Source organism: Dendrobates tinctorius, unplaced genomic scaffold (assembly GCF_039654945.1).
Source record: "Dendrobates tinctorius isolate UK_male_01 unplaced genomic scaffold, ASM3965494v1 ptg000022l, whole genome shotgun sequence".
Lineage (NCBI taxonomy): Eukaryota > Metazoa > Chordata > Amphibia > Anura > Dendrobatidae > Dendrobates > Dendrobates tinctorius.
In genome coordinates, this window is record NW_027361690.1 from 108,244,033 (window position 1) to 108,532,390 (window position 288,358).

Consider the following 288,358-nt stretch of genomic DNA (forward strand, 5'->3'; position numbering starts at 1 on the left):
AAATCTCCTGCAGCTACAGCTAGCTGGCTCCCTTTGTTTGACCAAGCACACGAAGACCTTGTGGCACAACAAGTCACAGTAAGGGTCTGAGGTATTCAATCTGGAAAATGACCTATAATAATAGAATTAACTGTTTTAGCCAAGCACGTAATCCGAATTGGTGTTCCTTCCCCCATATGCCTGTGCCTGGCAGGCACCTGTAGCACTCTGCATTATTGAGTTATAAAGCATAGCTACCAGGTATTACATATGGTAGGCATATTTAGTCTCAATGCGCAGATAAAATCCAGTGGAACCCAGTGGTGGCACCATCGATCCATTCAGAGCTTCGGGCAGAAAGTTATGGGCCATCCACAATTCTGGACAGAAAATCCTATTCTCAGACATGAGAGGATGGAGGCATCCCAGTCCAGGAGTGTCAGCAGAGTGTGGGAGGGAACATCCTGGGAGATATAAGGCAGCCCCTCATTTTGGATTTATTTCTTCTATTGGCAGGAGGTCCGTTACCTGATGTAGCCAAGGGCACCACGTAGCTAAGATTTGGACCTGTGATCCATCAGCGCCTTCCTGTGGTCACATGCTGCATAACACTGTAATTGCAACCTATCTATACCCTACTTTTGAACTGCACTCTTGGCTGTATACTTGTATATTGTTCTGTATGTATATATGCCTGCATATTTCTAGTGTGTCTTTTTGGCGATTAAATATAAAATTAATATTTGGCTGCTCTTTTATCTCAATACACAAATCCCCACATTCGCATGCTCTGTTGGTTAATAATATGCTACCCGGGTTGGTTTCTGACCTGATATAAGCCTGTTGTCAGAAGGGGCTTAGGTCGAACGAGAAACTGGTGGCAGAATACCGTACTGTGTTAGTGAGGAACTGGTACCTATAATGGAAGCCTTTCTGGCGACTATTTGCCCTCAGTGCAGTTCCCTGACTGATCTGGGGCAAGTGGTGGCACCAGAGAACCGAACCCTGTTAGGTCCTTCTCTCCCCTTCCCCGAGGTGAGCGAAGTCGACACCCCCTTCCCCTGTGCGATCCGTCACAGGCACATTATTACAGGAAGGGGACATTGTCACAGGAAACGTTCAGGATGGAGTACATTATTACAGGAAGAGGCCAGGATCGGGGACATTGTTACATTGCATAGTGAACAAATTTGTCTTCACAGGATCTGGATCATTACGAGGGCCCATACATCTGATGAACATGCAGGTGACGGTCCCAGTTTTAAATTTTGCACCAAGTCCATAGGATTCTAGTTACGCCACTCCTTACAACACTTTAGATTATTGTGCAAAACACTAACAACTGCTGACTCTGGACCATGAGATAAAGGCTTTGCTCCTTTAAAACACAAGAGAGACTAATGAGAAGCACTCATTGGAATTAAAGTGAAATATTTACAAAAAGTGAATTAAAGTGAATATTTACACCTAATACATTTTTGCTAAATTTATTTTTTCACGTAAGTTCACAATTTTAAAACTATTTATTTTGTAATATATCTTTATACTTAAGCTCAATTAATTGTAATACATAGCTCCTGTGACGAGCGTCAGCTTACGCTGAGTCGTTTTCCTTTTGAATGAGTGGACCCTCTGGGCCGTGACACCCACCCACCTAGGGCGATCTTACCTGGTGAGAATCCACCCCCTATACAGGGAGTGTCAGGGGCAACACCAAGGGGATGAGCCATCGCAGCAGCTGGACCAGACGACCGGCTCAGGGAAACAAGACAAGGCGAGACAAGACGTTAGTTCAAGGAAACTTCATTAAGGAACACTTCTGGGTACAACAGGTGCAAAACGTGAACACACAAAGTACATAAAGCAAGATGCGTGCAAGAGCACGCCGAGGTCCAAAGCATGGTACGTGCAGATGGTAGACAGAGGCACGAGGACATCGGACTCCGGATAGCAGGCAATGATCAACCGGGACATCAGGTTCTGTAGCTCTGAAGGTGATCAGCAGGTTCTGGACATCCGGTAAGCAAACCAGGGTTCCATGCAAGGAGACAAGACAAAGTTAGAAACAGGATGCCTGTCAACGAACACGCCCGGGTCAGGTTCACAGGACGGAGGCCTGCACATGCCAAGGGGCATGTCAGGGACAGGTACAGGGACGGTGGCCTGCATTTGCGAAGAGACACGCCAGGGAGAGATACAGGACGGAAGCCTGCACGTGCAGAGGACACACCAGGGATCAAGTTAGGGTACGGTGGCATCGGAATCCGGGGTGCTGGCATCCACCGACAGGGTCCAGGAATCAGACTACGGAAATCAGCTCCGGACATCAGGCCACAGTCATCTTGGTCCGGACCTCTGGCAGCGGTCGGCAGGTTACGGAATCCGGCAGGCAAGACAGAGTTCAGAGCAGAGCAAAGTAAGCAAAAGACTTTTTGCAAGAGTAGCACGAAAAGGCACACTGCGAAAACCAGAGTGCGTGCAAGGGAGCACGGAAACCACGGCTGGGGCACCGGCAGGCGGTACCGACGGTGGCATAAGCAGGCGGGCATGACTTAGAGGCGACACAGCTGCGGCTCACAGAGCCGCTAACCGCTATAGCACTGGACGGCGGGCACAGCTGAGGCACACAGGCGAGCACGACTAGAGGCGGCACGGCAGAGGCACATCAGGCAGGCACAGGCTGACCAGGCGCGTGCACGAGGGCACGGAGCCACAAGGCAGGGCTAGGCAAAGGTACAGGACAGAGACGCGTGCGAAACAGCACAGCAAAGCCTAGCACAAAAAATGCAAGGGTGCACGAAACATCAGAGACAAGGCATAGGGTAAGAGGCAGAGTCCTGCGCATGCAGAGCACATGCCAAGGGCAAAGTACAAGACGAGGCCTGCACGTGTGGAGAGACATGCCAGGGACAGAGACAGAGTCTAGCAACGGAGTGTAGGCCGAATCCCAGAGCCGGGCCAAGGGAGAGCCTTGGGACTAGACAGAGTACAGAGTGGAGGCCTGCACATGTAGAGAGGCATGCCAGGGATAGGGTACAGAATGGAGGCCTGCATGTGTAGAGAGACACGTCAGGGACAGGATACAGAACGGTGACCTGCACGTGTAGAGAAACACGTCAGGGACAGGGTACAGAGCAGAGGCCTGCATGTGTAGAGAGACACGTCAGGGACAGGGTACAGAGCGGAGGCTTGCACGTGTAGAGAGACACGTCAGGGACAGGGTACAGAACATAGCATAAAAAGGAAGCATAGCGAGGACAAACAAAGCACGAAGGACAACACGAGACAAAGCACGAGACAAGAGACGGAATACGAACACGGAGCGTGTGCATAGACGCACGACAGAGCAAAGTGCAAGGGTACAGAATAGAGGGAGCAACCCAGCAGACCAAGCAGCCATGCAGGGAAGCAACACAATACTCAGGCCCTGAGCATAGGAAGGGGCAGTGTGATATAGGGCATAGCACCTCCACTTCCGGGTCAGGACCAGGGAAGAACTTTCAGTTCAGATCCTCCAGGATCACAGGGAGCAGTCACATGATCAGGATTCCAGACATGCAGGGATGATTGCAGAACTAGTGCTGAAACCTAGGCAGGTCACATGATCAGAATTCCAGACATGCAGAGATGATAGCAGAACCAGTGCTGAAACCTAGGCAGGTAACATGATCAGAGTTCCAGACATGCAGAGATGAATGCAGAACCAGCCTCTGCTGGAACCTTTGAAGGACACATGATCAGGGGTTCTAGACATGACGAGACGATCACAGAAGGCAGAGCAGAAACGCAGGCATCCCTCAGCTCAACAGTCATGAGGTGAGTGTGCACACTGCTCTAGGGAACATGCAGGATAGCAGACATGAGATGCGTGTGCACACCGCTCCAGGGGTCATGAGGCAACACAGACATGGCGGTCATGACAGACATGGCGAGCATGACAGCTCCAATCTCCCGCATACTGCAGTTGTAAGAAACAACATTTTAGAGCCTGGAGCCACCATTAGCGGAAGTTTCCTAAATGCAAGGCCCAATTAATTAAAGCTTTTACGCTAGAATTAAGCTTTGAAAAGTAACAAAATGGAGTATGATTTGTGGCAAATAGCACACAGAGGCGCACGGGACTCGTCTGACTCTTGAAACGCGTATGGTCTTATTGCACATCACCCCCTGTCAATGCTGTGCCATCTGAGATGTCTGTTTTGTCATTTTGAATTTTTTAAGGATCATCCAATAAAAATGTTCTAATTTTTAAATAAGCCCTGTGAGTGAGCTGGATCCACTTCTATTTTTCCTATTGCCTTGGACGCTGTGCAGCAGTGAGGAAGCCGTGCTCCTTCTTGTGCTTGGAATTACATCTCAGGGGTGAGCTGAATGTACTCTTTTGTTTTTGCTATAGTGTTTATACATTGAACCTAATAATAAAACAGCTCCCTCTTGTGGCGGTTGCAAGAAGCCAGCTTGTTATCTTTTCTTTTTTAGTTCCATCTGTTCGATATTCTGTAATTCACAATTTCAGCACCATTAATCCCCGTTCAAGTTTTCGTCAATCTACTAATCCAGAATTCTTTGAATAACCTGAAACGCATGTTTTTACATCACTTAATAATGTCAGAGAAACATATCAATATTACGGAGTAGATTTTCCAGTAAGTATACCAATAACATAATGTTAATATTTTCTACAATGGTTTTTGGAACGAGATTGTGAATTTATCTTAATGCAGTAATCACCCTATGAATTAGCTATTAATATAGCCCATCTGTGTGGTAAGATGAAGCACTCAAGTCTATGCTGGAAAGACCACCATTGAGATCGTGTTTACATGCTGCATACTACCGGTAAAGTGCGTTTCCAATTTGGAACTCATTTGTTAGTTCCCTTTTACGTTTCGTAAACTATCTCCACAAAATGAAATAATTCCTTTAAAGTGTTAAACGAGTTAGGTGTAGCATCCAAAAAAACAAGCATGACCATTTGGAGCTGTTGCCTCCCGTAAATTAATGTTTATTCATGACATTGTATCACAACATCGTCAATGTATACTTGTTGTGTCCTGCCAGCTCCTTGTTCTGACCCCCGGTTCCCACTCGATATGCCCACCCCCAGGTCTTCCGCTTCCAGAGATTGTTTATTTTCGCTTCTCTTAAATACATTTTAAATGTCTCTTTTTTTCCAGCGTTCCATCTGCCCAACACACATGGACGCGAGCGGCGTGGGTGTTCAGATGGTAATACTGAAAATGGAAACAGAAGAAAAAAAAAAAAGAAAAGAAACAAATTAAGAATAATAATACATAAAGTAAAAATAAAAAAGAAGCGCAAATAAAAATAATAACTTTGTCTTTGGAGCGTCAAATCAATTCTGAGATACAAATTATACATCTCTAAAGTGATCATTACTCAATTATTATGCCTAAGCTATGATTACCAGCTTGCAGTTTGTCACTGCGATAATCTAAGCACTTCTGTCCTCTTCACAACACAATAGGTTCTTAAAGTTTGGTGCGTCACAAACATCCTCATTAGACTGACTCAAAGCACTGGCACGCTTAATCGCTTCATTACAGGGAGGAATACAATGGCCCAACTTCAGCGTGACACATCTCGTGATCTTTTTTTCCTCTTTTTTTTTATTATTCCAGGACGCTGCTGTGCGTGCCTTTTACTTAGCATGGGGTGATATGAAAAGAGTTTGTTAATAAGATTTCTTAAGAAGCTGAATCTTGGAAGATTCATCGCTGTTCTACGCTATTGTGCTTGCAAATTATGGTCATTTTCATCAAAAGTAAATGCAATAATCTTGTTGAACTAGGTTTGTGATAAGAAATGGACGAGAACTACCAGAATCATGCACCATTGAAGCACACAGCGTCTCTGCAGCTCTGTACTATGAAGCCGTAAGAGCCAAGTGTATGGGTAAAAAACCTACTTGTCCCATGCCCATTGTCTCTGCTGTCAGACCCTACAGCTCCAGTGATTACATAGCTGGGTGCTATGAAAAAGAAAGGTGCAGTAGTAATGAACACACCATAAATAACAGTTTTGTCTTCAGAGGAATGACTAAAGGCCAGACAGGTTTAGCGACTAGTAAAGGTGCATAGCGCCCCAACTAAATTCTCAGTATCCACCTATCCCATGTCAGTTATTGCAGTGTATTATTCTCTACTCCAGTTGACCATACGGTTGTGTGAAAAAGTGTTTGCCCCCCTCCCAATTTCCAATTCTTTTGCAGGTTTGTCACACTTAAATGTTTCAGATCAACAAAAAAATTAAATATTAGACAAAAATAACACAAGTAAATGCAAAATTCAGTTTTTAACTGAAGGTCTTTTTTAGTAATGGAAAAAGAAATCCAAACCTACAGGGCCCTGTGTGAAAAAGTGATTGCCCCATATGCAATATTAAGGAAATTCTGAAAACATGACCTGTTGGGGGCCATAAGGACTGCTGTTTGGGAAACACTAGTTCAATGAATCAAAGGGAATCTCTCAGCAGGTATGTAATATGAAGACAGCAGGAGATAGAGGCTGGAACACAGATTTCAAAGATATGTCAGTTTTTTTGCCTGTGTGCTGTTGTTTACTTGCAATGAAGGTTTTCTCACTATCAGACTAGGTACCAGTGTGCCTCCTAGTCAGACTCCACCCCCTCTTATGATAAGCAACTCACTATAGCTCACTGTCAATAGACTATGTACATACAGAGCCTGGTGTGGGTGTGGTTAGCCTTCTTAGCTCTGCTTCAGGCTGCATATAAGACCTCTGATTATGTCACAACTGCTGCACTGAGTGAACTAAGTGATGCATGATTGGAATCAGGCTGACTTGCCCTTTATTATTCTAGTCTCAGATTAAATAGCCAAAACCTGCTGACAGATTCCCTTTAAGGATGAAGAAAAAATATATAATTGTAATTCAAATACAGTAAGACAAATACCAGCTACATTATACTGTATCAACGATTAATCATACTGGTACTGCATCTGCTATCTATCTCTCTTTTTCCCCCCCAAAAATTGCATTTCTTTATTAGTAGCAGAATACTATTCTAATCTTCTTTACTGTTGCAGTTATTCACCATATTAATATCTGGAGTATTCTCTTTCTGTATCTATTACTGAGCTGCAAGCTCTCTGACAACATTTACTATCATAACATTTGTGCTGCGTTTCCTGCTTAGGTTTTCATGCAGGCTTTGATAGTGCCTCCCGATTGGCTGTGCCCTTCCATTTCATCTGATAGATGGAAGACATTATGGGGAAGCCCCTTAGTCACATTTTAATTTATGTCAACCTTATGTGGCTATTGCAATATTTTGCAATGTGTAAAAAGGTGGTGGGATTATTTGGGAGTGATTCATGAGAATCTGTTTCCTAATTGTTTGAATTTGTAAGGTCCTGGGAGTGGAAAAAAAATCGAACTTGAATTTGATTTGCATCAAATTAATTTAATCAACATTCCACAGGCCACAGGCCACAATCAACAACCAGACCAACTCCATGTGAAAGAGATGTGCTGCACTGCATGAGGCAAATGATGGTCAAGGCAGATACAGACTGCTTTTCTGACCTCCGCAAACCCTCCCAAAACTCTTAAACTGCACATGGCTTAACCCGGCAAAGGAGAAGTGCTTACTAACACAGATATTTTTTATATATGCTTGTATGCAGAATATGTAAATGCGTATCTATATTGCCATGTATGTATTTTAGATATTTGTGCTTAGGCCAGTGTCACACGACTGTAGGTCTCTCATCCGAGAGAATCAGATCGACTATGCTATCTGAGTTTGATCGGAGTGTGAGTATAGTGTGGTCTGATTCTTTTGGATGACAAAACCATAGCAAAGGTGAGGAGAATGTTGAGAATAAAATTTCTCCATTTTCCTCACTCTTAATAGTCTGTGGAAATGAGACTGCACTCGAATGTCTCCCAAGAACAGTCGGTGTTTTCCATGCACCCATAGACTTGAATGGGCTAGTGTCTTCCTAAATAGGAACATGCTGCCATTTTTTCACAGAGTTTGTCATTGAAAAAAAAATTGGTCATCAGCACAGCCCCATTGAATAACATCAGTCTGATAAAAAAAATCCGATATCACTAGGGATGAGCGAACACCTGGATGTTCGGGCCTGGCGGGTTCGGCTGAACAGTTACAGAAAGTTTGGGTTCGGGTACCAGAATAGTGCTCGGATGTCATTCACTTGAATGGGGGGCCTGAACATCCAGTGTGCATGACAGCGTGGCAAACACCACTTCTGATCGGCGGTGAAATCATTCATGCCGGTCAGAGAGCTGCGGTTCCCATGCTGTCAAAAGGCAGCGGGAGCGCTCAGCTGTGATCGGAGGTATAAAGTTTACCTCCGGTCATTGGCGTCAACTGGTGAGACTACTGATCTCATCATCTGACATCTGCTTCTGCTAGTTAAAGTGAGAGCTGGAGTGGCTGATGGGTGTATTCATTAGCCGGCTCCTGCAACCCTCAGCTGTCAGTTTCAGCAAGGCTGACTATCAAGATTAGAGGGGTACCCACACTGTATTTTTGAATTATTTAAATAAATATTTTAAAAAAACGACATGGAGTTTCCCCAATTTTTGACAACCAGACTTGCTAAAGCAGACAGCTGGGGGCTGATATTCTCAGGCTGGTAAGGGGCCATTGATATTGGTCCCCCAGCCTAAAAATAGCAGCTCGCAGCTGCCCAGCGGGGATGATTTAACTGTCAATCAGAAGCATTGTTTGCAGCGCATGACAGCATGGCAAACACTCGGTGTTCTGGCAGCCAAACCTGAACAGTAGCACAGACTTCCTGGTGAAGTCCATGTTCGGTGTCCGTGCCCGAATAGCAGGTGTTCAGTATGGACACCGAACTTTACTGTTCGGGTTTGCCCATCTCCAGATATTACTCATCAGGTACGGACTGGGATTGAAATTCAGCCCTGGCATTTAAAATCACACATGTTATTCCTGTCCCCATGTACCAGATGAAATATATTAAAATATTACCTTTGATGAAGGAAAGCAAGATTTACTACATTATCAATATTATTGATTCCTGTGACCTGCTGGGATAATTGATGGATTTTTGGTGATTTTGTGTTCCGTCACAACTTTTAACAGTATGACTGACTTGAGAACACCAATTCTGTTAACAAGGCCAAAGCAGTCCATGACCAGACAGGCCCTTCTGGCCTTTGTTACTCATCTGATGTATGCAGTGATGTGAGTGAGCCCTTAAAGTGAATATGCATGGAAGGCCTCATTCAGACATCAGTGAATTTTCCCGCATACAATACGGTTCTCTGATACTCAGTAGTTGCAAAGCACCTTTATGAAGTCATGTCAAAGAAAGCATCGAATGAACATCACAGACTGTGCCGGTCCTTCAGGTATAGCTTTGACATCTACCACAATTCCTAACCAATTAATAATGCATAACCTCACCACTGTGACACTTTTTCTTGAAGATAAATAAAAATATACTGTATATAAAGTGAATACTATTGTCATGTGAAGCCCTGAACTATGTAATTCCATATATCAATAAATCACTTATTTTCTTAAATTCAAGTTAGTTTTGACTCATTACCGAGCGTAATTGGTGTTGAGAGAGAAAAGGAAAATACACGTAGCTATTTTTTATCACATTTAACACTTTTGTTTGCATAGCTCTTAGTTATGACTCCTGGATGGTTTCCTGAAGCATATCATTTCATATGAGCATCGAAGAGTTATAGTCAGAACAGTCCCTGAAAAATTAGGACACAGCCTCATTAGCATTTGCTCCAAACTGGCTCAAAATCCATCAGTTTTAATATAAAAAAATCTGCATTTTCTGAGTCATCTAAAAAAAATGCTAGACATTTCTTTCCTAAAAGAATTAAAAAAATAAAAATACAATAAATGCCTCCTCTCTTTAAGGGGTTTTCCAGGATTAGAAAAACCTAGCTGCTTTGTTGTAGTGAATTGAACTGAGCTGTAATACGAAGCACAACCTATAGTCACGTGTGGTGCAATTCTGACAGGTTTTTTTTTAATTCTGGAGCTCTTTAACCCCATGAAGTCTGCGCACAGCTGCGTTGCCTGGGGAACGTGGCATCCCATGTTCTCCAGGCAGTGAAATCCGTGGGAGATACGGTGTCCTGTGTCCACAGACATCAAACTTCTCCAGAACGCAAAACTCCATAAGATTGGGACGTTTTCCCTGCAGTCGTGGTAGCTCTGCCTCAGGGTCAAGACAGTGGCGGCGCTCGGGACCGGGTTAGCGAAGCAGCGGACCCAATCCATCTTCAGGTGGAAGCACAGAACCACAATTCCTAGCAATGATTTACTGGAAAGCAGGGAAAAAAATCAAAGTGTAGCGATATAGCAAAAATAAAAGCTATACTTCATTAAAAAAAATAAAAATAATAATTTTGCTTGTGTTGCTACTTTCCGAGAGCCATAATATTTTCTTTTTTTTCAGATATGGGACTGTGTGAGGACTTGCTTTTTGCCCTTTGAGTCAATGTTTTTATTTATACTATATATATGCTTTGATTGACCCTTATTACATTTTCTATGCTTTTGCAGTGGCCATAAAACTGCAATCTTGGCTTTTGTTTTTCTTTCTTGTTATGATGTTTCCAATTAGATTAAATTATTTTATATTTTGACAGATCAAAATGTTTTTAAATGCAGTGATACCAGATATGTGTATTGTTTATTTTTTTATTTCTTAATTTTTAATGGTGGATGAGGGGAATGATTTGAATTTCTTATATTTTCTTATTATTTACATTTTTTTTTTACTTTTTACTGTATTTGTTGGTCCCCTTAGGGGACTTTGAACCTGTGATCATCTGATTGTTTGTACTACATACAGCAATGCCACAGTAGTGCTGTATATGGCAGGGATCGCGTCTCCTATGAATGGTTTTCACACGAGTACAGTGATGACACAGCAGACCTCTGTCTGTCATGTCAACATATCGACATGTTGCCATGAGCGCGGATGAAGGGATAGAACTTCATGCCTCCTTAGACCTAGCAATAAATGTTGCTAGTATAGGGAAGGTGACCTGACGGACGGACGGACTAGTCGGAGTGAAGAAGGAAAGGTTTGCACAGTATAGGTAGGTGTCAGTTATTACAGTGGGGGAAACAGCTAGGAAAGCGTAGTGGACATGCAGTACCTTGGGTTGACCATTAGATGGCAGGGAGGAGTGTGAGCAAAGGACTTGACATCAGCTTAGGGCTTTAGAAACCGTTGGTCATGGGGGGCGGGGTTACAGTGACAGGGGACCGGGAGAGCTATAAATACTGAGGGAGGGTTCCAGAAGGTTCCAGTCCCCAGGGGGAGCTCCAGTGACAGGAGGACTGCTACAGTCTGTGCGCTGTGAGGAGAATCCAGACCAGGGGGACTGAGGAGAGAGAATGTCAGGGGGGTGGTCCTGACAGGAAAGTACCGCAAAAAGGACGAGACAGAGGCGAAACACACCGTGTGAAAGGAGACGTCTGACCAGTAAAATTACTGTTGGTGTACGGGCCTAAGGCGGCCACAGTGACGGACCTGTCAGCAGCGTCGACGAAGTAAAGTAGGGATGGTACGTGCATGAACGTCCCTGGTGCTAAGGTACGGTGTGTAAAGCGGGCCTTGTAACGAAGGCTCAGGAAAGTGAAGTGTATTGAAGTGAAGTGCGGTGTACTTCAGAGGCCGTCAGGCGGATGGCCAGCGAATAAACCTGGACCTGTTGTTCCCGAATGTTGCCTCCAGTTGTCTCTGTACGTCTCTGCGCGGTATAAAGAGGGACCACCCCCCCAGCTCGCTCGGCCCCCACCTCTACACTGTCACAGATTGACAGTGACATTTAACAGGTTAGCAGCCGCAGGAAGAGCTCCGCTCCACCCGCTGCTGTTAGAGGCAGAAGATGGCTGAATATCACAGCCATCATTTGTCAGAACAGATGCAGGCACGGCGTGCGAACCCGAATCAAGGACAGGGAGCCGACTTATGATGGACATAGAAAGTCATAAGTCATTCAAGGGTTAATACATGCTTTCTTTTTAATATTATGATGTGTATTAATTAAATAAAACTGAAATAAATATGAATAAATTAATTTGTATTTTAAAAAATTATAAATATTTCATCTATAGCCATGCAAGTAAGTCTGCCATTCTATCTTCCTTTTTACAGTCCTGAAAACAGACTTGCCCTCATCTTTAAAGACTATAAAGACCAGATAAATTAAAGGGGTTATCTGGCCTTATGCTACAAGTCTTCATTCACATTATGTAGCTTCAGGCTTGGGAATCATAACATCGCGTGCATAACATCGTATGCTCTGAGGATTCTCCAGTGCCGGCAAAGGGAGCAACAATCTAGTAACTGCAATTATGTGATATGCATGTATGGCGCCACTTGCACTCTAGTCAGAATGCTGCCGAAAGAATACAAATCACATACTTGCGGTCATGCGCCTGCCGCTCCTGGCTCCAGCACTAGAGAATCCTCACAGTGCGCAGAGCGTGATATGAGGACTCACAAGTCTGCAGTTACATAAGGTGACTACAGACTTGTAGCCTAAAGCTGCAAAACCCCTGTAAGCTTGTCCCCCCATTGAATCCCCTCATCTTCAGGAATATGTCTTCTGAAAATAAAAAGGTTCAGATGAAAATAAACGTCATATTCTCTAAAGGATTTCTAGAATGCTTTTTATATCATGAGCAAACAATTTTTAAAATGTATCATTGACTCAAGATTTTGTGGCATATATATATATTTTAGTTATAACTGTGATTATATTTGTTGTTGACAATCCAACTTTTGTAATCCATACACCCGGTGTTTGTAAACCTTGACATTTTCTAGTCTTTTGCATTGGCACAATTCTTGGCATAAATGCAACACAGTTTGGCTTGATTAAAAGTGATTTCTTAAAATATTTTAGGTGTTTTGCTATGTTTCGTTTTTTTGAAGTTGGACATTTGAATAAAATCATTCCAATCATTTACTTCATATAATGCAATAATTTATAACAACTTAGAATTAGTGGTATCATAAAGGCGGTGGCCACTACTTTTTTTTTATTGATGGCCCATCCTTAGGAGAGGACTTTAATATTTAATCGGGTTGGGGGGGACACCTGGCATCACCGCCGATTAACTGTTATCATTCTGGTACTGGAATACAGCAGTTGCGTCAGCACTACAGTAGCCACGGCCGGGTCCTGCACATCCATCCTTTATTCGTTTCAATAGGGAGTGAATCTGCGGTACCCAGACGCGGCCACTATAGAAATGACTGAGTGGCTTTGCTCTGTCAGCATCCGAGAACTTCCAGCTTGCACTAGTAATAGCTGATTGGCGGAAGTGCCGGGTGTCGTACCCCCACCAATTAAATATTGATAACCTATCTTAAAGTTAGGACATCAATAAAAAAGTAGGGACTAAACCACTTTAACACAATAGTGCTATAATTAACAGCTATTTGTATCAGTATTTTTAAGCTAAAATCAGGAGTGAGTTGAAAATACAGAACTGCAAACGGTTCCATTATTCTTTTTCTCGGTAGATGTGACTTTTGGTTTTGACTCTTAGATACTGATGGAAATTACTGACCAAAATATTGAGATTTGAAAAGGACATTTCTCTACACTTTAGGGTAAGTCATAATTTTGTATCGGTAAGCCCAGCTTTACATCATTTTAGTCAAATTACAGTCCAATATTCTGCTCTTTCAGATATATTGACCCTCATCATGGAGATCACCAGGGTCAATATATATAATTTTATGTTTGCATACAATTAGTTGATGTATATTTTGAAGTCAATCACACATTAAAAATGCTTTAGATACCTATTGAAAGCTCTTTTTAATATTGACCTCAATGAGAAATTCAAATTGCTGCACTTGACAGCGAGTTTTTCTGACATTGCTTTCAATGCCTTTTCAAAAACCTTGCAGTCACAAGTCACTTTTTTGATGCATGTTTATCATAGAATCCAGCAAAAACCTGACACTGTTAAGTGAAAAGGCTGCGAAAAAAATGATGTTGGAAAAAAAACTGCAAAAGTCTTGTAAAAAACAGTTTTAAGATCAAGTCAAAGCTGTGTAAGAAAACGCTTTAAAATTGCAACACATCTGAAAATATCATAAGACAATTTCTCTTGAGAACCACATTATATCTGTTTGCCTCTAAAAACCTCAATGTGAATTTAGGTTAAAATAGTTCTACCAGAATTAAGCAGGATAATAGTTTACAGGAGTGAATGAATGAAAGAAATGCAATGTTAATAAATTACTTGTTACTATGTGTAACACTAAGGCCCCCTTCATACATCCGTTTTTTAGGTCCTTATGCGGTCCATTTTTGAAGGATATGCGGGCATACACACACCCATTGTATTCAGTGGTGACACATGTCAGTACCGTGTGTCAATGTGAAAAACCTGCAGACATGTCAGTTTTTTTTGCATAGCACTGACAAAATGTGTGCTACATATTTACACACTGATGATGCATGCATTACATCCATGTATGATCAGAGTGACACCTACTGGCGCCTGGGAAGAAGCGGTATAGTTTTTGACCTGAAAGCAGCTCTCCTCATTGTCACTTGGTCTCCCTGTGATCAATGCGACGAGGACACAATGATGAGAGCTGTATTGAGCACCCACTGTGTACATTCTGTGTAAAATAAAAAATTAAATAAAAAATGGTGCTGACTCAGGCATAATTTTCATAACCAGCAGAGGGAAAGTCCAAGGATTAGGGCTGATGTTAATAATCTATGAAAAGGGACAATATTCCCAATTTTTCCCAGGCTATTATAACAGCTTACAGCTGTTTTCTTAGTCATTACTCATGAATTTCCAGGGAATCCAAGAAAGAATGACTTTAGGATCCCGGGCCCCTATAAATTCAAGAAAGCAAAGGCTAAACAGGTAGCTGTGGATTGATATTAATAGCCTGGGAAGGGGCAAAAGATATTGGCCCTCTCCCAGCCTGCAAACATCAGCCCTCAGCCGCCCCAGAGATGGTGCATCCATAAAATGGGCCAAATCTGGCAGCCTCACTCTTCCCACTCACCTTGATGTGGTGGCAAGTGGGATAATAGGGTTGGGGTTGATGTAAGCTTTGTATTGGCAGCTGACATCAAGCCCAGGGGTTAGAAATGGAGAGGCATCTTTGAGACGTCTCCATTACTAACCCCATAGTACGTATTGAAATAAACAGATGGCAAGAATAAAATCCTTTGTTTGAAAGAAAACTGAACACCCTGTTTCACACATTTATTAAAAAATAGAGAACAAAGTTATACTCACTTTTATGCCTAAAATCCATTTAAGCTGACGCCCCCCTGTAAAAATCAAAAATAATAAACTACCAAATTACTCATCTGTCCAACATGAAGATAATCTTCAAATAACCATGTCTCCTGGTTTTCTGCCTGAATGGTCACATCACGCTACTGTTCAATTTGTAAACCAGATGTTGCAGAGATGGATTACGGCGTGGGACAGTATGGATTATCTTCAAGTCGGACAGGTGAGGGATATGTTGTTTATTATTTCAGCTTTTTTACAGGGGGCATGGGAATCACAGGATAATTTTCACATCAGACTCTATTACCCCACTTGCCCCCACCACAAAGCAATTGGGAAGAGCAAAGTTAAGTGCCAGATTTGGTGCATCTTATGAGGCAGCTGAGGGCTGATGTTGGTAGCCTGAGAGGGGGGACAATACCTATGGCCCCTTCCCAGGCTATTAATATGAACCCACAGCTATCTGTTTAGCCTTTGCTGGTTTGTTTCTATAGGGGAACACTGTGGCATTTTTTGGGGGGTTCCCCTGTAATTTCAACAGTAAAGGCTTTCCCACTGCTAGTTATGAACGTTATGCCGGAGCCTATGCCATTTTTTTAATGTAATGCTTCATTTTACAAAGAATGAACACAGCTGCTGCTGAATATAACTCCCATCATTATCAGCTGGTTGCGCTGATAACACTAGGACCAGGTGACAATGATGAGAACTGCCTTCAGCAGCCAGCACCTGGGATCAGCGTGAACTGTACTGTTTTTCCCAGCCACTGATACATGTCCCACAAACAAACTGATGGCACATGGATGTGACACACGACCAGCAAATGGATACACAGATGTCACATGGACGTTGCAAAAGTAAATATGGAAGGCACATGGACACAGACCACAGATCTATCCAGCACGGTTTTTTCTTATGCAAGAATCACAAGGACATGTTAAGGAGGCCAAAAAGTGTAACCTCTGTTTCTCTACTCAGTAATATTTTACATTAAAGGTTCAAAAAATACAGCAAGAGATACAGTAGGGAGATAGGGATGGAGTATACCCATATAGCTGGAGAGGTGTCAGTAGCACCAGGGCACTGTTGACTGAGTAGGGCTTTTGGCGTCTCTACGACATTATCAGTACTATAATGCAAATATACTGCTGGGAGTTTAGTAAAATATTTTCCATTAGTGGTGAAGGAGTAGTCCTTTTGTGACAGTCTGTATCTTCTCTAAGAGTTACGTGGTTTTGGTTGTGTTTGTATTTCCTTATCCTCACCCTTTTGGTTTGTCACTCCTACTATTCCCTTGTTTTCCACTTTGTTGTTTCATGGGCATTTTCGTATGATTGCAATTTCCGTCCATCCCAGTATGTTACCACTGTCTGTCCAGTTTGTGCTATCCATTTTAGGTTTGTCCCATACCTGCCTCTGTGGGCGAGGGAATGGTTTCAGTGTGTTCTCTCAGGAGCATAGCAAGGTCAGAGATCCAGGCCTCTCTACCATCAAGAGTACCCTTGAGACAGGGATAGTGAGAGTCCCAGCTCCAGGGAGAGTTGTAGGTCCCCTCTCCCTTACTTCAAACCAGCACATCATGACATTATTACCAGCCCACTTCATTCCTTGTGTACTGAAAGGCCATTATGGACGTGGTAGATGCCCTGACCATGCAGTTGTCATCATTGTCTTTGGAGGTGGCCAACATCAAGCAGCAACAACAGCATGTACTTATCACAGCTACACATGTTCTGCTAAATCTAAAACCGCCCTCTGAACCTCAAGTAAATTTGAAGGATTGTTTCAACAGAGACCAAAGTAAGATTTTTGTTTTGCTTTCTTCGTGAAAATTATTTTTCCTCTGACCTTTATGATGACATGGAAAAGATCTTGGTTGCTGAATCAGTGGTCCACATGTTAGTTCAGGGAAAACATAGTGTGAAGGAGTACTGCTCTCAGATCAGACTCTGGGTTGTGGAGACCTCCTCTGCAGTCAATTTTGACAGGATCTTTTCAGATAGATATGGGTCGCCCTCCCAGGGCTGTGGAGTACTCGGTTCTGGGCCGGTGTTGGCAGGATGTGTCACAGCAGCGGTGACCAGGTCCGTGGCCCTGGGCGCCCAATTATTGGGGGAAATTGAATGGTAGAATGTAGTGAATGGAATAGTTCGTGATGCCACCTGTGGAGTTCGGCAAGTGAGATGTTAGGCCGACGCTGCATGCAGATCCTCTGGGGCTGGTGGTGTGTTGTAGCCAAGATGGTGAAGCTCCCCACAGGTGGAGCTGTAGCCCCAGGGCAGTGTAGATGTAGGGGAAGAGGAGAGGCACAAGCGGTGTAGAAGCTGGTACCCAGATGTAGCGGTGCTGGGTGCGTTGGCGCAAGAATGAATGGAGGACACCAGGGCTTGTAGTTCCAAAGCTTTACTCACAGTCTGTAGTGCACACATGTGCCTGCCTCCGTGCCGTGTCCTCCAGGTCAGGGACTCAGTCAACCTCCAGGCAAGATGGAATGCTCCCTTCCAACGCTCCGCCAACATGAACCTTTCTGAACGTCTCCTCTTATATCGCCTTTAAGTGTGAAGATCTCCTAGTACTGAGTTACACTGGAGTTCCTCCTGACAGATGTTCCCAAGAACTCTACTTGTACGGCAGACAGCTGTAGCCTGCTTCGGGGACTCCTCACTCCTGAGTCCCGGCTCATTATCCAAGTTGCTGTTGGGCCCCAAGTATTAGATGGGAGTAGTGCATTTACTGCCCACTACTCCACCGGTGTCTGCTGCAGGACCATTAGCATCCATACAACCTTGGGGACTGGGCCCCGGCCTTGCTCTTAGAACTTCTATGCAGGATTCTCTCCTAACCCACATCCTCTGTTCCCTTTTACTCCTTCGTTCCATACTAATCTCTCGCTCTTTTGGAAGATCAGGTTTCAGTTCAATGTCTTTCTCCTTCTTTCCTTTCCTGTGTCAGCAGACTCAGGTCACTGAGATCTGCTGCAGCACCTCCTTCCTCCATCCCTCTCTCAGGGATCTTCTTTCCTCACTCCTCTCTGAGTGGCTTCCTCTCCCAGACTCACTGTCTGATTGACCTCTAATTCCAAACCTCCCCGCTCTTTTATGTATTCTCAACTCCACCCGCCTCCCAGCACGTTTAGCGTTCCAAGCAGGGAACCACCAAAGGAGCTCTGCTACTCTCTAAGCAAGGAGCCGTAATGTTGCTTTGCTGAACTACTCTGCTGTGTGGGGTGCGAGTGTTGGAGCGTGGTCAGGAGCCTCAAACTTACCTGGATGGTGGGGCACCACACCTCAGGAGGAGGTGCAGTACCTCTGTGGTGACTGAGCCTCAGGGGCACCACAGATACAGTATATGATGGTTTATAGTCCCTCCCCATTGTCTGTGGTTGAGACTATGTCACTGACAGTACAGTTGTAAAGATGTCTTATGGATAAGGAAACATTCAAGGATGTTTTTTGTGACTTCCCCCTTTCTTCCTTCTGAGACTGAAGAGTCGATGCAGATTTGGGCCTGCAGAGCTTACACGGAGAGAGTAAAACTAGAAATTCCTGCTCATTTCTGTCTGTGCTGCGGTGGAATGGGTTATGTGATGGTTCAGTGTCTCAGATAAAACAGATACAGTAAAGAGTTTCTTAAGGCTAAGGAAAAGGAGGAAAAAGAGTCACAAGTATGTAAGAACACTGCAGACAACTGGTTGTTTTTTTACAGGTTTCTTTGGCTACTAAATTTGGAGTCATAGATACCTCTGCATTGTTGGCTTAGGTTTCGCCTTTGATCTCACTGACTGTGAATTTGCTGGCAAGTGTTGATATACGAGTATACAGTTATAGCTCTTGGTAATCCTGTTCAAGTTGATAGTTCACCCCTTATCCGGGCTCATGTTCTTTCTAAGGTTGAGAATGTATGCATGAATGAGTGTGTTCTACACACAGAATCTATTTCATTTATTGTTCTACCTTCCTTGCCAGTTAAAATTGTATTGCGTTTGCCCTGATTGCTTAAACACATTTCTACTTTCAATTGGGAGACTCGCGAAGTAAAGTCTTGGGTAAACAATTTGTTTTCCAATTGTTTATTTAAATCACTGTAATCTATTAGCTCTCCTCCTCCTTCCATTTTGTTTCAAGATTCGGTGGCTTTGGGTGAAATTCCTCCCACATTTAGGTCTTTTGATGGTGCTCACTTTCCCTCACCAATGTACAGGCTGTCTTGCATTAGGTAAAACCAACTAACCGTAAAGCCTAACAGAGGTTCATTAGGGTTATCAAATGCTATTGTAAGTACATTAAGGATGTTTCAGTTATAGTCAAACCTCTTACTGATATGACAAAGATTTTTCCTCTTTGTCTACTTAGGCATTGGATGTTTTTGCTGCCCTCAAAACAGCTTTTTCTAAAGCCCTTTTCCTCAGTCTACTTGTTGTTGATTTTTTAGTGACATATCTCCTGGATACTACGAATGTTGAGGAAAAGAATTTGCTTGACAAGAAGCGAGAGGGGGTGATGTTGGGCTTCAGACATATCAGACGTCAACAGCAACATCATATTAAAGGGATGGATGTTGGTCTGAAGGATATTTCTAATGATGCAAAAGATTTGCATGCGAACTGCCTAGTGAGCGGGTCCTGTCAGCAGCATCAGCGGTTTGGGATTTCTTCGGGTCCAGTGGACCCTTGTAGAAGGGGAGTACTGTCATGTCTCAGGATTCGATTCAGTAGTCTTGTGTTTGTCTGCCGGAATCTCTGTCCACTGAGCCACTGAAGATCTGGTTGCTGTCCGGGTGCTGATTACCCTTTGCCTTTTTGTCCACTTTTTTCTTACAGCAGGCGTTTTCCATTTGCTATTTGGCCTGTCCTATCACTCTGCAGGGGCTTCTATTTAAACCTTGCTGTTTCCGCTGTTCCGTTCTGGTGAAAGCTTACAACTGTCCAGTTTGGTGGTGAAGGAGTAGTCCTTTTTTGACAGTCTGTTTATGTCTTCTCTAGGCGTTATCTGCGTGGTTTTGGAATTGTATGTATTTCCTTATCCTGTCACTTTTGGTTGGTCGCTTCTACTATTCCCTTGTTTTTTCACTTTGCTGTTTCATGGGCATTTTTGTATGATTGTAGTTTCACTTCATTCCATTCTGTTACCCCTGTCTGTCTGATTTGTGCTATTCATTTCACATCTGTCCCATACCTCATTGGGTGGAGGACAGAAAAGTTTCAGTGTGCATTCAAGAGCACAGTAAGGTCGGAGACCCAGGCCTCTCTACCTTCAAGTGAACCACGAGGACAGGAATAGCGAGGGTCTCAGATTCAGGGAAAGTTGCAGGCCCCCTCTCCCTTACATCAGACGGGCACATCGTGACATATGCAGCATCCAAAATACAATCCATTTTGTTGCTGATCTCTCAGATCTTGTAACAGGAATTTCTCATTTTCCATTTTTTTTACTCTATTTGAACATTATCAAGGCTGCCCAATGAAATCGCATTTGGATGTCACCCAAGTAACTTCCAATTTTTTTTACTACCTATTGACTTGAGCTTTCCCTGTGATTTTACCATTGATCATAGGTACAAGTGCAATCCGTAAAAAATCACTTACAAGAAAATCGAATGTCTGAATGAGCATTTAGCAGGATCATAACCAGTTCATCTTCCACTGGCTCATTTAGACTTTTTTTTTTTGCAGCAGCAGAAGTAGTACTAAAGCCAGTAACATAATAGTTTAAATTCTGAACTATTCCTAATTGTTTTATATTGCATGATATAAGATGGCCTAGAAAATAATTATTCATGATCACTTTCCATTTGTTTATGAACTTGCATTCTGTTAAGCGGAAACATTATGCCACCCGCCTTGGCCTTATTCTGTCATTTTCCAGATACCGTGTGATTGATTTTTCTAGAGCATTACCTCTTGTGATTTTTTTCTGTGCTGTCATAGGAGTTCTCAAAAGACAGAGTCTACGTGTTGTATATCTTTATAGCGGAGAATCCTACTATAAAAAATTATTGTAGTTCAATGTTTTAGGCTGTGTGCACACGCTGCGGATTTAGGTGCGGATTCATCTGCGTGGATTTTGTAAAATCCGCAGGTGAAACCGCAGGTCAAAAGACATGCGGTTTTACCTGCGGATTGCTCTGCGGTTTTGTCCTGCGGCTTTTCATCTCCTCAATGGAGGAGATGGAAAACCGCAGCGGAATCCGCAGAAAGAATTGACATGTCAATTCTTTCTGCGGATTGAAAACCGCAGATAATCCGCGCAGAAAATTCTGCACCGTCTGAAATGCGTTTTTTGATTCCCATAGGGAATCATGGTACTGTACACCGCAGCAAAAACTGCGGCTGGTCCGCAGCGGCCAAAACCGCTGTGGAACCGCAGCAAAATCCGCAGCGTGTGCACGCACCCTTAAACTTCTTCTTCCGTTATGGAAAGCATGTTTAGAAATCTGAGGCTAAATTTGGACATCTTGTGTGATTTTTTCATTGATTTATGAATTGGCTGATTTAGGCTTTAAGTGTAAAATATCCAATATACAGTGGGATATTTTCTGTACAGCAAGTCTCATGTATTGTTTCTATGGTTCTACTATAGAAGGTAACTTAGAAATAGGCAAACTCATTCCCAGTCAACACAAAGTAGCATCCTGGAATGTCCTTTGGACTTTGGAGAAAAATATCAGAAATGTTACAACAGAAAAGTAAAAATACTATGAAATTCAATGGTAAGGCGTGTAGGGTCAGGATGGACAAAGTAAGTTGATTTACTATTTACGTGCAATTGTTATGCAAGCCCACACAGAAATGAGTATCACAAGAAGATGGAAAAAACTTTCCATCAGTTCTCCCGTTGAAGCTTAGAGATGCAAAAAATTCTAAAATTACAAATTAATGTGTTGGGCACAAAAATGCAGTTTTGATATGTTTGCATAATGGATTTAGACGAACGATTTACCCATTGATGAACAATCTTCCAGAGGATAAAAATGAGTAGCCGGGGTGCTTTAACCCCTTCGCACCCAAGCCTATTTTTGCCTTCATGACCGGGCCAATTTTTTCAATTCTGACCAGTGTCTCTTTATGAGGTAATAACTCTAGAACGCTTCAACAGATCCTACTGATTCTGACAATATTTTCTCATGACATATTGTTCTTCATGATGGTGGTAAAATTTTTTAGATATGAGCTGTGCTTATTTGTTAAAAAAATCAAAATTTGGCGAAAATTTAGAAAATTTTGCAATTTTCAAACTTTTAATTTTTATGCCCTTAAATCAGAGAGTGATATCACACAAAATAGATAATAAATAACATTTCCCACATGTCTACTTTACATCTGCACAATTTTGGAAACATAATTTTTTTTTAGGAAATTATAAGGGTTAAAAGTTGACCAGCGATTTCTCATTTTTTCAACAAAATTTGCAACACCATTTTTTTTAGGGACCACCTCACATTTGAAGTGAGTTTGGGGGGTCAATATGACAGAAAATACCCAAAAATGACACCATTCTAAAAACTGCACCTCTCAATGTTCTCAAAACCACATTCAAGAAGTTTATTAACCCTTCAGGTGCTTCACATGAATGAATGGAATATGGAAGGAAAAATAAACATCTAACTTTTTTTCACAAACATTTTACTTCAGAACCATTTTTTTTTATTTTCACAAGTGTAAAAAGAGAAAATGAACCACAAAATTTTTTGTGCAATTTCTCCTGAATATGCCAATACCCTGTATGTGGGGGCTAAACCAATGTTTGAGCACACGGCAGAGCTCAGAACGGAAGGAGTGCCGTTTGACTTTTTCAATGCAGAATTGGCTGGAATTGAGATCGGATGCCATGTCGCATTTGGAGAGCCCCTGATGTACCTAAACAGTGGAAACCCCCCACAAGTGACCCCATTGTGGAAACTAGACCCCTTAGAGAACTTATCTAGATGTGTCGTGAACACTTTGAACCCCCAAGTGCTTCACAGAAGTTTATAACGTAGAGCCATGAAAATAAAAAATGATAAAATGATCTTTTAGCCCCCAATTTCTTATTTTCACAAGGGTAACAGGAGAAATTGGACCCTAAGAGTTGTTGTCCAATTTGTTCTGAGTACACTGGTACCCCATATGTGGAAGAAAACTACTGTTTGGGCACACGGTGGGGCTCGGAAGGGAAGTAGTGACGTTCTCAAATGCAGACTTTGATGGAATGGTCTGCGGGTGTCATGTCGCGTTTGCAGAGCCCCTGATGTACCTAAACAGTGGAAACCCCCCACATGTGACCTCATTTTGGAAACTAGACCCACCAAGAAACTTATCTAGATGTGTGGTGAGCACTTTGAACCTCCAAGTGTTTCACTAAACAGTGAAGCTGCTTGCTTCCCGGCGATCTCACTCATTGTAACGTGACTTCTCCTCTGATCTCACGCTGACAGATGATCAGAGGAGAAGCAGCGTTACTGTGTGACAAGATCGCTGCCTGGCACAGCTGTGCCAGGCAGCGATGAGCTGTGCCAGGCAGCGATCTAGTCACACAGTAACGCTGCTTCACCTCTGATCATCTGTCAGCGTGAGATCAGAGGAGAAGTCACGTTACAATGAGTGAGATCGCCGGGAAGCAAGCAGCTTTCCCAGCGAGCGCTCTCATTGGCTGCTGTGACGCTGACGTCATCAGGACCTGAACCAATCAGGTCTCGATGACATCGGGGGTCCCAGCATGCATCGTGCACCGGGATCCCCGCATTATAAGGTATGTGGCGGTCCCGGGGGGCACAAAACCACCGACAGTAGATAAACGTCGGCGCTGCACAAAGCCCAGCAAGCGCCAATGTTTATCTACTGTGGGCAGTCGGGAAGCGGTTAATAGTAATACAGCTGGGGTAACAAGAGCTTATATTCTCTCATCGTAAAAAATCAAGCCAATTATGCTAATTACATTCTCATTAGAGTTTAACCAGAGTGTTATCTTAGATCGATCCGATTTTCTTAGATTCTGTCAGTCCGTGAAAATTTTTTGGACGGACCTATTGACTTGCATGGCCGAATGCGACTCGATTTATGGATGCAAATTTTGAATGCTGTGATTTTTTTCCTTGCACAGATGTGTACAGTCCTAATGTTTTTTTGGATTGCACTCAAACTGAAAATATGGTCACCTGCATGAGCCCTTAACAGGGTAAAAAGAAAACAGCAGCAATTGTCCAGAGCAGTGTTTCATCCTTTATTCAACTTCACATACAAATCAGATGCTTAAATCCCAAACTACCTTTAGGGAATTCATTATCTGTTCTTCAAGGATATCTGTCAGCAGACCCTGATTCCAGCAATGTGTGACTTACTGGGCTGCTTGCTCTAGTTTTAATAAACTCACTGTTTTATAAGCAGGAGATTATTGTTAGAGCACGAGCAAACCTGCTGCCATGTAGTCATCCATATTCATGAGCTCTGCATGCTTGCCCACACCACTGATTGGCAGCTTTCTGACTATGCACAGTGTACACAGAAAGCTGTGGGATTATATAGAGCTCAGCATTTAGAGAACTGCTAAATCTGCAGCAGAGAAAGCAGTGATTTTATCAAAACTGCAGCAAGCAGCCCAGTAAATGATACATTGTTGGCATTGAGACTCTACCCCTATGTCATGATACTCTCAGATGAGGGATGAAAACTCTTTCTGTTTATAAAGCTTTAGAACTGGTTAATCTCAGTTACATATAATTGTCATTATTTATCCAGTATGTGATGTCATACAACCATACTGTATATCTACACCAAAGTGTATTAGGACCCCAGTGGAAAGTATACCAATATGGGCTCTAACTTATTTTGCGAGAAAAGCGGACAAGATCAATCAGATAACTCGGATTGCACGCTGACAAATGTTAATCTATAAGTCCCTGCTCATCTGCAATTTTTTTCTCAGCTCAGATCAGGCTGAGAAAATTATTGCAGCATGTTAGATTGTCCTCGTATCTCGGACAAGACTCGCCAATGTAAATCAATGAGTGTGATAAAAAAAAAATGCGCGGCACTCGGACCATGCGAGTGATGTCCAATTTTTACACACCTTGCATTTCTTCTGCCTCTTACAGTAAATTCACAGCATGACCAAACAGAAAAGAAATGGTAGAATAGATATACTGTATATACATAAAATAGTCCGACATAAAGATGTCAGTGACATATATAATTACTAAATGCATTATTTTCTGAAAAAAATGGTGTGGTAGCCCACAAAATTGTATTAACCAGCAGATGGAAAGCAGACAGCCCCTATAATTAATAACCAACAAAGTCTAGGCAGGCAGTTGCGGGCTGATATTAATAGTCTATTAAGGGATCATGGACTTAAAATATTAGCTCTCAGCCACCCCAGAAATGGTGCATCCATAAGATGCATCAAATCTGGCACTTAGCCTCACTCTTCCCACTTGCCCTGGTGTGGTGGAAAGTGGGGCAATAGTATTGGGGTTGATGTCACTTTTATATTGTCATATGACATCAGGGTGAGTTATCTCATTAATTACCCCATAGTCAAATTGTAAAATAAATAACACCCAGAATAAAATCCTTTATTTGAACAAATGACACAGACTCCTTTATTGACTGTAAATTAATCAATAACACTTAGACTCACCTTACGCCCAAACCATTGAAGAAAATGTCCTATGTAAAAGAATTAAATTAATGAATGAATTGTTGCATAATGCGACCTATACAGCTTGCCATCCATTAGAGACACTGAGCTGCGCGTGCTTGCTAAACTCAGTGCCTTGCAGTGACTTTTGAAAGTTGAGTGAATTTCATATCCAATGAACTCCTTTGACCTCACTGTTGTCACCGTGAGCGTGAGAAAGTTCTCATGCTCATGACTTCATCATAAAGGTCACTGGAGTTAAAAGCCAATGAACTCAGTTCAGCTCAATTTCATCAGCGCAAGTGCTGTGGGAAAAGCTCTAACTTAATAATTGAGCTGAACTGAGCTCATTAGCACTGAACTCCGATGACCTCACACTCATGGTGACATCAACAATTCAGCCTGCCATCTAGATGTAGCAGAGCTAGATGCATCGTGGGACAAATGGATTATTATCTTCATGATGGGGACAGATGAGAATGATGTTGCTTTATTATTTTATTTTTTTTTCAAGGGACATGGACTTCAAGGATTGGGCATATGGTGAGGTATTTTTAGGACAGCTGAGAGCTGATATTTCAGTCTTGGAGGGGGCCAATATCCATGGCCCCTTCCTAGGCTATTAATATCAGCCCACAGCTGTCTGCTTAGCCTTTGCTGGTTATTAATTATAGGGGGACCCAACATAATTTATTTAGGTCCCCCATTTTAATAAAAAGTAAAGGCTTTGTATACAGTTGTGACCTGATATTAATAGCCTGTGCAGCTCCATGTATATTACCCCCTTTCCAGGCTATAAACATCTACCCCCAGCTGTCCACTTTCCCTCTGCTGGATAATAATATTTTGGGAGACCGCAAGCCATTTTATTCTGAAAATAATTAATTTATTAATAAAATACATGTACATGTACACATGGAAAGAACTGATTATATATCTCACTCACATATACCTGTGAGTGAGAAGAAAATTGAAGAAAATTTCCTTTGAAAACTATGTGTAAATGACATATGTAGAAGCTCAAGTTATATTTGCATTGCAATTGGCACGCATTCGCATGTAAATCGGATGTCATTCGAATGTTAGGTAATGAAAATTGCAGCATACTGGCAAGAAAATTGCATGACACTCGTCCCACCTTTCTGGACTAATATTGGACTGTTTTAATTGTAGAAGGCATCATGATGGATCCTTTTAAAGCTATTTAAATCACAGCCTTCTCTTTTGTTTTTAGCCAATGTTAAATGAATCAGGTAGTAAGGAAATTATGTATTCTACATGGAGTGTATTTTGAGACTGGAGTACTGATGGGATATAATGATTTCTGCTTTATTCATTTTGAGGTGTCATCATTTGTTAAAGTCACCAGCCATAATCAGAAGAGGCGTAATTTGACTAAATCACACAAGTGTGCCATTATTGATGAGCGAATATGAGATGCAATGAATATAGGTTTGCAGATTGTGCCATATGAAATGTGGTCCCACTTGTTTTTATGAAACAAACAGACATTTTATTTTAGTAAAGTTTAATTGATTTTTTTTTAATTGAGTTTATTGAGTGTGGTAAACAGTGATTAAAGGATTTTTTTTCTGGTGATCAATGTACAATTACACTATGTAATGCAATTTTTGTCTTAAGTTTTTAAGTGCTCTATTCCAGTTACTCATGCCTAAATAGTCAAGAAAAATGATTTAATTAATTATAAACTTTGCTTTTGTGACCAGGACAATGAAATATTCAGTATTATGTATTTGCATAGGGGAATCGAAATTGTTCATTATTTCTTTTTGTTGATACAGTTACAAAAACATCATTTAATATTGGGCAAGATGAGCAAGAGTGGTTTAGAAGTGAGTAGCTTTTGTCGATTTATGATTATACTGCAAATCACTTTCACGAATCGACCACCAAATAAAGTCTCCCATCATGTTCTCGTTATACTGTCCTTGGTAGCGTCTTTCAAAGTCCTTTATATTCTGATGAAAATGCTCGCCTTGCTCTTCTGAGTAAGCCCCCAAGTTTTCCTTGAATTTATCAAGATGAGCATGCAAGATATGTACTTTGAGAGACATCCTACATCCCATTTTTCCAAAGTTCTTTATCAGAGTCTGAACCAGTTGCACATATCTCTCATCCTTGTGACTGCCCAGGAAACCATGCACCACTGCAGCAAAGCTGCTCCTAGCTGCTTTCTCTTTTCTAGTCAGCTTCTTTATGAATTCTTCATTCTCTAGAATCTGCTTGCTTTGTGGTCCAATGAAGATACCAGCTTTTACCTTTGCCTCAGACAGCTTAGGAAAGAGATCTTGTAGGTACTTGAAGGCTGCGGATTCTTTGTCAAGAGCTGTGACAAACTGTTTTATCAGGCCTAACTTGAGGTGCAGGGGTGGCATCAGTACTTTACGTGGGTCCACCAATGGCTCCCACTTAACGATATTATTTCCCAAAGAAAACTCGGTCCTCTGTGGCCAGCAGCGCCAGTGATAGTGCTGATTGGTGCCCCGGCTGTCCCAAAGGCAAAGAAAACAAGGAAACTTTATAAAACTGCCTTGGAAACCCAGCAGAAATGCCACCATTTTGAAGTCTCCAATGACGTCCCAGCCATAATCCTCGTACTTAAAGACATAAAATATAGAATAAAAACATACATACAGAGTGAACTGCATTCTTATAAGCACCTAGACCAGAACTAGGTATTTTGATTCATTAATTATATATTTAACCCTTGCTCTGTAATCACATATCAATTTAAACATATACCCCCAGATTCTAAACAGAGCGATTAATAGTAGCAAACAGATATCAATGTATCCCTAGTGAGCCTGTATGGTCTAAACATTCATTTAATCCTTCAGGAACTAACGTGGACAATTTAAAAATACAGAAAATTTCCCTATTCAGTATTCACCAATCTTTGATATCTATTAGTATGACTAGCGGTTATGCACATGAAAAATAGCCTCGACAAACTATGGTTCATGAATCCATTTTTTATATAAGACCTGTGTTTATTCATCCTGAGATGTATCGGTGTAGTGGTCCGTCTCACGCATTGCAATTTACATTGACACTACAATACATAAATGATATATGAACTGTTACAATTTAAAAAGCTTTTTCCCAAAAAACTTTCTCCTGTAGCAACTGATGAAAATTGCTTTCTACTAGTGTTGAGCATTCCGATACTGCAAATATCGGGTATCGGCCGATATTCGCTGTATCGGAATTCCGATACCGAGTACCGATATTTTTACAATATCGGATACCGTAATCGGAAGTTCCCATAATGCAATGAGCCACTGTTGTGGCTGCGATTGGCTGCTGAAATGATGTCATCATGATCCGCCGTCTGTGCGCATCATGATGCGCAGTCTGTGCGGGCCTGCCGGGGGTCTGTGCGGCCTGCCAGGGGTCTGTACGGGCCTGCCGGGGGGTCTGTGCCGGCTGCCGTGGGTCTGTGCGGACTGCCGGGGGTCTGTACGGGCCTGCCGGGGGTCTGAGCCAGCTGCCGGGGGTCTGTGCGGATTGACGGGGGTCTGTGCGGGCCTGCCGGGGGTCTGTGCCGGCTGCTGGGGGTCTGTGAGGACTGCCGGGGGTCTGTACGGGCCTGTCAGAGGACTGTGCTGGCTGCCGGGGGTCTGTGCAGACTGCCGGGGGTTTGTACAGGCCTGACGGGGGTCTGTGCCGGCTGCCGGAGGTCTGTGCGGACTGCCGGGGGTCTGTGCGGGCCTGCTGGGGGTTGTGTGTAGATTGTGAGCCTTTGCGGGCAGGGTCCTCTCTCCTCCTGTACCAGTTATGACTTGTATTGTTTAACATTATTGTACTTGTTTTTATGTATACCCCTTACATGTAAAGCACCATGGAATAAATGGCGCTATAACAATAAATAATAATAATAATAATGACAGTGATTGACATATTAGCCAATGATAGGACAGTAGTAGTCCCATCATCCGGCTAATGTGTTGAATGTAAAAAAAATATATATATACATACTGCATACATACTACATACATACTACATATATACAACATTCTTACAACATACATACATACTACACACATACTACATATATACTACATTCATACAACATACATACTACATATATACAACATTCATACAACATACATACTACATACATACTACATATATACTACATTCATACAACATACATACATACATAGTACATACTACATATATACAACATTCATACAACATACATACTACATACATACTTCATATATACTACATTCATACAACATACATGCATGAATACTACATACTACATATATACTACATACATGCATACATAGTACATACTACATACATACAACATGCTACAGACATACAAAATACATACTACATACATACTACATACATACTACAAACATTCATACAATACATACATATAGACATACAGTACATATAACATAGAGTGCATACTCACAATCACTTGTCACTTTGATCCCCGAAGCCAGTGTCATCTATAAAAAATATGAAAAAAACAAACAAGCAATATACTCCCTGATCTGCAGAAATCCACGAGTGTCCCACGACAATCTCCTGCACTGCATCAGTGAGAGGTTACTATAGTTCACTGGTCTCACTTTATGGCAAAAGCTGCGTGGGAACTTTCTCACACAGCAATGCCAAAAGTGAGACTAGGGACTATTTTTTTACAGTGGCGGAGGAATACAGTGTGGAAGGATACCTACCTCCCGTCATTGTATTCCTGGGGCCCCTAGAGAGCGGTTGCATCAGCTGATGCTGCTGTTCTCCATGGGAGAACGTCGAGGGACACCCGTGGATTTCTGCAGATCAGGGAGTATATTGCTTATTTGTTATTTTCATATTTTTTATAGATGACACTGGCTTCGGGAAACAAAGTGACAAGTGATGGTGAGTATGTACTCTATGTTATATGTACTGTATGTCTATATGCATGTATTGTATGAATGTATGAATGTATTGTATGTAGTATGTCTGTAGCATGTTGTATGTATGTTTTATGTATGTAGTATGTACTATGTATGTATGCATGCATGTTGTATGAATGTAGTATATATGTAGAATGTATGTAGTATGTAGTATGCATGCATGCATGTTGTATGAAAGTAGTATATATGTAGTATGTATGTAGCATGTAGTATGCATGCATGTATGTTGTATGAATGTAGTATATATGTAGTATGTATGTAGTAAGCATGTATGTATGTTGTATGAATGTAGTGAATGTAGTATATATGTAGTATGTATGTAGTATGTAGTATGTATGTTGCATGAATGTAGTACAGTATATATGAAGTATGTATGTAGTATGTATGTATGTTGTATGAATGTAGTATATATGTAGTATGTACTATGTATGTATGTTGTATGAATGTAGTATGTATGTAGTATGTACATCGGGGAAAAAAAGTATTTAGTCAGTCAGCAATAGTGCAAGTTCCACCACTTAAAAAGATGAGAGGCGTCTGTAATTTACATCATAGGTAGACCTCAACTATGGGAGACAAACTGAGAAAAAAAAATCCAGAAAATCACATTGTATGTTTCTTTTTTATTTTATTTGCATATTATCGTGGAAAATAAGTATTTGGTCAGAAACAAGCAATCAAGATTTCTGGCTCTCACAGACCTGTAACTTCTTCTTTAAGAGTCTCCTCTTTCCTCCACTCATTACCTGTAGTAATGGCACCTGTTTAAACTTGTTATCAGTATAAAAAGACACCTGTGCACACCCTCAAACAGTCTGACTCCAAACTCCACTATGGTGAAGACCAAAGAGCTGTCAAAGGACACCAGAAACAAAATTGTAGCCCTGCACCAGGCTGGGAAGACTGAATCTGCAATAGCCAACCAGCTTGGAGTGAAGAAATCAACTGTGGGAGCAATAATTAGAAAATGGAAGACATACAAGACCACTGATAATCTCCCTCGATCTGGTGCTCCACGCAAAATCCCACCCCGTGGGGTCAGAATGATCACAAGAACGGTGAGCAAAAATCCCAGAACCACGCGGGGGGACCTAGTGAATGAACTGCAGAGAGCTGGGACCAATGTAACAAGGCCTACCATAAGTAACACACTACGCCACCATGGACTCAGATCCTGCAGTGCCAGACGTGTGCCACTGCTTAAGCCTGTACATGTCCGGGCCCGTCTGAAGTTTGCTAGAGAGCATTTGGATGATCCAGAGGAGTTTTGGGAGAATGTCCTATGGTCTGATGAAACCAAACTGGAACTGTTTGGTAGAAACACAACTTGTCGGGTTTGGAGGAAAAAGAATACTGAGTTGCATCCATCAAACACCATACCTACTGTAAAGCATGGTGGTGGAAACATCATGCTTTGGGGCTGTTTCTCTGCAAAGGGGCCAGGATGACTGATCCGGGTACATGAAAGAATGAATGGGGCCATGTATCGTGAGATTTTGAGTGCAAACCTCCTTCCATCAGCAAGGGCATTGAAGATGAAACGTGGCTGGGTCTTTCAACATGACAATGATCCAAAGCACACCGCCAGGGCAGCGAAGGAGTGGCTTCATAAGAAGCATTTCAAGGTCCTGGAGTGGCCTAGCCAGTCTTCAGATCTCAACCCTATAGAAAACCTTTGGAGGGAGTTGAAAGTCCGTGTTGCCAAGCGAAAAGCCAAAAACATCACTGCTCTAGAGGAGATCTGCATGGAGGAATGGGCCAACATACCAACAACAGTGTGTGGCAACCTTGTGAAGACTTACAGAAAACGTTTGACCTCTGTCATTGCCAACAAAGGATATATCACAAAGTATTGAGATGAAATTTTGTTTCTGACCAAATACTTATTTTCCACCATAATATGCAAATAAAATGAAAAAAAAAAAACAGACAATGTGATTTTCTGGATATTTTTTTCTCAGTTTGTCTCCCATAGTTGAGGTCTACCTATGATGTAAATTACAGACGCCTCTCATCTTTTTAAGTGGTGGAACTTGCACTATTGCTGACTGACTAAATACTTTTTTCCCCACTGTATGTAGTATGTATGTTGTATGAATGTTGTATATATGTAGTATGTATGTAGTATGTATGTTGTATGAATGTTGTATATATGTAGTATGTATGTATGCTGTATGAATGTAGTATGTATGTAGTATGTATGTATGTTGAATGAATGTAGTATATATGAAGTATGTATGTATGTATGTTGTATGAATGTAGTATGTATGCAGTATGTATGTTTTTGTTTTTTTTTACATTCAACACATTAGCCGGATGATGGGACTACTACTGTCCCATCATTGGCTAATGTGTCAATCACTGTCATTGTAGCAGACTTGAAGTCCCATCGGACAATGCCTACACACACACAACCTCCGGCAGGCCCGCACAGACCCCCGGCAGCCGGCACAGACCCCCGGCAATCCACACAAACCCCCGGCAGGCCCGCACAGACCCCCGGCAGTCCGCACAGACCCCCGGCAGCCGGCACAGACCCCCGGCAGGCCCGTACAGACCCCCGGCATTCCGCACAGACCCCCGGGAGCCAGCACAGACCCCCAGCAGTCCGCACAGACCCCTGGCAGGCCCACACAGACCCCCGGCAGGCCCGTACAGACCCCTGGCAGGCCCGTACAGACCCCCGGCAGACCCGCACAGACCCCGCCCGCACACACAGACACGCACAGTGTCCGCCCACGCACCGCCCACACTCTTCCCCCCTCCCGAACAGGATGTGCAAGTAAAGAAAGGGTTTTTTTTAATTCCGATATTTCTGTCCCATTGACTTGAATGAGACTTCCGGTATCTGAATCGGCGATACCCAATACTTTTTGGGTATCGGTCCGATCCAATCCGATCCGATACTTCACGATATCGGATGGTATCGCTCAACACTACTTTCTACCTGATTGTCTCCATTTACAGCTCTTAGGCTGGTTTCACATTTGCGTTTTTTAGCGCTGGAAAAAAACGCACATGTGCGCATGCGTTTTTTCCCCTATATTTAACATGGGTGCGCATACCTGCGCGCTTGTAAGCGCATGTATGCGATTTTCATGCGCTGCGTTTTTTTGGGGTGTGCGATTGGATTTTCCAGACGCAGCATGTTGCATTTTTTGGCCCTGCAAAAAAGCGCATGCGCACATATGCGCACGTTTTGCGCTAAAAATGGCCATTATAGCCTATGGATGCGCATATGTGCGCACTGGCATGCTCATGTATGCGTTTTTTTGCATATGCGTTTTTTTTTTTAAACCATGGAATTTAGGGGTTTGGGTTAGAGTTAGGGTTAGTTAAGGGGGTTTAGGGTTAGGGTTAGGGTCAGGGTCAGGGTTAGGGTTGGGTTTTGGGTCAGGGTTAGGGTTAAGTATGGTTTGGTTAAGGGTTAGGGTCAGGGTTAGGGTCAGGATTAGGGTTAAGTATGGTTTTGTTAAGGGTTAGGGTCAGGGTTAGGGTTAGGGTTAGGGTCAGGGTTAGGGTTAGGGTCAGGGTTAGGGTTAAGTATGGTTTTGTTAAGGATTAGGGTCAGGGTTAGGGTCAGGATTAGGGTTAAGTATGGTTTGGTTAAGGGTTAGGGTCAGGGTTAGGGTTAAGTATGGTTTTGTTAAGGGTTAGGGTCAGGGTTAGGGTTAGGGTTAGGGTCAGGGTTAGGGTTAGGGTTAGGGTTAGGGTTAGGGTCAGGGTTAGGGTTAGGGTTAGGGTTAGTTAGGGTTTAGGGTTTGGGTTAGGGTTAAGTATGATTTGGTTAAGGGTTAGGGTCAGGGTTAGGGTTAGGGTTAGGGTCAGGGTTAGGGTTAGGGTTAGGGTCAGGGTTAGGGTTAGTAAAGTCATGGTTTGGGTAGTGTGAGGGGCCACCTAAAAATGTTGTAAAAAAACGCAAACGTGGTAAAAACGCACTAAAAACGCATACAAACGCTTAAAAACGCTGCGTTTTTTTCATGCATGCTCATAAAAATGCTTGAAAAAAACGCAGCAGTTGTATGCTTTTGTATGCGTTTTTTCAATGCGTTTTTTTGCGGGAAAAGCGCGCTGCAAAAAAAAGCAAGTGTGAAACTAGCCTTACATTTCAGAATACCACATTTATAGGTTTCATTAGTTTCCAGAATATTACCCTCATGTCTATAACCCCTTGCTCCATAATTGTAAATTTGACTGGGCGCTATCGTGTTTTTCCACAGTACCCTAAGGCAAATTTTTATAAAATAAAACCAATACTTCTTTCACTTTTTTATGATTTATTAAAAGTTGTTACAAAATTATATTGAAATTGCCCTTAATAGGCTTTCTTCTCAATCTTAGCTACACAATCCTTTTGTTTCCGCCTTCTTGTTTTTTACAATACCATCTTTATAAGCTCTTTGGGGTATCACTTTTCCTAAAACCTCCCAGTCAGAATCCTGGATTCATTGTAAAAATCAACTTCAGACGTACAATTTTTATGGACTACTTTCCTATTCTTTGCTCTGAATTATGACATTCTCACCTTTTGTTTGTCTATTGACTACCCATTTGTTTACCCCTTTTTGTACTGATGCACCCTGACCTTGGAATTCTGACTCACAACTGTGACTGACTATACCGTCTGTCTTACCCCTTTCTATATGACGAGCCTTCTTATTTTTTAACCTCGAACCTCTTGACTACCGAAGAAGCACAGTTTTTCTGAGAATAGTGACTAGCATCACAATTTGCTTTCACATTAACTTAATTAATTTTTTTTATTTTTTACTCCTTTTGCACAAGACAAAAACATGTTATCTTTTTTGGTCATAATTTGGAACTGCATGGAAGTTTTACTTTGTATATCAAGCTTTAGTTTTACTGGAACCATTTGGGAATAATTTCACTTTTTGATCAATTTTATTTATTTTTGTAAAGCAATGTGAACAAAAGCAGCAATCCTTGCATAGTTAAAAAAATAACCGTGCTTCATCATTCAGTTAAAATATTAATATAATTTTATTTTCCAGATCATTGCATATGTGGTGATGCCGACTTGCATTTTTTCCAGGACCTTTGTTTTTTCTCCCACAAATAAACCATGTTCTATTATTAAAACTAAGATACTGTATATCTATCTATATCTACAGTATATATAAATAGAAGAAACAGATAGCAGCACAAACTTGAGCAGGTTTTGGGTGCAATACTTCCTGAGTAATGTGGTTGTCCAACGCAAAGACCGTGCTGTGAGGTCAAAACGTTGCACCACTTGGCACTGGATTAAAGTCTACAATTTTTCCTTGAACGTGCTGCCTGATTTTTTCCATTTGTATCTATCTATCCATCTATCTATCTATCTATCTATCTATCTATCTATCTATCTATCTATCTATCTATCTATCTACATTTTTGCACAACGCAGAGTTGCACAATCATTTTGCCTCTTTTGGTGTTTTACATGCCAGTTAGGCATAGTTAAGGTGGGATAAGGGAGCAGCAGGGTGTTGTGATACCAGCTCATCGAATTCATGACAAGCGGCGGCATTCACTAGGCCACAAATCTGACTCCAGTCCCCGATTACAGGAAGATTGTAACATGAAGCCCTCGAAAATGCATGCCACCTTGTGCCTTACCTGATTCATTAAGAATTTTGTCCTTCACCCGGCCTTCCCATCAACATCAATGTGAAAAACACTGGTTTTCATGAATTGGGGTCATTGTCTCTAAAGATCTACTGACAAGACCAACTATTACAGTACATGCCGGTCATTCAAACCAATGGCTGATCGTACAGTACTTGTATGGGCCACATATGCTGATGTGTCACCTCTGGGTAATGGAAGGGCTTCTAAGTGGGAGTTGATTTGCTAAAGGATTCTGTCTCTTATCCATTGACTCCAGGTATGTAAAACATCTCTACATACTGAGAATTTATACTCCAATGACTGAAATATTTTTTTCTGCTAAGGGATATTATTTCTGAAATATTTATTCCGAGATATATTATTTTTTTCCCGCGTAGGTGTACTATTAAATATAACGGGAAGCCCAATAAAATCTCAATATGCTGTCAGAAAACACATCATTTCTTGTGTTCTTCTGCAGGTGCATTACGCTAGTTGGCATTAATGTAGTTTACGGAAATGCTGGTTGTGAAATATTTATTATTTCCATCTTCAGAATTCGAGCACCATTGTATTGTGTGTTGCCATAATGTGACAGAATGCCGAGTAACTGCTCATAATTAATATTTCTCCCCTTTAATTATACATTGTACAGCATGAGTCTGACATTACACTCCACCACTAGGCACTGTGTGATATAGTACTTATGTATGTATAAGTAACACAACAACCAACCTCCTCCTGTAGTTGTATGCCTTAAATATTACTTCAGTATATACAGTATATTTGACCTGAGGGGAAAGTATCATCTAAATTCTTTTTCACTACGTAACATCTAATATTGATTTTTCTTTTATTTCTAGTCTTAATCTTTTTATTCTAATTTCTGTAAATGATAATAACTATGGCCAGATTGCATGCTATACAAAAGGCCGGAGATGTTCATTTCTTTTAAAGGAGAGTTTTCTAGACACGTTCTGTGATCTGTGCAGTGGCCATTGAGCAGGGAGATGGAGGAGGTGAGCTGGGAATCCCATATCATGTGTATCTATATATTGGTGCTACCTTTCATTGTAATTGTAACTGTGATGGTAACGAAATGACTACTGGTGAGAAGTCATCTCCACACAACATGTAATATCCGATGGTGACTTGGAAAGGGAAAAATAAATATCATCTAAAATGTTCTTAGTTGAGTTTTTGCATAACACATTTTTTTTTATTAATTTAGACAAAGTGAATATAAAGCTCACATTAGACAGTATCGTAAAGTTAATACAAAATCATAAAAATGAGGAGAAAAATTATTCAGCCCGTCGTCCTACCACCCAGTAATAATAGGGAACACAGTATACGGGAGCAGCTGGGAGAGTCAATTCCACACAAACTGTTAAGGGATCCAGTAGGTGTGCGAGTAGATCAAATAATTCCAAAATTGCGAAAAACATCTTTATCAGTGTATATCCAAGAAAAAGATTAGGGAAGAAGCCTATAAGACATGGGAGTTTCTATGCGTATCAAACCTTTTAACTCCATGGTTCTCAGTAAGAGTTCTAAGGTTCGAAACGCTCAATAACTCCCATGCCCAATAGACTTTTTGCCAATTCTTTTCTTGGAATATATACTAAGGAAGATGTTTTTAACAGTTTTGGAATAAACACTGGTTTTATTTATTCACATGTGTTGGACCCAATTCTAGCAAGAGAAATACAAGTATTGTAACACTGATATTCTATTTTTGACCTATGGCACAAAATTAAAAATGACCCGTTTAAGAAGAAGCAAAAAAGATGTTCCTAATCCTTTCTAAATATGTGTGAAATGTTGTGAAGTTTTATTAAAACACTTAATGATTGCAATCCATCTCCCATTTCTGGCGTCATTTGCTTCCTCTTCTGGATCACTTGAGCTCTCCTCTCCTTTGATGGCCCATACATGGACCATTGCGCGGGGCAGTGCTACCTTCATCGAACTAAGCCTAAGGAGCCTGAAAAAAAGGCTCCATAAATTTACTTTGTGAAAGTGACTCCTGGTCCACACATGAACAGGTAAAAATCGGGGTCTTTGGAGTTTTGATCACCATGACAGTAAATGGATTTGGCTACAGTAAATAGTGGGGTGGAGGCATAGGGGAATATACAATCTTCTTGTTGAATTGTCAGACCCATGCTGTATATTTGACTGGTATTGTGGTATAGTCATGGTTGTTTGTCTTCTTTAGGGGGAAAAAAGATCAAAGCTCCATAAATTATCATACTAGTATTTTGGCTTCCATTCATATTGAAGCCAGGACACCTATGCTGAAATTCTCTCTACCTTATAAGGGTGTTGGTCAGGTTTCCTTTGAAGGTTTAGGTATTCTTCCCCAATATAGTGGATGTAAACCAATTAGTGTAAGTGTGAACAGATCTTAAGATTCGCTTTGAAATTAATATTTTTTTCGTTAGCTGTTAGAAGACAATTAAATCTTATCTGTAGCTACAACATCTTGTGTCATGGGTCTCTCAATTTCTGAAAATGTAAAATGAAAAGCTTGATCATAAAATGAGAAAATGTTTTTATTCCATGAACCAAGCTGCAGTGTACTATAAAGAAAAATCTACAGCGCACATGATGATGTATTGCATGATACTCTCTGTGCACCACTTAACATAAGCTTATTTCATTCTTTACCCATTCTCACAAGTGCAGCATCATCATAGGTTAACTGTGTAAATATGCAAATGTGTTTGCCTTTGGATTTGATCATACAAACATATGGACTGCCAGCCGGGATCCTCAGTAGTCATTTCCTAATCCTTGTTAACATTTGCAGCTTCCAGTGTTAGGCCTGGGGGAAATACAAGCAAACAAAGAAATGATCTGCATCATCTTAGGTAGCTGGCACCGGAGGGATGGGGTATTTAACTCTGACCAAAGCTTGTTTGGAAGAAAAATATGTGTATTGAGATGTCGACCAGATGACACATTGAACTGTTTGATATAACTTGAAGAAGTAAATAAGAAGAATATATTTATAGGTTGTTCTGCAGTTCGCACGTTCTCTAGTCATCAGAGTTGGTCCCGGAACCTTGTGTTAAATCCCAGCCTAGCACTGCTGAGTCAGCCTTTTTCCTGGCTATCCGCTTGATCAGCACTATAAATCTCTGTTCATTCAAACACAGGTAAGAGCAACATCAGCGCTATAAATCTCTGTTTATTCCAGCACAGGTAACTCAGCGAGAAGGTAGTGCGGCCCGCTCCAGATCAGACATTTGCAATCTGGTGTTCTTTATAACAACATTTTTGAAGTAAAGATAGAGAAGTGTTTATTGCTGGAAATAACCCATAAATAATAGTTTGCATTTTATAACCACCCTATAAACAGTCTTGAAGCATGCTTTATAGCATTTAAAGTGCCCGTACACCTTCAATAGCTGCCTCTTCAATAGACCATTTTCTTTCCCAACTCCTTCAGACCCCACTGCATAATAAAAGTAAGGTATAAAAAATAAAATTAATGCTTCTACTCACCTCGCCGCTCCTCAGTCCAACCCCTCCGCTCCTCACTGTTACCCCGTCCAGTACTCATCACCTCTTTTGATCACTGTTGCTCGTGCTGTAATTCCAATGGGCTTCCGGCTCTGATGAGGCTTATCATGGTTCTAGACAAGAGCACAGAAGGTCATGCCATAATTATGTGACAACATGTGCCATGACGCTACTAGGCCTTATCAGATCCAGATGTCCTAGCCTAGTATATGAAGCCCGGGACATTCAGTGTACAGCAGTGATGAGATAATGTGGCGAGGATTGGTGATGGTAAGGTGCAGAAGGGGCAGAAATGTGAGTGATGAGGTGACTTTTTAATTTTTTAACCTTTTGTTTACAGTCATAAAATTGCTGGCCAGCAGTCGCCATTTTGATTCATCTGTATGGTAGTGAATTGTAGAAAATCAGCATTGTGGCAAGTGTGAATTTTTGCTAATTTTGAGTAGAATTCAATTGATTTGAATATATTTGCTCAACTCTATATACTATATATTACAGACAAAAAAGGGGTTTCAAATGAAAAAAAAAATAGCTCCTGCTTGTAGGATCTTTGATAATCACTGGTTATGTCAGGCTGCTATGGCAATCAATCTGTTTTCAAAGCACTACTCCAGGGTTCTTTTTTTTTGCAGAGCTGGAGTTGTGCCACTAATGTAAAATTCTTGCACTTTGTTTCTTACTCATCAGCCGCTGTATTCTTCTGTTATCAGCGCTGCTCTATTTGGTCTTCTGCAGATTTTGAATGCCCGGATCGGTACAGTGTTTTCTGGGTGATCCAGAAGTCAATATACAATGTAAGTCTATGAGAGTTAGAATGAATCTCTCATAGACTTACTTTGAGGGCTTGTGACCGTTAGCTCTGATTTCAGGACAGGAGAGGCGCCAAGAAAAGAAGAAGATGACGGCTGATAAATATATTACTTGGGTGGTGGATTTGTGAAATCATTCCAGTGGTGAAAATAAAAAACATCGCTGGAGTGGTGCTTTAAGAAGGGGACTAGCCATGGAGTATTGCCTGTGCTTACCTGTAATATATTTGTTCTGCTTTTAATCTTGGCCACTGATCGCTGCTTGCCCATCTTGGTTTCCCCTCCCAGCACATGTAATGTGACTTCCTCTTTATAGTCTCCAGTTACTCCTCTTTATTCTCTCACCTCAATGCTCTCTCTCCTGTTATGGACTCCTGATTATTGTTCGGTTCTGCTCCTAATCATCCTTAAGGAAATCTGACTCCAATCGGTGTCCACTGTAATTTTAGCATCTGAAGAAGTAAAAAGAAAAGAGTGATTTTTTTTAAAGCTCATATTTCAGCTTAGCTAGTGTCAGGCCATTTGTGGTTTAAGAATCTACTTTGGTAACAGGGATTCTACACATATTGTAGGCTACAATATATGTCAAGTGTGGGAGAGAACAGAAGCATATTGTATTGTCGGTGATTAGGGATGAGCGGACGTTTGGGTTCTGGTACCCGATACGAACTTTATTCCAAAGTGAAGCTCGGGTACCAAAACTGTACACCAACCTGAACCAGAATCCAACCTCTCTATACCTCTCTCTCTATCCCTCTCTCTCTGCAACTGACTTCCCCTAGAGCTCTGAACATTGCAATGGATTTCTATAAGATAAGTTGAACTTTTAAGTCCTTGTTCGCCCATCTCTATCTGTGATACATAAATAAAGGCATGGAGGTTGTAGTATCCAAAGTTGCTAACCATCCAGAAGATTCCGGGTCAGTCCTTATAAATTTGTCACTGTTTTGCCCTGTCTATAAAGAAAATTTAAAAGTCATCCATTAATTTTTTTGAAGCCAAAGAAACTTGTACAGATTATTTTGACTGTAATTATCAACAATTTAAAGTTCACAGTGACTGAAGTTAATGTCTTCATTGCCCAATTATGGGCTGTAGACATTTATCACTGATTATCTTAATAATTTATGTGTCCGTGAAAAATATTGTTCCTTATACAACAATAAAACATATAACCAAATCTCTATCCAAATGATTCCTAGGCAGGGATAAAAAGTTGCACCATACCAAGCACTGTTCTCTATAACAACATGTCAGTATTAAACATGACGAGAGCAGCCGAGTTGATGATTACCTGTTCCTCTGCTCAAATTAGTTTGTTTCATAACAGATCTTTTGACAGCTGTGGTAGTTTTGGGGTGGAAAATAGCAAATCCGCCCACTGAGCAGAATCTGTTTGTGTAAGTGTTTGAATTATTGTGCTGTGATTTTGATCAAACAGACAAGTGAAGACCCAGCAGTCTGCTCTGCTGCTTTACAGGCTGGCACCTAGTGTGGGGGACAGAGATCATCAACTACAGTTCCTCAACTACATAGCAGGCAAGAAATAATATAAAATGATAAATGAATAATAAAACACTGCTTTGTTTTCCAAGCTATGCTCACAAAGGAAAGTATAAAAACAAATAATACAAACGCCACATAAAAAAGGAAGTTTACCTTTAAGTCATAAAATTCCTTACATTAGAGATGTACATGAGACTGGAATTACCGATGCAGTTTTTGATCTAGTTTCTCAGTCAAACACAAAAGGAGATTCAAAAAGGAATAATTTCATCTTTACTTTTTTTTTTTACATAGTCCTGAACTATAACAAAAATGTCCTACATAATGACCTTTGCTCAGATCAGAGCATGTCATAAAAGACTTGTATATAAGTCAATAAGTAGGAGTCTAATATTACAGTGATTGATCTAGAATGACAAGTCTGTAGTCACTCTGTGTGACCTCAAACTTTTGAATCCTACAATTGCACTGTGCACTGAGGGGATTCGTCAGTGTCTGTGCCAGGAACGGGGGTCTAGTATGTGCATTCTATATACATACTCCAACCTAGAACCTGAGAGGCTGCTAAGTAGTTGAATATGTTGGAATTGGGTAAAATGAAGGAAGAGTGATAAGGGAAGTTTAACATACTGTAGTGACCTCAACACATCATTGCTTTTCTGCCTGTTTTTGTGTCAATTTCTGCCTTTTTTTACCTACCAAAAAATATTCTATTTGTGTTTTTTTTTTAAGTTTAATTTATATGTGCTCTCCTGATTTTTTTTGCACTTTGTGGGTGAATTATAGCAATTCCAGAAGTTTCAGCATTATTCATTAATTTTATCTTTCTGAAAAGTTACAAAATTTGGTACATTTCCACTCTAGTCCATCCACCCTGATGGATTTTTGAGTATGCTGTAATAATACATTCTGGTCATCCTACTTGACATTTGTGAACAATCACAGCCTTAACATTGAATCTGTCACAACTTCTGCCATCAGCACAGAGGACACTAATTGCAGAGCTTTAGCAATTACCGACCACTAGTTGGCCCGTGCGAAATTTTTGCACATTCGTTGTCGGGGGCGCAGGCAATTTCAGAAAAAGCAAGCTGGTCAAATGTAAATGTATTTCTTGAGATGATAAACACAGTCAGTTATTTATCTATGTAGATTGGTAATACAATAAATTGGTTTGATAAGTAGAGGCCAAAAAATGTCTTCCGGTTGAGGTGCTACCTGCAGGTCATTGTTTCTTTCTGCAGGTTTATGAAAATGAATGTTTAAACTGTATTTAGTGATAAAATCATGAATGTGTGTTTTGTTTGGCTCTTTTCTTGCTGAAGGGGCAATTTTACCTTTCAAATGGTTTGTGTGGGGTGAAGTAATCAGTGAAAAAGCAATGCATGTTTACAAATGTGTTTGCATATGTGGTTCACCATTTGTGTGCGTGGGGCAATGTAATCACTGAAAAAGCAGTGCATGTTTACAAATGTGACTCACCTGCAGTGAAGTGTGCAATCCTCCAATGTGCCTGAAATAGGCTGGGCAAGCACTTGAGCAAGCTGGAAAGACCCCAAGGCAAGTGTTTGGATTTGTTTGTGATGTCTATAAGCAGCTTTATGGTTGTGTGCTGCCACCTGCAGGTCATTTGATGTGTATCATTTGTTTGTGTGGGTGGAGTATGAACAGAGCAAGGGTGTGTTAGGCGTCAAGTTCCCGCCACTGCACAGGGGGAATCTCAAGCCATGTCCTCTGCGGTCTCCCATTCTTCTTTAGCCGCAGAGGTTCCTGCTCAGCAGAGACGTTAGTCCCAGCATCTTGCTCAGGCTAATGCTATGCATCTGGTTGTTGCTGTTGCAACCCTAGGTTCTGCTTTTCTCCAACTGAGCCTGCCCGTGAGATGACCGCTCATTGGTGGTTGGAGGTCACATGCTCAAGTCCTCAAGCTGCTCGGATTGGGCCATCAGCAATGTCCTGGAAGGCTATGGTTATAAAAGGAATGCACGGCTGCACAGCCGTGCACTAGTATAGACCATGTGGAGTGAGAGTTGTATGCACGTAGGAATGTCTCTGGTGAATGACTAATTATGAAACCCCTACCCTTGGTATGTATGTGTTGTTCAGCCTTGCCAGTTAGTGCCAAGGCTGTTAGTGCTAAGCGAAGGCAGAGTCAGGGTCTAGCTTCATCGCCAAGTAGTGGTTTTGCCTGTACGCCACTGTGTACTTGGTCTGCACTCCACAGTAAGCCAGCGTCTATTAGTTGCATTCGCAGGTGCAACACCATGTGCTTAGTAGATCTAGAGAAGCTCTTACCCTGAGTTCTTGGGGCAGAATCTTGTGACCGTACACTAGCGCTGACTCAGCTGTGCCCTGTGACAATCAGCAGGGTATAGTATCTGTGTTCTGCGGTTCCATGGCTCTATGAAGCAACAGAGCCCGTTGCTACTACACACTGGGTGGCGTTTAACGCACTTGTGTTCAGTGCGATACCGCAATTTTATGTCCACCATTACTGAGCAGCAGTTAACATCTCTGCATGGTGGACCCCGGGCTGCGAATGCACCTTATTACCATCTTATTATTTCGCCAGCCCATAACATTATACTTGCGCCAGGGTCTGGCTAGTAATGACGGATGTACATGGACTATAGCGGTACATCCAGCAGCTGGAGAGCAGGTTGTCAGCTCTCAAGCATGCAACCTCAGCTGTGGATGTGATTGCAGTAGCTGTTCAGGCAGCCAGTGAGGCTGCCACCTCTGTTCCGACCTTATCCCACCTCCCGCTGCCAGAGAGGTTTTCAGGTAACAGCAAGTCATGTAGGAGTTTGTGAACCAGTGTGCCATACACCTGGAGCTACTGGCTGCATGTTTCCCCTCAGAGCGGCCTAAAGTAGGGTTTATTATTTCCCTGCTGTCAGGTAGGATGTTGGAGTGGGCTACGTCGTTTTGGGAGCACGATGGTCATGTGGTGCAGAGTGCTCTGCGGTTTTTGAGCACTCTGAAACAGGTCTTTTTGGGACCTCGAGTCACCCATGATACGGCGCTCCAACTGCTGGCATTAACACAGGGATCGTCCATGGTCAGCCATTTTGCCGTTCACTTCTGTACTTTAGCTTCTGAGGTGGAGTGGCCGGATAAAGTCCTCATCCCAGTATTCTGGAGGGGGCTGGTTGACCATGTGAAGGACGCCTTGGCCACTAGGGAGATTCCTGCCACACTGGAGGAGCTAATAGCAGTATCAACTCGCATCAACCTTCATTTTAATTAGCAAAGGTTGGAGCCAGCCCTGTGTAGGCAGAGGTTTCGGCTGGCTCCCACCTTCGCCAAACCGCTGGAATCTCTGGTCCAGTTGTCCAAGCCACATGAGGCCATGGAGGTTTCTCAAGCAGGATCTAAGTCCCGAGTCGCAAGAATACCCATGGTCTGTCCTGTGTGCCAGCAGTCAGGAGATTATGCCAGAAAGTGTCCACAATGGTCGGAAAAAAGACAGCGTCTAGTGACTAAAGGAGGAGGTTCACTAGACACTGCGGCATTTTCCTCTAAACTGTCCTTCAAGGGGACAAAAACCATTGGCCCATCCACTCAAAAGGTCGAGCTTTGCTGGATTCCGGGGCGGAGGGCAACTTCATGTCATCTGCCTTCGCCCATCGGCATGCAATACCCCTAGTGATGCTCGCCAAGCCGGTGACCGTAAGAGTGGTAAATGGGTCGACACTGCCCTCAGAGATAACACATCAAATCATCCCATTTACCCTCTCTATGTCACCGTCCCATCAGGAGATTATCTCTCTGCTTGCCATTCCAGAAGGAATTGATGAGGTCCTGTTAGGGATACCCTGGATACGTTACCACTCTCCTTATATGGAGTGGTCCACAGGGAGAATTTTGAGATAGAGTGAATCTTGTGAGGGCAGATGTCGGAGGGAGTGTGTTCAGGTTGCTACTACAGAGGTACCCGCAGATCTTTACTCTCTCCCCAAGCACTATTGGCCCTATGCAGACATGTTCGTCTCATCGCCCCTATGACTGTCCTATTGACCTCTTGCCTGGTGCAGAGCCTCCCCCTGGTCAAGTCTATCGACTATCTCTCCCGGAGACAGAGGCGATGACCCAGTATATCCAGGAGAATGGCAAGAAGATTCATTAGCAAGGCATTGTCACCCGCGGGGGTTGGGTTTTTCTTCGTGCAGAAGAAGAACGGAGAATTATGTCCATGCATAGATTACAGGAGTGTTAACTCCATAACCGTTAAGAATAAGTATCCCCTGCCTGAGCTTTTCGATAGGCTGCGGGGAGTGAGGGTTTTTACTAAGCTTGATCTGCGGGGTGCTTACAACCTGATTCGCATCCATGAGGGGTACGAATGGAAGACAGCATTTAACACCAGGGATGGGCACTAGGAATATCTGGTGATGCTCGTCGGGCTCTGTAATGCCCCTGCTGTCTTCAAGACTTTGTGAATGACATCTTCCGGGATATGCTCACCACCTCGGTTGTAATCTATCTGGATGATATTCTCATCTACTCTCCAGATATAAATTCCCACCGGAGAGATGTTTGCAAAGTCTTCGACCTCCTATGGGCAAACTTCCTCTATGCCAAGTTGGAGAAATGTGTGTTTGAGCAGGAGTCCTTGCCTTTCCTGGGTTATATCAGCTCCGCCAAGGGATTGGCCATGGATCCTGCCAAGCTACAGGCGGTGATGGATTGGCAAGAGTCCCATTCTCTCAAAGCGGTGCAGCACTTTATGGGGTTCATTAACTATTACCGCCAAATTATTCCCCACTTTGGCACCTCCCTTGGTTGCCCTCACCAAGACGGGAGCAAATCCGAAATTGTGGTCGGAGGAGGTCTCCAAGGCCTTCCTCTCTATCAAGTCACACTTCACTAGCGCTCCCATTTTACTTTGCCCTGATGTTAATAAACCATTTTTTATGGAGGTGGATGCTTCTTGCGTCAGTGCTGGAGCAGTCCTCTTCCAGAAGGATGCTCAAGGTCGGAAGCATCCTTGCTTCTTCTTCTCCAAGACCTTCTCACCGGCGAAGAAGAATTATTCTATCGGGGACAGGGAGTTGCCAGCCATGAAGTTGGCCTTTTCGGAGTGGAGACACCTCCTGGAGGGGGCTCGTTTTCCCTTCCAAGTTTACACCGACCACAAGAATTGGGTGTACTTACAAACTGCCCAGAGGTAGTGTTGAGCATTCCGATACTGCAAATATCGGGTATCGGCCGATATTCGCTGTATCGGAGTTCCGATACTGAGTTCCGATATTTTTACAATATCGAATACCGGAATCGGAAGTTCCCATAATGCAATGAGCCAGTTGAGGATCCTAAGAAGTGTGGGCACATCCTGTTAGGCATGCTGAAATGATGTCATCATGATGAGTTATAATGGAGTGTGGGCAGAGACTGCGTGTTTGTGTGTGCGGGCGGGGTCTGTGTGTGACCGTGGGGGGTCTGGGCGGGCCTGCCGGGGGTCTGTACGGGCCTGCTGGGGGTCTGTGCGGGCTGCCGAGGGTCTGTGTGGGCTGCCGGGGGTCTGTGCGGGCCTGTGTGTGCGGGCGGGGTCTGTACGGGCCTATCGGGGGTCTGTGCGGGCCTGCCGGGGGTCTGTACGGGCTGCCGGGGGTCTGTGCGGGCCTGCCAGCTAATGTGTTTAATGTAAAAAAACCTCCACAAACATACATGCTACATACATACATACTACATACAACATACATACTACATACATACTACATACATACATACTACATACTACATACATACTACATACAATATATTCATACAATACATACATATAGACATACAGTACATATAACATAGATTACATACTCAGCATCACTTGTCACTTTGATCCCCGAAACCAGTGTCATCTGTAAAAAATATTAAAATAACAAACCCGCACAGACCCCCGGCAGCCCGCACAGACCCCCAGCAGGCCCGAACAGACCCCCGGCAGCCCGAACAGACCCCCGAGAGGCCCGTACAGACCCCGCCCACACACACAGACATGCACAGTCTCCGCCCACGCACCGCCCACACTCTTCCCTCCCGAACTGGATGTGCAAGGAAAGAAAGGGTTTATTTTCATTCCGATATTTGTGTCCCATTAACTTGCATTGGTTTCCGGTATCGGAATCGGCGATACCCGATATTTTTGAGGTATCGGTCCGATCCAATCCGATCCGATATTTCCCAATATCAGAAGGTATAGCTCAACACTACCCAGAGGCTACATTTTCACCAGGCTAGATGGTCCCTGTTCCATTTCACTCTCCATTTTCTCTCCGGGGAGAAGAACATTTGTGCTGACGCAATCTCTCGCTCCGTGTCATCAGAGGAGGAGGAACCTTGGCTAATTGTCTCTTCTGAGAGCCGGAGAACTGTGGCCCCGATTTCGCTACAGTCTGTGCCCCCGGGCAAGACTTTTGTACCACATAATTTGCGACCGGAGGTTATCTTTTTGGCTCTCTTGTCCAGGGTGGGTGGACATTTTGGGACCAAGAGGATATCTGAGCTCCTGGCGAGGATGTACTGGTGGCTGCATATGGTCCGTGACATTGGAGACTATATTTGGGCGTGTGTCTCTTGCACCAAGAATCGGTCTCCTCGGCAACAGCCTGCTGGGCTACTTTACCCCCTGCTGGTGGCTGACAGGTCCTGGGTAGAGTTGAGCGACTTTTGGTTTTTTAGGGTCGCGTTTCGTTTCGTGAAAACCGACTTTTCCAAAAGTCGGGTCGAGCAAGATCGTCCGATTATAGGGAAAAGTCGGGGTCGTCCCGAAACACGAAACCCAATGTAAGTCAATGGGGAATAAAAGTCGGCAGTGAGAGGAGGACAGGAAACACACCTACAGTGCCCATTTGAATGCCAAAAGCATCAATTCGTCTTACTTAAGCTTGTCAACCTTAATTAACTTCATAATACAAGTTACGCACTGAAAAATGGGGGTTATTTGGCTAAAGTTGTGGGGGGGGAGGGCTGGCTGCAGGTTTTCATGTGCCCTGGGCGAAAGAGCGCCCCTTTAACACATACCACAACTCATCATGCTCCGAAACGGCAGAGAAATAGCGGTATAGTACAATGAAAAATACCTCACTTTTTACATCTCATGACGAGGCCCATCTATTTCTCCATAAAGAATCATTGGTCCCATATAATGTTTGAAACAGTATATGATGAGCTCCACATAATGCTACAGTATATGTTGGTCCCCATGGATGAAGCTCCACTGTCTTATGGGCCCAAATAATGCTCCAAACATAATGGGCCCCATTTCTAATACTCTAGTGTATAATGGGCCCTGTAAATGCTGCTCCAGTGTCTGATGTCCACCTTTGGAATGTTCCAGTGTATGGTGGGCCCCATCTATCATTCTCCAGAGTATAGTGCTCCCCAAAAATTGCTGTCCCAACATTGAAAACAATCAAATAAGTCTCCTCACTAGGGAATCCCTGTACTTGTCTGGACAGGTGCTGTAGCTTGCTTAACAGCTCGCCAGCCGTTCTCACGCCCAGTATGGATTGCACGTGATTGCACAAAGATTAGAAAGGGTACCGTATCCCTGGATAACATGTATGGATAGCGTACACATTCAAAATATATGTCTATACAGCATGAGGCAGGCTCAGACGGTGTTAGGCCCAGTATGGATTGCACGTCATTGCACAAAGGTTAGAAAGGGTACCGTATCCCTGGATAACATGTATGGATAGCGTACACATTCAAAATATATGTCTATACAGCATGAGGCAGGCTCAGACGGTGTTAGGCCCAGTATGGATTGCACGTCATTGCACAAAGGTTAGAAAGGGTACCGTATCCCTGGATAACATGTATGGATAGCGTACACATTCAAAATATATGTCTATACAGCATGAGGCAGGCTCAGACGGTGTTAGGCCCAGTATGGATTGCACGTCATTGCACAAAGGTTAGAAAGGGTACCGTATCCCCGGATAACATGTATGGATAGCGTACACATTCAAAATATATGTCTATACAGCATGAGGCAGGCTCAGACGGTGTTAGGCCCAGTATGGATTGCACGTCATTGCACAAAGGTTAGAAAGGGTACGGTATCCCTGGATAACATGTATGGATAGCGTACACATTCAAAATATATGTCTATACAGCATGAGGCAGGCTCAGACGGTGTTAGGCCCAGTATGGATTGCACGTCATTGCACAAAGGTTAGAAAGAGTACCGTATCCCCGGATAACATGTATGGATAGCGTACACATTCAAAATATATGTCTATACAGCATTAGGCAGGCTCAGACGGTGTTAGGCCCAGTATGGATTGCACGTGATTGCACAAAGGTTAGAAAGGGTACCGTATCCCCGGATAACATGTATGGATAGCGTACACATTCAAAATATATGTCTATACAGCATGAGGCAGGCTCAGACGGTGTTAGGCCCAGTATGGATTGCACGTCATTGCACAAAGGTTAGAAAGGGTACCGTATCCCCGGATAACATGTATGGATAGCGTACACATTCAAAATATATGTCTATACAGCATGAGGCAGGCTCAGACGGTGTTAGGCCCAGTATGGATTGCACGTCATTGCAGAAAGGTTAGAAAGGGTACCGTATCCCCGGATAACATGTATGGATAGCGTACACATTCAAAATATATGTCTATACATCATGAGGCAGGCTCAGACGGTGTTAGGCCCAGTATGGATTGCACGTCATTGCACAAAGGTTAGAAAGGGTACCGTATCCCTGGATAACATGTATGGATAGCGTACACATTCAAAATATATGTCTATACAGCATGAGGCAGGCTCAGACGGTGTTAGGCCCAGTATGGATTGCACGTCATTGCACAAAGGTTAGAAAGGGTACCGTATCCCCGGATAACATGTGTGGATAGCGTACACATTCAAAATATATGTCTATACAGCATGAGGCATGCTCATACGGTGTTAGGCCCAGTATGGATTGCACGTCATTGCACAAAGGTTAGAAAGGGTACCGTATCCCCGGATAACATGTATGGATAGCGTACACATTCAAAATATATGTCTATACAGCATGAGGCAGGCTCAGACGGTGTTAGGCCCAGTATGGATTGCACGTCATTGCACAAAGGTTAGAAAGGGTACCGTATCCCCGGATAACACGTACGGATAGCGTACACATTCAAAATATATGTCTATACAGCATGAGGCAGGCTCAGACGGTGTTAGGCCCAGTATGGATTGCACGTCATTGCACAAAGGTTAGAAAGGGTACCGTATCCCTGGATAACATGTATGGATAGCGTACACATTCAAAATATATGTCTATACAGCATGAGGCAGGCTCAGACGGTGTTAGGCCCAGTATGGATTGCACGTCATTGCACAAAGGTTAGAAAGGGTACCGTATCCCCGGATAACATGTATGGATAGCGTACACATTCAAAATATATGTCTATACAGCATGAAGCAGGCTCAGACGGTGTTAGGCCCAGTATGGATTGCACGTGATTGCACAAAGGTTAGAAAGGGTACCGTATCCCTGGATAACATGTATGGATAGCGTACACATTCAAAATATATGTCTATACAGCATGAGGCAGGCTCAGACGGTGTTAGGCCCAGTATGGATTGCACGTCATTGCACAAAGGTTAGAAAGGGTACCGTATCCCCGGATAACATGTATGGATAGCGTACACATTCAAAATATATGTCTATACAGCATGAGGCAGGCTCAGACGGTGTTAGGCCCAGTATGGATTGCACGTCATTGCACAAAGGTTAGAAAGGGTACCGTATCCCCGGATAACATGTATGGATAGCGTACACATTCAAAATATATGTCTATACAGCATGAGGCAGGCTCAGACGGTGTTAGGCCCAGTATGGATTGCACGTCATTGCAGAAAGGTTAGAAAGGGTACCGTATCCCCGGATAACATGTATGGATAGCGTACACATTCAAAATATATGTCTATACAGCATGAGGCAGGCTCAGACGGTGTTAGGCCCAGTATGGATTGCACGTCATTGCACAAAGGTTAGAAAGGGTACCGTATCCCTGGATAACATGTATGGATAGCGTACACATTCAAAATATATGTCTATACAGCATGAGGCAGGCTCAGACGGTGTTAGGCCCAGTATGGATTGCACGTCATTGCACAAAGGTTAGAAAGGGTACCGTATCCCCGGATAACATGTATGGATAGCGTACACATTCAAAATATATGTCTATACAGCATGAGGCAGGCTCAGACGGTGTTAGGCCCAGTATGGATTGCACGTCATTGCACAAAGGTTAGAAAGGGTACCGTATCCCCGGATAACATGTATGGATAGCGTACACATTCAAAATATATGTCTATACAGCATGAGGCAGGCTCAGACGGTGTTAGGCCCAGTATGGATTGCACGTCATTGCACAAAGGTTAGAAAGGGTACCGTATCCCCGGATAACACGTATGGATAGCGTACACATTCAAAATATATGTCTATACAGCATGAGGCAGGCTCAGACGGTGTTAGGCCCAGTATGGATTGCACGTCATTGCACAAAGGTTAGAAAGGGTACCGTATCCCTGGATAACATGTATGGATAGCGTACACATTCAAAATATATGTCTATACAGCATGAGGCAGGCTCAGACGGTGTTAGGCCCAGTATGGATTGCACGTCATTGCACAAAGGTTAGAAAAGGTACCGTATCCCCGGATAACATGTATGGATAGCGTACACATTCAAAATATATGTCTATACAGCATGAGGCAGGCTCAGACGGTGTTAGGCCCAGTATGGATTGCACGTGATTGCACAAAGGTTAGAAAGGGTACCGTATCCCTGGATAACATGTATGGATAGCGTACACATTCAAAATATATGTCTATACAGCATGAGGCAGGCTCAGACGGTGTTAGGCCCAGTATGGATTGCACGTCATTGCACAAAGGTTAGAAAGGGTACCGTATCCCCGGATAACATGTATGGATAGCGTACACATTCAAAATATATGTCTATACAGCATGAGGCAGGCTCAGACGGTGTTAGGCCCAGTATGGATTGCACGTCATTGCACAAAGGTTAGAAAGGGTACCGTATCCCTGGATAACATGTATGGATAGCGTACACATTCAAAATATATGTCTATACAGCATGAGGCAGGCTCAGACGGTGTTAGGCCCAGTATGGATTGCACGTCATTGTACAAAGGTTAGAAAGGGTACCGTATCCCTGGATAACATGTATGGATAGCGTACACATTCAAAATATATGTCTATACAGCATGAGACAGGCTCAGACGGTGTTAGGCCCAGTATGGATTGCACATCATTGCACAAAGGTTAGAAAGGGTACCGTATCCCTGGATAACATGTATGGATAGCTTACACATTCAAAATATATGTCTATACAGCATGAGACAGGCTCAGACGGTGTTAGGCCCAGTATGGATTGCACGTCATTGCACAAAGGTTAGAAAGGGTACCGTATCCCCGGATAACATGTATGGATAGCGTACACATTCAAAATATATGTCTATACAGCATGAGGCAGGCTCAGACGGTGTTAGGCCCAGTATGGATTGCACGTGATTGCACAAAGGTTAGAAAGGGTACCGTATCCCCGGATAACATGTATGGATAGCGTACACATTCAAAATATATGTCTATACAGCATGAGGCAGGCTCAGACGGTGTTAGGCCCAGTATGGAATGCATGTGATTGCACAAAGGTTAGAAAGGGTACCGTATCCCTGGATAACATGTATGGATAGCGTACACATTCAAAATATATGTCTATACAGCATGAGGCAGGCTCAGACGGTGTTAGGCCCAGTATGGATTGCACGTCATTGCACAAAGGTTAGAAAGGGTACCGTATCCCCGGATAACATGTATGGATAGCGTACACATTCAAAATATATGTCTATACAGCATGAGGCAGGCTCAGACGGTGTTAGGCCCAGTATGGATTGCACGTCATTGCACAAAGGTTAGAAAGGGTACCGTATCCCTGGATTACATGTATGGATAGCGTACACATTCAAAATATATGTCTATACAGTATGAGGCAGGCTCAGACGGTGTTAGGCCCAGTATGGATTGCACGTCATTGCACAAAGGTTAGAAAGGGTACCGTATCCCTGGATAACATGTATGGATAGCGTACACATTCAAAATATATGTCTATACAGCATGAGGCAGGCTCAGACGGTGTTAGGCCCAGTATGGATTGCACGTCATTGCACAAAGGTTAGAAAGGGTACCGTATCCCTGGATAACATGTATGGATAGCGTACACATTCAAAATATATGTCTCAGGAGGCAGGCTCAGACGGTGTCAGGCACAGTATGGATTTGACGGCCCAGATTACACAGCGGAGGAGCAGGGAGAGGTAAAGATTGCAAATGCTGGGGCCCTGCCCAAGCAAGGGGGGCCCACTCTTGGGCGTCGGTACTGGCACTGGGCCCCTCATAGTACAGCGGTGTGTCTGACGGCGGGTGTGCACCACCACCGTCAGAGACACTTGATTGCACTATGAGGGACCCTGTGCCAGTGCCCGCGCCCAAGAGTCGGCCTACCCACCTGTCCAGGGCAACGGCACTCGCACGGTGTCGTGCGCTAGGTGGTTACCCCGGCCATGGGGGGGGAGGCAGCACAGTTAGGGAGTTTTAGAAAGTGGCATATGTTGATGTTGGACATTCAGCTGATGCAAAAGGCGAAATAGGTGAAGTACCAGGAAGAGGTGGACCAAAGCAAGCCATTTTTCTGTCACCCTATGTGTCATCAGGGGAAGGTGGGACAAAATCCTTGGAAACCCATGCGTGGTTCATTTTAATGAAGGTTAGATCATCCACATTTTGGGTTGACAGACGGGTCCTTTTTTCTGTCAGGATTGATCCAGCTGCACTGAAGACTCTTTCCGATAGCACACTTGCAGCTGGGCAAGCAAGCTCCTGTAAGGCATATTGGGCCAATTCAGGCCAGGTGTCCAGTTTAGCGGCCCAATAGTCAAAGGGGAATGACCTGTGTGGGAGAACATCGATATGGGAGGAAAAGTAGTTTGTAACCATAGTTGACAACTGCTGTCTCCTGTCACTTTCCATCGATGCAGTATTACCAGTTGTGTGAGCGGTATTTGAAAAATCAGTCCACGACATTGTCATGAAACCCCTGTCTCCAACGCCACTTCTGCTGTGTGCACCACGAACACCTCTGCCAAGCTGTCCCCGGCCCGTACGGCTCGTGTGAGAACCATCACCGCTGCTGTGTGCTGGGAATGCCTCAAGCAACCGATTTACCAGAGTTGCTTGTTTATTAGCCAATATTAGGTCAAGGTTCTCCTGTGGCATGATGTTTTGTAATTTGCCTTTATAGCGTGGATCCAGGATGCTGGCCAACCAGTAGTCGTCATCGTTCATCATTTTGGCAATGCGGGGGTCCCTTTTTAGGATCCGCAAGGCATAATCTGACATGTGGGCCAATGTTCCCGGTGTCAATGATGCACTGCGAGTGCTGGGTGGAGGAGCACTTTCTGGCAAATCCACATCCCTCCAGTCACGCACAAACCCTGTACCAGACCTTGCCACGCCAACATTTTCACTTGCCCCACGAGATGCATCCTCCTCCCCTAAGTAATCATCCCCATCATCCTCCTCCTCCTCTTCTTCCTCCACCTCGTCCAGGAGAGGTCCCTGAGCAGACAATGGCTGAATGTCATCAAGGATTCCCTCCTCCTCTTCCTCCTCATCAACATTGGCTGCAGACGCCTGCTCCTTAAGGTGCGTCAAAGTTTGCATGAGCAGATGCATAAGTGGGATGCTCATGCTTAGGATGGCGTCGTCTGCGCTTACCAGCCGTGTGCATTCCTCAAAACACTGAAGGACTTTACAAAGGTCTTTCAGCTTCGACCACTGCACGCCTGTCAACTCCATGTCTGCTCTCAAAGTGCCTGGCCGTGTATCCTCCCACAAATGCATTATGGCCTGCCTCTGCTCGCACAGCCGCTCCACCATGTGCAGGGTGGAGTTCCACCTTGTTGCAATGTCGATAATGAGGCGGTGGTTGGGAAGGTGGAGCAATCGCTGCAGCTTCTGCATACGAACGGAGTGTACAGGCGACCGGCGGATGTGCGCGCACAGTCTTCGCACCTTCTGGAGCAGGGCTGTTAACTCCGGATAATTTTTGAGGAAGCACTGCACCACCAAGTTCAAGGTGTGAGCCAAGCAAGGTATGTGGCTGAGTTTTGAAAGGGCTATGGCTGCCACAAAATTACGGCCGTTATCACTAACTACCTTGCCTGCCTCAAGATGTACACTGCCCAGCCATGACTCAGTTTGTCACTTCAAGTACTCGGCCAGCACCTCGGCGGTGTGTCTGTCGCCCAAACACATCATCTGCAACACAGCCTGCTGACGCTTTCCACTAGCTGCTCGATAGGGGGACACATCGTGTGCAACAGTGGCAGCTGCAGATGGAGTGCTCGTACGACTGCGCTCTGTGGACGAGCTTTCGCTTCTGGAGGAGGAGGAGGAGGAGGAGGGTCGAACGCCTACAGCCAACTGTTTCCTATACCGTGGGCTAGGCAGCACTGTCCCACCACCGCTGTCCCCTGTGGACCCTGCATCCACCACATTAACCCAGTGCGCAGTGATGGACACGTAACGGCCCTGGCCATGCCGACTGGACCATGCATCAGTTGTGAGGTGCACCTTTCCGCTCACTGACTGCTTGAGTGCATGGACAATGCGGTCTTTCACATGATGGTGGAGGGCTGGGATGGCTTTGCGAGAGAAGAAGTGGCGACTGGGTAGGTCATAGCGTGGTACTGCATAGGCCATGAGTTCGCGGAAAGCTGTGCTTTCCACCAACCGAAAGGGCATCATCTCAAACGAGATTAGTTTGGCAATGTGGGCGTTCAAACCCAGTGTACGCGGATGAGAGACTGAGTACTTTCTTGACCTACTCATAGTGTCTGGGAGGGTGAGCTGGACTTGAGAGCTGCATATGGTGGAAGTAGCGGTGGACAGGGCGGACTGAGAGAGGGTTGATGATGGTGATGGAGTTGTTGTTCTTTCTGATGGCCTAGAATCAGTCTTTCGTTGATATAACAGTGGGATTCCCTGACTGCTGTGGCCTTGCAACGACACCTCAACATTTGCTGCTGTGCTAACCGGTGGGCTTACAGTGGGGGAAACAATGTAGCGTTGCTGACTACCTTCGTTGTGATCAGTTGCACATGTGGCACTTGAGGTTTGGTGTTGTGTCCACGCTTGCAAGTGCATGCTGGTTAAATGTCTAAGCATGCAACTGGTATTCAAATTTTTCAGATTTTTCCCTCGGCTAAAGGTCTTTGCGCACTTCTTACAGATAACCTTGGCCTGATCATGAGGATTTTGTTCAAAAAAGTGCCACACTGCACTCTTCCTACTTTGGCAGACATTTTGCGGCCTAGCACGCTGTGATCTTTTGACCCTCTGGACAAGCTGTCCAGCAACTCTTTTGATGTTTGGAACCTGTCTTTGGAGTGCTCCGGGCCTGCCAGATAACAGCTGTTGCGATGTCGATGTCTGCTGTGGATGCTCCTCATCTGAGCTATTGGAAGCAGCACCCTCTTCCCCCAATGGATGCCAATCTGGGTCAACAACTGGGTCATCCATCACCTCCTCTTCTATGTCATGTGCACCTTTCTCTGTGTCACCGTGTATGGTGGTATAGTGTGCGGGAAGGGGCACCTGAGTCTCATCAGGGTCAAAATCTGGCTCTGTACACTGCGAGGACAATGTAGTGCTCTGAGTGAATGTACCAGCAGAATCATCCATCAGCGGCTGTGCATCAGTGCACTCCATGTCAGATTCATCTTGGCCTGGGTAATTCACCATTTGACTTGATAATCCAGGCATGGTATGTGAAAACAGCTCCATGGAGTAATCAGTAGTATTGCCTGCGTCATCCTTCAATCTTGGTTGGGGTGAAGGACACAAGGAAAGGTGTGGTTCATGAACATGAGCCTCCAATGACGACTCAGTGCTTTTACTTTTTACAACTGAAGAAGAGGAGGCGATAGAGCTGGAGGCTGAGTCAGCAATGTAAGACAAAACTTTTTCCTGATGCTCTGCCTTTAAAAGCGGTTTGCCAACTCCTAGAAAACTAAGCGTTCGAGGCCTTATGTAGCCAGACGATGACGCAGGGTCAGCACCTCCTGCATTCGGTCCTATTTTGCTCTTGCCACTACCATCAGATCCACCACCAACACCATCATTACCAGCTGCCAACCCCCGCCCAATTCCACGGCCTCTTCCACCAGCCTTCCTCATTTTTGGTAGAAATGTAGACAAAGTCCAACAAACTATATAGTAATGTAAAACAAGGTACAAGGTGTCTATAGGACAGGGGAGATTTAGAATTTCTGCACACACTTGTGGACAGTGGACACTTTTGGATTGTGTGAGGCCCACTGATATCTGAGCGCTATGTGACACGCTCGATGGCACAGCTGCCTGTGACCAAAGTGACGAGAGGATAATGGAGATTTTGAATCTCTGCGTACACTTTTGGACACTGGACACTTGTGGATTGTGTGAGGCCCACTGATATCTGAGCGCTATGTGACACGCTCGATGGCACAGCTGCCTGTGACCAAAGTGACGAGAGGATAATGGAGATTTTGAATCTCTGCGTACACTTTTGGACACTGGACACTTGTAGATTGTGTGAGGCCCACTGATATCTGAGTGCTATGTGACACGCTCGATGGCACAGCTGCCTGTGACCAAAGTGACGAGAGGATAATGGAGATTTTGAATCTCTGCGTACACTTTTGGACACTGGACACTTGTGGATTGTGTGAGGCCCACTGATATCTGAGCGCTATGTGACACGCTCGATGGCACAGCTGTGACAAAAGTGACTAGAGGATAAGGGAGATTGGATTGCTTTTAAAAAAGCAGTTTGCGGAGCAGTGGGTAAACAGCAATGCCAGCGTGTCAGGAAGCCTTAAAAGGCAGCCCAACAACCAACACCACTGATACACCACAATATAGCCTCCCCTTGCACTGCACACACAGTGACTGGTGTGTTGTGCAGGCCAAATCGCTAGCAGCAGAAGCAGTTCTTTTGTCTTCTTCCCTGCCTAACGCTCTCCCTACAGAATCAGCAGCAACCTCTCCCTATGCTAAGATCGGCAGAAGTAAGATGGCGGTCGGCGTGCACGCCCTTTTATACCCCCTGTGACGCCCACCAAAGCAAGCCAATCACTTGCGTGCCCTTCTGAAAGATGGTGGTGACCCGTGCCTAGGTCATCACGTTGCCCACAGTGTCCATGGATCCTGATTGGCTGAAAAAGAGCGCAAAACAAACTTTTGAAACGCGACTTTGGCGCGTAAGTCGCCGACCTCGTGGCCGACCTCATCCTAGGGTCGGGTTTCGTTTCATGAAACCCGACTTTGCCAAAAGTCGGCGACTTTTGAATTTTTTCGACCCGTTTCGCTCAACTCTAGTCCTGGGAAATGGTCGGGATGTACTTTGTGGTAGGTTTACCCAAGTCTCGCAGCTGCACCATTATCTGGGTAGTCACCGACCATTTTTCCAAAATGGTGCACATGGTGCCTCTTCTGCGGGTGCCTTCTGCAGGGCCCTGGCGGCGCTGTTCATTAAGCATGTTTTTCGCCTGCACGGTATGCCTGACAAAATTGTCAGTGACCGGGGTCCCCAGTTCGTGTTTCAGTTCTGGAGAGAGCTTTAATAGGTATAAACTTAGCACTCAACTTAAGTGTAATCAAAGGAGATTTATTGTAGTATGAAGGTAAAATGTTTCGGTCAATTGATGACCTTCTTCAGTTACTACAGGGCAAAGTAACAAAATAAAATATGCAGGTATAAGAATAAACAAATAATAAAAATAAAATTGAAATTATAAGGAAAAATTTCACAAAAAAAATTCATTAATGATAAAGAAAGTATATACACTGAAAATGCATGGTCATATGAATATAATATCAAAAGACGCAGATTATTCACACCAGACATCAAGCACAATTAATCCTAGGTGAGGGAGGTGAGAGAGAGGTCAGACCTATACCATTACCCCTTTACTTTTCTTCTGCCTTATTTACCTTTTAAGATATGACTGGTGAGTCAGCTCCTACACAAACCTCCCTAGGTTGACAACTGTATAATTGTATGTACAGTATATAATTATGTAAATTAGTTTACATCACTTTCACCTATGTGTGTAGTAAATATCACTTTCACGGAAGGACGCTGCTATAAGAGGTTTGTATGGCCGCTCGGCCATGCGCTAGTATAGACTGCATTACCAGACTATGAGGAGTGAGAGTTGTATGCATGTATGAATGTCTCTGGTGAATGACTCATTAAGAAACCACTACCCTTGGTACGCATGTGTTGTGCAGCATAGCCTGTTAAGCACCCAAGCTTAGGTGTAGGTAGAGGCAGAGTCTGAGACTGGCATCAGTGTCCACCGGTGGCTCTGCACGCCACGTTGCACGTGCTCGACACTCCACCATAGTCAGCGTCTATAGTGGCGTCCGAAGGTGTGACGCCACACGCTCACAAGGTCTAGAGGGACTCTGACCCTGTGTCCTTGGGGCAGTGTTCTGTGACCGCATTCTGTGCGCTCCGTTACCAAGCTCTGTGAGCTAAATAGGCTCCGGCATTTATGTTCTGCGGTAATGCAGCTCTGTGAGGTAACAGAGTTCGCCCTGTTCACACTGGGTGACATTAACCCACGTGTGACCTTTTGTATACCGCTTTATACTTCCACCATTACTAAGCAGTAGTGTTGATCGATACCATCCGATACCCTAAAATATCGGATCGGATGGTATCGGCCCGATACGAAAAAAGTATCGAGTATCGCCGATTCCGATACCGGAAGTCCCATTCAAATCTATGGGACTTCCGGTATCGGAATAAGAAAAACCCTTTTCTGTCCTTGTACAGCCTCTCGGGGGTGTGTACGGACCTTCCGGGGGTCTGTGCCGACTGCCCGGGGGTCTGTGCGGACAGCCGGGGGTCTGTACCGGCCTGCTGGGGGGCTGTGCCGGCCTGCCGGTGGTCTGTACCGACTTTTCAGGGGTCTGTGCAGAATCGTCAGATGGGACTACAAGTCCCATCGGGCTATGCCTGCTACCACGACGGTGATTGACAAATTAGCCAATGATGGGACAGTAGTAGTCCCATCATCCGGCTAATGTGTTGAATGTAAAAAAAAAAACATACCACATACATACTACATACATACATACTACATGCATGCTGCATATATACTACATGCATGCAACATACATACTACATATATACTACATATATACTACATGCATGCAACATACATACTACATATATACTACATGCATGCAACATACATACTACATATATGCAACATACATACATATATACTACATGCTACATGCATACTACATGCATGCAACATACATACATGCTACATGCATACTACATGCATGCAACATACATACATGCTACATATATACTACATGCATGCAACATACATACTACATATATACTACATGCATACCACATATATACTACATGCATGCAACATACATATATACTACATATATACTACATGCAACATGCATACTATATATACTACATGCATGCAACATGCATACATACTACACATATACCACATGCATACTACATATATACCACATGCATGCAACATACATACTACATACATACTACATATATACTACATGCATACTACATGCACACTACATATATACTACATACATACTACATGCATGCAACATACATACTACATACTACATACATGCTACATATATTATACATGCATGCAACATACATACTACATATATACTACATGCATACCACATATATATTACATGCATGCAACATACATATATACTACATATTTACTACATGCAACATGCATACTATATACTGTATACTACATGCATGCAACATGCATACATACTACACATATACCACATGCAACCACATGCATACTACATATATACCACATGCATGCAACATACATACATACTACATACATACTACATATATACTACATGCATACTACATATATACTACATACATGCTACATACATACTACATGCATGCAACATAAATACTACATACATACTACATACATACTACATGCATGCAACATACATACTACATATATACTACATGCATACCACATATAAACTACATGCATGCAACATACATATATCCTACATATATACTACATGCAACATGCATACTACATATATACTACATGCATGCAACATGTACACATACTACATATGTACCACATGCATACTACATATATACCACATGCATGCAACATACATATATACTACATATATACTACATGCATACTACAAACATACTACATATATACTACATACATACTACATGTATTCAACATACATACTACATACATGCTACATATATACTACATGCATGCAACATACATACTACATATATACTACATGCATGCAACATACATACTACATATATACTACATGCATGCAGCATACATACATAAATATATACTACATGCAACATGCATACTACATATATACTACATGCATGCAACATACTACATATATACTACATGCATGCAACATACATACTACATGCATACCACATATATACTACATGCATGCAACATACATATATACTACATATATTACATGCAACATGCACACTACATATATAGTACATGCATGCAACATGCATACATACTACATATATACTGCATGCATGCAACATACATACTACATATATACTACATGCATACTACAAACATACTACATATATACTACATACATACTACATGTATTCAACATACATACTACATACATACTACATACATGCTACATATATACTACATGCATGCAACATACATACTACATATATACTACATGCATGCAACATACATACTACATATATACTACATGCATGCAACATGCATACTACATATATACTACATGCATGCAACATACTACATATATACTACATGCATGCAACATACATACTACATGCATACCACATATATACTACATGCATGCAACATACATATATACTACATATATACTACATGCAACATGCACACTACATATATAGTACATGCATGCAACATGCATACATACTACATATATACTACATGCATGCAACATACATACTACATGCATGCAACATACATACATATATACTACATGCAACATGCATACTACATATATACTACATGCATGCAACATACATACATACTACATATATACTACATGCATGCCACATATAAACTACATGCATGCAACATACATATACACTACATATATACCACATGCAATATGCATACTACATATATACCACATGCATGCAACATAAATACTACATACATACTACATGTATACTACATGTATGCAACATACATACTACATATATACTACATGCATGCAACATACATACATACTACATATATACCACATGCATGCAACATACATACATACTACATATATACTACATGCATACTACATATATGCCACATGCATGAAACATACATATGTGCAACATAAATACTACATGCATGCAACATGCATACTACATATATACCACATATATACTACATGCATGCAACATACATATATACTACATAAATACTACATGCAACATGCATACTACATATATACTACATGAATGCAACATACATGCATACTACATACATACTACACATATACTACATGCCTACTACATATATACCACATGCACGCAACATACATATATACAACATATATACTACATGCATGCAACATACATATATACCACATATACAGTGGGGCAAAAAAGTATTTAGTCAGTCAGCAATAGTGCAAGTTCCACCACTTAAAAAGATGAGAGGCGTCTGTATTTTACATCATAGGTAGACCTCAACTATGGGAGACAAACTGAAAAAAAAAAATCCAGAAAATCACATTGTCTGTTTTTTTTTTTCATTTTATTTGCATATTATGGTGGAAAATAAGTATTTGGTCAGAAACAAGCAATCAAGATTTCTGGCTCTCACAGACCTGTAACTTCTTCTTTAAGAGTCTCCTCTTTCCTCCACTCATTACCTGTAGTAATGGCACCTGTTTAAACTTGTTATCAGTATAAAAAGACACCTGTGCACACCCTCAAACAGTCTGACTCCAAACTCCACTATGGTGAAGACCAAAGAGCTGTCAAAGGACACCAGAAACAAAATTGTAGCCCTGCACCAGGCTGGGAAGACTGAATCTGCAATAGCCAACCAGCTTGGAGTGAAGAAATCAACTGTGGGAGCAATAATTAGAAAATGGAAGACATACAAGACCACTGATAATCTCCCTCGATCTGGTGCTCCACGCAAAATCCCACCCCGTGGGGTCAGAATGATCACAAGAACGGTGAGCAAAAATCCCAGAACCACGCGGGGGGACCTAGGGAATGAACTGCAGAGAGCTGGGACCAATGTAACAAGGCCTACCATAAGTAACACACTACGCCACCATGGACTCAGATCCTGCAGTGCCAGACGTGTCCCACTGCTTAAGCCTGTACATGTCCGGGCCCATCTGAAGTTTGCTAGAGAGCATTTGGATGATCCAGAGGAGTTTTGGGAGAATGTCCTATGGTCTGATGAAACCAAACTGGAACTGTTTGGTAGAAACACAACTTGTCATGTTTGGAGGAAAAAGAATACTGAGTTGCATCCATCAAACACCATACCTACTGTAAAGCATGGTGGTGGAAACATCATGCTTTGGGGCTGTTTCTCTGCAAAGGGGCCAGGACAACTGATCCGGGTACATGAAAGAATGAATGGGGCCATGTATCGTGAGATTTTGAGTGCAAACCTCCTTCCATCAGCAAGGGCATTGAATATGAAACGTGGCTGGGTCTTTCAACATGACAATGATCCAAAGCACACCGCCAGGGCAACGAAGGAGTGTTGGGAGGTAGGTATCCTTCCGCACTGTATTCCTCCGCCACTGTAAAAAGAAAAAGTCCCTAGTCTCACTTTATGGCATTGTTGTGTGAGAAATTTCCCACGCAGCTTTTGCCATAAAGTGAGACTAGGGACTTTTTTTTTACAGTGGCAGAGGAATACAGTGCGGAAGGATACCTACCTCCCATCATTGGATTCCTGGAGCCCGTAGAGAACGGTAGCATCAGCTGATGCTGCTGTTCTCCACGCAAGATCGTTGTGGGACACTCGTGGACTTCTGCGGATCAGGGGTAAGTATATTGGTGGTTTGATATTTTAATATTTATTCCTCAGATGACAATGGCTTCGGGAATCAAAGTGACAAATGATGGTGAGTATGTACTCTATGTAATATGTACTGTATGTCTATATGTATGTATTGTATGAATGTATTGTATGTAGTATATATGTATGTTGCATGCATGTGGTATATATGTAATATGTATGTATGTTGCATGCATGTAGTATATATGTATGTTGCATGTAGTATATATGTAGTATATATGTATGTTGCATGCATGTAGTATATATGTAGTATATATGTAGTATGCATGTTGCATGCATGTGGTATATATGTAGTATGTATGTAGTATGTATGTTGCATGTAGTATATATGTTGTATATATGTATGTTGCGTGCATGTGGTATATATGTAGTATGCATGTAGAATATATGTAATATGTATGTAGTATGTATGTATATTGCATGCATGTAGTATATATGTAGTATATATGTATGTTGCATGCATGTAGTATATATGTGGTATATATGTAGTATGCATGTTGCATGCATTTGGTATTTATGTAAGTTGCATGCATGCATGTAGTATATAAGTAGTATATATGTAGTATGCATGTAGCATGCATGTAGTATATATGTAGTATATATGTATGTTGCATGCATGTGGTATATATGTAGTACGCATGTAGTATATATGTAGTATGTATGTAGTATGTATGTAAATTGCATGCATGTAATATATATGTAGTATGTATGTTGCATGTAGTATATATGTAGTATATATGTAGTATGTAAGTAGTATGTATGTAGTATGTATGTATGTTGAATGCATGTAGCATATATGTAGTATGCATGTTGCAAGCATGTAGTATATATGTATGTTGCATGCATGTGGTATATATGTAGTATGCATGTAGTATATATGTAGTATGTATGCAGTATGTATGTATGTTGCATGCACGTAGTATATATGTAGTATGTATGTTGCATGTAGTATATATGTATGTTGCATGCATGTAGTATTTATGTAGTATATATGTAGTATGCATGTTGCATGTAGTATATATGTAGTATATGTGTATGTTGCATGCATGTAGTATATATGTGGTATATATGTAGTATGCATGTTGCATACATGTAGTATATATGTTGTATATATGTATGTTGCATGCATGTAGTATATATGTTGTATATATGTAGTATGCATGTTGCATTCATGTAGTATATATGTAGTATGTATGTAGTATGCATGTTGCATGCATGTAGTATATATGTTGTATATATGTATGTTGCATGCATGTAGTATATATGTTGTATATATGTATGTTGCATGCATGTGGTATATATGTAGTATGCATGTAGTATATATGTGGTATATATGTAGTATGTATGTTGCATGTGGTATATATGTAGTATATATGTATGTTGCATGCATGTAGTATATATGTGGTATATATGTAGTATGCATGTTGCATGCATGTAGTATATATGTTGTATATATGTATGTTTGTATGTTGCATGCATGTATTATATATGTAGTATGCATGTAGTATATATGTGGTAAATATGTAGTATGTATGTTGCATGTGGTATATATGTAGTATATATGTATGTTGCATGCATGTAGTATATATGTGGTATATATGTAGTATGCATGTTGCATGCATGTAGTATATATGTATGTTGCATGCATGTGGCATATATGTAGTATGCATGTAGTATATATGTGGTATATATGTAGTATGTATGTTGCATGTAGTATACATGTTGTATATATGTATGTTGCATGTGGTATATATGTAGTATACATGTAGTATATATGTAGTATGTATGTAGCATGTATGTATGTTGTATGCATGTGGTATATATGTAGTATGCATGTAGTATATATGTAGTATGTATGTTGCATGCATGTAGTATTTATGTAGTATATATGTAGTATGCATGTAGTATATATGTAGTATATATGTATGTTGCATGCATGTAGTATATATGTAGTATATATGTATGTTGCATGCATGTAGTATATATATATATGTTGTATATATGTATGTTACATTCATGTAGTATATATGTTGTATATATGTAGTATGCATGTTGCACGCATGTAGTATATATGTTGTATATATGTATGTTGCATGCATGTAGTATATATGTTGTATATATGTATGTTGCATGCATGTGGTATATATGTAGTATGCATGTTGTATATATGTGGTATATATGTAGTATGTATGTTGTTGCATGTGGTATATATGTAGTATATATGTATGTTGCATGCATGTAGTATATATGTGGTATATATGTAGTATGCATGTTTCATGCATGTAGTATATATGTTGAATATATGTATGTTGCATGCATGTGGTATAAATGTAGTATGCATGTAGTATATATGTAGTATGGATGTATGTTGCATGCATGTAGTATATATGTAGTATGCATGTAGTATATATGTGGTATATATGTAGTATGCATGTTACATGCATGTAGTATATATGTAGTATGTATGTTGCATGTAGTATATATGTAGGATATATGTATGTTGCATGCATGTGGCATACATGTAGTATGTATGTTGCATGCATGTAGTATATATGTAGTATGCATGTTGCATGCATGTAGTATATATGTAGTATGTATGTTGCATGTAGTATATATGTAGTATGTATGTTGCATGTAGTATATATGTAGTATATATGTATGTTGCATGCATGTAGTATATATGTAGTATGTATGTTGCATGCATGTAGTATATATGTAGTATATATGTATGTTGCATGCATGTAGTATATATGTGGTATATATGTAGTATGCATGTTGCATGCATGCGGTATGTATGTTGCATGTAGTATATATGTTGCGTATATGTATGTTGCATATATGTATGTATGTTGCATTCATGTGATATATGTGTAGTATGTATGTTGCATGCATGTGATATATATGTAGTATGCATGTGGTATATATGTGGTATATATGTAGTATGGATGTTGCATATAGTATACATGTTGTATATATGTATGTTGCATGTGGTATATATGTAGTATGCATGTAGTATATATGTGGTATATATGTAGTATGCATGTTGCATGCATGTGATATATATGTAGTATGTTGCATGTAGTATATTTGTATGTTGCATGCATGTAGTATATATGTGGTATATATGTAGTATGCATGTTGCATGCATGTAGTATATATGTAGTATGTATGTTGAATGTAGTGTATATGTATGTTGCATGCATGTAGTATATATGTAGTATGTATGTTGCATGCATGTGGTATATATGTAGTATGTATGTTGCATGCATGTGGTATATATGTAGTATGCATGTAGTATATATGTGGTATATATGTAGTATGCATGTTGCATGCATGTGGTATATATGTAGTATGCATGTTGCATGCATGTAGTATATATGTAGTATGTATGTTGCATGTAGTATATATGTAGTATATATGTATTTTGCATGCATGTAGTATATATGTGGTATATATGTAGTATGCATATTGCATGCATGTAGTATGTATGTAGTATGTATGTTGCATGTAGTATATATGTAGTATATATGTATGTTGCATGCATGTAGTATATATGTAGTATGTATGTAGCATGTATGTAGTATATATGTAGTATGTATGTAGCATTTAAGTAGTATGTATGTTGCATGCATGTAGTATATATGTAGTATGTATGTAGCATATATGTACTATGTATGTTGCATGCATGTAGTATGTATGTAGTAAGTATGTAGTATGGATGTAATATATATGTAGTATGTATGTAGTATGTTGTTTTGTTTTTTTTACTTTCAACACATTAACCGGATGATGGGACTACTACTGTCCCATCGTTGGCTAATGTGTCAATCACTGTCATTGTAGCAGGCATCGCCCGATGGGACTTGTAGTCCCATCGGACGATGCCTGCACAGACCCCCGCAGTCTGCACAGACCCCCGGACAGTCGGCACAGACCACCGGCAGGCTGTCACTGCCACCGGCAGGCTGGTTCAGACCCCCGGCAGTGGGCACAGACCCCCGGGCAGTCAGCACAGACCCCCGGGCAGTCAGCACAGACCCCCGGCAGGTCGGTCCAGACCACCGAGCAGGCCGGTACAGACCCCCCGGGCAGGCCGGTACAGACCCCTGGGCAGGCCGGTACAGAAACCTGGGCAGGCCAGCACAGACACCCGAGCAGGCCGGTACAGACCCCCCGGAAGGCCCGAACTGACGGCGCATCATGATGCGCACAGACAGCGCATCATGATGACGTCATTTCGGCAGCCAATCAGAGCCACAACAGTGGCTCATTGCATTATGGGAACTTCCGATTCCGATATCCGATATAGAAAAAATATTGGTACTCGGTATCGGAATTCCGATACAGCAAATATCGGCCGATACTCGATATTTGCAGTATCGGAATGCTCAACACTACTAAGCAGCAGTTTACCACCCCTGCAAGGTGGACCCCGGGAAGCGAATGCACCTTACTATTAACTATTATTTTATTATTTAGTGTGCTCCACCAGCCCTAACAGACTGTTTGTATAGTAACAAGCCACGAACATTCCAGGCACTCCGAGAGAATATAGAGCGAAAATTTCAAGCTATAACCCCAGAGGCCCTGTGGAATACATTCAACAATATAGAACGGCATGTGCAGGTGTGTTTGGATTTGAACAGTGGACACTTTCAACTCTTGCATTAACCCCTTCACCCCCAAGGGTGGTTTGCACGTTCATGACCGGGCCAATTTTTACAATTCTGACCACTGTACCTTTATGAGGTCATAACTCTGGAACGCTTCCATGGATCCCGGTGATTCTGACATTGTTTTCTCGTGACATATTGTACTTCATGATAGTGGTAAAATTTCATTCAAATAACTTGCGTTTATTTGTGGGAAAAACGGAAATTTGGCAAAAATTTTGAAAATTTCGCAATTTTCCAAATTTGAATTTTTATGCCCTTAAATCACAGAGATACAGCACACAAAAAACTTGATAACTAACATTTCCCACATGTTTACTTTACATCAGCACAATTTTGGAACCAAAATTTTTTTTTGTTAGGAAGTTATAAGGGTTAAAAGTTGACCAGCGATTTCTCATTTTTACAACACCATTTTATTTTTAGGACCACATCACATTTGAGGTCACTTTGAGGGGTCTATATGATAGAAAATACCCAAAAGTGACACCATTCTAAAAACTGCACCACTTAAGGTGCTCAAAACCACATTCAAGAAGTTTATTAACCCTTTAGGTGTATCACAGGAATTTTTTTGAATATTTAAAAAAATGAACATCTAACTTTTTTTCACAAAAAAATGTTTCAGGTTCAATTTTTTTTATTTTACCAAGGGTAACAGGAGAAATTGGACTGCAAAGGTTATTGTGCAATTTGTCCTGAGTACTCTGATACCTGATATGTGGGGGGGAACGACTGTTTCGGTGCATGGCAGAGCTCAGAATGGAAGGAGTGCCGTTTCACTTTTTCAATGCAAAATTGGCTGGAATTCAGATCGGACGCCATGTCTCGTTTGGGGAGTCCCTGATGTACCTAAACAGTGGAAATCCCCTACAAGTGACCCCATTTTGGAATCTAGACCCCCCAAGGAACTTATCTAGATATGTGGTGAGAACTTTGAACCCACAAGGGCTTTACAGAAGTTTATAACGTACAGCGGTACAATTAAAAAATCATATTTTTTCCACAAAAATGATCTTTTCACCCCAATTTTTATTTTCCCAAGGGTAACAGGACCCTAAAAGTTATTGTGCAATTTGTCCTGAGTACGCTGATACCCCACATGTGGGGGTAAACCACTATTTGGGCGCATGGCAGAGCTCGGAAGGGAAGCAGCGCCATTTGACGTTTTTGGCTGGAATTGAGATCGTACATCATGTCGCGATTGGAAAACCCCTGATGTACCAAAACAGTGGAACCCCCCACAAATGACACCATTTTGGAAATTAGACCCCCTAAGTAACTTATCTAGATGTGTGGTGAGAACTTTGAACCCCCAAGGGCTTCACAGAAGTTTATAACATGCAGCCGTACAATTAAAAAATCATATTTTTTCCACAAAAATGATCTTTTCATCCTCAATTCTTATTTTTCGAAGGGTAACAGGACCCTAAAAGTTATTGTGCAATTTGTCCTGAGTACGCTGATACCCCACATGTGGGGGTAAACCACTATTTGAGTGCATGGCAGAGCTCGGAAGGGAAGCAGCGCCATTTGACGTTTTTGGCTGGAATTGAGATCGGACACCATGTCGCGATTGAAAAACCCCTGATGTACCAAAACAGTGGAAACCCCCCACAAATGACACCATTTTGGAAACTAGACCCCCTAAGGAACTTATCTAGATGTGTGGTGAGAACTTTGAACCCCCAGGGCTTCACAGAAGATTATAACATAAAGCCGTACAATTAAAAAATCATATTTTTTCCACAAAAATGATCTTTTCACCCTCAATTATTATTTTTCCAAGGGTAACAGGACCCTAAAAGTTATTGTGCAATTTGTCCTGAGTACGCTGATACCCCACATGTGGGGGTAAACCACTATTTGGGCGCATGGCAGAGCTCGGAAGGGAAGCAGCGCCATTTGACGTTTTTGGCTGGAATTGAGATCGGACACCATGTCACGATTGGAAAACCACTGATGTACCTAAACAGTGGAAACCCCCCACAAATGACACCATTTTGTAAACTAGACCCCCCAAGGAACTTATCTAGATGTGTGGTGAGCTCTTTGAACCCCCAGTGCTTCACAGAAGTTTATAACACCCGGGCGTGAAAATAAAAAATTCGTATTTTTTCCACAAACATGATCTTTTAGTCACCATTTTTTTATATTCCCAAGGGTACCAGGAGAAATTGGGCCCCAAAAGTTGTTGTCCAATTTGTCCTGAGTATGCTGATACCCCATATGTGGGAGAAAACTACTGTATGGACACACGTCGGGGCTCGGAAGGGAAGTAGTGACGTTTTGAAATGCAGACTTTGATGGAATGGTCTGCGGGTGTCATGTTGCCTTTGGAGAGCCCCTAATGTACCTAAACAGTGGAAACCCCCAACAAATGACCCCATTTTGAAAACTAGACCCCCTAAGGAACTTATCTAGATGTGAGGTGAGCACTTTGAACCCCCAAAGACTTCACAGAAGTTTATAATGCCAGGGCATGAAAATAAAAAAATCGTATTTTTTCCACAAACATGATCAATTAGTCCCCAATTTTTTTATTTTCCCAAGGGTAACAGGAGAAATTGAACCCCAAAAGTTGTTGTCCAATTTGTCCTGAGTACGCTGACACCCCATATGTGGGAGAAAACTACTGTATGGACACACGTCAGGGCTCGGAAGGGAAGTAGTGACGTTTTGGAATGCAGACTTTGATGGAATGGTCTGCGGGTGTCATGTTGCCTTTGGAGAGCCCCTAATGTACTTAAACAGTGGAAACCCCCACAAATGACCCCATTTTGGAAACGAGACCCCCTAAGGAACTTATCTAGATGTGTGCTGAGCACTTTGAACCCCCAAGGGCTTCACAGAAGTTTATAATGCCCGGGCATGAATATAAAAAAATCGTATTTTTTCCACAAACATGATCAATTATTCCCCAATTTTTTTATTTTCCCAAGGGTAACAGGAGAAATTGGACCCCAAAAGTTGTTGTCCAATTTGTCATGAGTGCGCTGACACCCCATATGTGGGAGATAACTACTGTATGAACACACGTCGGGGCTCGGAAGGGAAGCAGTGACATTTTGGAATGCAGACTTTGATGGAATGGTCTGCGGGTGTCATGTGCGTTTGGAGAGCCCCTGATGTACCTAAACTATTGAAACTCCCCACAAGTGACTCCATTTTGGACACTAGGCCCCCCACGGAACTTATCTAGATGTGTGGTGAGCACTTTGAACCCCCAAGTGCTTCACAGACGTTTATAACGCTCGGACGTGAAAATAAAAAAATCATTTTTTTCCACAAAAATGATATTTTTGCCCCCAATTTTTTATTTTCCTAAGGGTAACAGGAGAAATTGGACCCCAAAAATTGTTTTGCCATTTGACCTGAGTAGGCTGATACCCTACATGTGGGGGTAAAACACTGTTTGGGCGCATGGCAGACCTTGGAAGGGAAGGAGCACCATTTGACTTTTTCAACTCAGAATTGGCTGGAATTGAGATCAGACGCCATGTTTCATTTGGAGAGCCCCTGATGTGCCCAAACAGTGAAAACCCCCAATTCTAACTCCAACCCGAACCCCAACACACCCCTAACCCTAATCTCAGCCCTAACCCTAGCCCTAACCCTACCCTAGCCCTAACCCTACCCTATCCCTAACCCTACCCTAACCCTAACCCTAGCCCTAACCCTAACCCTAGCCCTAACCCTAACCCTAATGGAAAAATGGAAATAAATACATTTTTTTATTTTATTATTTTTCCCTAACTGAGGGGGTGATAACGGGGGGGTTGATTTACTATTTATGGCGGTTTTTATGTTTGGCAGCTGTCACACGCTAAAAGACGCTTTTTATTGTAAAAATAGTTTTTGCATCACCACATATTGAGAGCTCTAATTTTTCTGTATTTTGACCCACCGAGTCATGTGAGGTCTTATTTTTTGCGGGACGAGTTGATGTTTTTATTGGTACCATTTTCGGGCACGTGACATTTTTTGATTACTTTTTATTCCGATTTTTGGGACGCAGAATGAACAAAAACCAGCGTTTCATGAATTTCTTTTGGGGGGGTGCGTTTACACCGTTATGCGTGCGATAAAATTGATAAAGCGGTTTTATTCTTCGGGTCAGTACGCTTACAGAGATACCTTATTTAGGTCTTTTTTTATGTTTTGTCAGTTTTATGCAATGAAAACTATTTTATATAAAAAATAATTATTTTTGCATCGCTTTATTCTGCGAGCTATAACTTTTTTATTTTTTCGCTGATGATGCTGTGTGGTGGCTCATTTTTTGCGGGACAAGATGATGTTTTCAGCGGTTCCATGGATATTTATATGCGTCTTTTTGATTGCACGTTATTACACTTTTTGTTTGGCGGTATGATAATAAATCATTATTTTTTGCTTCGTTTTTTATTTTTATTTTTTAAGGGGTTTGCTAAAGGGGTTAACTAATGGGAAAGTTTTATAGGGCGGGTTGTTACGGACGCGGCGATACCTAATATGTGTACTTTTATTGTTTTTTTTTATTTCTAAAAAATGGATTTATTTGGGGGAATATTTTTTTTTTTTCTAATTTATTTGGCGATTTTTTTTAATTTATTTTAACACTTTTTTTATTTTTTTTTTTACTTTATTAAATAGTCCCAGGTGGGACATCACTGGCCTGTGACAAATCGCTGATCTGTCACATCACAGATCACTGTGACAGATCAGCAATCTGTCACAGGCACTGCAGAAGGCTTCCTCATGCCTGAGCTTTGCAGGCACTGAGGAAGCCAGCTTCCTGCAGGCCCCCGAAGGCCCCCGTCGCCATCTTGGATTCGGAGGCCTGCAGGAAAGGAGCCCCCCGCAGCAGCGCTGCACATTGCCCCCTCCCTGCCGATGCTTCCCTTTAACCCCCGGTACACCGCGATCATTTTTTATCATGGTGTGCAAGGGGTTAATGTGTCGGGGGCGGTCCGTGACCACCCCTGACACATTGTGCCGGGTGTCAGCTGTGATAATCAGCTGACACCTGGCCGCGATCAGCGGCGCTCACCACGTGGGCGCCGCTGATCGCGGTAGACGTACTATCCCGTCCATGGGCATAGGGGCCCGGGGTCCCATGGACGGGATAGTACGTCTCATGTCAGGAAGGGGTTAAAAGAGTAATTTCTCATGAACTAAGATATGTAGGGTCCAAACTTCAGAACAATATATCGCCTCTTTTAGAACAAATAGCAATTTTTCCAGGTAAAGTAGTGAGTGAATCACCCTGTATAATAAATTATATGATTTGAGCTTGACAACTTGAGTGTACAATGAATTCTTTCTAGGATGTACAGGGTGGGCCGTTTATATGGATACACCTATATAAAATGGGAATGATTGGTGATATCAACTTCCTGTTTGTGGCACATAGTATATGGGATGGGTGAAACTTATCAAGATGGGTGGTGACCATGGTGGCCATTTTGAAGTTGGCCGTTTCGGATCTAACGTTATTTTTTCAATGGGAAGAGGGTCATGTGACACATCAAACCTATTGAGAATTTCACATGAAAAACAATGGTGTGCTTGGTTTTAATGTAACTTTATTCTTTCATGAGTTATTTACAAGTTTATGACCAGTTATAAAATGTCTTCAAAGTGCTGCCCATTGTGTTGGAATGTCAATGCAACCCTCTTCAGATTTGAACACATTTTATAAGTGGTCATAAACTTGTAAATAACTCTTGAAAGATTAAAGTTACGTTAAAACCAAGCACACTATTTGTTTTTCTTGTGAAATTCTCAATAAGTTTGATGTGTCACGTGACCCTCTTCCCATTGGAAAAAATAAAGTTGGATCCAAAATGGCTGACTTCAAAATGGCTGCCATGGTCACCACCCATCTTGAAAAGTTTCCCCTGTCCCATATACTAATGTGCCACAAACAGGAAGTTGATATCACCAGTCATTCCAATCTTATATAGGTGTATCCATATAAATGGCCCACCCTGTGCATTGAGATTCTGCTCTCTTTTCACTAGCACCTCCAAATACCCTTGTGTGTGCATTCTGAACTTATTTTACTCCATTGATTTTTATACTGCCATTAGCTACTCTCACCGTATCCTTCCTAGCTCCTGATCAGGCAACTGTTATCATTCCTTCAAATTCAATATCCTCCAGCTCCCACCATCGTCTGTTTCCAGAACGGTTCTCCTATTCATTGCACATTAACGCATTGACCTTGTTCAAAGTACTATTATCTATATACAGTGCCTTTCAAAAGTATTCAGCACCCTGGAACTTTTTAACCTTTTCCCACATATCATGCTTCAAACATAAAGATACCAAATGTAAATTTTTGGTGAAGAATCAACAACAAGTGGAACACAATTGTGAAGTTGAACAAAATGTATTGCTTATTTTAAATTTTTGTGGAAATTCAAAAACTGAAAAGTGGGGCGTGCATTATTATTCAGCCCCTTTAACTTAATACTTTGTTGCACCACTTTTTGCTGCGATTACAGCTGCAAGTCACTTGGGGTATGTCTCTATCAGTTTTGTACATCGAGAGACTGAAATTCTTGCCCATTCTTCCTTGGCAAACAGCTCGAACTCAGTGAGGTTTGATGGAGATCGTTTGTGAACAGCTGTTTTCAGCTCTTTCCACAGATTCTCTATTGGATTCAGGTCTGGACTTTGACTTGGCCATTCTAACACCTGGAAATGTTTATTTGTGACCCATTCCATTGTAGATTTAGATGTTTGGGATCATTGTCTTGTTGGAAGACAAATCTCCGTCCCAGTCTCAGGTCTTTTGCAGACGCCAACAGATTTTCTTCAAGAATAGTCCAGTATTTGGCTCCATCCATCTTCCCATCAATTTTATCCATCTTCCCTGTCCCTGCTGAAGAAAAGCAGGCCCAAACCATGATGCTGCCACCACCATGTTTGACAGTGGGGATGGTGTGTTCAGGGTGATGAGTTGTGTTGCCTTTACATCAAACATGTCGTTTGGCATTGTTGCCAAAAAGTTTGGTTTTGGTTTCATCTGACCAGAGCACCTTTTTCCATATGTTTGGTGTGTCTTCCAAGTGGCTTGTTGCAATCTTTAAATAACACTTTTTATGGATATCATTGAGAAATTACTTTCTTCTTGTCACTCTTCCATAAAGGCCAGATTTGTGCAGTGTACGACTGATTGTTGTCCTATGGACAGACTGTCCCACCTCAGCTGTAGATCTCTGCAGTTCATCCAGAGTGATCATGGGCCTCTTGGCTGCATCTCTGATCAGTCTTCTCCTTGTTTGAGATGAAAGTTTAGAGGTACGGCCGGGTCTTGGTAGATTTGCAGTAGTATGATACTCATTCCATTTCAATATGATCGCTTGCACAGTGCTCCTTGGGATGTTTAATGTTTTGGAAATCATTTTGTATCCAAATCCGGCTTTAAACGTCTCCACAACAGTATCACGGACCTGCCTGTTGTGTTCCTTGGTCTTCATGATGCTCTCTGTGCTTCAAGCAGAACCCTGAGACTATCACATAGCAGGTGCATTTATACGGAGACTTGATTACACACAGGTGATTATATTTATCATCACTAGTCATTTAGGACAACATTGGATCATTCAGAGATCCACAATGAACTTCTGGAGTGAGTTTGCTGCACTGAATGTAAAGGGGCTGAATAATATTGCACGCCCCACTTTTCAGTTTTTGAATTTACACAAAAATTAAAAAAAAACAATAAATTTCGTTCAACTTCACAATTGTGCCCCACTTGTTGATTCTTCACCAAAAATTATTTACATTTGGTATCTTTATGTTTGAAGCATGATATGTGGGAAAAGGTTGAAACGTTCCAGGGGGCCGTATACTTTCGCAAGGTACTGTATGTGAATATAATGATGGTATTGTAGACATCAGAACAAGCATTGACAGATTTTTAATGGGTCATAGCAGCAGGGCAAAGCTTAGCAGAAGGCAGCCACTGGACCAAAATGGTCACTTAAAGAAAAGTGCCCGCTCCCCAGCCACAATGAAAGAGAAGAGACAGGAGAGCTGGGTGGTCAAGCTTGACAAGACAATTGATTATAGGAAAGAAGATTTAAAATATTAAAATCATTATGAGAATTGTTGCATATAAAGATATACAGTAGAAGAAAGTGTTACTTCTATTTTCTGATTTAAAAAAATATATATTTTTGTTATTTACAGAAATGTGTTTTTCGGACTCTGCCAAGAAATACCAGGCCTGTCTGCTTATGTGACATATTTTAATTTAGGCACATTATATTTAGCATTTATAAATGGATCCAAAAATTCTGTTTTAATTAGTGTTTTGGCTAAAATACACTTAAAATATAATATGCACAGGTGTTTTCAACAAACCTTTAGAACTCGGATAGGTTTCTCCTGCACCAAATGTGCCAAGAATGTTTTTTTTTTCGGTCTCTCACTATCTGTTTCTCTTCTGTTTGATCTTATTTTTCTGTAAAAGGGATACTATACTTATGAAAATGTTTTGAACTTTGTAACGATCAATGTGGAATTTTTGAAGGGCTTATCAGAACAGTGTTAGGAGGCATTCACGCTAGGTATTTCTATCATCTCTGTTAATGTGTTCCCTGTTAATGACACCCAAGGGCAGTGGGCTGCTAGGAGCAATTTTTCTTTTTTCAGGAGTTTAATTGGAACCAAGTATAGTTTTGCTACAAATCTGTTAGGATTTGTGACAAAAATTAATGACATTGTGTCTTTTGAAATCATCTGTACCTGCAAAAATACAGAAGCATAGACTGTTGGGGCAGAAAGACCTGGAAACATAATATATCTGCACAAGCACGTATGCATCTATTGTATTATTGTAGGATTTACTTATAGGCACACTAGGCTTATGTCTATAGGCTGGATCTGAGGTTATGGCACCTATACAAGGTCATCTACGTGAAATGGGATTATAAACTACTAATGAAACCTACGAGAATTCTCCCACAAACAACAATCTATATATATAATTGTCTTATCATTTCTGTCTGTAACCGAAATCCTGCATCGCTGACTGGTCGCGGCCGTTATGCCGCAACCAATCGGCGACAGTTGCTTAGTCGTCGCGGCAACATGGCCGCATCGCTTTTTGTACAAGCACATTACAGCCGTTAAAGGCATCACTGCTGCAACGCTCATTACACAGGCACAGTCCTGTACATATACAATACATTAGGTATGATCTGAACAGTGACTGCAGCTCTGGGTGTAACAGGAGTACATTAGGTAACAGCAGAACAGTGACTGCAGATCTGGGTGTAACTTGCATACAATACATTAGGTAAGAGCAGAAAAGTGACTGCAGCTCTGGGTGTAACTGGAGTACAATACATTAGGTAAGATTTGAACAGTGACTGCAGCTCTTGCTGTAACAGGAGTATAATACATTAGGTAAGAGCAGAGCGGTGACTGCAGCTCTGGGTGTAACTGGACTACAGTATATTAGGTAAAAGCAGAACAGTGACTGCAGCTCTGGGAGTAACTGGAGTACAATACATTAGGTAACAGCAGAACAGTGACTGCAGATCTGGGTGTAACTGAAGTCCACTACATTAGGTAACAGCAGAACAGAGACTGCAGCTCTGGGTGTAACATGAGTACATTAGGTAACAGCAGGACAGTGACTGCAGATCTGGGTGTAACTGGAGTACAATACATTAGGTAACAGCAGAACAGTGACTGCAGATCTGGGTGTAACAGGAGTACATTAGGGTAACAGCAGAGCAGTGACTGCAGATCTGGGTGTAACTGGAGTACATTAGGTAACAGCCGAATAGTGACTGCAGCTCTGGGTGTAACTCGAGTACAATACATTTGGTAACATCTGAACAGTGATTGCAGCTCTGGCTGTAACAGGAGTATAATATATTAGGTAAGAGCAGAATGGTGACTGCAGCTCTGAGTGTAACTGGACTACAATACATTAGGTAAAAGCAGAACAGTGACTGCAGCTCTGGGTGTAACTGGAGCACAATACATTAGGTAACAGCAGAACAGTAATTGCAGCTCTTGCTGTAACTGGAGAACAATACATTAGGTAACAGCAGAACAGTGATAGCAGCTCCGAGTGTAACAGGAGTATAATACACTAGATGGTGGCCCGATTCTATCGCATCGGGTATTTTAGAGTCTCTGTTAAAATAAAAAATAGTTATACAGTCATGGCCAAAAGTATTGACACCCCTGCAATTCTGTCAGATAATATTCAGTTTCTTCCTGAAAATGATTGCAAACACAAATTCTTTGGTATTATTATCTTCATTTAATTTGTCTTAGGCCTCTTTCACACATCCGGTTTGTGCCGTCAGGCACAATCCGGCATGTGTGTAAAAAAACGGATCCGATTTTTTTTACCGCCGGATGCGTTTTTTTGTCATTGAGAAGCACATGCGCCGGATCGCGCCGCATGTGCTTCCGTTTGTTCCGGTTTTTACCGGATCCGGCTGAATTCCTCTGTCCGGCGGCCGGACAGGACGGGTGCTGCAGCGTTTTTTTGTCCGGTGAAAAAAAGCCGGACATGGACGTATGCGGCCCTTCCGGCTCTGCGGGACAATGTTTCTCAATGGTACATTCCGGCCGCCGGATCAGGCTTCTACCTGATCCGGCCACCGCATGCACGGTTTTACCCTGTGCGCATGCCCGTTCTCTCTCTCTCTCTTTCATACCCTGCTCTTTCTCTCTCTTTCATACCCCGTTCTCTCTCTCTTTCATACCCTGTTCTCTCTCTCTTTTTCATACCACGTTCTCTCTCTCTTTCATACCCCGTTCTCTCTCTCTTTCATACCCCGTTCTCTCTCTCTTTCATACCCTGCTCTCTCTCTCTCTTTTTCATACCCCGTTCTCTCTCTCTTTCATACCCCGTTCTCTCTCTTTCATACCCTGTTCTCTCTCTTTTTCATACCCTGTTCACTGGCTCGTGGATCCTTTTCTTCCCCGGCGACTCCGCAACATAGCCGTGTCAGGCGCCGTAAGATGCGCCGTATATACTTCCGGTCCCTCCATTCACTGCTGGATCCGGCACTCCATCTTTTTGCCGCACGGAGCCGGAATGCCACCGACGGACATGTGAAAGTAGCCTTAAATGAAAAAACACAAAAGAGAATGAAGCAAAAAGCAAAACATTGATCATTTCACACAAAACTCCAAAAATGGGCCGGACAAAAGTATTGGCACCCTCAGCCTAATACTTGGTTGCACAACCTTTAGCCAAAATAACTGCGACCAACCGCTTCTGGTAACCATCAATGAGTTTCTTACAATGCTCTGCTGGAATTTTAGACCATTCTTCTTTGGTAAACTACTCCAGGTCCTTGATATTTGAAGGGTGCCTTCTCCAAACTGCCATTTTTAGATCTCTCCACAGGTGTTCTATGGGATTCAGGTCTGGACTCATTGCTGGCCACCTTAGAAGTCTCCAGTGCTTTCTCTCAATCCATTTTCTAGTGCTTTTTGAAGTGTGTTTTGGGTTATTGTCCTGCTGGAAGACCCATGACCTCTGAGGTAGACCCAGCTTTCTCACACTGGGCCCTAAATTATGCTGTGAAATTTGTTGGTAGTCTTCTGACTTCATAATGCCATGCACACGGTCAAGCAGTCCAGTGCCAGAGGCAGCAAAGCAACCCCAAAACATCAGGGAACCTCCACCATGTTTGACTGTAGGGACCGTGTACTTTTCTTTGAATGCCTCTTTTTTCTCCTGTAAACTCTATGTTGATGCTTTTGCCCTAAAAGCTCTACTTTTGTCTCATCTGACCAGAGAACATTCTTCCAAAATGTTTTAGGCTTTTTCAGGTAAGTTTTGGCAAACTCCAGCCTGGCTTTTTTATGTCTCGGGGTAAGAAGTGGAGTCTTCCTGGGTCTCCTACCATACAGTCCCTTTTCATTCAGATGCCGACGGATAGTACGGGTCGACACCGTTGTACCCTCGGACTGCAGGGCAGCTTGAACTTGTTTGGATGTTAGTGGAGGTACTTTATCCAACATCCGCACAATCTTGCGTTGAAATCTCTTGTCAATTTTTCTTTTCCGGCCACATCTAGGGAGGTTAGCCACAGTGCCATGGGCTTTAAACTTCTTGATGACACTGCGCACGGTAGACCCAGGAACATTCAGATCTTTGGAGATGGACTTGTAGCCTTGAGATTGCTCATGCTTCCTCACAATTTGGTTTCTCAAGTCCTCAGACAATTCTTTGGTGTTCTTTCTTTTCTCCGTGCTCAATGTGGTACACACAAGGACACAGGACAGAGGTTGAGTCAACTTTAATCCATGTCAACTGGCTGCAAGTGTGATTTAGTTATTGCCAACACCTGTTAGGTGCCACAGGTAAGTTATAGGTGCTGTTAATTACACAAATTAGAGAAGCATCACATGATTTTTCGAACAGTGCCAATACTTTTGTCCACCCTCTTTTTTATGTTTGGTGTGGAATTATATCCAATTTGGCTTTAGGACAATTCTTTTTGTGTTTTTTCATTTAAGACAAATTAAATGAAGATAATAATACCAAAGAATTTGTGTTTGCAATCATTTTCAGGAAGAAACTGAGTATTATCTGACAGAATTGCAGGGGTGTCAATACTTTTGGCCATGACTGTATACTCACCTTCCGATGGCCCCCGGACTCTGTCCCTCCTCTCATCACGCGCCTGGCATCTTCCGGTTCCAGTAATGCTTAGCGAGAAGGGCTGAAGATGACGTCAATCTCGCGAGAGTGTGACGTCATAAGCGGTGTTTAGCGCAAAGCATTACTGGAACCGGAAGATGCCGGGAGCGTGGAGAGGAGAGAAAGAGTCCGGGGGCCGTTGGAAGGTGAGTATATAACTATTTTTTTATTTTAACAGAGACTCTAGAATACCCGATGCAATAGAATTGGGCCACCATCTAGTTCATTATAAAACAAAATTTTTATTGACTCAATTAACAACCATAAAAACAAGTAAAAAAGGAGAGGTCATACAGAGAATAGATCATATGGTAAATATATCAATATATCAGTAATTAGTTCCAGTATAATAAAAAAAACAGTTCAAAAGATACATCTCGTGTGCCCATGTGGAAAAGAGAAAGAAGCAGTAATATCAATTGGATTTAAAAACTAAAAGATCCAAAAATTAATATACAATAGCCTAATGAGCACTCATTATTCTAAAAAAAATCCAAAAAATGAATAATACAGGCAAAGAAATATTATATAAAATGACAGTGCATACAAAATAATACAGCCTATGAAGTGCATATGGTATAGGGATTATGATTAGGTCACTGCAGAGACTTATATCCCATCCGAATTAACCAGCTAAATCCCTCTTTCAATCACTGACAGTGAGATTTAACACGTGTTGGGCAGAAGCACGTAATTAATCCCACCCATTGGCTCCCCCTGTCATGTGATTGCAGGGCACCGATGGCTTGTCGTGACAGTAGGGGGAACTGCTGAAGACCCCCATGCCTGTCATTACTTTACTTATGTGAGTGCCAACATGTGGCCGGCATTTATAGGAGATCGTGATTTCTGCTATACACAGCTGTACTGAATCAGTGCTTCAAGTCTTCGAAGGGAACTATTAAATAAAGTAGAAAAAAAGTTTTTAAAAATATGATAAAAACACAAATGTTGAAATTACCCCCCTTTTGCACCATTTAAAATAAAACAATAAAAAAAAATAAAGATATTTGGTATCTGGGCATTCAGAAAAGTCTAATCTATCGAAATATAAAGTAAATTAATCAGATTAGTAGAAGAAGTAATGAGAAAAAAAATCAAAATGCCATTTTACATTTATTTTGATCTCCACAACATTGCAAAACTGGAGAAGAGCAAATGTTTCTTTCTTCAAAAAGCGGAAGAAGGAGGACCCAGGGAAGTGTAGGCCGGTGAGTCTATACCAGGAAAGATCTTTGAACAAATTATTAAACAACATGTAGGTAAGTACCTGGATAATAATGAAGTGACTAACCCGAGTCAGCATGGGTTTGTAACTAATAAGTCATATCAGACTAACTTAATTTCCTTCTATGACAGAATCACTGACTGGGTGGATCAGGGAAATACTGTAGATATAGTATATCTTGACTTCAGCAAAGCATTTGACAAAAGTGTCTTACACAAACTTTATTGAAAAAATGACAAAGTATGGAATGGACAAGGCAACTGTTAGGTGGATTCATAACTGGCTAAGTGATTGGACCCAAAGAGTGGTCGTAAATGGCTGCACATCTAGTTGGAAGGAAGTCTCAAGTGGGGAACCACAGGGCTCTGTTCTGGGCCCTGTATTGTTCAACATCTTTATCAATGATTTAGATGAAGGAATTGAGGGTAAACTGATTAAATTTACTGATGACACAAAGCTAGGAGGGATAACTAATACTAGAGAAGAGAGAGAAAGGATTCAAAAACTGGAGCAGTGGGTGGCAACTAACTGTCAGGATCCTGTCAGCGCCGGCGTGCAGCCTCCGCTGAGCAGGGACTCACCCTCACTGTAGGGGGGCCCGGGGTCAGGTACAGCCGGAAAGTACAGATACACAGGACCTGTGGACGCTGAGTTTAGCAAGCAGTCACAGGACCTACGGTCAAGTGACTGCAAGGGGGCGGGGCTTAGCATCCTGCTTTCAGAGATGGTAGAACACTATACAGAAATACTCAGAGTCAGGCAAAACGGAGGCCATACACAGAGATATCAGTAAAGTACCAGGGATGAGACAGAACGGATAGTCAGGGCTAAGCAAAAGTCAAAACCAAACAGACATAGAAGGTACCAAGCAGAATCCAAAGCAATATCCAGAGAACAGACCGAGTCATACACAGAGAATCGAGCAACCAGAACACAGCACAAACACACTCAGGGGTCACCGCACAATGCCCAGGGCGAAAGTATAACTGACGGAGGATGGGAGCTTCCTGAGGCTATAAGAAGCTTTCCCAGAACCAATGAGAGGCCACCATAATAGGTCCCAGGTGTGCAGGTAAGAGTCTGCACTGAGATCAAAACATTAACCCCAGAAGTGCCGGTCACCCAGCACTGGTATCATGACAGTACCCCCCTCACAACGGGGGGCCTCTGGACCCCCAGGCTTGCCCGGGTACCTAGCATGGAAAGTCCGAACCAGGCGATCCGCATGCATCAACCGGGCCGGCACGCATGGCCTGTCTTCCGGCCCATACCTCTTCCAATGAACTAGGTACTGTACTGACCGCGGTACCAACCTAGAATCTACGATGTGACCAATCTCATATTCTACATGTCCCTCAACCGAAACCGGAGGAGCAGCGGACTCGGATTCTCCCCGGACTGCTTCAAAAGGTTTCAGTAGAGATCTATGGAAGACGTTAGGGATCTTGAAAGAGGGTGGAAGGCACAGCCTGTACGCCACTGGATTGATTTTTTCCACAATCTTGTATGGGCCAATGAATTTGGGGCCCAACTTGGCTGACGGAATCTTTAACTTAATGTTTCGGGTGGAGAGCCAAACTTTCTCTCCAACCTGAAACATGGGACCAGGTGTTCGTTTCCTGTCCGCGAAAAACTTATACCCGCCTTGAGACCTAGATATACGCCGCTGGACTTCTGCCCATGTATCTTTTAACAGCTGAACAGAGTCCTCAGCCCCGGGACACCCCGAATCCAGACGAGAAAACTCACCAAAATGAGGACAGAACCCATAGTTGATCAAGAAAGGGGACATACCAGTGGATTGACTCACCCGAATATTGAAGGCAAATTCAGCCAACTGCAGTATATCACACCAGTCATTCTGTCTAGCAGAAGTCAGACATCTGAGGATCTGTTCCAGAGACTGATTAGTGTGTTCCATCTGACCATTACTCTCAGGATGGTATGCGGACGAAAAGGACAGAGATATCCCTAATTTTTTGCAGAAAGCATGCCAAAACTTAGCCACACACTGCACACCACGATCAGACACCACATTCAGGGGTACCCCATGCAAGCGGACCACATGCTGCAAAAACAATCTGGATATGGTAATGTGGACAGGGGAACAAAATTAGCCTGCTTTGAAAATCTGTTCACCACTACCCATACCACCGTATTACCCCTGGAAGAGGGAAGATTGGTAATAAAATCCATGGACAGGTGGGTCCATGGTCTCTCGGGAACTTCCAAGGGAATCAGCTCCCCCGCCGACCAGCTATGGGAGCTTTTAGAACGAGCGCAGACCCCACAACCAGAAATGAATTTCTTTATATCAGAACCAAGGGTAGGCCACCAGAAGATCCTATCCACCGCCAGTCACGTGGCTGATATACCAGTGTGAGCACACAACTTGGATTCGTGGAACTCTTGCAAGAGTTTAAGGCGAAGTTGCTCTGGGCCAAACAACTTGCCCCCTGGCTTGGCCGCAGGAGCCAGCGACTGGGCCCCCTCAATTTCCCATTTCAATTCAGACAAGATCCCTGCTAACACCACCCCAGGGTGCAGAATGGAGGACGGTGGCTCAGGGGCAGACACAGGGTGAAAACTATGAGATAAGGCGTCAGCCTTGACATTCTTTGACCCTGGACAGAATGTAATAGTAAACTGGAAATGAGAAAAAAAACATGCCCAACGGGCCTGTCTGGGCATTAATCTTTTAGCAGATTTAATGTATGACAAATTTTTGTGCTCAGTGATCACAGTAACCGGGTGACTGGCCCCCTCCAAAAAGTGCCTCCACTCCTCAAGCGCCAACTTGACCGCAAGAAGCTCTCTATTGCCTACATCATAATTTCTTTCAGCAGCAGAGAACTTCCTGGAAAAGAAAGCACATGGCCTGAGGTTGGTTAGAGTGGCAAGCCCTTGGGACAACACTGCCCCCACCCCCACCTCAGAGGCATCCACCTTCACCACAAATGGTTTGGACAGATCTGGCTGTACCAACACAGGAGCAGACATAAAACATTTTTTCAGCATCGCAAAGGCCTCTTTTGCGAGCGAGGACCAATTTCTCACATCCGAACCTTTGCATGTTAGATCCGTGAGAGGTTTGACCACCTGCGAAAACCCCCGGATAAATTTGCGGTAATAATTGGCGAACCCCAAGAAGCGCTGAAGACCCTTAAGATCTCGGGGTTGCACCCAATCCGCAATGGCCTGCACCTTCTTGGGGTCCATGCGAAAACCCTCACAGGATACAATTAATCCCAAAAAAGGCAATTCTTGCACACAAAATACACATTTCTCCAATTTGGCATACAGATGATTTTCTTTCAGTCTTTTGAGAACAGTTCGTACATGTACCAGATGAGAATGCCTGTCGGAGGAGTATATCAAAATATCATCTAAGTAGATAACGACAAAACGACCAATGAGATCCGAGAATACCACGTTGATGAAATTATGAAATATGGCGGGGGCATTGGTAAGACCAAACGGCATGACGAAATTTTCAAACAGTCCCTCGGACATGAGGAACGCAGTTTTCCATTCACCCCCCTCTCGGACCCTTATCAAATTATATGCCCCCCGAAGAACCGATTTAGAAAACCACTTTGCCCCTGATAGTTGGCTACACAAGTCGGGAATCAACGGAAGGGGGTACGTATTCCGTACAGTAATCTGATTTAGCTCCCGAAAATCGAGACAGGGACGTAACCCACCATCTTTTTTCTTTACAAAAAAGAAACCTGCCCCCACAGGTGAGACTGAAGGATGTATGTGTCCCTTGCGTAGACTTTCAGCAATGTACTCCTTCATAGCCAAGCGCTCAGGGCCGGATAAATTAAACAGACAGGCTTTAGGTAATTTAGCCACTGGGACCCGCTCGATAGCGCAGTCAAAGGGTCTGTGTGGCGGTAATGTCTCGGCCTCGCTTTCAGAGAATTCATCTTCGAAGTCCTTCAGGCATTCCGGAATATCTTCCAGCTCGACAGATGATACAGACACAGATTTAACAGGTTCAACCAGCAGTGCGGATTTATCATATAACATAAAATCATTAAACCCCATTGAACAATCTCCCCCGTTTTCCAGTTAATAACTGGGTTATGGCGTTGTAACCAGGGCATGCCCAACACCAACCCTGCAGGTAGATTGTCCAGAACAAAACAACAAAGGTTTTCAACATGAGTAGCGCCCACTCTGAGCGAAAACAAGTTCGACATAAGGAGAATTCCCTCCTTAGTGAGGGGAGAGGAGTCAATGGCCACCACCTTGATCAGAACCTTGAGCCTAACTGTCCCTATCTTGCAGTGTGTGACCAATTGGGAGACAATGAGATTAATCGATGATCCGCAGTCCACGAAGGCTGTAGAGGGAAAAGAACTACCGTTCACAAACAGTTCCACATGAAGTAACACTTTAGAAAACGAGGAAAAGGGTACCTGAGGGTCTGAGTAGTTTCCCCGTTGACTACCCAGACCTAGTCGTTTCCCGCCGACCGGGTCGAAGATGGGAAATCAGGACACTCCCTTTTCCAATGTCCCCTTTTACTGCAGTAAAAGCATAACTGCTTGTCCTTCCGGCATTTCCTCTCCGTATCCTTCAGGGAGAGGGCACCTACATCCATGAGCTCAGGGGCAGTCTCTTTTCCACGGGGGAATAATGCAGTCTCCACCTGCATCACCCCTCTGGCCCACAGCCTGCAGTCCATCCGGACGGCCTGGATCATGGCGTCCTCGAGAGAGTTAGGTGGGAGATGTAACGCCAAGGAATCCTGCAGCCGCTCGGACAAGCCTCTGCAAAAGAGTCCTCGGAGTGTGGCGTCGTCCCAAGAGACCTCTGCGGCCCAGCGGCGGAATTCAGTACAAAACCACTCAACCGAGTGTTTCCCCTGACAGACGCTCATCACCATGTCCTCTGCCAATCGCACTCGGTCAGGCTCATCATTAATGTGCCCCAGGGCCTCAAAGAATGCATTCACAGACAGTCTCTCAGGGGCAGTGGGAGGAAGGGAGAAAGCCAAAGCTTGTGGGGACCTTCTTAATAACGACATAATGACCCCTGCTTTCTGGTTTTCATCCCCAGAGGAACATGGTCTCAAACTAAAAAAAGTTTGCACCCCTCCATGAAGACCCTGAACTCCTTTTTGTTCCCAGAAAAAAAGTCAGGCAGTTTAACAGGTGGTTCCGGGGACACGAGAACAACATCCCTCGCCCCAGCCCCCGGAGACCCAGCAGATAAAGCCCCTCGCATTCTCTCAGAAACCTGCTGCTGAGAATGAGCCAGAGCTTGCTGCTCCAGAGATAAACCCTGAAACATCAGAGTCAGACTTTTCAACTGGTCAGCCAGAGACTGTATGGAATCCATAACTCTCTGCACAAAAAAACCCCCAAAAACTTAATGGTCAGTTATAATGTCAGGATCATGTCAGCGCCGGCGTGCAGCCTCCGCTGAGCAGGGAATCACCCGCACTGTAGGGGGGCCCGGGGTCAGGTACAGCCGGAAAGTACAGATACACAGGACCTGTGGACGCTGAGTTTAGCAAGCAGTCACAGGACCTACGGTCATGTGACTGCAAGGGGGCGGGGCTTAGCCTCCTGCTTTCAGAGATGGCACAACACTATACAGAAATACTCAGAGTCAGGCAAAACGGAGGTCATACACAGAGATATCAGTAAAGTACCAGGGATGAGACAGAACGGATAGTCAGGGCCAAGCAAAAGTCAAAACTAAACAGACATAGAAGGTACCAAGCAGAATCCAAAGCAATATCCAGAGAACAGACCGAGTCGTACACATAGAATCAAGCAACCAGAACACAGCACAAACACACTCAGGGGTCACCACACAATGCCTAGGGCGAAAGTATAACTGACGGGGGATGGGAGCTTCCTGAGGCTATAAGAAGCTTTTCCAGAACCAATGAGAGGCCACCATAATAGGTCCCAGGTGTGCAGGTAAGAATCTGCACTGAGATCAAAACATTAACCCCAGAAGTGCCGGTCACCCAGCACTGGTATCATGACACTAACAGAATTGTTTTTAACAGGGAAAAATGCAAAGTAATGCATATAGGCAATAAAAATGAAAAAAAAAGCATATACAGAATGGGATTAATAGGGCTAAGCAACATCATATGTGAAAAAGACTTGGGTATATTAATAGATCAGAGACTGAACATGAGTCAACAGTGTGATATAGCAGCAAAAAAGGCAAATACAATTGAGATATGCATTAACAGAAGCATAAAGTCTAGATCACGTGAAGTCATTATTGCGCTCTAATCTTCCTTGGTCAGGCCCAATTGGAATACTGTGTCCAGTTTTGGGCACCACATTTTAAATAAAAGACAACAACAAATTGGAGCAAGTTCAGAGAAGAGCGACCAGAATGGTGACCAGTCTGCAAACCATGTCCTATGATGAATGGTTACAGGATTTGGGAATGTTTAGCTTGCAAAAATGAAGACTGAGAGGAGATCTAATAGCTGTGTTGTGAACTCCCTTGCTCGGATTTCTGAGCAGAAGCTCCCTCTGCTCCCTCTGGTGGTTACTGAGAGTAGTGGACCTGGCCAGGTGGATGGACGTTCTCTACCTGACGATGATAATTGGGAATCTGGGATTGCTGGCTGGGAGCATATAATGGAGCTGGCTGCTCTTGAAGGTTGCTGGTGATTTTTTCCTCTGTGTGCATTTGGAGCTCTTTTGTCCCCTGCCTGATCTGCACGTCCAGCTAAGTGATTCTTTTGCTAATCCTTTGCATCTAATCTGGTTGTGTCTTTTTTTGCTTTCTGTTTTGCTGTTAGGGTTCAGCGTGCTCCCTGCTGGGGGCAGCGCTGGGCCCTGCTTCATATGTTGCAGCTTGTTCAGTCCCCTGTTATGTTAGTATATTTTTGCTTGCTGCCAGTTTAAACCAGAGTGCTGATCTAGCGGGGATGAGATCGTGTGATCTCAGGTTATTTTGTATATCAGAAGTGTTGGACTTTTTCAGGGTTTTGTGCGTGATTGCAGACATTATCTTATTCTGTCCTGTCCTGTCTAGACAGCTTGGGCCCCACCGTTTGCTCAGTCTGTTCTCTGCTTGTGTTTGTGTCTCATCTTGTCTCACCAACAATATATGTTTGGGGTCTGTCTATTCCTTTGGGGATCTGCTCCGGGGCAGTTTAGATTTCATCTTTCTGTCTTTAGGCTTAGTTAGTCCTCCGGCTGTGATGAAGCGTCTAGGGCATTGTAGGAACGCTCCACGGTTACTGCTAGTTGTGCGGATAGGATCAGGGGTCTGCAATCTGCTTAGTTACCAACCACTCTGGTCTTCTGGTTGCTTACCCTGTTCCTGCCATCCTCCTCGGTGACCCATTCATAACAAGCTGTATACAAATATCTCAAGGGCTGTCGCATTGTAGAAGGATCATCTTTATTCTCATTTGCACAAGGATAGACTAGAAGCAATGGAATGAAACCGAATAGGAAGAGACACAGATTAGATATTAGAAAAAACTTTTTTACAGTTAGGTTGATTAATGAGTGGAACAGGCTGCCAATGAGAGGTGGTGAGTAGTGTTGAGCGATACCATCCAATATAGAGAAATATCAGATCAGATTAGATCGACCCGATACCCAAAAAGTATCGGGTATCGCCGATTCCAATACCGGAAGTCCCATTCAAGTCAATGGGACAGAAATATCGGAATTAAAAAAAACCCTTTCTTTCCTTGTACATCCAGTTTGGGAGGGGGGAAGAGTGTGGGCGGTGCGTGGATGCACACTGTGTGTGTCTGTGTGTGCAGGCGGGGTCTGTGCGGGCCTGCCGGGGGTCTGTACAGGCCTGCCGGGGGCCTGTGCCGGCTGTCGGGGTCTGTACGGGCCTGCCGGGGGCCTGTACCGACTGACGGAGGTCTGTACGGGCCTGCCGGGGGCCTGTGCCGGCTGTGGGGGTCTGTACGGGCCTGCCGGGGGCCTGTGCCGGCTGTCGGGGGTCTGTACGAGCCTGCTGAGGGCCTGTGCCGGCTGTCGGGGGTCTGTACGGGCTTGCCGGGGGCATGTGCCGGCTGCCGGTGGTCTGTGCGGGCCTGCCGGGGGGCTTGTGTGTGTGCAGGCATTGTCCAATGGACTACAAGTCCCATCGGGCGATGCCTGCTGCAATGACAGTGATTGACAGATTAGCCAATGATGGGACAGTAGTAGTCCCATCATCCGGCTAATGTGTTGAATGTAAAAAAAAAAAAGAAAAAAACATACATACTACATACATACTACATATATACGACATTCATTCAACATACATACATACTACATACAGTTGTGGCCAAAAGTATTGACACCCCTGCAATTCTGTCAGATAATACTCAGTTTCTTCCTGAAAATGATTGCAAACACAAATTCTTTGGTATTATTATCTTCATTTAATTTGTCTTAAATGAAAAAACACAAAAGAGAATGAAGCAAAAAGTAAAACATTGATCATTTCACACAAAACTCCAAAAATGGGCCAGACAAAAGTATTGGCACCCTCAGCCTAATACTTGGTTGCACAACCTTTAGCCAAAATAACTGCGACCAACCGCTTCCGGTAACCATCAATGAGTTTCTTACAATGCTCTGCTGGAATTTTAGACCATTCTTCTTTGGCAAACTGCTCCAGGTCCCTGATATTTGAAGGTTGCCTTCTCCAAACTGCCATTTTTAGATCTCTCCACAGGTGTTCTATGGCATTCAGGTCTGGACTCATTGCTGGCCACCTTAGAAGTCTCCAGTGCTTTCTCTCAAACCATTTTCTAGTGCTTTTTGAAGTGTTTTTGGGTCATTGTCCTGCTGGAAGACCCAAGACCTCTGAGGGAGACCCAGCTTTCTCACACAGGGCCCTACATTATGCTGCAAAATTTGTTGTTAGTCTTCAGACTTCATAATGCCATGCACACGGTCAAGCAGTCCAGTGCCAGAGGCAGCAAAGCAACCCCAAAACATCAGGGAACCTCCACCATGTTTGACTGTAGGGACCATGTTCTTTTCTTTGAATGCCTCTTTTTTTCTCCTGTAAACTCTATGTTGATGCCTTTGCCCAAAAAGCTCTACTTTTGTCTCATTTGACCACAGAACATTCTTCCAAAACATTTTAGGCTTTTTCAGGTAAGTTTTGGCAAACTCCAGCCTGGCTTTTTTATGTCTCGGGGTAAGAAGTGGGGTCTTCCTGAGTCTCCTACCATACAGTCCCTTTTCATTCAGACACCGACGGATAGTACGGGTTGACACTGTTGTACCCTCGGACTGCAGGGCAGCTTGAACTTGTTTGGATGTTAGTCGAGGTTCTTTATCCAACATCCACACAATCTTGCATTGAAATCTCTTGTCAATTTTTCTTTTCCGTCCACATCTAGGGAGGTTAGCCACAGTGCCATGGGCTTTAAACTTCTTGATGACACTGCGCATGGTAGACACAGGAATATTCTGGTCTTTGGAGATGGACTTGTAGCCTTGAGATTGCTCATGCTTCCTCACAATTTGGTTTCTCAAGTCCTCAGACAGTTCTTTGGTCTTCTTTCTTTTCTCCATGCTCAATGTGGTAAACACAAGGACACAGGACAGAGGTTGAGTCAACTTTAATCCATGTCAACTGGCTGCAAGTGTGATTTAGTTATTGCCAACACCTGTTAGGTGCCACAGGTAAGTTACAGGTGCTGTTAATTACACAAATTAGAGAAGCATCACATGATTTTTCGAACAGTGCCAATACTTTTGTCCACCCTCTTTTTTATGTTTGGTGTGGAATTATATCCAATTTGGCTTTAGGACAATTTTTTTTGTGTTTTTTCATTTAAGACAAATTAAATGAAGATAATAATACCAAAGAATTTGTGTTTGCAATCATTTTCAGGAAGAAACTGAGTATTATCTGACAGAATTGCAGGGGTGTCAATACTTTTGGCCACAACTGTACTACATGCATACTTCATACAGTATATACTACATTCATACAACATACAAACATACTACATACTACATGCAACATGCATACTTCATTTATATTACATTCATACAACATACATACATACTACATATATACAACATTCATAGAACATACATACATACTACATATATACTACATTCATACAACATACATACATACTACATATATAATACATTCATACAACATACATACATACTACATACATACTACATATATGCTACATTCATACAACATACAAACATGCATACTACATACATACTACATATATACAACATTCATACAACATGCATACTACATACTACATACAACATACATACATACTACATATATACTATATTCATACAACATAAATACATGCAAACTACATACTACATACATTCTACATACATACAACATACATACAACATGCTACAGACATACATACATACATAGTACATACTACATACATACAGCATGCTATAGACATACAACATACATACAACATATATACTACATACAATACATTCATACATTCATACAATGCATACATATAGACTTACAGTACATATAACATAGAGTACATACTCACCATTACTTGTCACTTTGTTCCCCGAAGCCAGTGTCATCTATGGAAAAAATTAGAAAATAACAAACAAAAGCTGCGTGGGAACTTTCTCACACAACAATGCCAAAAGTGAGACTAGGGACTATTTTTTTACAGTGGCAGAGGAATACAGTGCGGAAGGATACCTACCTCCCGCCATCGGATTCCTGGAGCCCCCTAGAGAGCGGTCGCATCAGCTGATGCTGCTGTTCTCCACGGGAAATCGGCGTGGGACCCACGTGGATTTTTTGCAGATCAGGGAGAATATCGCTTGTTTGTTATTTTCTAATTTTTTCCATAGATGACACTGGCTTCGGGGAACAAAGTGACAAGTAATGGTGAGTATGTACTCTATGTTATATGTTCTGTATGTCTATATGTATGTATTGTATGAATGTATTGTATGTAGTATGTATGTAGTATGTGTGTTGTATGTCTGTAGCATTTTGTATGTATGTAGTAAGTATGTAGTATATATGTATGTGGTATGTATGTATGCATGTTGTATGAATGTAGTATATATGTAGTATGTATGTAGTATGTATGCATGTTGTACGAATGTAGTATATATGTATGTAGTATGTATGTATGTTGTATGAATGTAGTATGTATGTAGTATGTATGTATGTTGTATGAATGTAGTATATATGTAGCATGTATGTATGTTGTATGAATGTAGTATATATGTAGTATGTATGTAGTATATATGTATGTTGTATGAATGTAGCATATGTAGTATGTATGTAGTATATATGTATGTTGTATGAATGTAGTATATATGTAGCATGTATGTAGTATGTAGTATGTATGTATGTTGTATGAATGTAGTATATATGTAGTATGTATGTAGTATGTATGTATGTTGTATGAATGTAGCATATATGTAGTATGTATGTAGTATATATGTATGTTGTATGAATGTAGTATATATGTAGTATGTATGTATGTTGCATGAATGTTGTATATATGTAGTATGTATGTAGTATCTATGTTTTGTTTTTGTTTTTTTTACATTCAACACATTAGCCGGATGATGGGACTGTGTCAATCACTGTCATTGTAGCAGGCATCGCCCGATGGGACTTGTAGTCCCATCGGTCGATGCCTGCAAACACACAAGACCCCTGGCAGGCCCGCACAGACCACCGGCAGCTGGCACAGGCCCCCGGCAGGCCCGTACAGACCCCCGACAGCCAGCACAGGCCCCCGGCAGGTCTGTACAGATCCCCGACAGCCGGCATAGGACCTCGGCAGGCCCGTACTGACCCCTCCGCAGTCGGCACAGACCGCGCATCATGATGCGCACAGACCGTGCATCAAGATGACATCATTTCAGCAGCCAATCACAGCCACAATAGTGGCTCATTGCATTATGGGAACTTCCGATTCCGGTATCCGATATTGAAAAAATATCGGTACTCGGTATCGGAATTCCGATACAGCGAATATCGGCCGATACCCGATATTTGCAGTATCTGAATGCTCAACACTAGTGGTGAGTTCTCCTTCAATGGAAGTCTTCAAACAGAGGCTGGACAGACATCTGTCTGGGATGATTTAGTGAATCCTGCTTTGAGCAGGGGGTTGGACCAGATGACCTAGGAGGTCCCTTCCAACTCTACCATTCTATGAATAAAAGACAATAGCAGTTGATTAAAACATCATTTCTAGGGTTGAGCGAAACGGGTCGAAAAAATTCAAAAGTCGCCGACTTTTGGCAAAGTCGGGTTTCATGAAACGAAACCCGACCCTAGGATGAGGTCGGCCACGAGGTCGGCGACTTACGCGCCAAAGTCGCGTTTCAAAAGTTTGTTTTGCGCTCTTTTTCAGCCAATCAGGATCCACGGACACTGTGGGCAACGTGATGACCTAGGCACGGGTCACCACCATCTTTCAGAAGGGCATGCAAGTGATTGGCTTGCTTTGGTGGGCGTCACAGGGGGTATAAAAGGGCGTGCACGCCGACCGCCATCTTACTTCTGCCGATCTTAGTATAGAGAGAGGTTGCTGCTGATTCTGTAGGGAGAGCGTTAGGCAGGGAAGAAGACAAAAAAACTGCTTCTGCTGCTAGCGATTTGGCCTGCACAACACACAAGTCACTGTGTGTGCAGTGCAAGGGGAGGCTATATTGTGGTGTATCAGTGGTGTTGGTTGTTGGGCTGCCTTTTAAGGCTTCCTGACACGCTGGCATTGCTGTTTACCCACTGCTCCGCAAACTGCTTTTTTAAAAGCAATCCAATCTCCCTTATCCTCTAGTCACTTTTGTCACAGCTGTGCCATCGAGCGTGTCACATAGCGCTCAGATATCAGTGGGCCTCACACAATCCACAAGTGTCCAGTGTCCAAAAGTGTACGCAGAGATTCAAAATCTCCATTATCCTCTCGTCACTTTGGTCACAGGCAGCTGTGCCATCGAGCGTGTCACATAGCGCTCAGATATCAGTGGGCCTCACACAATCCACAAGTGTCCAGTGTCCAAAAGTGTACGCAGAGATTCAAAATCTCCATTATCCTCTCGTCACTTTGGTCACAGGCAGCTGTGCCATCGAGCGTGTCACATAGCGCTCAGATATCAGTGGGCCTAACACAATCCACAAGTGTCCAGTGTCCAAAAGTGTACGCAGAGATTCAAAATCTCCATTATCCTCTCGTCACTTTGGTCACAGGCAGCTGTGCCATCGAGCGTGTCACATAGCGCTCAGATATCAGTGGGCCTCACACAATCCACAAGTGTCCAGTGTCCAAAAGTGTACGCAGAGATTCAAAATCTCCATTATCCTCTCGTCACTTTGGTCACAGGCAGCTGTGCCATCGAGCGTGTCACATAGCGCTCAGATATCAGTGGGCCTCACACAATCAACAAGTGTCCAGTGTCCAAAAGTGTACGCAGAGATTCAAAATCTCCATTATCCTCTCGTCACTTTGGTCACAGGCAGCTGTGCCATCGAGCGTGTCACATAGCGCTCAGATATCAGTGGGCCTCACACAATCTACAAGTGTCCAGTGTCCAAAAGTGTACGCAGAGATTCAAAATCTCCATTATCCTCTCGTCACTTTGGTCACAGGCAGCTGTGCCATCGAGCGTGTCACATAGCGCTCAGATATCAGTGGGCCTCACACAATCTACAAGTGTCCAGTGTCCAAAAGTGTACGCAGAGATTCAAAATCTCCATTATCCTCTCGTCACTTTGGTCACAGGCAGCTGTGCCATCGAGCGTGTCACATAGCGCTCAGATATCAGTGGGCCTCACACAATCCACAAGTGTCCAAAAGTGTACGCAGAGATTCAAAATCTCCATTATCCTCTCGTCACTTTGGTCACAGGCAGCTGTGCCATCGAGCGTGTCACATAGCGCTCAGATATCAGTGGGCCTCACACAATCCACAAGTGTCCAGTGTCCAAAAGTGTACGCAGACATTCAAAATCTCCATTATCCTCTCGTCACTTTGGTCACAGGCAGCTGTGCCATCGAGCGTGTCACATAGCACTCAGATATCAGTGGGCCTCACACAATCCACAAGTGTCCAGTGTCCAAAAGTGTACGCAGAGATTCAAAATCTCCATTATCCTCTCGTCACTTTGGTCACAGGCAGCTGTGCCATCGAGCGTGTCACATAGCGCTCAGATATCAGTGGGCCTCACACAATCTACAAGTGTCCAGTGTCCAAAAGTGTACGCAGAGATTCAAAATCTCCATTATCCTCTCATCACTTTGGTCACAGGCAGCTGTGCCATCGAGCGTGTCACATAGCGCTCAGATATCAGTGGGCCTCACACAATCCACAAGTGTCCAGTGTCCAAAAGTGTACGCAGAGATTCAAAATCTCCATTATCCTCTCGTCACTTTGGTCACAGGCAGCTGTGCCATCGAGCGTGTCACATAGCGCTCAGATATCAGTGGGCCTCACACAATCTACAAGTGTCCAGTGTCCAAAAGTGTACGCAGAGATTCAAAATCTCCATTATCCTCTCGTCACTTTGGTCACAGGCAGCTGTGCCATCGAGCGTGTCACATAGCGCTCAGATATCAGTGGGCCTCACACAATCCACAAGTGTCCAGTGTCCAAAAGTGTACGCAGAGATTCAAAATCTCCATTATCCTCTCGTCACTTTGGTCACAGGTAGCTGTGCCATCGAGCGTGTCACATAGCGCTCAGATATCAGTGGGCCTCACACAATCCACAAGTGTCCAGTGTCCAAAAGTGTACGCAGAGATTCAAAATCTCCATTATCCTCTCGTCACTTTGGTCACAGGCAGCTGTGCCATCGAGCGTGTCACATAGCACTCAGATATCAGTGGGCCTCACACAATCCACAAGTGTCCAGTGTCCAAAAGTGTACGCAGAGATTCAAAATCTCCATTATCCTCTCGTCACTTTGGTCACAGGCAGCTGTGCCATCGAGCGTGTCACATAGCGCTCAGATATCAGTGGGCCTCACACAATCTACAAGTGTCCAGTGTCCAAAAGTGTACGCAGAGATTCAAAATCTCCATTATCCTCTCATCACTTTGGTCACAGGCAGCTGTGCCATCGAGCGTGTCACATAGCGCTCAGATATCAGTGGGCCTCACACAATCCACAAGTGTCCAGTGTCCAAAAGTGTACGCAGAGATTCAAAATCTCCATTATCCTCTCGTCACTTTGGTCACAGGCAGCTGTGCCATCGAGCGTGTCACATAGCGCTCAGATATCAGTGGGCCTAACACAATCCACAAGTGTCCAGTGTCCAAAAGTGTACGCAGAGATTCAAAATCTCCATTATCCTCTCGTCACTTTGGTCACAGGCAGCTGTGCCATCGAGCGTGTCACATAGCGCTCAGATATCAGTGGGCCTCACACAATCCACAAGTGTCCAGTGTCCAAAAGTGTACGCAGAGATTCAAAATCTCCATTATCCTCTCGTCACTTTGGTCACAGGCAGCTGTGCCATCGAGCGTGTCACATAGCGCTCAGATATCAGTGGGCCTCACACAATCCACAAGTGTCCAGTGTCCAAAAGTGTACGCACAGATTCAAAATCTCCATTATCCTCTCGTCACTTTGGTCACAGGCAGCTGTGCCATCGAGCGTGTCACATAGCGCTCAGATATCAGTGGGCCTCACACAATCTACAAGTGTCCAGTGTCCAAAAGTGTACGCAGAGATTCAAAATCTCCATTATCCTCTCGTCACTTTGGTCACAGGCAGCTGTGCCATCGAGCGTGTCACATAGCGCTCAGATATCAGTGGGCCTCACACAATCCACAAGTGTCCAGTGTCCAAAAGTGTACGCAGAGATTCAAAATCTCCATTATCCTCTCGTCACTTTGGTCACAGGCAGCTGTGCCATCGAGCGTGTCACAAAGCGCTCAGATATCAGTGGGCCTCACACAATCTACAAGTGTCCAGTGTCCAAAAGTGTACGCAGAGATTCAAAATCTCCATTATCCTCTCGTCACTTTGGTCACAGGCAGCTGTGCCATCGAGCATGTCACATAGCGCTCAGATATCAGTGGGCCTCACACAATCCACAAGTGTCCAGTGTCCAAAAGTGTACGCAGAGATTCAAAATCTCCATTATCCTCTCGTCACTTTGGTCACAGGCAGCTGTGCCATCGAGCGTGTCACATAGCGCTCAGATATCAGTGGGCCTCACACAATCCAAAAGTGTCCACTGTCCACAAGTGTGTGCAGAAATTCTAAATCTCCCCTGTCCTATAGACACCTTGTACCTTGTTTTACATTACTATATAGTTTGTTGGATTTTGTCTACATTTCTACCAAAAATGAGGAAGGCTGGTGGAAGAGGCCGTGGAATTGGGCGGGGGTTGGCAGCTGGTAATGATGGTGTTGGTGGTGGATCTGATGGTAGTGGCAAGAGCAAAATAGGACCGAATGCAGGAGGTGCTGACCCTGCATCATCGTCTGGCTACATAAGGCCTCGAACGCTTAGTTTTCTAGGAGTTGGCAAACCGCTTTTAAAGGCAGAGCATCAGGAAAAAGTTTTGTCTTACATTGCTGACTCAGCCTCCAGCTCTATCGCCTCCTCTTCTTCAGTTGTAAAAAGTAAAAGCACTGAGTCGTCATTGGAGGCTCATGTTCATGAACCACACCTTTCCTTGTGTCCTTCACCCCAACCAAGATTGAAGGATGACGCAGGCCATACTACTGATTACTCCATGGAGCTGTTTTCACATACCATGCCTGGATTATCAAGTCAAATGGTGAATTACCCAGGCCAAGATGAATCTGACATGGAGTGCACTGATGCACAGCCGCTGATGGATGATTCTGCTGGTACATTCACTCAGAGCACTACATTGTCCTCGCAGTGTACAGAGCCAGATTTTGACCCTGATGAGACTCAGGTGCCCCTTCCCGCACACTATACCACCATACACGGTGACACAGAGAAAGGTGCACATGACATAGAAGAGGAGGTGATGGATGACCCAGTTGTTGACCCAGATTGGCATCCATTGGGGGAAGAGGGTGCTGCTTCCAATAGCTCAGATGAGGAGCATCCACAGCAGACATCGACATCGCAACAGCTGTTATCTGGCAGGCCCGGAGCACTCCAAAGACAGGTTCCAAACATCAAAAGAGTTGCTGGACAGCTTGTCCAGAGGGTCAAAAGATCACAGCGTGCTAGGCCGCAAAATGTCTGCCAAAGTAGGAAGAGTGCAGTGTGGCACTTTTTTGAACAAAATCCTCATGATCAGGCCAAGGTTATCTGTAAGAAGTGCGCAAAGACCTTTAGCCGAGGGAAAAATCTGAAAAATTTGAATACCAGTTGCATGCTTAGACATTTAACCAGCATGCACTTGCAAGCGTGGACACAACACCAAACCTCAAGTGCCACATGTGCAACTGATCACAACGAAGGTAGTCAGCAACGCTACATTGTTTCCCCCACTGTAAGCCCACCGGTTAGCACAGCAGCAAATGTTGAAGTGTCGTTGCAAGGCCACAGCAGTCAGGGAATCCCACTGTTATATCAACGAAAGACTGATTCTAGGCCATCAGAAAGAACACCAACTCCATCACCATCATCAACCCTCTCTCAGTCCGCCCTGTCCACCGCTACTTCCACCATATGCAGCTCTCAAGTCCAGCTCACCCTCCCAGACACTATGAGTAGGTCAAGAAAGTACTCAGTCTCTCATCCGCGTACACTGGGTTTGAACGCCCACATTGCCAAACTAATCTCGTTTGAGATGATGCCCTTTCGGTTGGTGGAAAGCACAGCTTTCCGCGAACTCATGGCCTATGCAGTACCACGCTATGACCTACCCAGTCGCCACTTCTTCTCTCGCAAAGCCATCCCAGCCCTCCACCATCATGTGAAAGACCGCATTGTCCATGCACTCAAGCAGTCAGTGAGCGGAAAGGTGCACCTCACAACTGATGCATGGTCCAGTCGGCATGGCCAGGGCCGTTACGTGTCCATCACTGCGCACTGGGTTAATGTGGTGGGTGCAGGGTCCACAGGGGACAGCGGTGGTGGGACAGTGCTGCCTAGCCCACGGTATAGGAAACAGTTGGCTGTAGGCGTTCGACCCTCCTCCTCCTCCTCCTCCTCCTCCAGAAGCGAAAGCTCGTCCACAGAGCGCAGTCGTACGAGCACTCCATCTGCAGCTGCCACTGTTGCACACGATGTGTCCCCCTATCGAGCAGCTAGTGGAAAGCGTCAGCAGGCTGTGTTGCAGATGATGTGTTTGGGCGACAGACACACCGCCGAGGTGCTGGCCGAGTACTTGAAGCGACAAACTGAGTCATGGCTGGGCAGTGTACATCTTGAGGCAGGCAAGGTAGTTAGTGATAACGGCCGTAATTTTGTGGCAGCCATAGCCCTTTCAAAACTCAGCCACATACCTTGCTTGGCTCACACCTTGAACCTGGTGGTGCAGTGCTTCCTCAAAAATTATCCGGAGTTAACAGCCCTGCTCCAGAAGGTGCGAAGACTGTGCGCGCACATCCGCCGGTCGCCTGTACACTCCGTTCGTATGCAGAAGCTGCAGCGATTGCTCCACCTTCCCAACCACCGCCTCATTATCGACATTGCAACAAGGTGGAACTCCACCCTGCACATGGTGGAGCGGCTGTGCGAGCAGAGGCAGGCCATAATGCATTTGTGGGAGGATACACGGCCAGGCACTTTGAGAGCAGACATGGAGTTGACAGGCGTGCAGTGGTCGAAGCTGAAAGACCTTTGTAAAGTCCTTCAGTGTTTTGAGGAATGCACATGGCTGGTAAGCGCAGACGATGCCATCCTAAGCATGAGCATCCTACTTAAGCGTCTGCTCATGCAAACTTTGACGCACCTTAAGGAGCAGGCGTCTGCAGCCAATGTTGATGAGGAGGAAGAGGAGGAGGGACTCCTTGATGACATTCAGCCATTGTCTGCTCAGGGACCTCTCCTGGACGAGGTGGAGGAAGAAGAGGAGGAGGAGGAGGAGGAGGATGATGGGGATGATTACTTAGGGGAGGAGGATGCATCTCGTGGGGCAAGTGAAAATGTTGGCGTGGCAAGGTCTGGTACAGGGTTTGTGCGTGACTGGAGGGATGTGGATTTGCCAGAAAGTGCTCCTCCACCCAGCACTCGCAGTGCATCATTGACACCGGGAACATTGGCCCACATGTCAGATTATGCCTTGCGGATCCTAAAAAGGGACCCCCGCATTGCCAAAATGATGAACGATGACGACTACTGGTTGGCCAGCATCCTGGATCCACGCTATAAAGGCAAATTACAAAACATCATGCCACAGGAGAACCTTGACCTAATATTGGCTAATAAACAAGCAACTCTGGTAAATCGGTTGCTTGAGGCATTCCCAGCACACAGCAGCGGTGATGGTTCTCACACGAGCCGTACGGGCCGGGGGCAGCTTGGCAGAGGTGTTCGTGGTGCACACAGCAGAAGTGGCGTTGGAGACAGGGGTTTCATGACAATGTTGTGGACTGATTTTTCAAATACCGCTCACACAACTGGTAATACTGCATCGATGGAAAGTGACAGGAGACAGCAGTTGTCAACTATGGTTACAAACTACTTTTCCTCCCATATCGATGTTCTCCCACACAGGTCATTCCCCTTTGACTATTGGGCCGCTAAACTGGACACCTGGCCTGAATTGGCCCAATATGCCTTACAGGAGCTCGCTTGCCCAGCTGCAAGTGTGCTATCGGAAAGAGTCTTCAGTGCAGCTGGATCAATCCTGACAGAAAAAAGGACCCGTCTGTCAACCCAAAATGTGGATGATCTAACCTTCATTAAAATGAACCACGCATGGGTTTCCAAGAATTTTGTCCCACCTTCCCCTGATGACACATAGGGTGACAGAAAAATGGCTTGCTTTGGTCCACCTCTTCCTGGTACTTCACCTATTTCGCCTTTTGCATCAGCTGAATGTCCAACATCAACATATGCCACTTTTTAAAACTCCCTAACTGTGCTGCCTCCCCCCCCATGGACGGGGTAACCACCTAGCGCACGACACCGTGCGAGTGCCGTTGCCCTAGACAGGTGGGTAGGCCGACTCTTGGGCGCGGGCACTGGCACAGGGTCCCTCATAGTGCAATCAAGTGTCTCTGACGGTGGTGGTGCACACCTGCCGTCAGACACACCGCTGTACTATGAGGGGCCCAGTGCCAGTACCGACGCCCAAGAGTGGGCCCCCCTTGCTTGGGCAGGGCCCCAGCATTTGCAATCTTTACCTCTCCCTGCTCCTCCGCTGTGTAATCTGGGCCGTCAAATCCATACTGTGCCTGACACCGTCTGAGCCTGCCTCCTGAGACATATATTTTGAATGTGTACGCTATCCATACATGTTATCCAGGGATACGGTACCCTTTCTAACCTTTGTGCAATGACGTGCAATCCATACTGGGCCTAACACCGTCTGAGCCTGCCTCATGCTGTATAGACATATATTTTGAATGTGTACGCTATCCATACATGTTATCCGGAGATACGGTACCCTTTCTAACCTTTGTGCAATGACGTGCAATCCATACTGGGCCTAACACCGTCTGAGCCTGCCTCATGCTGTATAGACATATATTTTGAATGTGTACGCTATCCATACATGTTATCCAGGTATACGGTACCCTTTCTAACCTTTGTGCAATGACGTGCAATCCATAATGGGCCTAACACCGTCTGAGCCTGCCTCATGCTGTATAGACATATATTTTGAATGTGTACACTATCCATACATGTTATCCAGGGATACGGTACCCTTTCTAACCTTTGTGCAATCACGTGCAATCCATACTGGGCCTAACACTGTCTGAGCCTGCCTCATGCTGTATAGACATATATTTTGAATGTGTACGCTATCCATACATGTTATCCGGGGATACGGTACCCTTTCTAACCTTTGTGCAATGACGTGCAATCCATACTGGGCCTAACACCGTCTGAGCCTGCCTCATGCTGTATTGACATATATTTTGAATGTGTACGCTATCCATACATGTTATCCAGGGATACGGTACCCTTTCTAACCTTTGTGCAATGACGTGCAATCCATACTGGGCCTAACACCGTCTGAGCCTGCCTCATGCTGTATAGACATATATTTTGAATGTGTACGGTATCCATACATGTTATCCAGGGATACGGTACCCTTTCTAACCTTTGTGCAATGACGTGCAATCCATACTGGGCCTAACACCGTCTGAGCCTGCCTCATGCTGTTTAGACATATATTTTGAATGTGTACGCTATCCATACATGTTATCCGGGGATACGGTACCCTTTCTAACCTTTGTGCAATGACGTGCAATCCATACAGGGCCTAACACCATCTGAGCCTGCCTCATGCTGTATAGACATATATTTTGAATGTGTACGCTATCCATACATGTTATCCAGGGATACGGTACCCTTTCTAACCTTTGTGCAATCACGTGCAATCCATACTGGGCGTGAGAACGGCTGGCGAGCTGTTAAGCAAGCTACAGCACCTGTCCAGACAAGTACAGGGATTCCCTAGCGAGGAGACTTATTTGATTGTTTTCAATGTTGGGACAGCAATTTTTGGGGAGCACTATACTCTGGGGAATGATAGATGGGGCCCACCATACACTGGAACATTCCAAAGGTGGACATCAGACACTGGAGCAGCATTTACAGGGCCCATTATACACTAGAGCATTAGAAATGGGTCCCATTATGTTTGGAGCATTATTTGGGCCCATAAGACAGTGGAGCTTCATCCATGGGGACCAACATATACTGTAGCATTATGTGGAGCTCATCATATACTGTTTCAAACATTATATGGGACCAATGATTCTGTATGGAGAAATAGATGGGCCTCGTCATGAGATGTAAAAAGTGAGGTATTTTTCATTGTACTATACCGCTATTTATCTGCCGTATCGGAGCATGATGAGTTGTGGTATGTGTTAAAGGGGCGCTCTTTCGCCCAGGGCACATGAAAACCTGCAGCCAGCCCTCCCCCCCCACAACTTTAGCCAAATAACACCCATTTTTCAGTGCGTAACTTATATTATGAAGTTAATTAAGGTTGACAAGCTTAAGTAAGAAGAATTGATGCTTTTGGCATTCAAATGGGCACTGTTGGTGTGTTTCCTGTCCTCCTCTCACTGCCGACTTTTATTCCCCATTGACTTACATTGGGTTTCGTGTTTCGGGACGACCCCGACTTTTCCCTATAATCGGACGATCTTGCTCGACCCGACTTTTGGAAAAGTCGGGTTTCACGAAACGAAACGCGACCCTAAAAAACCAAAAGTCGCTCAACTCTAATCATTTCTAAAACAAAATGGTACCAATAAAAATGTGAGGTCAGGGTGCAAAAAATGAGTCTCTCACCCAGCCCCATATCCCAAAAAAATGAAAACGTTAATGGTCTTGGCAAATAGAGACAAAAGCAAAATAAATTTTCATGAAATTTTCTGAATTTTTTTCACAATTTTAAGGGAATTTGTCACCCTTTGGATGCATTCAAGTTACTGTATTATTATAGGCATACAGGTAATAGAATGGTTAAAAAAGTCTTACCAGTCTTATCTGGGCCCCATAGCTGTGGTGTAGATTTTGAGAAAAGCAGTTTTAATGTTATATGTTTATGATTTATTTTAGGCTCCGGGGTGTGCGGTGCCTGCAAGAAATCCCTACCTCCTCTCTTCAATATAATGGCAACCCGCTCCCATGCATGTCACACTGACCTGTGTCGTATAGTAGTGGCGCTGTAATCGCACACGTGCTGTCCACTCACGCAGCTATGTGAAACTTATCCGCCCTTCTATGGGCAGAGTCTTCATCGATCTTGTGCCCAGGCGCCAGCGAGTCTATGCTACTGCACAGTGACTTGCCGGTGCCTGTGCAGAAGATCGATGAAGACTCGAGTGGACAGCGCATGCGTAGGATCACAGCACCGCAGCTGCACTTCACTGGTCAGTGGAATTGCACTTGTTTTGCAATTTGATGTCACTCAGAATTTTTTCACATTTTTCGGTACAGTAAAATCAATGGTGTCATTCAAAAGTACAACTCATCCCGCAAAAAAAGTTACAGCACTTGGAAGAATGTATAGAAAAAATGAAAATGAAAATGAAAAATGCCCGGGGTGAAGGGTTAAGATTGAACATAACAGCTTTATTGCAGATGATTAAGAACAGGTACACTACCATTCAAAAGTTTAGGGTCGCTTAGAAATTTCCTTATTTTTTAAAGAAAAGCAAAGTTTTTTCCATTGAAGCTAACATTAAATGATTCAGAAATACACTCTATACATTGTTAATGAGGTAAATGACTATTCTAGCTGCAAACGTCTGGTTTGTAATGCAATATCTTCATAGGTGTATAGAGGCCCATTTCCAACAACCATCACTCCAGTGTTCTTATGGTACTTTGTGTTTGTTAACTGTGTAAGAAGGCTAATGGATGTGTCACGGAGTGACCAGTCCGCTGTGCCACGAACCGCAGGACGGCACTCAAACCAGGACAAACAAGGGGAGCACCGGGGAAACAGTTACAACGGTGGGTCCCTGCAATAGGGAACGGGGGTGTGAAGACCTCCAGCACTCCCCTGTGGCAGTGTCCCTGAACACTCCTAACGTTCCCTATACAGGCAATTCACCTGTCGCCGAGCAGGATACCTCAATCCCTTACTCGCCCTGCACCTATCCCTTACTAGTGAACTGGATGGTGCAGACACTAGTCCCACCGCTGTACTAATACACACAAGAAAAATATAACAAAACAGGGAAAACACACAACTTAGCTTTGCTCTGCTGCAACTGCTCCAAGCAACAGAGTACAGCACCCAGATACAGCTTCCACCTTAATAGCTGCTAATTCCAAGCTCTGGCTGAGCTGCAAGGAACTCCTCACAATAGCTCCTTTCTTCACCAAGGTTGGTTGGGAATGAACAATATCACCAACAGTGATTGAGAACAGCTGACACTCCTTTATAGGTAGGAGCCAGGGTAATCACACCTGCTTGGTAATTTACGTGTAATAACCCCAGCGGCCACCGGGGTCAAAACCAGAACTAAAGCAACTACACTGTAATAACCCCAGCGGCCACCGGGGGGCAAAACTAACCTTAAGCAAAAGGCTTAAAGGAAAAAAAAGGTTGCATGTGCTAAATCTGTCAGAATCCAATATGGATCGTGACAGGATGGTTAGAATATCCTTAAAAACCCTTGTGCAGGTATGTTAGCAAAGCTGAAAACTGTTTGGCTGATTATAGAAGCTATAAACCTTACCTTCCTTTGAGCTAGTTGAGAATGTGGAGCATTACATTTTTTGGTTCCATAAAACTTTCAAAATGGCAAGAAAAAAAGAACTTTCATGTGAACCTTGACAGTCTATTCTTGTTCTTAGAAGTGAAGGCTGTTGTGAATTCTCTTACTTCTGAGTCGGGGCTCCCTCTGGTGGTTACTGTGGGTAGTGGAGCTGGCCGGATTGATAGAGGTCTGCCACCTGATGATGATGATGATGATTGGAGATCTGGGGTTACTGATTGGGAGTATTTAAGTGAGCAGGCTTCCCTTAATTGTTGCTGGTGATTAGTTCTTCCTGTGCAACTTGAGGTCTGCTGTCTCCTGCCTGATCCTGCATTTTTCAGTTAAGTTGTTTATTTGCTAATCCTTTACTTCTTATTTGATTTTGCCTCTTTCTGCTTTGCTTTGCGGGTTCAGCGTGCTCCCTGCTGGGGATGTACTGGACCCTGCTCCATATGTTACAGCTTGTGTCAGTTTGTTCAGTTCCCTGTTATATTAGTCTCTTTTGCTTTGCTGCCAGTTTACACCAGAATGCTGAGTTAGTGGGGAGAGGTCGTGAGACCTCAGTGTTTTTTTGTACATCAGATGTGTTGGATTTTTTAAGGGGTTTTGTGTGATAACAGACAGTGTCTTTCCTTTCCTATCCTATCTAGACAGTTTGGGCCCCATCATTTGCTCAGTCTATTTTATGCCTGTGTTTGTCCCTCATCTGGTCTCACTGACAATATATGTTTGGGGGCTATCTATTTCTTTGGGGTTCTACTCTGGGGCAGTTTAGATTTCACCTTTCTTGCTTTGGGCTCAGTTAGTTCTCTGGCTGTGTCGAGGCGTCTAGGGCATCGAAGGTATGCTCCACGGCTGCTGTTAGTTGTGTTGTTAGGATTAGGGGTCTGCAATCTGCCAAGTTACCAACCTTTCTGGTTTCCTGGTGGCCTAGCCTATTCCTGCCATCCTCCTCGGTGACCTGTTCATAACAGAAGGCTATTCCATGCAAGAAATTGCCAAGGAACTGAAGATTTCCTACAATGGTGCATACTACTCCCTTCAGAGGAGAGCACAAACAGGCTCTAAACAGGGTAGAAAAAGAAGTGGGAGGCCCTGCTGCACAACTGAGCAACAAGACAAGTACATTAGAGTCTGTAGTTTGAGAAATTGATGCCTCACAGGTCTTCAACTGGCAGCTTCATTAAATAGTACACGCAAAATGCCAGTGTCTACAGTGAAGAGGCGACTCCGGGATAGTGGCCTTCAGGGCAGAGTGACAAAGAAAAAGCCATATCTGAGACTGGCTAATAAAAGGGAAAGGTTAATATGGGCAAAAGAACACAGACATTGGACAGAGGTAGATTGGAAAAAAGTGTTATGGGCAGACAAATCCAAGTTTGAGGTGTTTGGATAACACAGAAGAACATTTGTGAGACGCAGAACAACGGAAAAGATGCTGGAAGAGTGTCTGACGCCATCTGTCAATCATGGTGGAGGTAATGTGATGGTCTGGGTTTGCTTTGGTGCTGGTAAAGTGGGAGATTTGCACAAGGTAAAATGGATTTAGAATAAGGAAGGCTATCACTCCATTTTGAAATGTCATACCCTGTGGACAGCACTTGATTGGAGCCAATTTCATCCTACAACAGGACAATGACTCAAAGCACACCTCCAAATTATGCAAGAACTATTTAGGGAAGAACATCAAAAAGAGAAAAAAAGAAGCTATGTCTAAAATTGTTAAAATTTTATTTGAATTCAATTTAAAAAATCCATTGTTTAAAAAGCAATTATTCAAGTTAAAATGATGGGGACACAATGTACAAATAAAAAGCCACACCAAGACGGTAAAATGCCAAAAGAGTTTACAAAATTGCGCCAAAAATAATTCAAGGTATTCAAATAAATCTAATATATAAAGCTCAAGTATGTGTATGTATGTATGTATGTATGTGTGTATGTCCGGGATTGGCATCCGCACCGTTGCAGCTACAGCCAAAAATTTGGCACAGTCAAACGTCTGGACCCTGAGAGTGTCCTAGCCAATGTTGTGAGGTGAAATTTTAACCCCGCGTGTTCCAATTCACCAAACAATTTTGCCCCTATCTGCATAATGGGGAAAAAGTGTGTGTGTATCAAGCCCCGCCCCTCATTATGATGTCATAATGGTTGCCATGGCGATGCTGATGTCATCATAGGTTGCAAGCCCCACCACTCATTGTGATGTCATAATGGTTCACTATGGGATGGAGGATGTGTGATGGGTATATGGGCACTGGACTATGGGATGGAGGATATGTATGATGGGTATATGGGCACGGGACTATGGGATGGAGGATGTGTGATGGGTATATGGGCACTGGACTATGGGATGGAGGATATGTATGACGGGTTTATGGGCACGGTACTATGGGATGGCGGATATGTATGATGGGTATATGGGCACGGGACTATGGGATGGAGGATATGTATGATGGGCATATGGGCATGGGACTATGAGATGAAGGATGTGTGATGGGTATATGGGCACTCGACTATGGGATGGCGAATATGTATGATGGGTATATGGGCATGGGACTAGAGATGAGTGACTTTTTTCGGGTTGAGTCAGGTTTCACGAAACCCGCCTTTTGCAAAAGTCGGGTCGAACGAAATCGGACGATTATCGTGAAAAGTCGAAGGCCGACTGAAACACGAAACCCAATGTAAGTCAATGGGGAAGAAAAGTCGGCAGTGAGTGGAGGACAAAAAACACACCTAGAGTGCCCATTTTAATGCCAAAAACATCAATTCTTATTCCTTAAGCTTGTCAACCTTAATTTACTTTATAATAATAGTTAGGCATTGAAAATTGGGGGTTATTTGGCTAAAGTTGAGGGGGGGTAGTGCTGGCTCCAGATTTTCCTGTGCCCAGGGCCAAAGAGTGTCACTGGGCTCCTTTAACACATGACACAATTCATGATCCTTTGATACGGCAGAGAAATAGCGGTACAGTACAATGAAAAATACTTCAATTCTTACATCACATGACTGATATCCATTTTAAATTCTCCAATAGTTCCAAAAAACAGACTGTATATTCCTCCATACAGTATTATAGCCACTGCAAAGTGCGCCATACAGAGTAATGAGGCCCATATATTTCTCCATACAGAATCATTGGTCCCATATAATGTTCGATACAGTATATGATGAGCTCCACATAATGCTACAGTATATGTTGTTCACCATGGATGAAGCTCCAGTGTCTTATGGGCCCAAATAATGCTCCATATATAATGGGCCCCATTTATAATGCTCCAGTGTATAATGGGCCCTGTAAATGCTGCTCCAGTGACTGATGTCCACCTTTGGAATGCTCCAGTGTATGGTGCGCCCCAGATATCATTCTCCAGAGTATTGTGCTCCCCAAAAATGGCTCCCAACCTTTAAAACAATTAAATATGTCTCTTCGCTAGGGAATCCCTGTACTCTGGACTCCTCGTCGTCCCCATCTTCCATCTCTCTGCACTTGGACTGTTTAGGCAGAGGGCATACAGACGTGATGTCATCGCGCTCTTTGACCAGAATGTCACTGTCGGGAAAAGTGTTTGGTTTCCGGGGGCAGTATGGTTGCAAAGCTGAACCTTAAAGGAATGTCCAGAAGGGCACCACCAGGAGTGGAGCCTGTGGCTTAATTGGAATCAACACGGGCAACCTCAACCATGCCATCCACCAAAAAGCTGCACAGATTGCAAGCTTAATTCCGTTAACGAACGAGACTCAGGCATGCCCCCGCGGTCCGTGTCTAGACCTTACTAGAGGGACACGTGAGGCTCTGGCACATGAGATCAGCCAATAACAGGTCTGTCAAACCCTTACATGTCTGGGGCTGCACGCATGCTACAATGAAAGGACCAGCGTGTATCGCTTACAGGTGCGGATAACACGCTGAACCCTGTTAGTGATGGGGATCTGGGATTACAATTTTTCCCCGCGAACAAGCATTTCCCAGTAAGTGCAGGTCAACCGTAATTCCGGAATTAGGCCTAAACGGCATTCCAGAAAGAATGTGAAAAAATTAAGTGTCCAAACCACAGGTGCTGTAGCTTGCTTAACAGCTGGGCTCCTCTGCTGAGTAGCACATAGTTCTTACATAAACAGGCGGCATAGATTGTTTCACGGGTGACCAGCTCTGCTGAGTAGCATACACAGTTACTATGCCCAAAGTATTAAATGCAGTCAAAAACTGGTTCTTTCATAAACAGGCGGCATAGCTCGGTTCACGGGTGGGCTCCTCTTCTGAGTAGCAGACACAGTTACTAGGCCCAAAAGGATTTTCAGGACAATATGTGGTAAAAAATTATTAGAAACACACACGGTGTAGCTCCTTCACAGGTGTACTACTCCGCTGGCTACCAGACACCGCTACTATGTCCTAAAACTGTCTATAATAATGGAAAACCATTATTAATGTGAAAGAAAAGATACGCTTTTGTTTAACGAAACGTTCTCGAATGGAAACTCGAACAGCCGAATTTTAATCAAAGTGTTGTAGTTCGACAAACGGATCTAAGGCTGTTTTCACACTTGCGTTTTTTGCGCTGTTTTTTAGCGCAAAAAACGCATGCATTTTTTTCCCTATCTTTTACATGGGTGAGCATAGGTGCGCATACACATGCATTTGTACGCGTTTGCATGCGCATGCATTTTTTGTAGTGTGCGCTCGGGTGCACAAAATGCATCTTGTTGCATTTTTTGTGCGTCTGACTTGCCCCAAAAAAATGCATGCGCACGCAATACGCTTTTTTACAGCCAATCACCCATTATAGTCTTTGTGTGCGCATACGTGCGCATGGTAATGTGCACGAATACGCAAAAAAATGCACCAAAACCCGCAAAAAATGCACACAAACGCTTGATGCGTTTTTTATGTGCGTTTGCACTGCGCACGGTGCGCAGCGCAAAAAAACGCAAGTGTGAAAGTAGCCTAACACCGCCCAAAACAGCTAAAATTTGAACTTGGCCAACAGTTCCAGTCAAACACCACTCATCTGTAATCAGGAGGCAAACTCAGACTGTCTTAGGCACAGTATGGATTCGACAAGATTGCAGAAAGTTGAGAAAGAGTACATTATCACCGGATAACAGGTATATATAGCATAGTTTAAACATTTAAAATCTCTGTGTTTATTTCCAGAGTCCGACAAAGACACTCACAGCCTCAGTATGGATTAGACAACAATCTAAAAAGTAGAAAAAAGGAAATGTTTTTGAAGCGTACACCAGTATACACTGTTGGGGTATTTTTAAATCTTCATATATATTTCTGTCTCAGTAAGACAGTCCAGACTCTCCGCAAGAGGAAACGAGATGGCTAAAAGTACAGACATAAAGTCGAGTGATTGCAGAAATTTAGGAAATACTAATTAGGGGAAAAACTCCCAGGAGAATTCTCAGAGGCGATGCTGACCCTCAATTACTTTGTGTATGGAGACAGCGAAAACAGTTCTTTGTGAAGAAAGGGTTGCTGTATCGCAGTACCGTTGATCCCTTCACCGTTACTCATCTCCATCAAATTTTGATCACAGGGAGAGATGTAGACATGGTCCTCACTGCCTATCATGATCTGTCAGGTAACTTTGGAGTGCAAAAGACAGAAGCCACAGGCTGTAGGTGATTCTATTGGATTGGCATGAGAGGGCACATTTAAAAATGTGGGCAGGAATGTCACACGTCTGTGAGTAGGAAAACCGTGAAAGCTGATGATAAACCACCACTGCATCTCATTGTGAGTCGACGTCCATAAGAAATGGAAGCCATTGATCATCTGAAGCTAGAGCCCGGCCAGCAGGACAGGACATAGCTATGTCTTAACCATCATCTATCAGTTCACCAAATTTGTAGTGGCAGTCCCAGGGAAGGATTTGACAGCCCAGACTACACAGCGGAGAAGCAGGGAGAGGTAAATATTGCAAATACTGAGGCCCTGCCCAAGCAAGGGGGGCCCACTCGTGGGCGTCGTTACTGGCACTGGGCCCCACATAGTACGCCGGTGTGTCTGATGGCGGGTGTGCACCCCCACCATCAGAGACACTTGATTGCACCATGAGGGACCCTGTGCCAGAGCCGGCGCCCAAGAGTCGGCCCACTCACCTGTCCAGGGCAATGGAACTCACATGGTTGCGTGCGCTAGGTAGTGACCACGGCCGTGGGGGGGGGAGGCAGCCCAGTTAGGGAGGTTTAAAAAATGGCATATGTTGATGTTGGACATTCAGCAGCTGCAAATGGAGGAATTGGAGAAGTTCGAGGACAAAAGCGAGCCATTTTTCTGGCAACCTTTGTGTTGTCAGGGGAAGGTGGGGCAAAATCCTTTGAAACCCATGCATGGTTCATTTTAATGAAGGTTAGATCATCAACATTTTGGGTCGACAGACGGGTCCTTTTTTCTGTTGTGATTGAGCCAGCAGCACTGAAGACTCTTTCCGATAGCACACTAGCAGCAGGGCAAGCCAATTCAGGCCAGGCGTCCAGTTTAGGGGCCCAATAGTCAAAGGGGAATGACCTGTGAGGGAGAACATCGATATGGGATGAGAAGTAGTTTGTAACCATAGTTGACAACTGCTGTCACTTTCAATCGATGCAGTATTACCAGTCGTGTAAGCGGGACATGAAAAATCAGTCCACAACATTGTCATGAATCCCTTGTCTCCAACGCCACTTCTGATGTGTGCACCACGAACACCTCTCCCATGTTGCCCCCTACGGCTCGTTGTAGAACCATCACCACTGCCGTGTGCTGGGAATGCCTCAAACGGTTTACCAGAGTTGCTTGTTTGTTAGCCAATATTAGGTCAAGGTTCTCCTGTGGCATGGCGTTTTGGAATTTGCCTTTATAACGTGGATCCAGGATGCTGGCCAACCAGTAGTCGTCATTGTTCATCATTTTGGCAATGCAGGGGTCCCTTTTTAGGATCTGCAAGGCATAATCTGACATGTGGGCCAATGTTCCAGGTGTCAATGATGCACTGCGAGTGCTGGGTGGAGGAGCACTTTCTGGCAAATCCTCATCCCTCCAGTCATGCACAAACCCTGTACCTGACCTTGCCACACCAACATTTTCTTTTGCCCCATGAGAAGTATCCTCCTCCCATAAATAATCAACCCCATCATCCTCCTCCTCCTCCTCTTCCTCTTCTTCCTCCACCTTGTCCAGGAGAGGTCCCGGAGCAGACAAAGGCTGACTGTCATCAAGGCTTCCCTCCTCCTCTTTCTCATCCTCCTCGGCTGCAGACGCCTGCTCCTTAATGTGCGTCAAAGTTTGCATGAGCAGATGCACAAGTGGGATGCTCATGCTTATGATGGCGTCGTCTGCACTTACCAGTTGTGTGCATTCCTCAAAACACTGAAGGACTTTACAGAGGTCTTTCAGCTTCGACCACTGCACACACGACAACTCCATGTCTGCCCTCAAAGTGCCTGGCCGTGTATCCTCCCACAAATGCATTACAGCCTGCCTCTGTTCGCACAGCTTCTCAACCATGTGCAGGGTGGAGTTCCACCTTGTTGCAACTTTGATAATTAGGTGGTGCTTGGGAAGTTGGAGCAATCGCTGCAGCTTCTGCATGCGACTGGAGTGTATGGGCAACCGACGGATGTGCGAGCACAGTCTTCGGACCTTCTGGAGCAGGCCTGTTAACTCTGGATAATTATTGAGGATAGGACTGCACCACCAGGTTCAAGGTGAGAGCCAGGCAAGGTATGTGTCGGCGTTTTGAAAGGGCTATGGATGCCACAAAATTCTGGCCGCTATCACTAACTACCTTGCCTGCCTCAAGATGTAGACTGCCCAGCCACGACTTTGTTTGTCGCTGCAAGTAGTTGGCCAGTACCTCCACGGTGTGTCTGTTGTCGCCCAAAGACATCATCTTTAACACAGCCTGCTGACGCTTACCACTAGCTGTTCGGTAGTGGGACACCGAGTGTGCAACACTGGCAGCTGCGGTTGGAGTGCTCGTGCGACTGCGCTCAGTGGACGAGCTTTCACTTCTGGAGGAGGAGGAGGAGGAGGGTCGAATGCATACACCCAACTGTTTCCTATGGCCGACTGAGAGAGGGTTGATGATGGTGGTGAAGTTGGTGTTCTTTCTGATGGCCTAGATTCAGTCTTTCATAGCAATAACATTGTGATTCCTTGACTGCTTTGGCCTTGCGACGACACCTCAACATTTGCTGCGGGTGGTGTGCTAACCGGTGGGCTTACAGTGGGGGAAACGATGTAGCGTTGCTGACTACCTTCATTGGGAGCAGTTGCACATGTGGTACGTGAGGTTTGGTTGTCCGTCCACGCTTGCAAGTGCATGGTGGTTAAATGGCTAAGCATGCAACTGGTATTCAAATTTTTCAGTTTTTTCCCTCGGCTAAAGGTCTTTGCGCGCTTCTTACAGATAACCTTTGCCTGATCATTAGGATTTTGTTCAAAAAAGTGCCACACTGCACTCTTCCTACTATGGAAGACATTTTGAGGCCTTACACGCTGTGCTAATTTGACCATCTGACCTAGCTGTCCTGCAACTCTTTTGATTTTTGTTACCCATTTTTGGACTGCTCCGGGCCTGCCAGATAACAGCTGTTGCGATGTTGATGCCTGCTGCGGATGCTCCTCCTCCTCCTCTTCTGAGCTATTGGCAGCGGCACCCTCTTCCCCCAATGGATGCCAATCTGGGTCAACAACTGGGTCATCCATCACCTCCTCTTCAATGTCATGTGCACCTTCCTCTGTGTCACCATGTAAGGTGGTATAGTATGCGGGAAGGGGCACCTGAGTTTCATCAGGGTCAGATTCTGGCTCAGTACACTGCGAGGACAATGCAGTGCTCTGAGTGAATGTACCAGAAGATAAATCTAGCAGTGGCTGTGCATCAGTGCACTCCATGTCAGATTCTTCTTGGAGTGGGTAATTCATGATTTGACTTGATAACCCAGGCATGGTATGTGAAAACAACTCCATGGAGTAATCTGTAGTGTGGCCAGCCGCATCCTTTACTTTTGGTAGGGGTGAAGGACACAAGGAAAGGTGTGGTTCCTGACCATGAGCCTCCAATGACGACTCAGTGCTTTTATTTTTTGAAAGTTCAGAAGAGGAGGCGACAGAGCTGGAGGCTGTGTCAGCAATGTAAGCCAAAACTTGTTCCTGAAGCTCCGGCTTTAAAGGAGGTTTACCTTCTCCCAGAAAAGGGAGCCTTCGAGGCCTTGTGGAGCCAGAGGATGACGCAGGCTCAACACCTCCCGCATTAGGTTCTATTGTGCTTTTGCCACTACCAGCAGATCCACCACCAACACTATCATTACCAGCTGGCAACCCCCACCCACTTCCACATCCTCTTCCAACACACTTCCTCATTTTTGGGAAAATGTAACCCAAATACCACCAGCAATATGGTACTGTAAAACAAAGTACAAGGTTTATATAGTATTGGGGAGAATTTGAATCTCCCTACAGACTTGAGGATACTGAACTAATATCTCAGGCCCAGTGTAGATTACACCTCAATATAACAGGCTGAAATTGGATGGTGTATAAAATGTCTATATAGGACTGGTGAGAATTTGAATCTCCCTACAGACTTGAGGACACTGAACTATTATCTCAGGCCCAGTGTAGATTACACCTCAATATAACAGGCTGAAATTGGATGGTGTATAAAATGTCTATATAGGACTGGGGAGAATTTGAATCTCCCTAGAGATTTTAGCAAGCTGACAATGATGCTCTCAGTCCCAAGTATGGCAGCCGGCAGCCTAACAAGCAGGACTGCTGCACACAAAAGTGTGGAAAAATGAACGCTTGGTAACTGGGGAAAAAAGAGGATGAAAAGTATTTTTGCTTTTAAAAAAGCAGTTTGCACAGCAGAGTGAAAACAGCAATGCAGCTATCAGGGAGCCTTATAAGGCAGCCTAATAACCAACAGAGCTGATGCACCAAAATATAGCCTCCCCTTGCACTGCACAATAACTGGTGTTTTGTACAGGCAAAATTGCTAGCAGCAGAAGCAGTTTTTTGTACCTTCTTCCCTGCCTAATGCTCTCCCTACAGAATCATCAGCAGCAGCAGCTCTCCCTATTCTGAGATCAGCAGAAGTAAGATGGCGGTTGGCGTGCACGCCCTTTTATAGCCCCTGTGACGCCACACAAAGCAAGCCAATCACTTGCATGCCCTTCCCAAAGATGGTGGTGACCGCTGCCTATGTCATCGCATTGCCCACAGTGTGCGTCCTCCATCATTGGCTGAAAAAGGGCGCTGGAAGCATTTTTTGAAACGCGACTTTGGTGCTCTGGTCGCCGACCTCGTGGCCGACCTCATGCTATGGTCGGGTTTCGTTTCATGAAACCCAACTTTTGCGAAAGTCGGTGACTTTTGAAATTGACCGACCCATTTTGCTCAACTCTACATGGGACTATGGGATGGAGGATGTGTGATGGGTATATGGGCATAGGACTATGAGATGGAGGATGTGTGATGTGTATATGGGCATTCGACTATGGGATGGAGGATATGTATGATGGGTATATGGGCATGGGCCTATGGGATCGTGGATTTGTATGATGGGTATATGGGCACGGGACTATGGGATGGAGGATAATTATAATTTGCTATAACTAACCACAGTTAGTTACTATGCCCGGGCAGCACCGGGCTCTTCAGCTAGTATCATACAAAATATGTAAATGGATAATAGGCCTTAAAGATATATCGGGGGTTAAAAAACATCATATCAAAGAATTACAACAGCCAAACAATTGGCTGGAAAAAAATTATGGGGCTCATAATAGTGTATAAAGCAATAAAGGGGGCCCATTATGCTGAATGTAGCAATATATGGGGCTCATTATCCTGTGTGGCGCAATATATGGGGCCCATTATATTATATGGAGCAATATATGGGGCCCATTATACTGTAAAATCAATTTTTGTAGCCCATTGTACTGTATGAAGCAATATATGGGCTATATAAAACTGTATGAAGGACTATACTATCTAGTCTAAAATGAAAACTTTTGAAATCCTCCAGGCCATGCACTGTGCACGGTGGGGATTTACTGGTTTCTGAGCTATTGTAGAATTTACAATAGATATCACCCATGTAATGTAAGAAGTAAGTTAAATCTTTAGCATTGTATTATACCTATATTGCGCTGCCTTATCTGTTCATCTTGAATCGTGGTATGTGTTTAAAGGGGCCCACTGAGACTTTTTTGCCCAGGGCCCACAAAATCTTGAAGCCGACACTGGCATCTTCGCAATTATTTTGCCACTATTGTACTAGAGTCCACCAGGAGGGATCCTTGCACTTGTGTTCGGGTGAGTTGAAATTGGCTATTTAGGTATATTTTGGTTTCATGTTTATGTCGTATTTAATCTAGTCAAATGAAAAATCCAGCTCAATGTCTTTTTGTAATATTTACACCATTCTTTTCTTTACCCTCCATTTTGCCCCCCTTGTTTCTTCATACATAGTAACATACATAGTAACATAGTTTTGAAGGCTGAAGGAAGACCTTATGTCCATCTACAGTTGTGGCCAAAAGTATTGACACCCCTGCAATTCTGTCAGATAATACTCAGTTTCTTCCTGAAAATGATTGCAAACACAAATTCTTTGGTATTATTATCTTCATTTAATTTGTCTTAAATGAAAAAACACATAAGAGAATGAAGCAAAAAGCAAAACATTGATCATTTCACACAAAACTCCAAAAATGGGCCAGACAAAAGAATTGGCACCCTCAGCCTAATACTTGGTTGCACAACCTTTAGCCAAAATAACTGCGACCAACCGCTTCCGGTAACCATCAATGAGTTTCTTACAATTCTCTGCTGGAATTTTAGATCATTCTTCTTTGGCAAACTGCTCCAGGTCCCTGATATTTGAAGGGTGCCTTCTCCAAACTGCCATTTTTATATCTCTCCACAGGTGTTCAATGGGATTCAGGTCTGGACTCATTGCTGGCCACCTTATAACTCTCCAGTGCTTTCTCTCAAACCATTTTCTAGTGCTTTTTGAAGTGTGTTTTGGGTCATTGTCCTGCTGGAAGACCCATGACCTCTGAGGGAGACCCAGCTTTCTCACACTGGGCCCTACATTATGCTGCAAAATTTGTTGGTAGTCTTCTGACTTCATAATAGCATGCATACGGTCAAGCAGTCCAGTGCCCTAGGCAGCAAAGCAGCCCCAAAACATCAGGGAACCTCCGCCATGTTTCACTGTAGAGACCGTGTTCTTTTCTTGAATGCCTCTTTTTTTCTCCTGTAAACTCTATGTTGATGCCTTTGCCCAAAAAGCTCTACTTTTGTCTCATCTGACCAGAGAACATTCTTCCAAAACATTTTAGGCTTTTTCAGGTAAGTTTTGGCAAACTCCAGCCTGGCTTTTTTGCGTCTCAGAGTAAGAAGTGGGGTATTCCTGGGTCTCCTACCATACAGTCCCTTTTCATTCAGACGCCGACGGATAGTACGGGTTGACACTGTTATACCCTCGGACTGCAGGGCAGCTTGAACTTGTTTGGATGTTAGTTGAGGTTCTATATCCAACATCCGCACAATCTTACGTTGAAATCTCTTGTCAATTTTTCTTTACCATCCACATCTAGGGAGGTTAGCCACAGTGCCATGGACTTTAAACTTCTTGATGACACTGCGCAAGGTAGACACAGGAACATTCAGGTCTTTGGAGATGGACTTGTAGCCTTGAGATTGCTCATGCTTCCTCACAATTTGGTTTCTCAAGTCCTCAGACAGTTCTTTGGTCTTCTTTCTTTTCTCCATGCTCAATGTGGTACACACAAGGACACAGGACAGAGGTTGAGTCAACTTTAATCCATGTCAACTGGCTGCAAGTGTGATTTAGTTATTGCCAACACCTGTTAGGTGCCACATGTAAGTTGCAGGTGCTGTTAATTACACAAATTAGAGAAGCATCACATGATTTTTCGAACAGTGCCAATACTTTTGTCCACCCTCTTTTTATGTTTGGTGTGGAATTATATCCAATTTGGCTTTAGGACAATTCTTTTTGTGTTTTTTCATTTAAGACAAATTAAATGAAGATAATAATACCAAAGAATTTGTGTTTGCAATCATTTTCAGGAAGAAACTGAGTATTATCTGACAGAATTGCAGGGGTGTCAATACTTTTGGCCACAACTGTAGTTCAGCCTATTTTTAGTGCAGCTGTTCTGCATTGTTGATCCTTGGGAAGGCAAAAAAACCCACAGAGTAGAAGCCAATTTTCTCCATAGGGAAAAATATTCCTTCCCCTAAGCTGGATCAACCATCTACCTATAATATTCTGTTATTTGTAACCTTCTATACTTTTACTCACAAGAAAAGCATCCATTCCTTTCTTAAATTCATTCAGTGAGTTGGCCATCACCACTTCCTCAGGAAGAGAATTCCAGAGCCTCACTGCTCTTACCGTGAAGAACCCTCTTCTATGCTGGTGCAGAAATTGTCTTTCCTACAAACGAAGAGAATGCCCCCTTGTTCTTGTCACAGTCCTTGGTACAAACAATTCATTGGAGAGATCTCTGTATTGCCCTCTGATATACTTGTACATATATATTAAGTCTCCCTTATGTCTTCTCTTTTGTAGAGTAAATAGACCTGATTTTGATAACCTTTCTGGGTATTGTAGTGAACCAACTCCATTTATCATTTTAGTAGCCCGCCTTTGAACCCTTTCAAGTTCAGTAATGTCTTTCTTGAGCACCGGCGTCAAAAATTACATACAATACTCCAAGTGTGGTCTGACGAGTGATTTGTACAGATGGAGAATTATGTTTTCATCTCGTGTCCCCAGACCTCTTCTAATGCATCCCATGACCCTATTTGCTTTGGTGGCAGCTGCCTGACACTGGGCACTCCAATTTAGCTTCTTATTGACTAAGATGCCTAAGTCTTTTCCATGTCTGATTTCCCCAGCAGTTTCCCATTTAGTAAGTAATTATAGCATCTGTTTCTTCTTCCCATGTGCATAACCTTACACTTATCTGTGATAAACCTCATTTGCCATTTTTCAGCCTAATTCTCCAATTTACTCAAATCTGTTTGTAGTTGCAAACTGTCCTCCTTTGTGTTAACTACCTTACATAGTTTTGTATCATCTGCAAATACTGATATTTTACTTTGTAAGCCATCCATACAATCGCACACAACAGGCTCTAATGTTCTCTCTAGCATTGTGTGTTATACTCTGTTGCATTCTTTTTTTTTTGGTTCTCTTACTGCTAAATGGAGTTTACAAGTCAGTCTAAATTTGATCATAATTGTAATATTTAATTATTAGTGATGAGTGAACATGCTCGGAAAAAGTCACATGTGAGGATTGCCTGTTTGTTACGTGTTAATGCTGTCTAATAGCTACAAATCATGCAGCCGCAGTGACTCGAACATAATATATGAACACATTCGTTCATCACTACTAATTATATATTAGAATTATAATTGTGCACCCATTTTTTTGCTCTTTTTAATATGAAACCTGTTCATAAAGATAACCATGGAAACCTGATGAAACTCTTAATAAAACAGATAAAAAAAAAGTAAAATAACAAATATAAACTAAAATACTTCATTTTCCACTTACTTGTTTCTTTATCATGTTAAAAAATAAAATAAACAATATAAAGAGAACATAATATAATTGGTAACACCACATTCATAAAAAATCCACTTTCCAAAGTATGGAAAACCAGCAATTAAGAAAATCACATATATACCGAAGTAGAAAGCTAAACGAAGGCAAAGAGTACGTGAGAGGGCATTACACGGGCACAGTGTATTTAATAGCATCGATTATTCGCTCACATTGTGAGGTTGTGTAGAGCACAACTCTCTTGTAAGCCTTAGCAATATCCAGCTGCTGCACCGTTTGTTGGCGGTATTCCATCATAGATATCTTCAGACAGAGGGAAAAGCATATCTTGCTGCGCTGTTGGTTGTAATAATTCCAAGGAACATAGTTGTAGAATTAATGCAGTTTTTCATTAACTATATTAACCTTGCCACTACATTCCTTTGAATCATTACAACCAGCAGCGCAGCAAGATATGTTTTTTCCTCTGTCTAAAGGCTTGTGCACATGGCCGAATTTTCAGTCTGAGTGTGATCCGACAAAACATTGGATCACACTTGGTTTATAGGGAAAAAAGCACTGCATATATGTAGGCATGAGTTTACAATGACAGAGATGAGCCAGAAGACCCCAGCGTCTGATTTCTCCCATTCCTGCACTGATAAGAAACACGTTACCTTCATATTAAATGGTTCAGGATCCTTTTATCAGTGCATGGGTTAATCTGCTTGGTCGAGAGCTCTTAGAAGCTTCCCTGCATTAAGGCTCTTAGCTAGAGTTGAGCGACTTTTGGATTTTTATGGTCGAGTTTCGTTTCGTGAAAGATCGGCCGATTATAGGGAAAAGTCGGGGTCGTCCCGAAACACGAAACCCAATGTAAGTCAATGGGGAATAAAAGTCGGCAGTGAGAGGAGGACAGGAAACACACCTACAGTGCTCATTTGAATGCCAAAAGCATCAATTCTTCTTACTTAAGCTGGTCAACCTTAATTAACTTCATAATACAAGTTACGCACTGAAAAATGGGGGTTATTTGGCTAAAGTTGAGGGGGGGTAGGGCTGGCTCCAGGTTTTCATGTGCCCTGGGCGAAAGAGCGCCCCTTTAACACATACCACAACTCATCATGCTCCGATATGGCAGAGAAATAGCGGTATAGTACAATGAAAAATACTTCACTTTTTACATCTCATAACGAGGCCCATCTACTTCTCCATACAGAATCATTGGTCCCATATAATGTTTGAAACAGTATATGATGAGCTCCACATAATGCTACAGTATATGTTGGTCCCCATGGATGAAGCTCCACTTGTGATGTACAATGTCTGCAAGATATGTTTTCTGTTGGAATGTGCTACAAATCCTCCATTTTGTGAGAAGCTGCCTGCCAGTGTCTCAGTTACATTGCACACTGCAGCAGCTTCCCTTCCCCCAAGTGCCATAAACCAATTTCCTGTCACCCCATTTGGCTTCTCTCAGCTGGAAAAAAAAGTGCGGGAAAAAGGTCTTTGTTTGAAATAAAGGTTAGAAGTAAACCTTTAAGAGCCTGCCCTGCGAAAACCGTACAACATAGAGATATAATAACCATATCTCTGTGATCCGAGCGGTCCCAGCTCCGCTACAGTGTCACTTCCCAAGTCCTAGCATGTCGAGAACCTGAGATATGATTTGCGCCCAAATGGACGGTCATATCGCATAGATGTTTGATGTTTTCTTGATGGGCTCATTACGCTGGGAAACATGATACCACTGATGAGTCCATACCAGCTTCTCCCATAAAGTTATAGCTAATCTAAGTTTTGTAGCCAAAACATAACTTGGATGAGAGAGGTGGGATCAACCCAGAATGCACCTCTCCGTGATGTCACATAGGAAAGTCTATAAGGCATTCCCTGGGCAAGCCAGCTCAGAAGAGCTCCAATCCTTGTGCTGAGCAGAACCCAGATGAGCGGAGACGTGCAGCTCCGCCTCCACCCCCCTTAAAGCCACATGGGATGCCTAACAACAATTGACTAAATGTGAGTGTACCTTCTTCTTTCATCCCCTTTGCTTTATACTTGTCTAATGTACATATTTTATGTCTCAATTTTATAGCAACTCTTATCTGTAATCACTGCCCTACTTTTTTGGGGAATAAATGATATAATTATTTAGATCTGTCTCCATGCTCTAAGAATCGAACTATACGCCTTTGATAGATAATCGCTACTAATTCAAGGGGTTTGCCATGGACCCTCTTAATTTTATACTGTGAATTAAGTAACCGTGACTGGTGGCAGCGCATTGTGTACGGCTATTGCGGCTTGCTGGCAGTACAGAAGGGTCTTACATTGCTGAATAAGGGGCTGCGGCCACAGCATTGATAATTCCCTTACTGCAGAAGCCTGATTGCCGGTTCACAACAGGCAGCCCGTCCGGCGACTAATTATCCTAGGTGCGGTTCCCTGACTGACCTGAGGGTAAGGGGGGCGCCGGAGAGCTGCGAGTTCCAACGTGGAACTGAGAAAGTGTGATATACATAAATCCCCGCAGTACTTGGAAGATTGATAGCAGTGGCGGGGCATCCAAATTAACCCCCCTGCAGCAAATTGTAGAGCGAGAGTAGCTTGCTGGATATTTTGGTCACATGGTGCCAGTGGTGGGATAACTAAGATAAGCCCCAACTGTGCCTGTGATAGCCGTGTGCCGGCAGTGTGTCTCGTCCCTCCGTCTGCTGATACACCGGTGTCAGTGGTGGGACTGTGACATAGTGGTGACACAGGGTCCGCTGTCCGTCGCGTTTTGGTGGCAGCGGGACCCCAGTTAGTCGCCCGTATTTGGACGAACGGCCGTGGGCTGTTTGTCACATATTGGTGGCAGCGCGGTGGGATCATCCTAGAGCATTAGTGATTTGGTTTGAGCAATCATTCCTCTCACTAAAAACCTGCACGGTTCCTGGGGGAATCCTGCATCATAGGTTTTGGAGAACAGACTCAGTGGTTACTAGTCCTGAGACATTAGTGTGTACTTGCAAGTATCCCCCTCCCGTTTCTTCGTTTTTCTTTTTCTATCTTTTATTTGGCAACCATGGCGGCGATGAGAGTGGAGTGGTATCAGCAGCAGAAAAAGGACACCCTTGCTGGGTTATGCACGTACCGAGGCATAGACGCCGCAGGCGGAAACAAAGATCAAATGATCGCGGCTCTAGTGCAGCTGGACAACGACCAGAATCCAGCGGGCGCAGAAGTTGGCCCAAGTGGCAATGGGGCTGCAGCAGAGGCTCCACTCCTGAGCGCTGGCCCCACATTCAACCAGAACGGGGTGGACCCCTATCTGCAAATGGCCTTGGACGAACTCCCCGCCGAAGACAGTGATGGGCGGGTGAGGCTGATCCAGCAATATCGGCAGGAGGCCCAAGCCGAACGTTAGCGCCAAGCTGAGGCTGAGAGGGCCGAGCGTCAAGCCCAGGCTGAGAGAGCTGAGCGCCGAGCAGAGGCTGAGAGAGCGGAGCGCCAGGCGCAGAGGGCCCATGAACTGGAGGTACTCCAGTGGGGTGGGAATGCCCCCACAGCCCGAAGCGGTGAGCCCAGCAGCATCCAGACTCCTAAACCCTGGCCAGAGCATTTTCCCGTGATGGAAAAGGACGGGGACTTGGACACGTTTCTGCGAGCCTTTGAGAAAGCCTGCAGACAGTACCAGCTGCCTAGAGACCAATGGGCAAGGTACTTGACCCCAGGGCTAAAAGGCAAAGCCCTGGAGGCATTTGCTTCTCTTCTGCCAGAAGCCGATGACGACTATGACGCCATAAAGCAGGCGCTGATCGCCAAATACCGGCTGACACCTGAGGTATACCGAAAGAAGTTCCGGCACCTCCAACGTGGCCCACACGATAGCTACAGTGATGTGGTGCAAGGACTCAGGACCCACTTTGACCAGTGGATCCATGGACTGTCCGTTGAAACCTTTGAGCAGCTACGGGACCTGATGATCAAAGACCAGTTCCTGCATCTCTGCCCAGCTGAGGTCCAACAGTTCATCCTGGACCGCGAACCAACGAACGTGGACAAAGCGGCGCAGATCGCCGACAACTACGAGGCCAACCGGAAGCCCGAGACGCGGAGGCCAGTCGCCACCAGCTGGAAAGGGGGTAAGCCTGCAACCAACCCCAGTGCCCCAGCTAGCCGTCCCTCCAGAGGCCCTGTCCCTGTTGCCAACAACAAGCCGGCTACTGACAGTCGCCTGTGTCACCACTGCCAGCGGCCTGGTCACTTCTTTTACGCCTGTCCGAATAGGCCGAAGAACCCCCTAGCCAAGGCCCCCGGGCCCAATGCCTCTGTTCTTTTGGTGGGAGGTGTGGTTGGGAGGGCTGACGACAACGTTCAACCTGTTCAGGTGGGGGCCCGTCTTGCTACAGGCCTCAAGGACACCTGGGCTGAACGAACCCTCATCCGTCCTGGACTGGCGGCCCCTGAAGAGTTTGTTGAGGGGAAAACCCTGACTGTCACCGGGATTGGAGGCACCCGTTGTCCCTTGCCAGTGGCACGAGTTTTTCTTGACTGGGGTGCTGGGAGCGGGTTGAGGGAGGTGGGAGTGTCTGAAAATTTGCCCACTGATGTTTTATTGGGGACTGACTTGGGGAGGATGGTTGCATACTATGTCCCTGACACCCTTCCCCAAACTGATAATAAGGGTAACGTTAACCCTGATGATGTTGATGATGGGAAACTGAATGTGTTATCTGCTAATGCCTTGATGAGTAATGATGCAACTAACAACCATTCTTTCCCCAGGTATGATGCTGATGCTGATGTGAATGTACCAAAGCAAACTGATAATCATTCTTTTCCTAGGAAGGATGATGTTGATGTATCTGTGCCGACTGAACCCGTTAACCCTTTCTTTGAAACGGTAGATGTGTCCACAGGTACCGAGGTGCTCAGCCCCGTCACTCTGCGGAGTGAGACGGCTGAGGAACCCCTGGCAGGAGCAAGCAACGGTGCTCAAGGAAATGGGGAGGTGCATGGGGACCATGAGGAAGGTAATGCCATGCAGCTGACCAGTGCCACCGAGGAAGGTAACTGGCCCATAAGTAGCCCTGCTCCTGAAGTGTTGGGGGTGGATGGGGAGGTAGAGCCCAGGGCAGCACCGGCTGGTGGGTCTGTAGAAATCCCCAGGGAGGCAGCGTACATAGCAGCTGTCACACGCAGTCAGAGTGCCCAGATCGCAGGTAACGCACTGTCTTCTGGACCCTCTGCTGCTACAGGAGAGACTGAACCAGAGGTGAACCCAGAGCCAGTTCCAGAGGGTCCCAGTAAAGGAGGTACCCTGACATCACTTCTGGCAGCCTCCAGCATGGAGTTCCAGGCTGCTCTGCACTCAGATGCCAGGCTGGAGAAATTGAGAGGTCTCGCCGAGACGCCCACCTCCGAGTCTGATAAGGAGAGGGTGTTCTGGGAACGAGGAAGGTTGTACCGGGAGACAGTACCCGGAGATCCTAAAAAGGAGTGGTTGAGGGAAAGACAGCTGGTCGTCCCCTATCAGTTCAGAACTGAGTTGTTGCGGATTGCCCATGAGATTCCACTCGCTGGACACTTGGGGATCGGCAAAACAAAGGCACGGCTGTCTCAACACTTCTATTGGCCCAAGATGGGGACAGATGTAATACACTACTGCCGCTCCTGTGCCACCTGTCAAAAAGTGGGTAAGGCGGGGCCTGCTCTTAAGGCTCCCCTTATTCCTTTGCCGGTGATAGAGGAGCCTTTCCAGAGAATCGCGGTGGACATCGTAGGCCCGCTGGCCGTCCCCAGCAGCTCCGGAAAGCGCTACATTCTCACCGTGGTAGACTACGCTACCCGGTACCCAGAGGCAGTAGCTCTGTCTTCAACCAGGGCAGATAAGGTGGCTGATGCACTGGTGACCATCTTTTCAAGGGTAGGATTTCCCAGGGAGATGCTTACCGATCAAGGGCCCCAATTCATGTCTCGCCTAATGGAGGCTCTCTGTGAGAAAATGCAGGTGACGCACCTGGTATCGAGTCCGTATCACCCACAGACTAATGGTTTGTGTGAACGCTTCAATGGTACCCTCAAACAGATGCTCCGCATACTGGTTGAGACCCAAGGGCGGGACTGGGAGCGGTACCTCCCACACCTGCTGTTCGCTTACAGAGAAGTTCCGCAGGCCTCGACCGGGTTCTCCCCCTTCGAGCTCCTGTATGGCAGGCGAGTCCGGGGACCCCTTGGGTTGATAAGAGAATCCTGGGAAGATGAGCCAAACCCCACAGAAGTGTCCATCGTGGATTATGTCATGCGCTTCCGTGACAAGATGCAGACCTTGACGCAGTTGGTGCAAGACAACATGACACAGGCTCAGGCTGACCAGAAGTGCTGGTACGACCAGAACGCCCGGGAGCGGACCTACCAGGTGGGTCAAAGGGTGTGGGTGCTGGTCCCTGTACCAACGGATAAGCTTCAGGCAGCCTGGGAAGGCCCGTACGTCGTCCACCAACAGCTCAACCCGGTCACCTACGTGGTCACGCTTGACCATGCTCGGGGTAGGCGCAAGGCCTTTCACGTCAACATGCTGAAGGCGCACTACGAACGTGAAGCTTGCGTCCTACCGGTCTGCAATCTGCCAGAGGATGGGGAGGAAGATCCCCTCCTGGACATGCTGGCCCAGGCCAAGGCCGATGGGTCCATTGAGGACATGGAGATAAGTGGTTCGCTAACCGTATCCCAGCGGTTGCAGTTGATGGCCACCCTGGAACCCTTCCGGGCCATGTTCACCAACCAACCGGGGAGGACGGAGTTAGCGGTTCATGAGGTGGACACCGGGAATCACGCCCCATTACAGCGAACACCCTATCGGAGCTCTGAGACGGTGCAACAAGTCTTGTGCCAAGAGATCGATGAGATGTTAAGGCTGGGGGTGATTCGACGGTCAAAAAGCGCGTGGGCTTCACTTGTAGTCCTCGTGCCTAAAAAGGATCGAACCACGCGGTTCTGTGTGGACTACAGGGGGCTCAACGCCATCACAACCTCTGATGCCCACCCAATGCCGCGCATCGAGGATCTGCTCGAGCGGTTGACAAACGCCAACTACATATCCATCATGGATTTGAGTCGGGGATACTGGCAGATTCCCCTGAGCCCTGAGGCGCAGGACAAATCCGCGTTTATCACCCCCTTTGGACTGTACGAGTCCACGGTCATGCCCTTCGGCATGAAGAATGCCCCTGCCACTTTCCAGCGGATGGTCAACCACCTGCTTCGGGGACTGGAGGAGTACGCGGTGGCATACTTAGACGATATTGCCGTCTTCAGTTCCACCTGGGAGGAACACCTTCAGCACCTCCAGGAGGTGCTCAAGCGTCTTCACCAGGCAGGCCTGACCATCAAGCCGGGGAAGTGCCAGATCGGCATGCACAAGGTCCACTACCTGGGGCACCGGGTAGGCGGGGGTTCCATGAGTCCGGAGCCAGAAAAAGTGGATGCAATCGTGTCCTGGCCCACCCCCAGGACCAAGAAACAGGTGAAGTCCTTCTTGGGCACTGCAGGGTACTATAGGCGGTTCGTACAGGACTATAGTGCCCTTGCCAAAGCCTTGACTGACCTCACCAAGCAGAGGCTACCCCAAACAGTCAACTGGACAGATGACTGTGAGGCGGCTTTCCAAGCTTTGAAAGCAGCCCTGTGCAATTCTCCAGTGTTGAGAGCAGTCGACAGCAGTCGCCCGTTTCTGGTACAGACCGACGTCAGCGAGTTTGGCCTCGGTGCTGTGCTTAGCCAGGTCGACTCGGGGGACCAAGAGCACCCCGTGTTGTACCTGAGCCGGAAACTTTTGCCGAGGGAAGTGGCATACTCGACCATCGAGAAGGAGTGTCTGGCCATGGTGTGGGCACTGCAGCGTTTGCAGCCCTACCTGTACGGGCGCGCCTTCACGGTGGTAACTGACCACAACCCTCTGAGCTGGTTGCACACAGTGTCCGGAACCAATGGAAGGTTGCTCCGCTGGAGCCTTGCCCTTCAACAGTACGACTTTACTGTAAAACACAGGAAGGGCAGTGAAAACGGCAATGCCGATGGGTTGTCCCGCCGGGGCGAACCCGCTGAGGTGCGCATGGCCGATTACCGAGAGGTAATGCCTCCTTAGCGCCCTCTTAAGGGGGGAGGTGTGATGTACAATGTCTGCAAGATATGTTTTCTGTTGGAATGTGCTACAAATCCTCCATTTTGTGAGAAGCTGCCTGCCAGTGTCTCAGTTACATTGCACACTGCAGCAGCTTCCCTTCCCCCAAGTGCCATAAACCAATTTCCTGTCACCCTATTTGGCTTCTCTCAGCTGGAAAAAAAAAAGTGCGGGAAAAAGGTCTTTGTTTGAAATAAAGGTTAGAAGTAAACCTTTAAGAGCCTGCCCTGCGAAAACCGTACAACATAGAGATATAATAACCATATCTCTGTGATCCGAGCGGTCCCAGCTCCGCTACAGTGTCAATTCCCAAGTCCTAACATGTCGAGAACCTGAGATATGATTTGCGCCCAAATGGACGGTCATATCGCATAGATGTTTGATGTTTTCTTGATGGGCTCATTACGCTGGGAAACATGATACCACTGATGAGTCCATACCAGCTTCTCCCATAAAGTTATAGCTAATCTAAGTTTTGTAGCCAAAACATAACTTGGATGAGAGAGGTGGGATCAACCCAGAATGCACCTCTCCGTGATGTCACATAGGAAAGTCTATAAGGCATTCCCTGGGCAAACCAGCTCAGAAGAGCTCCAATCCTTGTGCTGAGCAGAACCCAGATGAGCGGAGATGTGCAGCTCCGCCTCCACCCCCCTTAAAGCCACATGGGATGCCTAACAACAATTGACTAAATGTGAGTGTACCTTCTTCTTTCATCCCCTTTGCTTTATACTTGTCTAATGTACATATTTTATGTCTCAATTTTATAGCAACTCTTATCTGTAATCACTGCCCTACTTTTTTGGGGAATAAATGATATAATTATTTAGATCTGTCTCCATGCTCTAAGAATCGAACTATACGCCTTTGATAGATAATCGCTACTAATTCAAGGGGTTTGCCACGGACCCTCTTAATTTAACACTGTGAATTAAGTAACCGTGACTGGTGGCAGCGCGTTGTGTACGGCTATTGCGGCTTGCTGGCAGTACAGAAGGGTCTTATATTGCTGAATAAGGGGCTGCGGCCACAGCATTGATAATTCCCTTACTGCAGAAGCCTGATTGCCGGTTAACAACAGGCAGCCCGTCCGGCGACTAATTATCCTAGGTGCAGTTCCCTGACTGACCTGAGGGTAAGGGGGGCGCCGGAGAGCTGCGAGTTCCAAAGTGGAACTGAGAAAGTGGGATATACATAAATCCCCGCAGTACTTGGAAGATTGATAGCAGTGGCGGGGCATCCAAACTAACCGCCCCTGCGGCAAATTGTAGAGCGAGAGTAGCTTGCTGGATATTTTGGTCACATGGTGCCAGTGGTGTGATAACTAAGATAAGCCCCAACTGTGCCTGTGATAGCCGTGTGCCGGCAGTGTGTCTCGTCCCTCCGTCCGCTGATACACCCGTGTCAGTGGTGGGACTGTGACATAGTGGTGACACAGGGTCCGCTGTCCGTCACGTTTTGGTGGCAGCGGGACCCCCGTTAGTCGCCCGTATTTGGACGAACGGCCGTGGGCTGTTCGTCACACCACTGTCTTATGGGCCCAAATAATGCTCCAAACATAATGGGCCCCATTTCTAATGCTCTAGTGTATAATGGGCCCTGTAAATGCTGCTCCAGTGTCTGATGTCCACCTTTGGAATGTTCCAGTGTATGGTTGGCCCCATCTATCATTCTCCAGAGTATAGTGCTCCCCAAAAATTGCTGTCCCAACATTGAAAACAATCAAATAAGTCTCCTCGCTAGGAAATCCCTGTACTAGTCTGGACTCCTTGTCGTCCCCATCTTCCATCTCACTGCACAGTATTTCAACCTTGCAAGTGCTGTGATCCTGAGCAAGCAGGGGGGGCCCAATCGTTGGCGACGGCACTGGCACAGGGCCCCTGATAGTACGGTGGTGTGTCTGATGGCGGGTCTGATGGCAGGTCTGATGGCGGGTGGGCTGAACCTGCACTTTCATCAGCAGCTTCCTCTTTGTCACCGTGTAAGATGGAACTGTATATGGGAAGAGTAACCTGAGTTTCATCAGGGTCAGATTCATGCCGTGTAGCGTGCGAGGGGAATGTAGTGGTCTGGGTCAATGTACCAGCAGATTCATGGAGCAGTGGCTGGGCATCAGTGCACTTGTGTCGCCCCCAGGAGTACGGTCGCCACAGTGGCATTACCTTCCTCCTAGGGAGTGTGATGTCATGCTTGGGAGCAACGAAGGATCTCTCTAGCAGGTTAACTGATTGGGCGGCGTTATTCCCACGAGTCATGACCCTCCAAACAGCGTTCATGAAGGCAAAGTGTTTGTTTTACGTGGGCAGTATGGTTGCAAAGCTGAACCTTAAAGAAATGTCCAGAAGGGCACCACCAGGAGTGGAGCCTACGGCATAATTTGACTCAACACGGGCAACCTCAACCATGCCAGCTACAGAACAGATGCACACATTGCAAGTTTAATTCCGTTAACGAACGAGACTCCGTCATGCCCCGCGGTCCGAGTCCGGCTTATTAGAGGGACACGTGAGGCTCTGGCACATGAGATTGGCCAATAACTGGTGTGTAATGCCCTTACATGTCCGTGACTGCATGTGCACTACACTGAAAAGGCCAGCATTTGTCGCTTACAGGTGCAGATAAGCCGCTGAACAACGCTAGTGATGGGGATCACTGATTACAATTATTACTCGCGAATGATGATTTCCCAGTAAGTGCAGGTCAACTGCAGTTCCGGAATTAGGCCTAACCGTCATTCCTGAAAAAATGAAAAACTTACGTGTGCAAACCACAGGTGCTGTAGCTTGCTTAACAGCTCGCCAGCCATTCTCACGCCCAGTATGGATTACACGTGATTGCACAAAGGTGAGAAAGGGTACCGTATCCCAGGATAACATGTATGGATAGCGTAAACATTCAAAATATATGTCTATACATCAGGAGGCAGGCTCAGACGGTGTCAGGCACAGTATGGATTTGACGGCCCAGACTACACAGCGGAGGAGCAGGGAGATGTAAAGATTGCAAATGCTGGGGCCCTGCCCAAGCAAGGGGGGTCCACTCGTGGGCGTCGGTACTGGCACTGGGCCCCTCATAGTACGGCGGTGTGTCTGATGGCGGGTGTGCACCACCACCGTCAGAGACACTTGATTGCACTATGAGGGACCCTGTGCCAGTGCCCGCGCCCAAGAGTCGGCCTACCCACCTGTCTAGGGCAACGGCACTCGCACGGTGTCGTGCGCTAGGTGGTGACCCCAGCCATGGGGGGGAGGCAGCACAGTTAGGGAGTTTTAGAAAGTGGCATATGTTGATGTTGGACATTCAGCTGATGCAAAAGGCGAAATAGGTGAAGTCCCAGGAAGAGGTGGACCAAAGCAAGCCATTTTTCTGTCACCCTATGTGTCATCAGGGGAAGGTGGGACAAAATCCTTGGAAACCCATGCATGGTTCATTTTAATGAAGGTTAGATCATTCACATTTTGGGTTGACAGACGGGTCCTTTTTTCTGTCAGGATTGATCCAGCTGCACTGAAGACTCTTTCCAATAGCACACTTGCAGCTGGGCAAGCGAGCTCCTGTAAGGCATATTGTGCCAATTCAGGCCAGGTGTCCAGTTTAGTGGCCCAATAGTCAAAGGGGAATGACCTGTGTGGGAGAACATCGATATGGGAGGAAAAGTAGTTTGTAACCATAGTTGACAACTGCTGTCTCCTGTCACTTTCCATCGATGCTGTATTACCAGTTGTGTGAGCGGTACTTGAAAAATCAGTCCACAACATTGTCATGAAACCCCTGTCTCCAACGCCACTTCTGCTGTGTGCACCATGAACACCTCTGCCAAGCTGCCCCCGGCCCGTACGGCTCGTGTGAGAACCATCACCGCTGCTGTGTGCTGGGAATTAGAGTTGAGCGATACCGTCCGATACTTCAAAATATCGGATTGGAATGGATCAGCTGATCTTTAAAAAAAGTATCGGTATCGCCGATGCCGATACCGGAAGTCCCATTCAAGTCTATGAGACTTCCGGTATCGGAATTGGAAAAACCCTTTCCTGCCCTTGTACAGCCTCTCGGGGGTCTGTACGGGCCTTCCGGGGGTCTCTGCCGGCCTGCCGGGGGTCTGTGCCGGCCTGCCGGTGGGCTGTGCAGACTGCCCGGGGTCTGTGCACCCTTTGGGGGTCTGTACCGGCCTGCCGGGGGGCTGTGCCGGCCTGCCGGGGGGCTGTGCTGATGTCCGGGGTCTGTGCAGGCATCGTCCGATGGGACTACAAGTCCCATCGGGCGATGCCTGCTACCATGATAATGATTGACACATTAGCCAATGATGGGACAGTAGTAGTCCCATCATCCGGCTAATGTGTTAAATGTAAAAAAAAAAAAAAAAAAAAAGAAAAAAAATACTACATACATACATACTACATGCATGCTACATACATACTACATGCTACATACATAGTACATATATACTACATGCATGCTACATACATACTACATGCTACATACATACTACATACTACATATATACTACATGCATGCTACATACATGCTACATACATACTACATACATACTACATATATACTACATGCATGCTACATACATACTACATACATACTACATGCTACATACATACTACATACATACTACATATATGCATCCTACATACTACATGCTACATACATACTACATACTACATATATGCATCATACATACTACATGCTACATACATACTACATACATACTACATATATACTACATGCATGCTACATACATACTGCATGCATGCTACATACATACTACATGCATGCTACATACATACTACATACATACTACATATATACTACATGCATGCTACATGCATGCTACATACATACTACATGCTACATATATACTACATACATACTACATATATACTACATGCATGCTACATACATACTACATGCTACATACATACTACATACATACTACATGCATGCTACATACATACTACATACATGCTACATACATACTACATGCTACATATATACTACATACATACTACATATATACTACATGCATGCTACATACATACTACATGCTACATACATACTACATACATACTACATGCATGCTACATACATACTACATGCATACTACATGCATGCTACATACATACTACATGCTACATATATTCTACATACAAACTACATACATACTACATATATACTACATGCATGCTACATACATTCTACATGCTACATGCATGCTACATACATACTACATGCATGCTACATACATACTACATGCTACATACATACTACATACATACTACATGCATGCTACATACAATACATTCATACAATACAAACATAGACATACAGTACATATAACATAGAGTAACATACTTACCAATACTTGTCACATTGTTCCCCGAAGCCATTGTCGTCTACGGAATAAATATTAACATAACAAACCACAAAAATACTCACCCATGATCCGAAGCAGTCCACGAGTGTGTCCTACGACGATCTTGGGTAGAGAACTGCAGCATCAGCTGATGCTGCCGCTCTCTACGGGCTGCAGGAATCCAATGACGGAAGGTAGGTATCCTTCCGCACTGTATTCCTCCGCCACTTAAAAAAAAAAAGTCCCTAGTCTCACTTTATGGTAAAAGCTGTGTGGGAAAACTTGCGGTATCGGAATGCTCAACACTACTGGGAATGCCTCAAGCAACCGATTTACCAGAGTTGCTTGTTTATTAGCCAATATTAGGCCAAGGTTCTCCTGTGGCATGATGTTTTGTAATTTGCCTTTATAGCATGGATCCAGGATGCTGGCCAACCAGTAGTCATCATCGTTCATCATTTTGGCAATGCGGGGGTCCCTTTTTAGGATCCGCAAGGCATAATCTGACATGTGGGCCAATGTTCCCGATGTCAATGATGCACTGCGAGTGCTGGTTGGAGGAGCACTTTCTGGCAAATCCACATCCCTCCAGTCACGCACAAACCCTGTACCAGACCTTGCCACGCCAACATTTTCACTTGCCCCACGAGATGCATCCTCCTCCCCTAAGTAATCATCCCCATCATCATCCTCCTCCTCCTCATCTTCCTCCAACTCGTCCAGGAGAGGTCCCTGAGCAGACAATGGCTGAATGTCATCAACGATTCCCTCCACCTCTTCCTCCTCGTCAACATTGGCTGCAGACGCCTGCTCCTTAAGGTGCGTCAAAGTTTGCATGAGCAGACGCATAAGTGGAATGCTCATGCTTAGGATGGCGTCGTCTGCGCTTACCAGCCGTGTGCATTCCTCAAAACACTGAAGGACTTTACAGAGGTCTTTCAGCTTCGACCACTGCACACCTGTCAACTCCATGTCTGCTCTCAAAGTGCCTGGCCGTGTATCCTCCCACAAATGCATTATGGCCTGCCTCTGCTCGCACAGCCACTCCACCATGTGCAGGGTGGAGTTCCACCTTGTTGCAATGTCGATAATGAGGCGGTGGTTGGGAAGGTGGAGCAATCGCTGCAGCTTCTGCATACGAACGGAGTGTACAGGCGACCGGCGGATGTGCGCGCACAGTCTTCGCACCTTATGGAGCAGGGCTGTTAACTCTGGATAATTTTTGAGGAAGCACTGCACCACCAGGTTCAAGGTGTGAGCCAAGCAAGGTATGTGGCTGAGTTTTGAAAGGGCTATGGCTGCCACAAAATTATGGCCGTTATCACTAACTACCTTGCCTGCCTCAAGATGTACACTGCCCAGCCATGACTCAGTTTGTCGCTTCACGTACTCGGCCAGCACCTCGGCGGTGTGTCTGTCGCCCAAACACATCATCTGCAACACAGCCTGCTGACGCTTTCCACTAGCTGCTCGATAGGGGGACACCTCGTGTGCAACAGTGGCAGCTGCAGATGGAGTGCTCGTACGACTGCGCTCTGTGGACGAGCTTTTGCTTCTGGAGGAGGAGGAGGGTGGAACGCCTACAGCCAACTGTTTCCTATACCGTGAGCTAGGCAGCACTGTCCCACCACCGCTGTCCCCTGTGGACCCTGCATCCACCACATTAACCCAGTGCGCAGTGATGGACATGTAACGGCCCTGGCCATGCCGACTGGACCCTGCATCAGTTGTGAGGTGCACCTTTCCACTCACTGACTGCTTGAGTGCATGGACAATGCGGTCTTTCACATGATGGTGGAGGGCTGGGATGGCTTTGCGAGAGAAGAAGTGGTGACTGGGTAGGTCATAGCGTGGTACTGCATAGGCCAAGAGTTCGCGGAAAGCTGCGCTTTACACCAACCGATAGGGCATCATCTCAAACGAGATTAGTTTGGCAATGTGGGCGTTCAAACCCAGTTTTCGCGGATGATGAGAGACTGAGTACATTCTTGACCTACTCATAGTGTCTGGGAGGGTGAGCTGGACTTGAGAGCTGCATATGGTGGAAGTAGCGGTGGACAGGGCGGACTGAGAGAGGTTTGATGATGGTGATGGAGTTGGTGTTCTTTCTGATGGCCTAGATTCAGTATTTCGTTGATATAACAGTGGGATTCCCTGACTGCTGTGGCCTTGCAACGACACCTCAACATTTGCTGCTGTGCTGACTGGTGGGCTTACAGTGGGGGAAACAATGTAGCTTTGCTGACTACCTTCTTTGTGATCAGTTGCACATGTGGCACTTGAGGTTTGGTGTTGTGTCCATGCTTGCAAGTGCATGCTGGTTAAATGTCTAAGCATGCAACTGGTATTCAAATTTTTCAGATTTTTCCCTCGGCTAAAGGTCTTTGCGCACTTCTTACAGATAATCTTGGCCTGTTCATGAGGATTTTGCTCAAAAAAGTGCCACACTGCACTCTTCCTACTTTGGCAGACATTTTGCGGCCTAGCACGCTGTGATGTTTTGACCCTCTGGACAAACTGTCCAGCAACTCTTTTGATTTTTGGAACCTGTCTTTGGAGTGCTCCGGGCCTGCCAGATAACAGCTGTTGCGATGTCGATGTCTGCTGTGGATGCTCCTAATCTGAGCTATTGGAAGCAGCACCCTCTTCCCCCAATGGATGCCAATCTGGGTCAACAACTGGGTCATCCATCACCTCCTCTTCAATGTCATGTGCACCTTCCTCTGTGTCACCGTGTATGGTGGTATAGTGTGCGGGAAGGGGCACCTGAGTCTCATCAGGGTCAGAATCTGGCTCTGTACACTGCGAGGACAATGTAGTGCTCTGAGTGAATGTACCAGCAGTATCATCTATCAGCGGCTGTGCATCAGTGCACTCCATGTCAGATTCATCTTGGCCTGGGTAATTCACCATTTCACTTGATAATCCAGGCATGGTATGTGAAAACAGCTCCATGGAGTAATCTGTAGTATGGCCTGCGTCATCCTTCAATCTTGGTTGGGGTGAAGGACACAAGGAAAGGTGTGGTTCATGAACATGAGCCTCCAATGACGACTCAGTGCTTTTACTTTTTAGAACTTCAGAAGAGGAGGCGATAGAGCTGGAGGCTGAGTCAGCAATGTAAGACAAAACTTTTTCCTGATGCTCTGGCGTTAAAAGCGGTTTGCCAACTCCTAGAAAACTAAGCCTTCGAAGCCTTATGGAGCCAGACGATGACGCAGGCTCAACACCTCCTGCATTCGGTCCTATTTTGCTTTTGCCACTACCATCAGATCCACCACCAACACCATCATTACCAGCTGCCAACCCCCGCCCAATTCCACGGCCTCTTCCACCAGCCTTCCTCATTTTTGGTAGAAATGTAGACAAAATCCAACAAACTATATAGTAATGTAAAACAAGGTACAAGGTGTCTATAGAACAGGGGAGATTTAGATTTTCTGCAGACACTTGTGGACACTGGACACTTGGATTGTGTGAGGCCCACTGAATATCAGAGCGCTATGTCACAGGCTCGATGGCACAGGTGTGAAAAAAGTGACTACAGGATAAGGGAGATTTTGAATTTCTGCAGACACTTGTGGACACTGGACACTTGGATTGTGTGAGGCCCACAGAATATCAGAGCGCTATGTCACAGGCTCGATGGCACAGGTGTAAAAAAGTGACTACAGGATAAGGGAGATTTTGAATTTCTGCATTCACTTGTGGACACTGGACACTTCTGGATAGTGTGAGGCCCACTGAATATCAGAGCGCTATGTCACAGGCTCGATGGCACAGGTGTGAAAAAAGTGACTACAGGATAAGGGAGATTTTGAATTTCTGCAGACACTTGTGGACACTGGACACTTGGATTGTGTGAGGCCCACTGAATATCAGAGCGCTATGTCACAGGCTCGATGCAGCAGGTGTGAAAAAAGTGACTACAGGATAAGGGAGATTTTGAATTTCTGCAGACACTTGTGGACACTGGACACTTTTGGATTGTGTGAGGCCCACTGAATATCAGAGCGCTATGTCACAGGCTCGATGGCACAGGTGTGAAAAAAGTGACTACAGGATAAGGGAGATTTTGAATTTCTGCAGACACTTGTGGACACTGGACACTTTTGGATTGTGTGAGGCCCACTGAATATCAGAGCGCTATGTCACAGGCTCGATGGCACAGGTGTGAAAAAAGTGAACTGTAGAATTGGGCAGAATAGGAATCTCCCTAGAGTGTAGGTCTGTAAGAACGGAACAAGTCCTCCACTTATCCTTCCACATTGACACACAGATAGCTTCACTGTGGCTGTGATAACAGCCATTACATGGTACTCTGTGAGGAGCATACACCGCTGTATGGTGTGAATAAATGCACGCTCAGTACCTCAGCAGGACAAAAAAAAAATTGGGATTGCTTTTAAAAAAGCAGTTTGCAGAGCAGTGGGGAAACAGCAATGCAGCTGTCAGGAAGCCTTAGAAGGCAGCCTAACAACCAACACCGCTGATCCACCACAATATAGCCTCCCCTTGCACTGCACACACAGTGACTGGTGTGTTGCACAGGCAAAATCGCTAGCAGCAGAAGCAGTTTATTTTTCTTCTTCCCTGCCTAACGCTCTCCCTACAGAATCAGCAACCTCTCCCTATGCTAAGATCGGCAGAAGTAAGATGGCGGTTGGCGTGCACACCCTTTTATAACCCCTGTGACGCCCACTAAAGCAAGCCAATCACTTGCATGCCCTTCTGAAAGAAGGTGGTGACCCCTGCCTATGTCATCACGTTGCCCACAGTGTCCGTGGATCCTGATTGGCTGAAAAAGAGCGCTAAACAAACTTTTGAAACGCGACTTTGGCATGTAAGTCGCCGACCTCGTGGCCGACCTCATCCTAGGGTCGAGTTTCGTTTCATGAAACCCGACTTTGCCAAAAGTCGGCGACTTTTGAAATTGTTCGACCCGTTTCGCTCAACTCTGCTCTTAGCTATTCACTGTTAGCCACTCCTATCTCCTATATAATCTGGGCCCTGGCTAGCACTAATTGTCAGAGATAACTCTTGCTGCATGGCTGGTGGTTGTTGGTTGGTGGTTGTTATTTGAAAAGGGATTTGGTGGATTTACCTGTGACTATTGCTAGGTTTTCGTATGTGATAATTCTCCTTCTTCTCCTACTTTGGTTTTACCCCATTCTACACTCCCAGGTGTTCCGGTGTTTACTTTTGCTGATTGTGTGAGTATATTTTTATGATTGCTATTTTCCTTTATACCTGTTCATATTACCTTGTTAGTTTGGTTGGTGTGTAAGGAGGTGGCGGGAACCCTCATCTGCCCCCTCTCTCCCATGTACCAGCACTGTACACTTTATGCAGCACCCAAATGGTGTGTCTATATATATTAATGTTTTCTGGTGGTCATTAAAGTGTATTGATACGTGATAATGCAGTGTGTGATGCCCCTTTTACTCTGTGCTGTCTTAACTTGCATTGTTCCCTGTGCTTTTTGCTGCCATATTTGTTTGCACATGTTAGAGGCAGGGAAAGAAGGGGTTAACCCAGGTGGTTGGGCTAATATGCCCAAAAGGAACGGGAAGTTCCTGTTCCAGTCAGTGCCCAGGCAGGTTTGCCCAGGGCAAGGAGCTCTGCAGTGACCAGGAGACGACTATACCCCAGGAGGGCGGAGTAGAGACTGCTGCCCCAGACCCATGGGCAGTGAAGTGGGCTCCGGGACTGAGTAGTGCCCCGTCGAGCGCTATAAGCATCCAGGAATCGGCTTCAGGACTGTGACTGTTACTGCGTCTGCCATTGCTGCCACCATTGCTGCTGCCATCAATATGGCAGCGAAGGAACTAGGGAGAGGGTAAGAAGATTACCTGAATGATAGTAGCTACCTTTTTCCATATTTTTTCTACTTTTATTACCTTTTCTCTACTCTACAATAAACTCTTATCCCTGTTGGATTTTAGCCCCTTTACTCCCAAGGGTGGTTTGCATGTTAATGCACGGGTACATTTTTACAATTCTGACCACTGTCCCTTTATGAGGTAATAACTCTGGAATGCTTCCATGGATCCCGGTGATTCTGACAAAGTTTTCTCGTGACATATTGTACTTCTTGTTAGTGGTAAAATTTAATTCATATAACTTGCGTTTATTTGTGAAAAAATGGAAATTTGGCAAAAATTTTGAAAATTTTGCAATTCTCCAAATTTGAATTTTTATGCTCTTAAATCACAGAGATACGGCACTCAAAAAACGTAATAAGTAACATTTCCCACATGTTTACTCTACATCAGCACAATTTGGGAACAAATTTTTTTTTTTTGTTAGGAAGTTATAAGGGTTAAAAGTTGACAAGTGATTTCTCATTTTTACAACACCATTTTATTTTTAGGGACCACATCACATTTGAAGTCACTTTGAGGGGTCTATATGATAGAAAATACCCAAACGTGACACCATTCTAAAAACTGCACCCCTCAAGGTACTCAAAACAAGTTTCAAGAAGTTTATTAACCCTTCAGGTGCTTCACAGGAATTTTTTGAATGTTTAAAAAAAATGAACATTTAACGCTTTTTCACAAAACAAATTACTTCAGGTTCAATTTTTTTATTTTACCAAGGGTAACAGGAGAAATTAGACTGGAAAAGTTATTGTGCAATTAGTCCTGAGTACGCTGATACCTGATATGTGGGGGGAACCATTGTTTGTGTGCATGGCAGAGCTTGGAAGGGAAGGAGCGCTGTTTGATTTTTTCACTGCAAAATTGACTGGAATTCAGATCGGATGCCATATCACGTTTGGAGAGCTCCTGATGTGCCTAAACAGTGGAAACCCCCCACAAATGACCCCATTTGGGAAACTAGATCCTGCAAGGAACTTATCTAAATATGTGGTGAGTACTTTGAACCCCCAAGGGCTTCACAGAAGTTTATAACGTACAGCCGTACAATTAAAAAAATCACATTTTTTCCAAAAAAATGATCTTTTCACCCTCAATTTTTATTTTCCCAAGGGTAATAGGACCCCAAAAATTATAGTGCAATTTGTCCTGAGTGCACTGATACCCCATATGTGGGGGTAAAACATTATTTCGGCGCATGGCAGAGCTTGAAAGGGAAGCAGGGCTGTTTGACTTTTTTGGCTGGAATTGAAATGGGATGCCATGTCGCATTTAGAAAGCTCCTGATGGGCCAAAACAGTGGAAACCCCCCAATTATAACTCCAACCCTAACCCCAACATATCCCTATCCCTAATCTCAGCCCTAACCCTAGCCCTAACCCTAATGGGAAAATGGAAATAAATGCATGTTTTTTATTTTATCCTAACTAAGGTGGTGGTAAAGGAAGGTTTGATTTACTATTTATGGCGGTTTTTATGTTTGGCAGCTGTCACACGCTAAAAGACGCTTTTTATTGTAAAAATAGTTTTTGCATCACCACAATATGAGTGCTTAATTTTTCTATGTTTTGACCCACTGAGTCATGTGAGGTCTTATTTTTTGCAGGACGAGTTGACGTTTCTATTGGCACCATTTTCGGGCATGTGACATTTTTTAATCGCTTTTTATTCCAATTTTTGGGAAGCAGAATGAACAAAAACCAGCCTTTCATGAATTTCTTTTGGGGGGTGCGTTTACACTGTTCCATGCGTGGTAAAATTGATAAAGGGGTTTTATTCTTCGGGTCAGTATGATTACAGCGATACCTCATTTATAACTTTTTTTATGTTTGGGCGCTTTTATGCAATGAAAACAATTTTATATAAAAAAAATATATTTTTGCATCGCTTTATTCTGCGAGCTAAAACTTTTTTATTTTTTCACTAATGATGCTGTGTGGCAGCTCGTTTTTTGCGGGACAAGATGACATTTTCAGCGGTACCATGATTATTTATATCCATCTTTTTGATTGCGCGTTATTGCACTTTTTGTTCGGCTGTATGATGATAAAGCATTATTGTTTGCTTCATTTTTTATTTTATTTTTTAAGGGGTTCGCTAAAGGGGTTAACTAATGGGACAGTTTTATAGGGCGGGTCGTTACGGATGCAGAGACACCAAATATGTGTATTTTTATTGTTTTTTTTATTTTCAAAAATGAATTTATTAGGGAATATTTTTTTTTAAATTTATTTAGCGATTTTTTAAAATTATTTTTACACTTTTTTTATTTTTAACTTTATTACACTGTCCCAGGGGGGACATCACTGTCATGTGACAGATTGCTGATCTGTCACTTCACAGATCGCTTTGAGAGATCAGCGATCTGACACAGGCGCTGCACAGGCTTCCTCCATGCTGCCATATTGGATCCGGGGACCTGCAGGGACGGAGGCCCATGCAGCAGTGCTGCGCATCGCGCTGCTGCGGGGGTCTCAGGGAAGCACGGAGGGAGCCCCCTCCCTGCCGATGCTTCCCTAAACCCCCGGTACACTGCGATCATGTTTGATCGCAGTGTGCCAGGGGTTAACGTTCCGGGGGCGGTCCGTGACCACACCTGACACATAGTGCTGGGTGTCAGCTGTGATAACAAGCTGACACCCGACCGCGATCAGCGGCGCTCCCCACAGGATGTGGTGTAGTCAGCAGGATGGACCCCAGCAGCCCTGCATCCTAAAGACTGATGGAAAGAACTCCAGAGATGTGTGATTTAGAAATGTTGTCTGCCATGAAAGAATTGAAGATGGCCGCTGACAGTGATGTTAAGATGTTGTCCGCCGTGAAAGAACAGAAGTTTGTGGCTGACAGTGATGTTCAGATGTTGACTGCTGTGAAAGAGGCAACGATGGTGGTTGCTGAAGTTTTAAAGATGGCGCCGACCGCTACTGAGAAGATGGTGGTCGTTGGCCCAAAAATGGGAGATATTGCTGCCTTTTCTGGGCATCATAGAGAAGATTTAGCATCAAAAGGCAGAACGTTGCACCTTCCTGTGAAAAAGGCCCCACCAATGCAGCCAAATCCAAGCAAATTGGTGGAACAGACAAGTGTGACCCCGCCCATGAATGACATGTCCCAAGGGGAGACGCCATTGTTCACCAAGATGGAAAGGAGGAATATGTCGTTCTGCAGCTGCATTGGCCACCTGGACTGTAGAAGATCTGTGGCCTGGGCTGAGATGGGCCTACGCTTCGAGGCCTGGTGGTTGGAGGAGTTCATCGAATGGCATCCTTTCCAGTGGTCAGACAAGTGGCCGGTGTAGAGCTAGGAGCCTGCAGAATTAAAGGAACCAAAACCGGAAGGAGCGCAGAGAACATTTGAAGCGTCAATGAGAGGGATTTTTGCAGCCGCCGTTACTGACTTTCATGGTGCCAGAGGACTGTCATGGGATGCAGTGGCAGTGAGTAGAAATTTCCATCCAATCGCCCTACAGCCCCGGCCACTGCTCTCTCAACTCTTGTGACCCTGCCACCATCCCCAAGCCTGCCCAGTTATCCGGCTCTGCCGTTTTCCATGACGTTGGTGGCATCTGAAACCTCCCGACCCGCACCTGTTCCATGCAGTGCCGGTGACATGTATGTGGAGGAGCATCGGACACCTACGGCAGAAGAGGCCTAGTGGATACGACGGGTAAAATCAATAAACACACGTCCTTTATTTTAAAAAAATCAAAAGACTCAGACACCCTAATTTTCCTATTTAGTTCCCCTCAAAAACTCACTCCAGTCCACTGTAGTCCAAATGATCAAGCGTAATCCATATTGATGTCCCATGACAAATGCCATCCAAAATTCCAGCATATGGAGTCCTGTTCAGTGGTCCACGATTATTCTTAGTATCTGTGACCGGCGGTGACATCAGTAATGTTACCCCGGTCACAGACACTGTTTCCCACACTGTCATAAAGCATCTGTGGCGGTAACCTTCCTGACGTCCCTGCTCATTACAGTGGCCAGCTCTCGTGCTACCCGCAAAGTGAGAACCGGCAGCGGCTGCTACAGCATTTCAAGCATCATTCTGTGAATGTGGCTTCATATGTTGCAGACGTCAGAGCGGTGATCGTGGTGCTGTGGACTACATGAAACCTGAATGGGATTGTTAATTTCTAATAAATGGGTAAATGGGGAAAATTGTCGAGGAGTGTTTTTTTAAATAAAGGACTTTTGTGTGAGATTATTTGTATTTAAAAAATTAATCTGCATGTAAAGCAGATATAAATGCTTAATGTATATTCACTGCTTTCCCCGCCCATCTTTTGGTACTGAGAGATGGGTGGGAGAAGCAGTGTATATTTATTTTATCCTCTGATTTCAGAGGTCTGTTGTCAAAGCATCAGGTCCCCGGAACTTAGATAGACCCGATGCGGCTTTCTCCTCAGCTGATAAAGACCCATGTAGGGTCGAAACGCGTAGCTGTTGTCTCAATGCCTCATAGCACATCCATCCACTCCTGAGGAGAAAGCCGCTGTACTATTTTAATTTTTCAATAAAGCAAGAAATTTTATCAGCTGGAACGCCCCTTATGTTTCTGTCTACTATCAACTATCGTTGGGTCCAGACGAGGTTCCGCACTGTGGCTGTGGTTGGTGAGCTGGCTAGGGCTTTTTTAGCCCATCTTTTCTTCTATTTGGATGTCGCATAGCCTGGGGTTTCAGTGCTGGCTATGCTGAGCCAGAGGAAGGAGGTCTGTGAGACACCACCGGAATGGAAGGTCTGAAACCATGAGTGATACTGACAGGGGTCAGTGAGAGACATTGTGGGATACCTCTGAGGATAAGAGGTATCCAGGAACCTGTGTGGCTGACACCAACAGGGATCCGTGTCATGCAGACCAATAGAGATGAGCGACCTTGCCTTTCGCAAAAGTCGGGTCGAACGAAATCGGCCGATTATTGTGAAAAGTCGAAGGCCGACTGAAACACGAAACCCAAGTCAATGGGGAAGCAAAGTTGGCAGGGAGTGGAGGACAGGAAACACACCTACAGTGCCTTTTTGAATGCCAAAAACATCAATTCTTATTACTGAAGCATTTCAACCTTAATTTACTTCATAATACTAGTTACGCACTGAAAAATGGTGGTTATTTGGCTAAATTTGTTGGGGGGTAGGGCTGGCTCAAGGTTTTCATGTGCCCTGGGCCCAAGAGCGCCCCTTTAACACATAGCACAAGTCATGATGCTCTGATACGGTAGAGAAATAGCGGTATAGTACAATGAAAAATACTTCACTTTTTACATCTCATGACTGATATCCATTTTAAATTCTCCAATAGCTCCAAAATCGGACAGTATAATACTCCATACTGTATTATGGCCACCACATAGTGCGCTATACAGAGTAATGAGGCCCATATATTTATCCATACAGAATCATTGGTCCCATATAATGTTTGAAACAGTATATGATGAGCTCCACATAATGCTAGAGTATATGTTGGTCCCCATGAATGAAGCAACACTGTCTTATGGGCCCAAATAATGCTCTATATATAATGGGCCCCATTTCTACTGCCCTAGTGTATAATGGGCCCTGTAAATGCTGCTCCAGTGTCTCATGTCCACCTTTGGAATGCTCCAGTGTATGGTGGGCCCCATATATCATTCTCCAGAGTATAGTGCTCCCCAAAAATTGCTGTCCCAACATTGAAAACAATTAAATAAGTCTCCTCAAATAAGTCTCCTCACTAGGGAATCCCTGTACTAGTCTGGGCATACAGACGTGATGTCATTGCGCTCTCTGATCAGAATATCACTGTCTGGAAACGTGGAAGACGTCATGGCGGTGGAGCAGGGAGAGGTAAGTATTTCAACTTTGCAAGTGCTGTGATCCTGAGCAAGCAGGGGGAGCCCACTCGTTGGCGACGGCACTGGCACAAGGCCCCTCATAGTACGGCGGTGTGTCTGACAGCGGGTAGGTCGAACCTGCACTGTCATCTGCACCTTCCTCTTTGTCACCGTGTAAGGTGGTACAGTATATGGGAAGGGTAACCTGAGTTTCATCAGGGTCAGATTCTGGCTGTGTAGAGTGCGAGGTGAATGTAGTGGTCTGGGTCAATTTACCAGCAGAATCATTTAGCAGTGGCTGGGCATCAGGGCACTTGTGGTGCCCCCAGGAGAACGGTCGCCACAGTGGCATTACCTTCCTCCTAGGGAGTGTGATGTCATGCATGGGAGCAATGAAGGATCTTTCTAGCAGTTAAACCAACACACAACACATTTCCCACTCCAGGCCAGCAGGGAGACCTCTGAACATGACTGCTGAGGAGATGCTCTCTGTGGTCGGGAGGAGGTAAATTAGGGCAGTCTGTGAAGGGAAGGGGAAGTGTGTCGATGTGAGAAGGGGAGCTGGAGGATGAGCAGAGTTAAGGCTCACTCCTAGCTGGAGCGCATGGTCCGGATTCTGGTCTCCGAGTTTGTAGGGACACTGACGTTCCTGCAGCAGAAACCGGAGGAAGTAGCAGCTGTAAATGCTCTGTTCCCAACTAAGGCTCGGAGGCCCCAGCAGTGACGTGTGGGAGCCAGAAGGAAAAGGCTATGGCTGCCTGCCATACGAGAAAGTTCCAAGAGAGAGTCAACAGGGGGAACTTCATTGAGCTCAGCACTGCGAGTACCTCAGATAAGCGCTAGAACGGAGGCCACACTACCTATCTGCAGAGAGAGAATTCCAAATTGGCTTCCAGGCTGACCAACTCATTCTCCATCTGTACTCTGGGTCCTGGATGGCATTTACCAAGTCCAGGTAAAGGAACTGCACGACTGTGTCTGTCCTCTTTCTGCTGCACCTGGCGCATGGCTCTGCTACATCCTGCACTGCACACCATCTACCAACTCTTTCATCTATCCTGCTACAACGTCCCTACCTGTGCAGGGATTCTACATCTTACCTGCACCACATCTGTCCCAGAGAAGCGCCACTGTAGCGCTGGTCAATCTAATCAGAAACCACAGGTGGCGTCACGTATCATTCACCTATAAATGTAATTCACCCCTTTGCATGGATGCCCAGGGCCATGGAACGGGTCACCACCACTGTGACACATCCCGGTGAGACATCGGCCCGGTACCGATTAACCCCACTGCCCTGGCTGGCCACTCACACTCCATGTCAGATTCATCCTGGACTGGGGAATTCACGATTTGACTTGATAACCCAGGCATGGTATGATAGAAAGAGCTACATGGACTAATGTGAAGTGTGGCCTGCTGCATCATTCACTTTGGGTGGGGGTGCAGGACGCAAGGAAAGGGGTTCTTCCTGACCAGGAGCCATCACTTGACAACTCAGTGCTTGCATTTTTTGAAACTTCAGAAGAGGAGGGCATATTTGCTGGAGTCTGTTTCGGCAATGTAAGCCCAAACCAGTTCCTCATGCTCTGGCTTTAAAAGCGGTTAACCTACTCCAAGAAAAGGTAGCCTTGCAGGCGTTCTGGAGCCAGACCATGATGCAGGCTCAACACCTCCTGCCTTAGCTGCTATTGTGCTTTTGCCACTACCAGCAGATGCACCACCACCATCAGCACCAGCTGGCCCCCCCATGCCCACATCCGCGGCCTCTTCCACCAAACTTCCAAATTTAGCACAAAATAGACACAAAATAACATCAGATATATGGCACTGTATCAGAAGCGTACAGCTCTATTCAGTCAAAGGATAATTGTCAATCTCGATATATATTCCATCAGTCACAAAGAGACGCTCACAGGCTCAGTATGGATTACACAAGAATATAAAAAGTAGACAAAGTGTACAGTATCATCAGATAGCAGGTATATATAGCATAGTTTAAACATTAACAATGTACATCTATATATCAGGAGTAGTGTTGAGCCACCCCGCTAGTGTTTTGGTTTGTCGCACAGGAAGCAAGTTCGTCGAATGTTCGTCGAACCACATTGAAAACAATGGCAGGCAAACACAAACACATACAAACACATAGAAAACAATTACAAAACACCTTAAACGGTGTCCCAAAGCCGACAAAATGCTCAGAAGACAAAAATAACATATGGAAAAGGGCAACTACATTTAGAAAAGAGGTGGAGGAGTAAAAGGAGGAGGTGGAGGAGACACAGATATAGGCTTGTCATGCCCTTATGAAGTCAAGAAAGGCTGGACTAAAAATGTAAAAAACAAACCAAAAAAAAAAATAAAATTGAACATGATCATATACGTTGGACTTCCCACCAATAAATTATGCCAACTGGTGATCGGGCGGCGTTATTCCCACGAACATCCAAACAGCGTCCATGAAGGCAAAGTGTTTGCTTTCCGGGGGCAGTATGATTGCAAAGCTGAACCTTAAAGGAATGTCCAAAAGGGCACCACCAGGAGTTGAGCCTGCGGCTTCATTGGACTCCACCCGGGAAACCACTACCAAGCCACCTCAAGAAAAGATGCACACATTGAAAGCTTTGTCGATTCTGTGTGTGGTGTGGTATGTCCGTTTGTAGTTGTGCTAGCGATTTGTCAGGTTTATTCCGTTAACGAACGAGACTCCAGCATGCCCCCGCGGTACGCGTCAAGCTTACTAGAGGGATACGCGAGGCTCTGGCACGCGAGATCGAGCAATATCAGGTCTATCATGGCCTTACATGTCCGGGGCTGCATGCGCGCTACACTGAAAGGACCAGCTTTTGTCGCTTACAGGTGCTGATGACCCGCTGAACACCATTAGTGATGGGGATCTTTGATTCCAATTATTCCCCGAGAACGATGATTTCCCAGTAAGTGCAGGTCAACAGCAATTCCTGAATTAGGCCTAATCGGCATTCCAGAAAAAAAGCAAAACATTACATGTCCAAACCACAGGTGCTGTAGCTTGCTTAACAGCTCGGCAGCCGTTCTCAGGCCCAGTATGGATTCGACAAGATTCTAGAAAGTTGATAAAGGGTACAGTTTCACCGGATAACACGTATATATGTAGCATAGTTTACACATTAAAAACCTATGTGGATAGATCAGGAGGCAGGCTCAGACGTTCTCAAGCCCAGTATGGATTTTACGTGATTGGACAAAGGTGAGAAAGGGTACATTTTCACTGGATAGTAGGTATATATAGCATAGCTTAAACATTTAAAATCTCCATGTTCTCAGTATGGATTAGACAACAATCTAAAAAGTCGAAAAAAGGAAATGTATTTGAAGTGTAGACCAGTAAACACTTTTGGTGGTATTTTTTAATCTTCATTTATAGTTCTGTCTCAGTAAGACAGTCCAGACTCTCCGCAATAGGAAATGAGATGCATACAATTACTGACATAAAGTCTAGTGATTGCAGAAATCTAGGAATTACTATTCACGGGAAAAACTTCTGTAACAATTCTCAGAGGCGATGCTGACCCTCAATTAATTAGTGTGTGGAGACAGCAAAAACCTTTCTTTGTGATGAAAGTGTTGCTGTATCGCAGTACCGTTGATCCCATCGCCATTACTCATATCCATCCAATTTTGATCACAGGGAGAGATGTAAACATGGTGCTCACTGCCTATCATGATCTGTCACGTAACTTTGGAGTGCTAAACACAGAAGCCATAGGCCGTAGGCGATTCAATTGGATTGGCATGAGAGGGCACATTTAAAAATGTGCGCTGGAATGTCACACGTCTGTGGGTAGGAAAACTGTGAAAGCTGATGACAAACCACCACTGCATCTCATTGCGAGTCGACGTCCATAAGAAATGGAAGCCGTTGATCATCTGAAGCTAAATCCTAGCCAGCGGGACAGGGCATAGCTATGTCTTAACCATCATCTTCTATCAGTTCACCAAATCTGTAGTGGCAGTCCCAGTGAAGGATTTGACAGCCCAGACTACACAGCGAAGGAGCAGGAGGTAAACATTGCAATTGCTGGGGCCCTGCCCAAGCAAGGGGGCACACTCGTGGGCGTCGGTACTGGCACTGGGCCCCTCATAGTAGGGCGGTGTGTCTGATGGTGGGTGTGCACCCCCACCGTCAGAGACACTTGATTGCACTATGAGGGACCCTGTGCCAGTGCCTGCGCCCAAGAGTCAGCCCACCCACCTGTCCAGGGCAACGGCACTCGCATGGTTGCGTGCACTAGGTGGTGACCCCGGCCATGGGGGGAGGAGGCAGCCCAGTTAGGGAGGTTTACAAAATGGCATATGTTGATGTGGGACATTCACCTGCTGCTAAAGGCGAAATTGGTCAAATCCCAGGAAGGAGTACCAAAGAAAGCCATTTTTCTGGCAACCTATGTGTCATCAGGGTAAGGTGTGACAAAATCCTTGGAAACCATTGCAGGGTTCATTTTAATGATGGTTAGATCATCCACATTTTGGGTCGAGAGACTGGTCCTTTTTTCTGTGAGGATTGATCCAGCAGCACTGAAGACTCTTTCCGATAGCACACTTGCAGCTGGGCAAACGAGCTCCTGTAAGGCATATTGTGCTAATTCAGGCCAGGCGTCCAGTTTAGCAGCCCAATAGTCAAATGGGAATGACCTGTGAGGGAGAACATCGATATGGGACGAGAAATAGTTTGTAACCATAGTTGACAACTGCTGTCTACTGTCACTTTCAATCGATGCAGTATTACCAGTCATGTGAGCGGGACTTGAAAAATCAGTCCACAACATGGTCATGAAACCCCTGTGCCAACGCCACTTCTGATGTGTGCACCACCAACACCTCTTCCAAGTTGGCCCCGGCCCCTACGGCTTGTGTGAGAACCATCATCGCTGCAGTGTGGTGGGAATGCCTCAACCAACCGGTTTACCAGAGTTGCTTGTTTGTTAGCCAGTATTAGGTCAAGGTTCTCCTGTGGCATGATGTTTTGGAATTTGCCTTTATAGCGTGGATCCAGGATGCCTGCCAACCAGTAGTCATCATCGTTCATCATTTTGGCAATGCGGGGGTCCCTTTTTAGGATCTGCAAGGCATAATCTGACATGTGGGCCAATGTTCCCGGTGTCAATGATGCACTGCGAGTGCTGGGTGGAGGAGCACTTTCTGGCAAATCCACATCCCTCCAGTCACGCACAAACCCTGTACCAGACCTTGCCACGCCAACATTTTCTCTTGCCCCACGAGAAGCATCCTCCACCCCTAAATAATCATCCCCATCATCATCCTCCTCCTCCTCTTCCTCCACCTCGTCCAGGAGAGGTCCCGGAGCAGACAATGGCTGACTGTCATCAAGGCTTCCCTCCTCCTCTTCCTCCTCATCAACCTCGGCAGCAGACGCCTGCTCCTTAATGTGTGTCATAGTTTGCATGACCAGATGCATAAGTGGGATGCTCATGCTTATGATGGCGTCGTCTGCGCTTACCAGCCGTGTGCATTCCTCAAAACACTGAAGGACTTTACAGAGGTCTTTCAGCTTCGACCACTGCACACCCGACAACTCCATGTCTGCCCTCAAAGTGCCTGCCCATGTATCCTCCCACAAATGCATTACTGCCTGCCTCTGTTCACACACCCGCTCAACCATGTGCATGGTGGAGTTCAACCTTGTTGCAACGTTGATAATTAGGCGGTGCTTGGGAAGGAGGAGCAATCGCTGCAGCTTCTGCATACGACTGGAGTGTACCGGCGACCGGCGGATGTGCGAGCACAGTCTTCGGAAATTCTGTAGCATGCCGGTTAACTCCAGATAATTATTGAGGAAGCACTGCACCACCAGGTTCAAGGTGTGAGCCAAGCAAGGTATGTGTCTGAGTTTTGAAAGGGCTATGGCTGCCACAAAATTCCGGCCGTTATCACTAACTACCTTGCCTGCCTCAAGATGTGGACTGCCCAGTCATGACTCAGTTTGTCGCTGAAAGTAGTCGGCCAGTACCTCCGCGGTGTGCCTGTCACCCAAACTCATCATCTTCAACACAGCCTGCTGATGCTTTCCACTGCTGATCGATAGGGGGACACCTCGTGTGCAACACTGGCAGCTGCGGATGGAGTGCTCATGCGATTGCGCTCTGTGGACACATAACAGCCCTGGCCATGCCTACTGGACCATGCATCAGTTGTGAGGTGCACCTTTCCACTCACTGATTGCTTGAGTGCATGAACAATGCGGTCTTTCACATAAAGGTGGAGGGCTGGGATGGCTTTGCAAGAAAAGAAGTGGTGACTGGGTAGGTCATAGCGTGGTACTGCATAGGCCATGAGTTTGCGGAAAGCTGCGCTTTCAACCAACCGGTAGGTTGGTAGATTAGTTTGGCAATGTGGGCGTTCAAACCCAGTGTACGCGGATGAGAGGCTGAGTACTTTCTTGTCCTACTCATAGTCTCTGGTAGGGTGAGCTGGACTGGATAGCTGCATATGGTGGAACTAGTGGTGGACATGGCGGACGGAGAGAGGGTTGATGATAGTTATGGAGTTGGTGTTCTTTCTGATGGCCTAGATTCAGTCTTTCGTTGCAATAACAGTGTGATTCCCTGACTGATTTGCCCTTGAGACGATAACTCAACATTTGCTGCTTGGGGTGTGCTAACCAGTGGGCTTACAGTGGGGGAAACAATGTAGTGTTGCTGACTACCTTCTTTGGGAGCAGTTGCACTGTGGTACGTGAGTTTTGGTAGTCCGTCCATGCTTGCAAGTGCATGGTGGTTAAATGTCTAAGCATGCAACTGGTATTCAAATTTCTCAGATTTTTCCCTCGCCTAAAGGTCTTTGCGCACTTCTTACAGATAACCTTTGCCTGATCATTAGGATTTTGTTCAAAAAAGTGCCACACTGCACTCTTCCTACAAGGGAAGACATTTTGAGGCCTTGCACGCTGTGCTATTTTGAACGTCTGGCCAAGCTGTCCTGCAACTCTTTTGGTTATTGTAACCTGTTTTTGGACTGCTCCGGGCCTGCCAGATAACAGCTGTTGTGATGTTGATGCCCGCTGCGGATGCTCCTCCTCCTCTTCTGAGCTATTGGCATTGGCACCCTCTTCCCCCAATGGATGCCAATCTGGGTCAACAACTGGGTCATCCTTCACCTCCTCTTCAATGTCATGTGCACCTTCCTCTGTGTCACCGTGTACGGTGGTATAGTATGCAGGAAGGGGCACCTGAGTTTCATCAGGGTCAGATTCTGGCTCAGTACACTGCGAGGACAATGCAGTGCTCTGAGTGAATGTACCAGCAGAATCATCTATCAGTGGCTGTGCATCAGTGCACACCATGTCAGATTCATCTTAGCCTGGGTAATTCATGATTTGACTTGATAACCCAGGCATGGTATGTGAAAACAACTCCATGGAGTAATCTGTAGTGTGGCCTGCCACATCCTTCGATTTTGGTTGGGGTGAAGAACACAAGGAAAGTTGTTGTTCATGACCATGAGCCTCCAATGACGACTCAGTGCTTTTATTTTTTAAAATATCAGAAGAGGAGGCGATAGAGCTGAAGGCTGAGTCAGCAATGTAAGCCAAAACTTATTCTTGAAGCTCCGGCTTTAAAAGCGGTTTACCTACTCCCAGAAAAGGGAGCCTTCGAGGCCTTGTGGAGGCAGACGATGATGCAGGCTCAACACCTCCTGCATTAGGTGCTATTTTGCTTTTGCCACTACCAGCAGATCCACCACCAACACCATCATTACCAGCTGCCAACCCCCGCCCACTTCCACGGACTCTTCCACCACACTTCCTCATTTTTGGGGAAAATGTCCCCTAAAAACCAACAACTCTATGGTCCTGTAAAACAAGGTACAAGGTGTATATAATAGTGGGGAGAATTGAAATCTCTCTAGACTTCAGGACACAGTTGGATACTGTCAGGGCCTGTTTATATTACACCGCAATGTGACAGTCAGATTCTGGATGGTCTTAGAAAGGTGTATAGAGGACAGGTGAGAATTGGAATCTGTCTAGACTTCAGGACACAGTTGGATACTGTCAGGCCCTGTTTATATTACACCGCAATGTGACAGGCAGATTCTGGATGGTCTTAGAAAGGTGTATAGAGGACTATTGAGAATTGGAATCTCTCTAGACTTCAGGACACAGTTGGATACTGTCAGGCCCTGTTTTTAGTACACCGCAATGTGACAGGCAGATTCTGGATGGTATAAGAAAGGTGTATAGAGGACTGGTGAGAATTGGAATCTCTCTAGACTTCAGGACACAGTTGGATACTCTCAGGCTCTGTGTATATTACACCACAATGTGACAGGCAGAAATTGCCTAGTGTATGACAAACTACAAGGTGTATATAGAATTAGGCAGAATTGGAATCTCCCTAGAGTGTAGGTCTGTAAGAACGGACAAACTCCTTGGCTTTTCCTTACAGAGTCACACACGTATATAGCTTCAATTTGGCCGTGATAACAGCCGTTACACGGTACTGAGAGAGGAGCGTACACATACACCGATGTACGGTGCATGTAAAATTGTCAAGCTCCGTGTTTTTGTATGCGGACTGACGCACGCTGTCTCTCTCTAGCTTTGAATGTAATCAAACAGCAAATATACTAAACTGTTTGAAAAATGGACAAAACTGTAAGGTGTAGGTCTGTAAGAACGGACAAACTCCTCGACTTTTCCTTACAGAGTCAAACATGTATATAGCTTCAATTTGGCCGTGATAACAGCCGTTACACGGTACTGAGAGAGGATCGTACACGTACACCGCTGTACGGTGTATGTAAAATTGTCAAGCTCTGTGTTTTTGCATACGGACTGACGCACGCTGTCTCTAGTTTTGAATGTAATCAAACAGCAAATATACTAAACTGTTTGAAAAACGGACAAAACTATAAGGTGTAGGTCTGTAAGAATGGACAAACTCCTCGACTTTTCCTTACAGAGTCACACATATATAGCTTCAATTTGGCCGTGATAACAGCCGTTACACGGTACTGTGTGAGGAGCGTACACCGCTGTGCGGTGTGTGAAAAAATGAACGCTCACTACCTCACCAGGACAAAACAATACAATTTGGATTGCTTTTAAAAAGCAGTTTGAACACCAGTGTGCACACAGTAATGCAGCTAGCCTTAAAAGGAAGGCTAATCACCACCACCGCTGCTGCACAAAAGCAAAAATCTTCACCTTTCACTGCACAGTAACTACAGTGAAAAGCGCTATCAGCAGAAGCAGTTTTTTTTTTCTTTTTGCCTCCCTAACGCTCTCCCTACAGAATCAGCAGCAGCAGCAGCAGCTCTCCCTCTTCTGAGATCAGCATGAGTAACATGGCGGTCAGCGTCCCCGCCCTTTTATACCCCCTGTGACGCCACACAAAGCAAGCCAATCACTTGCATGCCCTTCTCCAAGATGGTGGTGACCGCTGCCTATGTCATCACGTTGCCAACAGTGTCTGTTATTCCAGATTGGCTGAAAAAGGGTGCTAAAGCAGCTTTTGAAACGCGACTTTGGCGCTAATGTTGCTGACCTCACGCTAAGGTCGGGTTTCGTTTCATGAAACCCGACTTTGGCGAAAGTCGTCGACTTTTGAATTTGTTCGACCCGTTTCGCTCAACTCTACTGACCAAGGTTGGAAAAAGACTGTTTAGGCTATAGAGCCTGCATGCTGGATATGTCACAGCATGTGTGCCCACAGGTCTCAGGGAACAAAGCCCTGTTTATGAACATAGTTATTTTGCTTTGCCGGACCTAAAGGCTGACGTACTCTGTGTTTGTGCTGCTGGGGATATGGAGCAATAAACCCAGGTGAACTTTTAAGAAAATTGAGTCCTCCTGTATGTTATATCGCTGCCAGGCAAGTACACCTCAATTCGCTAGTGATCGCTATGTTACAACACATACAGTATATTGTTATTATTGTCCTTATTATATATTATTAAAGCACCATTTGTTTCATTGCGCTTTACATGTGAGGAGGTATATACATAATAAAAACAAGTACAGTAATCTTAAACAATTCAAGTCACGACTGGTACAAGAGGAGACAGGACCCTTCCCTCGAGGGCTCACAATCTACAAGGGATGGGTGAGGATAGAGTAGGCGAGGGTAGAGCTGGTCATGCAGCTGTTTGGTCAATCGGTGGTTACTGCAGGTTGTAGGCTTGTCTCAAGAGGTAGGTCTTCAAGTTCTTTTTGAAGATTTCCATGGTAGGTGAGAGTCTGATATGTTGGGGTAGAGAGTTCCAGAGTAGGGGTGATGCGCGGTAGAAATCTTGTATGCGATTTTGGAAAGAGGAGATAAGAGGGGAGTTTAGAAGTAGATCTTGTGAGGATCGGAGGTTGTGTGCAGGTAAGTATTGGGAGACGAGGTCACAGATATATGGAGTACACAGGTTGGGGATGGCTTTTTATGTCATGGTTAGAGTTTTGAACTGGAACTAGGTTTTTTCAGATTCTTGTTTTAGGAATGTATGGATCTTGGAAATATTTTTGAGTTGAAGTCAGCATGAAGTGGAAAGGGCTTGGATATGTGGTTTGAAGGAGAGATCAGTGTCAAGGATTACTCCGAGGCAGCGAGCTTGTGGGACTGGGGAGAGTGAGCAGCCATTTACTTTAATGGATAGGTCTGTTGGGGGAGTCGAGTGAGAGGGGCGAAAGATGATGAATTCTGTTTGGTCCATATTAAGTTTTAGAAATCTAGCAGAGAAGAAGGATGAAATAGTGGACAGACATTGAGGGATTCTGGTTAGTAGGAGGTGATATATGGTCCAGAGATGCAGATCTGTGTGTCATCAGCAAAGAGGTGATATTGAAAGCAGTGAAATTCTATGATATATCTTGCACAGTGTTCGCTATATAGAGTGAACTCTGGTGCTACCAGTAATGGACACTGTGGTATGAATCACATCAAGTTGCTTTGTTTTGAGCAGCAATTTATTTCTGAAACCTCTTCAAAATTATTTATCTGACTGAGTAACTCCTGTAATGAGAACGTAATCCTGAGGAAATAAATTACTTTCATTCAGATTTAACAGCAAGGGAAAAGCACATCAGTATCAGGATTTAGGGTCCAGGAATGGTAATGGCTGATTACCGCAAGGGTAATTGTAAGTGAACTTTGATAAGGCTGCATGCTGCAAGCTTAAGCTTGTTATTGTGCCTTATAAATCAGGGATAAACACATTAATCCAGGTTCAGATACACAAAGCCTTGTCTAAAACATTCTGTTGTTAAGGAGAAATTAACTCTAGCCCCTCTGGAAGAATATGAGACCTTATGACACAGAGAAATGCAAGCCTAGTTAATTCTATGCGTGCTTCTCTTGGCTCCATTACCAAAATAGGGGTCAGCTATAAAGGAGTTGCCAACCATTTCGATATTGATGACCTATCCACCCGGTGTTAGTGGAGATCTATCACCCATAACCTTCACTGATCAGTTGTTACTCCTTCCCACAGTGCCTGGAAGTACATAGTGTAAAAATGGAACACCACCAATTCGTCCAACATTTTGGTGGCCACTCCCAGGTTAGATCTAGGAATCAGGTGACTGTTGTTAAGACAGTTTTACTTGATATCATATGACAAGGGCTCTTAATTTTGCTGCATTTGTGATAAGAAGTGTGTGGTGTATGAACCAATACACTATATGAAGAATATATGATGCGCATTTAGTTGTCCAGGAGTTGCAGGCTACAGTGTAGAGATACCATGTATCAATAGAAAAAGGAATCAGGTGCACTCAAATGCATATTTAGTTGCAAAAAGTGTCCACATTTATTATATGTACATTTAGTTATTCACCACAGAAATTAGAAAATCCAAATAAATGAAGGTTAAGTGATGCCTCTATCTTGTGCCAGTCCTTACACTGGCTACCTATCCACTCCAGAATCCAGTACAAACTTAATACCCTCACCCACAAAGCACTCCATGGCTCAGCACCACCCTACATCTTCTCCCTTGTATCAGTCTACCACCCTACCCATGCCCTCCCTTCTGCTGATGACCTGAGGTTAGCATCCTCAATAATCAGAACCTCCCACTCCCATCTCCAAGACTTTACACATGCTGCGCCAATTCTTTGGAATGCACTTCCCAGGTCAATACGATTAGTCCCCAATCCCTACAATTTTAAGCGTGCCCTGAAAACGCATTTATTCAGATCGGCCGGCAGCCTCAACACATTAACCTAACTATCCCTGTGTGGCACAGCCAAAAGTGTTACTATAACCAGGTTCCCAGTATCATGTTCTCACATGATTTATGCATCTATTAGCCTTCTGTGTATGCACTGTTACACACTTAACATTATGGCTGGTCCAAACAATCAGGGCAATTGTTACCACCCACCTTTCGTGTCTCCCCTTTTTTCCTCATAGATTGTAAGCTTGCGAGCAGGGCCCTCACTCCTCTTGGTATCTGTTATGATCTAGGTGATTATTGTTATGCTGTAATGTCTATTGTCTGTACAAATCCCCTCTGAAATGTAAAGTGCTGCGGAATATGTCGGCACTATAGAAATAAAATCTATTATTATTATTACGTTTCAACCCTGCCTGGGTCCCCGTAATTTCACAGAACTGCAAGAATTTTACAATGAAGAATGGATGAAAATCCCTCAAACAAGAAATGAAAGACCCTTGGCTGGCTGCATAAAACATTTACAGGCTGTGATACTTGCAAAATGGGGTGCCGCTAGGTTCTAACCATGCAAGGTGCCAAAACCTTTGCATCGGCCCATTTTCCTTTTTATAATTTTTTAAATGTAGAAAATTACTATATATATATATATATATATATATATATATATATATATATATTGTCTAAAATACAAAGGAAATGTGTCATTTTTAAGTTTAGGCCTTTTAGAGATCTGTTCACAATAATAGTAATTTTGAGCAGGGGGTGTACACACTTTTACATATCATTGTATATATAATCGAGGGTATGAAATGTGTCATTCTACATAGTTAAGGAAAGGAGAAATTTCCACTTTACTTCTATTCTAGACCCTGTATCTGGTGGAAGTAATTCTAGACAAATTTTGCATCTTTAAAGCAAACACAATCTCACAATGCCACTCCGAGACATGGATCTCAACCTTTTTACAATTTTAATTAAAAGCAAAGCCTCTCTTAAGAACATGATAACAGAAACAGCTAAACACTTGTGCGTTTTAGGCTTATCCGTAAAGGATTTTTTTTACGATGGTATCTGTAATTTTGAGAGTGATGTAAATCTGGCTCAGCAAAGAAGCGCACAGGAACATTATTAGACAGAAGGATTTTTGCTTTGGAAATGAATCAATTTTCCTGGTAATGGTTGTGTCATTTTCTCTCTTCTACTTAACTGGAAAGGAAACTGAATGAGAGTTAAAAAAGCCGCACAGGATTAGAATGGCCGCAGTAATAGGTATGGAAAAGATAAGTACTGCCTATTTATTATGCAACGTGTACTAGCCCGTCCTCTATTTGTTAAATGTGAAGACATTTATGAGAGTTCCATCCACGACACATGAAATGCCGGCAATTCATATCAATCATAGCCAAGATGGAAAACTATGGTAATAAAATAACATGGCATTATCAGAAAGGAGCATGACTTGACTTTTGGTATCGGAGCACAGGTTCTTAAATCGATACCAGCAACTTAACTTTATTTTAAAAATCAATCTGAATTAGTTTATTATTATCCACCGAAGCAAATTAATAGCAATTGTACAGTGAATTAGCACATATTACTAATAATGACATAATGACAGCTGTTGTAATTTTGACTTTAAAACCAGGCATTTGTAAACTGGTCTCTATTAGCCTTCATGCTCAAAACATCAACCTATGCATCCATCCATTCATTCATCTATGCATGTGTAAGGGGTGTGCAGGTGGCTGATTTCGCCCCTGCACCTCGATGCAAATCTGCTGGATCAAACCAAGTACAGGTGTGGATGTTTTACTAATGTGCTTATGTGTATATGTCATTTATAGTACACATTTACATGTGATGTAATGTCTATATAGAGGATTCAAAAAGATTTAAATAAACTGGAGAAGTGGGCAGCAACTAACAGAATGGTTTTTAACAGGGAGAAATGCAAAGTACTACATCTGGGCAATAAAAATGAAAAAAGCATATATAGAATGGGAGGAATAGGGCTAAGTGACAGCACATGTGAAAAAGACTTGGGTATACTAATAGATCACAGACTGAATATGAGTCAACAGTGTGATGCAGCAGCAAAAAAGGCAAATGCAATTCTAGGATGTATTAACAGAAGCATACAGTCTAGATCACGTGAAGTCATTATTTCCCTCTACTCCTCTTTGGTCAGACCTCATCTGGAATATTGTGTCCAGTTTTGGGCACCACATTTTAAAAAAGACATCAACAAACTGGAGCAAGTTCAGAAAAGAGCGACCAGAATGGTGACCGGTCTGCAAACCCTGTCTTATGAGGAAAGGTTGCAGGATTTGGGAATGTTTAGTTTGCAAAAGAGAAGACTGAGAGGAGACTTAATAGCTGTCTACAAATATCTAAAGGGCTGTCACATTGTAGAAGGATCAACTTTATTCTCATTTGCACAAGGAAAGACTAGAAGCAATGGGATGAAACTGAATGGGAAGAGACACAGATTAGATATTAGAAAAAACTTTTTGACAGTTAGAGTGATCAATGAGTGGAACAGGCTGCCACGAGAAGTGGTGAGTTCTCCTTCAATGGAAGTCTTCAAACAGAGGCTGGACAGACATCTGACTGGGATGATTTAGCGAATCCTGCTTTGAGCAGGGGGTTGGACCAGATGGCCCAGGAGGTCCCTTCCAACTCTACGATTCTATGATTCTATGATTCTATGATTCTATATATACCTGTAGTGTGTTAGGGATTAAGGTAGGGACAGTTAACAACATAGTTAGGCCTAATGTTTAGCATAGTCTGAGGTTATGTGAAGTATAGTGCAGTGGGGACAATACAGAGGCAGGGATGTAGATTTAGATGTAAGATAAGATAGTTAACTGGTTTTAGCCAGAGAAGTAATAGTGAAATCTTTAACCCAATAGGAAGATAGCTAGTGGGAAGAGCTAGTTCTAAGGTAACTGGATTGTTCTAGAAAGAGTTGTGAGGTAAAGAGTGAAGTGAAGAGAAGCAGTGCCAGAGGGGGGGACACAGGGATGTGAAGGCTCAGATTACAGAAAAGATGGAAACTGTTGACAGGAAATAAGTGAGACTGGGAAGCCCGAGAGAACAAATGGCAAAGATTTTGGGCAACTCCAGATACGTTACTGAATGGAAGAGGAATGGGAGGCCCCTGGAAGAAGCTGGACCATCATCTCAGTTAGCTGTGGTACTGGGTACCTGGGAACCAGATCTTGTGCCAGAAGACAGTATTAGGGAGAGTCTAGAGAAGGAAGTTTCTGTGTCATGTGGAAAATACTGGCCTGTAACTGCTGCAAGTTTGAACGAATTAAGTAAAGTTTTGCAAAAAAAAAAAAACAGACTCTGACAATATTTGTGTGTGCGTGAGAAGGAAAGGAACCCTGTCTTCTGAGGAGAATGCTGGCCCTCAGGTGGGTGAACCCACTAACACACACAGTACATTACAAAATGGACATTCTGATTTTACAGCAGCGGAGCGTCAGGATGTGGAAGAGTTAAAGCCCCTTGCCACGACTGACACCCTGGCCCCCGTTACACATGTTCATTACTATTACATTTTGTTCAGAGCGTATTTTATGTTTGTGTGCTGTCTGAGTTAAGAATGGATAACAACAGAGTGCAGGACCAATATTATATATCAATATTATACAGACCAAGTGTCCATGAGAATATTCCGTAAATGAAGTATGCAATAGTTTCTTCTGTTTTAGGGACAGCTAATCTCAACAATCTAAAAGCTAAATTGCCGCACGCTGCCGACGCCCATCGGTAATCATAATATTCTGACCTGTGCAGGGATTGCAGCATTATAGCATTATGTTCAGATATGGAAGTGACAGTATGTTTGTCAAATTTGTCTAAAATGACAAATGCAAAAAAATCATCACTTTGTGAGTGTTAGGATCGCGGATGCAGCATGGCTTACCCAGCCAATGCTTCCACGTTGTCGAACCATAATGACGACGGGGCATGCGTCCCAGGTGATTGTGGAATGTGGACCCACTGGACCACAGAGGGGGACCCGGGCCTACCCGGACTAAGGAAGGGTAGTGACTGGGGTCTGTGGCAGATGAGCTTGTGGACAAGATGGCCACATGCAGGACTAAAAGACACCGCACAACTTCAGGTATGAAGAAACATAAAGTTTACATAAATAAAGCAAAAAGACATCTAAACACCAGGTTCCGGATTACGCACATCACAAAGGAAACACCACTCAGGTTGACAGGCGAAGCAAGAGGTCATCACTGGTTGACGCAGTCCAGGGTCATTTTGCATGGGCATCCTAAGAGGACCTCTCTCTCAGCCCACAGTAGAGGCACAGGCACAGCAGGAGAACATCAGAGACCGACCTCAGGCAGAATTCAGATGATGGCTAGGGTGATCACAGGTTGATGCAGTCCCGGGTTTTCTGACATGGGCATACTAGGATGGCCTCTCTCTCAGGCCTCAGGCATAGCTCAGGTACAGCAGGAGAAAATCAGACACCAACCTCGGACAGCCTTCAGACAGCGGCAGGAGCCATCACATGTAAGACCCCAGGGAACCGGCAGAATATCAGAACATAAGCAAGACACAGATAGCACAGGTCCAGGAAAGTTGGCACTACAGCACCGGGCATCGACTGGTCAGATCCAGGGCTCACTGGTGGGACTGTCACTGGGAAACAGAGCTGGAGACTCCTGGAAACCACGGAGGAGAAATCCTTCCAGGAATGTGAGCGGGACCAAATCAAGAGCACAAATTGGACCACCAGGACATCTTGAATTAGTCGTCAGACACCGGACATCAGGCCATGGTCCTCAGACTCCGGACAAGAGGCCACGGTCATCAGGCTCCGGACATCTGGCAGCGACCGAAAAAGGAACTCAAGTGGTCTGGACTGGAGCCTGGCACCGCCGGGCAGGACTGGAGCAAGACGGGGACTGCACCGAATAAGGAGCTGAGCACAGAGTAGCAGAAACTCAGCAGACACAAAAGACTCCTCCTTCCAAGATGAACCCAGGTTAGGTGACAGGGTACAGGGTTCAAGACACAGAATGACTTCAGGAACATAACACAGCAGGAATCAGGACTAGGACTTTGATACCAACACATAAACAGGACAAGTCAGGAACTCAGACATCAGCTGTCCCAAAGCACAATAAAATTAATTAATTTTATTTTTTTTTACAAACATGATACAGCAGCCAAGATATGAATTTGAAATTGCTTTGAGCCTATCTTCTAGATTATGTGCATCTTTGGCATCCAATTTCTCATGGGCATCTTTTACACCTAGCTTGAGATGCGCAACTGTTACACCTATCTTCTGATGAGCTGTGCTCTCTGGTAATAGGTGTTGGGTAAATAAGTAACCATTGTAGGCTGCATCCTGGATCTTGTACTTCCCATAGCCGCCGTGTTATTGATCCTGTTGTATGTTCCCATTCCCCCTTTGAAGGAAGCAGACCCGATATGCGAGTTAAGGGGTCCCTGCTTGTGGTCCGCCAGCACTGAGTTTGTTGTAATGAATATGTCTGCCTAACTGTGTGATTTGTTGGAAAGGCTGCCCTGCACTATTGAAGCACTTACATATGCACTATCGGCACTTTTTTGAAAATGTCACTTATGCACTTTTTTATAGATATCAGGTTTTATAACAGAATTTTCTTAAATTAACTATATAGTGCTTGGAAGCTTTTGCAATCCACAGAGGGAACTTCTTTAGAGGTCCATATAGGATTAGCTTGTATATAAATTTTTATGGGATACCATTCCCTTTCCTTCCATTATTTGATGGTTAAATAAATATATCATAAATACCATAATCAACTGAGCCACCCTGCATGTATTTACTCCATTCACTGCCAGCAAGCAGCCTGAATGATACAACTTCCCACCTCTGCTACCTCTATTCTCTGCTGTAATATATCCAAATGGTAATCAACTGAGCCACCCTGCATGTATTTACTCCATTCACTGCCAGCAAGCAGCCTGAATGATACAACTTCCCACCTCTGCTGCCTCTATTCTCTGCTGTAATATATCCAAATGGTAATCAACTGAGCCACCCTGCATGTATTTACTCCATTCACTGCTAGCAAGCAGCCTGAATGATACAACTTCCCACCTCTGCTGCCTCTATTCTCTGCTGTAATATATCCAAATGGTAATCAACTGAGCCACCCTGCATGTATTTACTCCATTCACTGCCAGCAAGCAGCCTGAATGATACAACTTCCCACCTCTGCTGCCTCTATTCTCTGCTGTAATATATCCAAATGGTAATCAACTGAGCCACCCTGCATGTATTTACTCCATTCACTGCCAGCAAGCAGCCTGAATGATACAACTTCCCACCTCTGCTGCCTCTATTCTCTGCTGTAATATATCCAAATGGTACAACTCCATACTTCTGCTGCTTTACCATTTTGCTGCATATTTAAATGTGCTTGCTAAAGCTTTGGTATAATTCATTTGTTGCACTGTATGTAATACTTACTGCTTTAGATCTGTGACTGGGGCCTTTCTAGATCTTATCAGGTGGAAGGTGCTATAGCATTTTGCCACATCTTGGTCTAGTGCCTTTGATCATCTAACCATCCCCTGGTGTGCTGGCCCCAGCTGCCAAATTATACCCAACCATCTCCCACAATCCCTCTCTCCTGACCCTGTAGTGTGGCCTATATATGTAGTAGTTGCTAAGGGGAAGCACGCAGTGTGGGGTACAGCACGCAAGCATCCCATAAGCAAAGCATCACAGAAGATAAGCATCCAGCAAAACGGCAGTTATACATGGCAGTTAGTCAGGGCAGGAGTCAGGTAACCCACACTTTGCCTTCCCCTTTAACCATGTGCTTTATTTTTATCCTCCTGTGTTCCCTTGCCGTCCACATTCATCACCATATCCCCCCTCCATCACGACTCATACACATCAGCCCCTCTATACTTCCTTCTCCCATGTACAGCTCCCACACACTCCTCACCTTCCTGAGAAACCTCAGCCCATCTTGCCCAAACACATCGCAGAAAAAAACTACTTACAATTCCAACAACTATTGGCTCTTTATCTTCCTTCTCCTACTGATTTCAGGGGACATCTCCCCCAACCCTGGTCCACCATCCCCCAACCTCAACCCCTACCCTACCTCATATCGAAACCACAATAATCTGATTAACATTACTTGCACTCCCTCATCTCAATCTTTTAATTGTGCCCTCTGGAATCCACGGTCTGCTTGTAACAAGCTTCCTTTCCTACACAACTACTTTCTGAACAACTCTCCTAATCTGTTGGCCCTCACGGAAACCTGGATTCAGGATTCTGACACTGTCTCTCCTGCTGCCATTTCCTATGGTGGCTTACAATTCTCTCACTCCCCGAGACCCACAAACAGACCTGGTGGTGGAGTTGGCATACTCCTGTCCCCACAATGCACTTTCCAGGTCATCCCCCCAGTCCCATCACTCTTATTCCCTTCTTTTGAGGTCCACACCATCAGGCTCTTCCGTCCCCTCTCCCTCAGGGTAGCGGTCATATACCGGCCCCCAGGCTCACCCACCCACTTCCTTGACCACTTTTCAGCCTGGCTGCCACACTTCATGTCCTCAGAACTACCAACCCTCATCCTGGGAGACTTCAACATCCCCATTAACAGCCCTAATTCCACATCTGCATCCCAGCTTCTATCACTAACCACCTCTCTAGGCCTCTCACAGCTTTCAACCTCTGAGACACATAAGGACGGTAACACCCTTGATCTGGTCTTCTGCCGGCTCTGTTCAATCTCCCACCTAAACAACTCACCGCTTCCACTCTCTGACCACAACATTCTATCCTTCACGCTCACAAATCCTCGCCCACCCCAGCTCATTTCTACCTACCACACAGTCAGAAATCTACAAGCTATTAACCCTCAGACACTTTCAGATTCCTTACACTCATCTCTGTCCCCAATCTCCTCTCTTTCCTGTCCTAATCTGGCTGTTCATCACTACAATGACACTCTTAGAAGCACCCTTGACCAAGTAGCTCCCCTCACCCTCAGAACCTCCAAACACAGAGTAAAACAGCCCTGGCTCACATCGCAAACTCAACTTCTCCAGCGATGCTCCAGGAGTGCTGAACGCCTATGGAGAAAAACCCGCACACCAGAAGACTTCATCCACTTCAAATTTATGTTAAGAACCTATAACGCTGCCCTTCACCTTGCCAAACAGACCTACTTCACCACCCTGATCTCCTCACTAGCCAACAACCCCAAGAAACTTTTTGACACTTTTCACTCCCTCCTCAGGCCAAAAGCACAAGCCCCTATCACAGACATTTGTGCTGATGACCTGGCCTCCCACTTTACAGAAAAAATAGATAATATCCGTCAAGAAATCTGCTCCCAACCACCAAGTGCTGTGACTCCCATCCCTTCCTACATCTCCCCTGGCTCACTCTCCACATTTGATCCCATCACAGAAGAAGAAGTCTCCAGACTCCTCTCTTCTTCTCGTCCGACTACATGCACTACCGACCCCATTCCCTCACATCTCCTCCAGTCTCTCTCTCCAGTCGTCACAACCCACCTAACTACAATCTTTAATCTCTCCCTCTCCTCGGGCATTTTCCCATCCTCCTTCAAACACGCCATTGTTACTCCATTACTAAAGAAACCTGCTCTCAACCCATCCTGCACAAACAACTACAGACCAGTCTCCAATCTCCCCTTCATCTCTAAACTTTTGGAACGCCTAGTTTACTCCCGCCTTACCCGTTACCTCTCCATTCACTCCCTTCTAGACCCTTCACAGTCCGGCTTCCGCCCCCTACATTCGACTGAAACTGCACTCATCAAAGTGACCAATGACCTTCTGACAGCAAAACGTAACGGTGACCACTCTCTGCTCATTCTTCTTGACCTATCTGCAGCTTTCGATACTGTTGACCACCATCTCCTACTCTCTAGGCTCCAGTCACTAGGCATTAAGGACACTGCTCTCTCCTGGTTCTCTTCCTATCTCTCTGACCGCTCCTTCAGTGTTTTGTTCTCTGGCTCCAAGTCATCTCCTCTTCCTCTTGCTGTCGGGGTACCTCAGGGCTCAGTCCTTGGCCCCCTTCTCTTCTCTCTCTACACGGCCCCAATTGGACAGACCATCAGCAGATTTGGCTTTCAGTACCATCTTTATGCTGATGACACACAACTATATACATCGTCCCCTGACCTTACCCCCGCTGTACTACAGAACGCCACTGACTGTCTGTCCGCAGTCTCCAATATCATGTCCACTCTCTATCTGAAACTCAACCTCTCCAAAACTGAACTTCTTCTGCTCCTGCCGTCTACTAACCTCCCTAAATCTGACATTTCCTTCTCCGTGGGTGGTACCACAATAACACCCCGGCAGCAGGTGCACTGTCTGGGTGTTATATTTGACACCAATCTCTCCTTCACATCCCATATACAATCCCTTGCCCGCTCTTGCCGCTTACACCTAAAGAACATCTCTAGAATCCGCCCTTTTCTCACTATGGAAACAACAAAAACCCTCAATGTTGCATTGATCCACTCTCGCCTGGATTACTGCAACGCTCTATTAATTGGCCTCCCCGTCACTCGACTATCCCCTCTCCAGTCCATACTTAATGCAGCGGCCAGGATCGTCCATCTGGGTAATCGGTACTCGGACGCGTCCGCTCTTCGCCAGTCCTTACATTGGCTGCCCATTCATTATAGGATCCAATTCAAAGTACTTGTTCTCACTCACAAAGCTCTCCACAGTGCGGCACCCCCTTACATCTCTTCTCTCATTTCTGTCTATCGGCCTAGCCGATCGCTGCGCTCTGCAAACGACTTTTGACTAACCTCTGCACTAATCCGTACCTCCCACTCCCGACTCCAAGACTTCTCCCGTGCTGCTCCTATCCTCTGGAATGCTCTACCCCAAGAAATCAGGACTATCCACAATTTGCATAGTTTTAGGCGCTCCCTCAAAAGACACCTGTTCAGAGCGGCCTATCACATTCACTAATCAAAGTCATTCTCTGTGTAAGTGTGCGTGTGTAGCCCATTCACTATCTCCATCCATCCTTCACTCCCGCAAGATGGCTGGACCTTCATTGTAAATACACCATTGTAAATACACACCTGTACTCTGTATCTCCCTCACCTCATTGTAGATTGTACGCTCTCACGAGCAGGGTCGTCTTATTTCGTCTTATTTTGCTTTAATTATTGTATTGTTAGCGTTGTTACTTATGACTTGTGTTTTGAAACTGTTAAACTGTAAAGCGCTGCGGAATATGTTGGCGCTATATAAATAAAGATTATTATTATTATTATTATTATTACCATAATTGTATTTTTGTGTGCAATTAATTTATTTGTATGAAATTTACAGACTGATTGGACATATATTCATCTCCCTTCCTTTTTTCTCGCACTTCCATATGTTATGCATAAGCAGGTATACTAATGTATTCCCCCTCCAGTATGTAATCTGCCTTTATAATTTTTTAAAGGGGATACCCTCTGAAGTTCTTGCATGCATAATTTAAAGGCATAGCCATTCATTATTTAGTTTTATCTACTGTTTATGCAAAATAATAAAGAATTTATTATTTAATTGATTGAAACCACTTTCTCTTCAGGGCGTACCATGTGCTGTCTTACCATGTACTACTTTGTAACCCTTATGTTTTATATTTACTATATTAATAAAGATTTGTATATTATATTAAATAAGAGTTCTCCAGCTTCTTTGATAGGATAAGTTGGTAATTTAGGAGATACTATATATTTAATCAGCCCAATTATAGAATATCTGGCAAGCATCAAGCGCTCTCTGGAAATTGGTGTTGGGTAAATGAGTAATCATTGCAATCGTCATCATAGCCCTTTTCCTGATCAGTTCATGTAACGACATGTCGGACATATTTCTCCAGCAAAAGAGGGTGTTCTGATGCCACGGACAATATTCTAGATTATACAGACCTCATCCACACTAAAAAAAAAAATATTTTGTTACTAACCAAATACAGAAGGGGAGATCTCAGTTTGAAATTGTTTTAAGCTTTTAGTCAATGTTATACAGGCCTCATCGACAGGCTCAAAAAAATTATTCTGTTACTAACGTCATACATCTAGTCAATGTTATAAAGGCCTTATCAACAGGCCCCCAAAAATTCTTCTGTTACTAACGTCATACAATAGGGAACATGTCACTTTGAAATTGTTTGGAGGATCTAGTCAATGTAATACAGACCTTATTGACGGCCCTCCCCAAAATTATTCTGTTACTAATGTCATATAGTAGGGGACATCTCACTTTGAAATTGTTTGGAGCCTATCTTCTAGATTATGTGCATATTTGGCATCCAATTTCTCATGGGCATCTTTTGTACCTAGCTTGAGACACCCATCTGTTACACCTATCTTCTGATGATCATAAAACGCTTTCTGGTAATTGGTGTTGGGTAAATGAGTAATCATTTCATAGACTCATTTCATAGAATCGTAGAGTTGGAAGGGACCTCCTGGGCCATCTGGTCCAACCCCCTGCTCAAAGCAGGATTCGCTAAATCATCCCAGTCAGATGTCTGTCCAGCCTCTGTTTGAAGACTTCCATTGAAGGAGAACTCACCACTTCTCGTGGCAGCCTGTTCCACTCATTGATCACTCTAACTGTCAAAAAGTTTTTTCTAATATCTAATCTGTGTCTCTTCCCATTCAGTTTCATCCCATTGCTTCTAGTCTTTCCTTGTGCAAATGAGAATAAAGTTGATCCTTCTACAATGTGACAGCCCTTTAGATATTTGTAGACAGCTATTAAGTCTCCTCTCAGTCTTCTCTTTTGCAAACTAAACATTCCCAAATCCTGCAACCTTTCCTCATAAGACAGGGTTTGCAGACCGGTCACCATTCTGGTCGCTCTTTTCTGAACTTGCTCCAGTTTGTTGATGTCTTTTTTAAAATGTGGTGCCCAAAACTGGACACAATATTCCAGATGAGGTCTGACCAAAGAGGAGTAGAGGGAAATAATGACTTCACGTGATCTAGACTGTATGCTTCTGTTAATACATCCTAGAATTGCATTTGCCTTTTTTGCTGCTGCATCACACTGTTGACTCATATTCAGTCTGTGATCTATTAGTATACCCAAGTCTTTTTCACATGTGCTGTCACTTAGCCCTATTCCTCCCATTCTATATATGCTTTTTTCATTTTTATTGCCCAGATGTAGTACTTTGCATTTCTCCCTGTTAAAAACCATTCTGTTAGTTGCTGCCCACTTCTCCAGTTTATTTAAATCTTTTTGAATCCTCTCTCTCTCTTCTCTAGTATTAGCTATCCCTCCTAGCTTTGTGTCATCAGCAAATTTAATCAGTTTACCCTCAATTCCTTCATCTAAATCGTTGATAAAGATGTTGAACAATACAGGGCCCAGGACAGAGCCCTGTGGTACCCCACTTGAGACATTCTTCCAACTGGATGTGCAGCCATTTACGACCACTCTTTGGGTCCGATCACTAAGCCAGTTATGAATCCACCTAACAGTTGCCTTGTCCATTCCATACTTAGTCATTTTTTCAATAAGGATTGTATGAGAGACTTTGTCAAATGCTTTGCTGAAGTCAAGATATACTATATCTACAGCATTTCCTTGATCCACCCAATCAGTGATACCGTCATAGAAGGAAATTAAGTTAGTCTGACATGACTTATTAGTTAGAAACCCATGCTGACTCTGTTTAATCACTTCATTCTTATCCAGGTATTGACATACATGTTGTTTAATAATTTGTTCAAAGATCTTTCCTGGTATAGAAGTCAGACTCACCGGCCTATAGTTGCCTGGGTCCACCTTCTTCCCCTTTTTGAAGATAGGAACAACATTTGCTCTTCTCCAGTCTTCTGGCACTTCTCCTGTTCTCCAAGAATTTTTAAAGATTATGGAGAGGGGTTCAAAAATTTCTTCTGCTATCTCCTTCAGTACTCTGGGGTGTAATTCATCTGGACCTGGAGACTTGAATTCATTTAGGTTAGCTAAGTGTTTCCTCACTATCTTTCTGTTTATAGATATCCTGGATTCTTCTATTCCCATAATAGGACAGTGAATAACAGTTGATGTTGCATTTCCTTTCTGAGAGAAAACAGATGCAAAATAGGAATTTAAAAGTTCAGCCTTCTCAACATCCTGTCTTACCATTTCATCATTTTCATCCTGTAAAAATCCTATAGCATCTTTGACTTTTCTTTTACTTTTGACATATCCCCAAAATCCTTTATTATTGCTTTTGACATCTCTTGCAAGCCTCAGTTCATTTTCAGCTTTAGATAATCTGAATTGTGCCCTGCAGGTTCTGCAGACAGCATTATATTCTTCTTTAGATATGCCTCCCTCTTTCCATTTTATAAACATTTTTTTCTTCCTTTTTAGCATGTGCTTAAGTTCTGTGTTCATCCATCCTGGTTTCCTTAAATGCTTCCTATTCTTCCCTCTTTTCGGAATTGTTAACAACTGTGCTTTGAGAATTTCATTTTTCAAGATTTCCCATCCTTCCTGGACATTTTTGTCTTTAAGGATATCCAGCCATTGGATCCCTCCAATTCTCTTTCTGAATCCCTTAAAATCTGCCTTTCTGAAATCTAACCTTGACGTCTGAGTCTTCACAGGTCTTCCACCTCTAGTTATCCAAAATTCTAAAATAGCATGGTCGCTACCTCCTAGGGTCCCAGCCACTTTTACCTCCTCAACCATTTCCTCCCTGTTTATAAGGATTAGATCCAAGGTAGCAGTTCCCCTTGTTTTCTCCCTTACCTTTTGGAAGATAAAGTTGTCAGCAAGAGAGGATAAGAATTTCCTTGACCTGTTAGTTTTGCCTGAGAGAGATTCCCAACAAATGTCTGGATAGTTGAAATCTCCCATGACAACTATGTCATATTTTTTGGAGAACTTGGCCATCTGATGCATAAAGAGTTCATCTATAATCTATAATCTATAATCTATAATCGTTGAAGGCTGGATTCTGGATCTCGTACTTCCCATAGCTGCTCTGTTATTGACCCTGTTGTACATTGCCATTCCCGCAGTCGTCATGCCCTTTTCCTGATCAGTTCATGTGACGACACGTTGGCCATATTTTTCCAGCAAACCTGCACCCTACCAGCAGCAACTGAAGGAATGTTGGTGTTCCAACGCCATGGACAATCTTCTAGATTATACAGGCCTCATTCACACTAAAAATAATTATTTTATGTTACTAACGGAATACAGAAGGGGAGATCTCAGTTTGAAATTGTTTTAAGCATCTAGTCAATTTTATACAGGCCTCATCGATAAACACAAAAACATTCTTCTGTTACTAACGTAATACAGTAGGGGACATGCCACTTTGAAATTGTTTGGAGCATCTATTCAATGTCATACAGGCCTCATTCACAGGCCCCAAAAAATTATTCTATCACTAACGTCATACAGTAGGGGACATCTCACTTTAAAATTGTTTGGATCATCAAGTCAATGTTATACAGGCCTCACCAACACCAAAACAAAAACAAATTATGTTGCTAATGTCATACAGTAGGGGACATCTCACTTTGAATTGTTTTGGAACAGATCTTCTTTGTCATACAGACCTCATTGACACGGAAACAATTCTTTATGCTGTGAGTAACGTGATTACTCATGCCATATTTCACCTTCTAATTTTGTGCCACTGAAATTCAGCTGTGTGCAGAGGTTGTGCAGAGTAAAAAATCTATTTCTAGTTGCTAATAGTGTGCTCTTAGCACGCTATCTGAGCAACATGACTGGGAAAAAGCGAGTTCTTGGAGGAAGGGGGATTAGACTTGGTGTTCGAGGTGTATGTGGGGTAGCTGTTAATGTTTCTGAAATCACTAGTGAACTACTAAAGTGACGTCCTATCCAAAGACAACTGACAAATTCTGTTTCTTGATGTTGCACTTTTTAGTGTGCTGCATTGTTATTGCGTAATTGTAGTCTCTAATATCTTTAGTGTGGCTTATGTGCCTGCTGACACGAATTTTTGTAAATGTGTAGATTCCGTCTTGGGTCTCCTACATGTGTGTGTTGCCTGCAGCAGTAGGCCTCCGATACCAGCAGTATCCTTAATGACAATAGTAATCCACAAAACTGATATATGTGCCACCTGAGTGTGGCCGAGCATCACTTTCAATGTTTTGGGGGGGTTTATCACTTATATAGCTCCAAATTACCATTCGCTTAACAGACATTACTGCCACTGTCATCATTGGGACTCACAATCTAAATTTACTATCTGTATGTCTTTGTAGTATGGGTAGAAAAATAATTAGTGGGAGTAAACCCTTGCAAACACGAGTAGAAAATGAAAACTCTTTGAAGATGCTGTCCTTGGTGGAGTTGTAATACAGGACTGCAGTGCTACAAGACTGCTAATGTTCTTGTGTTGACAACTCAATTTTTCTGTGGTTGGATGGATATCACTGTGATTCAAACTGTGTGACCCACTGCTGTGTTGGGGAAAAGCACTGTCAACATTGTCTTCCAGCATATTTTGATATTGCATTATGGGCACATCCTTTTCCAGGGGGGAAGCAACAGGCAAAATTTACTTTTGTATTGTGGATAGAAGACACTGGCAACCCAACAGTCAGCACTACTTGGAATCATAACTATATAGGTAACAATCATGTTGCAGACAATGCAGCAATATGGAGCTCATGGGTCAGTCTCTTTCATGAGGTTCAACTCCACAGTGTGTTGGTGGTAGGGTAACACTCAAGCTTTCTCCCTCCATCCCCTCCTGACAACCACGGACAACATAGAAGGAATCATTCTCGTCTTCATCTCCTAACTGTTGCATTTCCATCACCTCTTCCTTCTCATCCTTTTCATGGTCCTTCTCCATTTGTTCCTCCCATGGCAAATGTCTGTGAGATGACATCTCTGAACTTACAGATATTGTTAACCCTAAAGGTATCCTCTGCTTTCTCCTCTTTCCCCTGAACCACCACCACCACCTCCTCACCCACACTATTTAAAGTGTGCTCCAGCATGTAGATAACAGTAATAGGAATGCTGATGACAGCATCATCACTGCTAACAATTTAGTAGCCATTAAGAAAACGTGCAGAAGGGTGCAGACATCCTTAATTTGTATCCAGTACACAAGTGTAAATTGCACCACGTCCATACTGCGTTGTGCCATGCTATGAAAAATGTCATCCTTCACCAGGTCTCAGTGCTGCTGTCACAGTCGCTGCAACATGTGCAGAGTTTAATTCCACGGAGTGGTCATATCGCAAGTCAACTGGTTAACCGGTAGTCTGAAAGATCTCTATACCAACTGAAGTGGAATGGTAGAAATCAGCATGACAGTGGTTTCTGCAGCAGCGCATCCAGGCTGGGACAGTGGCAGAGGAATTGCTGTACCATCAGGTTGAGGATGCGAACCATGCAAGGCACGTGTGTAAGGTTGGCCCGGCGTAGGGCCGCCAACAGGTTTGCACCGTTATCGCCTTCCCTGGCTCCAGGTTGAGTGTAAACAGCCATTGCTCAAACTTGGCATAGATAGCTATCCACAACTGTTGATCTGTATGACTGCAATCTCTGAACATAATATGCCATCAAACTCAACCATATCGAAAAGGCTCATGCAGCCTTTATCTGCACCCATTTCCTCAAGATGGTTGTACTTTAAGGGTCGGCCAAGATTATAGTCGTGGCCAGAGACACTAAAGCATCAGTGTCCCTGCCTTCCCTCACAGAAAATTGCAATCCACAGTTCAGCGTATCTGCGTCTCTAGGTTCGGGTCCCCCTGGGCACTTCCCAAGTGGCAATGGCCCTCTCCCAGGCGACTCCCAGTAACTGAGACACAGTCCATGGTAACTTGAAAGGTTTCTTTACTGTCAACTTCACACATTATATCCACAGTTGGCATATCGTAGATAACACAATCATCTTTACTTGCTTCCTCAACTCTCCCTACTTTGCTGACACTTCAATACGGCATGTGCCCGGACCGGACGTCTAAGACTGCTTCCCAGCTTCTTCCTGGCCTAACCTCGCCATGATGACAATTCCTTCTGCCTATTTCACCCCAGACTTGAAGTCATCCGCCACCTGGTTTGGTTGCCTCTGGAAAAGCATCCAACCGTACCGCTCCCTGTGAAGCTACAGCATCCTTCTGTTCCTCACCCCATCCAACTCCTTCCCTAAGAGCATCCGCCCAGGCTACAAGTCACCACATCTTCTCTACTGCTTTCATCCACTAAACTGATTTCCAATGGACGTGGATAAATTGGACTGTCGCTGCTTAATGTTGCGTGGCTGCCGATCCGTCCTGGGCCTATAGCCCATGTGGACACTTCGGGCATCCTGGACCCGTCTGAACTAACTTCCTTATCATCTAACCTTAACTCCCGGCAGACCCTCTTACACTTAACCCTATCCTACTAAGAGATCTTTGTACTAGAGTGCCCCCTCTAGTGTCTTAATGGAGCGCTACACTTTCCCTATTCTATAAATGGTAAACCTTGCATTGCACTAAATATTATCACAACTATGTACAAATAAAAGCAGCAATAACAATAAAACATAAATACAAGCAAAGGTAATACCCAGACAGGTATATCAGTACCATTCCATATGTGTGGTAATACATATGAACATGTTGCAGTACCATTTAGCAAAGAATAATAACTACAACGTTGAACATCATACTTAACCTTTTTACAGTACCACCATTGTAAATAAACACCTGTAATTGGTGTCACCCCCACCTCATTGTAGATTATAAGATCTGAAGAGCAGGGTGGTCGTTATTTTTGCTTTAATTGTTTGATTATTTTAAATTTGATAACTTTGACTGTTTTATATGAACTGCTGACTTGTAAAGCTATGTGGAATGTGATTGTGATTTATAAATAAAGGTTATTATTACTAGTAGATTGAAGATGGTGAAATTGAAGCTGTTAACTTTGTCATGTATAGGAGTAAAGAATCTTTTATGTAAGTTCAACTTCACAAATGAGGGTTTGCTGCTGTGCTGACACAGGGTGGAGTAAGGTGAACACAACAAGCTGCTGGACTGTGAGAGAGGTGCAGGCAGAGATGTTATGGTAGATTGAAAAAGATGGGGTGTGCTTGGTATTTAAAATCATTGAAAAGCAGCAGGCATGTCCAATTCCGTATCAGCTGACAGGCTATCAATTACCTTAACAGTAGGGGGTAAACAAGGGAAGGTTCTTCAGCTGGAGACCTGTGTGACAAAAGTTGTCACGGTGAGGGAGGAGGAAGAATCAGAAGATGCGGTTAATGGGGTGGATGGTGGTTGGTGAGACCCACTCGTTTTAGCACAATGACATTCCCTGATTAATGTATGTTGATTGGGCATGTGCCTGGTCATGCATGTAGTACTGAAATTATTTCATTTTTTTACTCTACTAGGTTGTTTTTTTTTAAAGTTGAAAGATAACATGATTTTTTATTTTTTGCCAGTCTGAAAAAAAGACCCAAGCTAGGCAACTGGAGAACCACGAATGCTGCTGTCCACTGCCAGAGTTGGGCCTCAGGATGCATTAATTGTCATGGGTGCATAACTCTGTGTCTATGCTACCTCCTCGTCTTCCTACTCCTCTGCTGAGCTAGTCAGCTGCATGCCTCTAGATTTACACCAAGCATGATCTACTAACTCATCGTCAACCTCTCTGTTCTTCCACTCCTCACCCTGAGAGTCATCCTCCTCCTTTTCCTGCCTTGACAGCACAGTACAGTCCGCAGGTGCCTCAAATATCTGAGTCTCATCACAAATGGATCACCTTCACCCAACAGGGTTAACATCTATTTGATGAGGGTTTGGTTTATGCTCGGACAAAACTTCATCCGTCCATGGGTCAAAGTGGGAAAAAAAATTGCCATCGGTGCAGATGATTTCCTTCTCTTGCCTATGTGGATCTTTAGAATACACTTAACATGCCCATGGCATACAATGTGTGAAGAGATCTGCAGACTCAGGCATCTGTGGTTCCCAACAGTCATTTGGGCGCTTGTAGAGTTGTGATGTGGGGGAAAAAAGGGTAATTGGGGTGCCACAACTGAGGACTGTACTGTGTGTGATGTTAAGGTGGAGGAAGAGGAGCAGAGGCCACTTGATGCAGCGCTTGCCATCTACTGGAGCACATGTTCTTTCTGGCCCTCATCTATAAAACGTACTGTTGTATGGCTGCCAAAGAAAGGGAGAGGAGTTGACCATCCAGTAACAGAAGTTGTAAAAATGCTGCAAAAATTCTGACTGCAGCAAAACAAATCGACTTCTCATCCCTCATATCATAACTGTCTCACAACCCTAAACAGCTATTCATTGCTTTCAATTCTTTCCTGCATCCACCACTTCCCCCTCCCTCTCAACTCAGCTGAATACTTTGCCTCACCACCTGTGAACTTGACATAATTACGTCCCACCTCATTCCAAACTTTACCACACTCTTCATCACAAGCCTAACCCACCTCTTCAACCTGTCACTAACAACTGGAGTCTTCCATACTGATTGAAACACATCTCGATCACACCCATCCTCAAAAAGCCCTCTCTTGACCCATCCTATGTGTCTACCTATTGCCCCATATCATTTCCCCCAATTGTGGAACCCCAGGAGTCCGGTTGCCGCAATGGCATTGCCTCCCTCACAGGGGGTGATGTCAGGCCTGAAGCAAGGAGGGATACCATGGCCAGGTATACACAGCATTCAACACAGTGCTCCGGGCCAGCAGGGGGAGCTCTGAACCCAATTTCACAGGAGCTGCTCTCTCTGGTCAGGAGGAGGAAGCTAGTTAGAGTTTCAGTCAGTCAGTGCTGGGAACTGGACGAGTGAGGAGCTTGTCCCCAGACTGGAATGCATTCTGATTCAGAGAGGAAGAGAAAAGTATAGAGAAGCTGGGGAAGAGGAGCTGTGACCATGCTCATCCCAGAGCTAAATCAGCTAAATCTGGAGGGCAGAAGACTGCAAGTCTTCTGGCCCCCATCAAACACCTCAAGGCACAGTAGCACATTAGAGCTTGGAAACGCCACGAGGAGTAAAACCTGTGAAAGGCTCAAGCTGCCTGCCATGCTGGTAACATTTTCTGACAGACAGTGAGAGTAACAGAGGACTGAGCAGAGCTTTAGGCAGCAAGGACCTCAAATAGAGAAGCGCAGAAAGGAGGCTTCCAACCCACTTGGCTGTATGGATCCTATGTTGCTTCAGGCTGTCCAGACCTCCATTGTTACCTGTAACCACTACTCCAGTCTACACCTCTATACATCCAGTAAAGGTAAAGGAAACTACAACCCCGATGTGTCAACACAGCAGATTTGTTTGCTATACCATCTTCCCTGCATTGCAACCACCATCATCATCTCATCACTTACACATGCAGTTGCCCTGGGGCCTGGCTCTACCTGTGGAGAGCTGTAACAACTCTGCTGCATCACCAAGAGCCACAGCGGATTCTGAAGCAGCATCGGCTAACTCCTTATTTGCCGAATACCACAGGTGGCATCACAAACTAATTCCCTTTAAATCATCCCCTATAAATTTTATTGAACATTTTCATTGGACACCCAGGGCTATGGACTGGGTCCCGCTGTCCTAACACTTTCCCTTTAAGAACTGTCCAGTACCGAGTACCCCATGGCCCTAGCGGGTGCTCCACTATGCCTCCAAACTACTGGAACAACACGTATATTTTTAACTGTCCTCCCACCTCTCTTCATGCTCCATCTTTGACCGCTTATAATCTCACTTCAGACCACACCATTCCACTGAAACTGTCCTGACTAAAGTCACCAACAACCTACTAACCACCAAATAAAAGCAACACAAAACACAAGTTTGTCATCTTCCTTCTTCTGGACCTGGCATCTGTCTTTGACACAGTGGACCATTCCCTTTTAATACCAACTTTCTGATCTGTTGATATTACAGACTTGGCCCTTTACAGACTTGGCCCCTCGTACTTAACAGCCAGGACACTCAGTGTCTCCAACTCTCAAACCACCTCCTCATCTTGCCCACTATGTGTCAATGTCCACCAAGGTTCAGTTGTAGGACTGAGAACTATGCATAAAGGGACATGTCTGCGCTCACTCCCTCTTAAAGGGACCGCCCGCATCAACCTAAGGTATTCCCAGCCTATAGCTGGGCGACACCATCTATTTAAGGCTTCTCCTCCAATATGGAGGTGCCTGAGATACGTTGTTAGTCATCAGTGCAGGCTTCTGGTCAGGAACAACACCTTTCCTTGTGTTCTTCACCCACACCAAAAGTGATGGATGCTGCAGCACACACTTAAGATTAATCCATGGAGCTCTTTTCACATATCATTCCTGGGTTATCAAGTCAAATCCTGAATTCCCCAGTCGAAGATGAATCTGACATGGAGTGCACTGATGCACAGCCACTGCTAGATGATTCTGCTGGTACATTCACCCACAGCAATACATTTCCCTCGCAGTCTACTGAGCCCGAATCAGACCCTGATGAAACTCAGGTGCCCCTTCCCGCATACTATACCACCTTACACGGTGACACAGAGGAAGGTACAGTGGAAGGTGCAGATGTCATTGAAGACGAGGTCATGGATGACCCAGTTGTTGACCCGGATTGGTATCCATTGGGGGAAGAGGGTGCTGGTGACAATAGGTCAGAACAGGAGAAGGATCCGCAGCAGGCATCGTCATTGCAGCAGCGGTTATCCGGCAGGCACGTAGCTGTCAAAAAACATGTTAAGAAAACTAAAAGAGTTGCAGGACAGCTTGGCCAGACGGTCAAATTAGCACAGCATGCAAGCCCTGAAAATTTGTACCATAGTAGGAAGAGTGAAGTGTGGCGCTTTTTTGAACAAAATCCTACTGATGACGCAAAGGTTATCTGTAAGAAGTGCCGAAGGACCTTTAGCAGAGGGAAAAATCTACGAAATTTGAATACCAGTTTCATGCTTAGACATTTAACAATCATGCACTTGCAAGTGTGGACGGACTACAAAACCTCAGGTAGCACATGTGCACCTGCTCCGACTGAAGTTAGCCGGCAACGCTCCATCGCTTCCCCCACTGTAAGGCCACCGCTAAGCACACCACCATCAAGAAATGTTGAGGTGTCATCGCTAGGCCAAAGCAGTCAGGCAATCACAATATTTTCACGAGGAAACATTGAATCTAGGCCATCAACACCCTCACCATCACGAACCCCTTCTCAGTCCATCATGTCCAATGCTAGATCCCCCATATGCAGCTCTCAAGTCCAGCTCACCCTACCAGACACTCTGAGGACAAGAAAGTATTCATCCTCTCATGTGCGTACACTGGCTTTAAACGCCTACATTGCCAAACTGATCTCATTAGAGATGATGCCCTTCCATTTGGTAGAAAGCGAAGCTTTCCGAGAGCTCATAGCCTACGCTGTCCTATGCTATGACCTACCCAGTCGGCACTTCTTTTCTCAAAAAGTCATCCCTGCTCTCCACCGGCATGTGAAAGACCGCATTGTCCATGCACTGAAGCAATCAGTGAGTGGAAAGGTGCACCTCACAACAGATGCATGGGCCAGTAGGCATGGCCAGGGCCGTTACGTGTCCATCACTGCGCACTGGGTTAATGTGGTTGATGCAGGCTCCACAGGGGACAGCAGCGGTGGAACAGTGCTGCCTAGCCCACGGTATAAGAAACAGTTGGCTGTAGGCATTCGACCCTCCTCCTCCTCCTCCAGAAGCGAAAGCTCATTTACAGAGCGTGGTCACACGAGCACTCCATCCACATCTGTCAGTGTTGCACATGAGGTGTCCCACTATCGAACAGCTAGTGGTAAGCGGCAGCAGGCTGTTTTAAAAATGATGTCTTTGGGTGACAGCAGACACACCGCGGAGGCACTGGCCGACTAATTGCATCGACAAACTGAGTCATGGCTGGGCAGTCTACATCTTGAGCCAGGCAAGGTAGTCAGTGATAATGGGCGGAATTTTGTGGCAGCCATAGCCCTTTCAAAACGCACACACATAACTTGCCTGGCTCACACCTTGAACCTTCTGGAGCAGTGCTTCCTAAATAATTATCCGGAGTTAACAGCCCTGCTCCATAAAGTGCGAAGACTGTGCTCGCACATCCATCGCTCAACCGTCCACTCCAGTCGTATGCAGAAGCTGCAGTGATTACTCAACCTCCCCAAGCACCGCCTAATCATAGACGTTGCTACAAGATGGAACTCCACCATGCACAAGGTTGAGAGGCTGTGTGAACAGAGGCAGGCTGTAATGCATTTGTGGGAGGATACACGGGCAGGCAGTTTGAGGGGAGACATGGAATTGTCGGGTGTGCAGTGGTCAAAGCTGAAAGACCTCTGTAAAATCCTTTAGTGTTTTGAAGAATGCACACGGCTGGTAAGCGCAGACGACGCCATCATAAGCATGAGCATACTACTTATGCGTCTGCGCATGCAAACTTTGACGCACATTAAGGATCAGGCGTCTGCAGCTGAGGAGCAACAGGAGGAGGAGGAGGGAAGCCTTGATGACAGCCATTGTCTGGTCAGGGAAATGGCGTGAACGAGGTGGAGGAAGAAGAGGAAGATGAGGAAGATGAGGGGGATGATTATTTTGGGGAGGAGGATGCTTCTCAGGGGGCAAGAGAAAATGAGGGTGTGGCAAGGTCAGGTACAGGGTTTGTGCGTGACTGGAGGGATGTGCCTTTGCCAGAAAGTGCTCCTCCACCCACCACTGGCAGTGCAGCATTGACACCTGGAATATTGGCCCACATGTGTGACTATGCCTTGCAGATCCTAAAAAGGAACCCCCCGCATTGCCAAAATGATGAGAGATGACGACTACTGGTTGGCCAGCATCCTCGATCCACGCTATAAAGGAAAATTACACAACATCATGCCACAGGAGAACCTAGAGCTAATATTGGCTAACAACCAAGCAACTCTGGTAAACCGGTTGTTTGAGGCATTCCCAGCACACAGCAGCAGAGCTGGTTCTCCCACGAGCCGTAGTGGGCAAAATGGAAGAGGTGTTCGTGGTACACACAGCCGAACTGGCGTTGGAGACAGGGGTTTCCTGACCATTTTGTGGTCTTATTTCTTAAGTCCCGTGCACACGACAGCTAATACAGAATCGATTGCAAGTGACAGGAAACAGCAGTTGTCAACTATGGTTACAAACTACTTCTCCTCTTATATCGAGGTTCTACCTCACAGGTCATTCCCCTTTGATTATTGGGCCTCACAACTGGACACATGGCCTGAATTGGCACAATATGCCTTACAGGAGCTCGCTTGCCCTGCTGGTAGTGTGCCATCTGAAAGAGTCTTCAGTGCTGCTGGATCAATCCTGACAGAAGAAAGGACCCGTCTGTCGATCCAAAATGCATGGGTTTCAAAAGATTTTGTCCCACCCTCCCCTGATAACACATAGGTTGCCAGAAAAAAGGCTCGCTTTTGTCTTCTTCTTCCTCTGACTTCTCCAATTCCTCCATTTGCAGCAGCTGAAAGTCCAGCCTACACATCAACACATGCCATTTTTTAAACCTCCCTAAATGGGCTGCCCCCCCACCCCTGGACCGGGGTCAGAACCTGCCGCACCCGGGCAAGTGCTGTTGCCCTGAACAGGTGTGTGGCTCCACCCTTGGACGACGGCACTGGCACAGGGCCTCTCATTGTACAATAAAGTGTCTCTGACGGTGGGGGGCCCACTCGCCGTCAGACACTCTGGCGTACTATAAGGGGCCCTGTGCCAGTACCGGCGCCCACGAGTGGGTCCCCCCAGCTTGCTCAGGGAAACAGCACTTGCAATACTTACCTCTCCCTGCTTCTCTGCTGTGTAGTCTGGCCATTTAAATCCTTCACAGTGACAGCCACTACAAATTTGGTGTACTGATCGATGATGGTTAAGATGTAGCTATGTCCTGTCCTGCTGGCCTCTACCTTCAGATTACCAATGGCTACCATTTGTAATGGACTTCAACACCCATTCGGATGCAGTGGTGCTTTATAATCACCTTTCACATTTTTCATAGTCACAGACGTGTGACATTCCTGCCACGATTTTTCAATGTCTCCTCTCATGGCAATCCAATAGAATCCCCTACGGCCTGTGGCTTCTGTGTTTTGCACTCCAAAGTGACAAAACAGATCATGATAGCATGATAGGCAGTGAGACCCATGTCTACAGCTCTCCCTGTGATCACAATTTGATGGAGATGAGTAACAGTGATGGTATCGACACCACTGCGATACAGCAACCCTTTCTTCACTAATTTGCGTTTTAGCTGTATCTACAGTAAAAGTTATTGAGGGTCAGCACCGCCTCTGCGAATTCTCCTGGGAGGTTTTCCCATGAATAGTAATTCCAACACTTCTGAAATCACTTGACTTTACGTCTGTACTTTTATCCATCTAGCTTCCTCTAGCGGAGAGTCTGGACTGGCTGACTGACAATGAAATATAAACGAAGATTTCAAAATACTCCAACACTGTATACTGGTGTACGTTTTGAATACATTTCCCTTTTTCTCATTTTTATATTCTGGTGTAATCCATACTGAGCCTGTGAGAGTTTGTGTCTTACTCTGGTTAAATATAAGGAGATTTAAAATGACACCAACACTGTATGCAGCTGAGCACTTGTAAAACATTGTCCTTTTTCAAGTTTTTATATTCTTGTGTAATCCATACTGCGCCTGTGATTGTCTTTGTCTGAAGCCTGAAGTATAGATGGAGATTTACAATTACCCGTAGACTGGAAACACCTGGGATCTGCTGATACAGTACCTTTTTCCAACATTTTGTATTACGGTTAAATCCATACTGATTGATAGATCAACCAAGTAATAGAAGACAGAGATGCCCGTATGAAAGGTTCTGCAGCCCTGAGTCCACCTTCCAAAGCCCGGCTGGACTCAAAGAAACCCGCTTCTTCCGCATCTGGGGACAATTACAGAAAACGCTACCACTGTGAACGAGATCAAGAATCAGCAATGGAATTCCTAATACCTGCCACCTGAGAAGCCATCACACGAGCATTAAGCATTAAACAAGTCAAACTTAAGTGCCGCAGCCCTCGAATCACTGGAGGAGAGGACGCCATCAATCTGTTAATGGAACACACAACTCCGAGGTTGTCACAATTAAAACGGACCCTTCGGTCACGAAACTCCTCCTTCCATAGGTTCACAGCCACCAGTATAGACAAAATATCCAACCAAGCAATATTCCTAACCAGACCCAGCTGAAACCACTCCTCAGGCCACGCAGCCGTGCACCACAGGCCCCTAAAATATGACCCAAAACACACTCCATCACACGCATCTGTGAACAACTCCAAGTCATCATTTACAACTGCCTCCTCCATGAGCCAAAAACATCCGTTGTATTGCTCCAAAAAATAGTCCCACAATTAAAAATCAGCCTTATGTTCACTGTAGAGCCAAACAAAATGATGCGGAGCCCGCACTCCGGCTGTAGAGCTCGACAACCATCGAGAAAAGACCCGACCCATTGTAATAATGCGACAAGCAAAAGTCGAATTCACAAGTAGTGACTACACCTACGTCAACGACAATTTGTTCAACCGTCTTGCCAGAGACACCTCATCCCGCAATGCCTTTACCTTATCCTCCATCAAACGTAACTCACATTTTAACGAATCAATCACGATTCACAAAAACGATAGGCACGTACAAGGCCCTTCTGTTTACCGGGACCAAGCGGTACAACGAAACGCTCCACCACCCATTCCACCGCTCTAAGTAACCTGTCCCAACAACCAGAATTAGCCCAACCGATATACAAACAATCATCCAGGTAATGAGTCAAGAAATCAAAAGCCGCTACTTTACGGACAACCCATTAGAGAAAAGAACTGAATGCCTCGTAAAACGCACAAGACACCGATCAACCCATTGTCAAACACCTATCAACTCAAAAAGCACCACCCCAGTAGCACACCAACAACTTAACACTATCCGGATGAACAGGGATCAACATAAACGCCGACTCAATATCCGTTTTAGGCAAAAGTGCCCCCTTCCAACATTTCCGGACAAACTTTGCCGCCTCCTCAAATGACTTATAAAACAAAAAGCACAGCTCCGGGTCAATTCCATCAGTCACCGACCTACCACGAGGGAAAGACAGATGATGAATGAGCCGGAACTTATGCTGCTGTTTCTTAGGCACTACACCCAGGGGCGAGACTACCAAATCCTCAAATGGAAGATCCCTAAACGGCACAGACATCCTTTACAGCTTAACCTCCATCCCCAACTGTTACGACACTACCTCAGCATATTGGTCAGCTGACCTCAGATTGTTAATCACCCATGGTATCTGAAAAGGAGGGGCGGGAATTTTAAACCCATCACTGAAAACGGACAACAACAGTTCCTACTTAACCCCATCTGGAAACCTACTTACATAAGGGACCATCGCGGCCAGTTTCAATGGCGTCTACCCCTTTTGAATTAGCACTCTCACTCTGCTTCTCCTTTCTGCTTCCTGAAGCATCTGGAAGCACCATGCAAGGTTCCTTTGCAATGGGATCAAAGGTGCTTGAATTTGCAGCAATGTAGCCCCAAATTTACACTGGCCATCATTCAATTACCAGCAGAGACCCTGCTTCTGACTGACCAATTGCTCCGACTGACCCCCTTGCCCCCTTGTCAACAGCTTTGTGCATTTCATGAATCGGCAACCCTGGCACCCCCAGGAAAGGAATGGCCGAACTTAGTCGCCATCAAAACCTTCAGCCAGAGACGTATATCTTTCTTTTCTCACCGAATTGCCGGACGAACCGTCTTCCTATGCCTAAACTATTTGTCGTAACGGAGCCAAGCCTGAACCCCCTACGCCCTATAAGCCTTCCCAATCCAATCCAAAAAACAAAAAAGAGAACAATTCTGAGGCGCTTTCTCTCCAAACACGCTAGCCAAAATATCAAATGCCTGTAGCTAGAGTTGAGCGAAATGGGTCAAAAAAATTCAAAAGTAGCCGACTTTCGCCAAAGTCGGGTTTCATGAAACAAAACCCGACCTTAGCGTGAGGTCGGCCACGATGTCAGTGACTTTAGCACCAAAGTCGCGTTTCAAAAGATGCTTCAGCGCCCTTTTTCAGCCAATCAGGAAGAACGGACAATGTGGGCAACGTGATGACATAGGCAGCGGTCACCACCATCTTGGAGAAGGGCATGCAAGTGATTGGCTTGCTTTGTGTGGCATCACAGGGGGTATAAAAGGGCAGGGACGCCGACCGCCATGTTACTCATGCTGATCTCAGAATAGGGAGAGCTGCTGCAGCTGCTGATTCTGTAGGGAGAGGGTTAGGAAGGCAAAAAGAAAAAAAAAACTGCTTCTGCTGCTAGCGCTTTTCACTGTAGTTACTGTGCAGTGAAAGGTGAAGATTTTGCTTTTGTGCAGCAGCGCTGGTGGTGATTAGCCTACCTTTTAAGGCTAGCTGCATTGCTGTGTGCACACTGGTGTTCAAACTGCTTTTTTAAAAGCAATCCAAATTGTATTGTTTTGTCCTGGTGAGGTTGTGAGCATTCATTTTTCACACACCGTACAGCGGTTTACGCTCTTCACACAGTACCGTGTAACAGCTGTTATCACGGCCAAATTGAAGCTATCTAAGTGTGTGACTCTGTAAGGAAAAGCCGAGGAGTTTGTCCATTCTTACAGACCTACACCTTAGAGTTTTGTCCGTTTTTCAAGCAGTTTAGTATATTTGCTGTTTGATTACATTCAAAACTAGAGAGAGACAGCATGTGTCAGTCCGTATACAAAAACACGGAGCTTGACAAATTTACATACACCGTACAGCGGTGTACGTGCACGCTCCTCTCTCAGTACCGTGTAACAGCTGTTATCACGGCCAAATTGAAGCTATCTAAGTGTGTGACTCTCTAAGGAAAAGCCGAGGAGTTTGTCTGTTTTTACAGACCTACACTCTAGGGAGATTCCAATTCTGCCCAAATCTATATACACCTTGTAGTTTGTCATACACTAGGCAATTTCTGCCGGTCACATTGCGGTGTTAAAGACACAGGGCCTGACAGAATCCAACAGTGTCCTGAAGTGTAGAGAGATTCCAATTCTCCACAGTCCTCTATCCACCTTTCTTACAACATCCAGAATCTGCCTGTCACATTGCGGCGTAAAATAAACAGGGCCTGACAGAATCCAACTGTGTCCTGAAGTCTACAGAGATTCCAATTCTCCACAGTCCTCTATCCACCTTTATTACACCATCCAGAATCTGCCTGTCACATTGCGGTGTAAAATAAACAGGGCCTGACAGAATCCAACTGTGTCCTGAAGTCTACAGAGATTCCAATTCTCCCCACTACTATATACACCTTGTACCTTGTTTTACAGTACCATATAGTTGGTGGTTTTTTGGGTACCTTTTCCCCAAAAATGAGGAAGTGTGGTGGAAGAGTCCGTGGAAGAGTCCAATATAAGTCTATGGGTGCGCATATGTGCGCATTGGCATGCTTATGTATGCGTTTTTTTGCACATGCGTTTTTTTTGTTAACCATGGAATTTAGGGGTTTGGGTTAGAGTTCGGGTTAGGGTCAGGGTTAGGGTTAGGGTTAGGGTTAATGTCAGGGTTAGGGTTAGTTAGGGTTTAGGGTTTGGGTTAGGGTTAAGTATGGTTTGGTTATGGGTTAGGGTCAGGGTTAGGGTTAGGGTTAGGGTCAGGGTTAGGGTTAGGGTTAGGGTCAGGGTTAGGGTTCGTTAGGGTTTAGGGTTTGGGTTAGGGTTAAGTATGGTTTGGTTAAGGGTTAGGGTCAGGGTTAGGGTTAGGGTTAGGGTTAGGGTCAGGGTTAGGGTTAGGGTTAGGGTTAGGGTCAGGGTTAGGGTTAGGGTTAGGGTTAGGGTCAGGGTTAGGGTTAGTTAGGGTTTAGGGTTTGGGTTAGGGTTAAGTATGGTTTGGTTAAGGGTTAGGGTCAGGGTTAGGGTCAGGGTTAGGGTTAGGGTTAGGGTCAGGGTTAGGGTTAGTAAAGTCATGGTTTGGGTTAGTGTGAGGGGCCACCTAATGTTGGAAAAAACGCAAACGCGGTAAAAACGCACTAAAAACGCATACAAACGCATAAAAACGCTGCGTTTTTTTCATGCATGCTCATAAAAATGCTTGAAAAAAACGCAGCAGTTGTAAGCTTTTGTATGCGTTTTTTCAATGCGTTTTTTTGCGGGAAAAACGCGCTGCAAAAAAAAGCAAGTGTGAAACTAGCCTTAGCTTGCATAAGTGCTTTTGCCTCCTACGGTGGCTCATTCATAACAGAATCACCCGCCATACCGCAGATTCTAGGGCACTCAATAGCAGGAAGGAATTGTAAAAAAAAAAAAAAAAAAGTGTGTATATTTTTTCCTCTATATCTCTGAGGCCGTAGGGGGAATTTTTTTTTCTCTCTATCGAGATAAAGCAATTGTCTGATCGTGTGGAGCAGCTCGCTGCGGAAGTGCAGGGAATTTCCGCCTACCTTGCTCATTCACACGCTGCTGAACCAAAGATTCCTACACCTGATGTATTTTTTGGGGATCGGTCTAAATTTTTGAATTTCAAAAATAATTGTAAATTATTTTTTGCCTTGAAGCCTAACTCGTCAGGGAGCTCCGTGCAGCAGGTTAAAATTGTCATCTCTTTGCTGCGTGGCGATCCCCAGGATTGGGCGTTTTCTTTGAAACCAGATGATCCTATTCTGACTAATGTGAACGCATTCTTTCAAGCTTTGGGGTTGTTGTATGACGAACCTAATGCCATTGATCAGGCTGAAAAGACCCTGCTGGCATTGAGCCAGGGTCGTGATTCTGCAGAATTGTACTGTCAAAAATTCCGAAAGTGGGCAGTACTTACTACCTGGAATGATAATGCCTTGGCTGCTCTCTTTCGGAAGGGGTTGTCAGAAGCCATAAAAGATACTATGGTAGGATTTCCTGTTCCCTCTGGTCTTGATGATTCTATGTCATTAGCCATTCAGGTTGATCGGCGTTTGCGCGAACGCAAAGCTGCACGAGAGGTGTTGCCACCTGTTGAACAGGTGTCTGGACCTATGCAATGTGATAGAGTTTTTTCCGGAGAGCGGCGTCGGGAGTTCAGAAGGCGTAATAAGTTGTGTTTTTTCTGTGGAGATGCCTCGCATATTATTTCTGTCTGTCCCAAGCAAGAGAAACGCTTTGCACACACGTTTTCTGTTGGGGGTGTTCAACCTAAGTTTCTTCTGGCTATTACTCTGATCTGCTCCCTGTCCACATTTTCCGCCAAGGCGTTTGTGGATTCGGGAGCAGCTCTAAACCTAATGGACTTGGATTTTGCTAAACGTTGTGGATTTCCGATGACACCTCTGCAGACGCCTATCCCTTTGAGGGGAATTGATGCTACTCCTTTGGCTAAAAATAAACCCCAGTTTTGGACCCAGGTGGTAATGCGGGTCGCCCCAGACCATCAAGAAAATTGCAGATTTCTGGTGTTGCATAATCTGCATGATACTGTTGTTCTGGGGTTTCCCTGGTTACAGATTCATAATCCAGTTTTGGATTGGAAATCTGTGTCTGTGGTGAGTTGGGGTTGTCGGTGTGCCTTTAGTGAGGCTCCGGTGCTTTCCACCTCTCCTCAGTCGCATGATGTTCCTGATTATTTGGCGGACTTTTATGATGTATTTAGTGAGAATGAGTCTGCGTCCTTGCCTCCTCATAGGAGTTATGACTGTGCAATTGAACTGAGCCCGGGGTGTAAATTTCCCAAGGGTCGGCTCTTCAATTTATCTGTACCCGAGCACGAGGCTATGCGATCCTATATTAAGGAGGCGTTGGAGAAGGGTCATATTAGACCATGCCGGTTTTTTTTTTGTAGCCAAAAAGGATGGATCATTAAGACCTTGTATTGATTATCGTTCCCTCAACAAAATTACTGTTAAATATCAGTATCCGTTACCCCTGATTTCTGATCTATTCTCCAGAGTTAAAGGTGTTTGCTGGTTTACCAAGCTTGACCTCAGGGGGGCGTATAATCTTATTCGCATTAAGCATGGGGATGAATGGAAGACGGCGTTTAATACTCCGGAGGGATATTTTGAGTACCTGGTGATGCCTTTTGGGCTCACTAATGCCCCTTCTGTCTTCCAGTGCTTCATGAACGATATTTTCCGAGATTTTGTCGATAAATTTTTGATTATCTATCTGGATGATATTTTGATCTTCTCCAAGGATTGGGATTCTCATGTGGAACATATTCGGACTGTGTTCCGGATCTTGAGGGAGAATTCCCTGTATGTCAAGGGATCTAAATGCCTTTTTGGAGTACAGAGGATTTCATTTTTTGGGATTTATTTTGTTCCCGTCAACTATTGAAATGGACCCGGCCAAGGTACAGGCCATTCACGATTGGGTTCAGCCCACTTCTTTGAAGGCCCTCCAGAAGTTTTTGGGTTTCGCTAATTTTTATCGGAAATTTATAGCAAAATTTTCTAGTATTGCCAAGCCATTGACTTATTTGACTAAAAAGGGTGCTGATGTGTTAAATTGGTCTCCGGAGGCTGTTTCTTCCTTTCAGGAGTTGAAGCGAAGATTCACCTCTGCCCCGGTTTTGCGGCAACCTGATGTCTCACTTCCATTCCAGGTAGAGGTGGATGCTTCTGAGATTGGGCAGGAGCTGTTTTGTCCCAAAAGGATCCTGTAACATCTAAAATGAATCCCTGTGCTTTCTTTTCCCGAAAGTTCTCTCCATCTGAACGTAACTATGATGTGGGGAATAGGGAACTGTTGGCCATGAAATGGGCATTTGAGGAGTGGAGACATTGGTTGGAGGGAGCTAAGCATCAAGTCGTGGTCCTCACTGACCACAAGAATTTGATTTACCTAGAGTCGGCTAAGCGCTTGAACCCTAGACAGGCTAGGTGGGCCTTGTTTTTTACACGTTTTGATTTTGTGGTTTCTTTTCTTCCTGGAACAAAGAATGTCAAGGCAGACGCCCTCTCTAGGAGCTTCCTTGCTGATTCTCCTGTGGTGACCAAGCCTGCTACCATCTTAGGCGAAGGGGTAGTTCTTTCTGCCATCTCGCCCGATTTGAGACGTGCTCTGGAAGAGTTCCAGGAGGACAAACCTGAGCGTTGTCCCAGTGGAAAGTTGTATGTTCCTGACCAGTGGAAGAAGAGAGTGATGTCTGAAGTTCATTGCTCTGCTTTGGCTGGTCATCCAGGTATTTTTCGTACTAGAGATCTGGTGAGTCTTTTTTTTTGTGGCCCTCCTTGTCTCGTGATGTCAGGAATTTTGTGCAGTCCTGTGGGACATGCTCCCGGTCTAAATCGTGTTCTCGCTCTAGTGGGTTGTTGATGCCTTTGCCTGTCCCCAAGAGGCCATGGACCCATACTTCAATGGATTTCATCTCTGATATGCCTGTCTCTCAGAGGATGACTGTTATTTGGGTGATTTGTGATAGGTTCTCTAAGATGGTTCATCCTGTACCACTCCCTAAGTTGCCGTCTTCCTCTGAGTTGGTGCCCCTGTTTTTACAAAAGGTGGTTCGTTTGCACGGGATTCCTGAGAACATTGTATCTGACAGAGGAGTGCAGTTTGTTTCTAGATTTTGGAGAACTTTCTGTTCCAGGCTGGGAATTCAGTTGTCCTTCTCCTCTGCTTTTCACCCTCAGACCAATGGGCAGACAGAGAGAACAAACCAGACCTTGGAGTCATATTTGAGATGTTTTATTTCTGCTGATCAGGATGATTGGGTTTCATTTTTGCCCTTGGCCGAATTTGCTTTGAATAATAGAGCTAGTTCTTCCACTTTGATGTCACCTTTTTTTTGTAACTTTGGGTTTCATCCTCGATTTTCTTCAGGGCAGGTGGAGCCCTCTGCCTGCCCAGGTGTTGACACTGTGGTGGAGAGAATGCACCAGATCTGGGACCAAGTGGTGGATAAGTTATCTCTCTCCCAGGAAAAGGCCCAGCGGTTTTCCAACCGACATAGAACCATTGGTCCCCAGTTTAAGGTTGGTGATATGGTGTGGTTATCATCAAAAAATATTGCTATGAAGGTGGCTTCTCCTAAGTTTAAGCCTAGATTTATTGGACCTTACAAGATTGTGGAGATTATTAATCCGGTCTCTTTTCGTTTGGCTCTTCCTGTCACATTTAAAATCCATAATGTGTTCCATAAATCTTTGTTGAAGAGGTTTGTTGAACCTGTTGTTCCGGGGGTGGCACCTCCAGACCCTGTATTGGTTGAAGGTAACATGGAGTATGAGGTAGAGAAAGTACTGGATTCCTGTCTGGCTAGACGGAGACTCCAGTATTTGGTTAAGTGGAAGGGTTATGGTCAGGAGGATAATTCCTGGGTCTCCGCCTCTGATATTCATGCCAAGCGATTGGTGCGTGCCTTTCATCGGGCTCACCCTGATCGCCCTGGTGGCATAGTTGAGGGTTCGGTGACCCCTCCTCAAGGGGGAGGTACTGTTGTGAGTTCATTTTCCCCTTCATTACTGAGGCCCGAGGAACTCCCTCTTCTGGTAAAGAAAGGTAGTGAGCCTGATTGTCAAACACCTGAGGCTGATGATTGTGACTGGCTGAGTGGAGTTAAGGACTGGATATAATGCTGCCGACGCCCTTCTGCCCTGCGGGTGATATCTCTGTGAGATCCTTGGAGACCAGTCTGAATTCCTGCTCTTCCAAAGCTAAGTTTGCTGCTCGGCCTTTTGCTTTTGTGCTTTGACTTTGTTTTTGCTTTGTTTTTCTGGATTTCTGCCATTCCCTGCTGGGGTGTGCTGAATTCATTTAGCTCTGTCTTCTGAAAATACCTGAGTGCTGATATAGTTTTTGAAGCCTAGCTGCTTCAGGGCCTTTTTCATATCAGCTGGTTGGCTTATGTCTTTGATAGGGTTTTTGCAGATTGCAGACAGCAGCCTTCCTGTCCGTTCCTATCTAGGTAGTCTTGGGGCCCCGTCTTTGTTCAGTCTATCTTTCTGTCTGTGTTAGTATTTTCTTCTTGCTTCACCGTCATTATATGTTGGGGGCTGCCTATTGCTTTGCGGTCTGCTCTGGGGCAGATAAGATTTCCCCTTTCTTTCTTTAGGCCTATGTATTTCTCCGGCTGTGATCGAGGGGTCTAGGGCATCGTAGGAACCCCCCACGGCTACTGCTAGTTGTGTTGATAGGTTCAGGGGTCTGCAATCTGATAGTTGCCAACTTCTCTGGTTTTCTGGAATTAGCTTGCATAAGTGCTTTTGCCTCCTACGGTGACTCATTCATAACAGTTGGTGTAGGTGGTGGATCTGCTGGTAGTGGCAAAAACAAAATAGCACCTAATGCAGGAGGTGTTGAGCCTGCGTCATCGTCTGGCTCCACAAGGCCACGAAGGGTCCCTTTTCTGGGAGTAGGTAAACCGCTTTTAAAGCCGGAGCTTCAAGAACAAGTTTTGGCTTACATTGCTGACTCAGCCACCAGCTCTATCGCCTCCTCTTCTGAAGTTTTAAAAAATAAAAGCACTGAGTCACCGTTGGAGGCTCATGTTCATGAACCACACCTTTCCTTGTGTCCTTCACCCCAACCAAAATTGAAGGATGCGGCAGACCACACTACAGATTACTCCATGGAGCTGTTTTCACATACCATACCTGGGTTATCAAGTCAAATCGTGAATTACCCAGGCAAAGATGAATCTGACATGGAGTATACTGATGCACAGCCACTGATAGTTGATTCTGCTGGTACATTCACTGAGAGCACTACATTGTCCTCGCAGTGTACTGAGCCAGAATCTGACCCAGATGAAACTCAGGTGCCCCTTCCTGCATACTATACCACCATACACGGTGACACAGAGGAAGGTGCACATGACATTGAAGAGGAGGTGATGGATGACCCAGTTGTTGACCCAGATTGGCATCCATTGGGGGTAGAGGGTGCCGCTGCCAATAGCTCAGAAGAGGAGGAGGAGCATTCACAGCGGGCATCGACATCGCAACAGCTGTTATCTGGCAGGCCCGGAGCAGTCCAAAAACGGGTTACAAAAACCAAAAGGTACAGTGGAAGGTGCAGATGACATTGAAGACGAGGTCATGGATGACCCAGTTGTTGACCCTGATTGGTATCCATTGGGGGAAGAGGGTGCTGGTGACAATAGGTCAGAACAGGAGAAGGATCCGCAGCGGTTATCCGGCAGGCACGTAGCTGTCAAAAAACTTGTTAAGAAAACTAAAAGAGTTGCAGGACAGCTTGGCCAGACAGTCAAAATAGCACAGCGTGCAAGGCCTCAAAATGTCTTCCATAGTAGGAAGAGTGCAGTGTGGCACTTTTTTGAACAAAATCCTAATGATCAAGCAAAGGTTATCTGTAAGAAGTGCGCAAAGACGTTTAGCCGAGGGAAAAATCTGAGAAACTTGAATACCAGTTGCATGCTAAGACATTTAACCACCATGCACTTGCAAGCGTGGACGGACTACCAAAACTCACGTACCACATGTGCAACTGCTCCCAAAGAAGGTAGTCAGCAACGCTACATTGTTTCCCCCACTGTTAGTCCACCGGTTAGCACACCAGCAGCAGCAAATGTTGAGTTGTCGTCGCAAGGGTAAATCAGTCAGGGAATCACACTGTTATTGCAACGAAAGACTGAATCTAGGCCATCAGAAAGAACACCAACTCCATCACCATCATCAACCCTCTCTCAGTCTGCCATGTCCACCGCTAGTTCCACCATATGCAGCTCTCAAGTCCAGCTCACCCTACCAGAGACTATGAGTAGGACAAGAAAGTACTCATCCTCTCATCCGCGTACACTGGGTTTGAACGCCCACATTGCCAAACTAATCTCGTTAGAGATGATGCCCTAGTGGTTGGTTGAAAGCACAGCTTTCTGCGAACTCATGGCCTATGCAGTACCACGCTATGACCTACTCAGTCACCACTTCTTTTCTCGCAAAGCCATCACAGCCCTCCACCTTCATGTGAAAGACCGCATTGTCCATGCACTCAAGCAATCAGTGAGTGGAAAGGTGCACCTCACAACTGATGCATGGTCCAGTAGGCATGGCCAGGGCCGTTACGTGTCCATCACTGCGCACTGGGTTAATGTGGTGGATGCAGGGTCCACAGGGGACAGCTGTGATGGCACAGTGCTGCCTAGCCTACGGTATAGGAAACAGTTGGCTGTAGGTGTTCGACCCTCCTCCTCCTCCAGAAGCGAAAGCTCGTCCACAGAGCGCAGTCACACGAGCACTGCATCCGCAGCTGACAGTGGTGCACACGATGTGTCCCACTATCGATCAGCTAGTGGAAAACATCAGCAGGCTGTGTTGCAGATGATGTGTTTGGGTGACAGACACACGGCGGAGGTACTGGCCGACTACTTTCAGCGACAAACTGAGTCATGGCTGGGCAGTCTACATCTTGAGGCAGGCAAGGTAGTTAGTGATAACAGCTGGAATTTTGTGGCAGCCATAGCCCTTTCAAAACTCAGACACATACCTTGCTTGGCTCACACCTTGAACCTGGTGGTGCAGTGCTTCCTCAGTAATTATCCAGAGTTAACAGTCCTGCTCCATAAGGTTCGAAGACTGTGCTCGCACATCCGCCTGTCGCTGGTACACTCCAGTCGCATGCAGAAGCTACAGCGATTGCTCCACCTTCCCAAGCACCGCCTAATTATCGACATTGCAACAAGGTGGAACTCCACCCTGCACATGGTTGAGCGGCTGTGCAAACAGAGGCAGGCCATAATGCATTTGTGGGAGGATACACGGGCAGACACTTTGAGGGCAGACATGGAGTTGACAAGTGTGCAGTGGTCGAAGATGAAAGACCTCTGTAAAGTCCTTCAATGTTTTGAGGAATGCACATGGCTGGTAAGCGCAGACGACGCCATCATAAGCATGAGCATCTCATTTATGCGTCTGCTCATGCAAACTTTGACGCATATCAAGGAGCAGGCATCTGCAGCCGAAGATGATGAAGAAGAGGACGAGGGAAGCCTTGATGACAGTCAGCCATTGTCTGTTCAGGGAACTGTCGTGGATGAGGTGGAGGAAGAAGAGGAGGAGGAGGATGATGATGGGGTTGATTATTTAGGGGAGGAGGATGCTTCTCGTGGGGCAAGAGAAAATGTTGGCGTGGCAAGGTCTGGTACTGGGTTTGTGCGTGACTGAAGGATTTGCCTGAAAGTGCTCCTCCACCCAGCACTCGCAGTGCATCATTGACACCGGGAACATTGGCCCACATGTCAGATTATGCCTTGCAGATCCTAAAAAGGGACCCCTGCATTGCCAAGATGATGAACGATGACAACTACTGGTTGGCCAGCATCCTGGATCCACGCTATAAAGGCAAATTCCAAAACATCATGCCACAGGAGAACCTTGACCTAATATTGGATAACAAACAAGCAACTCTGGTAAATCGGTTGTTTGAGTCATTACCAGCACACAGCAGTGGTGATGGTTGTCACACGAGCCGTAGGGGCCGGGGGCAACTTGGAAGAGGTGTTGGTGGTGCACACATCAGAAGTGGCGTTGGAGACAGGGGTTTCATGAGCATGTCGTGGACTGATTTTTCAAGTCCCGCTCACACAACTGGTAATACTGCATCAATTGAAAGTGACAGGAGACAGCACTTGTCAACTATGGTTACAAACTACTTTTCCTCCCATATTGATGTTCTCCCTCACAGGTCATTCCCATTTGACTATTGGGCAGCTAAACTGGACACCTGGCCTGAAGTGGAACAATAAGCCTTACAGGAGCTCGCTTGCCCAGCTGCAAGTGTGCTATCGGAAAGATTCTTCAGTGCTGCTGGATCAATCCTGACAGAAAAAAGGACCCGTCTGTCGACCCAAAATGTGGATGATCTAACCTTCATTAAAATGAACCATGTATGGGTTTCCAAGGATTTTTTCACACCTTACCCTGTTAACACATAGGTTGACAGAAAAATGGCTTGCTTTGGTCCGCCTCTTCCTGGGACTTGACCAATTTCGCCTTTAGCAGCAGGTGAATGTCCCACGTCAACATATGCCATTTTGTAAACCTCCCTAACTGGGCTGCCTCCTCCCCCCATGGCCGGGGTCACCACCTAGCGCACGCAACCGTGCGAGTGCCGTTGCCCTGGACAGGTGGGTGGGCTGACTCTTGGGCACGGGCACTGGCACAGGGTCCCTCATAGTGCAATCAAGTGTCTCTGATGGTGGGGGTGCACACCCGCCATCAGACACACCGCCGTACTATGAGGGGCCCAGTGCCAGTTACGACGCCCATGAGTGGGCCCCCTTGCTTGGGCAGGGCCCCAGCATTTGCAATGTTTACCTCTCCCTGCTCCTCCGCTGTGTAGTCTGGGCTGTCAAATCCTTCACTGGGACTGCCACTACAAATTTGGTGAACTGATAGAAGATGATGGTTAAGACGTAGCTATGCCCTTTCCCGCTGGCCGGGATCTAGCTTCAGATGATCAATGGCTTCCATTTCTTATGGACGTCGACTCACAATGAGATGCAGCAGTGGTTTCTCTTCAGCTTTCAAAGTTTTCCTACCCACAGACGTGTGACATTCCAGCACACATTTTTAAATGTGCCCTCTCATGCCAATCCAAATGAATCGCCTACGGTCTGTGGCTTCTGTCTTTTGCACTCCAAAGTTACGTGACAGAGCATGATAGGCAGTGAGCACCATGTTTACATCTTTCCCTGTGATCAAAATTATATGGATATGAGTAATGGCGATGGGATCAATGGTACTGTGATACAGCAACACTTTCTTCACAAAGAAATGTTTTCGCTGTCTCCACACACTAATTAATTGAGGGTCTGCATCGCCCCTGAGAATTGTGACGGAAAATTATCCCGTGAATAGGAATTCCTAGATTTCTGCAATCACTAGAATTTATGTCAGTAATTGTATGCATCTCATTTCCTATTGCCTATTGCGGAGGGTCTGGACTGTCTTACTGAGACTGAAATATATATGAAGATTTAAAAATACCACCAATAGTGTATACTGGTGTACGCTTCAAATACACTTCCTTTTTTCTACTTTTTAGATTGTTGTCTAATCCATACTGAGAACATGGAGATTTTAAATATTTAAACTATGCTATATATACCTGCTATCCAGAGATAATGTACCCTTTCTCAACTTTGTACAGGCTGGTCAAATCCATACTGGGCCTGAGACCTGCCTCCTGATCTATAGACATAGGTTTTTAATATGTAAACTATGCTATACATACCTGTAATCCGGTGATACGGTACCCTTTCTCACCTTTGTCCAATCACGTCTAATCCATAATGGGCCTGAGACCGTCTGAGCCTGCCTCCTGATATATAGACATAGGTTTTGTTTTTTAATGTGTAAACTATGCTACATATATACGTGTTACCCGGTGAAACTGTACCCTTTATCAACTTTCTAGAATCTTGTCGAATCCATACTGGGCCTGAGAGCGGCTGCCGAGCTGTTAAGCAAGCTACAGCAACTGTGGTTTGGACACGTAATTTTTTGCATTTTTTCAGGAATGCCGGTTAGGCCTAATTCAGGAATTGCGGTTGACCTGCACTTACTGAGAAATTGTCACGGTCACGTGTGTGTCTGGACGCAGCGACTACTGCAAGGCGAACCCATAAGACACCCGTGACCCAGGATACACTGCCTCCAGTGGGGCGAATTTAAATAATAAACTCGTGCAGCTGGATACACCGCCTCCAATTGGCGAATTTAGACATCACACATATATACAAGTCTGGAAACCCCGCCTCAAGTAAGACGAATTTAAACAATAAGTGAAGCCTGGGAAACATTAACAATAGTGGGTCCTGCAATAGGGAATAGGGAAGTGGAGACCTCCTGAGCTCCCCTGAGCCAGTGTCCCTGCACTCCTAACGTTCCCTATGCCAGTTCCGCACCGGGCGCGCAACAGGGACCTAAAAACCCTAGCTCTTCCTGACCTAAACCCTCACTAGGGAATTGGTCGGTGCGGAAACTAATCCCACCACTGCACTAAAACACACATGAGGAAAGATGACAAAACAGGGGAAACACCACTTAGCTTTGCTCTGTTTCGTACGCTCCTAGCAACAGAGCCACCATCTGAGTGCATCTTCTCCTCCACCCAGATCCATCACCATAACTGGATCCTTCACCATAGTGCAGCCTTGGAGCAGAGTCCACCACCATTTGCAGAAGTCCAGTAACAGAGTCCCAAAGATGAGTTCAGCTCCTGCCCAAAAAGTCAAGCATGCTTGAGTCCAGCTCTCAGCAACCAAGTCCCGCATGCTGAGTGCAACTCTCTCCATAGTCATCACTCCACCAAGCCATGCAAGCACTTCCTGCCAACACCATAAACTGTGACTCCACCACGCCATGCCAGCCCTTCTTGCAGACCACCTAGCTGCCACTCGTCCCCTCTGGCTGGGCTGCACAGGACTCATGTTCAGCTCCTTCTTTCACCCAGGCTTCCTTGTGAATGACTAACACACAATATCACCAACAGTGATTGAACAAACCTGGCTCCCTTTTATAGAGCCTAACACCTGATTTGTAATTAAGTGCACATTAAACGAAAGAAACTAAAGTGCACTACCGCTCACCACCACCGGGGCAACTTAGAATGAACGACACCACGTGTAATAATTCTAATGGCCACCGGGGGCAATCAACCCACTTTGGCACCAAGCCAAAGGAAAAAAGTTCACTTTGTGAATTTAAACTGTCTGATCGACCTTGGATCATGACAGAAATCATCGTTCGCGGGGAATAATTGGAATCACAGATCCCCATCACTAACGGTGTTCTGCTGGTTATCTCCACCTGTAAGCAGCAAAAGCTGGTCCTTTCAGTGTAGCGCGCATGCAGTCCCGGACATGTAACGCCATGATAGACAATGATAGTGCCAAAGCCTCGCGCATCCCTCTAGTAAGCTTGACGCGTACCGCGGGGGCATGCCGTAGTCTCGTTCGTTAATGGAATAAAGCTGACAAATTGCTAGCACAACTACAAACGGACATACCACACCACACACACAATCGACAAAGCTTTCAATATGTGCATCTTTTCTTGAGGTGGCATGGTTGTGGTTTCCCGGGTAGAGTCCAATTAAGCCGCAGGCTCCACTCCTGGTGGTGCCCTTTTGGACATTCCTTCAAGGTTCAGCTTTGCAATCATACTGCCCCCGGAAAGCAAACACTTTGCCTTCATGGACGCTGTTTGGAGGTTCGTGGGAATAACGCCGCCCGATCGCCTGTTGGCATAATTTATTGGTGGGAAGTCCGACGGTATATGATCGTGTTCGATTTCAGAATTTTTTTTTTTTTGGTTGCTATTTTACATTTTTATTCCAGCCTTTCTTGACTTCATAAGGGAATGACAAGCCTATATCTGTGTCTCCTCCACCTCCTCCTTTTACTCCTCTACCTCTTTTCTAAATGTAGTTGCCCATTTCCATATGTAATTTTTGTCTTCTGAGCATTTTCTCTACTTTGGGACACCTTTTAAGGTGTTTTGAAATTGTTTTCTATGTGTTTGTATGTGTTTGTGTTTGCCTGCCATAGTTTTCAATGGGGTTCAACGAACATTCAACGAACTTGCCTCCTGTGTGACGAACCAAATCACTAGCGTGGTGGCTCAACACTACTCCTGATATATAGACGTACATTGTTAATGATTAAACTATGCTATATATACCTGCTATCTTATGATACTGTACACTTTGTCTACTTTTTATATTCTTGTCTAATCCATACTGAGCCTGTGAGCGTCTCTGTGTGACTGATGGAACATATATGGAGATTGACAATTATCCTTTGACTGAATAGAGCTGTACATTTCTGATACAGTTCCATATATCTGATGTTATTTTGTGTCTATTTTGTGAAAAATTTTGAAGTTTGGTGAAAGAGGCTGCGGAAGTGGGCGCGGGGGGACCAGCTGGTGCTGATGGTGGTGATGCATCTGCTGGTAGTGGCAAAAGCACAATAGCAGCTAAGGCAGGAGATGTTGAGCCTGCATCATGGTCTGGCTCCAGAACGCCTGGAATGATACCTTTTCTGGGAGTAGGTTAAACGCTTTAAAAGGCAGAGCATGAGGAACTGGTTTTGGCTTACATTGCCGAAACAGACTCCATCAAATATGCCCGCCTCTTCTGAAGTTTCAAAAAATGCAAGCACTGAGTGGTCAAGTGCTGGCTCCTGGTCATGAAGAACCCATTTCCTTGTGTCCTGCACCCCCACCCAAACTGAGTGAGGCAGCAGGCCACACTTCACATTAGTCCATGTAGCTCTTTCTATCATACCATGCCTGGGTTATCAAGTCAAATCGTGAATTCCCCAGTCCAAGATGAATCTGACATGGAGTGTGGGTGGCCAGCCAGGGCAGTGGGGTTAATCAGTACCGGGCTGGTGTCTCACAGGGATGTGTCACGGTGGTGGTGACCCGTTCAGTGGCCCTGGGCGTCCATGCAAAGGGGTGAATCACATTTATAGGTGAATGATACGTGATGCCACCTCTGGTTTCTGATTAGATTGACCAGCGCTGCAGTGTCGCTTTTGTGGGACAGATGTTGTGGTGCAGCTAAGATGTAGAAGAACTGCACAGGTAGGGCTGTAGTCGCAGGGCAGATGACAGAGTTGGGAGATGGTGCACAGTGCAGGATGTAGCTGAGCCGTGCGCCAGGCGCAGAAGACAGATGACAGACACAGTCGTGCAGTTCCTTTACCTGTACTTGGTAGGTGCTGTCCAGGACCCAGAGTACAGATGGAGAAGGAGTTGGTCAGCCTGGAAGCCAATTTGGATTTCTCTCTCTGCAGATAGGTAGTGTGGCTTCCGTTCTAGCGCTTATCTGAAGTACTCGCAGTGCTGAGTTCAATGAAGTTCCTCCTGTTGACTATCTTTTGGAACTTTCTCGTATGGCTGGCAGCCGTAGCCTTTTCCTTCTGGCTCACACACGTCGATGCTGGGGCCTCCGAGCCTCAGTTGGGTACAAAGCATTTATAGCTGCTACTTCCTCCGGATTCTGCTGCAGGAACGTCAGTGTCCATGCAAACTCGGAGACCGGAATCCGGACCATGCGCTCCAGCTAGGAGTGAGCCTTAACTCTGCTCATCCTCCAACTCCCCTTTTCACGTCCACACACTTCCCCTTCCCTGCACAGAATGGCCTAACTTACCTCCTCCCGACCTCAGAGAGCAGCTCCTCAGCAGTCATTTTCAGAGGTCTCCCTGCTGGCGTGGAGTGGGAAATGCTGTGTTGGTTTATCTGCTAGAGAGATCCTTCGTTGCTCCCAAGCATGACATCACACTCCCTAGGAGGAAGGTAATGCCACTGTGGTGACCGTACTCCTGGGGACGCCACAAGTGCACTGATGCCCAGCCACTGCTAGATGATTCTGCTTGTACATTGACCCAGACCACTACATTCCCCTCACACTCTACACAGCCAGAATCTGACCCAGAGGAAGCTCACGTTCCCCTTCCCGCATGCTATACCACCTTACACGGTGACAAAGAGGAAGGTGCAGATGAAAGTGCAGGTTCCTTGAGCTGGTGGGGGGGCATACTCATGGGCGACGGCACTGGCACAGGGCCCCTCATAGTACGCAAAAGAGTCTCTGCCGGTGGGACCCCCACCCCTACCTCCACCCGCCGTCAGACACACCACCACACACCGCCGTACTATTAGAGGGGCCCTGTGCCACTGCCGTCGCCAATGAGTGGGCCCCCCTGCTTGCTCAGGATCACAGCACTTGCAAAGTTGAAATACTTACCTCTCCCTGCTCCACCGCAATGACGTGTTCCGCGTTTCCTGACAGTGATAGTCTGATCAGAGAGCGCAATGACATCATGTCTGTACGCCCTCTGCCTAAACAACCAAGTGCAGTGAGATGGACGATGGGGTAGAGTTGAGCGACTTTTGGTTTTTTAGGGTCGAGTTTCGTTTCGTGAAACCCGACTTTTCCAAAAGTCGGGTCGAGCAAGATCGGCCGATTATAGGGAAAAGTCGGGGTCGTCCCGAAACACGAAACCCAATGTAAGTCAATGTGGAATAAAAGTCGGCAGTGAGAGGAGGACAGGAAACACACCTACAGTGCCCATTTGAATGCCAAAAGCATCAATTCTTCTTACTTAAGCTTGTCAACCTTAATTAACTTCATAATAAAAGTTACGCACTGAAAAATGGGGGTTATTTGGCTAAAGTTGTGGGGGGGTAGGGCTGGCTCCAGGTTTTCATGTGCCCTGGGCGAAAGAGCGCCCCTTTAACACATACCACAACTCATCATGCTCCGATACGGCAGAGAAATAGCGGTATAGTACAATGAAAAATACTTCACTTTTTACATCTCATGACGAGGCCCATCTATTTCTCCATACAGAATCATTGGTCCCACATAATGTTTGAAACAGTATATGATGAGCTCCACATAATGCTACAGTATATGTTGGTCCCCATGGATGAAGCTCCACTGTCTTATGGGCCCAAATAATGCTCCAAACATAATGGGCCCCATTTCTCATGCTCTAGTGTATAATGGGCCCTGTAAATGCTGCTCCAGTGTCTGATGTCCACCTTTGGAATGTTCCAGTGTATGGTGGGCCCCATCTATCATTCTCCAGAGTATAGTGCTCCCCAAAAATTGCTGTACCAACATTGAAAACAATCAAATAAGTCTCCTCGCTAGGGAATCCCTGTACTAGTCTGGACTCCTCGTCGTCCCCATCTTCCATCTCACTGCACAGTATTTCAACCTTGCAAGTGCTGTGATCCTGAGCAAGCAAGGGGGGCCCACTCGTTGGCGACGGCACTGGCACAGGGCCCCTGATAGTACGGTGGTGTGTCTGATGGCGGGTGGGCCGAACCTGCACTTTCATCTGCAGCTTCCTCTTTGTCACCATGTAAGATGGAACTGTAAATGGGAAGGGTAACCTGAGTTTCATCAGGGTCAGATTCAGGCCGTGTAGCGTGCGAGGGGAATGTAGTGGTCTGGGTCAATGTACCAGCAGATTCATCGAGCAGTGGCTGGGCATCAGTGCACTTGTGTCGCCCCCAGGAGTACGGTCGCCATAGTGGCATTACCTTCGTCCTAGGGAGTGTGATGTCATGCTTGGGAGCAACGAAGGATCTCTCTAGCAGGTTAACTGATTGGGCGGCGTTATTCCCACGAGTCATGACCCTCCAAACAGCGTTCATGAAGGCAAAGTGTTTGTTTTACGTGGGCAGTATGGTTGCAAAGCTGAACCTTAAAGGAATGTCCAGAAGGGCACCACCAGGAGTGGAGCCTACGGTTAAATTCGACTCCACCTGGGAAACCTCAACCACGCCAGCTACAGAAAAGATGCACACATTGCAAGCTTAATTCCGTTAACGAACGAGACTCCGTCATGCCCCGCGGTCCCAGTCCGGCTTACTAGAGGGACACGCGAGGCTCTGGCACATGAGATTGGCCAATAACTGGTGTGTCATGCCCTTACATGTCCGTGGCTGCATGTGCGCTACACTGAAAAGGCCAGCGTTTGTCGCTTACAGGTGCAGATAACCCGCTGAACAACGTTAGTGATGGGGATCACTGATTACAATTATTACCCGCGAACGATGATTTCCCAGTAAGTGCAGGTCAACAGCAGTTACGGAATTAGGCCTAACCGTCATTCCTGAAAAAATGAAAAACTTACGTGTGCAAACCACAGGTGCTGTAGCTTGCTTAACAGCTCGCCAGCCGTTCTCACGCCCAGTATGGATTACACGTGATTGCACAAAGGTGAGAAAGGGTACCGTATCCCCATATAACATGTATGGATAGCATAGTGTACACATTCAAAATATATGTCTATACATCAGGAGGCAGGCTCAGACGGTGTTAGGCCCAGTATGGCTTGCACGTGATTGCACAAAGGTGAGAAAGGGTACCGTATCCCCGGATAACATGTATGGATAGCGTACACATTCAAAATATATGTCTATACATCAGGAGGAAGGCTCAGATGGTGTTAGGCCCAGTATGGCTTGCACGTGATTGCACAAAGGTGAGAAAGGGTATCGTATCCCCGGATAACATGTATGGATAGCGTACACATTCAATATATATGTCTATACATCAGGAGGCAGGCTCAGACGTTGTCAGGCACAGTATGGACTTGACGGCCCAAACTACACAGCGGAGAAGCAGGGAGAGGTAAAGATTGCAAATGCTGGGGCCCTGCCCAAGCAAGGGGGGCCCACTCGTGGGCGTCGGTACTGGCACTGGGCCCCTCATAGTACGGCGGTGTGTCTGACGGCGGGTGTGCACCACCACCGTCAGAGACACTTGATTGCACTATGAGGGACCCTGTGCCAGTGCCCGCGCCCAAGAGTCGGCCTACCCACCTGTCCAGGGCAACGGCACTCGCACGGTGTCGTGCGCTAGGTGGTGACCCCGGCCATGGGAGGGGGGAGGCAGCACAGTTAGGGAGTTTTAGAAAGTGGCATATGTTGATGTTGGACATTCAGCTGATGCAAAAGGCGAAATAGGTCAAGTCCCAGGAAGAGGTGGACCAAAGCAAGCCATTTTTCTGTCACCCTATGTGTCATCAGGGGAAGGTGGGACAAAATTCTTGGAAACCCATGCATGGTTCATTTTAATGAAGGTTAGATCATCCACATTTTGGGTTGACAGACGGGTCCTTTTTTCTGTCAGGATTGATCCAGCTGCACTGAAGACTCTTTCGGATAGCACACTTGCAGCTGGGCAAGCGAGCTCCTGTAAGGCATATTGTGCCAATTCAGGCCAGGTGTCCAGTTTAGCAGCCCAATAGTCAAAGGGGAATGACCTGTGTGGGAGAACATCGATATGGGAGGAAAAGTAGTTTGTAACCATAGTTGACAACTGCTGTCTCCTGTCACTTTCCATCGATGCAGTATTACCAGTTGTGTGAGCGGTACTTGAAAAATCAGTCCACAACATTGTCATGAAACCCCTGTCTCCAACGCCACTTCTGCTGTGTGCACCATGAACACCTCTGCCAAGCTGCCCCCGGCCCGTACGGCTCGTGTGAGAACCATCACCGCTGCTGTGTGCTGGGAATGCCTCAAGCAACCGATTTACCAGAGTTGCTTGTTTATTAGCCAATATTAGGTCAAGGTTCTCCTGTGGCATGATGTTTTGTAATTTGCCTTTATAGCGTGGATCCAGGATGCTGGCCAACCAGTAGTCGTCATCGTTCATCATTTTGGCAATGCGGGGGTCCCTTTTTAGGATCTGCAAGGCATAATCTGACATGTGGGCCAATGTTCCCGGTGTCAATGATGCACTGCGAGTGCTGGTTGGAGGAGCACTTTCTGGCAAATCCACATCCCTCCAGTCACGCACAAACCCTGTACCAGACCTTACCACGCCAACATTTTCACTTGCCCCACGAGATGCATCCTCCTCCCCTAAGTAATCATCCCCATCATCATCCTCCTCCTCCTCTTCTTCCTCCACCTCGTCCAGGAGAGGTCCCTGAGCAGACAATGGCTGAATGTCATCAAGGATTCCCTCCTCGTCAACATTGGCTGCAGACGCCTGCTCCTTAAGGTGCGTCAAAGTTTGCATGAGCAGACGCATAAGTGGGATGCCATGCTTAGGATGGCGTCGTCTGGGCTTACCAGCCGTGTGCATTCCTCAAAACACTGAATGACTTTACAGAGGTCTTTCAGCTTCGACCACTGCACACCTGTCAACTCCATGTCTGCTCTCAAAGTGCCTGGCCGTTTATCCTCCCACAAATGCATTATGGCCTGCCTCTGCTCGCACAGCCGCTCCACCATGTGCAGGGTGGAGTTCCACCTTGTTGCAATGTCGATAATGAGGCGGTGGTTGGGAAGGTGGAGCATTCGCTGCAGCTTCTGCATACGAACGGAGTGTACAGGCGACCGGCAGATGTGCGCGCACAGTCTTCGCACCTTCTGGAGCAGGGCTGTTAACTCCGGATAATTTTTGAGGAATCACTGCACCACCAGGTTCAAGGTGTGAGCCAAGCAAGGTATGTGGCTGAGTTTTGAAAGGGCTATGGCTGCCACAAAATTACGGCCGTTATCACTAACTACCTTGCCTGCCTCAAGATGTACACTGCCCAGCCATGACTCAGTTTGTCGCTTCAAGTACTCGGCCAGCACCTCGGCGGTGTGTCTGTCGCCCAAACACATCATCTGCAACACAGCCTGCTGACGCTTTCCACTAGCTGCTCGATACGGGGACACCTCGTGTGCAACAGTGGCAGCTGCAGATGGAGTGCTCGTACAACTGTGCTCTGTGGACGAGCTTTCGCTTCTGGAGGAGGAGGAGGAGGGTCGAACGCCTACAGCCAACTGTTTCCTATACCGTGGGCTAGGCAGCACTGTCCCACCACCGCTGTCCCCTGTGGACCCTGCATCCACCACATTAACCCAGTGCGCAGTGATGGACACGTAACGACCCTGGCCATGCCGACTGGACCATGCATCAGTTGTGAGGTGCACCTTTCCACTCACTGACTGCTTGAGTGCATGGACAATGCGGTCTTTTACATGATGGTGGAGGGCTGGGATGGCTTTGCGAGAGAAGAAGTGGCGACTGGGTAGGTCATAGCGTGGTACTGCATTGGCCATGAGTTCGCGGAAAGCTGCGCTTTCCACCAACCGATAGGGCATCATCTCAAACGAGATTAGTTTGGCAATGTGGGCGTTCAAACCCAGTGTACGCGGATGAGAGACTGAGTACTTTCTTGACCTACTCATAGTGTCTGGGAGGGTGAGCTGGACTTGAGAGCTGCATATGGTGGAATTAGCGGTGGACAGGGCGGACTGAGAGAGGGTTGATGATGGTGATGGAGTTGGTGTTCTTTCTGATGGCCTAGATTTAGTATTTCGTTGATATAACAGTGGGATTCCCTGACTGCTGTGGCCTTGCAACGATACCTCAACATTTGCTGCTGTGCTAACCGGTGGGCTTACAGTGGGGGAAACAATGTAGCGTTGCTGACTACCATCTTTGTGATCAGTTGCACATGTGGCACTTGAGGTTTGGTGTTGTGTCCACGCTTGCAAGTGCATGGTGGTTAAATGTCTAAGCATGCAACTGGTATTCAAATTTTTCAGATTTTTCCCTTGGCTAAAGGTCTTTGCGCACTTCTTACAGATAACCTTGGCCTGATCATGAGGATTTTGTTCAAAAAAGTGCCACACTGCACTCTTCCTACTTTGGCAGACATTTTGCGGCCTAGCACGCTGTGATCTTTTGACCCTCTGGACAAGCTGTCCAGCAACTCTTTTGATTTTTGGAACCTGTCTCTGGAATGCTCCGGGCCTGCCAGATAACAGCTGTTGCGATGTCGATGTCTGCTGTGGATGCTCCTCATCTGAGCTATTGGAAGCAGCACCCTCTTCCCGCAATGGATGCCAATCTGGGTCAACAACTGGGTCATCCATCACCTCCTCTTCAATGTCATGTGCACCTTCCTCTGTGTCACCGTGTATGGTGGTATAGTGTGCAGGAAGGGGCACCTGAGTCTCATCAGGGTCAGAATCTGGCTCTGTACACTGCGAGGACAATGTAGTGCTCTGAGTGAATGTACCAGCAGAATCATCTATCAGCGGCTGTGCATCAGTGCACTCCATGTCAGATTCACCATTTCACTTGATAATCCAGGCATGGTATGTGAAAACAGCTCCATGGAGTAATCAGTATTATGGCCTGCGTCATCCTTCAATCTTGGTTGGGGTGAAGGACACAAGGAAAGGTGTGGTTCAAGAACATGAGCCTCCAATGACGACTCAGTGCTTTTACTTTTTACAACTTCAGAATAGGAGGCGATAGAGCTGGAGGCTGAGTCAGCAATGTAAGACAAAACTTTTTCCTGATGCTCTGGCTTTAAAAGTGGTTTGCCAACTCCTAGAAAACTAAGCCTTCGAAGCCTTATGGAGCCAGACGATGACGCAGGCTCAACACCTCCTGCATTCAGTCCTATTTTGCTCTTGCCACTACCATCAGATCCACCACCAACACCATCATTACCAGCTGCCAACCCGCGCCCAATTCCACGACCTCTTCCACCAGCCTTCCTCATTTTTTGTAGAAATGTAGACAAAATCCAACAAACTACATAGTAATGTAAAACAAGGTACAAGGTGTCTATAGGACAGGGGAGATTTTGAATTTCTGCACACACTTGTGGACACTGGACACTTATGGATTGTGTGAGGCCCACTGAATATCAGAGCGCTATGTCACAGGCTCGATGGCACAGGTGTGAAAAAAGTGACTACAGGATCAAAGAGATTTTGAATTTCTGAACACACTTGTGGACACTGGACACTTATGGATTGTGTGAGGCCCACTGAATATCAGAGCGCTATGTCACAGGCTCGATGGCACAGGTGTGAAAAAAGTGATTACAGGATCACAGAGATTTTGAATTTCTGCACACACTTGTGGACACTGGACACTTATGGATTGTGTGAGGCCCACTGAATATCAGAGCGCTATGTCACAGGCTCGATGGCACAGGTGTGCAAAAAGTGACTACAGGATAAGGGAGATTTTGAATTTCTGCACACACTAGTGGACACTGGACACTTTTGGATTGTGTGAGGCCCACTGAATATCAGAGCGCTATGTCACAGGCTCGATGGCACAGGTGTGAAAAAAGTGACTACAGGATCACAGAGATTTTGAATTTCTGCACACACTTGTGGACACTGGACACTTATGGATTGTGTGAGGCCCACTGAATATCACAGCACTATGTCACAGGCTCGATGGCACAGGTGTGAAAAAAGTGACTACAGGATAAGGGAGATTTTGAATTTTTGCACACACTAGTGGACACTGGACACTTTTGGATTGTGTGAGGCCCACTGAATATCAGAGCGCTATGTCACAGGCAGAAATTGGCTAGTGTATCACAAACTGCAAGGTGTATGTAGAATTGGGCAGAATAGGAATCTCCCTAGAGTGTAGGTCTGTAAGAACGGAACAAGTCCTCCACTTATCCTTCCACAGTGACACACAGATAGCTTCACTGTGGCCGTGATAACAGCCGTTACACGGTACTGAGAGGAGCGTGCACGTACACGGCTGTCCGGTGTACGTAAAATTGTCAAGCACCGTGTTTTTTAAGTATACGGACTGACACACGCTGTCTCTCTATAGTTTTGAATGTGATCAAGCAGCAAATATATTTAACTGTTTGAAAGCTAGACAAAACTAGTAGGTGCAGGTCTGTAAGAACGGAACATGTCCTCGACTTATTCTCACAGAGTGACACACAGATAGTTTCACTGTGGCTGTGATAACAGCCGTTACACGGTACTGTGTGAGGAGAGTACACCGCTGTATGGTGTGAAAAAATGCACTCTCAGTACCTCAGCAGGACAAAAAAAAAAATTGGGATTGCTTTTAAAAAAGCAGTTTGCAGAGCAGTGGGTAAACAGCAATGCAGCTGTCAGGAAGCCTTAGAAGGCAGCCTAACAACCAACACCACTGATCCACCACAATATAGCCTCCCCTTGCACTACACAGTGACTGGTGTGTTGTACAGGCAAAATCGCTAGCAGCAGAAGCAGTTTTTTTTTCTTCTTCCCTGCCTAACGCTCTCCCTACAGAATCAGCAGCAGCAACCTCTCCCTATGCTAAGATCGGCAGAAGTAAGGTGGTGGTCGGCATGCACGCCCTTTTATAACCCCTGTGACGCCCACCAAAGCAAGTCAATCACTTGCATGCCCTTCTGAAAGATGGTGGTGACCCCTGCCTATGTCATCATGTTGCCCACAGTGTCCGTGGATCCTGATTGGCTGAAAAAGAGCGCAAAACAAACTTTTGAAACGCGACTTTGGCGCGTAAGTCGCCGACCTCGTGGCCGACCTCATCCTAGGGTCGGGTTTCGTTTCATGAAACCCGACTTTGCCAAAAAAGACTTTTGAAATTTTTCGACCCGTTTCGCTCAACTCTACGATGGGGACGACGAGGAGTCCAGACTAGTACAGGGATTCCATAGCGAGGAGACTTGTTTAATTGTTTTCAATGTTGGGACAGCAATTTTTGGGGAGCACTATACTCTGGAGAATGATATATGGGGCCCACCATACACTGGAGCATTCCAAAGGTGGACATCAGACACTGGAGCAGCATTTACAGGGCACATTATACACTAGAGCATTAGAAATGGGGCCCATTATGTATGGAGCATAATTTGGGCCCATAAAACAGTGGAGCTTCATCCATGGGCACCAACATATACTGTAGTATTATGTGGAGCTCATCATATACTGTTTCAAACATTATATGGGACCAATGATTCTGTATGGAGAAATATATGGGCCTCATTACTCTGTATAGCGCACTATGCTGTGGCCATAATACTGTATGGAGTAATATACTGTCCATTTTTGGAGCTATTAAAAATGGATATCAGTCATGAGATTTAAAAAGTGAAGTATTTTCATTGTACTATGCCGCTATTTCTCTGTGGTATCGGAGCATCATGAGTTGTGGTATGTGTTAAAGGGGCGCTCTTTGGCCCAGGGCACATGACAACCTGGAGCCAGCCCTACCCCCCCACAAATTTAGCCAAATAACCCCCATTTTTCAGTGCGTAACTAGTATTATGAAGTAAATTAAGGTTGAAAAGCTTCAGTAATCAGAATTGATGTTTTTGGCATTCAAAAGGGCACTGTAGGTGTTTCCTGTCCTCCACTCCCTGCTGACTTTGCTTCCCTATTGACTTGCATTGGGTTTCGTGTTTCAGTCGGCCTTCGACTTTTCATGATAATCGGCCGATTTCGTTCGACCCGACTTTTGCGAAAGTCGGGTTTCATGAAACCCGACTCGACCAGAAAAAAGGCAAAGTCGCTCATCTCTATTCTATATCTTTTCCTGCACCTCCTTCTTACGATGATCGCCCAGTGGGCCCTCAAAGCATACAAATACTGTACCTCCCCATGCGCCCTGTCATCTACATTGATCCGACATTCCTTTTCCTTCTCAGTCTGAACTGAAACAGACACAGGGTCAGCTCGGCCAACTGACACCCCGGTAACCCCCCCGACAAACTGGTCCCTTGCTCCTGCGACCCCACCCAAGCGGCTAAATGCGCCGGGATGCTCCAAATCCCTCCCTCTGCGCCAACAAATCCCACATGGAAGTCAACATCTCCCCCAGCCCCCCAATCCATGAAGGAACTTGGTCCACAGCTCCCTGACCTAATGCCACCGGACGGTCCCCCAACCCACTCCTGACCACATGGGACCTCACTAGAGATGAGGACAAACAAGACATGGAGCCATACTCATTGGGCTGCGATGACGCTGTGAATCCTCCAGCCGCAAATCCCGTATCCCACTGTGCGTCAACTACGGAGCTTCCCCTCAGATCCTCTGTCCCCAGAGGTCCGCCACCTTGTGAAACAGACTTTCTCGATGATGACGCCCTCATGGGAAACTCCGTTCATTGCTGTTTGCTTCTCCGGCCCCCACTGAGGCAAGTGGGCTTCACAGCCACGTGGGCTTCCGCCTGCGGACACCCACCCCCCACAACCCCCAACGACTGCCTGACAAACCGTCCATGCTGATCTACCGCCGTTGTTCCAGTCAGGGTGCCCGAGGTACCGGGCATAACTGACAGCCTCGGACGATGGGAGCTGCCGCCCGATGACCTCCCCTCTGGGTAACTTCCACCGCCGCCCCAAGAAGAGAAGGCCCGGCTCCATGACGTCCTGCCGTGACGTCATTGTTCATCGCCGACCCGGCGAGTGCAGGCCCCGCCTCCTGCTCTGCTCGGGGAGAAGGACTTGCAACCGCCACTGGATTCAGCTTGACTCGTGGATTCCTCCCAGCCCAGGGACTGCCCGCATGCTTACCAGCAGGCACCCGACCCGGAGGGACCCTGGAATTGGCTCCGTCGCCAGCGCTGTGTCCTGTGATCTGCGTTGGGGGATAAACGCTCCATGGCCCTTGACCGCCGCCTCGGATGGAAAGAGACACCAGCGGCCGACCCGCTGCTTCCACCGATGATCCTCGTGACCTGCTCCTCGAACCACGCCGGCAGGCTGCAACTCCGCTGCAGCGTGCAGCCTCTCCAATCCATTTGATATGGACTCCATGCCGTCTGGGTGTGGGACTGTCTCTGCGGCTCCATAGCAGGAACCGAGCTAAGCACCCCATAAGCTGACTTCAAATACCCCCCCTTATTTCCATACTCCACCCCCCAGGGACAGTTAACCCCCTCCCTCCAACCCACTGTCATGTGGGCATCCACTTACGCCTCTGGGGAAGGGGGGTTTTGTCTTGCTCTGGCCCTTGTCTTTAGGGAGACACTTAAGCCTGTAAACAGAAGTTCTTATATGCTTGTGCTGAATGCAATTGTTGGGTACAGTTAGGGTGCAGTCACAGGGGAGGATTTTCTTGTGTGCAGCAGCACCGATTATTAGCCTGCCTTATAGCAGTATTGCTGTGTGTACAGTGCTGTGCAGACAGCTTTTTACACAGCGCTAATACTTTTATTCTTTTTTTCTGCACAGTGAACGAACGTTCATTATTTCCCACACCGTATACAGCTGTACGCTTGTGATACCTTACCGATTTACTGTTTTTTATATAGTGGTCTAATCCATACTGAGCCAGTGTTTGTCTCTGACTCTGGAAATATATACTGAGATTTACAATGACCCCAACACTATATACAGCTGTACGCTTCTGATCCATTACTCTTTTACTGCTTTTTATATTGTGTATTCCATACTGACCCTGAGAGCATCTGTGTCTGCCTCCTGAAAAAAATAAGGAGATTTATAATGTTTAAACAATACTATATGTACCTTGTATCTGGTGATACAGTAACCTTTTTATACTATATAATATTCTTGGCTAATGCATACTGGAACTAAGAGCGTCTGTGTCTGCCTCCTGAAATGTCAACGGAGATTTAGAATGTTTAAACTATACTATATATACCTTGTATCTGGTGAAACTGTACCCTTTTTCAACATTTTAGATTATTATCTAATCCATACTGAGCCTGTGAGCATATGTGTCTGCCTCCTGAAATACATACGGAGATTTTTTGTATTTTAAGTATACTATATAAAGTATACCTTGTATCTGTTGATCCAGTACCCTTTGTGCCCGAAATTCATCCTCCATCCATCACTCAAAGTGCATCATTGACACTTGGAACATTGGCCCACGTGTGTGATTATTTCCTGCGGATCTTTTTATATTATGGTGTGATCCATACTGAGCCTGTGAGAGGCTGTGTGTTACTCTTGAAATATATATGTAGATCGGCAAATGACCCCAACACTGTATGCAGCAGTATGCTTGGGATCCATTGCCCTTTTTCTGCTTTTCATATTGTTGTGTTATCCATACTGGGCCTCAGAGCACCTGTGTCTGCCTCATGAAATAAATACGGAGATTTTTAATGGTGAAACTATACTATATATACCCTTTATCTGGTGATACTGTACCCTTTTTCTACTTTTTAGATTGTTGTCGAATCCATACTGGCCATGACAGCGTCTGTGTCTGCCTACTCAAATATATACGTAGATTTATAATGTTGAAACTATACAATATATCCCTGTTATCTGGTGTTAAAATGAAACGCCACGCAAGGTCGGGGGTTACTCAGTACCGGGCCTTTCAGGCTCTTTTAAGGGGGAAGTATGTCACAGTGGTGATTGGAACCCGGTCCGTGGCCCTGGGTGTCCAATAAAGAAGATGACAGTTCAGATGAGGGGGAAGATGGTATGATAATTCATTTGGAAAAGAGGGATCGTGACGCCACCAGTGGTTCTTGGCTAGGGTAGCCGACGCTGCAATGCAGATCCACTGGGCCGGTGTTAAAGCAGACAAGATGATGAAGCTCTCCACGGGCAGAGCTGTATCCCAGGGCAGATAAGATGGTGTTTGTGAGCCATTGACAAGGATGGTGAGTGTAGCGTGTGTAGCAAGCGAGTTGTAAAAGACACCAAGGACACAGTTGGGTTCAGTTTCTGAGTTTTTCCTCAAAAGTTTTGTGCACAAGATGACCCGCTTGGTACTGTGTCATCAGATGGAGGGGTCCGGCAAACTCCAAGGTAGATCAGAAACACCTGTTCAAGACTCCTCCTTGTGTATCCTTTCTAGGCCATGTCTCTGCGCTGATCTCTCCCTTCCTTCGCAAACAGTGTCCCAAGCCAGCAGCCACGGATCACACCGGGCAACGTGGGTCAGGCTCTGGGGTCCTTTATTCTAACTGCTGCCTTTTTGAGTATTGAATGCGGCTGCGACTGAGGCACTTAAAGTTACCTCAGGCTCCGTCTTTCTAGCTGAGCCACCTTCTCCAACGAGGCCTGGTCCTTCTTTCTCCAGAAACGGGCTTCACAGGTGGCTTATTGCACTTCCCGTGCCCCAAGGACCCCTTCCTTCCAGTCTAGGAACTTGGACAAGATTTTTTCTCTTCTCTGAACATCAGCCATCTCACAGCAATCCTGCTCTTACTCTACCCTGTCACCGACTGACAACTCTATAGAAAGATCCATTTACCTCAGACTAGCTCCACCCACCAACTGTCACCTTGCTCTCTCTGATTGGATGCCCACAATCACTCCACTACCTAAGCTCCTCCCACTGTACCTACCTTCCACACTAACCCCCAACACCCTTTCCTAGTCAGTCTGGGAGGAGACCATCCTCCCACCGGGTACACCCAGAAAGCACTGACTAACTAGTGTGTGGGTTGAGTGCAGGGTTAGGAGTCCTGAGTGGTGATCCCACCTTACCTGAGGGTGGGATACCACACCTTTGGATGAGGTGCAGTACCTCTGTGGTGACCATATCCTCAGGGGCACCATAGTACCCTTTCTCAAATTTCTATATTGTTTTCAGATCCATACTGGGCCTGAGAGCGTCTGTGTTTGCCTCCTGAAATGTATACGGAGATTCAGTATGTTTAAACTATGAAAATACAATATAGCCAGCTCACCAGCAAACATCGCAGAGACCTCGGAACTTCATCCAGACAGATGTGGAATCAATGGCGAAAAAAGAAAAAGGGATTTGTAGCTCCAGCTGTGTTAAAAACACTTTGACTTGCTTTATTCATTTTCAATAAAAAACAGACTGTCAGATGACAAAATATCTCTCCAGGAATGCTGCCAATACACAAAGCCATGGCTTTTGACAAAGATCATACAGATCGAAATGCGTAAAGCCTGTCCCATGTGTATTGGCAGCATTCCTGGAGAGATATTTTGTCATCTGACAGTCTGTTTTTTATTCATGTTTCATCTATAATATACCTTGTATCTAATGATACTGTACCCTTTTGCAAATTTTTATATTATTGTCTAATCCATACTGAGCCTGTGACCGTCTGTTTCTGACTCATGAAATATATAAGGAGATTTACAATTATCCCTAGACTGTATAGAGCTGTCCGCTTCTGAAACAGTACCATATATCTGCTGGTATTTTGAGTTCATTTTCACAAAAATTATTAAGTATGGTGGAAGAGGCCACGGACGTGGGTGTGGGGGGCCAGCTGATACTGATGGTGGTGGAGGTGCATCTGCTGGTAGTGCCAAAAGCACAACAGCAGCTAAGGCAGGAGGTGTTGAGCCTGTGTCATCATCTGGAACAAGAAGGCCTTTAAGGCTGCCTTTTCTGGGAGTAGGTAAACTGCTTTTAAAGCCGGAGCATCAGATGCTAGTTTTGACTTACATTGCCGAAACAGCCTCCAGCTCTATCGCCTCCTCTTCTGAAATTTAAAAAAATGCAAGCACTGAGTCATCAGTACAGGCTTCTGGTCAGGAACCACCCCTTTCCTTGTCTCTTTCACTCCCACTAAAAGTGAAGGATGCGGCAGCCCACACTTCAGATTACACCATGGAGCTCTTTTCACATGCCATGCCTGTGTTATGAAGTGAAATTCTGAATTCCCCAGTCCAACATGAATCGGAGATGGAGTGCACTGATGCACAGCCACTGCTAGATGATTCTGCTGTTACATTGACCCACAGAACTACATTCCCCTCGCATTCCACAGAGCCAGAATGTGACACTGATGAAACTCAGGTGCCCCTTCCCGCATACTATACCACCTTACACAGTGACACAGAGGAAGGTGCAAATGAAAGTGCCGGTTCCCTGAGCAGATGGGGGGGTCCTACTCGTGGGCGATGGCAGTGGCACAGGGCCACTCATAGTACAATAAAGTGTCTCTGCCGGTGGGAGGTCCTACTCACCATCAGACATGCCGTCGTACTTTGAGGGGCCCTGTGCCAGTGCCGTTGCCCACGAGTGGGCCCCCCATGCTTGCTCAGGGCAACAGCACTTGCAATACTTACGTCTCCCTGCTCCACCGCCGTGACGTCCTCTTCCTTTCCTGACGGTGACATTCAGGTTAGAGAGCGCGATGACATCACGTCTGTATGCCCTCTCCCGAAACAGTACAACTGCAGAGAGCTTGAAGATGGCAATGCTGTGGAGTCCAGAGTAGAGCAGTGCCCAGCGAGGAGAGCTATTTAATTTTTTTAAATGTTGGGAGGATTTTTTGGGGAGCAATATACACTGGAGAGTGATATATGGGGCCCATCATACACTGGAGCATCATCCATTTGGCCCATCATATACTGGAGCATTCAAATGGGGACATCAGACACTGGAGCAGCATTTACAGGGCCCATTATACACTGGAGCATTAGAAATGGGGCCCATTATATAAGGAGCATTATTTGGACCCATAACACACTGGAGCATCATCCATGGGGACCAACATATACTGGAGCATTCCAAATGGGGGACATCAGACAATGGAGCAGCATTTACGGGGCCCATTATACACTGAACCATTCGAAATGGGGTCCATTATATATGGACTCTATGGAACATTTTTTGGGCCCATAAGACAGTGGAGCATCATCCATGGGGACCAACATATACTGTAGCATTATGTGTAGCTCATCATATACTGTATGGAACATTATATGGGACCAATTATTCTGTATGGGGAAATATATGGGGCTCATTATTCTGCATGGCGCACTAGGTGGTGGCCATAATAGTGTATGGAGTAATTTACTGTCCGTTTTTTGAGCTATTGTAGAATTTAAAATAGATATCAGTCATGTCATGTAAGCAGTGAAGTATTTTCATTGTACTTTACCTATATTTCTGTGCTGTATCGGAGCATTATGAATTGTGGTATGTGTTAAAAGGGCGCACTGACACTCTTTGGCCCAGGGCACATGAAAACCTGGCGCCAGCCCCACCCCCCCACAACTTTAGCCAAGTAACCTCAAGTTTTCAATGCGTAGCTATTATTATAAAGTAAATTAAGGTTGCCAAGCTTAAGTAATAAGAATTGATGTCGTTGGCATTGAAATGGGCACTGTAGATGTGTTTACTGTCCTCCACTCCATGCCGACTTTGCTTCCCCATTGACTTGCATTGGGTTTCGTGCTTCAGTTGGACCCCGACTTTTCCCTATAGTCGGCCTATTTCGTTCGACCTGACTTTTAAGAAAGGCGGGTTTCATGAAACCCCACTCGACACGAAAAAAGGCAAAGTCATTCATCTCTATTTTGGATGCTTTTGGCCCATGACCCAGCACTTTGGAGAGGGGAATGAACAAGAGAAACTCTGGGATATTTATGGTGACGTCAAGACCTATGGTGTGAACAAATATGTGTACTCACTGATAGATCTGACAACTAGTGTTGAGCATTCCGATACCGCAAGTATCGGGTATCGGCCGATATCAGCGGTATCGGAATTCCGATACTTAATTCCGATACTTTTTTCATATCGGATTCCGGGATCGGAATCGGAATAGGAAGTTCCCATCATGCTATGAGCCTGCTTGCTTTGATTAAGCCAATGGGAATCCTCCGAAGTGTGGGCACATCCTGTTAGGCATGCAGGCATGTTAACTATTGGCATGGCTGTGATTGGCTGCCGAAATGATGTCATGATGCACTATAAAAGCCACCGCAGCCGCCATTTCTGGTCACTCTGCTGTGAATTCAGTTAGGGACAGGCTGCTGTAGAAGACTGTGAGGGACAGTTAGAAATAGCGATTCTAAAAACAATATTGTGCTTTATCCAGGCTACATAAACCACCACTGTAGCTTGCTTTTCCCTAGCAGCGCTGTTTTCACAGCTGTCTGCAAGGGCTGTGTGAGTGCAGCTCACGCTGTGGAGTGGGTCCTGCAGCCACGTCAGGCTGTAGGCCACCCAGTGTGATCACTGCTGCCTCATACATCTTTTATTTTTTGAGCTGCATTTTTTAAATAATTTCAATCTAGTGTGCTTCCATCCGTATCCATATACGTTGGTTGCAAACACTAGTAGTAGACAGCGGAGCCTTTCTGCAGCCTTTCAGTGCTAGTGTCCACTTTGCTGCACTGTTCACGGCTGTCTGAGAGGTCTCTGACTGTGTGTGAGTGCAGCTCACGCTGAGTAGTGTGTCCTGCAGCTACGTCTGGCTGTAGGACGCTCAGCGTGCGTCACTGCCTCACACATATTTTTATTTGAGTGCAGCTCATTTTTTCTTCTATTAGTGTGCATCCATCCGTCTCCATCTACGGTGGTTGCAAACACTATATAGGAGTACACAGCGGAGCCTTTCTGCAGCCTGTCAGTGCCAGTGCCCACTTAGCTGCACTGTTGACGGCTGTCTGAGAGGTCTCTGACTGTGTGTGAGTGCAGCTCACGCTGAGTAGAGTGTCCTGCAGCTACGTCTGGTTGTAGGACGCTCAACGTGCGTCACTGCCTCACACATATTTGTCTCTGAGTGCAGCTCATTTTTTCTTCTCCTATTAGTGTGCATCCATCCGTATCCATCAACATTGGTTGGTTGCAAACACTATATAGGAGTAGATAGAGGAGCCTTTTTTTCTGGCTTGTGCCCTGCCGGCGCAGCCAGATTAGTATTACCCAATTTTTTTGGAGCCTCATCTTTTGCATTGTAGGTTACCTGCCTGCATTGTAATAGCTCCAAAAAGTTGGTGATACTATCAGTTTCAATTCTTTGTTCTCATACTTTGAGTTTGTTTCAAACAAAGAAACCACATAAAAAGTTCACCAAACACTACATTTTGAACTTGTGTAGGCCACATCAGCTCCTATTAAAGTCTAGTCCACACACACACACTTCATAAAATTAGTGTTTCTTGTACCTGTAACCAGCTGTTCAGGAATAAGCACACTAAGGCCCCCCTTTGTCCTTTTTTGCCTATCTTAAGCAGTCTTGCAAGATGAAGAAGGCAGGGAGTAAGGCGCGGGGGCGTGGGCGTGGGCGTGGAGTTTCAGCAGGGAGAGGACGTGGGGATTCTGCAGGGAGAGGACGTGGGGATTCTACAGGTAGAGGACGTGGGGATTCTGGGCCTGCTGCGGGCACCAGTGGATCAGCATCCCCCAGTTTTAGCAGGCAACAGTCCTTTATGCGCAGCTTTGTAGGACCTCAACGTACCCCACTGCTGCGGGAGGAACAAATTGAAGCCGTTGTCGGATGGATGGCAGCTAACGCATCGACTTCAATTACTTCCGCATCCTCTCAGGGTCAGAGCACCGAAGAGCAACCATCTGTCTCTTCACCACCTGCCAAAGTGCCCAGGCAGTCAGAGAGACATGGACAGGAGCCATCACAATCTCTACTTCTGTTCTCGGAATCTGTTGGCTTGGAAAGAGGGGGCCAGCCAAGCAGCATTCCTGAATGTGAAGAAGAGGGAGTATGCAGTGATGCGCAACTTCTTTGTCCCTCTGAATCTGAAGAGGCGAGTGGGCCAGTGCCTATGGTCAGCACACCTCAGTACGCATCAGATGATGACGAGACTCAGTTGCCACTTTCTGGTGCGTACGGTGCTGGCGAGACAACCCCGGAGAAGCAGCTGTTTGAAGAGGGGAGGGAAGATGATGAGGTCCTTGACCCATCATGGCGTGAGCAACAGGAAGGTGGTGGGAGCAGCTCGGAGGAAGAGATTCCCCTACCGGCCAAAACAGGAGGCAGAGGGAGGGGGAAGACTTGGTTGCCTGTACCCTCCACTTCGGCACCCGTTAGGAGCATTCCTCCTTCCAAAGGCAAACCGGGCGCTCACAAGAGTTGCAGTGCGTGGTCCTTTTTTGACACAGTTGCAGATGACATTTGCTTTGTCAAATGCAAGCTGTGTCATCAGAGAGTCAAAAGAGGGAGAAATGTCAGCAACCTCAATACCACAAATATGTGGAAACATGTGCGCACCAAGCACGAGTTGGAGTTGCAGAGACACCCTCAAGACGTAGGCCAACGTACAGCACCACCTACCACCTCTTCAGTTCGTGTTGGGCCCTCTTCCTCCAGCTCACACACTGCTGGTTCGGCTTCCTCACAGGATCGCCAAGGAAGAACCTCTGCCACTGTTGTCCGGAGACCCTGTCAGATTCCACCCATAACAGCACGTTCCCATCCATCACAGCCATCGGTAGCACAGGCATGGGATAAAAGGCGCCCTTACTCGGCAAACCATCCCCGAGCACAGTCTCTGAATGCTGGCATTGCCAAACTTCTGGCAGTTGAAATGCTGTCATTCAGGCTGGTGGACACTGACACCTTCCGGGACTTAATGGCATTGGCAGTCCCCCAATACAACGTGCCCAGCCGCTTTTATTTCAGCAGGCGAGCCGTCCCTGCCCTGCAGAAACATGTTGAGGGCAAAATAAAACATGCGCTACTAAACGCCGTTAGTAGCAAGGTCCACCTGACCACCGATGCGTGGACCAGTAACCATGGACAGGGACGATACCTTTCCCTCACTGCCCACTGGGTCAATGTTGTGGAGCCGGGTACGGATCTGGAGAGTGGCGCTGTACGTGTTCTTCCAACGCCACGGATTGCAGGACTCCAGTCTGTACACATAGACTCCTCCTCCTACTCAAGTTCCTCAGAAACAGCAGAGCAGGAGCCTGTTACGACCGATATGAGCACAGCCGTGGCCAAACGTCAACAGGCTGTACTCAAATTAATTTCTTTGGGGAATCGAAGCCACACAGCGCAGGAGCTCTGGAATGCTATCAAGCTGGAGAGCGATGTGTGGTTTGGGCCAGCGAATCTCCAGCCGGGCTTGGTAGTGTGTGACAATGGCCGAAATCTGGTGGCAGCTCTTGGCCTAGGCAACCTCACACACATCCCATGTCTGGCACATGTTCTTAACTTGGTCGTGCAGAGCTTTCTGAGGGACTATCCGGATCTTGATGCACTGTTGCACAAGGTCCGCATAGAGTGCGCTCACTTGCGACGTTCCAGCACGGCAAGATCGCGCCTCGCTGCTCTGCAGCGACGATTTGGCCTTCCAGAACATCGCATCATATGTGACCTACCCACCCGGTGGAATTCAACGTTACATATGTTGGAGCGGTTGTGTGAGCAGCAGGCAGCAGTCATGGAGTACCAGCTGCATCAGGCGCAAACAAGTCGCACTGTGCGCCGTTCACACTTCAGCACCATTGAGTGGGCCTCTATGAAGGACATCTGCCTCGTTTTGCGTGCCTTCGATGAATCCACGCGGATGGCGAGTGCAGATGATGCACTAGTCAGCATGACTGTCCCCCTTATCTGCCTGCTTCAACAAACACTGCAAGCACTAAGGGATGAGGTTTCAGAAGAGGTGGAGGATGAGGAGTCCCAAATGCCATCTGCTTCTGGACAGTCTGCGCTACGTGTTTCCTCACAAAGGCCTAGGCAGGGGACACTTTGTGAGGAGGATGAGGAGGAGTCGATGGAGGAGGAAGACATCTCTCCAGAGGAGGGAGGTACACAAACCTCTACTCAGTATGTACAGCGAGGGTGGGGTGATGCAGAGCAGGTCGAGGTCACGCCTCAAACAGGGGACAGCGGTTCTTTGGCAGTTGGGAGTCTGCAGCACATGGTTGATTTCATGCTGCAGTGCCTGAGAAACGACCGCCGCATCGCCCACATTCTCGTCTCGGCTGATTATTGGGTGTACACCCTCCTAGATCCTCGCTACCGGGACAGCGTACAAAGGCTCATACCAACGTTGAACCGGGAGCGTAAAATGCGGGAGTACGAAGAGTCACTGGTGCAGTCCATAATGTTTTCCATTCCACCCGACAGCATTGTTGCAAGTGCTTTACAAAGCAGCTCTGTGCGTCGAGGCAGTGGAGGAAACTCTGCACAAAGAGGGAGCAGAGGCAGTGCCGCAGCACAAGGCAAGACCACTATGGCCCAAATGTGGCAAAGTTTTGTGTGTCCACCACAATTGTCTACACCATCAGCGACGCCTCGAGTCAGCAGGAGGCAACGCTTCCGTCAGATGGTGTCAGACTACATGTCTTGCCCTGTCGCTGTACTCCCAGATGGCTCTTCCCCCTTCAAGTTTTGGGTCTCTAAGCTGGATACATGGCCAGAGCTTAGCCAGTATGCATTGGAGGTGCTGGCTTGCCCTGCTGCCAGTGTATTATCGGAACGTGTCTTTAGTGCCGCAGGTGGTGTACTAACAGACCGTCGCACGCGACTATCTTCCGATAATGTTGACCGGCTGACTTTTCTGAAAATGAACAAGGCCTGGATCTCCAAAGACTTTGCCATTCCTCTTACAGACTAAATTAGTGGTTGGCAACTGTATCCAGGTCTGCTGGTGTGTTCATTTTTCTACCACCTGAACTATAATCCCTGTGCTTCAACACAGCCAGTTGTCGCTCAGATGTGTCGTCTGCACAGAGAAACACACTAGCTCCTGTGTTACTGGGGTTCAGTAATGCCAGCTGATCCCCTGCTGTGTGGACGGCAGAGTCACCAGCTCCATCAACATTCAAACCACTACTGATTTTTAACCGTGCCCAACTTAGGTCTCTGGCTCCACTGTCTCTACTATTTCCCCTGACCTCCAACCCCGCCATCTACATCTCTGAAGTGGCGTCAGCACAATCTACACTTGTTCCTGTGTTCCTGTGGCTCAGTCCCATCAGTTTATCCCCTGATGTGTGTCCGGCAAGGTCTCCTGCTCTGTCCACATTCCCATAACCAGTAGTGGGAATGAGGACAGAGCTGGCGAACTTGCCGGACAAACATCAGGGGATCAACTGATGGGACTGAGCACCAGTAACACAGGAACAAGTGTAGATTGTGCTGACGCCACTTCAGAGATGTAGCTGGCGGGGTTGGAGGCCAGGGTAAATAGTAGAGACAGTGGAGCCAGAGGCCTAAGTGGAGCATGGTTAGAATCAGTAGTAGTCCACAACCTCCATAAAAACCGCTGCCCATTGGCCTCTGCATGCGGCATGCGTAATCCTGGGCACCAACAGCGTCAGTTGGTGTTCAGAAGTGTCGTCTCCACAGAGCCAAACACGTTCGTTCAAGTGTTAGTGGGGTTCAGCACTGCCAGCTGTTCCCCTGCTGTGGAGATGGCAAGTCTCCTGCTGCCTTCACCTGCCAAAATCCAGTAGGCCCCAGCCTGCTCCTCGCCTAATCCTGGGCTCCAACAGCGTCAGTTGGTGTTCAGAAGTGTCGTCTCCACAGAACCAAACACGTTCGTTCAAGTGTTAGTGGGGTTCAGCACTGCCAGCTGTTCCCCTGCTGTGGAGATGGCAAGTCTCCTGCTGCATTCACCTGCCAAAATCCAGTAGGCCCCAGCCTGCTCCTCGCCTAATCCTGGGCTCCAACAGCGTCAGTTGGTGTTCAGAAGTGTCGTCTCCACAGAACCAAACACGTTCGTTCAAGTGTTAGTGGGGTTCAGCACTGCCAGCTGTTCCCCTGCTGTGGAGATGGCAAGTCTCCTGCTGCCTTCACCTGCCAAAATCCAGTAGGCCCCAGCCTGCTCCTCGCCTAATCCTGGGCTCCAACAGCGTCAGTTGGTGTTCAGAAGTGTCGTCTCCACAGAACCAAACACGTTCGTTCAAGTGTTAGTGGGGTTCAGCACTGCCAGCTGTTCCCCTGCTGTGGAGATGGCAAGTCTCCTGCTGCCTTCACCTGCCAAAATCCAGTAGGCCCCAGCCTGCTCCTCGCCTAATCCTGGGCTCCAACAGCGTCAGTTGGTGTTCAGAAGTGTCGTCTCCACAGAACCAAACACATTCGTTCAAGTGTTAGTGGGGTTCAGCACTGCCAGCTGTTCCCCTGCTGTGGAGATGGCAAGTCTCCTGCTGCATTCACCTGCCAAAATCCAGTAGGCCCCAGCCTGCTCCTCGCCTAATCCTGGGCTCCAACAGCGTCAGTTGGTGTTCAGAAGTGTCGTCTCCACAGAACCAAACACATTCGTTCAAGTGTTAGTGGGGTTCAGCACTGCCAGCTGTTCCCCTGCTGTGGAGATGGCAAGTCTCCTGCTGCCTTCACCTGCCAAAATCCAGTAGGCCCCAGCCTGCTCCTCGCCTAATCCTGGGCTCCAACAGCGTCAGTTGGTGTTCAGAAGTGTCGTCTCCACAGAACCAAACACATTCGTTCAAGTGTTAGTGGGGTTCAGCACTGCCAGCTGTTCCCCTGCTGTGGAGATGGCAAGTCTCCTGCTGCCTTCACCTGCCAAAATCCAGTAGGCCCCAGCCTGCTCCTCGCCTAATCCTGGGCTCCAACAGCGTCAGTTGGTGTTCAGAAGTGTCGTCTCCACAGAACCAAACACATTCGTTCAAGTGTTAGTGGGGTTCAGCACTGCCAGCTGTTCCCCTGCTGTGGAGATGGCAAGTCTCCTGCTGCCTTCACCTGCCAAAATCCAGTAGGCCCCAGCCTGCTCCTCGCCTAATCCTGGGCTCCAACAGCGTCAGTTGGTGTTCAGAAGTGTCGTCTCCACAGAACCAAACACATTCGTTCAAGTGTTAGTGGGGTTCAGCACTGCCAGCTGTTCCCCTGCTGTGGAGATGGCAAGTCTCCTGCTGCATTCACCTGCCAAAATCCAGTAGGCCCCAGCCTGCTCCTCGCCTAATCCTGGGCTCCAACAGCGTCAGTTGGTGTTCAGAAGTGTCGTCTCCACAGAGCCAAACACATTCGTTCAAGTGTTAGTGGGGTTCAGCACTGCCAGCTGTTCCCCTGCTGTGGAGATGGCAGTCTCTCCTGCTGTCTCCGCATTACAAAGACAGTAGGCCTCTGCCTACACCCTCCTATTTCCTGGGCTTCAACACAGCCAGTTGTAGTTCGGAAGTGCCGTCCACACGGAAAGAGACACTTGCTCCCGTGTCTCAGTGGGGTTCAGTAACGTCAGCTGATCCCCTGCTGTGTGGATGGCAGTCTCTCCTGCTGTAAACTCATTCAAAATACAGTAGGCCTCTGCCTACACCCTCCTATTTCCTGGGCTTCAACACAGCCAGTTGTAGTTCGGAAGTGCCGTCCACACGGAAAGAGATACTTGCTCCCGTGTCTCAGTGGGGTTCAGTAACGTCAGCTGATCCCCTGCTGTGTGGATGGCAGTCTCTCCTGCTGTAAACTCATTCAAAATACAGTAGGCCTCTGCCTACACCCTCCTATTTCCTGGGCTTCAACACAGCCAGTTGTAGTTCGGAAGTGCCGTCCACACGGAAAGAGACACTTGCTCCCGTGTCTCAGTGGGGTTCAGTAACGTCAGCTGATCCCCTGCTGTGTGGATGGCAGTCTCTCCTGCTGTCACCTCATTCAAAATTCAGTAGGCCTCTGCCTACACCCTCCTATTTCCTGGGCTTCAACACAGCCAGTTGTAGTTCGGAAGTGCCGTCCACACGGAAAGAGATACTTGCTCCCGTGTCTCAGTGGGGTTCAGTAACGTCAGCTGATCCCCTGCTGTGTGGATGGCAGTCTCTCCTGCTGTCACCTCATTCAAAATTCAGTAGGCCTCTGCCTACACCCTCCTATTTCCTGGGCTTCAACACAGCCAGTTGTAGTTCGGAAGTGCCGTCCACACGGAAAGAGATACTTGCTCCCGTGTCTCAGTGGGGTTCAGTAACGTCAGCTGATCCCCTGCTGTGTGGATGGCAGTCTCTCCTGCTGTAAACTCATTCAAAATACAGTAGGCCTCTGCCTACACCCTCCTATTTCCTGGGCTTCAACACAGCCAGTTGTAGTTCGGAAGTGCCGTCCACACGGAAAGAGACACTTGCTCCCGTGTCTCAGTGGGGTTCAGTAACGTCAGCTGATCCCCTGCTGTGTGGATGGCAGTCTCTCCTGCTGTCACCTCATTCAAAATTCAGTAGGCCTCTGCCTACACCCTCCTATTTCCTGGGCTTCAACACAGCCAGTTGTAGTTCGGAAGTGCCGTCCACACGGAAAGAGATACTTGCTCCCGTGTCTCAGTGGGGTTCAGTAACGTCAGCTGATCCCCTGCTGTGTGGATGGCAGTCTCTCCTGCTGTAAACTCATTCAAAATACAGTAGGCCTCTGCCTACACCCTCCTATTTCCTGGGCTTCAACACAGCCAGTTGTAGTTCGGAAGTGCCGTCCACACGGAAAGAGATACTTGCTCCCGTGTCTCAGTGGGGTTCAGTAACGTCAGCTGATCCCCTGCTGTGTGGATGGCAGTCTCTCCTGCTGTAAACTCATTCAAAATACAGTAGGCCTCTGCCTACACCCTCCTATTTCCTGGGCTTCAACACAGCCAGTTGTAGTTCGGAAGTGCCGTCCACACGGAAAGAGATACTTGCTCCCGTGTCTCAGTGGGGTTCAGTAACGTCAGCTGATCCCCTGCTGTGTGGATGGCAGTCTCTCCTGCTGTCACCTCATTCAAAATTCAGTAGGCCTCTGCCTACACCCTCCTATTTCCTGGGCTTCAACACAGCCAGTTGTAGTTCGGAAGTGCCGTCCACACGGAAAGAGATACTTGCTCCCGTGTCTCAGTGGGGTTCAGTAACGTCAGCTGATCCCCTGCTGTGTGGATGGCAGTCTCTCCTGCTGTAAACTCATTCAAAATACAGTAGGCCTCTGCCTACACCCTCCTATTTCCTGGGCTTCAACACAGCCAGTTGTAGTTCGGAAGTGCCGTCCACACGGAAAGAGACACTTGCTCCCGTGTCTCAGTGGGGTTCAGTAACGTCAGCTGATCCCCTGCTGTGTGGATGGCAGTCTCTCCTGCTGTCACCTCATTCAAAATTCAGTAGGCCTCTGCCTACACCCTCCTATTTCCTGGGCTTCAACACAGCCAGTTGTAGTTCGGAAGTGCCGTCCACACGGAAAGAGATACTTGCTCCCGTGTCTCAGTGGGGTTCAGTAACGTCAGCTGATCCCCTGCTGTGTGGATGGCAGTCTCTCCTGCTGTCACCTCATTCAAAATTCAGTAGGCCTCTGCCTACACCCTCCTATTTCCTGGGCTTCAACACAGCCAGTTGTAGTTCGGAAGTGCCGTCCACACGGAAAGAGATACTTGCTCCCGTGTCTCAGTGGGGTTCAGTAACGTCAGCTGATCCCCTGCTGTGTGGATGGCAGTCTCTCCTGCTGTAAACTCATTCAAAATACAGTAGGCCTCTGCCTACACCCTCCTATTTCCTGGGCTTCAACACAGCCAGTTGTAGTTCGGAAGTGCCGTCCACACGGAAAGAGACACTTGCTCCCGTGTCTCAGTGGGGTTCAGTAACGTCAGCTGATCCCCTGCTGTGTGGATGGCAGTCTCTCCTGCTGTCACCTCATTCAAAATTCAGTAGGCCTCTGCCTACACCCTCCTATTTCCTGGGCTTCAACACAGCCAGTTGTAGTTCGGAAGTGCCGTCCACACGGAAAGAGATACTTGCTCCCGTGTCTCAGTGGGGTTCAGTAACGTCAGCTGATCCCCTGCTGTGTGGATGGCAGTCTCTCCTGCTGTAAACTCATTCAAAATACAGTAGGCCTCTGCCTACACCCTCCTATTTCCTGGGCTTCAACACAGCCAGTTGTAGTTCGGAAGTGCCGTCCACACGGAAAGAGATACTTGCTCCCGTGTCTCAGTGGGGTTCAGTAACGTCAGCTGATCCCCTGCTGTGTGGATGGCAGTCTCTCCTGCTGTAAACTCATTCAAAATACAGTAGGCCTCTGCCTACACCCTCCTATTTCCTGGGCTTCAACACAGCCAGTTGTAGTTCGGAAGTGCCGTCCACACGGAAAGAGATACTTGCTCCCGTGTCTCAGTGGGGTTCAGTAACGTCAGCTGATCCCCTGCTGTGTGGATGGCAGTCTCTCCTGCTGTCACCTCATTCAAAATTCAGTAGGCCTCTGCCTACACCCTCCTATTTCCTGGGCTTCAACACAGCCAGTTGTAGTTCGGAAGTGCCGTCCACACGGAAAGAGATACTTGCTCCCGTGTCTCAGTGGGGTTCAGTAACGTCAGCTGATCCCCTGCTGTGTGGATGGCAGTCTCTCCTGCTGTCACCTCATTCAAAATACAGTAGGCCTCTGCCTACACCCTCCTATTTCCTGGGCTTCAACACAGCCAGTTGTAGTTCGGAAGTGCCGTCCACACGGAAAGAGATACTTGCTCCCGTGTCTCAGTGGGGTTCAGTAATGTCAGCTGATCCCCTGCTGTGTGGATGGCAAAGTCTCCTGCTGCCTACACAGTCGTACCACTACTGATTTTTAACCGTGCTCCAATTAGGCCTGTGGCTCCACTGTCTCTCGTATTTCCCCTGTCCTCCAACCCTGCCAGTTACAGCTCCGAAGTGGCGTCTGCACAATCCACACTTGTTCCTGTGTTACAGGTGTTCAGTCCGATCAGTTAATCCCCTGATGTGTGTCCGGCAATGTCGCCTGCTCTGTCCACATTCCCATTATCGGAATGTGGACAGAGCAGGCGACATTGCCGGACACACATCAGGGGATTAACTGACCGGACTGAACACCTGTAACACAGGAACAAGTGTGGATTGTGCAGACGCCACTTCGGAGCTGTAACTGGCGGGGTTGGAGGACAGGGGAAATACGAAAATCAGTGAATCCACAGGCCTAAGTGGAGCTTGGTTCAAATTAGTAGTCTACAACCGATCTTAAAATTTCTTCAATGCAGCCTAAGCCTGCTCCGTGCTTGTCCCTGGGCTTCAACACAGCCAGTTGTTGCTCGGAAGTGCCGTCTTCACAGAGTAAAACACTAGCTCCTGTGTTTGTGGGGTTCAGTAACGTCAGCTGTTCCCCTGCTGTTTTGATGGCAATCTGTCCTGCTGCCTCCCAATTGACAGCACATCAGGCCTCAGCCTGCTAAGTGCTTGTCCTGGGCTCCAACATCGCCAGTTGCTGCTCATAACTGACTTTGGCACGGGTACTCCCTCCTGCCCAGCTTGGTTCCAGCCCTGCCTGCTGTTTCCGGGAAGTGTCAATGTCAGTTTGCCACCCCAAGTTGCCATGTCGTGTTGCGGTTGGGTTAGCCGAGGCTAGGGTGCCAGCAGTTTAGGTGCTTCCTATGTGGACTGCGGGTTCTGGTAAGAAAGGTTTGTTCCATAGTGCCAGTAGGACAAGCACCCCCTGTAGGACTGTGTGATTCGGTAACTGCGGCCAGCTTGCGGCATGCCAACTTTGCTTTTCAGGGGTAACTTCTGATACCCCTCCGGGTTCCAGCACCGTCAGCTGGTTCTCATCAGAGCCTTTGGCCTAGGTGCCTCCATCTCGGTATCCGAGTTCCAGCAACGTCTGCTGGTCCTTGGTAGTGCTTTGTAGCACAGGTACCTCCTGCTTAGTAACCGGGTTCCAGCACCGTCAGCTGGTCCTCGGTTGTGCCATTGGCTCTTATTCCTTCTGCTGCCCCTCCGGGTGCCAGCACTGTCAGCTGGTCCTCGCTATTTCCATTTGCTCTTGCAGCTTATGCTACCCCTCCGGGTTCCAGCACCGTCAGCTGGTTCTCGTCAGAGCCTTTGGCCTAGGTGCCTCCATCTCGGTATCCGAGTTCCGGCAACGTCTGCTGGTCCTTGGTAGTGCTTTGTAGCACAGGTACCTCCTGCTTAGTAACCGGGTTCCAGCACCGTCAGCTGGTCCTCGGTTGTGCCATTGGCTCTTATTCCTTCTGCTGCCCCTCCGGGTGCCAGCACTGTCAGCTGGTCCTCGCTATTTCCATTTGCTCTTGCAGCTTATGCTACCCCTCCGGGTTCCAGCACCGTCAGCTGGTTCTCGTCAGAGCGTTTGGCCTAGGTGCCTCCATCTCGGTATCCGAGTTCCGGCAACGTCTGCTGGTCCTTGGTAGTGCTTTGTAGCACAGGTACCTCCTGCTTAGTAACCGGGTTCCAGCACCGTCAGCTGGTCCTCGGTAGTGCCATTGGCTCTTGTTCCTTCTGCTGCCCCTCCGGGTGCCAGTACCGTCAGCTGGTTCAAGAGGACAAAGAACAGGAAGACAACCACCAAGATGCAGAACAACAAGAGAGAGAAGACAAAGAAGCATAAAAAAAACAAAGCAGAAGAACATTAAGCATAAGACTAATACTCTGAGCAAATGATATTATCTTATTTATAAGCAGAAGAAGACTAAGCAGTGTATGGGGGTGAGTCCGTTCCTCCTCGTGGTGCCCCTGGAAAAGGCCTGCTTCTGCAGGCCAAACTGAACGCGGACAAATCCTGTTGTAAATCTTTTGTGACAGGCAGAACGGAAGGTGTAAACTTCTAACTTTTCTAGATAACAACTACAGGAATGCCTGACACAAACAAGAATATGATGAAGAAGAATAGGAAGAAGATGAAGAAGCTGAATATGTAGAATAATAATTGTTGAATAAGAAGAATATGAAGAATGTAAGAAAAGGAAGAAGAAGAAGAAGAAGAAGAAGAAGAAGAAGAAGAAGAAGAAGAAGAAGAAGAAGAAGAAGAAGAAGAAGAAGAATGTAAAAAAAGGAAGTAGAAGAAGAAGAAGAAGAATGTAAAAAAAGGAATAAGAAGAAGAATGTAAAAAAAGGAAGTAGAAGAAGAAGAAGAAGAATGTAAAAAAAGGAAGTAGAAGAAGAAGAAGAAGAATGTAAAAAAAGGAAGTAGAAGAAGAAGACATACATGTCTGGCAAAATATAAATGAGGCTAACATAGTCAATATCTTTGTAACTCCTAACATCTTTAAAAAAAAAAGTTTAATTCCTGCTATTCCATTTGATTGGGCTAAACCTCTATGGCTTTAATGTCTCCTCCACCTCCCACAATACATTCTACATTATTCTTAGTTGTTTTTCTTCATGTAGAATTAACCTACAAGGAAAGAAAGGGTTTTTTTTAATTCCGATATTTTGGCCCCATTGACTTGCATTGGTTCCCGGTATCGGAATCGGCGATACCGATACTTTTTTTTAAGATCGGCCGATCCATTCCGATCCGATATTTTCAAGTATCGGCTGGTATCGCTCAACTCTACTGACAACTCTTCTGTGGACGACGGTGAGCACCAATGTGAAGATCTGGAATGGATCTTCCTCCTCCTCCACCTCTTCTGCTGAGCTCCTCAGCTGCGTACCTTCGGTTCTGCAACCTCATGGTCATCCTCTCTGTTCTCACACTCCTCACTCTGAAAGTCACCATTCTCCTCTTCCTGTCCAGAGTACAGTCTGCGTGAGCCTCTGGTATCTGTGTCTCTTCAGGATCACCTCCATCCCTGGTCATTAATATATGGTGTCTAGGATATGGATTCTGCTTAGACCCTACTTCGTCCGTCTCTGGACCCAGCATGAAGAAATTTTGAGCATCAGTGCAGATGCTTTCCTCTTCTTGATTTTGTGATTCTTATCCCCTATGTTAGGCCTAACAATTTTTAAGAGGAAATCTGGCCTTCTGATTCCTCACTGCAACACAGTTTTTGTTCAAGCGATTTTGATTAGCAAATGGGGCTTCCTGAGACTGCAACACAGTTTAAGGACAATCTAGTTAGATTCTGGAAGACCAATTTCACACAGGACAGGATCCTATCTAGCTAACTGACAAGTTCACTTTTAGGAGCAGCAGCATCAGAAGCATCCTCTCTGTGCTTTGACACTGAGAAAATAGCAACAGCAAAATGAGATCTCCAATTTTTATATGGACAGGGACATGTGACTTTGGCAGCCAATCACAGAAAGCATAAAGCACGTCCCCCCACTCATCATACAGCACCACTATCCTAGACAAATTTTCCAATCTGTGACTGAATTTCGTTGACTTTGAGGTAAAATACTTGGGAAACCGAACACAAATACAAATATGCTACTTTCCTGATGAATTTGAGATTGACAAACGGTTTTCGAACAAGTTCGCTCATGTCTAGTCATCAGTGTGTCTGTTCTTACCATCAGTGTGTCATTATTGTTTTCCACACATGGATAAATATATACAGGGCTTTTTTTCTCCAAAAAATATTTGCCGGTACGCACTATTTGCCCCCATCCTCCTCTGTGCAGCCCCCGATCTCCTCTGTGCAGCGCCCATCCTCCTCTGTGCAGCCCCCGTCCTCCTCTGTGCAGCCCCCGACCTCCTCTGTGCAGCCCCCGTCCTCCTCTGTGCAGCCCCCGTCCTCCTCTGTGCAGCCCCCGACCTCCTCTGTTCAGTTCCCCATCCTCCCATGTGCAGCCCCCGACCTCCTCTGTGCAGCCCCCGTCCTTCTCCTTCATACTCACCCTGCTGTGCCGTCGCTGAACGTCCCTGAATCCTCCGTTGCCCAGAGCTGATAGCTTCTTCCTGCCTTCAGCGGTCACATAGTACAGCTCATTAAGCTCATGAATTAGCATCCACGCCCATGGGCGTCCATATTCATGAGCTTAATGAGCGTACCATGTGACCGCTGAAGGCAGGAAGAAGCTGTCAGTTCTGGGACAAGGAAGATGCAGGGGACGTTCAGGGAGGCACGGGAGGGGTGAGTATGACTTCCCAGCCACCGGCTCCTGCCGCCGCTCCCCCTCCCCCGCTGAAGCACCTTCAGATTTCCGGTATGCCGTACCGTCGCGCACCGGCGCAAAAAAAGCACTGAATATATAAATTGCAAAGCTTATCCTATACTTTGCAATGTTAAAAACAGACACTACGTGGATTGTATATATGATGCCATCTGTGTGCTGTATGTGTTTTTCAAGGATCCATAGACGTGTATTAGCTTTAGTCATCTGTGCTGTAGAAAAAAATGGACACCTCTCTGTGTGTTTTGTTGGGACACATGGTCAGTTAAAAACTCGGATATGCGGACAGGACCATAGATTATAATGGGTACATGTGGCATCCGTCAAAAAATGGATACAACATGTACCTACAACACAGACATCTGAATGAGGCATGGGCTTGCATCGTAGGAAAAAACATGGTACAGGCCAAAAGGCTCAACCATGCCACTGGCTAGAGTTGTCAGTGCTTAGGTGAGCACCACCCCTCGGAAACCATGAAGTAGGGAGGCAAGGTGGCTGTGTGCTCCTGAACAGAGATCTTGAAACAATCCCTGCAATATGAGTAAAACTATCTTTTTGCCATGAAAAATTGAAAAATACTGCCATCTTATGACAACTAAAACAAGCATTTATTCATTTTCATCGTCAGAAATGTTAAGCCTCTGTTATTGAACTACATCTCCCAGCAGAAGCTGTCTGAATGAGAATAGCGCATATGTAACAGGTGCAATGACACCGGGTAGTCAGATCTTGGTTTGAAACTGTACTCATTGTCATTTATCATTTCCCTTCTCTGTCACCAGGAGCCCTCCGATCTTTCATTACCTAGCTGCAAATATTCAATTAAATTTTGATAATGACAGCATGTTGACATGGTTAAACACACACACAAGCTCGAGAAATAGCTTTGAAGTGTTCACAGCTGAGCCCAGGAATCGCACTCAGCCTTGTCAGACCTAGAATATCTTTACATATCAACAATGTTACAGCAGCCATGGGGAATACTATCATTTTTCACAATAAATGTTGAAGAAGGCAAGAGGGAAAGAGAGGGAGAGCAGAAGCTGCAATCTTAAAACATGAATAAATTAACAAAAGACATAGTAGTAAAGTGCACTCCACAAGTGACAGCAGCAGACAGCAGATGCTCCAAGGCAGCAGACTCCAAATGTAGCATTAAGCCCCCCTGGCGCATGAGAATGAAAGTGGGCCTGGAGGGTAATGGTAAGTATTATGAAATGATGGAGACTAGACAATATTAGAAGGGAAGTTGGAACAACAGCGGATTGTTTTATATTCACTCTGTACCTTTGTTATAGAGTAATAGCTTTATATAATAAAACCTTTTTAATCCAACATCAGTGGGATCGGATAGGTTTTGAATCAAAATGTTGCTAACATTCCCCATTGTTCACATTTTTGTTAAAACAATTCTGATAAATTAAAGGAAACCTGTCACCAGGTTTCCCCATATAGAATATGACCACATGGAATTAGGGTCATTTTTACAGCATGCTGAAGTGCTGTAAAAAGTTCCAAATCAGTCTGCAGATCCAAACAATAGATTTTATTATATTCATAGACAGGGCTAATTGGTTTGGTTGGGTCTAATTGGCATCTCTGGTCTTGATCCAGTGCCTCCTCTTTTCTTACGATCTCTGACCTCCTTTCCTGCTTTGTGAGGATGACATATCATATGTCATCCACACAGTGTCCCCCATGCAGCGCAGCAAATCACCAAGCTTTATGGCTGTGAGTAGTGATGAGCGAGTATACTCGTTGCTCGGATCTCCCCGAGAATTTTGGCGTTCTCGGAGATTTAGGTTTTGTCGCCTCAGCTGCATGATTTGCGACTACTAGACAGCTTGAATACATGTTTGGAATGCCTGTTTGTTAGGGAATTTCCACATGTATTCAGCCTGTCTACAAGTCGCAAATCATGCAGCTGAGACGATGAAAAATAAATCTCAGAGCACGCCAAAATACTCGGAGATCATCTGAGCATGCTCAGGGAGACCCGAGCAAAAATGCTACTTGCCCATCACTAGTTGTGAGCACTTGCTGCTGCATCACAGCCATGGCAAGTATTGGCATGGCTATGTTTGGGTGGCAAAACACGTGAACCGGTCTGAATAAACGCCAGATCATGGGATTCACTGCCATTGTCAGCATTGTCAGAGAGTAGAAATGAGTGCCGTATGGCCTAGTGCATATGTTGAGATAGGGCTAAATTAACCCTTCACTGTTGATCCAGTGATTTCCAAATTAATTCACAGGGCGTTGCTAGCAACTGGGAATAACCACACGGAGACGGGGGTCTCTGTACGGGAGGATCAAGGCAGATCACTGAGCCCCTTTACTGAATCTCACATAACATAGCATTCTGCTTAATTATGCAAAGTATACAGCTACCAATAGAATCGTAATACATTTAAGCCAATAGTATTGCAAGCAAACAGTATTGCAAGAAAATCGGAATATGTCCCCAGCTGCGTGACGTAGAATATAGAACAATAGCGCATTCTTTTAGGGTCTCATCTCATATCTCATATCTTGTACAAGCTGGAACAGTCTGGTTTCATAACAGCCGTGAACTTTCATCTAGTTAAGTTACAAAATTTAACTCATAAACAACAAAATGGCGTTGCAAGCACAAAAATGGAGTCTAAAGAACAAGATGTCCCGTACATCTGAATACTGTACTTCACAATTCCCCCCTAGATATATTTTGATAACACATATGCAGCATCAGAGGTGCTATCCCAAGCCATAAGCTCGAGGGGTACTGGTCTTCACATGACTGATGCCGTGTTATCAGTCATGGCTGTCGCGGCACACCCGTCCCCCCTGTATACTACAATTTACGAATAACAATTTTTGATGACGGTGGTGGGGATCTTTTGTAGGTAGCCATGCGCTTGGCTTCAACATCTTCATCAAGTAGCTTTTTGAGATCGGTGCAGAGAAGAGCAGGGGCAACGACACCTTTGGTATCGTCATTAGCTGTCTTAGTGTAGAATTTCCTAATACATACAGAAATACACCAAAGAACAAATTTTAGTATCACATAAACAACAAGGATACAGGCAGCAATGTGTAACAAGCTTTGTAAGATCCCAGCTACCCAGCCCCCAATTCCCTTAAATCAATTGGCTGGATTGAGAAAGGAGAAGGTGTCTGACCACCAACTGTCCTTATTACGATTGTTGTTTATTGTATTGATCTCTGAGTCTTTGAATATCTTCTAAATTTTAACTTCATAGTACTGTTAGGATCTATATAATGACAGCAAGCGGGTCCATTGACCTGACACATACCACCTTGTGCTGCTGTTAAGTAGTCCAGCACTATAGTATGTTGATTTTGGACAGCAACAGTAGCATTAAGTATATCCAATATATCCCAAATTTGATCATCAAGATAATCTGTGGCTCTAACCAATTTATCCCACATTTGTGTATTCATAGGGTAAATGAAAATAGAACTGACAATTTTATTGGCCACACTCATCTGTACTATATGTGGTCTCCCTGAAGAGCGTGGTGAATTGTCTGCAGCTCTTTTGTATAATGTATGTTTGGGTATAGCCTGTGTATCTAACTGTTTGTTTGGAATAACAAAGGTGGCCGGGGCCAAGCGACCCAGAGTACAAGTACCTCTTACCCCTACTGGCAACCATTCATAAGCATTGTCTCCACATACCCAGAACATGTCATCAGGTAAATCCCATAGGGCTGAATATTGCAGTACCAATCTATGAGCTAAGTCTATGAATGCAGATGCATTCTGAAGCATGCACCAAGCTGGAGATCGTCCTAAAGGACTACAATAACCTACATGGGGATTTCCACAAGTGGGGGTTCCTAGCACATATTCAGGGGACTCATTACAAGATATATTGCCAGGAATACTGGCACAGGTTTCGTTAGAACCCTGGGGAAGCAAATTAGAATATTCCCATGACGTGTTATGTAACCTTCTTTCTTACAACATTGGTTTGAAGGCATCAGTAGAGTGTGAAGTTACATTGAAACTGACTTGTAGACCATACGTTGGAACTTGCCCCAGATTGATTAAACTAGTCTTATTCTTAGGGACCCATGCCCCTCCTTTGCAGGCCAAATATTGAAGTTGTGTAGTACTTCCTGAAATGTTACCTTGCCACCAGGGGTATCCCACCCATCCCACAATAGGTATACCAACAGTTAAATTCCATAACTTAACATTATCTGTGGCATTATTAGCGAGTGTGTCAGAACAGTCAGTCCAAGCAAATAACTCCTCTGGTGGAACAGGGATAGCCAAAAAGGGGATGCTTGTGGCTGACACTGGTGAATACGTGCAAATCCAACAGTCTGCCAAAGACTGGGAATTGTCCAACAAATCTCTCAGTAATTTTTCATGTTGTTGTGTAAATTATTATTCAAGGACGTTGGGGAATTTAGGCTGTCCCATGCGGTTACCAATAATATGAAAAATGCGAAAAACCAAAACATTATGCCCCTTTATTTGCTATTGACTTGTTGGGTGATGAGGAGGACTTCATAGGGACCGCCATACAAGGGTTCTAGTCCGTGCTTCCTGACATGCCTTTTCACGACTATCAAATCACCAGGCTTCAGGTTATGACAGGTGTCGGTTTCTGCAGAATCTGGAGAAGAAAAGGAAACTAGAACATGGGTGTTAGCAAGATTTTTACTAAGCTGAATAACATATTGAACAGCACGGTCAGTTTCTTCTGATAACTGCTGGGGCTGGAAGTTTGCAACTGGGGGCCTAGTACCAAACAATATCTCATATGGGGACAGGCCAGGTTTTGCAATAGGGGTAGTACGGATATGGTAGAGTACAATGGGTAGGAGCTCTGGCCATGGAGCCGTAGTCTCCTGCATCATTTTGGTCAATTGTCCCTCAGTGTGCCGTTCAGCCTCTCAATTTTCCCACTGGATTGTGGGTGGTATGAAGTATGGAGGGCTACAGTGGATCCAAGCATTGTCAGAACTTCCTGATACACATGAGAAGAAAAGGCCGGACCTTGATCACTTTCAACAACTTCTGGAACCCCATATCTGCATATGACTTCCATCACCAGTTTCTTCGCTGTAGTTTTTGCAGTCATGTTGGTAACGGGGAATGCTTCCGGCCAACTGGAGAACATGTCAACAACAACCAAACAGTATTCATACCTTCCAGACTTAGGCAACGTGATATGGTCCACCTGGAGCCTTTGGAAAGGATAGTCGGGCTTAGCAAGATGCTTCGGGGGCACATGTTGAAGTTGACCGGGATTACAAGTCTGACAGATATTACAGGCACGGTTGAGCGCTGACAAAACTGTGGAAATTCCCGGGGCCCAGTAGAATTTTTGCACCAGTGCGAGGGCCTGATTCTTTCCTCGATGTGTAGGTCCATGTGCCCATGTGGCAATAGCAGGGTACATTCGCTTAGGGAGACACACGAGTTGGTCCTTTTTCCAGAGACCATTATCCATACGTGCCCCATCAGTCTTCTATTGCTTCACCTCTTCCTTTGGAGACATTCTCTGCATTGTTATTAAGCGGTCTCGCGGGGTCTGACAGAAAACTTCAGTCTGTTGTAGATCATCAGGTTCTTCTAGGGTCAATGCTTCTTGTAACTGTTTACGCTGAGAGCGTGTGGTCACCATAGTTGGTATAGTTGGTTCAACGGGTAAGAGAGCGGCGGCTTTTGCTTGCATATCTGCAAATGCGTTGCCAACAGTCTGTGGGCTGTTCCTAGGCCCGTGCGCCCTAACTTTGATAATGGCCACCTGAGTAGGTAATTTGATCGAGTCCATGAGGGTTTTAACAGCTTCAGCATTTTTCACTGGGGTTCCGGCAGTAGTAATAAACCCTCGATTGGCCCATAGAGCCCCAAAATCGTGAGCAATACCAAATGCATACCGTGAATCCGTGTATATATTAGCCCGTCTGTTCTTGGCCAAAGTACATGCAGTAGACAGAGCCTGGAGTTCTGCTTCTTGTGCTGACTGTGAGGGCGGGAGCGCAGCTGCGTGCACTACAATGTCCTCTGTGGTAGCAGCATATCTCGTGTGGAATCTACCAAACTCGTCAGCATATCTTGAACCTTCCGTGTATAACACCAGATCAGGATTTGGGAGTGGGTTCTCACTGACATTTGATGGAGTAGCTGTTTCTTCAGTCAGAAGTTGGGAACAATCATGTTGGAGGTAATCCTGATCACTGCCATCTTTCCTTCTATTTCATTATACTGTCTTTCAAGGCATTGTAAAGGGGTTGCATTATGCGGGATGCATCCGGTATCCACTGACAACAATAAGTGCATAGTCCAAGAAAACGCTGGAGTTCAGTTTCATCTTTTGGGAAAGGAAGGGAGCTGACAGCTATTTTTCTTTCTTCTGCGAGGTGTCTGACACCCTGAAGGAGACAGTGACCCAAGAAGATCACTTGACCAAGGCAGAACCGAAGTTTCGAGGCCGAAACCCGACAGTTCAGTGCTGCCAGATACTTAAGGAGGCTAACAATGGCAGAAATGGCAAAAGACACGGGCTCATATTTTTTTGCAAACTGGTTGGGACTGTTTTGGGCCCCTTGTGGCATAACTGTCCATGTTAACTGTTGTTCCTGATAAATGAAGGCAAATAGAAACTGGCAGTCTGGGTGTAACAGAATGCTAAAGAAGGCATTGGTAAGATCAATAACTGTAAACCAAGCAGCATCCTGGGGTATTTGGGACAAAAGAGTATGTGGATTAGGTACCACTGGAGTTTCCACAATAGTAGCTGCATTAACTGCCCGTAGATCTTGTACCAGCCGGTACACAGAGGGCTGGCCAGGTGGGGTCTTTTTCTTAACGGGAAACAAGGGCGTATTACACGGGGAAACACAGGGTACCAGAGCACCGTTATCAAGTAACGTTTGTATTTGTTCCTGAAGGCCCCGCTCCTGATCATGTTTCAAAGGATATTGATGGACTTTGGGAAAAGGGGCACCAGGTTTGAGAAACACTTTTACTGGTTCAACGGGCATTTTCCCTATATCATTTCGCCCTTTTAACCAGAGTTTAGATAGTATCTCTGAGAGGTATGGGGTGAGTCATTGATCCTCAGGCAATATTGGGGATGGATCTGAGCCTATCAGGGCCATCATAACTGTAGGAAGGGCATGCAAAATACAGATTTCCTCACTGTCTTCATCTACATAGGGATTTTATAACATAAGAACCATCTGACCATCATCTTGGAATTGTATTCCGGAGCGGAACTGTGATAATAAATCTGCCCCTAGTAAATTTACTGGACATGTGGGAGAGATTGCGAACTGAACAGTAACCTTGGGAAAAGGTCCCACAGAAATAGGGTTTATGAAAGAATATTAATTGGGTCTACCATCTACGCTGATCAAAACAGCAGGAGAATGACAATCTCTGAATGTGTTCGAGTCTGGCACAGCACCAGCATTAGCAGGGAGGGGATGAGGAGCAGGGTTACCAGTAGCTTAAGTCTGGGTGGGTCGAGAGTTTGCTGTGTGGGCTGAAGGGCACACTGTGTGCTCGCAGCTGCAGTGGGGGCTGGAGGCTGCTGTTTGCTTTTGTTTTTTGTTTTTTTTTTCTGTACGCTGAACAGACGGGTTAAATTCTTCTGAAAACTTTTTTTCTTTTTTCCTCTGGATCGGGTGAACGGGGATATTGAGGCTGGCAGCAAAGGTGGGGGCTGCGACTCTCGGTCTCCTTGTACAATTGTCATCTAGCAGGGAGACCTCTTCTTTCAAATCATTCTTTTAACTATTCGACTGCCTGACACATTGTCTGGATCTTAGTTCCTTCTTTAATCAATCACTTTCTCACACCACAGTCACTTGCTTGAACCACAAACAATCCCGTATTTTCCATAATAATAGACAATTTTTCCTTCTTCAACATAGCAGTAACAGAAACAATCAGAATTCACTTCCTCTGTTCTCCCTAACACCTTCGTCACACAATTCATGTGCCAAGCCACAAAACCCTTCTTTTCCTTCCACGGATTCTCTCATTTAGAGCTAAATATCCTTACTTAAGTTGTGCACAGATCTGGAGCGGCCGTATCAGTCTGTTCCACCGGGTCAATAATCCCCCTCTGGGATTGCCCAAAATTCGCGGTACTCAGTGAAAGGAGGAGGGCGTCTCAGACTATCCCTCCGGACACCTCTGGTTATATATATATATACAGTCATATGTAAAAGTTTGGGCACCCCTATTAATGTTAACCTTTTTTCTTTCTAACAATTTTGGTTTTTGCAACAGGTATTTCAGTTTCATATATCTAATAACTGATGGACTCAGTTATATTTCTGGATTCAAATGAGGTTTATTGTACTAACAGAAAATGTGCAATCTGCATTTTAACAAAATTTGACCGGTGCAAAAGTATGGGCACCTCAACATAAAAGTGACATTAATATTTCGTAGATCCTCCTTTTGCAAAAATAACAGCCTCTAGTTGCTTCCTGTAGCTATAAATGAGTTCCTGGATCCTGGATGAAGGTATTTGTGGCCATTCCTGTTTCCAAAACAATTCCAGTTCAGTTAAGTTTGATGGTCGCTGAGCATGGACAGCCCGCTTCAAATCATCCCACAGATGTTCAATGATATTCAGGTCTGGGGACTGGGATGGCCATTCCAGAACATTGTAATTGTTCCTCTGCATGAATGCCTGAGTAGATTTGGAGCAGAGTTTTGGATCATTGTCTTGCTGAAATATCCATCCCCTGCGTAACTTCAACTTCGTCACTGATTCTTGCACATTATTGTCAAGAATCTGCTGATACTGAGTTGAATCCATGCGATCCTCAACTTTAACAAGATTCCCGGTGCCGGCATTGGCCACACAGCCCCAAAGCATGATGGAACCTCCACCAAATTTTACTGTGGGTAGCAAGTGTTTTTCTTGGAATGCTGTGCTTTTTAGCCTCCATGCATAACACTTTTTGTATGACCAAACAACTCAATCTTTGCTTCATCAGTCCACAGGACCTTCTTCCAGAATGTAACTGGCTTGTCCAAATGTGCTTTTGCATACCTCAGGCGACTCTGTTTGTGGCGTGCTTGCAGAAACGGCTTCTGTCGCATCATTCTCCCATACAGCTTCTCCTTGTACAAAGTGCGCTGTATTGTTGACCGATGCACAGTGACACCATCTGCAGCAAGATGATGCTGCAGGTCTTTGGAGGTGCTCTGTGGATTGTCCTTGACTGTTCTCACCATTCTTCTTCTCTGCCTTTCTGATATTTTTCTTGGCCTGCCACTTCTGGGCTTAACAAGAACTGTACCTGTGTTCTTCCATTTCCTTACTATGTTCCTCACAGTGGAAACTGACAGGTTAAATCTCTGAGACAACTTTTTGTATCCTTCCCCTGAAAAGCTATGTTGAATAATCTTTGTTTTCAGATCATTTGAGAGTTGTTTTGAGGAGCCCATGATGCCACTCTTCATAGGAGAATCAAATAGGAGAGCTACTTGCAAGTGGCCACCTTAAATACCTTTCCTCATGATTTGATACACCTGGCTATGAAGTTCAAAGCTCAATGAGGTTACAAAACCAATTTAGTGCTTCAGGAAGTCAGTAAAAAGTAGTTAGGAGTAGAGTTGAGCGAAACGGGTCGAAAAAATTCAAAAGTCGCCGACTTTTGGCAAAGTCGGGTTTCATGAAACGAAACCCGACCCTAGGATGAGGTCGGCCACGAGGTCGGCGACTTACGCGCCAAAGTCGCGTTTCAAAAGTTTGTTTTGCGCTCTTTTTCAGCCAATCAGGATCCACGGACACTGTGGGCAACGTGATGACATAGGCACGGGTCACCACCATCTTTCAGAAGGGCATGCAAGTGATTGGCTTGCTTTGGTGGGCGTCACAGGGGGTATAAAAGGGCGTGCACGCCGACCGCCATCTTACTTCTGCCGATCTTAGTATAGGGAGAGGTTGCTGCTGATTCTGTAGGGAGAGCGTTAGGCAGGGAAGAAGACAAAAAAACTGCTTCTGCTGCTAGCGATTTGGCCTGCACAACACACAAGTCACTGTGTGTGCAGTGCAAGGGGAGGCTATATTGTGGTGTATCAGTGGTGTTGGTTGTTGGGCTGCCTTTTAAGGCTTCCTGACACGCTGGCATTGCTGTTTACCCACTGCTCCGCAAACTGCTTTTTTAAAAGCAATCCAATCTCCCTTATCCTCTCGTCACTTTGGTCACAGGCAGCTGTGCCATCGAGCGTGTCACATAGCGCTCAGATATCAGTGGGCCGCACACAATCCACAAGTGTCCACTGTCCAAAAGTGTACGCAGAAATTCTAAAACTCCCCTGTCCTATAGACACCTTGTACCTTGTTTTACATTACTATATAGTTTGTTGGATTTTGTCTACATTTCTACCAAAAATGAGGAAGGCTGGTGGAAGAGGCCGTGGAATTGGGCGGGGGTTGGCAGCTGGTAATGATGGTGTTGGTGGTGGATCTGATGGTAGTGGCAAGAGCAAAATAGGACCGAATGCAGGAGGTGCTGACCCTGCGTCATCGTCTGGCTACATAAGGACTCGAACGCTTAGTTTTCTAGGAAAAAGTTTTGTCTTACATTGCTGACTCAGCCTCCAGCTCTATTGCCTCCTCTTCTTCAGTTGTAAAAAGTAAAAGCACTGAGTCGTCATTGGAGGCTCATGTTCATGAACCACACCTTTCCTTGTGTCCTTCACCCCAACCAAGATTGAAGGATGACGCAGGCCATACTACTGATTACTCCATGGAGCTGTTTTCACATACCATGCCTGGATTATCAAGTCAAATGGTGAATTACCCAGGCCAAGATGAATCTGACATGGAGTGCACTGATGCACAGCCGCTGATGGATGATTCTGCTGGTACATTCACTCAGAGCACTACATTGTCCTCGCAGTGTACAGAGCCAGATTTTGACCCTGATGAGACTCAGGTGCCCCTTCCCGCACACTATACCACCATACACGGTGACACAGAGAAAGGTGCACATGACATAGAAGAGGAGGTGATGGATGACCCAGTTGTTGACCCAGATTGGCATCCATTGGGGGAAGAGGGTGCTGCTTCCAATAGCTCAGATGAGGAGCATCCACAGCAGACATCGACATCGCAACAGCTGTTATCTGGCAGGCCCGGAGCACTCCAAAGACAGGTTCCAAACATCAAAAGAGTTGCTGGACAGCTTGTCCAGAGGGTCAAAAGATCACAGCGTGCTAGGCCGCAAAATGTCTGCCAAAGTAGGAAGAGTGCAGTGTGGCACTTTTTTGAACAAAATCCTCATGATCAGGCCAAGGTTATGTGTAAGAAGTGCGCAAAGACCTTTAGCCGAGGGAAAAATCTGAAAAATTTGAATACCAGTTGCATGCTTAGACATTTAACCAGCATGCACTTGCAAGCGTGGACACAACACCAAACCTCAAGTGCCACATGTGCAACTGATCACAACGAAGGTAGTCAGCAACGCTACATTGTTTCCCCCACTGTAAGCCCACCGGTTAGCACAGCAGCAAATGTTGAGGTGTCGTTGCAAGGCCACAGCAGTCAGGGAATCCCACTGTTATATCAACGAAAGACTGATTCTAGGCCATCAGAAAGAACACCAACTCCATCACCATCATCAACCCTCTCTCAGTCCGCCCTGTCCACCGCTACTTCCACCATATGCAGCTCTCAAGTCCAGCTCACCCTCCCAGACACTATGAGTAGGTCAAGAAAGTACTCAGTCTCTCATCCGCGTACACTGGGTTTGAACGCCCACATTGCCAAACTAATCTCGTTTGAGATGATGCCCTTTCGGTTGGTGGAAAGCACAGCTTTCCGCGAACTCATGGCCTATGCAGTACCACGCTATGACCTACCCAGTCGCCACTTCTTCTCTCGCAAAGCCATCCCAGCCCTCCACCATCATGTGAAAGACCGCATTGTCCATGCACTCAAGCAGTCAGTGAGCGGAAAGGTGCACCTCACAACTGATGCATGGTCCAGTCGGCATGGCCAGGGCCGTTACGTGTCCATCACTGCGCACTGGGTTAATGTGGTGGATGCAGGGTCCACAGGGGACAGCGGTGGTGGGACAGTGCTGCCTAGCCCACGGTATAGGAAACAGTTGGCTGTAGGCGTTCGACCCTCCTCCTCCTCCTCCTCCAGAAGCGACAGCTCGTCCACAGAGCGCAGTCGTACGAGCACTCCATCTGCAGCTGCCACTGTTGCACACGATGTGTCCCCCTATCGAGCAGCTAGTGGAAAGCGTCAGCAGGCTGTGTTGCAGATGATGTGTTTGGGCGACAGACACACCGCCGAGGTGCTGGCCGAGTACTTGAAGCGACAAACTGAGTCATGGCTGGGCAGTGTACATCTTGAGGCAGGCAAGGTATTTAGTGATAACGGCCGTAATTTTGTGGCAGCCATAGCCCTTTCAAAACTCAGCCACATACCTTGCTTGGCTCACACCTTGAACCTGGTGGTGCAGTGCTTCCTCAAAAATTATCCGGAGTTAACAGCCCTGCTCCAGAAGGTGCGAAGACTGTGCGCGCACATCCGCCGGTCGCCTGTACACTCCGTTCGTATGCAGAAGCTGCAGCGATTGCTCCACCTTCCCAACCACCGCCTCATTATCGACATTGCAACAAGGTGGAACTCCACCCTGCACATGGTGGAGCGGCTGTGCGAGCAGAGGCAGGCCATAATGCATTTGTGGGAGGATACACGGCCAGGCACTTTGAGAGCAGACATGGAGTTGACAGGCGTGCAGTGGTCGAAGCTGAAAGACCTTTGTAAAGTCCTTCAGTGTTTTGAGGAATGCACCCGGCTGGTAAGCGCAGACGACGCCATCCTAAGCATGAGCATCCCACTTATGCGTCTGCTCATGCAAACTTTGACGCACCTTAAGGAGCAGGCGTCTGCAGTCAATGTTGATGAGGAGGAAGAGGAGGAGGGAATCCTTGATGACATCCAGCCATTGTCTGCTCAGGGACCTCTCCTGGACGAGGTGGAGGAAGAAGAGGAGGAGGAGGAGGAGGATGATGGGGATGATTACTTAGGGGAGGAGGATGCATCTCGTGGGGCAAGTGAAAATGTTGGCGTGGCAAGGTCTGGTACAGGGTTTGTGCGTGACTGGAGGGATGTGGATTTGCCAGAAGTGCTCCTCCACCCAGCACTCGCAATGCATCATTGACACCGGGAACATTGGCCCACATGTCAGATTATGCCTTGCGGATCCTAAAAAGGGACCCCCGCATTGCCAAAATGATGAACGATGACGACTACTGGTTGGCCAGCATCCTGGATCCACGCTATAAAGGCAAATTACAAAACATCATGCCACAGGAGAACCTTGACCTAATATTGGCTAATAAACAAGCAACTCTGGTAAATCGGTTGCTTGAGGCATTCCCAGCACACAGCAGCGGTGATGGTTCTCACACGAGCCGTACGGGCCGGGGGCAGCTTGGCAGAGGTGTTCGTGGTGCACACAGCAGAAGTGGCGTTGGAGACAGGGGTTTCATGACAATGTTGTGGACTGATTTTTCAAATACCGCTCACACAACTGGTAATACTGCATCGATGGAAAGTGACAGGAGACAGCAGTTGTCAACTATGGTTACAAACTACTTTTCCTCCCATATCGATGTTCTCCCACACAGGTCATTCCCCTTTGACTATTGGGCCGCTAAACTGGACACCTGGCCTGAATTGGCCCAATATGCCTTACAGGAGCTCGCTTGCCCAGCTGCATGTGTGCTATCGGAAAGAGTCTTCAGTGCAGCTGGATCAATCCTGACAGAAAAAAGGACCCGTCTGTCAACCCAAAATGTGGATGATCTAACCTTCATTAAAATGAACCACGCATGGGTTTCCAAGGATTTTGTCCCACCTTCCCCTGATGACACATAGGGTGACAGAAAAATGGCTTGCTTTGGTCCACCTCTTCCTGGTACTTCACCTATTTCGCCTTTTGCATCAGTTGAATGTCCAACATCAACATATGCCACTTTCTAAAACTCCCTAACTGTGCTGCCTCCCCCCCCATGGCCGGGGTCACCACCTAGCGCACGACACCGTGCGAGTGCCATTGCCCTGGACAGGTGGGTAGGCCGACTCTTGGGCGCGGGCACTGGCACAGGGTCCCTCATAGTGCAATCAAGTGTCTCTGACGGTGGTGGTGCACACCCGCCGTCAGACACACTGCTGTACTATGAGGGGCCCAGTGCCAGTACCGACGCCCACGAGTGGGCCCCCCTTGCTTGGCCAGGGCCCCAGCATTTGCAATCTTTACCTCTCCCTGCTCCTCCGCTGTGTAATCTGGGCCGTCAAATCCATACTGTGCCTAACACCGTCTGAGCCTGCCTCCTGAGACATATATTTTGAATGTGTACGCTATCCATACATGTTATCCGGGGATACGGTACCCTTTCTAACCTTTGTGCAATGACGTGCAATCCATACTGGGCCTAACACCGTCTGAGCCTGCCTCATGCTGTATAGACATATATTTTGAATGTGTACGCTATCCATACATGTTATCCGGGGTTACGGTACCCCTTCTAACCTTTGTGCAATGACGTGCAATCCATACTGGGCCTAACACCGTCTGAGCCTGCCTCATGCTGTATAGACATATATTTTGAATGTGTACGCTATCCATACATGTTATCCGGGGATACGGTTCCCCTTCTAACCTTTGTGCAATGACGTGCAATCCATACTGGGCCTAACACCGTCTGAGCCTGCCTCATGCTGTATAGACATATATTTTGAATGTGTACGCTATCCATACATGTTAGCCGGGGATACGGTACCCCTTCTAACCTTTGTGCAATGACGTGCAATCCATACTGGGCCTAACACCGTCTGAGCCTGCCTCATGCTGTATAGACATATATTTTGAATGTGTACGCTATCCATACATGTTATCCGGGGATACGGTACCCCTTCTAACCTTTGTGCAATGACGTGCAATCCATACTGGGCCTAACACCGTCTGAGCCTGCCTCATGCTGTATAGACATATATTTTGAATGTGTACGCTATCCATACATGTTATCCGGGGATACGGTACCCCTTCTAACCTTTGTGCAATGACGTGCAATCCATACTGGGCCTAACACCGTCTGAGCCTGCCTCATGCTGTATAGACATATATTTTGAATGTGTACGCTATCCATACATGTTATCCGGGGATACGGTACCCCTTCTAACCTTTGTGCAATGACGTGCAATCCATACTGGGCCTAACACCGTCTGAGCCTGCCTCATGCTGTATAGACATATATTTTGAATGTGTACGCTATCCATACATGTTATCCGGGGATACGGTACCCCTTCTAGCCTTTGTGCAATGACGTGCAATCCATACTGGGCCTAACACCGTCTGAGCCTGCCTCATGCTGTATAGACATATATTCTGAATGTGTACGCTATCCATACATGTTATCCGGGGATACGGTATCCCTTCTAACATTTGTGCAATGACGTGCAATCCATACTGGGCCTAACACCATCTGAGCCTGCCTCATGCTGTATAGACATATATTTTGAATGTGTACGCTATCCATACATGTTATCCGGGGATACGGTACCCCTTCTAACCTTTGTGCAATGACGTGCAATCCATACTGGGCCTAACACCGTCTGAGCCTGCCTCATGCTGTATAGACATATATTTTGAATGTGTACACTATCCATACATGTTATCCGGGGATACGGTACCCCTTCTAACCTTTGTGCAATGACGTGCAATCCATACTGGGCCTAACACCGTCTGAGCCTGCCTCATGCTGTATAGACATATATTTTGAACGTGTATGCTATCCATACATGTTATCCGGGGATACGGTACCCCTTCTAACCTTTGTGCAATGACGTGCAATCCATACTGGGCCTAACACCGTCTGAGCCTGCCTCATGCTGTATAGACATATATTTTGAATGTGTACGCTATCCATACATGTTATCCGGGGATACGGTACCCCTTCTAACCTTTGTGCAATGACGTGCAATCCATACTGGGCCTAACACCGTCTGAGCCTGCCTCATGCTGTATAGACATATATTTTGAATGTGTACGCTATCCATACATGTTATCCGGGGATACGGTACCCCTTCTAACCTTTGTGCAATGACGTGCAATCCATACTGGGCCTAACACCGCCTGAGCCTGCCTCATGCTGTATAGACATATATTTTGAATGTGTACGCTATCCATACATGTTATCCGGGGATACGGTACCCCTTCTAACCTTTGTGCAATGACGTGCAATCCATACTGGGCCTAACACCGTCTGAGCCTGCCTCATGCTGTATAGACATATATTTTGAATGTGTACGCTATCCATACATGTTATCCGGGGATACGGTACCCCTTCTAACCTTTGTGCAATGACGTGCAATCCATACTGGGCCTAACACCGTCTGAGCCTGCCTCATGCTGTATAGACATATATTTTGAATGTGTACGCTATCCATACATGTTATCCGGGGATACGGTACCCCTTCTAACCTTTGTGCAATGACGTGCAATCCATACTGGGCCTAACACCGTCTGAGCCTGCCTCATGCTGTATAGACATATATTTTGAATGTGTACGCTATCCATACATGTTATCCGGGGATACGGTACCCCTTCTAACCTTTGTGCAATGACGTGCAATCCATACTGGGCCTAACACCGTCTGAGCCTGCCTCATGCTGTATAGACATATATTCTGAATGTGTGCGCTATCCATACATATTATCTGGGGATACGGTACCCCTTCTAACCTTTGTGCAATGACGTGCAATCCATACTGGGCCTAACACCGTCTGAGCCTGCCTCATGCTGTATAGACATATATTTTGAATGTGTACGCTATCCATACATGTTATCCGGGGATACGGTACCCCTTCTAACCTTTGTGCAATGACGTGCAATCCATACTGGGCCTAACACCGTCTGAGCCTGCCTCATGCTGTATAGACATATATTTTGAATGTGTACGCTATCCATACATGTTATCCGGGGATACGGTACCCCTTCTAACCTTTGTGCAATGACGTGCAATCCATACTGGGCCTAACACCGTCTGAGCCTGCCTCATGCTGTATAGACATATATTTTGAATGTGTACGCTATCCATACATGTTATCCGGGGATACGGTACCCCTTCTAACCTTTGTGCAATGACGTGCAATCCATACTGGGCCTAACACCGTCTGAGCCTGCCTCATGCTGTATAGACATATATTTTGAATGTGTACGCTATTCATACATGTTATCCAGGGATACGGTACCCTTTCTAACCTTTGTGCAATCAATCACGTGCAATCCATACTGGGCGTGAGAACGGCTGGCGAGCTGTTAAGCAAGCTACAGCACCTGTCCAGACAAGTACAGGGATTCCCTAGCGAGGAGACTTATTTGATTGTTTTCTATGTTGGGACAGCAATTTTTGGGGAGCACTATACTCTGGAGAATGATAGATGGGGCCCACCATACACTGGAACATTCCAAAGGTGGACATCAGACACTGGAGCAGCATTTACAGGGCCCATTATACACTAGAGCAGTAGAAATGGGGCCCATTATGTTTGGAGCATTATTTGGGCCCATAAGACAGTGGAGCTTCATCCATGGGGACCAACATATACTGTAGCATTATGTGGAGCTCATCATATACTGTTTCAAACATTATATGCGACCAATGATTTTGTATGGAGAAATAGATGGGCCTCGTCATGAGGTATTTTTCATTGTACTATACCGCTATTTCTCTGCCGTATCGGAGCATGATGAGTTGTGGTATGTGTTAAAGGGGCGCTCTTTCGCCCAGGGCACATGAAAACCTGCAGCCAGCCCTCCCCCCCCACAAATTTAGCCAAATAACCCCCATTTTTCAGTGCGTAACTTGTATTATGAAGTTAATTAAGGTTGACAAGCTTAAGTAAGAAGAATTGATGCTTTTGGCATTCAAATGGGCACTGTAGGTGTGTTTCCTGTCCTCCTCTCACTGCCGACTTTTATTCCCCATTGACTTACATTGGGTTTCGTGTTTCGGGACGACCCCGACTTTTCCCTATAATCGGACGATCTTGCTCGACCCGACTTTTGGAAAAGTCGGGTTTCACGAAACGAAACGCGACCCTAAAAAAGCAAAAGTCGCTCAACTGTAGTTAGGAGTGTTCAAATCAAGAAAATGATAAGGGTGCCCATAATTTTGCACCTCTCAAATTTTGTTTAAATGCAGATTGCACATTTTCTGTTAGTACAATAAACCTCATTTGAATCCAGAAATATAACTGAGTCCATCAGTTATTAGATATATGAAACTGAAATAGCTGTTGCAAAAACCAAAATTGTTATAAAGAAAAAAGATTAACATTAATAGGGGTGCCCAAACTTTTACATATGACTGTATATCTATATATACCTGAGTTACGTATCCTACCCATCTTCGATCACATGACCACGCCCAATACTAATAATGATCGGGAATTTCAGGATATTTTGACTATAAAGAGAGTCACAATCACTGGTCAATCCGGGGTGTCCGTCCCTTATGAGGTACGGTTTGAGCACTGGGCCCCCATCGGGACTACACCTCTATATGATTCCACCCATGAATCACCCCACCACGGGGACAAACCTCAGATCCTCTTTGCAGCAACAAGCACAGGAAAACCACACCAACGGTCAGTCTGAACAGTTTGACTGCCAACTTACCGTAGTTGTCGTGGGGGGTGATCAGTCCCAATTTTCCAGCACCTGTGTCCGCTCCGAGGGTCCTTTGTCTTGTTGTCCTCCGGGGGCAGAGGCGTCCCTGTTCCGGGGGCCGTATGTTGGGCGCCAAAACTGTTGAGGTAGGGTTAAATTAACCCTTCACGGTTGATCCAGTAATTTCCAAATTAATTCACAGGGCGTTGCTAGGGAGGATCGAGGCAGATCACTGAGCCCCTTTACTGAATCTCACATTACATAGCATTCTGCTTAATTATGCAAAGTATACAGCTACCAATAGAATCGTAATACATTTAAGCCAATAGTATTGCAAGAAAATCGGAATATGTCCCCAGCTGCGTGACGTAGAATATAGAACAATAGCGCATTCTTTTAGGGTCTCATCTCATATCTCATATCTTGTACAAGCTGGAACAGTCTGGTTTCATAACAGCCATGAACTTTCATCTAGTTAAGTTACAAAATTTAACTCATAAACAACAAAATGGCGTTGCAAGAACAAAAATGGAGTCTAAAGAACAAGATGTCCCGTACATCTGAATACTGTACTTCACACATATAGCCCCTATATTCTGTTCTTAACAGCCAGATGATTAGTTCCCATACAACCTAGTGCACAGTGCACTTACAGTATTTGTAGAGCTCCCATACAGGCATGCTCACAGTGCCCTTCCAGCCTAGTATATAGTGCCCCTACAGCCTAATGCAGCCTAATGCACAGTGTACTTCCAGCCTAGTATATACTGCCTACACAACTTGGTGAACAGTATACATCCAGCCTAGTATATAGTGCCCATACAGTCTGGTGCACAGTGCACTTCCTTCCTGGTATATATTGCCCGTGCAGTCTGGTGCAAAGTGTGCCACAGCCTGTAGTATAGTGCTCATAAATGAGAGGAAAGCAGAAAATAAGGGACGTGGTTGTGGTCCTACTGGTGGTGATGGTGAAGCTGCTGAGGGAAAGTACTTGGTCATTCAGTGCCTATTATGTGCCCAAGTGAAATACGTTTCTCAGGAGCTTGCTAGCGACAGGAAATTCTGCATCATTTGATACGCCCGAGTACCGCTGGCCACATTGAGAGACCAGAAAATGATGAGTTGGTGTTACATTGAATGGCAAAGTGTGCCTCCAGTTCCTTTGCATTGTCTTCCTCCTGATCCCTTGCAGGAAGCTCAGTTGACACATGAGGATCATGGTCATCATTCTTCCACATCAGCCCCTTGGAAAACAGCCAAGCTGTATGAGCCCCAAGTCATGCAGCAGTGTCTTCTCTTTTTTGATGAGTCTGCTGGCTGGGGTCCCTTGTCCCATCCACCTGACCCTGCTCCAGAAGTGGAAGAGACTGAATGCACTAATGCCCAACCACTTGTTATGTTAGAGGATGAATACGTAGGAGGGCCAGTGCACACGGTCAGCTGACCACAGCAGCATATCTCTGAGGATGAGGAAACACAACTGCCAACTGCAGCATCTTTCTGCAGTGTGCAGACCGGCAACTAGGGCAGGGGTGCAGAGCGGGAGGAAGATGATGCAGGGGATAATGAAGTCCTAGACCCTACATGGATCAAAGACCATCATAGTTACTTGCTCAGTTCAAAAGAAGAGGAGGTAGTCAGCAGCTTTTCCACAGCGGCCAGCCCATAGCCAATGTGCCGACTTCTACTGCACACCTTGACAACAAAAGGAACGCACCAAAGGAGCTTACTGGTGTGGGATTTCTTCAGGCAATATCCTGATGACAAGTGACGGGTGGTTTGCATGCTGTGCATTCAAAGCCTGAAGTGAGGCATAAATCTTCTTAACCTGAACACTACCGACATGATAAGGCATCTGAAATCAAAGCATTAGGTGCAGTGTAGTACACATTTTAAATAACATGGCAGATCTGAGCTTCATCCTTCTCCCTTTTTTGGTGTGGTCCTGGCTTCTTCCAATGAACAGGGCCACCTGCCTCCCTTCAAACATAGGATGTGACAGAAGCACAACCATAAGTGTCACTGAGTATCTCCACATCGTCTCAAGTGTTCAGATTTTCATCCCCAGACACTCTTTAGAGCAAGAGGAAATACTACATTTCCCACCCACGAGCCATGGTCCTGAATGACAGCATTTCCAAATTACTTGCCTTTGAAACGCTGTCATTATGGCTGGTGCTTAATTTGGTGGTGCAAAGCTTCCTCAGAAATTACCCAAATGTCTCCGATCTGCTGGTGAAAGTGCAGGCAGTGTGTGTGCACTTTTGGTATTCTCACCCTGCTGCCGCTCCCTGTCTGTGCTGCAGCTTCACTTCTGTCTTCCTGCTCACCACCTCATATGCGATGTACCAACAAAATGGAACTCACCCCTGCATATGCAGGAGAGGCTGTGTGAGCAGCAGCAGGTAATAGTGGTTGCAACAACACAGTATTTAATCGTAATTATCCTGACGTTTATTTTCAGTATGTCAGAAGAAATAGGCTATTATCTGAATGTTGACTTTTGAGTGGCTGTTTACTGCAGCTCATTGTCTGCTATCTTTGAGAGACAGGGACAAAGAGTAATTAAAAAATAGATCTTTGCTAATATGTTGATTACACATTGTATAAGTTCAGCTAGTTTGTTGACTTTGCAAAACAGAGATGGACACGCTAAGCAGATTAAGTAAATACTCAAACAATGAGAATTAAACTCAGGCCCCTGACCTGTGGATGATGTCCTAAACCACAGATGTGGGTATAAAAAGGGATTTTCTATCCTTCTGCAAAAAAGAAGACTCCTTACAAATCTATAGTCAGGAACACTCTACAGAATAGCTGCCAAGATATCATGGTTCCATCAAAAGGACTTTCCAAAACCACAGCCAGGAATGCTTTACATGACAGCTGCCAGGACACCATGGCCCCATCAAGAGGGACACAGATTTGACATTCTACAGGATACCAGCTTAAGGACCATTGCCCTAGCTGGAAGAATACAGATCTGCTCCATTGACCATCACAGAACCCATGGAGTCGACCGGAGAAGCAAGGTTAGGACCATCTGATCACCTTGCTCCATGGAGACGTTCATAGAAGCCAGGATTCAACCCACAATTCCCCTGGCCACATGCCTCAAAGGACAGTCAGCTTCCTGAGCTTGTCATTACCTACTCTCTGTGGGTACCGGCCAAAAGTGGGGTGCCACTGGTGGGGGTAGTCAGCTCTTGAAGCCCCAAAGTCACAGCTGCTCTAATTCCAATAAGTCAGTAGAAAGGTGAGATTATGTAATTTTGCAACATTCTGGGTATTTTGCTGGGACTGTTCTATATGTTATTGCCTGTTGGTGGTTCAATAAAGTATTGCCACTTATTTTGCCCTCACCCTGTGTTGTCTGAGTAGTATCATTCCCACGGAAAAAAAAGATCTGTCGTCCAGTGGGAAGAGCCCTCTCCTTGTGGATGAGAGCACCCACTGCCCTCCTCATGTCTCCACAGAGGAGTTTTAGCTGCAGCACACACAGGTGAGTCGTTCTGTGGAACAACCCCACTTCACCTCCAATGAGTGGACCTCCATGCGAGACGTGTGTGCTGCGTTGCGCTGCTTTGAATATAGCAACAATATGGCCAGTGCCGATGTTGCCATCATCAGTGTTACTATGCCACTTGTATGCCCGCTAGTGTTGAGCATTCCGATACCGCAAGTATCGGGTATCGGCTGATATTAGCTGTATCGGAATTCCGATACTTAGTTCCGATACTTTTTTCATATCGAATACCGGAATCGGAAGTTCCCATAATGCTAGGAGCCCGCTCGATTTGATTCAGCCAATGGGGATCCTCAGAAGTGTGGGCATATCCTGTTAGGCATGTAGGCATGTTAACTACTGGCATGGCTGTGATTGGCTGCTGAAATGATGTCATGATGCACTATAAAAAGCGCTGCAGCCGCCATTTCTGGTCACTCTGCTGTGAATTCAGTTAGGGACAGGCTGCTGTTGAAGACTGTGAGGGACAGTTAAAAATAGCGATTCTAAAAACAATATTGTGCTTTATCCAGGCTACATAAACCACCACTGTAGCTTGCTTTTCCCTAGCAGCGCTGTTTTCACAGCTGTCTGCAAGGGCTGTGTGAGTGCAGACCCACGCTGTGTAGTGTGTCCTGCAGGCACGTCTGCTTGTAGGCCGGCCAGCGTGTGTCTCTGCCTCATACACATTTTTCTTTTATTGCTGCTTTTTTTTTCTCCTGTATAGTGTGCTTCCATACGTATCCATATACGTTGGTTGCAAACACTAAAGGAGTGGACAGCGGAGCCTTTCAGCAGCCTTTCAGTGCTATAGCCCATTTCTCTGCACTGTTTTTGGCTGTTTGATAGGTCTCTCTGTGTGTGAGTGCAGCTCACGTTGCAGTGTGTTCTACAGCCACCGCTAGCTGTAGTCCGCTCAGCGTGCGTCACTGCCTCATACATAGTCCTTTTTTTGCAGCTAATTTAGCCAGATTTTTGCTCCTATATTAGTGTGCTTCCAACCGCATCCATTGTCATTGGTTGGTTGCAAACACTATATAGGATTAGATAGAGGAGCCTTTTTGCTGGCTTGTGCCCTTCAGGGCCAGCCAGGCTAGTATCACCCTATTTTTTGGAGCCTCATCAATTGCATTGTAGGTTAGCTTCCTGCATTGTAATCGCTCCAAAAAGTTTATGATACTATAGCTTTCAAACTTTGGTCACATCCTTTCCTTTCCCCCCACCCAAAAAAAAAAAGGAAATAAAGTTCACCAAACACTCCACTTTACAGTTGTCTAGGCCACATTAGATCATATTAAAGTGTAGTACACACACTCTTAGCCAAATTAGTGTTTCTTATACTGGTTAGCAGGTGTTCAGGAATAAGAACACTAAGCCACCCCTTTTTTACTTTTCTGCCTATCTTTATCAGTCTACCAAGATGAAGAAGGCAGGGAGTAAGGCACGTGGTCGTGGCCGTGGAGTTTCAGCAGGGAGAGGATGGGGGGATTCAGCAGGGAGAGGACGTGGGGATTCGGTATCTGCTGCGGCCACCAGTGACCCGGCATCCCCCACTTTTACCAGGCAACATTCCTTCATGCGCAGCTTTGTAGGACCTCGCCGTACCCCACTGCTGCGTGACGAACAAATTGAAGCCGTTGTCGGATGGATGGCAGCTAACGCATCCACTTCAATGACTTCCGCATCCTCCCAAGGCCAGAGCACTGAAGAGCAACCATCTGTCTCTTCACCACCTGCCAAATTGCCCAGGCAGTCTGAGAGCCCTGGACAAGAGCCATCTCAATCTTTACTTCTGTTCTCAGAATCTGTTGGCTTGGAAAGAGGTGGCCAGCCAAGCAGCATTCTAGAGCGTGAAGAAGAGGGAGTATGCAGTGATGCGCAACTGCTTTGTCCCTCTGAATCTGAAGAGGCGGGTGGGCCAGTGCCTATGGTCAGCACACCTCAGTATGCATCAGATGATGATGAGACTTAGTTGGCAATTTCTGGTGCGTACGGTGCTGGCGAGACAACCCAGGACCAGCCGGTGCTTGAAGAGGGGAGTGGAGATGATGAGGTCCTTGATCCATCATGGCGTCAGCCACAGGAAGGTGGTGGGAGCAGCTCTGAGGAAGAGATTCCCCGAATGGCCAAAAGAGGAGGGAGAGGGCGGGGGCAGACTTGGTTGCCTGGAGCCTCCACTTTGGCACCCGTGAGGAGCAATCCTCTTCCAAAACACAAAACGGGCGCTCCCAGGACTTGCAGTGCGTGGCCTTTTTTTGACACAGTTGCAGATGACATTTGCTTTGTCAAATGCAAGCTGTGTCATCAGAAAGTGAAACGAGGCAAAAATGTGACCAACCTCAATACCACAAATATGTGGAAACATGTGCGTACCAAGCACGAGGTGGAGTTACACAGACACACTGAAGATGTAGGCCAACCTTCAGCAGCACCTACCACCTCTTCAGCTCGTGTTGGGGCCTCTTCCTCCAGCTCACACACAGCTGGTTCGGCTTCCTCACTGGAACGCCATGGAAGAACCACTGCCACTGTTGTCCAGAGACCCAGTGAAATTCCACCCACTGAACCACGTTCGCAGTCATCAGCACCCTCCCAGGCTATCACCAGCAATCGGTAGCACAGGCATGGGAGAAAAAGCGGCCATACTCGTCAAACCATCCCCGAGCACTGGCTCTGAATGCCGGCATTGCCAAACTACTGGCCCTTGAGATGCTGTCATTCAGGCTGGTGGAGACTGACACATTCCGGAAATTTATGTCATTGGCAGTTCCACAATACAATGTGCCCAGCCGCTTTTATTTCAGCAGGCAAGCTGTCCCTGCCCTGCAAAAGCATGTGGAGGGAAAAATTAAAAATGCGCTACTAAATGCCGTCAGTAGCAAGGTCCACCTGACCACCGATGCGTGGACCAGTAGCCATGGACAGGGACGATACCTTTCCCTCACTGCCCATTGGGTCAATGTTGTGGAGCCGGGTACAGATCTGGAGAGTGGCTCTGTACGTATTTTGCCAACTCCAAGGATTGCAGGAATGCAGTCTGTACATATTGAGTCCTCCTCCTACTCTAGTTCCTCGGAATCAGCACTGCGTGAGCCTGTTAGGCCAGATATGAGCACAGGTGTGGCCAAACTTCAACAGGCCGTCCTTAAATTAATTTCTTTGGGGAATCGGAGCCACACAGCACAGGAGCTCTGGAATGCCATCAAGCAGGAGAGCAATGTGTGGTTTGTGCCAGCGAATCTCCAGCCAGGTTTGGTAGTGAGTGACAATGGCCAAAATCTAGTGGCAGCTCTGGGCCTAGGCAACCTCACTCACATACCATGTCTGGCACACGTGCTCAATTTGGTCGTGCAGAGCTTTCTGAGGGACTATCCAGATCTTGATGCACTGCTGCACAAGGTTCGCCTAGAGTGTGCTCACTTGCGGCGTTCCAGCATGGCAAGATCGCGCATTGCATCTCTGCAACGCCGATTCCGCCTGCCAGAACATCGCATCATATGTGACCTCCCCACCAGGTGGAATTCAACGTTACATATGTTGGAGCGGTTGTGTGAGCAGCAGGCAGCAGTAATGGAGTACCAGCTGCATCAGGCGCAAACAAGTCGCACTGTGCGCCGGACACACTTCACCACCACTGAGTGGGCCACTATGAGGGACATCTGCCAAGTTTTGCGTGCCTTCGATGACTCCACGCGGATGGCCAGTGCAGATGATGCACTAATCAGCATGACTGTCCCCCTCATCTGTCTGCTTCAAAAAACCTTACAAGCACTAAGTGAGGAGGTTTTTGAAGAGGTCGAGGATGAGCAGTCAGAAATGCCATCTGCTTCTGGCAAGTCTGCGCAACGTGCTTCCACACAAAGACCCAGGCAGGGGACACTTAGTGAGGAGGATGACGAGGAGTCAATGGAGGAGGAGGAACACATCTCTCCAGAGGAGGGAGGTACACAAGACTCTAGTAGTCAGTGTGTACAGCGAGGGTGGGGTGATGCTGAGCAGGCAGAGATGCTGCCTCAAGCTGGGGACAGCGTTTCCGGTCCAGTTGGCAGTCTGCAGCACATGGTTGATTTCATGCTGCAGTGCTTGTTAAATGACCGCCGCATCGCCAACATTCTCCTCACGGCTGATTATTGGGTGTACACCCTCCTAGATCCTCGCTACCGGGACAACTTACAAAGCCTCATACCACAGTTGAACGGGAGCGAAAAATGCGGGAGTACCAAGAAACACTTGTGCAGGCCATCATGTTCTCCATTCCCCCCACAAGTGTTGCTGGTAGTGCTTTTCAAAGCAGCCATGTGGGTAGAGGCAGTGGAGGAAGCTCTGCACAAAGAGGTAGCAGAGGCAGTGCCGCAGGACAAGGCAAGGCCAGTATGGCCCAAATGTGGAAAAGTTTTGTGGGACCGCCACAAACGGCTACACCATCACAGACGGCTCCAGTCAGCAGGAGGCAACGTTTCTGTCAGATGGTGACAGACTACTTGTCGTGCCCTGTTAGTGTTCTCCCAGACAGCTCTTCCCCATTCAAGTATTGGGTCTCTAAGCTGGATACATGGCCAGAGCTTAGCCAGTATGCATTGGAGGTGCTGGCTTGCCCTGCTGCCAGTGTATTATCGGAACGTGTCTTTAGTGCTGCAGGTGGTGTGGTAACAGACCGTCGCACGCGACTATCCGCCGATAATGTTGACCGGCTTACTTTTGTGAAAATGAACAAGGCCTGGATCTCACCTGAATTTGCCAGTCCTCTTCCAGAATAAATAATTGGCAGGCAACAGGATCCAGGTCTCCTGTTGTGTTCATGTTTCTATGACCTGAACTTTATTTCCTGGGCTACAGCAACGCCCGTTGTTGCTCAGAAGTGCTGTCCGCACAGACAAAACACTCGCTCATGTGTAAGTGGGGTTCGGTAACGTCAGCTGATCCCCTGCTGTGTGTACGGCAAACTCTCCTGCTGCTTACAACTTCTGACTACCTCTGATTTAATATGTTCTCTGATTTGCCCTCTGTCTCCACTCTGTTTTGAGTATTTCCTCCGGCCTACAACACCGCCTGTTTCTGCTCTCAAGTGCCGTCTGCACAATCCACACTTGATCCTGTGGTACCTGGGTCCTGTAACATCTGCTCATCTCCAGAGTTGAGCACAGCAATGTCTCCTGCTTTGTCTACATTCCCACTACTTGTAGTGGAAATGTGGACAGAGCAGGAGACATTGCCTGACTCACCTCTAGGGAGAAGCTGCTGTTACAGAACCCCAGTAACACAGGAACAAGTGTGGGTTGTGCAGACGGCATTTCAGAGCAGCAACTGGCGTGGTTGGAAGCCAGCGGAAATACTCGAAACAGAGTGAAGACAGAGGCCTAATTGGAGTACGTTGACAGTTAGTAGTAGTCTAGAAACAATCGCAAACTGCCACCAAGTAGGCCTCGGCCTACTACCTGATTTTCCCTGTGCTCCGACACCACCAGTTGGTGCTCAGAAGTGCTGTCCACACAGACAAAACACTCGCTCATGTGTAAGTGGGGTTCGGTAACGTCAGCTGATCCCCTGCTGTGTGTATGGCAAAGTGTCCTGCTCCCTCCACAGTCAAACAACCTCAGATTTACACCTGGCTCCAAGTAGGCCTCGGCCTACTACCTGATTTTCCCTGGGCTCCAACAATGCCAGTTGGTGCTCGGAAGTGCTGTCCACACAGAAAAACACACTCGTTCATGTGAAAGTGGGGTTCGGTAACGTCAGCTGATCCCCTGCTGTGTGGAGGGCAAACTGCTGCTGCCTCCAAATTGTAACTACTTCAGATTTAAACATTCTCTGATTTGGCCTCTGTCTCCACTCTGTCTCTAGTATTTCCCCTGACCTCCAACACCGCCAGTTCCTGCTCACAGTTGCCACCCACGCATTCCACACGTGTTCCTGTGTTACTGGGGTTCTGTAACATCAGCAGATCCCCCAATATGTGTCCGCCACTGTCTCCTGCGCTGTCCACCTTCCCACTGCAAGCGGTGGGAATGTGGACAGAGCAGGAGACAGTGGCAGACACACATCAGGGGATCTGCTGACATTACAGAATCCCAGTAACACAGCAACACGTGTGGATTGGGCAGACGGCTACTGTACGCATAAACTGGCAGTGTTGGTAGTCACGTGAAATCCTGGAAACAGAGTGGAGACAGATGCCTAATTGGAGCACGTTGACAGTCAGTTGTAGCCTACAAACACTGTAAAACTGCCAACAAGTAGGCCTCGGCCTGCACCCTGGTTCTCCCTGGGCTCCAACAACGCTAGTTGGTGCTCAGAAGTGCTGTCCACACAGAAAAACACACTCGTTCATGTGAAAGTGGGGGTCAGTAACGTCAGCTGATCCCCTGCTGTGTGGAGGGCAAAGTGTCCTGCTCCCTCCAAAGTCAAAATACCTCAGCTTTACACTTGGCTCCTAGTAGGCCTCGGCCTGCACCATCATTGTCCCTGGGTTCCAACAACGCTAGTTGGTGCTCGGAATTGCTGTCCACACAGAAAAACACACTCGTTCATGTGAAAGTGGGGTTCCGTAACGTCAGCTGATCCCCTGCTGTGTGGAGGGCAAACTGCTGCTGCCTCCAAATTGTAACTACTTCAGATTTAAACATTCTCTGATTTGGCCTCTGTCTCCACTCTGTCTCTAGTATTTCCCCTGACCTCCAACACCGCCAGTTCCTGCTCACAGTTGCCGTCCACGCATTCCACACGTGTTCCTGTGTTACTGGGGTTCTGTAACGTCAGCAGATCCCCCAATATGTGTCCGCCACTGTCTCCTGCGCTGTCCACCTTCCCACTGCAAGCAGTGGGAATGTGGACAGAGCAGGAGACAGTGGCAGACACACATCAGGGGATCTGCTGACATTACAGAATCCCAGTAACACAGCAACACGTGTGGATTGGGCAGACGGCTACTGTACGCATAAACTGGCGGTGTTGGTAGTCACGTGAAATCCTGGAAACAGAGTGGAGACAGATGCCTAATTGGAGCACGTTGACAGTCTGTTGTAGCCTACAAACACTGTAAAACTGCCACCAAGTAGGCCTCGGCCTACACCATGATTGTCCCTGGGCTCCAACAACGCCAGTTGGTGCTCGGCAGTGTCTTTGGCACGGGGACTCCCTGTTGCCCAGCCTGGTTCCAGCACGCCTGCTGTTTCCGGGTAGTGTCAAGGTCACTATGCCACCAATCCGTTGTCCTGTCGTCTTGCGGCCGGGTTAGCCGACTCTACGGTGCCTGCAGTTTAGGTGACTCCTATGTGGGCTGCGGGAACTGGCACTGAAGGCTGGATCCGTAGTGCCAATGGGACATGGACCCCCTGTAGGACTGTGGGTTTCGGTAACTGCGGCCGGCTTGAGGCCTGGCTACTTTGCTTTCAATGGGTACCTTCTGCTACCCACCCGGGTTCCAGCACTGCCTGCTGGTTCTCGCCAGAGCCTTTGGCCTAGGTGCCTCCATCTCGGTATCCGAGGTCCAGCACCGTCAGCTGGTCCTTGGTAGTGCTTTTTAGCACAGGTACCTTCTGCTTAGTAACCATGGTCCAGCACCGTCAGTTGGTCCTCGGTAGTGCCATTGGCTCTTGTTCCTTCTGCTACCCATCCGGGTGCCAGCACTGTCTGCTGGTTCTCGCCACATCCTTTGGCCTAGGTGCCTCCATCTCGGTATCCGAGGTCCAGCACCGTCAGCTGGTCCTTGGTAGTGCTTTCTAGCACAGGTACCTCCTGCCTAGTAACCGTGGTCCAGCACCGTCAGCTGTTCCTCGGTAGTGCCATTGGCTCTTGTAGCTTTTGCTACCCATCTGGGTTCCAGCACCGTCAGCTGGTTATCGGCAGTGTCTTTGGCATGGGGACTCCCTGTTGCCCAGCCTGGTTCCAGCACGCCTGCTGTTTCCGGGTAGTGTCAAGGTCACTATGCCACCAATCCGTTGTCCTGTCATCTTGCGGCCGGGTTAGCCGACTCTACGGTGCCTGCAGTTTAGGTGACTCCTATGTGGGCTGCGGGAACTGGCACTGAAGGCTGGATCCGTAGTGCCAATGGGACATGGACCCCCTGTAGGACTGTGGGTTTCGGTAACTGCGGCAGGCTTGCGGCCTGGCTACTTTGCTTTCAATGGGTACCTTCTGCTAACCACCTGGGTTCCAGCACTGTCTGCTGGTTCTCGCCAGAGCCTTTGGCCTAGGTGCCTCCATCTCGGTATCCGAGGTCCAGCACCGTCAGCTGGTCCTTGGTAGTGCTTTCTAGCACAGGTACCTCCTGCCTAGTAACCGTGGTCCAGCACCGTCAGCTGTTCCTCGGTAGTGCCATTGGCTCTTGTAGCTTTTGCTACCCATCTGGGTTCCAGCACCGTCAGCTGGTTCTCGGCAGTGTCTTTGGCACGGGGACTCCCTGTTGCCCAGCCTGGTTCCAGCACGCCTGCTGTTTCCGGGTAGTGTCAAGGTCACAATGCCACCAATCCGTTGTCCTGTCGTCTTGCGGCCGGGTTAGCCGACTCTACGGTGCCTGCAGTTTAGGTGACTCCTATGTGGGCTGCTGGAACTGGCACTGAAGGCTGGATCCGTAGTGCCAATGGGACATGGACCCCCTGTAGGACTGTGGGTTTCGGTAACTGCGGCCGGCTTGCGGCCTGGCTACTTTGCTTTCAATGGGTACCTTCTGCTACCCACCCGGGTTCCATCACTGTCTGCTGGTTCTCGCCACAGCCTTTGGCCTAGGTGCCTCCATCTCGGTATCCGAGGTCCAGCACCGTCAGCTGGTCCTTGGTAGTGATTTTTAGCACAGGTACCTTCTGATTAGTAACCGTGGTCCAGCACCGTCAGTTGGTCCTCGGTAGTGCCATTGGCTCTTGTTCCTTCTGCTACCCATCCGGGTGCCAGCACTGTCTGCTGGTTCTCGCCACAGCCTTTGGCCTAGGTGCCTCCATCTTGGTATCCGAGGTCCAGCACCGTCAGCTGGTCCTTGGTAGTGCTTTTTAGCACAGGTACCTTCTGCTTAGTAACCGTGGTCCAGCACCGTCAGTTGGTCCTCGGTAGTGCCATTGGCTCTTGTTCCTTCTGCTACCCATCCGGGTGCCAGCACTGTCTGCTGGTTCTCGCCACAGCCTTTGGCCTAGGTGCCTCCATCTCGTTATCCGAGGTCCAGCACCGTCAGCTGGTCCTTGGTAGTGCTTTTTAGCACAGGTACCTTCTGGTTAGTAACCGTGGTCCAGCACGGTCAGTTGGTCCTCGTAGTGCCATTGGCTCTTGTTCCTTCTGCTACCCATCCGGGTGCCAGCACTGTCTGCTGGTTCTCGCCACAGCCTTTGGCCTAGGTGCCTCCATCTCGGTATCCGAGGTCCAGCACCGTCAGCTGGTCCTTGGTAGTGCTTTTTAGCACAGGTACCTTCTGCTTAGTAACCGTGGTCCAGCACCGTCAGTTGGTCCTCGGTAGTGCCATTGGCTCTTGATCCTTCTGCTACCCATCCGGGTGCCAGCACTGTCTGCTGGTTCTCGCCACAGCCTTTGGCCTAGGTGCCTCCATCTCGGTATCCGAGGTCCAGCACCGTCAGCTGGTCCTTGGTAGTGCTTTTTAGCACAGGTACCTTCTGCTTAGTAACCGTGGTCCAGCACCGTCAGTTGGTCCTCGGTAGTGCCATTTGCTCTTGTTCCTTCTGCTACCCATCCGGGTGCCAGCACTGTCTGCTGGTTCTCACCACAGCCTTTGGCCTAGGTGCCTCCATCTCGGTATCCGAGGTCCAGCACCGTCAGCTGGTCCTTGGTAGTGCTTTTTAGCACAGGTACCTTCTGCTTAGTAACCGTGGTCCAGCACCGTCAGTTGGTCCTCGGTAGTGCCATTGGCTCTTGTTCCTTCTGCTACCCATCCGGGTGCCAGCACTGTCTGCTGGTTCTCGCCAGTTTCTCAGCCTTCTTGTACCTTCTGCTACATTTCCAAGATCAAGCTTTTTGAAATTGTCTTTGGTAATCCTTATTGATCTCCATGACGATGACCCTGATGATGACGACCCTGAAGTCCACACCAAAGAAGACCAGAAATATGACCCTAAATAATAAGACCAAGAGGACAAAGAACATGAAGACAACCACCAGGATACAGAACAAAAGACAGAAGAACAAGAAGCAGAAGGAGCAAAAGCAGAAGAACAGAAAGCAGAAGAACATTAAGCATAAGACAAAAAATCAGCATAGAAGAAATCAAAATTATAAGCAGAAGAAGACTAAGCAGTAAATGGGGGTGAGTTCATTCCTCCTCGTGGTGCCCCTGGAAAATGCCTGCTGCTGCAGGCCAAACTGAACGCGGACAAATCCTGTTGTAAATCTTTTGTGACAGGCAGAACGTAAGGTGTAATCTTATAACTTTTATAGATAAGTACTACAGGAATGCCTGTCACCATAAGAAAATGAAGAAAAAGAAGAATAGGAAGAAGATGAAGAAATAGCATATGAAAATTAATAATAGCTGAATAAGAAGAATATGAAGAATGGAAAAAAAAAATTAATGGGAAGAAGGTGAAGAAGAAGAAGATGAATAAGGTGAAGAAAAAGTTGATGAAAAAAATGCTACTGCTGTGGATCATGAAGGAGAAAGTGTGGGAGAAGTACAAAAGAAGGTGAAGAGCATGGAAGTTGCGAAACATACATATCTGACTAAATATAAAAAAGTTAACATAGTCAATATCTTTTTAACTACGAACGTCTTGAAAAAAAAAAATTGGAATTAATGCTATGCCATGTGATTTGAATAAACCACTATGCTTTTAATGTCTCCTCCACCTCCCACAATACATTCTACATGATTCTTATTTGTTTTCAATTATGTAGAATTAGCCAACAAGGAAATAAAGGCCTTTTTTTAATTCCGATACCGGAAGTCCCATTGACTTGAATGGGACTTCCGGTATCGGAATCGGCGATACCCGATATTTTTTTCGTATCGGGCGATACCATCCGATACGATATTTTTGGGTATCGAACGGTATCGCTCAACACTAATGCCCACTGAAAACAAAATTTCAAAATTTCAGGCAATGATGCATGATGTAGTAGCATAGGAGGAAGGTGAGCAGGTCACCATTATCAGGCCTGTCATCCTCACATGGCTAGGAGGGTATGTTCTTGTACCAACAGCAGCCAGGTACACAAGTGTCCAGCCAGTAGACAGTTTTGGAGACTGAGGAGGAAAAACCATGTTCACAGAGCAGCTCACGTACATCACTGGAGTGTGGATGGGTGGATTCAGAGGACCCAAATGGTACATCTCCCACAGCTTGTCATTACCTCTGGATAGCCTGGCACACATGAGCCAAAACATGCTACAGTGCCTGCGCGATGACAACCAAGTTCAGTATTGCTACCAGTGCAGATTACTGGATGTCTTTCCTGCTGCATCCCTGCTACAAGCACTACGTACCATCATTACTTCCATCACTGGAGCAGGATCTAAAAATGAGTAAATACAAGCACATGCTGGTAGGGAATCTACTGGCAGCTTTCCCACCTGACAGTGGTAACTCAGTGGAAGAACAAGGCAGAGGCAGAGGAGAAAGTCACCATCGCAGCTGGCGTACAGCCACTACCTCAAAAGGCAGGGTTAACATGACCGCAATTTGGAAAAACTTCATAAGCATGTCATATCTGGCACCACCAGTATCACCAGGAGGAAGCATTTCTACAACATTGTGGAAGGGTATGTGTCCATAAAAATCCACGTACTAACTAATGGGTCTGTCACTTTTAACTTCTGGGTCTCCAGATTTTACACATGACCTAAGCTTGCCCTGTATGTCTTGGAGGTGCTGGTCCACCTTGTGGAAAGTGTGTGGCTAGATAGTCTCTTTAGCACCACATGTGGTTTTATCAAAAAAGGTGCATCTTCCTGTCAACAGCTAACGTAGGGAAGATAAGATTCATTAAAGTGAATCAGGCTGACTAGACAACTCTACCAACCACACCCAGCCATGGTTACACACTACTTGGCATTTGTTTCAATTTGGTGCATCTAAAATTTAAACAAAACAAAAAAAACAATAAAACATGGTTGGCTACCTCCTCCTCCACCTCTTCTATCTATACCTCCTCCTCCACTTCGACCTCTTCTTCATAGCTCTATTTTTATTTTTGTTTATTTTTTTATTCTGTTGTTTTAAGTCATTTCCTTATCCACATTTACTTGGACAATTGTCCAGGTTTTACTCATATTTTCCTTCCCTTTGTAGCCCCCTCTCACTTAATACCACCATTTTACAGGTATTTTACAGCACTGAAATTTTGGTCTACCCTCCTTTTTCTTTTGCTAATTATTTATGAAAGAATAAATATAAAAAAATTGATCAACTTTTGTTTTAATAACTAGCCAAGATAAAGCAGACAGCTTGGGGGGGTTTCAACCCTCAGCTGTCTGCTAAACCTTGGCTGGTTATCAAAATTGATTGCCCCCCATGCTTTTTTTTAAATTCCAGACAAGGTAAAGCAGACAGCTAGTTGCTGGTATTCACAAGCTGGGAAGGCACATGGTTATTTTGCCCTTCCCAGCCTAAAAATAGCAGCCTGAAGACGCCCCAGAAAAGGCGCATGGATTAGATGCACCAATTCTGGTGCTTTGCCAGGCTTTTCCCGCTTGTCCTGGTGGAGTGGCAAATAGTGTAATATTTTGGGGTAGATGTCAGCTGTGAATTGACAGCTGACATCAAGCCCAGAGGTTTTGTAATAGGGCATCGTCCATCAGACATACCCATTACTAACCCAGTAAGTGAATAGTTAAAAAAAAAACACAGGCAAAAGTACCTTATTTGAATAAAAGTTCCTCCAAACTCCATCACTCAACAATTTATTATAAAAATACATACATTAATTATAAAAAATGGCATGGTATCCCCCCATTTTTGACAATCGGCTAAGGTAAAGCAGACAGCCTGGGCACCCAAGGCATTTTTTTAAAAAAATGTATTTAAATAAATAATTAAAAAAATGGCTTGGACTTCCCCCCCCTATTTTTGATAACCAGCCAAAATAAAGCTGACAACTGGTTATCAGCAATGGAAAAATTTGAAGCAGATGAATAACATAATTTGTTTAACATTGCCCTCACAGAGAATGAAGCTTGTTACTGCCAGTACAGCTAAAAATTTCACCCACAGAGCATGGGGCACAGGACACCCATACACACGTGGTCAAAATTGTTGGTTCCCCTCATTTAATGACAGAAAAACCCACAATGGTGACAAAAATAACTTGAATCTGACAAAAGTAATACTAAATCAAAAATCTATGAAAATGAACAAATGAAAGTCAGACATTGCTTTTCAGCCATGCTTTCATAGAATTAAAAAAATAAAATAAAACTCATGAAATAGGCCTGGACAGAAATGATGGTACCCCTGAAAATAATGTGATTGATGTGATTATTTTGATGCAATCACTGAAATCAAATGATTCCTGTAACTGTGAATGAGACTTCTGCATAGGTATTTTGGCCCACTCCTCAAGAGCAAAATGTTCCAGTTGTCTTGTGTTTGAAGGTTGCCTTTTCCAGACAGCATGTTTCAGCTCTTTTCAAAGATAATCAATAGGATTTAGGTTAAGGCTCATAGATAGAGACTTCAGAATAGCAGGGCTGTGGAGTCGGAGTCGAAGTCGTGGAGTCGGAGTCGGAGTTAGTTTTGGTTGGAGTCGGAGTCGGTAGAAATGTACCGACTCCGACTCCAGCTTTAAAAAAAATGTATTAATATTTCATAATTGAACTTTCATATGAATTTTATAAATGTTACTCAAATATATATGTTCTATCAAACTATGAACAACAGTGATAAGCAGTTCTGCTGGAGATAGAGACATTTCTTACTTCTTGTGTGTCACTGTTCTCCACTGCCCTTATCTAATCTTATACTTGGTTAACCTCATGCTGCCCCAACCCCCCTACTTACAATGTATGAACCTGAAAGTGAAAATGTGTTGCAAATTCTTAGTAGTAAAGCTCCTCCTCTAGACTAGATCATACTAGGTGTGCGTCTTCCAAGTATCTCACAGCTGCCTGCTACTCAGAAGAGGAAGACTGTAAGAAGCATTATCCTTTCAACAAACTTTGCATCAGTTAACTGTGAGTACATGAGGAATAATAACAGTATTACTGACCACTATATCAGTTGTACGACCTGGCAATAATTTTGTACAATTGTTTTTAGGAAAAACAATTGTCATTTGGATTGTGAATGCAGAATTAAAAACCTGAGAATGTCAAAGAAGCATCACATTAAATCAGCTGTATTTGAACATTTCACCATCACTCAAGATAGAAAACATTATGTCTGTCAGTGTATGACAAATGATCCAGACGAAAACAAATGCTGTGAAGCCAAGATGAGTGCATATTCAGGCAAAGATAAAAATGCTCCTACCAGAGCTTCTAATCTAAAGAGACATTTACAGCGCTTTCATCCAGAAGTACTGAAAGCAGTGGATGAGAAAGACTGCATCCAAACCAATGAACCAGTGCCCAGCTCTTCCAGCCAAACAAAGGAGCAGAGAACTTTGCAGCCATCAGTTGCAAGATATTTTGTCAGTGACAAAGTTACTGTGACAATGACAGTAGATACATTTAAAAAACAGATCATAGAGCTTGTTGTAAAGGATAGTGTGCCTATTTCATTATTTTCACGACCAGCTTTTATGTGTCTGAATGGGGAAATGGCCCGCAAGCTTGGTGTTTCTCTGGAGAGAGAGAGTATTAGAAAATTAGTAATTGAAGAAGCTTTTAAACAAAAGGAAGAACTTAAAAAACTCTCAAGGGACGCTTTCTGTTTCTTAAAATGGATGCCTGCACACGTCACAGAGTGAACTATTTTGCCATCAATGTCCGATTTGTTTGTGACAAAAATGAAATAGTTACCAAGACATTGGCAGTAAAAGACACCAAAGCTCATCACACCAGTGAGTTTCTCCAGGTCTTGGTGGAAAAGGTTCTGCAAGACTATGAACTTAAAAAAGAGCAAGTTCTTTCTGTCGTAACTGACAATGCTTCAAATATGATAAGTACTATTAAGCTAATGAATGAGAGTAATGATGGTGACCAGCTAGAAGAACATTCTGGGTCCACAGACACAGAAATGTTTGAAATAGAGGAACACAGTATTGTAACTGAGGAGCAAACTGAAGTTGCTTCAGATGAACAGCAACATGATAGTTTAGATGATCTTGTTGAAACTGTGTCAATATGTTCTTTCATTCATCACATGCGCTGTGTTGTGCATACGCTACAGCTGGCTATAAGAGACAGTCTGCAAGAAGGACATGCTGCTGCACTGATTGGCAAGGTGAGAAAATTGGCTACTGTTGCAAGAACCCCTAAAGTTGACTCAATTTTGAAGAGACGTGCTGGAAAAGGGGCAATTATTGATCAAGCCACACGATGGGGCAGTACTTACTTAATGATTCAGCGCTTGGTTGAACTGAAAACCTTTCTTGTAGACATGGCTAACCCTCAACTGACGCTAAATGAAAGTCAGTGGAATCAGGTGACTGAGCTGGAAAAATTGCTAGAGCACCCATTTACAGTGACTAAAAAATTACAAGCAGAGGACTTAACTCCAGGTATTTTCTTAAAGGAGTGGAAGAACCTGATGTTTCGCCTGTCCCAAAGAGGAGGGTTAATTGCAAGTGGCATTGCTACATCAATGAAACGGAGAGAGGAGCTACTATTACAAAATAACATTCTTTTGGCAGCTGTTTATGTAGACCCAATATATTGGATTATTCTAGATGATCAACAGCTAAGTAAAGGAAAAGAAGCTCTGTTTGAAATAGCAGTAAGGATGAAAGGGTTGCAGAACAGTCAGGAGGAACAAGAAGAATTTGGTCGTCCTGCCACATCTTCACCCTCATCATCAACTGATGAAGAATTTAATTTCGAAAAATATTTGGATCACAAGGACCGTGCAAAGTGTTCCCGCATAGAAGAAGAGTCATCCCCATCAAGGAACACAGCCAGTACATTTCAGCAGAATTTTTCATGTGCACTTAAGGAAATTGAGAAATTTGACCATTCATCAAAAATAACAGTGCAACAAGCGATTCCTCTGTATCCTGACATTGTCAGAGATGTTGCCCGAGTGGTTACTGCTTTGCCATCAACACAAGTTAGTGTAGAGAGGTTGTTCTCTGCTCTCGAAATAATTAGATCAGATTTGAGGGCATCCATGAAGGAGGATCTGACAGAGGCAATACTTTTTCTGAGGACAAATTTATAGATTTCTTCTTATTAACTGCATAAAAGTGTTTATTGCATATTTACTTACAGTTTAGAAAAGTTTATAAAAGTTATTTGCTATATTCTAATTGTATTCTAATAAATGTAGTTTTTGCTCTAAGTGGTCTGATTACTTATATAATGGTGAGAAACTGAATAAGCATGATGTTTAATATTTTACAACAATAAATTTGTTGTTATGAATTGGCCATTTATGAAGGAGTCGGAGTCGGAGCCGGAGTCGGAGCCTGATAAAATCCAGGAGTCGGAGTCGCAACTGTGGCTTACCGACTCCACAGCCCTGCAGAATAGTCCAATATATTCTCTTAACCATTCTTGGTTGTTTTTAGCTGTGTGTTTTGCATTATTATCCTGCTGCAAGACCCATGACCTGCGACCGAGACCAAGCTTTTTGACACTGGGTAGCATATTTCTCTCTATATTCCCTTGATAGTCTTGAGATAACATTGTATCTTGCACAGATTCTAGACATCCTGTGCTAGATGCAGCAAAGCAGCCCCAGAACATAACAGAGCCTCCTCCATGTTTCACAGTAGGGACAGTGTTCTTTTCTTGATAGGTTTCCATTTTCTGTCTGTGAACATAGAGCTGATGTGCCTTGCCAAAAAGTTCCATTTTTGTCTCATCTGTCCATAGTGCATTCTACCAGAAGCTTTGTGGCCTGTCAACATGTAGATTGGCAAATTCCAGTCTGGCTTTTTTATGACTTTTTTCAACAATGGTGTCCTTGGTCATCTCCCATGAAGTACACTTTGGCTCATAGAACGACGGATGACGCGATCTGACACTGATGTTCCTTGAGCTTGACGTTCACCTTTAATCTGTTTAGAAGCTTTTCTGGGTTCTGTTGTTACCATTCGTGTTATCAATCTCTTTAGTTTGTCATCAATTTTTTTCCTGCGGCCACGTCCAGGGAGCTTGGCTACAGTCCCATGGAGCTAAAATTTCTTAATGATATGTGCAACTGTAGTCACAGGAACATCAAGCTGCTTGGAGATGGTCTTATAACTTTGACCTTTAACATGTTGTTAAGGGCTGGCGGAATGCACCAAATAATGAAGATGGTATAGGGTATATGGTATATGGTGCGTTGGCAGCCCGGGGTCCACCATGCAGAGATGTAAACTGCAGTTAGGCAATGACGAATGAGATGTAGGCAGACATCGGCGGGTAACCTCTGACCCGGTGCGTGCAAGGGCAGACTCTGCTACTCTACAGAGTCCGTGCTAGCTGGCGAATAAGCATGACCTGTTAAGCGTCAGAGGTAGAATGTCTACCCCGGCGGTCGCCACTAACCAGCATAAGAACGGTGCTGGAAAGCGCACGTAACTGCGCATGGCACCGCTCTGGCAGACATTGCGGTATCAGCGGTGTGTGATGCCTGTACTGACCGATGCTCACAGGCGCTACAGAAAAGGAGAGCTGACTACACTGCGGCACTAAGCAGTGCTAGTGCTAAGTGCTAACTCTACTACTAAGACCCTAACTCATGCACATCAAAGGGAGGGAGTCTTAATGAGTCAGTCACCAGTCTCATACATCCATCATCACACACAGTACTAAAAAATAGAGAATCAATGTCAATCATAGCGCATGGCAGGGCAGCCATGCAAACCTTTTATAGCATCGTCCTTCCGGGACCTTTCAGATGGTCCAATCTGAGCTGGAGAAGGACCTGAGCACGTGACCTCCGATCTCCAATGAGAAATCGTCCCATGGGCATGCTCAGTGGACCGTCAGGAGGAGTTGCTATAGCTGGACCAGAGGTGCAGCAGCAACTAAACCCACAATGCTAATCTGAGCAGAGCACTGGGATCAACGAGTCTGCTGAGCAGGTTCATCTGCAGCCGGAGAGAAATAGGGGACCGCCGAAGGCAAGGCTTGGGATTCCTGCTGTGCAGGGACAGGAACCCGACTCCTAACACATGTTTGTCTATAATTTTCTTTCTAATATCCTGAGACAACTCTTTCCTTTGCTTCCTGTGGTCCATGTTGAGTGTGATACACACCATGTCACCAAACCGCACTCTCAGCCTCCTATATATCGTACAGACCGCACTCTCAGCCTCCTATATATCGTACAGACCGCACTCTCAGCCTCCTATATATTGTACAGATCATACTCTCAGCCTCCTATATATCGTACAGACCGCTCTCTCAGCCTCCTATATATCGTACAGACCGCACTCTCAGACTCCCATATATTGTACAGATCACACTCTCAGCCTCCTATATATCGTACAGACCGCTCTCTCAGCCTCCTATATATCATACAGACCGCACTCTCAGCCTCCTATATATCATACAGACCGCACTCTCAGCCTCCTATATATCGTACAGACCGCACTCTCAGCCTCCTATATATCATACAGATCGCACTCTCAGCCTCCTATATATCGTACAGACCGCACTCTCAGCCTCCTATATATCGTACAGACCGCACTCTCAGCCACCTGTATATCATACAAACCGCACTCTCAGCCTCCTATATATCATACAGATCGCACTCTCAGCCTCCTATATATCGTACAGACCGCACTCTCAGCCTCCTATATATCGTACAGACCACACTCAGCCTCCTATATATCGTACAGACCACACTCTCAGCCTCCTATATATCGTACAGACCGCACTCTCAGCCTCCTATATATCGTACAGACCGCACTCTCAGCCTCCTATGTATCGTACAGACCGCACTCTCAGCCTCCTATATATCATACAGATCGCACTCTCAGCCTCCTATATATCGTACAGACCGCACTCTCAGCCTCCTATATATCATACAGATCGCACTCTCAGCCTCCTATATAGCATACAGACCGCACTCTCAGCCTCCTATATATCGTACAGACCGCACTCTCAGCCACCTGTATATCATACAAACCGCACTCTCAGCCTCCTATATATCATACAGATCGCACTCTCAGCCTCCTATATATCGTACAGACCGCACTCTCAGCCTCCTATATATCGTACAGACCACACTCAGCCTCCTATATATCGTACAGACCACACTCTCAGCCTCCTATATATCGTACAGACCGCACTCTCAGCCTCCTATATATCGTACAGACCGCACTCTCAGCCTCCTATGTATCGTACAGACCGCACTCTCAGCCTCCTATATATCATACAGATCGCACTCTCAGCCTCCTATATATCGTACAGACCGCACTCTCAGCCTCCTATATATCATACAGATCGCACTCTCAGCCTCCTATATAGCATACAGACCGCACTCTCAGCCTCCTATATATCGTACAGACTGCACTCTCAGCCTCCTATATATCGTACAGACCGCACTCTCAGCCTCCTATATATCGTACAGACCGCACTCTCAGCCTCCTATATATCGTACAGATCGCACTCTCAGCCTCCTATATATCATACAGACCGCACTCTCAGCCTCCTATATATCGTACAGACCGCACTCTCAGCCTCCTATATATCGTACAGACCGCACTCTCAGCCTCCTATATATCATACAGACCGCACTCTCAGCCTTCTATATATCGTACAGACCGGACTCTCAGCCTCCTATATATCGTACAGACCGCGCCCTCAGCCTCCTATATATCATACAGACCGCACTCTCAACCTCTTATATATCGTACAGACCGCACTCTCAGCCTCCTATATAGCGTACAGACCGCACTCTCAGCCTCCTATATATCATACAGACGGCACTCTCAGCCTCTTATATATCGTACAGACCGCGCCCTCAGCCTCCTATATATCATACAGACCGCACTCTCAACCTCCTATATATCGTACAGACCGCACTCTCAGCCTCCTATATATCGTACAGACCGCACTCTCAGCCTCCTATATATCGTACAGACCGCACTCTCAGCCTCCAATATATCGTACAAACCGCACTCTCAGCCTCCTATATATCGTACAGACCGCACTCTCAGCCTCCTATATATCGTACAGACCGCACTCTCAGCCTCCTATATATCGTACAGACCGCACTCTCAGCCTCCTATATATCATACAGACCGCACTCTCAGCCTCCAATATATCGTACAGACCGCACTCTCAGCCTCCTATATATCGTACAGACCGCACTCTCAGCCTCCTATATATCGTACAGACCGCACTCTCAGCCTCCAATATATCGTACAAACCGCACTCTCAGCCTCCTATATATCGTACAGACCGCACTCTCAGCCTCCTATATATCGTACAGACCGCACTCTCAGCCTCCTATATATCATACAGATCGCACTCTCAGCCTCCTATATATCGTACAGACCGCACTCTCAGCCTCCTATATATCGTACAGACCGCACTCTCAGCCTCCCATATATCGTACAGACCGCACTCTCAGCCTCCTATATTTCGTACAGACCGCACTCTCAGCCTCCTATATATCGTACAGACCGCACTCTCAGCCTCCTATATATCGTACAGACCGCACTCTCAGCCTCCTATATATCATACAGATCGCACTCTCAGCCTCCTATATATCGTACAGACCGCACTCTCAGCCTCCTATATATCATACAGACCGCACTCTCAGCCTCTTATATATCATACAGATCGCACTCTCAGCCTCCTATATAGCATACAGACCGCACTCTCAGCCTCCTATATATCGTACAGACTGCACTCTCAGCCTCCTATATATCGTACAGACCGCACTCTCAGCCTCCTATATATCATACAGATCGCACTCTCAGCCTCCTATATATCGTACAGACCGCACTCTCAGCCTCCTATATATCGTACAGACTGCACTCTCAGCCTCCTATGTATCGTACAGACTGCACTCTCAGCCTCCTATATATCGTACAGACCGCACTCTCAGCCTTCTCATATATAGTACAGACCGCACTCTCAGCCTCCTATATATCATACAGACCGCACTCTCAGCCTCCTATATAGCATACAGACCACACTCTCAGCCTTCTATATATCGTACAGACCGGACTCTCAGCCTCCTATATATCGTACAGACCGCGCCCTCAGCCTCCTATATATCATACAGACCGCACTCTCAACCTCCTATATATCGTACAGACCGCACTCTCAGCCTCCTATATATCGTACAGACCGCACTCTCAGCCTCCTATATATCGTACAGATCGCACTCTCAGCCTCCTATATATCGTACAGACCGCACTCTCAGCCTCCTATATATCGTACAGACCGCACTCTCAGCCACCTGTATATCATACAAACCGCACTCTCAGCCTCCTATATATCATACAGATCGCACTCTCAGCCTCCTATATATCGTACAGACCGCACTCTCAGCCTCCTATATATCGTACAGACCACACTCAGCCTCCTATATATCGTACAGACCGCACTCTCAGCCTCCTATATATCGTACAGACCGCACTCTCAGCCTCCTATATATCGTACAGACCGCACTCTCAGCCTCCTATATATCGTACAGACCGCACTCTCAGCCTCCTATATATCATACAGATCGCACTCTCAGCCTCCTATATATCGTACAGACCGCACTCTCAGCCTCCTATATATCATACAGACCGCACTCTCAGCCTCCTATATATCATACAGATCACAATCTCAGCCTCCTATATAGCATACAGACCGCACTCTCAGCCTCCTATATATCGTACAGACTGCACTCTCAGCCTCCAATATATCGTACAGACCGCACTCTCAGCCTCCTATATATCGTACAGACCGCACTCTCAGCCTCCTATATATCGTACAGATCGCACTCTCAGCCTCCTATATATCATACAGACCGCACTCTCAGCCTCCTATATATCGTACAGACCGCACTCTCAGCCTCCTATATATCGTACAGACCGCACTCTCAGCCTCCTATATATCGTACAGACCGCACTCTCAGCCTCCTATATAGCATACAGACCGCACTCTCAGCCTCCTATATATCGTACAGACTGCACTCTCAGCCTCCTATATATCGTACAGACCGCACTCTCAGCCTCCTATATATCGTACAGACCGCACTCTCAGCCTCCTATATATCGTACAGATCGCACTCTCAGCCTCCTATATATCGTACAGACCGCACTCTCAGCCTCCTATTTATTGTACAGACTGCACTCTCAGCCTCCTATGTATCGTACAGACTGCACTCTCAGCCTCCTATATATCGTACAGACCGCACTCTCAGCCTCCTATATATCGTACAGACCGCACTCTCAGCCTCCTATATATCATACAGACCGCACTCTCAGCCTCCTATATATCGTACAGACCGGACTCTCAGCCTCCTATATATCGTACAGACCGCGCCCTCAGCCTCCTATATATCATACAGACCGCACTCTCAACCTCCTATATATCGTACAGACCGCACTCTCAGCCTCCTATGTATCGTACAGACCGCACTCTCAGCCTCCTATATATCGTACAGATCGCACTCTCAGCCTCCTATATATCGTACAGACCGCACTCTCAGCCTCCTATATATCGTACAGACCGCACTCTCAGCCACCTGTATATCATACAAACCGCACTCTCAGCCTCCTATATATCATACAGATCGCACTCTCAGCCTCCTATATATCGTACAGACCGCGCTCTCAGCCTCCTATATATCGTACAGACCACACTCAGCCTCCTATATATCGTACAGACCGCACTCTCAGCCTCCTATATATCGTACAGACCGCACTCTCAGCCTCCTATATATCGTACAGACCGCACTCTCAGCCTCCTATATATCGTACAGACCGCTCTCTCAGCCTCCTATATATCATACAGATCGCACTCTCAGCCTCCTATATATCGTACAGACCGCACTCTCAGCCTCCTATATATCATACAGACCGCACTCTCAGCCTCCTATATATCATACAGATCGCACTCTCAGCCTCCTATATAGCATACAGACCGCACTCTCAGCCTCCTATATATCGTACAGACTGCACTCTCAGCCTCCTATATATCGTACAGACCGCACTCTCAGCCTCCTATATATCGTACAGACCGCACTCTCAGCCTCCTATATATCGTACAGATCGCACTCTCAGCCTCCTATATATCATACAGACCGCACTCTCAGCCTCCTATATATCGTACAGACCGCACTCTCAGCCTCCTATATATCGTACAGACCGGACTCTCAGCCTCCTATATATCGTACAGACCGCACTCTCAGCCTCCTATATATCATACAAACCTCACTCTCAGCCTCCCATATATTGTACAGACCGCACTCTCAGCCTCCTATATATCATACAGACCGCACTCTCAGCCTCCTATATATCATACAGACCGAACTCTCAGCCTTCTATATATCATACAGACCGCACTCTCAGCCTCCTATATATCATACAGACCGCACTCTCAGCCTCCTATATATTGTACAGACCGCACTCTCAGCCTCCTATATATCGTACAGACCGGACTCGCAGCCTCCTATATATCGTACAGACTGTACTCTCCACCTCCTATATATTGTACAGACCTCACTCTCAGCCTCCTATATATCGTACAGACCTCACTCTCAGCCTCCCATATATTGTACAGATCACACTCTCAGCCTCCTATATATCATACAGACCGGACTCTCAGCCTCCTATATTTCGTACAGACCGCACTCTCAGCCTCCTATATATCGTACAGACCTCACTCTCAGCCTCCCATATATTGTACAGATCACACTCTCAGCCTCCTATATATCGTACAGACCGCACTCTCAGCCACCTGTATATCATACAAACCACACTCAGCCTCCTATATATCGTACAGACCGCACTCTCAGCCTCCTATATATCGTACAGACCACACTCTCAGCCTCCTATATATCATACAGACCGCACTCTCAGCCTCCTATATATCATACAGACCTCACTCTCAGCCTCCCATATATTGTACAGACCGCACTCTCAGCCTCCTATATATCATACAGACCGCACTCTCAGCCTCCTATATATCATACAGACCGCACTCTCAGCCTTCTATATATCATACAGACCGCACTCTCAGCCTCCTATATATCATACAGACCGCACTCTCAGCCTCCTATATATTGTACAGACCGCACTCTCAGCCTCCTATATATCGTACAGACCGGAATCGCAGCCTCCTATATATCGTACAGACTGTACTCTCAACCTCCTATATATTGTACAGACCTCACTCTCAGCCTCCTATACTGTATATCGTACAGACCTCACTCTCAGCCTCCCATATATTGTACAGATCACACTCTCAGCCTCCTATATATCATACAGACCGCACTCTCAGCCTCCTATATTTCGTACAGACCGCACTCTCAGCCTCCTATATATCGTACAGACCTCACTCTCAGCCTCCCATATATTGTACAGATCACACTCTCAGCCTCCTATATATCATACAGACCGCACTCTCAGCCTCCTATATTTCGTACAGACCTCACTCTCAGCCTCCTATATATCATACAGACCGCACTCTCAGCCTCCCATATATTGTACAGATCACACTCTCAGCCTCCTATGTATCGTACAGACCGCACTCTCAGCCTCCTATATATCATACAGACCGCACTCTCAGCCTCCTATATATCATACAGACCGCACTCTCAGCCTCCCATATATTGTACAGATCACACTCTCAGCCTTCTATATATCGTACAGACCACACTCTCAGCCTTCTATATATCGTACAGACCACACTCTCAGCCTCCTATATATTGTACAGACCGCACTCTCAGCCTCCTATAAATCGTACAGACCTCACTCTCAGCCTCCTATATATCATACAGACCGCACTCTCAGCCTCCTATATATCGTACAGACCTCACTCTCAGCCTCCCATATATTGTACAGATCACACTCTCAGCCTTCTATATATCGTACAGACCACACTCTCAGCCTTCTATATATCGTACAGACCACACTCTCAGCCTCCTATATATCGTACAAACCACACTCTCAGCCTCCTATATATCATACAGACCACACTCTCAGCCTCCTATATATTGTACAGACCTCACCCTTAGCCTCCTATATATTGTACAGACCACACTTTCAGCCTCCTATATATTGTACAGATCACACTCTCAGCCTCCTATATATCGTACAGACCTCACTCTCAGCCTCCTATATATCGTACAGACCTCACTCTCAGCCTCCCATATATCGTACAGACCACACTCTCAGCCTCCTATATATCGTAAGAAAACCCCACTCTCAGCCTCCGAAAACAGATACTTTCTATAAGAGGTTGAGAGTGTGGTATATACAGTATATAGGATGCCGATATTGCGGTATGTACGGCATATTGGCCTCGTATATGACATACAGGCTATTGGCCTCCTATTAGGCCTCCTATAAGACACACAAAGTGTCGGCCTTCTATGAAACATACACACTGTCGCCCTCTTAGGTATTGTACAAACCGCACTCTCTGCCTATGTACGGCATATAGGAGGATGATAGTGCTGTCTGTATGGTCGGTATACAGGCCTCATATAACATATTAGGCCATATAAGAGTGTGGTGTGTGTATCTTATATATGAGGCAAAAATGAGGCCCTAAATGCTAACATATTGCACATCACACAGAATTATTTCGATTGCATTTACTTTTACATGCGCTGAGTTCAGGATGCTAAATGAGTGCGATCAACAATATTGAAGTCGTTCCACACTTGTTTCCCGGCCTCTTTCCCCCATCTGAGAAAGAATGATGGGGACAGAACTATCACTAATGGATCAATCTGTCCCCATACAGTATCATGTTATCAGCACCACATCTAAAGTTTACACCCCATAGTCCGCCATATAATATAATGTGCCCCATAGTTCTCCATAAATTATAATACACTCCTCAGTTCTCCATATAGTATAACACACTCCCCATAGTCCTCCATATAGTATAATACACTCCTCATAGCCCTCCATATATTAAAATACACTCAGTCCTCCATATAATATAATACACTCCTCCATATATTGAAATACACTGCTCAGTCCTCCATATAGTATAATACACTCCTCATAGTGCTCCATATAGTATAATACACCACCAGTCATCCATGTAGTACAATTCACTTCCCATAGTATAATGCATCCCATAGTTCTTTATATAGTATAATGTATTCCCCATAGTCCTCAATACAGTATATTGCAGCCCACATATAGTATAATACAGCCACTCCATAGAGCATAATGCAGCCACCCCATAGAGTATAATGCAGCCCCGCCATACAATATATTGTAACCCCCATAGAATATAATGCAGCCCCCTCTTATAGTATAATGCAGCCACCCTTTAGAGCATAATGTAGCCACCCCACAGAATATAATATAACCCCCCATAGAAAATAATGCAGCCCCCCTCATATAGTATAATGCAGCCCCTCCATAGAATATACGTCAGCCCTTTATATAGTATAATGTAGCCCCTCCATAGAATACAATGTAGCCCTTCTCATATAGTATAATGCAGCCCCCTCATAAAGTATAATAAAACCCCCATACAATATAAATACAATATAATCTAGCCCCCATAAAATATAATGCAGCCCCCCATAGAATACAATGTATCCTCTTCATATAGTATAATGTAGCCCCTTCATAGAGTATGATGCAATCATCTCCCATAGAATATAATAAAGATAATACAGCCCCCCATAGAATATAATGTAGCCATGAATAGAATGTAATACAGCCCACCTCCCCATAGAAAATAATGTAGCCCCCCATATTACATAACACAGCCTCCTCCATAGAATATAATTCATAATGTACCCCCCATGGTATATAACACTGCCACATAGTATATAGCACAGCCACAAAGTATATAACACAGCCCCACATGGTATATAACACAGCCCCACATGGTATATAGCACAGCACCATAGTATGTAGCACAGCCCAACATGGTATACAGCACAGCACCACAGGGTACACAGCACAGCCCCCCATTGGTATACAGCACAGCCCCACATGGTATACAGCACAGGTCCATGGTATAAAGTACAGCCCCACATGGTATACAGCACAGTACCATGGTATACACCACAGCACTATGGTATACAGCACAGCCTCACATGCAGTGGCGTAACTACAAAGATATGGCCCCTGGGGCAAACCTTCAAATGGGGCCCCTCCATGCCAAAATACACGCACATCTCCGGTCTGTACACCTTGTACACATGCAGTTCCGCTCCATACACCTCGCACACGTGCGGCTTCGCTCTGTACACGCACAGCTCCGCTCCATACACACGTGGCTCTGCTCCGTACACATCGTACACATGCGGCTCTGCTCCATACACCTCGTACACACGTGGCTCCGCTCCGTACACAAGCGGCTTCTCTCTGTCTACCTCATACACATGCGGCTCCTCTCCATACACACGCGGCTCCTCTCTGTCCACCTCATACACATGCGGCTCTGCTCCGTACACCTCGTACACACACGGCTCCACTACGTACACCTCGTACACACATGGCTCCTCTCCGTACCACCGTAGGGCCCCAAGAAACCTGCTGAGGCATATGGTGCATGGTCACTAGAGTTGAGCGATACCGTCCGATACTTCAAAGTATCGGATCGGAATGGATCGGCCGATCTTAAAAAAAAGTATCGGTATCGCCGATTCCGATACCGGAAGTCCCATTCAAGTTTATGGGACTTCCGGAATAAGAAAAATCCTGTTTTTCCCTTGTGCAGCCTCTCTGGGGTCTGTACGGGCCTTTCGGGGGGCTGTGCCGGCCTGCCAGGGGGTCTGTGCAGGCTCCGGTGGTCTGTGCCGGCCTGCCGGGGGGCTGTGCAGGCTCCGGTGGGCTGTGCCGGCCTGCCGGGGGGCTGTGCCGGCCTGCCGGGGGGCTGTGCAGGCTCCGGGGGGCTGTGCCGACCTGCCGGGGGGCTGTGCCGGCCTGCCGGGGGGCTGTGCAGGCTTCGGGGTTCTGTGCAGGCATCGTCCGATGGGACTACAAGTCCCATCGGGCGATGCCTGCTGCCATGACAGTGATTGACACATTAGCCAATGATGGGACAGTAGTAGTCCCATCATCCGGCTAATGTGTTGAATGTAAAAAAAAATAAAAAAAAAATTACATGCTACATACATGCTACATACATACAACATGCATACTACATACATGCTACATTCATACTACATACTACATACATGCTACATTCATACTACATACATACTACATATATACTACATGCATGCAACATACATACTACATATATACTACATGCATGCAACATGCATACTACATATATACTACATGCTACATACATACTACATATATACTACATACATACTGCATGCTACATACATACTACATGCTACATACATACCACATACATACTACATACATACTACATGCTACATATATACTACATATATACTACATGCTACATACATACTACATATATGCTACATACATACTACATACATGCTACATACATACTACATATATACTACATACATACTACATACATACTACATGCATGCTACATACATACTACATGCTACATACATACCACATACATACTACATACATACTACATGCTACATACATACTACATATATACTACATGCATGCTACATACATACTGCATGCTACATGCATGCTACATACATACTACATACATACTACATGCTACATACATACCACATATATACTACATACATACTACATACAATACATTCATACAATACATACATAGACATACAGTACATATAACATAGAGTAACATACTTACCAATACTTGTCACATTGTTCCCCGAAGCCATTGTCTTTTACGGAATAAATATTAACATAACAAACCACAAAAATACTCACCCACGATCCGAAGCAGTCCACGAGTGTGTCCCACGACGATCTTGGGTAGAGAACTGCAGCATCAGCTGTTGCTGCCGTTCTCTACGGGCTGCAGGAATCCAATGACGGAAGGTAGGTATCCTTCCGCACTGTATTCCTCCGCCACTTAAAAAAAAAAAAGTCCCTAGTCTCACTTTATGCCATTGCTGCATGGGAATTTCCCACACAGCAATGGCATAAAGTGAGACTAGGGACTTTTTTTTTTTTAAGTGGCGGAGGAATACAGTGCGGAAGGATACCTACCTTCCGTCATTGGATTCCTGCAGCCCGTAGAGAACGGCAGCAACAGCTGATGCTGCAGTTCTCTACCCAAGATCGTCGTGGGACACACTCGTGGACTGCTTCGGATCGTGGGTGAGTATTTTTGTGGTTTGTTATGTTAATATTTATTCCATAAAAGACAATGGCTTCGGGGAACAATGTGACAAGTATTGGTAAGTATGTTACTCTATGTTATATGTACTGTATGTCTATGTATGTATTGTATGAATGTATTGTATGTAGTATGTATGTAGTATATATGTGGTATGTATGTAGCATGTAGTATGTATGTAGTATGTATGTAGCATGCATGTAGCATGCAGTATGTATGTAGCATGCATGTAGTATATATGTAGTATGTATGTAGCATGTAGTATGTATGTAGTATGTATGTGGTATGTATGTAGCATGTAGTATGTATGTAGCATGCATGTAGTATGTATGTAGTATGTATGTAGTATATATGTAGTATGTATGTAGCATGTAGTATGTATGTAGCATGCATGTAGTATATATGTAGTATGTATGTAGCATGTAGTATGTATGTAGCATGCATGTAGTATATATGTAGTATGTATGTAGCATGTAGTATGTATGTAGCATGCATGTAGTATATATGTAGTATGTATGTAGCATGTAGTATGTATGTAGTATGTATGTAGCATGCATGTAGTATGTATGTAGCATGTAGTATGTATGTAGCATGCATGTAGTATGTATGTAGTATGTATGTAGTATGTATGTGGTATGTATGTA

At 45.5% G+C, this 288,358-nt stretch overlaps 1 long non-coding RNA gene across 1 annotated transcript; it reads right to left on the reverse strand.

The window, feature by feature from the left end:
* Nucleotides 1-39,987: 39,987 nt before the first annotated feature.
* On the reverse strand, nucleotides 39,988-42,586 carry LOC141083997 (uncharacterized). The gene is made up of 3 exons (XR_012230899.1): nucleotides 42,451-42,586; nucleotides 41,137-41,243; nucleotides 39,988-40,095 (listed from the first exon to the last, which is right to left on the reverse strand). It is a non-coding gene; the product is annotated as an uncharacterized lncRNA (long non-coding RNA).
* Between the last annotated feature and the right edge of the window lie 245,772 nt (nucleotides 42,587-288,358).